The sequence below is a fragment of the Puccinia triticina genome, chromosome 8A (genome assembly GCF_026914185.1).
Source record: "Puccinia triticina chromosome 8A, complete sequence".
Taxonomy (NCBI): domain Eukaryota; kingdom Fungi; phylum Basidiomycota; class Pucciniomycetes; order Pucciniales; family Pucciniaceae; genus Puccinia; species Puccinia triticina.
Window position 1 is genome coordinate 2,868,874 of NC_070565.1, and position 282,648 is coordinate 3,151,521.

At 47.2% G+C, this 282,648-nt stretch overlaps 35 protein-coding genes across 35 annotated transcripts; 17 read left to right on the top strand and 18 right to left on the bottom strand.

The window, feature by feature from the left end:
• Positions 1-7,382: 7,382 nt before the first annotated feature.
• PtA15_8A263 (uncharacterized protein) lies at positions 7,383-9,126 on the bottom strand (the record flags this gene model as incomplete). Its single annotated transcript, XM_053171674.1, has 4 exons — positions 7,383-7,553; positions 8,003-8,548; positions 8,616-8,996; positions 9,070-9,126. 4 exons carry the CDS (start codon positions 9,124-9,126, stop codon positions 7,383-7,385), a joined length of 1,155 nt encoding a protein of 384 aa, XP_053022914.1.
• Positions 9,127-22,947: 13,821 nt separating this feature from the next.
• Positions 22,948-23,840, bottom strand: PtA15_8A264 (uncharacterized protein; the record flags this gene model as incomplete). Its single annotated transcript, XM_053171675.1, has 4 exons — positions 22,948-23,231; positions 23,298-23,395; positions 23,492-23,737; positions 23,830-23,840. 4 exons carry the CDS (start codon positions 23,838-23,840, stop codon positions 22,948-22,950), a joined length of 639 nt encoding a protein of 212 aa, XP_053022915.1.
• Positions 23,841-23,999: 159 nt separating this feature from the next.
• PtA15_8A265 (uncharacterized protein) lies at positions 24,000-25,162 on the top strand (the record flags this gene model as incomplete). The annotated part of the gene is made up of 4 exons (XM_053171676.1): positions 24,000-24,236; positions 24,317-24,791; positions 24,901-25,079; positions 25,160-25,162. The coding sequence occupies 4 exons, from the start codon at positions 24,000-24,002 to the stop codon at positions 25,160-25,162; spliced, it is 894 nt and encodes a 297-aa protein (XP_053022916.1).
• Positions 25,163-35,615: 10,453 nt separating this feature from the next.
• PtA15_8A266 (uncharacterized protein) lies at positions 35,616-35,822 on the top strand (the record flags this gene model as incomplete). The annotated part of the gene is made up of 1 exon (XM_053171677.1): positions 35,616-35,822. One exon carries the CDS (start codon positions 35,616-35,618, stop codon positions 35,820-35,822), a length of 207 nt encoding a protein of 68 aa, XP_053022917.1.
• Positions 35,823-62,263: 26,441 nt separating this feature from the next.
• On the bottom strand, positions 62,264-63,285 carry PtA15_8A267 (uncharacterized protein; the record flags this gene model as incomplete). Its single annotated transcript, XM_053171678.1, has 3 exons — positions 62,264-62,695; positions 62,766-63,172; positions 63,261-63,285. 3 exons carry the CDS (start codon positions 63,283-63,285, stop codon positions 62,264-62,266), a joined length of 864 nt encoding a protein of 287 aa, XP_053022918.1.
• Positions 63,286-67,413: 4,128 nt separating this feature from the next.
• PtA15_8A268 (uncharacterized protein) lies at positions 67,414-68,934 on the bottom strand (the record flags this gene model as incomplete). Its single annotated transcript, XM_053171679.1, has 5 exons — positions 67,414-67,722; positions 67,798-68,334; positions 68,407-68,541; positions 68,659-68,735; positions 68,847-68,934. The coding sequence occupies 5 exons, from the start codon at positions 68,932-68,934 to the stop codon at positions 67,414-67,416; spliced, it is 1,146 nt and encodes a 381-aa protein (XP_053022919.1).
• Positions 68,935-79,971: 11,037 nt separating this feature from the next.
• Positions 79,972-81,654, bottom strand: PtA15_8A269 (uncharacterized protein; the record flags this gene model as incomplete). Its single annotated transcript, XM_053171680.1, has 3 exons — positions 79,972-80,025; positions 80,317-81,274; positions 81,434-81,654. 3 exons carry the CDS (start codon positions 81,652-81,654, stop codon positions 79,972-79,974), a joined length of 1,233 nt encoding a protein of 410 aa, XP_053022920.1.
• A 50-nt stretch (positions 81,655-81,704) lies between these two features.
• PtA15_8A270 (uncharacterized protein) lies at positions 81,705-84,037 on the top strand (the record flags this gene model as incomplete). The annotated part of the gene is made up of 5 exons (XM_053171682.1): positions 81,705-81,831; positions 81,901-82,889; positions 83,019-83,190; positions 83,261-83,805; positions 83,879-84,037. 5 exons carry the CDS (start codon positions 81,705-81,707, stop codon positions 84,035-84,037), a joined length of 1,992 nt encoding a protein of 663 aa, XP_053022921.1.
• A 6,959-nt stretch (positions 84,038-90,996) lies between these two features.
• PtA15_8A271 (uncharacterized protein) lies at positions 90,997-93,520 on the bottom strand (the record flags this gene model as incomplete). The annotated part of the gene is made up of 10 exons (XM_053171683.1): positions 90,997-91,364; positions 91,453-91,526; positions 91,608-91,643; positions 91,756-91,883; positions 92,003-92,360; positions 92,486-92,496; positions 92,579-92,647; positions 92,752-92,900; positions 92,988-93,113; positions 93,250-93,520. 10 exons carry the CDS (start codon positions 93,518-93,520, stop codon positions 90,997-90,999), a joined length of 1,590 nt encoding a protein of 529 aa, XP_053022922.1.
• Positions 93,521-98,866: 5,346 nt separating this feature from the next.
• Positions 98,867-101,832, bottom strand: PtA15_8A272 (uncharacterized protein; the record flags this gene model as incomplete). The annotated part of the gene is made up of 11 exons (XM_053171684.1): positions 98,867-99,177; positions 99,260-99,377; positions 99,450-99,580; positions 99,654-99,824; positions 99,894-100,125; positions 100,205-100,306; positions 100,397-100,658; positions 100,720-100,879; positions 100,949-101,093; positions 101,177-101,264; positions 101,351-101,832. 11 exons carry the CDS (start codon positions 101,830-101,832, stop codon positions 98,867-98,869), a joined length of 2,202 nt encoding a protein of 733 aa, XP_053022923.1.
• Positions 101,833-110,397: 8,565 nt separating this feature from the next.
• Positions 110,398-110,868, top strand: PtA15_8A273 (uncharacterized protein; the record flags this gene model as incomplete). The annotated part of the gene is made up of 1 exon (XM_053171685.1): positions 110,398-110,868. One exon carries the CDS (start codon positions 110,398-110,400, stop codon positions 110,866-110,868), a length of 471 nt encoding a protein of 156 aa, XP_053022924.1.
• Positions 110,869-111,328: 460 nt separating this feature from the next.
• Positions 111,329-111,658, top strand: PtA15_8A274 (uncharacterized protein; the record flags this gene model as incomplete). The annotated part of the gene is made up of 1 exon (XM_053171686.1): positions 111,329-111,658. The coding sequence occupies one exon, from the start codon at positions 111,329-111,331 to the stop codon at positions 111,656-111,658; it is 330 nt and encodes a 109-aa protein (XP_053022925.1).
• Positions 111,659-127,205: 15,547 nt separating this feature from the next.
• Positions 127,206-128,743, top strand: PtA15_8A275 (uncharacterized protein; the record flags this gene model as incomplete). The annotated part of the gene is made up of 3 exons (XM_053171687.1): positions 127,206-127,902; positions 127,973-128,356; positions 128,442-128,743. The coding sequence occupies 3 exons, from the start codon at positions 127,206-127,208 to the stop codon at positions 128,741-128,743; spliced, it is 1,383 nt and encodes a 460-aa protein (XP_053022926.1).
• A 7,929-nt stretch (positions 128,744-136,672) lies between these two features.
• PtA15_8A276 (uncharacterized protein) lies at positions 136,673-138,212 on the top strand (the record flags this gene model as incomplete). Its single annotated transcript, XM_053171688.1, has 8 exons — positions 136,673-136,694; positions 136,791-137,109; positions 137,182-137,257; positions 137,319-137,409; positions 137,506-137,567; positions 137,639-137,828; positions 137,889-137,995; positions 138,174-138,212. The coding sequence occupies 8 exons, from the start codon at positions 136,673-136,675 to the stop codon at positions 138,210-138,212; spliced, it is 906 nt and encodes a 301-aa protein (XP_053022927.1).
• Positions 138,213-140,995: 2,783 nt separating this feature from the next.
• PtA15_8A277 (uncharacterized protein) lies at positions 140,996-142,077 on the top strand (the record flags this gene model as incomplete). The annotated part of the gene is made up of 6 exons (XM_053171689.1): positions 140,996-141,112; positions 141,208-141,276; positions 141,347-141,556; positions 141,641-141,703; positions 141,780-141,814; positions 141,924-142,077. The coding sequence occupies 6 exons, from the start codon at positions 140,996-140,998 to the stop codon at positions 142,075-142,077; spliced, it is 648 nt and encodes a 215-aa protein (XP_053022928.1).
• Positions 142,078-143,401: 1,324 nt separating this feature from the next.
• Positions 143,402-144,442, top strand: PtA15_8A278 (uncharacterized protein; the record flags this gene model as incomplete). The annotated part of the gene is made up of 5 exons (XM_053171690.1): positions 143,402-143,520; positions 143,580-143,662; positions 143,803-143,918; positions 144,035-144,127; positions 144,218-144,442. The coding sequence occupies 5 exons, from the start codon at positions 143,402-143,404 to the stop codon at positions 144,440-144,442; spliced, it is 636 nt and encodes a 211-aa protein (XP_053022929.1).
• A 102-nt stretch (positions 144,443-144,544) lies between these two features.
• Positions 144,545-146,892, top strand: PtA15_8A279 (uncharacterized protein; the record flags this gene model as incomplete). Its single annotated transcript, XM_053171691.1, has 9 exons — positions 144,545-144,664; positions 144,747-144,986; positions 145,071-145,229; positions 145,303-145,458; positions 145,535-145,639; positions 145,703-146,433; positions 146,517-146,634; positions 146,712-146,798; positions 146,872-146,892. The coding sequence occupies 9 exons, from the start codon at positions 144,545-144,547 to the stop codon at positions 146,890-146,892; spliced, it is 1,737 nt and encodes a 578-aa protein (XP_053022930.1).
• A 3,012-nt stretch (positions 146,893-149,904) lies between these two features.
• PtA15_8A280 (uncharacterized protein) lies at positions 149,905-150,286 on the top strand (the record flags this gene model as incomplete). Its single annotated transcript, XM_053171693.1, has 3 exons — positions 149,905-149,947; positions 150,025-150,129; positions 150,204-150,286. The coding sequence occupies 3 exons, from the start codon at positions 149,905-149,907 to the stop codon at positions 150,284-150,286; spliced, it is 231 nt and encodes a 76-aa protein (XP_053022931.1).
• Positions 150,287-152,621: 2,335 nt separating this feature from the next.
• On the bottom strand, positions 152,622-156,175 carry PtA15_8A281 (uncharacterized protein; the record flags this gene model as incomplete). Its single annotated transcript, XM_053171694.1, has 14 exons — positions 152,622-152,701; positions 152,812-152,976; positions 153,101-153,228; positions 153,320-153,538; positions 153,632-153,768; positions 153,855-154,050; positions 154,167-154,455; positions 154,527-154,729; positions 154,798-154,844; positions 154,921-154,974; positions 155,051-155,175; positions 155,250-155,772; positions 155,868-156,011; positions 156,083-156,175. The coding sequence occupies 14 exons, from the start codon at positions 156,173-156,175 to the stop codon at positions 152,622-152,624; spliced, it is 2,403 nt and encodes an 800-aa protein (XP_053022932.1).
• A 549-nt stretch (positions 156,176-156,724) lies between these two features.
• Positions 156,725-158,168, top strand: PtA15_8A282 (uncharacterized protein; the record flags this gene model as incomplete). The annotated part of the gene is made up of 4 exons (XM_053171695.1): positions 156,725-156,781; positions 156,850-157,370; positions 157,445-157,925; positions 158,019-158,168. The coding sequence occupies 4 exons, from the start codon at positions 156,725-156,727 to the stop codon at positions 158,166-158,168; spliced, it is 1,209 nt and encodes a 402-aa protein (XP_053022933.1).
• Positions 158,169-166,471: 8,303 nt separating this feature from the next.
• On the top strand, positions 166,472-167,371 carry PtA15_8A283 (uncharacterized protein; the record flags this gene model as incomplete). The annotated part of the gene is made up of 3 exons (XM_053171696.1): positions 166,472-166,698; positions 166,770-166,938; positions 167,120-167,371. 3 exons carry the CDS (start codon positions 166,472-166,474, stop codon positions 167,369-167,371), a joined length of 648 nt encoding a protein of 215 aa, XP_053022934.1.
• Positions 167,372-174,535: 7,164 nt separating this feature from the next.
• PtA15_8A284 (uncharacterized protein) lies at positions 174,536-175,731 on the bottom strand (the record flags this gene model as incomplete). The annotated part of the gene is made up of 2 exons (XM_053171697.1): positions 174,536-174,834; positions 174,915-175,731. The coding sequence occupies 2 exons, from the start codon at positions 175,729-175,731 to the stop codon at positions 174,536-174,538; spliced, it is 1,116 nt and encodes a 371-aa protein (XP_053022935.1).
• Positions 175,732-185,715: 9,984 nt separating this feature from the next.
• Positions 185,716-187,226, bottom strand: PtA15_8A285 (uncharacterized protein; the record flags this gene model as incomplete). Its single annotated transcript, XM_053171698.1, has 5 exons — positions 185,716-186,219; positions 186,297-186,608; positions 186,703-186,851; positions 186,935-187,090; positions 187,169-187,226. 5 exons carry the CDS (start codon positions 187,224-187,226, stop codon positions 185,716-185,718), a joined length of 1,179 nt encoding a protein of 392 aa, XP_053022936.1.
• Positions 187,227-187,754: 528 nt separating this feature from the next.
• Positions 187,755-188,919, bottom strand: PtA15_8A286 (uncharacterized protein; the record flags this gene model as incomplete). Its single annotated transcript, XM_053171699.1, has 6 exons — positions 187,755-187,798; positions 187,879-188,166; positions 188,238-188,367; positions 188,439-188,525; positions 188,615-188,764; positions 188,839-188,919. The coding sequence occupies 6 exons, from the start codon at positions 188,917-188,919 to the stop codon at positions 187,755-187,757; spliced, it is 780 nt and encodes a 259-aa protein (XP_053022937.1).
• Positions 188,920-198,713: 9,794 nt separating this feature from the next.
• On the bottom strand, positions 198,714-199,820 carry PtA15_8A287 (uncharacterized protein; the record flags this gene model as incomplete). Its single annotated transcript, XM_053171700.1, has 6 exons — positions 198,714-198,729; positions 198,833-198,949; positions 199,080-199,166; positions 199,261-199,404; positions 199,519-199,605; positions 199,693-199,820. The coding sequence occupies 6 exons, from the start codon at positions 199,818-199,820 to the stop codon at positions 198,714-198,716; spliced, it is 579 nt and encodes a 192-aa protein (XP_053022938.1).
• A 646-nt stretch (positions 199,821-200,466) lies between these two features.
• On the bottom strand, positions 200,467-203,271 carry PtA15_8A288 (uncharacterized protein; the record flags this gene model as incomplete). Its single annotated transcript, XM_053171701.1, has 3 exons — positions 200,467-200,873; positions 200,945-202,373; positions 202,438-203,271. The coding sequence occupies 3 exons, from the start codon at positions 203,269-203,271 to the stop codon at positions 200,467-200,469; spliced, it is 2,670 nt and encodes an 889-aa protein (XP_053022939.1).
• Positions 203,272-203,898: 627 nt separating this feature from the next.
• On the bottom strand, positions 203,899-204,994 carry PtA15_8A289 (uncharacterized protein; the record flags this gene model as incomplete). The annotated part of the gene is made up of 6 exons (XM_053171702.1): positions 203,899-203,980; positions 204,081-204,199; positions 204,272-204,382; positions 204,499-204,559; positions 204,688-204,797; positions 204,872-204,994. The coding sequence occupies 6 exons, from the start codon at positions 204,992-204,994 to the stop codon at positions 203,899-203,901; spliced, it is 606 nt and encodes a 201-aa protein (XP_053022940.1).
• A 9,846-nt stretch (positions 204,995-214,840) lies between these two features.
• Positions 214,841-216,262, bottom strand: PtA15_8A290 (uncharacterized protein; the record flags this gene model as incomplete). Its single annotated transcript, XM_053171704.1, has 7 exons — positions 214,841-214,945; positions 215,016-215,120; positions 215,199-215,555; positions 215,623-215,675; positions 215,747-215,922; positions 215,999-216,107; positions 216,181-216,262. 7 exons carry the CDS (start codon positions 216,260-216,262, stop codon positions 214,841-214,843), a joined length of 987 nt encoding a protein of 328 aa, XP_053022941.1.
• A 1,444-nt stretch (positions 216,263-217,706) lies between these two features.
• On the top strand, positions 217,707-219,076 carry PtA15_8A291 (uncharacterized protein; the record flags this gene model as incomplete). Its single annotated transcript, XM_053171705.1, has 3 exons — positions 217,707-217,813; positions 217,921-218,644; positions 218,720-219,076. The coding sequence occupies 3 exons, from the start codon at positions 217,707-217,709 to the stop codon at positions 219,074-219,076; spliced, it is 1,188 nt and encodes a 395-aa protein (XP_053022942.1).
• Positions 219,077-219,819: 743 nt separating this feature from the next.
• PtA15_8A292 (uncharacterized protein) lies at positions 219,820-220,712 on the top strand (the record flags this gene model as incomplete). Its single annotated transcript, XM_053171706.1, has 4 exons — positions 219,820-219,987; positions 220,072-220,341; positions 220,417-220,621; positions 220,690-220,712. The coding sequence occupies 4 exons, from the start codon at positions 219,820-219,822 to the stop codon at positions 220,710-220,712; spliced, it is 666 nt and encodes a 221-aa protein (XP_053022943.1).
• Positions 220,713-222,449: 1,737 nt separating this feature from the next.
• Positions 222,450-224,801, bottom strand: PtA15_8A293 (uncharacterized protein; the record flags this gene model as incomplete). The annotated part of the gene is made up of 8 exons (XM_053171707.1): positions 222,450-222,615; positions 222,694-222,917; positions 222,985-223,187; positions 223,275-223,375; positions 223,437-223,736; positions 223,800-223,941; positions 224,012-224,202; positions 224,266-224,801. 8 exons carry the CDS (start codon positions 224,799-224,801, stop codon positions 222,450-222,452), a joined length of 1,863 nt encoding a protein of 620 aa, XP_053022944.1.
• A 601-nt stretch (positions 224,802-225,402) lies between these two features.
• PtA15_8A294 (uncharacterized protein) lies at positions 225,403-227,012 on the bottom strand (the record flags this gene model as incomplete). The annotated part of the gene is made up of 3 exons (XM_053171708.1): positions 225,403-225,538; positions 225,609-225,746; positions 225,814-227,012. The coding sequence occupies 3 exons, from the start codon at positions 227,010-227,012 to the stop codon at positions 225,403-225,405; spliced, it is 1,473 nt and encodes a 490-aa protein (XP_053022945.1).
• Positions 227,013-227,444: 432 nt separating this feature from the next.
• PtA15_8A295 (uncharacterized protein) lies at positions 227,445-227,809 on the top strand (the record flags this gene model as incomplete). Its single annotated transcript, XM_053171709.1, has 3 exons — positions 227,445-227,477; positions 227,538-227,687; positions 227,756-227,809. 3 exons carry the CDS (start codon positions 227,445-227,447, stop codon positions 227,807-227,809), a joined length of 237 nt encoding a protein of 78 aa, XP_053022946.1.
• Positions 227,810-227,860: 51 nt separating this feature from the next.
• Positions 227,861-228,154, top strand: PtA15_8A296 (uncharacterized protein; the record flags this gene model as incomplete). Its single annotated transcript, XM_053171710.1, has 1 exon — positions 227,861-228,154. The coding sequence occupies one exon, from the start codon at positions 227,861-227,863 to the stop codon at positions 228,152-228,154; it is 294 nt and encodes a 97-aa protein (XP_053022947.1).
• A 28,947-nt stretch (positions 228,155-257,101) lies between these two features.
• On the bottom strand, positions 257,102-260,399 carry PtA15_8A297 (uncharacterized protein; the record flags this gene model as incomplete). Its single annotated transcript, XM_053171711.1, has 2 exons — positions 257,102-257,391; positions 260,375-260,399. The coding sequence occupies 2 exons, from the start codon at positions 260,397-260,399 to the stop codon at positions 257,102-257,104; spliced, it is 315 nt and encodes a 104-aa protein (XP_053022948.1).
• Positions 260,400-282,648: the final 22,249 nt, after the last annotated feature.

Sequence of the window (282,648 nt, forward strand, 5' to 3'; positions counted from 1 at the left end):
AAGGTGAGTAGATGGGGGGTGAGATGTGGGTAGATTGTGGGTAGCTAGCTGGAGCTGGCATGATGTCAGTTGCACTGTGAAAAAAAAAAAAAAAAAACTCAAGAAACTGCTGCCATTAGGGGGTATCAAATATGAGAAATCCACAATTAGAAACCAGTCAATTAGCCAAAAATGAAATTTTTCACCAGTGGATCATAAAATGGGGTAGAAGAAGGACCGGAAACCCATTTCTGCAACAATTGGATTCAGAGCCTTCCGCAAAAAGCACACCGGTGCAAAAATCCACGCGACCTCAGCTTGACTTCAAACAAAAGAAAAGCAATTCAAATTCCTGAAGATTCTGATGACAAATCTAGTGCATCCAATAACGCCAATAAGGATCAAGATAGCCAATTAATGTCTCCCAATGATGACAGTGAAGATGTTGATCTCTCATATCTTGGGATGGACAACGCCTCAAACAACAATAAATTCATTGAGATTGCCCTCAACAGCAAGCTTTTGATTTCTCCAGAAGGTCACATCAGATGTTTCACCCACATCCTCAACCTTGCGGCAAACGAAGTCCTCAAAGTCATCAAGAATTTCTTGGCTGAAATTTGTGCAGTAATCTTACATATCCAACAGTCCAATCAAGTCTTCAGCAAATTTCAAGGTCTGTGCAAGGATAATGATGTAAAGCCATCAAAGCCAATCATCAACAATGCCACACGCTGGAATTCCACCTTTGAAATGCTTGATCTAGCTCTTGTTCAAAGACCCGCCATTGACAACCTTCTCTCTTCGTACCAAAAAAATAAGCAAGCTAGTCTAAAGGAAAAACAAACGAAATCTAAATCTAAGATCAAGAAGGCAAGAATTGGCTCCAGCAAATCTCAAGTTATTGATGTAGTGCAAGATGCAAACAATAGGAAAACTTGTGAGATGGTCAGTAATCTTCATTTCCAATCTTCCAATGCACCTTGCTCAGTTGCTCATGTAAATTCATAAATTTTGCTCTACATATCAGGAGCCAATCAATGACAACAATTGGGATCTATTTGAGTGGATTCATGTATTTTTGGAGAAGTTCCAACAGGCATCCATTGATACCCAAGGAGAATTCTACGCAACACTGACAATTGTGATCCCATGGTACATTGCACTCACCGACCACTGCAAGGAAACTATCAAGAAGTTTACGAAATCCCGGCGCCCATCAAGATTGGTCATCAATTCCACCCCTCACAACACTATAAGAAAGTTTCAAAGCCATCTGCGAACAACAAAATCTTGACCTACCTACAAATGCCCAATCCACCGTTTGAGAAAGATGTGATCACCTGGTGGAAGGAGAATCAGCATCTCCTGCCTACACTTTCCGCAATGGCAAAAGACTACCTCTCCATTCCGGCAAGTTCAGCTGCAAGTGAACGCGTGTTCTCTGAGTCAGGTAATCTAGTCACAGTAAGAAGAGTGTCTCTCTCTGGTGACTCAGTTGAAGCAAACATGTGTATGAGGTCTTGGCTACGCGGTAATCTGGTTGATATGGCTTTAAAATCTATCAAAGTTGACTAGTAGTTTCTGCTTGTACTTTTTTTTAAAATCTTTGTTTCCTTTTTTTCTCAAATAGCTACCCCATTGGGTGAAAATTATACATAAAGCATGAAAAATATATAAAATTCATTTTACTTGAATGGAAAAATGGACAAAAAAACTCTGAAGGGAAATGTGAATCAATCATCTGTTGTGAGAATCAACCAAAAACATCGCAAATGTGTTTTTAGTGTTTTTAGTGGATTTTGTTTGTTTTTTTGGTCAAATATCTCTGAATACTCAAATATTCAACAAATAGGTATTCAAGGGTCCCAAAAAACATGTTGAATACCACCGTGCTATGCCCTGTGCTTACAAGATGGGGTGCTTTTTGTGTAACAAACACTCTCTTGTATCTTAGAAATGGCCCTCAAGACGTTGTGGAATCCATCCTTCACAACTAGATTGATGATGTGTGCGCAACAACAAACATTAAAAAACTTGCCATTCAAGGCTGGGGGAGAACTGCTGTGATCCTGAATTACTGAAAAGAGGCAATTGCCAGCGGTGTCATTCAAGGTGGTGTTGTCAACAGTAATAAAAGAAACTGTTGAAATTCCAGTGTCACCGGTCTCTCTTTCCTCATCTTTCCCTTCCCTGTCACACTTTTCATCTCCCTGTCACTCCTTCACTCCCTCCAGATGCATATACAATGTTCACCTTCTGTCCCACAATCCGGCCCCAATATTGTAATAGATTAAAGATCCCCAGCTTAGACAAGAAATAAACTCATCTGCTTCTGTGCGCATTTCCCTGAGGTCTCTACAGGATACAACCTCTTGTAGCGTGTGTGCTTTTCCGCCACGCAACACCAGGAAAAAAAAATGGTCACTTGATGACAAGTGACATTATGCCAGCTCCAGCGGGCTACCCACCATCTACCCACCATCTACCCATCATCTACTCACCATCTAACCAGTTTAAGAATTTCCCAAGGAGATCCTCAGTTTTTGATGGGCACCACTGATCCCCATTTCTGGTCAGCTGATACTCAGCTTTAGCTCCCAGCTTATGCCAGCTTTGGTGCCCAGCTCATGCTCAGATTTGTTGCCCAGATCAGAACCAGTCCTGGCCCAGCTTATTTTCAGCTTTATTCCAGTCATGGCTCAGCTTAGACTCAGATTAGGACTATCATTGGCCCAGCCAGTGCTCAGCTTTGGACCAGTATTGGCTCAGCTGATTTTCAGCTTTGGATAAATCTCGGCCCAGCCAATGCTCAGATTCTGAGTCTGACCACTCCTGTAACAGCTTATGCTCATCTGTGGACCAGCCTTGGCTCAGCTGATGCTCAGCTGTGGACCAACCTTGGCTAAGACAATGCTCAGCTGTGGACCAGCCTTGGCTCAGCTGATGCTCAGCTGTGGACCAGCCTTGGCTCAGCTGATGCTCATCTGTGGACCAGCCTTGGCTCAGCTGATGCTCAGCTGTGGACCAGCCTTGGCTCAGCTGATGCTCAGCTGTGGACCAGCCTTGGCTCAGCTGATGCTCAGCTGTGGACCAGCCTTGGCTCAGCTGATGCTCAGCTGTGGACCAGCCTTGGCTCAGCTGATGCTCAGCTGTGGACCAGCCTTGGCTCAGCAGATGCTCAGCTGGGGAGCAGCCTTGGCCCAGGTGATATTAATCTTTTGAATAGTCTCAAAAAATCTGATACTCAGCTTTGGAACAGCCTTGGCTCAGCCAATGCTCAGCTTTGTACCAGCATTGGCTCAGCCAATGCTCAGCTTTTGAAATATTTTGGCCCAGCTGGTGTTAATCTTTGGAACAGTATTGTCCCAGCTGATCCTAAGCTCTGCACAAGCCTTTTCCAAGATGATGCTCAGCTTTGGACCATTGTTGGCTAAGCTGATGCTCAGATTTGGAATATTCTTGGTCCAGCTGACACTTGGATTTGTTTCAGGCTTGGAATATCCAATGCTCAGCTGTGGCCCAGGCTCAGCCAATGCTCAGCTTTGGCCCAGGCTCAGTCAATGCCTACTGCTCAGCTTATGATGAGCATCAGCTGTTCCTGGGAAAAAATTTGGATCAGCTGACTGTGCCACATTGAGTGCTCTGGTGCAGTCCTGCAAGTTCTACAAGTTAGAGATGGCCCCTGTGAACCCGGGTACCTGTTCGGATGCGGGTACCCGCACGCTTTTTTGCCAAAAGTTCGACACCCGCACCCGCACCCGCACCGCCTGGGGCAGTCAGAGCGGGTACCTGCAGGTACCCGCGCGGGTACCGGCGGGTACCTGCCCCTCAAAATCGACCGGAAGGAATATTCCTTCCAGTCAAAGAGGTTGCAAAACCTCCTCGACTGGAAGGAATATTCCTTCCAGTCAAAGAGGTTGCAAAACCTCCTCGACTGGAAGGAATATTCCTTCCAGTCAAAGAGGTTGCAAAACCTCCTCGACTGGAAGGAATATTCCTTCCAGTCAAAGAGGTTGCAAAACCTCCTCGACTGGAAGGAATATTCTTTCCAGTCAAAGAGGTTGCAAAACCTCCTCGACTGGAAGGAATCCTTCCGCTCGAAGAGGTTTTGTAACCTCTTCAACTGGAGGGCCTTCGAAGAGGTTAAAAAACCTCTTCGACTGGAAAGGCCTTCCAGTCGAAGAGGTTCTGTAACCCCTTTGACCGGAAGGATTCCTTCCAGGTGAAGAGGTTTAGTCGAAGAGGTGAGGTTTAACCTCTTCGACTGGAAGGAATCCTTCCGGTCGAAGTGGTTTTGTAACCTCTTCAACCGGAAGGCCTTTCCAGTCGAAGAGGTTTTGTAACCTCTTCAACTGGAAGGCCTTCCTTCCAGTCGAAGAGGTTTTGTAACCTCTTCAACTGGAAGGCCTTCCTTCCAGTCGAAGAGGTTACAAAACCACTTCAACCGGAAGGAATCCTTCCGGTCAAAGGGGTTACAGAACCTCTTCGACCGGAAGAAAGACTTCCCCAGTCCTTCCGGTCGTCGTGGCAGCTGCCACCTGCCCAAACAAGAGCGGGTACCCGCTAGAATACCCGGGTACCCGCTCGATTTCTCTCAGAAATCCAGCATCCGCACCCGAACACGCACACGCTGGCGGGTACCCGCCAACCATGGGCGGGTACCCGCCAGCGGATAGCAGGTACCCGCGACAGGTTTGTCGGGGCCATCTCTACTATAAGTGCTGGTGGAGCAGACTTGGAGCAGCGCTGGAGTAGCTCTGGAGCAGAAACCAAAGCTGCATCATGTCACTTGCCATCAAGTAACTATTTTTCTTTCCTGGTGCAAGCTAGCAGCTTTTTAGCCCTCCCAGAGGGCTCCCTTGGCCCCTTTTTGGTGTCTCACTCAGAGCTTCTCTGAGCTTGTTGTTCCTCAGGACACTCTACCTCTCCTCTCAGCCTTGACCTCCGGTCATAGCTTCAACAGCAACCTTGTTCATGAGTTTCCATTTGAGGATAGTGGAAATCAACTGATTTGAAATAGCTAAGCCGGTGTGGGGAGAGGGGATTTCTTTGAAAGAGATCAATTGCTTGTTGAGATTCCAGTTGTCTGAGATGTAGCGACAGGAGGCAACCATAAAAGAAGAATGGTTAGTGGAAGTCCAAAGATCAGTAGTCAATGCTACTTGTTCCACTTTTTCGAACTTGGATAGGAGCTTGTCCTTCATTGATGCATACATCTTTATCAAATTGGTGGGTTGGCCCAAAAAGAGAAAAGGCTGCCCAAAACCAACCCATCAATTTCCCAACTTGGGTTGGGTTGGGTTTGGGTCACTCAAATTTCCCACAAAACATTCCCAAACCTGCTCCGCAACCCGTCGGGTCTTGGGTCTGTCCAACCCATTTACACCCTGAAATCGGACTCCTGGGAATAACAATTGCTGAGCGCTGAAACAGCAAATAAACACTATACTTGGGGTGTTCAAAGTTGACTTGCATAAAATCATAACACCATAAAATCATAAAATTCTAAGCTGAAAAAAATATGTTGCACCCAAGCACTCAAATTAGAGCAACATTTCTAGAATGATACATATGAAATCATCACTTCATGAAAGTTTTATGATTTTATGCATTTAAGGTGTTCAAAGTTGAAATCATAAAATTTTCATTACATCAAATCATAGAATCATAAAACTTTCAAATGATGATTTCATATGTACCATTTTAGAAATGTTGCTCTAATTTGAGTGTTTGGGTGTACATGTTTTTTTCATCTCAGAATTTTATGATTTTATGGTGTTATGATTTTATGCAAGTCAACTTTGAACACCCTCATCAAAAATTTTATGATTTCAACTTTGAACACCTTAACTGAGAGCTGAAAAGTGTCAATTTCTGCTGAAATAGCTGGGTAGTAACCAGTTGTGGGTTCACTAGGAGGGGATTTGTTCTGTGGGTTGCAAGCAGAATTGTGAAAAAAAACCTGCTCTTCCGTGTCCATTCTCAGCAAAGAGCAAACTTAAAAAAGTCCCTCTGCTGTGGGTGTTTTTCTTGCAAAGCAAGCCTCCAACAGCCCTTGGCAGGAGGGACTTGTGCGCTATTGCCCCTTATTAGTGTGCCAAGAATCTGAGTTTGGCTGGGTGGAATTTTTGAAGCTTTATAATTCCTTGCCCCCTTGACATTCTTCAGAATAAAATAGCTTAGGTTGTAGGCCTGATTTTTCCCATCCAACCTACATAATTTCAGGTGTTTGGCAAAAATCATGTCACCCGCAGAAATTCCACAACAATCCCCAAACAGCTGAGCAGTGCTCGACTTGACGGTCGACTGCTGCACCTTGGAGGTTCGCTTCGCAAGTCTACCCCCCGGGGGCCCGAAGTCTCGAGGGACGTAGTTCAGTTTGAGCAAAGAGCAACTCAGTGTGTAATAGTGCTGCGGCACAGTGCGCTGATAGGACTGTTCTCACGGAAAAGTCGGATATAGCGCAGCAGATAGCGACCCAGCGGCGCAGTGCGCTACGAGCGCTCTTCCAGCAAAAAGCCCCCAGAAGCACGTAAAGGCGCGTCCAGCCGCTGCGCCGCTCTTGCTGCGCTATTTTGCAGCGAAAGCGGACAAAAACTCCGCTCCGCTACGCAGAGTTCACAACACGTGTGGCAATTTTCTTGCTGCGCTGGCGCTGAAAATAGCTGTTGATTGGCGCCAGGAAAAGCGAGAGCCCGCTCCGCGACGCAAAAGGGCCACTTTGCGTACACAGCGAAGTGTAGCTCTTGCAGTGTTGCTAACGCTAGCGGGCTCCCCCCGAAATAAAGGGGCCTCTATCGGCACCATTGGCGCCATGTAGCAGTGCGACTTGGCTGCTAAGAAAGCGGATAGAGCTGTGAGCGCCGATTAGCGTAGCGGCCCGTAGCGGCACTCTCGCTGACGGCATTATGCCACAAGCAAACGAACTTTGGTTGAATTAGCAAGCCTCTTGGTGTCACAAGCAAATGAACTTTGGTTGAATTAGCAAGCCTCTTGGTGCAACGTAAAGCCCACTAAGTATGTACTTTCCACCAGATCTGGTCCAGGTGCAGCAGCAGAGCTTCAACTTTTCGAAACTGACAAACAAGGTGCCACCGAAAATTCATTGATGATCTCATGTAGCATGCATGCTTTCTGCTGTCTCTCTCACACTCTTGTCGGGATTTAAATACATTTCATGATTAAAGCTTACAAGATATTTGTTAAAAAATCCTAACTACAACGAAAGTTATGAGTGTCCCAAAATAGATAATGTTTCAAACGGGCATTGGACCAGACCAATAACTATCTTCTGGCAAGTTCTGAGAGGCTATTTAAGAATAAAGAGGTTGAGGTTTGGTTTGAGTCATGGGGTTAAAGGCCACATGTTATAAGATTGCTGACCTGGAGGACGTGGAAGATCAGCAGTGGCAGCGACGTTTTTTACGTTTGGTCTGTGCCGAAGTAAGTTTCTGGACGCCTATCCGGAGCAATCTGACTTCTTCGGTGAGGGAAGCAACCTCTTTACGAGCATCGTTAAGCGCGGATACCAAATTGGCTTTCTCCAACTGGTCCGATCGAATGTGCGAGAGCTAGAAGAGACGCCGAAGGATCGGATGGGAAGGAATGCACGTTAGGCTCCTTCACGAGCGATGCGGCTCCGCTGAACGCCGCGCGGAAACCAGCAAGCAACGGCTGAGAGAGCACAGACCTACCAATTGGTTCACACGGACGTCAAGAACTTCTGCTGGCTCGGTCGCCAAGGTTGGTTTGGCGGAATTGGGAACGACATCCGCAGCGGCCAACGGCGGTCGCTGGGGTGTGGGCCGGATAAGATTGGGGGAGGAAGAATACCCCACCGACCTGGTGAGACGAGATCGACCCATGATGGGTTCCGAGGCGGTGGTAAGGGGTGGTAGATCGGAGGGACGCCGCGTCTATACATGAAGATAAAGAGAAAGCGAATAAGTTAACGGACATGTTGCTGCTAATGATTCAATCTAACGTGCAGGCCAGTTAAGATGGAAATTAGATAGCATACTTCGTCGAGCAAGGATTGGGGAAGATCACTATCTTTGATACTCCCGGTCGCTTCAGGAATTTGGGTTATTTGTTTATCGGGACTAGATATGGAAGGTCGCATAGGCTGTAACAATTCTTCGACGACTTTTGATCTTCTGATGCCCGCCGTGTTTTCGCTAGAGCCGCGCTCCATGAGAAACGTCCAATGAGACTCTGGGGCGCCTTCCATGACTGCAGCGGCCATGCGATCAGCCGCACTTGGAGCTTTCGCAGGCAATCTGGCGGGTGTTTCTAGAGGGAGGGCTTCAACGGGTCGCTCGGACCGAGGCGAATGATGTCGAGGTCGATTCTCAGAAGCGTGTTTATGAGCAGAGCTATTGGACGTCGGAGCAGCGGCCATTTGATGAGCAAATTGAATCGGTGATATGTTGGCTGGTAATCCGGATGGTACATTATGTCGCTTGTTGAGAGGCGAGCTCATTTCGGAAAAATCATCGCGGTGGTTAGTAAATGGTGTAGAGGAAGCTGGAAGGGCTCCTCGAAAGGGATTGGTGCGATCGTAGGTCTTTCAAGGCGAGTTCTTATCAATATGTGTTTCTCGTCAAATTTTTGTGGGAGAAGAGCTGACCCACATGAAGAAAGTTTGAGGTTAAATCTGCATCTGCTGGCATAGGGCGAGGAGTCAGAGAGTTTCGTGGGGGATGAGGGTGAAGTGCAGGGCTGGGTTGAGGAGGCGACCGAGACGATCGGTGCGATGCAGCTTGTACTTGTTTACGATTTGAACTTGATGTTTGAGGGAACGGATTGGTATTATCATTGTCAAGAAAGTCCAGCAGCGCGCTCATGTTGGGTAAGACTCTCCTAGATTCTGGGCTTTCACCCGAAAGCGCTGTTGAGGTTGTTGAACGACGCGAACTGAGGACAGAAATTGGGGTGCTACCGCGTGGATGACCAAAGCCAGAAATCGAAGAGTGAGTTCCATCGCGCACATCAGTGAATCCATCCGTAAGATCCTGGAAATAAAACGGGGAGCGTGTCAGTTAGTCGACAAGCTGTTAGAAGAGAGTGTTTTTTTTTTGTACTGACGCGATCGCCAAAATCAAGACTGGCGAGTGGCAGGCGCGTCTGGCCTGGATTAAGCATGATGGAAGAATGGGGTGAGGGTCGTGGGGGACAAGAAAGAGAAGAAGCGACTGTCGCAGTTCGAGACCGATGGGCTGAAGTGATCAGAGAGGTTGGTTGTCCAAGAAACTTGTCAAGATGAGATGGTTGAAGTGAAGAGTAAGCAAAATAGTTCGGTGGGGAAACAGCAGAAAGGCCTTCAAAGGCTGTGCGACCAAGCTGGGCCTCGCACAGTCGGGCCCGCGGGCCTGGGACACCCGCCCAGATGCTGCACCTGAAAAGTCGAGTCGGTGGGTCGGGGGGCCCGACCCCGTGGAGGGATGCTCTCTGAAGCAAGTGTTAGCGTAGGACGGTACAAGCAAGATTCCAAACACATACTCATGTACTTAGAGCTAAAACCTAGTTAGTGAGACCGGGGAATCTTCCCCCGGTTAGGTCTAACTTCATGTACTTAGTCTGGTCGATCCCGCGCCCCGGCTCCAATCTTTTCCTCACCGAGATTGGAGACCGGGATCCGTCAGTGCCGATAGCTGATCTGCGACTAGGGCTGGCCCCCGTTCCCGGCCTCTCCGGGTATACCCGCGGTCCGCCCCGCGGGTATAGGGCTCCGGGACGCCTCTTTGCCTGGACCGTACCCGGCCTACCCGGCGGGTACGGTCCACGGGCGCCCTCAGAGATACCCGAGGGTATATCGGGTATCAAAGTCTTAAGTTTTAATTTCAATCATCCATAATGGATGAGGTGAATGATTGTAACTACAGTAATGTGTAATAAGATTTAGGATGTTCAATCATCCTCACTGTACTTGTCATCATTGATGCCATCTTCATCATTGCCGTCGTTTGCATCGTTGGCATCGTTTCCATTGGAGTTATGCAAAGCGGTGTCGTCTTCTGGGTGGAGGGTAACGGTAGAGGAGTCCATCATTTCGTCGAACTTCTGGTACTATTCCTTCAGACAGAGAAGGTGCTCGATTGAAGAGCTGCCAAGACTATGTCTTTGAGAACCGATGATTGTCTTTGATCGCGAAAAGACTCGTTCCGAAGGTGCGCTTGTTGCCGGGATACCAAGGAAACAGGTGGCCATCAAAGCCAAAGAAGGGTAGATTTTTTTGTTTCTGGACCAATAGGCAAGGATGTCGCAGCTTGGCCTCTCATTTACCTCGGCAATGTACTGATTGATCTCGGCCGTCAAGTCGTTGGCAACCAAAGCTTCGCCAAATATGTCTGCCTCGATCACGCTCAGTTTTGGGGTCTTTGCCGACTTGGCTGATTTGCAGGCACTGGAAGCGTTGTCTTTAGCAGTACCAGTCCGACTGGGACTTCTATCATAGCTTTTGGCCTCGGCCCGGAAGATTTTCATCGCTTTCTCCGGCGTAATGTCTGATATGTTATGAGCAGCAAAGAAACCTTTGTTTTTTTCAAAGTAGCTTAGTTTGATTCGAGGATCGAGAATCATCGCACAGATTGGGGCCGGTTTCTCTAACGCTAGGATGAGGTATTTGGATAGCTTTGCCACCATCTCATTGGCAGCTGGAATGAGTTGTTCCGAGTTATACTTCGATCGGACTTGATAAATGGTCTTTATCAGTGAAATGTAAATTGGAAGGGCCATTGTTAGTGTTGGGTACTTTGAGCGACAGAGTATATTTGTAACCTCGTGGAGTGGTGCCAAGAACTTGGTCATCTGCTTGAGTTTTTCCCATTCAACATCGAGGAGGGTGAATTTGGCTACCTCACCCTTTGAACCGCAGTATGTTGTGCAGACCGATCTGAGTTTCAGTGCACGTTCAAGCATCAAGTAGGTGGAGTTCCAACGAGTGCGAACATCCAACACCAAAGTCATGTTCTTGATGGGGCGAGCACGTCGAGATTGGCTGTTTACAAAATCTATGACAGCTTGAAACCCTTGACGACGTTGAGGTGATCCTCGGACATAGGTTGCAAGACCGTGGATTCGAGAGATGATTGTCTGAAGGTCAACACTAGATCCATCCGGGTGATCCATGATTGAGTTGAGATCCATCTTATTGAGTGTAACTTCGTGTTCAGCATTGTGTTTGCTAGGTACATTCCCAAAAGCTTTGAGACCATCATGGGCGGCGAGGTTGATGACATGGGCCATACAGCCCAACAACTGTTCATTTGCAAAGAAAACCCCACCCAGTCGTTTTTCAACTTGTGTCGCTAGTGTGGAGTTGCTCGATGCATTGTCAGCTGTGATGCAGTTCAAAGCATCAGAAATTTCCATTTCAAGCAGGCGATCAGCAAAAGTATCGCCAAAATTTTGGCCAGTGTGACGACCTAGGTTGCATTCACAAACATATCAATTTGAATTCTTTTATTATCATTTGTAAACAAAATACTCACCAGTCACCGGTGGCATTCCAACAAGAACATCCAAAATCTTCCAATCCGAGGTAATTCCGTGTGCCGTGATGGCCATGAAAGCCTTTGCATTCGGCGAGGTCCACGCGTCAACGGTGTAGGAGAGATACTTCATCTGTTGGAGCTGGTCCTGGAGATGGTTCTGGTGGGCAACATAAAGCATGTCAACCTCTCTGGCAATGCATTTCCTTCCAAATTCCATGTTGGATGTTGCTGGAGCAACTCCAAGAGATGCTTGAAGGACTTCCAATCAACGATTGAGTACGGCAAGTCAGCCTCGGCAATGAGGTATGCGATGGCTTGTTTCAGCAGATCACCTGTGAGTACAGGCTATAGGAGAGAGACAAGCTATAACTTTCAACCACCCAAAAAAGGCTCAAGTGCGGTAAAAATAAAACTTACCCGCTGCTCAACACGTTGACGTTTCAATAAGTTGGAGAGCAACAGCTGATTTGTCTTTTCCTGGGTAGGTGGTAATATTTGGTGAAGCCGTTGAAGGTGTTCACTCATGGACTTTGTACTTCCAGTCGGGTCTCGTCGCAAAATCTGATCGCACGGGGAGTTTTTCTTCTTGGTAGTTACTCGGCATTGTACCTTTTCGCCGTCCTTGGTAACCTTGAAGTGCGCCCAAACCTAACTTCTCTGCGAGGGAGTGGTGGTTTCCAAATCAACTTTTGGGTTTTTAGAGCGGTCTTCCTTAGGTGTTTCGATCACATCGATTTCTTCTTGATCTTCGATGATTTGAGTCATGCTGCTGTGGTATTGGGGAAGCCGAAGAAGGTTGTACACGTGGTGCTGAGTCCTGACCTTCTTTGATTTCCCCCTGCGCCTCTACTGTCTACAGGCCGTACCCGCGGGAATCGGGAACAGGATGCGGGTATACCTGCGGGACGGCGGGTATACCCGTCGCCCGTCAATCCTGCGGGTACCCTGATCCCATTCCCGATTCCCGCGGGTACGGCTCGGGCTACTTGATTTTGGTACCCGAGTGACAGGTATGCCCGCGGGACGGGCGCCGGGCTAGCTCAGAGTGGCCGGGTACCCCGCGGGATCCAGCCCTATCTGCGACGGGACTGTATCGACCAGGTATGTTGTTTTCTCCCCGCTTCCATGCAATCTATTACCAAGATTGGAGACCGGGATCCGTCAGTGCCGATTGCTGATCTGCGACGGGACTGTATCGACCAGTACCCATTTGCCCCTGGCATCTTATAGGTTAAAAGCCGGCTCTTGAAGCACGGCGCGAATCCCAGTGTCACCCTCCGGTGCTTGATGAACTGGATTGAGAAGAAGAAGGATAGACTGAAGTCCATTGACGTAGATTTGAAGAAGAAGAACAGAGAAGAAGAGATCAATAAAAGACAATCACAAATTCTTAATCCACCACAACCCCAACCATTGACTTCCCTGAACCCTATTTCCCCCACCAACACCTTCACTATCCCCTCATCCCCCTCATCAAGCGACGACATGGAGCCGGACCTTACCCCTGCCCAAGCAAGACAGCTCTTCAACAACCTCCGTCAGGAGATCGCTGAGCTCCGTAACACCCAGTTACATTCTCAAGCCGCTCCAGTCGTCCCCTATCGACCTCGAACCTGTCAAGAGAAGATCATGGAGACGTTCATCAGTAACCCTCTCCAGGTCCATAACCAGCTGAATCCTCGAAAACCGGTCTTGGTTTACAAGGGTACTAACTTCCCGACCTGGGAAGCTGCCCTGGACCGTACAATCCGACATGTTCTTGTTTGAGAGCTCCCTTTCACTGATCAGCCAGGAAACTTTGACACCCTTAGCGTTGACAAAGCTTCTACAGTAGTTTGCCTCATGTGGAATACTGTGGTAGAATCCCTAGGTGACATTCTTGATGACGCCAAGTTAACTGCGCCAAAAGCGGTCTTTGAACTCCTAAAGACCAAATGCTCCAGATCTGACAGACAACGGAAGATCAAACTTCTCAATGAATTGTGGACTTTGATCAACAACCCTGCGCCGGCGACCGATGCAACGACGTCTGTTTGGGCAAAACTCAAGTCGGAGTTGGCACAACTCAAAGTCACATGGGACAAAGTCCTTGGTATCCTTCTTCAGTCCCACTACAAGCCGCCTGTTGGAGTGGATGCGATGAACTTCGAATTCACCATCAGCCAACAGCTAAATGAGAAGGAAGCTCCGCCTTTCAATGACGTCCTGACCATCGTTCAATTTGCGGCAAACAAGCTCCGCAACAAGTCTGGAGCACCTCTGACTCTCTCTAGTGTCCCAAGCGTCGACCCGATGGCAATGGAGCTAGATCGTATCCATGCTTTGCAGTCTCAAGCACGATATGTGGCCCCCCAACGCCGCAGTGTGCAGCAACCGGTGCGGAACCAACCACAATTTTCTGTTGACAAGGCGACTCATTTTAAAGGAAAAGGCCAGTCTGATTCCTTGGTTGAGAAACACGGTGGTCATTGTTTCTATTGTGGCGACTTGGGTCACTGGTATCCCGACTGCGCCCATTTTTGGAAGGACATTGCAACCGGGAAGATCAGCCCACCCGATGAAGACTACCAGTCCAAGAACTCAAAGTACCGGCCACCATTGCGACCCCAAGGCTCCGGTAACCAAATCAGACAGGTCAATATCCCAGAAGTGTCTGACGGTGTTCTCCTAGATTCGGGGGCTTCAGCTCACGTAAGCGGTGACTCGTCCCTCTTCAAAGTGACTAAGAAGCTGACGAGTCCCCGTACGTTTTATCTGGCTGTATCCAACTGCAATGCCACGGTATCTGAATCTGGCAGTGTGACGATCCCAACTCCGAAGGGTCCCCTGGTCATTGACAACGTCTACCATTGTCCCGGCGTCGATGGAATCATTCTCTCGACGGGTAGACTCTTGGCTGAAGGTTGGAAGCTAGTGTATAACGGTACTCAAGCGACTCTATATGATCCCTGTAATAATAGTTATGACACCATTTTTCATAACTATTGCTGGTTGCTGAAGACCAGTGCTCTGTTGCAATCAAAGAAAGTTTCGGAGTCTCCTTCATTTGAATCCTATACCTGGCACGTGTGCCTTGGCCATGTCTCCAACCAAGTCGTGAAAGACTTCCTCCACGTCAACTACCCGGAGAAGAAGCTCACCTGGAAGCCTTTCTTCTGCGAGCAATGCGCCAAGTCCAAATGTAGGGGTTTACACAACAAGTCATGTATATAGTTACAAGTTGTAGGGGAATTCGACCCCCGGGGGAATTTGAAATCTTGACTCTTTACCACTATCTCACACTACAGGTTATGAGCCTGCGCAAATAGGACTTTGCTCTTTCAACCCCTCAAGAACTTCATCTCATTAGCCAATTTCGACTCGGACTACAAACAAGTTCAATCAAGGTCTTGATTCCGACTCGGGACATTTCTTTACTTCAAACTTGGCTAGGTGGTCTCAATTTCGGCTCGGGACGTCTAAGGATTTTTTTTTTGTGTTGCATTAGGCAGCAAACACTGCGAAATTAAGTCGCTCTACGTGTGCACCTCCGTGGGTTGTTGTGGTGAACTACACGCCACACTTGTGAGCATCCGGCACCGTGTCTTATTTTCAGATACCGGACTTGCCACATGGAACGAGGTCGGGCAAGAGGTTTGACAAGCCAGTTCCAATTAGGTCCGGATCTCAGACGGCAAAGGAACACAATTGGTTGATTGCGCCGTTGCCTCCGTCAAACTCATCCCCTCATTGAAAACTGCTCAATTTCCCTCCTTACGCGGCAATTCACACTCCCTTGCCAAACTCAGTGTCTGCAAGCCAGGACGAGACGGAAATGCCTGAAGGACAATCAAGCGGTAAAGGGAAGGGCCCAGAGCCAGGGCCTGCGGCGCCGCAATTCATTTCCGTCGATCAGCTGGCCGTGTTGCTGCAGAACATCAGCAGGCCGGTTGAACCAAAGAAGGAGGTGAAATCTGGGACGGAGCGGGTGGTTGCGTTGGCGGATGCACTCTCAAGGTACCAGAAGCTTGGAAAGGCAATTGAACCGCAGCTCGCTGAAGATGGGGTCAATTTTCCTGACTGGGATCTGTCGCTAAGGGCTACCGTCACACGAGTGTTTGAGTCAGCGGATTACTTTGCGGCAACTGGCCATGATGAGGACTCAGATCGAGCGGCACTTACCGGGGTACTCGTCGAGAATAGTGTGCACTCTTTGCTTGTGTCAACGGTTTGGGGCAAGACTGGGAGAGTGGCGTACACCACGCTGCAAGCTAGGTTTGCGAACGTTTCTTGGACTTACATTATGTCCAGGTGGGCCAAGGCGAGTGACCCAAGCGACATATCGTTGGATCTGAACAACGCATACGCGGAGATGCAGACGTGCCTGGACGAAATCAAGAAGAGGGTGGGGGGTATCAGTAAGGATCTAGTGTTGGCTTTGTTGACACATTAGAGATGTCACCCACACTTTCAGGGCATTGCGAATGCTTTGGATGCACGGATCGCGGTCAATCCAAAGGGTATGATTTCCTCAAAAACTATTCTGGAAATCGCGGGACGAATGAACACCAGCCCTATGCCGCAGCAGTCGTCAGTATTTGCGTATCGGTCGGCGGGTGGTGCGGCGGTTTCTGGATTGAGTGCAAAGGGATTGAACAATCAGCCCAAGTCAATGGCTGGAAAGAGCAACTCGTGGGCGAGGAGGGTCTTGACGGAGAAGAATCTGTGTTGGTACTGCTACGAATGGGGCCATTGGATTAACGACTGCCCTTTGAAGAAAGCGCTCAAGCCGCCGGTTGGGGACCCGCGATTGTTGAACCCAAATGCCAAGCTGAAGAAGTCAGAAACATGTCACCCAGCGTTGCAAGGAAGATCTGGTGCGGCCGTGGCGTCAATAGAAAGGGAGTCGGGCAGTGGTGATGCAGCCCTATTGGACTCTGGAGCGACGGACAGCGTTAGCAACAATGTTTGTTTTTTCACATCTTTGCGGCCAGTTTCCATGTCCCTTATTGTTGCATCTACAGATTGGTTTCCCGTGAAACAAGTTGGAAACATCGAACTGCCGACGCCTTATGGGACGCTGAAGGTTACAAATGTCCTGTATTGCCCTAGCATCAGCGGAACGATCATCTCGTTGGGGAAATTCAAGCGTTGGGACGGCAAGGTGAGATGGGATGGCGAGCGGTATACCTTAGTGCAAGGAGGTGTTTTATTTCCTTCCATTGAAATGAATGATCGCTGTTTCCTGCGGTTTTCTGTCCCTGCGCCTGTCGTGGATGCGATATCGGTTGAGAGTTGTGTGGTTCATGAGCGGATAGGTCACCTTTCTTTGCGAATGTTGAAAGGGTCTGTGAGAAAGGGGGCGGTGTTGGATGTGCCGGATTTTGAGTCTTCTCCAAATAGAAGCTGCGACACATGCGCGACAATGAAGGCGACGCATTCGCCGGTGGATTTGCCATCACGGGATATCTGTTTGGAGCCGGGGGACGTCATTGCGGTGGATCTGATCGGACCATACGATGTGTCTCTAGATAAATTCAAGTATGTGCTCTCCGTGCAGGATTTACACTCTGGGATGGTATCAGCAATACCTGTCAAGTCAAAAGGGGATGCTACTCAAGAGGTCATCAACTGGATCCGGAAGTTTAAAAACTTGTCAAGCTGGAAGGTGAAACGTCTACGCACCAATAATGCGCTGGAATTTGTAAGGAGTGGGGCGTTGAGTGATTTTCTTGCCTCTGAAGGGATTGTGCACGAGAAGTCGGTGCCTCATGAACATCACCAGAATGGCGCTATTGAGCGGGTCAACCGGACGTTAACCGAGATGGCGAGATCTCTTTTGCATACAAAGCGGCTCCCGAAGTACTTGTGGTCTTACGCGTTTCGGCAGGCGGCGTTTATCTTCAATAGGTTGGTGCACCGCGGAAAGGAAGTGACGCCTTTTGAGAGGGTACTTGGGACAAAGCCTTTGTTGGGAATGTTGCGAGTGTTTGGGTGTCTAGCGTACGTGTTTGATCATACACACCGGAAGCAGATGGCTCCTTATTCATCAAGGATGCGGCATGTTGGCGTCGCGGCGGATTCGAAGGGGTGGCTGCTCTGGGACGAGAAGACGAGGAAGGTCATCACAGCAGCGTCGGTACAGTTTGAGGAAGCCAAACCTGTGGTATTGTTGGAGACCGGCGAGGCTGCGGGTGACATCGGAGCTGTTCTATCGGCCATAGAATGCGTGAAGCTTGGGGATTTTGGGTTGGGCGACGAGTTGGACCTGCAAGACGCGGTGATGGCGGCGCTCGAGTCAAGGGACCCATATGGAGGCGACTCACCGACGTACCAGGAGGCAATTGGCTCTCCCGAGGCGGAGGAATGGCGGGGAGCTATGGACAAGGAACGTGGATCGCTGGAGGAGCTAGGAGTGGCGATAGAGGACGATCCACCGGCGGATAAGAAGAAGCTACTGAGATCAAGGTGGCTGTTGGGCACCAAGCGGACAATGCAGGGGGATATTCGACGGCGGAAGGCGCGGATAATTGTTGGGGGGCATCGGCAGATAAAGAGGGTGAACTACGACGAAACGTTTGCGCCCACCCCGACGTTTGCGTCGATGAGGACAGCGCTAACGGTCGCCGCGAAGAACAAGTGGCCGGTTGGATTTTTTGATGTGAAGATGGCTTTTCTTCACAGTGATATCGATGAGGACGTCTGGGTCGTGCCGCCGCCGGGATATCCTGTGACGCCGGGTAAGGTGTGGAAACTGAAGAAGGCTCTGTATGGAACAAAGCAGGCGGGGCGCTGCTGGTGGTTGCATTTGAAGGCGTCGCTGGAGAAGATCGGTTTCGAGGCCAACCCGCAAGACTTGAGCACCTACACCTACAAGGAAGGAGCAAACACGGCGTTTCTGTGGATCCATGTGGACGATGGTCTGCTGGTGGCGAGTTCAAATGAATTGATGGTGCGCCTGAAAGCTGGATTGTCGGAGGCGCTCACGTTGAAGTGGGATGACACACTGTCTTCACTTGTTGGGATTCAAATTCGGCAAACTGAGAAGGGCTATCGACTTCAGCAGCCTTCCCTCATCCAGAAACTGCTAGATATGGACGGGTCGGCGCTCACATCTGCAGTTCCTTTGCAAGATAGTAATCTACGGTCAAATCTCTCGACGAGCCCTGATGTGCGGTACTTGTCTTACATTGGTATACTATTGTACATTGCGCAGGGGACCAGGCCGGATATATCCTATGCGACTCATTACTTGGCCCGTTTCTCTCTGGGGACGGATGAGAGTCACTGGGCGGCTCTGAAGAGGCTCGTGGCGTATGTCAGGACAACGGCACATTTTGAACTTCGTGTGGAACCTGAAGAGACGGAGCAGCCATTGAAAACATATGTCGATGCAAGTTGGATGGGCGAAGGAGCGCGTTCGCACCACGGGTTTATCACAATGCTCTGGTCGGTGCCACTTGCATGGAATGCGAAAAGGCAAGCGGTTGTGGCGAAGTCGACCTGTCAAGCTGAATATATCGCGTTGTCGATGGCATGCGACGAGGCCATCTGGATGGCTGGGATTGTGGAGCCGTTGGTGGGAAAGTTGACGCCGGGACTTTTCTGCGACAACAAAGCCGCTGTGAAGATCGCTTCAAACACCGCGAGCATGAAGAGAACAAAAAACATTGATTGAGAATTCCACATCACTAACGAGCATCTACAGAAGGGCGCCATCAGTCTTCAGTGGGTGGCGGGTTCTGATCAACTGGCCGACTGCTTCACAAAGGCGCTGGGGGGTAATCTGGTGGAGAAATTCAATGGTGCAATTTTTAGGGAACAAAGGTGGTCAAGTGAGTGACTTTCCCTTGACTATGCACCGGTTGGGTTGCACTGGAGTCGCAGTTCACCCTGCCACTCCAGTGAGCATTTGGGACGCCTTTCTTTCTGCAACTTCACAGGCTCTTGTGGCGACAAGGCGGAACAACCGAAGGCGGAGGCGTGGTCGTTCATTGGCCCTCTATCATCCACTTTATTTCTTCCTGTTATGGTTTATTTTTCCCTTATTTTGTGATTTGTATAGTGTTGTTGTCTGTTCTTTCTGGTTTCTTCTGGTTCTGTGTCTTTTATTTGTTTAATCTCTCAAGTCCGTATAAATCTAGTCTTGTGTCTTTGTTTTATTTATCTCTATTGGATTCTTGTCTTCTCTCATTTTTTCTCTATCATTTCTTTTCCACTCTGGGTCAGGTTGTTTGTTGTGGGGGGGAATGTAGGGGTTTACACAACAAGTCATGTATATAGTTACGAGTTGTAGGGGGATTCGACCCCCGGGGGAATTTGAAATCTTGACTCTTTACCACTATCTCGCACTACACCAAAAGCATGGACAAGAAGGCACTAGGGATGCAAACCCAAATTCCTAGAGACAACCCACTAGATTTTTGTGTGTCGGATGTAATTGGACCACTTAATCTAGACATCAACGGCTGCCGATATCTCGTAACCCTGCATGATCACGCGAGCACATACACTTTCTGCGCGCCGATGGCGAACCGAAGCGAGGTACCAGAGAAGATTATGGGTTGGATTCGTCACTTGAAGACTGCCCTTGGTAAAGCGCTCTCTTATCTCCGCTGTGACAACGCTCTGGAGTACACAAAGAGCCTCAAGCCGCAATTGGAGGCGATTGGGACGACACTAGCGCCAGTGACGCCTTACTCTCCCTCTCAAAATGGGGAAGCCGAGCGTGTCAACCGTACTCTTGGTGACATGGCTCGAACCATGCTGCATGCGAGTGAGCTACCGTTGATCTGGTGGAGCTTTGCTTACTCAACAGCTGCACATCTCCATAACAGGCTCCCCAATACAAGAACTGGGGAAAAGTCGCCCCTCAAAATCCTCTATAAAGTCAAACCAATCGCGGAAACCCTCTATCCCTTTGGAGCGAGGGCAATCATTCATATCCCAAAGGAAAGACGCAAGAAACTTGATGAACGCGCTAGAGAAGGACAACTTTTGGGCTATCCGACGTCTGGCTCAGGTTGGTTGTTCTGGGTACTGAGTGAACAACAAATGGTGCACTCGGCCTCCGTGAAATTCCCGGATTTCCAGCGCTTGCCTGTTGAGAAAGCTCGGACTCAACCTTCCCCTGACCTCGTTGCACCGCCCAAAGAAGATCAACCATCGCAAGTTGACCTGATCCTCAAGCAAATCATGCTGAGACTTGGGGAAGAAAAAACGGCTGAAGTGGCGGAAGAAGAGCGGCGCCAGATGGGATTACTGTTGACTGACGAAGAGCATAATCTACCCAAGAACATCAAACAAGCATTGTCGGGACCGGATGGGCAGCTTTGGCGAGCGGCGGCTGAGTATGAAATGATGAAGTTTGGCCAACTCGAGGTGTGGATCCCGACAACGGCGCCTAAAGGTTGCAAGGCCCTGGGTGCCCGGTGGGTGTTCTCTATCAAAAGAAAACCAGATGGCACGGTCGACAAGTACCGCGCGCGCTATGTAGCTGAGGGGTTCAATCAGCAGATGGGACTTGATTACAAAGAAACATATGCGCCGACCGCTTCACTCAACACACTCAGGTTGCTCATCTCAATCGCCATATCAAACAAGTTTGCAACGGCCACCTTTGACGTCAGCTCAGCTTACCTTTACAGTCCCATTGAGGAAGAGGTGTATATACAACCTCCGGTTGAGATCACTCCCTCACTCAAAGGGAAGGTAATGAAGCTCAAGAAGGCACTGTATGGTACCAAGCAGGCCGCACGGTGCTGGTGGAAATTCTTCCAGAATACTGTGGGCTCCCTTGGCTTTGAGGCTAGCGAAATGGAACCCTCACTCTACCTGTTCCGGCGCGGTGAAAATTTCATCATTATCTGGCTTCACGTGGATGATGGTTTTGCGCTTTTGTCTCACAGCAAGCTACTGGAAGAATTACGCATAGGAATGGAATCACAGTTGGAAATCAAATGGTCGAATAATGTTCAACGCCTGGTTGGCATCAATTTTGTTTGGGACGGGGCACACCTGAAGCTGAACCAATCTCTCATGGCAAACCAGATTGTCCAGACCTATCAACGGAAGACGTACGGACACCACTGCCCGCTTCCTGAGACGGATCTTGAAACTTCAGCAAGCGATGCAATAGATCAGACAAGCTTCAGGTCTGTCATTGGCTCGTTGATGTACTTGGCTTGCAGAACGCGCCCGGACATTGCTTATGCAGTTAATCTGTTGGCGAGGTTTTGCGCAACACCGTTGGATGACCACTGGACGGCTTTGGATTGGTTGATTGGGTATTTGGCGCGGACAGCGGACAAGGCTTTGGTTTTCACGGCGGGATTGGGGGGGCTTCACCTGTGGACGGATGCGAATTGGGGAGGCAAACACAAGCGGTCGACAACTGGTTACCTGCTGACCCATGACAGAAACAGCATTGCATGGGGGTCGAAGCGGCAGATGGTGGTGGCAATGTCAACTTGTGCGGCGGAGTATTTGGCGCTATTGGAAGGTGCGCAACAAATGGCGCATTTGCTCAACATATTTGAGGAGCTCAACTATCAACCTCAACTGGCGATGCATTGCGACAATGAAGCTGCTATACTCATTGTGACGGACAATACTTCAAAAAAGAAAACTAAGTATCTACGTCGGGCGTTTTATTTTGTGAATGATTTGATTCGGGAAAACAAGATCAACATCTCCTGGACTAGCACAAACGACCAACTGGCGGATGTATTGACAAAAAGGCTTGGACCGACAAAAATGAAAGGGGCCCTGGATCAACTTGGCGTAGGCGGGTAGTGTTTGCAATCTTGGGGGGGGGGGGGTGTTAGCGTAGGACGGTACAAGCAAGATTCGTAACACATACTCATGTACTTAGAGCTAAAACCTAGTTAGTGAGACCGGGGAATCTTCCCCCGGTTAGGTCTAACTTCATGTACTTAGTCTGGTCGATCCCGCGCCCCGGCTCCAATCTTTTCCTCACCGAGATTGGAGACCGGGATCCGTCAGTGCCGATAGCTGATCTGCGACGGGACTGTATCGACCAGTACCCATTTGCCCCTGGCATCTTATAGCAAGGAAGGGACTTGGGTCAAGTTCGACGAACAGTCTCGTCCAGCAGACGGGTGCAACCTCGCCGGCCGAGAGGGATGGCCTCCGGTCAACAAGACTGTACTGTACAGTTCTGTTGACCGGAGGCCATCCCTACACACCATGGGTCGGGCGGAAGAAATTGCCCGTCGGCGGGGTTATGGAGTCCCGCCGGCTGGGAGTTGATCTGCATTCCGGTCAACGCGTGCTGTACACCATGGGAGCAGCTCGACGCCAAGCTTAGCAAGAGGAAAGCATCGCGCCAAGATCTTTCACTGGGAGCAATGCTATCCGCTCAACGAGTTGGTACAACTGTCATCAACCGGGAGGGATTAAGGGAATCCTCCCGGTCTAGGTAAATGACTAAACCGCTCTCAAGAGGCACTGGTAAAGAAGGAGGGGGGGATCAAATTTCTTCGATAAGCCATAGATCGTCACCGAGCCAATGAACGTTGTCGACGCCGATGCCCTTGTTCACAGCGCGCATATCGGCTGCAGACTTCTGAGTGAAGCCGATTGCGCAGGCGGAAGATTTGCCCTCGGCATGGACGGCGACGGGGGTATGTGCAGGCAGCTCCTCGGGAAGGCGGGCACCTGGAGAAGTCAGTCCCGGACACATGATGTTGGCCCCTGAAAGTACAAACTTGATCGCCCCCCGATCTACCTGTACATGGGGCAATAACGTCGGATCTTGCTCCGCACAACTTTCGTCAGCTTTCTCTGAGCGTGTGTATCCTGCTCTTTGAGCTCACTTACATTGGTGCAAAAGTTTCAAGGTAGGGAAATACGGGCCATCGAAATGTTGGAAGAATAGCGGGGTCTTTTTGCAGACCAAGATCGAAACGTGTTCTCTACTAGAGGGTTTTCGGAGCAAGAAATCGAGTATCAGCATCAGCAGCACACAAGTTAGGAAATTCGCATATTTTTTGGAAGAAGAAGAAGAATGGTACCATTTCAAGAGATTAAGGGATTCTTTTTTAGGCCAAAGGGATTCCAGGAGAGTAATTCGATCAGCAGGATTCGAAGCAGGATGATCAAGGCTGGAGGAAGGGTCTGTTTCGTTTTTATTTTCGGGGTCTTCTTCTATCAAGGGTTGGTTGAGTGCGGGGAATTGCTGGGTTAGTTTGGATCGGATGGCTCGTTGTGTTGATGATTTGATGATCGTGTTCGATGCCACATCTTCTTTGAGGTTGAACCTTCCCAGTTTCGGTCATCAGTTTTCGCTCAGATTCGCAGTTCCTTGGCCAGTCCATAAATACTTTGCCGGCTTGAGCAGTGAAACACTAACTTTTTAAACATTCCCACTTGGTTGGTTGCTGTCCAATCGAGGCCCTCCAAGACCAACGAGGCTTGGATGTCTGCTGTGGGCGGGAGGGGGCCACCAGCTGCGGAAGTGGGGGTTCGGCAGCTCGCATATGGTCATTTAGCAATGTGCCTCCCAGGCCCAGCAGAGCAGACATGGCCAGCTCGACAACCGAAACGAGCGGCCCACCCGGCCATATCCTTTCGACCACCGATGGCGAGACGGCTTTCTTTCGATCGATTATCAGGTACCGTCCTCGCGGATCCAGTCGACACTTCTCGATGGTCGGGATCTGTAAAGACTTGGAACGAGAGCTGCAGACCGTCATCCCTTCTGATGAGATTTGGAAGGCGTTGAGAACTTGTTACGACCTCGACATCCTCGCCGAGATGGTCTGTTCTTCGCTTTTCCTCAGAAGAGGAGAAACTCCCGGAGCATTAATCAAAAACATTTTCATTATGATGAATGATAGGAGCCCGATGAGCCAGATGAGATCGAGCGCAGCAAATCGACCATCGAACTGTTACGATCAAAGCAGCAGACCTTCTTCCGAGAGTTCCAGCTACCGATACACCCCACGATACCAGCTGAGCAGTCATTCCAGAGTTTGGTTGATGAGCGTCGACTCGAAAGTTCGTCGGGGCGGGCGTCGCCAGAGCAGCGTTCGCCGGGCGGGGCAAGCTCTCCGCGTCGACGGACGACAACAAACTCGTTAAAGCTGCACCTCGATCGCTCCGGCCAGTCCTCCTCCAGGTACCTTAACCCCTCATCTGCCAAGGCCGGCGCCGATCATCGCCCGAGCGATTCCAACATCCAAGAAGGCATGGAGAGTGACTTGACCGAGCAGGAGGATTACGAAGACGAGGATGACGACGACGATGATGCTAAAGAAATCGAGGGCAAAGAGGATGAGGAGGAGGACGAAGAAGAAGAACCGGCACCTGGGCGTCAGTTCTTCTAAACAAGCCAACCATCAGAGATCACCCTTGATTCGACCGTAACAGAACGCATACTAACCTCTCAATTTATCGTTTCATTGATTGTAAACCGAATCAGCCAGGGCCAAAAAGCCGAAAACATCTAACAAAACCGATTATCATCCACCAACGACATCCAGTAGTCGCTCACGCAACACCGGCAACTCAAACAAAGCTTCGATAGTCGCAACGACGACGATAAGTAATAGTAACACACCTTCCACAAGTAGATCTCGGACCCGGGGAAGATGGAAAAGGGTTGGTTGTCTCTTTTTTTGGTATGCATAACTATCTGTCCTCCCTCTCTGATCGCTCACTTTTGCTTGCTTGACTTCCAGTGAATACCTCTCCACACACACATCCACTCGCAGACCATAGCACGGTGGTATTCGACGCCTCTTGTGGGCCCGTCGGATAGTCGAGTATTTGGAGATATTCGACTTAAAAACTCCCAAAAATCACCAAAAACAAGGAAAAAAGACATTCGATGCTTTTCTTTTCTGTGAATCCAGAATTCTCAATTTCATTTCAGACAGTCGTGTATTTCATTTAAGACCTATTTTTATTCAACTCGGTGTGTATTATATGTAGATTTTTGAGAGGGAAAGTTGAAATAAACATTAAAAATTGAAAACTAAGGCCCTGTTTGGAGCCAATATAAATATAGGTGATATAATCATTTGTAAATTCAATAAAAAATACAAAACTCAACATAAAGAATCCAATTTTTTTGTAGGAAACCTACAGTACTGGTCTCATCAACTATGAAGTCAGATTTAACTGATTCAGCCATCTTCAGCACCATAATACCATTATATTGCTTTGTTTTGGTCAAAAGCAATATAATGGTACTACAGTACTGAATATGGCTGAATCAGTTGAATCTGACTTCATAATTAAAGAGACCAGTATTGTAGGTTGCCTAGAAAAAATATTTGGAGGCTTTATGTTGAATTTTGTAGTTTTCATTGAATTAACCAATGATTGTATCACCTATATTTATATCGGCTCCAAACAGGGCCTAATCATCAATTTTAATGGACTTATATGCCTCATCAACTTAGAGTCTGTACCATACGTTTTTTTTTTTTTTTTGGAATAGATTCCCACGTGAATCAAAAAAGCACTTTGCCATTTTCTTGACTTCTTGAGAAACAGGTTCACCTAAATTGATGTACATGCCGCAGGAACCAGTTCCTTGTACAACATACACCAAGCATAACTAGGACTCACGGGCGGGAGGGGGGGCAAGCAGCGGAGCTGTGCACGCCGCCAGTGGAGGCCCATGCCTTAAGTGGGAATTCCTGTGTGATGAGTTTTTTGATTTTGCCTGAAAACCCTCTTTTTGACTTCCTCCTTGCTTGTGTGAACTGAATTCCTTTCCCAGGCCATAAAGGCCTGCTTTGTGTCTTTCCTTTGGTGTCATGTAGCTTTTTTTATGACTCCTCACTATTTTTATAGTGATTTTTGAAAAGTATGACTTTTCAGGGTTTGAGGACTTGTTTTGGGGTGCGCGGGTTGCTCAAACCGCTCGTTCAAGCAAAAAAAAGTTCAAAGTATGATTTTATAAAATTCATTATAAAATCACAAGGTTCTGCATGTCTTATGGTTTTGGGTTGGATGAACAGAAAATGCAGATGTTCAAGAAGCTCTGAACAAACATCCTCAAAGTTTTGATCAGGATGCCGGGTGAGTGCAGCTACAAGTTTTCTCCCACCAAAAGTGGGAAACTCTCATGCAAGTGTGCTAACCTATGGCCCAAGTCTCCCCTGCAGGGAGTTTGCTTTGCAAACCAACCAGCCACGCTTCCTGTGGCTGGCCCCCCGCAGCAGCAGACTTGTAAAGTTTGAACATACACATTCACCAGGGAAGCTTGGGGGGCACTCCCCAGGGAGTGCCTTACCTTGAATTTTCTTCATAACATGGCACAATGTCTACTAAATCATATGTATAATCAAACATGAAATGATATACAACTATATATGAAGTATCTATAACTTGGCTGGAACTCGTCTGTAACTTAGTAGTAACTCAACTGGACCATGTGTCTGTAACCAAGTTTAACTAAAGTGTAAAGCACCACTCACACACTGTTTGTACCAGAGAGTGAAATCAATCTGAATGGTGTTGGGACCATTTCACCCTCATGTACCTGTTGCTGTGGCCTAAAAAGAATGTGTTTGGTGTGGGATTTGTCACCCTATTGTACGCGCAAGCAGTAGGGTGACAAATCATAGTCCATAAGGGAAGTTACAGATAAATCTTCCTTAATTTTACCCTCATTTACTCGTCACAAATTCCCCTCTGGCATAAAAAGTGCCTGCTTTGTCACCCTATTGTACGCACGTACAATAGTGCGACAAATCACACAGTTTTCAGAGCAGATGTCAATGTTTCCCAAGTAAAAGAGTGTGTCACAGTTGGGAAATAATTCAGCTGGAAATTAACCTCTGGTCTGTAAAGTTTGTAACTTGTGTGTGTGATTTGTCATCTATTGTACTAGGGTGAAAAATCACGCACTTTTCAGATCAGAGGGACATGTCCAGCTGCATTTTTTCCAAACTGTGTCACCTTGATTTACTTGGCAGAAATTCCCCTCTGGTCTGAAAAGTGTGTTATTTGTCACCCTATTGTACGTGCGTACAATGGGGTGACAAATCACACACTTTTAATACCAGAGAAGTAAATGAGGGTAAAATTTAAGAAATATTTAGCTGTAACTGCCCTGAATGGACTATGATTTGTCACCCTATTGTACGCGCGTACAATAGGATGACAAATCAGACACAAATCACACATTCTTCAGACCAGAGGAGCATTTGCGTCTAAGTTCATGAACTGTGTCACCCTCATGTATCCAGATGGCATAAATTTCTCCTGCACTTGTGCAAATACTAAACATTTTTGCACTTCTGATATTTTCTTTATCCAAATCTAGGCAATTGTGTTTCAGGCATGATGTATATTTGATGAAGGCAGTTTGCCCCAATGTAAAAAATTTCAGATGCAAGAGCTACCTGGTTTTCAAATTTAGAACTTAAGTTGTGATTGAAATGAACTTTACTTCAAGATGAATTCAACATATTTGAATGATAGTTCATGTTGAATAGTTACATATCACTCCAAATTAGATTTATATCTAATTTGTAGTGATATGTAACTATTCAACATGAACTATAAATCTAATTTGGAGTGATATGTAACTATTCAACATGAACTATCATTCAAATATGTTGAATAGTTCTTACCCAGTAATTAAACAATTTAAAATCACATTGTAAGCAATTCCTCCCCAGTTCAGACAAAAACTAACACCAAATTAAGCCGTGGCACTCCCTGGGGAGTGCCCTCAAAGCTTCCCTGGTGATTGCTCCCAGTCCCTCCTCACACCTCCCAGAAACCTTACTACTCCACTTGATGACCTAACCCTGGTCATTGAGTGGAGCATACCCTCCAATCAATAACCAGTCAAAACTGGTCATCCATTGGAGGGTATACATATTCCACTCAATGTCCGGTGTTGACCGGTCATTGATTGGAGGGTATACATACTCTGCTCAATGTCCGGTAAACACTGGTCATCCATTGGAATATACTCTCCAATTGATGACCAGTGTTGATTGGTCATTGATTGGAGGGTGTACCCCACTTGATGATCTGTCATCCCACTATGGTCAACACCGGTCATTGAGTGAAGTACACCCTCCAATCAATGACCAGGATGAGCAGTCATTAATTGGAGGAAGTATACTCTACCAAATGGCCAGGATGAGAGGTCATTGATTGGAGGGTATGACAAGTCATCCCACTGATGTAGTGGAGTGTGAGGAGAAATGGTTTCTCAAAGCTGGAGAAACAGGGGGACACCTGTTTCTGGAAACACTTGTTTTTTGATGAGAATCAAACCTGGAATCTACCCAGAATTTTTGTGCGGTACATGATTCTGATTCAAAATAGATTCTTGCAAAAAAAAGTTGAAACTTGCTCAAGAATCTATTTTTCTCCACAATGGTATGCACCCTAAATTTGCCCTTTTCCAAAATTGCCTTAACTCTCAAATTCCCTCTATGGTTTATCAGTACTAAAACTTGGCTAAGAATTGAGAAGATAGTGCCACACTTAAGATCTAGTGTAAAGATGGCATGTGGATACCCGTTGGCGGGCACCCGGTACCTGCCGGCGGGTACTCATTGCTCTGGCGGGTCATCAGCTTAGAAAAAAATGTTCCAAAGCTGAGAATCATCTTGGAAAAGGCTTGTGCAGAGCTGAGGATCAGCTGGGAAAATACTGTGCCAAAGATTAACACCAGCTGGGCCAAGAATTTTCAAAATCTGAGCATAAGCTGAGCCAATATGTAAGAGTCTCAGATAGACTCTTCACTACAGATCAGGGCTCAGGATTCAGGGTCAGGTGTTCAGGTTCAGGGGCAGGCTCAGGGACAAGACTCTCAGTTCTTGGAGGGAATTCTATAACCAAACTTCTTATTGCAAAAGAGCTAGCTCAGAGGAGGTGGTCAGTACTTCCCTACTTACATACAATTGATATGAAGAAAGGAGAAGAGAGGGAAGGAATGTTTGAGTGCTCAACTAGCTCAGAGGAAGTGGTCAATACTTTCCTACTGAGCTAGGAGGGCGCAGGGAGTTGAGGCCTAAGGGTCCTGCCAGAAGTGGTTCCATGACTTCTTTTTGATTGTTCCTGTGATCCCGCAGGGCGTGGGGTCACACAATACTGGTCCAAAGCTTAGAATTGGCTGAGCCAAGGTTTTTCCAAAGCTGAGAATTAGGTGTTTAAGACTATTCAAAAGATGAGTATCACCTGAGCCAAGGCTTTTCTGCAGCTGAGCATCAGCTGAGCCAAGGCTGGTCTACAGCTGAGCATCAGCTGATCCAAGACTGGTCTACAGCAACAATACATCTATTACGCTATATTTAATTAGTGCCACTAAAAAAGTAGCATAGCGCTTGCCGCTAATAATCTGGGCAGTTAGTGATAGCGGTAACAGTCCAGCGCTACATATAGCGTGCAGCATAGCGACACCCTTGCTACACTATTTCCCTGTGCCGTGTAGTTTAGCTTTTTGAAGGCGCTAACACTAAAAATAGCTGTATTTTAGCGCCAAAGCCGCTACACCCACTAAAACATTGCTACATGCCAGTTTAGCGGGATAAATGCCAAATATTCAAACTAGCTCAAATTAGCGCAGTAATTAGTGCATCAATAGTTTATAGATTCTGGATGCTAGAGGTCTGGTTTTCTCCCAGATGAGATAAATACCGCTAATTATTCAATATTACCGCTAATTATTCAATATTACCGCTAATTATTCAATATTACCGCTGATTATTCAATATTACCGCTAATTATTCAATATTACCGCTAATTATTCAATATTAGTAGTTATTACCGCTAATTATTTGTTAAATTAGTGTAGCAATAAGCAATGCTAATTTATTGCTATATTAGCGCAGAGTTGCTAAATATAGCTGAAGCATAGCAATCAGACGCTAAAAACCGCTACTTTCTAGCGATTAAAATCTATGATTTTTTCTGAATTAAAAGTTAGCTGTAACTGTAATACCACCAATGCTACAATTTAGTTTAGCATAGCGGCGTTAAAAAGCCGCTAATTTAGGGTATTACACGCTAACTGTAGCGTAATAGATGCATTGCTGTCTACAGCTGAGCCAAGGCTGTTCTACAGCTGAGCATTGTCTGAGCCAAGGCTGGTCCACAGCTGAGCATCAGCTGAGCCAAGTTTGGTCCACAGCTGAGCATCAGCTGAGCCAAGGCTGGTTCACAGATGAGCGCCAGCTGTTACAGGAGTGGTCAGAAGCTGAGCATTGGCTGGGCCAAGATTGATCCAAAGCTGAAAATCAGCTGAGCCAATACTGGTCCAAAGCTGAGCATTGGCTGGGCCAATGATAGTCCTAATGTGAGTCTAAGCTGAGCCATGACTGGACTAAATCTAAGAACCAGCTGTGCCAGGACTGGTTCAAAGCTGAGCATGAGCTGGACCCCAAAGCTGAGCATGAGATGGGCACCAGAGCTGTGCATGAGATGCAAGCCAAAGCTGAGTATCAGCTGACCAGAAATGAGGATTAGTGGTGCCCAGCCAAAACTGAGGATCTCCTGTGGAAATTCTGAAAGGTAAGTAGATGGGGGGGGGAGATGTTGTTAGATGGTGGGTAGCCTGCTGAAGCTGGCATGATGTCACTTATCATCAAGTGATTTTTTTTTTCCTGGTGATACCTGAAAAAAAACCAAAAGTACCCACGGTACCCGCCAAAAAGACCTGGGTACCTGCTGCCGCGTGTCCGGGTACGTGTCTGGTCATCAAGAAATGGCTGAAAAAGAAGCAGGTAACCATACCCGTTGCGGGTACCCGGGTCTACTGTGAAGCCACGCCCTCTGGAATCAAGCATGGGTTTCACACAACTATCCCAGATGATCACATCAGCAACCACCACCACAACCATTTTGACTCAACGCTCCCGCCCCCTCCTAGCTCTGTAGAGAAATGCTGACTTCTATCTACTGAGCTAGGTATGTTTCCCCCATCTCTTCCTGTCAGCCGGGCTACTATAATAAGTTAGAGCCCGGCTAACTATTATACCAGTGTTTTTAAACTGTACATACTAATTGCGGCGCAGAGCGCTGCGCATGAAAAATAACAATGAATATGTAATATGCCTCCCCTCAAAAAATGGATAGAGTCAAGGAGAGGGTAACAGAACTCCAGCCGCAGGAATTGGCCGGAGAAAGAACATAACAAATGTTCTAAACCTTTTCTCAGGCCAAGAGAACGGGTTGCCAGATACTCTCAGAAGATACTAAACTGCAAGTATTATACTCAAGAGTTTGGATGAAAGCGGCCGGGGCAGAGTAGTAACAAAAGTAAACTAATACTCCTCCCCCGGCCAAAGAATAATTATTGAGAGACAACATTGTGAACCAAGCTATTCCTTGAACCAAGGAATAGCGCTACACGTCATTGAGAACAATGAACGGGAGTGAAGAGAGTAGTAGAATCCTCTGTCACTCCTGTCCAACATGCTCGTTCCCCTGGCCAAGAAGCCAAGAATGTATTTGCAAAAGATCTACAACCCTACCGGTTGTAGCCCAAGTACATAACCAGGGTCCTTTGAGCAAGTAGAGAGGCCCTTCAGATACATTTTTAACCACCTCAAAGCCTTGCCAGTCTTGCCCTCGTCTAACCTACCTGTACGCCAGCCTGACCTTACCTTGACCTTGGTTTATTTGAATTGGTTGTCTTGTTTTGCCGCAGACCCTTGCTGAGAGTAAGTCTGCGTTTTTTTCCCTTTTCTACCGGGATTTTATCCCAAAACCCTATCCTGGGTGCGTTTTGACGTACAACAACCCCCTTAACTGGGCCCCAGAAGTCACAGGCTGTAAAAACCTCTGCGCACCCAGTGCGAAAACCCTGTAAGAACCTTGGAGGGCAGTTAAACACCCCAGGTGCTCCTGGCCCCTCTGTTAAACCCCTTTTTTGGGTATATTAGAAATAACTTATCCAAGTTATTTCACATTTCATCCGCGCTTTTTGCCGCGCGCACCACCGCACTCCTGTGTAGTCACCGGTGTAGCTAAAAGAGTTTTTAATCTTGGCATCACCGTGCCTGAAACTTCCTTTCAATTCTCTTTCTTCTACTTTCTTCATTTAATTGTATATAGTAGAGAAATGCTGACTTCCATCCACTGAGCAAGATTTGCAATACATACTGTTGGGTTCTAGAAATTCTCTCCAAGACTCTAGGTCTTGTCTAGCCCCAAACTTGCACTGGATCTTTTGAGATCACACTCACTGGACTGTGGTGAAGAGTCTGAGACTCTTACATCTACATTGCCATCTTTAATCTAGTTTACTCCCAGAGTTCATTACAGGAGGGCTGTCAGCCTGTGTCATGCCAAGGACAATAATCCTTCTAGCTACACGAGCTGCAAAGTGAAATTATAGAGTTATAATGACTCTAGGGATGATATCCAAGGCTTTGGATAGGTTGTGTGGCGTAAAAAATAGAGAAAAAGTAGTTTAATTATGTTAATAAAATTAATCTAAGTATATTAAATCCACGCTTTCGTGGAAATTGGGATCAAGGGTTCCCCCTGCATTTTTCTGAAAAGGGGTGGCAAATGATCTATAATTGCCACTTGTCTCCCACCTCTCATTTCCTCAGGTATCAATACCATCAGAAAATTAAATTATAGTCCCCGAACATAAATGCCTCGGACTGGCCCCCCAATCCCTGAAGCAGGAATGAAAAGGGGCCGGGTTCAACCCCCTCGTGCCAGTTGCAATTGCAAGGGCAGGAGAGGGGCAAAAAACTGTGAATTAATTAAATAAGGTCCTCAGGTCACTCGCAAGTGCAAAGTGACGGAGGGGGGCTAAAATATAACTGCGCAAATGCAGCAGGTTTATGAAAGGTTATGGTTAACCCCTCGGACCTATCACAAGTGTGATGGCGGAGGGACCAGGGCGAGCTTGCTCTACCCGTGAAAGCGCAACGGGGGAACTCAAGCCGCCAGCGGAAAACCACTCAATGATCAACCCATTATATGGTCAAAGGGCTTCTTGCCTGTTTCTCCTTACCGGTATTTTTCACAGGTTTTTCACAGGGATGTTTCATCGAGAATCTTCATTGGGAAACTGATATTCCCGTTTAGATAATGTTTCGTCGCTTCCGGATCAGGGCTGACCTTTCAGCTTGCGGTTTCGATACGATCACGCAACCGTAACCACTCGTAGAGGACTACACCTCCCGGAAAGGCATATACATACATACTCCTAATGTAAGTCATCCTCCGAGTGAACTCTTAGCTGGCCGTTTTTTTCCGATTTACAACTCTTGCTTTCCCCCCCACGTTTGATTCCCAAGGGCCCGTGAATCATAGAGTGCAGGAAGCCTTGTATTTTACCCCTTGGCAGGGATCTTTGCTGCCTAGCGAAGAAGAAGGCTAATATTATACTGGATACTCGATGTTTTCTATTCATGATTTGATGTACAGGTCACACATCGGGTCGCTTCGCAACTCAGCTAACCATTGACGAGGTCTTTGATCAATCAGGGTCTTTTCACAGGGGCGTTAGTTCACATTAATCTGGTCCAGCACCTGGTTGCAGATTCTCAGGCTCCACTACCCGTGAGTGCATCTGCGAATTCCGCCGGCAGTGCCTTGTCACTTGTCCTGAAAGGTTGCAGTCATCGGACCCTCGAGTCAAGTTTCAATTGGTACCCTGATTGGCGCCACACAGGGACCGGGCCTCAAACGCTTGTGGTAAGAAACTGTTGCTTGGTTCAATTTTACTTCCCTTGGCGCTAACAACTACCTCATGCATAGTGTTCTCCCTGACTGGGCGAATACCTTTAAAAGAGAGGCTTTTGCCACACTGATTCTTACTTCACTCGGCATCAACTCACCTACTACGCTCCCGTTTTGTCTCATTGCCGCCTTCTCCTCAAAACCCTGCTGAGCTTGCTCCGCTGCTGTTGTTTTTTCCTCAAAGCAATCACTCGCTGTTCCTTTACACTCGTCTTCGCCGACCCCTCAAGCAGAACTCGAAACTCCCGCTCCGCCCTCTCCCTGTAGGTCTCAATTCGAGTGTTTAAATCAAAAACTTTAGTACAATTGATCTCATTATTATCCACATTGTTAACAATTTACCTTCTAATTATTTTATATTGGTTTCCACCTTAGCCTTCACCAAGACAGCGCCAGAACTCGACCGTAACGCGCACCACCGATCCTCACCAGCACATCTAACATTATAATAGATTAGGAATGGCTATGAACAGGAACCCAAACCACCCCGTTCACATGACAAGCATGTACAAACCTCTCGCGGATGTACGTTGCCCCCATGCGTCATACGTGTGACGTTTTCGCTAAAGGTCCCCACAGTCTGTTCCAGAAAACATACGCGCAAACCAGTACGGTAACGTGACGACGCAATCATTCTTGCAATGCGCCGGTGTTGACGGGGCTGCCCAAAGAGACTTTGAGATCACTCTCACTACAAACACCGCCCTTGCCAACGTCCTGGCTGCGAATGTTGTCTACTTCATGGCTGGGAAGTTAATTGCGACGAACGACGGCAAGACGCCAATTTTGACGTACAATCAACATTCGGTCTCGCGCGTCAGGGAAATTGGCGAGGAGGGGTTTGATTTCGCCAATAAGGCAAGTGTAATCGGCCTCGGAATCGTCATCAAACAAGAAGAAGTCACTGCCGGGAATGACAGAGCCCTCGAAGTCACAATGGAGCATAGTGATTGGGATTCTCAAGTAAGCCATCCAGTCTTTCAATCTCGCGCAGAAACTGAGCTGTTACTGCTAGGAACGACGTCACAAATCCTTCAAGGTCAAATATGTTGTCCCCGGGTCAAAAAACCTTTATCAAGACTCACGCGCTCTACGTCATTGGGCGGGAATGTGAAATCAGCGGGGTTTTAGTCGACTTTGACCTTGATCAAAAAATGGCTGTCATTTTGGTAAGGACTTATCATTTTTTCCCTCACAGCTTGCTGACCGGATAACAATTACAGGTCAACGACTGCAGTATAACCAGCGGGCACCAACCCAGCCGAGCAAGTGGCTCAGGCTCACCTGCAAAGTTGGGTCCTCATGGCAAAGGAAGAAACATGTGCGTGGCCCGGAGACTAGGCAGCAATTAGCCACTGACTGAAAGTGATTTATAGATTGAAGCTTGGATCGGAAGACCCGACCTCTCCATTAACTACACCGAGCGCTTCCCCCTGCAAAAGGATCTTCACGAAGATGTCGCCGGACCCCGTTCCCTCTGGCTCTAAGGGCAAGGCGAAGGCGGTCATTGAAGAAGAATCTGCCGGTGAAGAAGACGATGAGGTGGAAGTCGAGCCTGAGGCAGAGGAAGACGATGAAGAGGAGGTGGCAGTTAAACCAACCCGAGGTCGACCGCGCAAGGCTATCCTCTTGGATGCTGCCAAACGCCTCAAGAAGTTGTGAGGTTTACAGGTTGGTGCGTAATCTCCCGTGCCGTAGTAGGCGAATAGGCCATTCTGACGGGAATGTATCCACTCAGACACCCTAGGTGGAGCGGTTTTTTTCCAAACTCCTCGCACATAAGTCAGTTTTATCAGCGACATAGTATCGGCCGAGTGTCAGGCGCGGCGGCTCTACAAGGCGCTTGTTGACTTAATATCAAACGAAGCGTTGCCAAACCAATCTTACAGAAAGTCTGTAATTTCCTCTAATCTGAAGCGTCTGTTTTCCTTCTCCCTTCGTCCTACAGTTTGAGGATCATTTTTTGTCCGGAATTCAAGGTCCTTTGAAGCAACTATGAGCAAGTTCCAAAATTTTTTTGTCAACTGGAATGTAAAACATACAGTGATCAAGTGAGATGTGACAAATTGGAAGCAAAGGGGCGTGGTACTATCAAGTCGCAGGGAAATGGTGTCTGTTGTCTTAAGTTTGCGTGAAAACATTTGAACGAGAGAGATCTTCTTACAGGGGCGATGCTACGGCGAACGCAAATATGTGCCTACTCCACGCTGGAGTTCATAAATGAAGACTCGCCGCATTAATTGGGTGATCTGACCCGAGTATTGTTGAGCCGCTTAGCTGAAATGACAATGCCCCCCAAATCCCCGATGACCTGATTGACTAAAACTGAAGGGAAGGGGGGAGTCTCATAGTGCGGTGAGCGCCCTGTAACTGAACTGGCCAAAGGCATACAGTTGATTCTGATGGGAAGCACCACTTAATGTTTCAGCCACCAACGCTAATGGTCTCAAGATTAATGACTTGGCACGGACGATTGCGCAAGAGAGAAGAACGCGAAAACCAGCCGGGGCGAACGGCCCGAGAAGGTCAGCGCAACGCTCAAGCCTCGCATGATGAGCACAGACTGTATAGCGGCAGACATATCTTGATCAGAACCGGCTAAATTTTTGTATGGACCAAACTGGTCCAGGTTTTGATAGAAATATAGAGACTCGACGAACAAAGGAGAAATTTTGAATGACAAATAGTGAGGCAATGATGAGGCACTAAGAATAAATTTGAGTAGAAAAGAACCATCAGCCGACACCGCAGGCAGCCGCAAACTCCAATCACCGGTGAAGACTCAAGCGCCAACCACTTTTACTGTACCCTCCAAACCAGTCTCCGCTCTCAAGTAATTCAGCAAGGTGAAGTCACCGCCGTCGCGAAACGTAGGTCGCGCATTTCTGTTGGCTATGTAATTGATTCAATATCCAAGTTGAAATACTGACTCATTCGTCTTTCTGCTCGAACGAATTGACTTAATGTTTGCACTCTTAGAAACCTGACGGGATGGTAGAATCAAAGGGAAAAGTCATTGACCACCCGTCACGAAACTGTGAAAAGAAGATTCTTGGTTTCGACTTTGTCAGTATACCACATAATATTGGGCTGTGCAATTGTCTTTGCGCTTCCTGTGGGGCCTTGCACTGGGCTGGTGAATGTGCGGTCAGCAATAAGAACAAGGCGGCAATAGACTATACAATGTGCTGTGGGAAGAACAAAGTAAGGCTGCCTATATTTGACGAAGCGGCAAAGTGCTACCCAAAAGTTCTTGAGAAGCTGTTCACACTGAAGACTCCTTGTGAGTACCTCATTTAAGGACGTTATCCAACAATCCAACAACTAATGTGTGCTTTCCAGCTGCGCTTAACTTCCAGAATCTGACGCGGATGTACAACAACGCCGTGTCATTTATGTCACTGCGCACCAACATTGACTACTCGGTGCAGGGGCCGGCTGGTGTTAATGTTTTTCGGATGAGCGGTGTGGTGTTCCATATGCATGACAATGCCAAAAGCACATTGCAGAAGTATTATAGTATAGGGAGTGTGTAATACAGTGCGGGGGAAGAAGGGAAGAAGGAGCAAGATGGGAGGAGAGGCCTTGACCCCCAACATTGGGAATGGAACAGGTTAGACAGTGGATGCAGAGTGTGTGGAAGAGGATGGAAGATGGCTTGGTTGCATAGCAACACATGACATCATGCAGCGCAGTACATGCATGAAAGTGCTGTGTAGCTCAAGTGCCTCATGCAGCATATATCCCTCATTGTTTGTACGCATAGTACAGCATATGCAGGTAGATAAGCTGTACAGGAAGTGTCTCCCGCAGCATAAATCCCTCATTGTTTGTACATGTAGCACAGCATATGCAGGCAGATAAGCTGTACAGGAAGTGTCTCCTGCAGCATAAATCTCTCATTGTTTGTACATGAAGCACATCATATGCAGGTAGATAAGATGTACAGGAGGCGTCTCCTGCAGCATAAATCCCTCATTGTTTGTAAGGCAGTGCAGCACACGCATGCAGATGCTGTGTAGTTGAGTGTCTCCTGCAGCATAAACCCCTCGTTGTTTGTACAGGCAGCGCAGTAAATGCATGAGAGGCTGTGTAGTTGAGATCCCCTGCAGCAATAATCCCTCATGGGGAGCTTCCCTGGAGCAAAAATTCCTCACCCTTCAATATATAAGAAGGCCCTTTCTCCCCTCATCAGACTTTTCCCCATCAGCCTACAGAGGTTTGGTCACAGTGGTTAGTTAGTTACGGTAGTTAGTTAGTGTTGCAATCAGCCTAGGAAGGTTTGGTCACATATGGTAGTTTAGTCAGCAGTGCGGTTATTAGCGGTATTAGTGGTTAGTGCAAGTAGCGTAGAAGTTTAGTAGCAGTATTAGTGTTTCAGCAGTAGTAGAACCAAGCATAACACAACAACAAGTTCGAGTTAAACAGCGTATTAGTAACGTGTAGTACGAGTATCACAAAGTAAGTATATTGCCTGCGAGCAAAGAAGTTATAGCAGATTTGCTAGCCTGTTGAATCAAGTGATCTAGGTCTGATAGAGATTACTATATGAAAGTAAGATCTATCTTGGAATCAGCCATATCTTTATAAATATTGATTACAAGACTCTTAGATATTTGCATAGTATTATTAGAGGGGCAGGTCTTTCAAACCACCCGTAAGTTGTAATAGCCTTTCAACCTATTAAGCAATTTATTTCCCCCTCAGCGGATATTTCACCAAATTATATTTAGTGTCCCACACGAGTCCTACAGCGGCGGCCTTACTCACCTGATTTCTAGCATTGAGCCTTTAAGACCGGCTGACCCGGGGTTTGCCCAAATTTTCGTTGTCGGCGATCATGGAACAAACGAGGCAGAACTTCGGGTTCGGAAGGCACAAGGATTGGGAATCATCAACGGGGGAGTTTCAAGGCTGCAACCTTCGACCGTTTCAACAATCATGGCCTATATGTATAAGCATAACCCTTATGCAAAGTTGTTCAAATCGGCACGTCAGGTCCTCGAAGAGTTTAACGCGAAAACGCTGAAGCTTAAAGGGATCTCAAGACCCGGCGCAGACCCAAAGCGGTACAATGAGCCTACCCTCAGCGAAGTGGCCGCGGTGGTGGCGGGCGACGGGGAAATCCTGCAGGAAAGAGATATTTTACTCCACCGCAAGGATGATAAGTTGATTTCAATTTCAGACACGCATTCTTCTTATTTTCCTCTACGATACCCGCTCTTTTTTCCGAGGGGCGAACAGCAATGGCACTTGCATTACCGTTGTTCAACTGAAAGGGGTTTGCCAGTCCCGCTTACTGGAAATTAGATCAATGAGCTGACGCTGCCTTCAGTCAAGAACAGGAAAGTGGGATCACTCAAATGGTACGCGCATCTCCTTTTTGACCGACCTGGAAGGTTCTCCCCAATTCTTCGCGGCAAATCACTCCTCCAAGAATTCGTTGTCGATATGTACGTTTGCGTTGAACGCCAACGATTGCAGTACATAAGGGATAATCAGGAAGCTATGAAGGCGAGTCAATATAGTGCACTGATAAAGGGTCTCGAGAACCAGAAATCTTATTCAGCTAGGCGTGTCGTGTTGCCTGCCACTTTTATTGGAAGTCCCCGCGGAATGAGCCAACTTTACTACAATTCAATGGCAATTTGCAACAAGTTCGGCCCGCCGTCCCTTTTTATAACCATGACCGCAAATCCAGATTGGATTGCGATAGCGTCGATGATTCCAAAGGGCGAAAAGGCCTTCGACCATCCCACGATCGTCGCGCGAGTCTTTTGTCTCAAGATTAAAGGATTAATACATGAACTTGTGAAAATGGGTCGTCTTGGAAAGGTGGTTGCATACGTATACACCATTGAGTTTCAAAAGCGCGGTTTGCCGCACGCCCACCTGATGGTCACGCTTGACGAAAAGGACAAGCCGACTACGCCGGAAAAAATTGATCTCCTTGTGTCAGCGGAAATCCCCGACGAAGTTGAAGAGCCGCAACTGCACGCCCTTGTCACCCGGTTTATGCTACACGGCCCATGCGAGGGCAGGTCTTGTTTTCGGGAGAAGGGTTGCAAGCTAGGATTCCCGAAACCCTTCTTGCCACGCACAGTCACTGTCAATGGAGCATATCCTGTGTATTTGCGACGCAATGACGGACGTTTTGTCCAGAAACAAGCCACACGGTTTGACAACGGTTCAGTTGTGCCTTTCAACAAATTCCTCACGTTAATGTTCCAGTGCCACATAAACGTTGAGATTCCGGTACATAGCACAGCAATCAAATACTTGTATAAGTATATAACAAAGGGGCATGACCGGAGTTACATGGCATTGGAAGTCGAAGATGAGACTAAGGCTTATATTGACGCCTGGTATATATCACCGCCTGAAGGTTAGTAGAAGTTTTGGTTCTCCTGATTAACTACTTTTGGAGCTAACACATCAACTGCAGCTGCTTGGCGTCTTTTTAAGTTTCCCCTTTCAGATAGATCACCGGCGGTAACTCGCCTTACCATTCACAAAGAAAACGAAAACGTTGTCTATTTCAATGAGAACAAGGGGGCTGAAGGTCAGATCAAAAGCGGGAAAGCAGCATGAACAACGCTTACAGGCTATCTACAACTGAATCAGACGGACGCAGTTGGTGCAGATGGCCGGCGAGCGAGAACGTTACTATATGGGGACATTCCCGTCTTTTTCTGGTGGCATAAGGGCGAAAAGGAGTGGAAACCTCGAAAAACTAAAGCAGAATGCGTTGGCAGGATTTACACGGTGTCTTATCTTGCTGGGGAAAAATTTTACCTTCGAGTATTGCTGCTCCACATAAAGGGGGCACAATCCTTTGAAGATTTCCGGAAATTCAATGGCGAACTCTATGCTTCCTACCAGGATGCTTGCAACGCTCGCGGATTACTCGCGAATGATTCTCTCTATGACTTAGCTTTGGCGGAGGCGGGGTTAGTTCAGTCGGGCTACCAACTCACCCAAATGTACGCTATCATCTGCGTCCACTCTCCGCCTTCAGACCCAAAGGCACTGTTTGATGCGCATCTCGAGGCTCTTACCGACGACTTAATCCGAGTGGACATGACGGTACGGAATAGCCGCCAACTACGGTTGGAAGAGCGCCGTGTCCTCGGCATTTTCCGCCTCGAGGCGATGATGGAAAGCATGGCTAGCTCGCTGGCGAGTTGCGGAATCGCTGTTTCCTCCGAAGAAAGAGGTATCCTTGATGAGATGCGACGAGAAAGGTTGACGCCTCACCAAACAACCGACATATGCTCACGACTTGAACGTCACCAGGCGCAGTTCAACCATGGCCAACGGACGATATTCAAGAAGGTCGTAAGCTCGTTGGGTTCGGCGAAAGGGAGAATGTACTATATTGATGGGCCGGGAGGAACGGGGAAGACCTTCCTCCTCAATTCAATCATTGATGCATCCGAGGTTCAAGGTCACCGGAATATCGTAGTCGCCTCGTCAGGGGTTGCCGCGCTCCTGCTCCGCGGCGGCCAAACTGCACATTCCGCTTTCAGCATTCCCATCGATCCAGTTGAGGGAGCCGAGTGCACCGTGGAGGCCGACACGATTTTGGGCGAAAAGCTGATCAATTCAAACCTCATCATCTGGGATGAGATCGTCACGATTCACCGCTTTGCAATTGAGGCGGTGAGTATCACTTTACAGCGGCTCTGTGGTTCCAATCAACCCTTCGGCGGGAAGACTGTTGTATTCGCTGGCGACTTCAGACAAATTCTTCCTGTCGTGAAATACGACGAATTTCCTAAGTCCTTTAATGCAACATTGAAATCGTCGGTACTTTGGGAGGCACTCACGCAGTTAAAGCTGAAGGAAAACATGCGGCTTGCCAGGGCACTGGCGGAAGATGAGGCAGCCGACAACGTCAATTTTGCGGAGTCCCTGTTAGCCCTTGGCGAAGGGGTTAACCAGTCGAACGACTTCGAGGTTATCAATCTAAATAACATAAACATTATTGATTTTGATTCGGATGTCACAAGTAGCATCACATTGATTGATTTTGTGTACAAGGATATATCCAAACAAAACAGAAAACCGATTGGAGAAAAAGTCAAGTACCTGAATGAGCGATGCATATTGGCCCCATTGAACAGAGATGTCAAGAATATCAATGAGGAAGTGATGAGGATGCTTCCGGGTCAGGCTACTGTTTTGAGGTCAATTGATACTCCGGATCCTGATGCATTTGACAGTTTACTGGAAGAGTGCTTGAATAAGCTTTCTCCACAGGGACTGCCGGATCATATTTTAACCCTAAAAGTTGGGATGCCAGTTGTGGTGACCCGTAACTTGAGGATTGGAAATGGTATTTGCAACGGGACTCGGGTCCTTCTAACTCAAGTTGCGCAAGGTTTTTTATGTGGCGTGATAATGGGTGGGCCATTTGGTGGCGAAGAAGTTACTTTGCCTAGGATAAAGCTACAGACTAAGGCGAATAAGGGATCGGGCCAGTCGTTTTTCAGATTTCAGTTTCCAGTCAAGCCGGCGTACGCCATGTCCATCAACAAAAGCCAAGGAAAAACCCTTGCGCGGGTCGGGGTGTTTCTGCAGACAGACATATTCGCTCATGGTCAACTTTACGTTGTGTTATCGCGGGTCTCAAATGTGAAGGATTTACTTGTTGCAAAGCCAAAGAATCGGGATGGGGTAATCAACGTAGTCCATAAATCAATTTTCAACCCGTCCCGGAATAAGAGTGCGTTGAAAACTTCTGGCTCATCAGCTCGTGACTGACGCTTTCCCGTTCCAGGTTGAATTCAAGACCATTGGCTTTCGAGGAAGGTTCAAATGGAGGATGTATGCTACGTGCGATTTTCGTGGGGCGGGTTGTAACCTGACAACGGCACGGTGAACGTTTACTTTATCTCGCGTCTCTCGCGCTTAATGTATTTTCGTCATTGGAGAAGTTCCCATGTTGATGATCAAAGGTGATGAACCTCTGCAGGAAAATAACGTCGAATTGTTTTGCTGTTGAATTATACATTTCGCGCGTAATGAAAAGCTCTTGTATGGCCTTAACGATGAGTTCTCTCGCGGATGTGGTAGAGAAATCTTGTGGCCTTGACGACCCATGCTTTGCATGCCTCAGGGCCTTAACAGCAACAGAGCCTAGGTTGACAGGGCATTGGTTCCAACCGACATCATCGGAGGAGAGGTGCTGAGACGGGAGCAGGTTTCGGGATGTCCCGCAGGTGTGAGGCCGGGATGGATTCACCTGGGCCATTGTAACTCGTTGGGCGCGATGGGCATGGTTCGCTTGGCAGATGTATAATGATACGTTGTTTTCGGCATCCCTTCAAAGGTACAAGACGAATCTGGCTGTTTGCCACGGACGCCGTGGCATTCACGGGTGCAACACGCCTCGGGGAGAGCTGTGGCGTAGGACGCGGTGTCGTGGCGGGCAGCGGATTATTGGGCGCTCAGTTGAAGTGGCAAATTTGCCTTAAAAGCTGTTGCCCTGGACTGACAAACTTTTTGTCAATCTAATCCAACGCCTCTCAGCTTCGGACAATCTCTTTCAAACTAACTGGAATTTCATTTAAATTGCTTGAAGCCATCCAACATGCTCCAAAAGGCGAAGATCACTTTGGCCACTGGCGATTCATTTATAGATGGCGAGGATCGTTTGCGCTTTGTTGGAAAGTTCATTCCAGTTGGAGAAGTGAGTTGGTCTTGATATTTAAGCTTCGAAAAGAGACTCATGGCCCCTCTCAGGCACACCAATTTGTCAGGCATCCAAGTGGCGATACTCCCCGCGCGAGTAAGAGTTACGCGGCTTCGTCAGGGACGTGGACTCGCGGGAAGACAATTTTCCAAGTAAACTTAATGACGGCGGACAACTCAGATACACCGCTCGTAGCGGGCCAACTGTATGCGATTGAGGGAGAGATAAAAGGAGTAAACTTTATGCGTGTTCCTAAGCTGACTTGGACGCCTGGTGATCAGAGGAACTCAAACCTCGAGCGACATCACACGGAATGGAGACGCGTCCAGGTTTCCGGTGTTGGGACTGTTGTTAAAATTAAGAGCAAGCCTTCCTGGCCAGACACGAGTGTCATTCTGGCGGATATTACCCTGGAGCATACAGGCGAGGTGCGGCGTCTGCTCTTTCTCTTTTGTAATTGTGCTGATGATTTCCAAAGCTGTCAAACAATGGAGTTTTCCGTGTGCGTTGTATATTAGGCTTGGCATTGGATGACTTCCCAAAAGGATTGAATTTATTCAACGGGAGTAAGATCGCGTATAAGGGGTCACTGGAGGGTTTTGGGAACAGGTCGTGTCGAATGATTGTTGAGGTGAATGACTATGATGGAATCTTTGGCAAAGTATTGCTGCATTGGGCTGACGCTTTCATGCTTTTCAGGTTACCCAGGTGACCGTTTCATCAGAGGATCTGCTGGATAATGATTCTGATGGGACGTCCAGCTCGCTGAATGTTGACTTTTGAAAATGTTTGTTTTCCTCGGAGGGTGTGGGTTGATTTGCTACTTGTAAAGTAGAAACCTTTTCTGCAGTGCGTTTTGCTGGGGGAATAAGTCATACTCCCGAGTCTTGTATTTCCAAAACACCTGTTGGTAATGTGTTTAGCGCGCTCCCTCAGTCTTCTTTCTGTAACCATATCTTGTGGAGGAACTTAGCATTGATAAATTTGTAGTTGAGGTGTGTTACTTGCTGGGTGCGCCTTGGTCCTAAATGAGCCCCTCCTGCTTGACTTTTGAACATTTTTGGATGTTTCTCGCCTGGGCCAACGGTTGTCAGTCGGAATTTTAACTGCTTGTGATTGTCTTCAAGGCAAGATCTACAGGGTTAGAAAGTCAGTTGCGCGGCGGCCTTCTCCTTGGTGTCAGCAGGGCTGACGGTGCGGGGTTTCCTGGTGTCGCCGCTGTTTCACTTTCTCCAACAACCCTCTGGGTGCGGCGGCGTAGCCGCCTTGGACTCTAGTATAATTAAAATAAGAGGGGCCTGCAAGCAGGGGTGGTTTAGATCCCTCTAAGGTATCGTGCAAAGGCAGAAGATTTAGGTACCTGTTAGTACTGGGGCCTGCAAGCAGGGGTGGTTTAGATCCCAGCAAGAATAAAGCTGAGAATCTCAAGAGAAAGGGGTTAAACTCACTAGGATTAAGCCCTTAGAGTCTTGAGGTTCTTCAGGGGAGAATCTGAGCAGATTCAGACGAAGGAATGAAGCTAAAGTCAGCAACTAAGGATCTTACCAGGCAGAGAACAAGTGTTGAGCACGTGTTGGAAGCGGGTAATAATCAGAGTAGGTGTAATAGCATGAGGGAGGGTCTTTTGGAGCGCACAGAGGGCCCTTTAAATAGTCATGAAAGCCCTCTGGGGGCGCTCAGGGAGACATATAGCTACTGGCCAACTTGTGGGCGTAATTCTGGCTCAATTTGGCAGTTGGCCAACTTGTGGGCATGATTCTATACCAATTTGGCAACGCTACAGGAGGACTATTTCTTTTTGGGGCGTGCAAATGGCTGCAAAAGTAATGTTTGGCCGTATCAGGATTAGTCTAAAACACTTCTAACTAGTAGGGGCTGTCACGTGTGTCCTATCTTCTAGATTGGGCCACTTATGATGCTTCTGTATCATAATTAGTCTGAAACACATAGTAATTGTTTTAGATTAATTTACAAGTTACATAATGGTAATTACTGTTTGGGACATGTAGGCTGTCATTTGTGGCCAATTGTTCTGATTTGGTCTACATAATGACATAACATGTACCAATTGGTTGGTACTTCTTATCTTTGTGCGTCAAGAATGTTTTCATTACATCATTACATATGTAATGGAACATTCTAGGCGCTCATGGGACTCAGAAGGTGTCATATCTTCATAGTATGGCGTGATTACGGCCTTTTGGGTGTCTGTGACGCTTACAAGCATATGCACATGAGCATATAAGCATAAGCGCTACCTTATCCGTGATAACTGGGTACATTTTTCATGTGTAATTTACACAGGGAAGGAGTAAGAGTTTAGGGTACGTTGCAGTGGGATACCCTACTTTATTTTAGGCGTAGATTAGGAATCTGAAGTGATATTCTACAATTTACATATGTAAGAGTACGTAATAATGTCTCTTTCTTTTTTATAGTGTTACGTATGTGGGAGATTAGTAATAATGTCTCTAACATATGTAACAATTTTCTTTTCTGTGATATTATGTCACAGTGGCTCTGACATAGTAGCCAGATGACAAGGGCAGCCTTTCAAGCACCCTTGTAGCATGTCATTATCTATGTCAGTGACATCTTACATTTTCCCATCCAAGCTCATACTTGCTGTTGTGTGAGATCTCCACAGTGGGCAGGAATATACTGAACTAACCTAAGCATGCATTAGCAAAGAATGGACAGTTGTTGCATGGATAAAATTATTACATCTTGTGTCAGGTTCAGTGATGCTAAGAGGATATCTCTTCTGGCGACACCGACTGATAGATAACAAGCAGACGTGTAGTCTGGGATTGGAGTGTTTTATTTCAAAGAAATAAAGAAGAAAAGACAATAAAAAAGGAGGGGCCCGACGGAGCGGGGGTGGTTTGGATCCCTCCTAAAAATAAGACTGGGGCCTGCGAGGCAGGTGTGGTTGGGATCCCAGAAGGTAGGTGGATGGGGAGAGCGCGTCGGAGCGGCTGAAGGAATGCTTACTTACTTGTATATGTCCTTCCGGTTGCGACGCGGTACTTGGCGAGAGGAGAGGAAGTGCGAATGCTTAAGACAACGAGATCCGGAAGGCGCTTTGGAGCTGAGTCTTGACAAAAAGGGTATCAAGAAGTTAGCAGTCGAGGCGGTCAGGTTTTCGAGTGGGTGTAATAAGCTGAGGAACCAAGAAGGAGGGGAACTCACCTCTTTAAATATCCCATTGGCTCCCTTGGAGAGATTCTTCTTGCGGAGGATGCTTTGGTCGGAAGAATATTTATTTGGAATAAGTCATACTCTGTCCAATCTTGGGAGTATGACTGGCTTTTTTAGGATTTTTAATGACAGGTAGTGTAGAGTCCTGTCATTAGATTTGATTAAATGTCACTTGTTTGTCTTGAGTCCTTGGTACTACAGTACTGTGACAGTTTTTATGATGTAAGAGTTCTATTATTATTTACCTCGGTGCGCCGGTGTTCGCTGCGGTGTACCAGAGGTAAAGCATATGATTTTAAAGTAGTTCTGCTTTGCGCGCGCTAGGCGCTAATTAAATTATACGTAATAATGTCTCTAATTAATATTTATTACAAGTTTTGTCACGATGGCTCGTGGCACGTAGCCAGCTGACATTTCCTCCCCCTAAAGATGAGGTTACTCAAAACCTGTTTACTTAGGCTTATTTAGTCCTTTTAGAAGCTCTAAAAGTCCGCAGATGAATGAGTCCATCTGGGATGTTGTTCTCCGGTAGCCATTCATCTTTATCTGCTGATTGGTTTTTATACCTTACCAGATACAGGCGAATATCTTTTCCGTTTAATCGCTCCTTTTTCTCCTTGAGTATTTTTTGTACTTGTAGTTTTGGCAAAATGATGGGTTCTTCCATCAGAATTTCCTGCCTAATGTTATCCGAGTCTCCTTCCCTGGCTTTCCAGGGTTTGATCAAACTCAAAGGAAACACAGGATGTTTGCGCGTTAACTCTTTGCTGAGTATTACTTCAACCGCGTTCTTTCCGTGGAGTTGTTTGATGACAAACGGTCCGATGAAAGAAGGTTTGAGCTTTTTATTTCCTCCTAAATTATTAAAGTTAACCGTGGAGAGTAATACTTTTTCTCCAATTTGAAATGTTGGTTCTCTATGGCTCTTATCCCATTGATTTTTGTTGTACTCTACGGCTTCTGATACACACTGGTTAGCGTGATCTTGCGCAAAATCTAGCATTTTCTTAAAGTCTGATGCTGTGGGATGAACATGAGGTAATTGGTCATTGACTGTGTTCCTTGGCATCCTAGGAATCCAACCTCTTTCTAGCACATAGGGGGCGTCTTTCGTCGTGGAGTGTTTGCTACTGTTATATGCTATTTCTAGGGCTGGAAGAAGACTTACCCAGTCATGAGTATACCCGTCTTGATTCTAAAATTCTAGTCCAAAGGAACAGAATCTGCGGAGCATATCTTCCAGAGTTTGGATCATGCGTTCAGCTAACCCATCCGTCTGCGGGTGATAGGCTGTGGAGAAGGCTAGTTTAGTTCCTAACATGTCATGTAGGTTGCGCCAGAATTCCGACGTGAATTTTGGATCCCGGTCACTGATAATGATTTTTGGGATCCCTACATCAGACATTACTCTGTTCCAGAATAACAGCGCCACCTCCATCGCGGTGTCGTCTTTGTGATTGGGGATAAATCGTGCTCTTTTGGAGAGACGGTCCACTATCACTAAAACCGAGTTAAAGGAGTAAGCGCCCGCAGGTGGGAGTCCAGTCACAAAGTCCATGTTGATAATCTCCCACTGGCGAGTAGGCTCCTTGATTTTTTGCAGGAGGCCAAACCTTTTACCCGTTTGTTTGTTGGATTTTTGGCACACATCGCAAGACTGGATATATGTCTGGGCTTCTTTTAGCCAATTTGGCCACCACACCGTATTCTTTATTCTTTCTAATGTTCTTTCTTCCGACAGATGTCCTGAATTCACATTATCATGACATTCTGCTAGGATATCCCGTATCTGTGTCTTGTCACTGAGTACCAGAATACTAGAATGTTTATGCCTGTAGTATAATAATCCGTCTAACAGGGTGAATCTACCTAATTTGTAGTGCTGCGATAAGTCCGAATGCAAGCTAGCAATTAACTCTGGGGGACTGTTGTCATTCTTAAGTATTTCTACTAATGTCAACAAGTCTGCATTACTATTGTAACTACTTCTTACTAGGTCATAAAAGGCTTCATCTAAATCGCAAACGTGAATTCCCAGGATGGGAAAGATGTCCTCATCCTCCGGATCATATGCGGGGTTGTCCGGAGTGTTTGGAAGTGCCCACCTGCTCAATCCATCGGCGTTTCTATGCTTTTTGCCTTCTTTATGAACAATAGTCATATGCCCGCGGTACTGCTGAACTGCTATTTGCCATCGGAGCATGTGCCTATTTGGGGTCTTCATGTTCATCAGAGTTCTTACTGCCATGCAATCGGTTATGACTACAAAGTAAGAACCATCTAAGTAGTAATGCAATTTTTCTAACGCCCATACTAAAGCAAGACACTCCATTTGACTTGCTCCGTACCGCTTCTCGGACTCTTTGATCTGACGAGAGATAAAAAGAATTGGTTTTTCCACTAACTGGTCGTCCTCCATGAATTCTTGATGAAGAGCCGCCCCTAACCCATCCATACACGCATCGATATACAGAATAAAGGGTTTATCATAATCTGGTTGAGCTAATACTGGCGCGGTAGTTAGTAATCCTTTTAGTTCTTCGTAGTTTTGTACTCTTTCGTATGTCATTTCAAAAATTGTATCATCATTACATAGGGCCTACAAGTTTTTACTGACATTTGCGAATTGGGGAATATACTGTCTATAGTAACTACAGAAACCAAGAAAAGACATCATTTCCTTTTTATTGACCGGCATAGGTTTCAGTAGGACCGCTGCTACATTATGCTGGTCCACTGCCAGCCTGAGGCCCGAAACCATTTGACCTAAGGTTTTCAGCTCATCGTATCCGAAGTTACTCTTCTTTATGGACATTTTTAACCCTACTTCAATAGCTTTTTTCAGGACCAAGTCAATCTTCTGTTTATGATCTTCCCAGTCGTCGGAGTAAATGATAATATCGTCAATGTACACCATCATCCATCCTTGCCTGATGTAAGCTCCAAAAACAGAGTCCATCATTCGCTGAAAGTGGGAAGGGGCATTTTTGATCCCGAACGGCATTCGGAGATACTCAAATACTCCAAGATGGCAAATAATTCTCAAGAATTTGCGGCTTTCAGGGGCTATAGGTATCTGATGAAAGCCTTTTAGCACTTGTTGTAATATACTTTGCTTTTGATAAGTTATGCAAAGCGTGATCTATCCTGGGGATAGGGTAGTGGTCCGGTTTTGTGTAAGTATTCAACGCGCGAAAGTCTCCTACCATCCTGGACTTCTCGTTATGCCAGGCTATCATGACCGGTGTAGTCATATCAACCTGCTCGTTGTGTCCTATTTTCCGGATTACTCCTAGGTCTAATAGTTCAGAAATGTGGTTTCCCAAGGCCTCCCTGGACTTGGGGCTTGAGGGGTATGGAGCTTTCCTCAAGATAGGCGGGTATGGAGCTTGTACCGTGAGTTCAATGCTCATATCATGATCTTTTATGTTCCCAATAGGATCATCGCTGGTACAGAAGGCTGACTTATTCTCAAAGCAAATTTGTAAGATGTCTTCCTTCTGCTCCGTACTCAGTTTGTCGTTGACCGCTGCTTGGTCTAGATAGTCTGATTTAAAGAGCATTCTCTCTTTCTGACTCCCAACATTTTCTGCCGTAAGAGCATCCAGTAGTCGGGTATTAATATTGCAAATAAGGAACTTCTTTTTCCAGTTGCCCCCTATTGTATAGTGCCTTTCTTTGCTCTGGAATACATCAATGCCGTACATGCAGAATGTGTCGTTGCCCAGGATAAGGTAATCGCACACTGCATCCTTCAGAACCACGAATTCTACCACAAGTCTGACTGATCCTTGCGTGTGAGGGAATATTAACGGCATGGATACTATTCCTACTGGCTGCATCGCTGAACTACAACTGCTGAATTTTGCTTTTGGTAGAGGGAGCAAATTATTCCTCCAAGCAGGGTAACAAGAATCAAGGAAATCTTGACTTGTGCATGAGCAGAAGGCTCCTATATCCAGTAACACCTTCAATTCTGCTCCGGAGAACAAAACTGTAGTGTAGCTGGATTTACCCAGAGTGTAATTTTTTCCTAACTCTGGTTTGTTAGTGAGGATCTTAGTGTCGGTTACATGGCCCACTCCCATACTTGGATCCCATTTCTGGGGCAAGTGAGATTTGCCATGAATGGTATTTACGCTAAGGTCATTGCCGATGTCTGCTTGTATAACACGTACTCGGTAGTCATCCTCATGATCATTGACTATCAAGTTAAGCTCTGATGCATCATCCAATTCTTCTCCCGTATTGGTGTCTGATTCTTTCTCTACATTCATAATCTTTTTACGAGGATGGGGACAATCAGGTCTCTTGTGCCCCTTTTCACCACAGTTATAACATTCGGGCTGCTGTACTTTCCTGAGAGGCTCTTTGCTAGGTGCAGCCTTATCCTTTTGAGGCATTTCCGTCGGACTTGTCTCCTTCTCTGGCATAGGTTTAAATCTTCGGTTAAAACCCGTGTGCTCGACTACTTCTTCCAGAGTAGTGATGAAATCTGCTAAGTCCACGCTTCTATCGCCTATCCGGCATCTCATAGGATGTTGAATATTATACCTCAGTTGATTAAGCATCCAATCGTTTCTTTCTTCCAATGTGGCCAAGGGATGTATTGCGTCGATGTGCCTCTTTTGGACAAGGCACCATTCATGTGCAACATGTCTTGTGGGATCAAAGAAGTCTTTATCTAGGGCTAAGCGGACCCCATTTCTCCAATGTCGGGTACCAAATCTAGCCTTTATTAGCTCTTTCCATGTTCCCCAAGATTGTTCTCCTACTTCTTCTTGCTTGTTCACAAACCAATCTAATGCTACTCCTTCAAATAGGCGGGGCAACCTGACAACGGCAACTTCATCATCGGCTCTGTACAAAGTTAACATATGGTCTATGTACCGGATAAAATTGACGTGATCATAGTCTCCTTGCCCTGTGAATTTGGGCCAGTCTTTGATGGGGGGGAGTAGCTTGTGTATGGCTGCGTTATCCATAGTCCTAAAGCTAGTAGAATGACGAGGGCCATTGGAGGGGTTATTATGAGAGCTGTTTCTGTTTTCATCATATGGGCTATTGCTATCCTTCTGATGGAAACTATTACTTTGTTCTTTATGTGGCGCCTCATCTCTCATGAAGGGGTTGTTGTACTTCGCAGTGTTGTTATCTGCGCGAGGAGAGGGGGCGCACTCAGTTTTTCTCATAAGGATTTCCTCTGTCTTAGCTTTTAGCTGCTGCAACTCGTTGTTTACTAAGCTCATCTGTTTGTACATTGCGTCAGATACTAGTTCTAAGTTACTCATTCGTGATCCTTGTTGTATCAAGAGATTTTTTATGTCTGCTAACGTATCCTTGTTCTTTTTTTGATTAATGATAATATCTTGTTTTAAAGAAGATATTACATAGTCTGAGTGCAAAGATATCATAGCTTCGATCTTGCTCAACAGGTCGTACTGAGACTCTTTACCAACATCTTTTAGGCTCATTGAGAATTTATTCAACAAATTCTCAGTTTTGTTGGATGTTTTCCTCAGCTCCTCACTTTCTTTAAGTAATTTCTTAAGTATCTCCAGGTGCTGGGGTTGGAATTCAATTGGCAAAGGTTTCTCGACACAATTCAGGATATCAGAAGAGTTTGCTCGATAATCAGACTTAAGATCATGAAGGAGGGAATCACATTTATTTACAATGGTCTTCAGGTTGGCTTCACTATTTGCATCAAGAGTGGAAATGTTCATGTTTACTACATCAAGGGAGTCAAGTATGGTGGAAAGGAAAGAAGTACTTAGTCCATGTTCTTGTAAAGGCCTTCAGCTATCTTGAGCATGTTGCCGATCTTTCTCCATTTGTGAGGGTTTTCGAAGTTGATCGAAGTCGAGCTGCGGCGCTTGCCTTTGTCGGTCTTGGGTGGAGCGGGAAAGAACTTCTTCTTCTCAGTCCACGAGTTCCATCCCTTGACGAAGTCTTCGATCTCGTCGTTCGGGATCAGTTTCTGGAGGGCCTTCTGGCTCTCTTGGGCTTTGGTTAAGAGGCTTCGGAGCTTCGGCGTTGCCCCTAGTAATGCCTCCTTGAGACATTCCTTCCAGATATCCACGTGCTTTTTGACTCGGAGTTTGGTCTGTTCCTTCTCCGAGAGCTCGGATATTTTGGGCGTGCTGTGGCGTGCTGGGATAGCGGGGATGATGGGGCGTGCTGGGGTAACCGCCGAGGATGCGGAGGGGGCTGGATCTAAATCCATCGCCATCTCCTTTGAAGTATCCTTCTCCGGGATCGGAGCTGGGCCTTCCTTGCGGGTTAGGGGCGTGAATTTCATCTTCTTGATCCGTTCTTGGAGCTGTCTTTCCTCTAGCTCGAGTTGGGTCAGGGAGGAGTCCTTGGAGCTTGGGTTTGTTGGACCTAGTGGGAACAGTCATGTTTAGAGGGAGGTTAAGTGATTGTCGTGTTTAGTGTAGCGGGTGTTTGAAGTATATAACGGCTTACTGTTCAAGGTTTCAGCGGGCTTTTCGGCTAAAGGACCGGTGGTGTTGCTGTTCTCGCTAGCAGGAGCAAGTGTATTGGTCGATGCGTTGAGATCTCCGACAATAGTCTGGGCAGATTTGGTGTCAGAGGCCACTGAGAATATAGAGAATACCGTTTCAGCTTAATATTTACGAAAGAACTCAGAACGGGAATAGGGAGACAAAGCTTACTGGCTTTAAGCTTTCTTAACCTTCTTTGTTCTTTGTGATAGGCTCGATGTTCTCTTACAAGGGCGTTAATCTCGAGTCGGGCTTGAATGTCTTCTTGCTCGTGGATATGAGCGTGGTAGACGGCTAACTGGATCTGTTCTTCTCGGGTGAGGGTCTCCCAAGGTGTCGGAACGTAGTTGCGGTCGCGTTCTTCCTTCCTTAATCTGAGGTAGCGGAGGTAGTAAGCGATTAGTTCTGCGTTCTCCTGTAGATTCACTAGGTGTTTGAGGGACGAGATGAAGGGATTTTTAAGAGTTGGTATGAGTAAGATGTTTCGAGAGTAGATTAGACAAAATATACGAGATAGAGAAGTGAGATTTAGGTGGTAGGTTCTACAGATCAAGATGTAAATAATAAAAATGTAGAGAGAAGATATTTTTTGGAGTTTTTGGTTTGGTTTTTTATAAAGTGAAATGGATAGAGATAGGATCCGAGAACTGTCAAGGATGCGTTCCCGGCCAGACCCCCAGTTGTCAGGTTCAGTGATGCTAAGAGGATATCTCTTCTGGCGACACCGACTGATAGATAACAAGCGGACAAGTAGTCTGGGATTGGAGTGTTTTATTTCAAAGAAATAAAGAAGAAAAGACAATAAAAAAGGAGGGGCCTGACGGAGCAGGGGTGGTTTGGATCCCTCCTAAAAATAAGACTGGGGCCTGCGAGGCAAGTGTGGTTGGGATCCCAGAAGGTAGGTGGATGGGGAGAGCGCGTCGGAGCGGCTGAAGGAATGCTTACTTACTTGTATATGTCCTTCCGGTTGCGACGCGGTACTCGGCGAGAGGAGAGGAAGTGCAAATGCTTAAGACAACGAGATCCGGAAGGCGCTTTGGAGCTGAGTCTTGACAAAAAGGGTATCAAGAAGTTAGCAGTCGAGGCGGTCAGGTTTTCGAGTGGGTGTAATAAGCTGAGGAACCAAGAAGGAGGGGAACTCACCTCTTTAAATATCCCATTGGCTCCCTTGGAGAGATTCTTCTTGCGGAGGATGCTTTGGTCGGAAGAATATTTATTTGGAATAAGTCATACTCTGTCCAATCTTGGGAGTATGACTGGCTTTTTTAGGATTTTTAATGACAGGTAGTGTAGAGTCCTGTCATTAGATTTGATTACATGTCACTTGTTTGTCTTGAGTCCTTGGTACTACAGTACTGTGACAGTTTTTATGATGTAAGAGTTCTATTATTACTTACCTCGGTGCGCCGGAGGTGTTCGCTGCGGTGTACCAGAGGTAAAGCATATGATTTTTAAGGTAGTTCTGCTTTGCGCGCGCTAGGCGCTAATTAAATTATACGTAATAATGTCTCTAATTAATATTTATTACAAGTTTTGTCACGATGGCTCGTGGCACGTAGCCAGCTGACATCTTGTATGGCTATTCCTCACCAAACTCTTCCTTTGTTATGGCCCTCGCTGATTTGACCAGAAAATCAGTGACTTAGTGTTTAAATGGGTTGGGCCAACCCAAAACCAACCCAAGACCTTTTGGGTTCCAACCTGTTCCTAAAGAAAATGACATGACCCAAACCCACCTTGTAAAGCTGTTGGTTTGGGTTTGGGCAGCCTATTTCCTAATTGGGTCAGCCTGCGACCCAACTATGTTGCCTCCAGCGCCTAATAGGTTGGGTCAACCCAAGACCCAAAACATTATGACCTTGGATTGGGTTTGGGCAGCATATTTTAAAATCAGCCCCAACCCAACCCAACCCATGCTAAATGTTGGGTTGGGTTTGGGCACTGTGTTTTGACCCAAACCCAACCCGTTTACACCCTGAGGAGAGAAGTCTCAGTTTAACCTGAGATTTGTAGTTGCGTAGGTTGACGGTCCTTCCAGACTGAACCCAAACAAGTTTGACCGGAAAACTATTGGTATAGCGGCCTATCAGCGGACAAGGCAAGGCGTCCTTTTGAGTCCCAACCTGAGGTGCCAGAGGTGTGGTTAAATCAATGGTGTATTTCCAGTATTAGTGCATACCACCCTCCGGCTCTGGCAACTCTTCTTCCTGGTTGGATGGATGGTCAAGGGCCAAATCTGCCGCGGTCAAACCGGTGTTGCCTGCCCAATCCCAGGCGGCCTGCACAGCATCCAAGTTGCTGAGTGGGGCCTCCCCAACCCCCTCTGGGCCAATGTCAGCCACAAAGGCCTCCGTGTTGTTGTTGATTTCATCATGACCGTAAGCAACTGTGGCCGCGTTTTTGGCACACTCCTATAACAGAGTGTGCTTTGGCACACTCCTATAACAGAGTGTGCTTTGGCACACTCCTATAACAGAGTGTGCTTTGGCACACTCCTATAACAGAGTGTGCTTTGGCACACTCCTATAACAGAGTGTGCTTTGGCACACTCCTATAACAGAGTGTGCTTTGGCACACTCCTGTAACAGAGTGTGCTTTGGCACACTCCTGTAACAGAGTGTGCTTTGGCACACTCCTGTAACAGAGTGTGCTTTGGCACACTCCTATAACAGAGTGTGCTTTGGCACACTCCTGTAACAGAGTGTGCTTTGGCACACTCCTGTAACAGAGTGTGCTTTGGCACACTCCTGTAACAGAGTGTGCTTTGGCACACTCCTGTAACAGAGTGTGCTTTGGCACACTCCTGTAACAGAGTGTGCTTTGGCACACTCCTGTAACAGAGTGTTCTTTGGCACACTCCTATTACGGAGTGTGCTTTGGCACACTCCTATTACGGAGTGTGCTTTGGCACACTCCTATTACGGAGTGTGCTTTGGCACACTCCTATTACGGAGTGTGCTTTGGCACACTCCTATTACGGAGTGTGCTTTGGCACACTCCTATTACGGAGTGTGCTTTGGCACACTCCTATTACGGAGTGTGCTTTGGCACACTCCTATTACGGAGTGTGCTTTGGCACACTCCTATTACGGAGTGTGCTTTGGCACACTCCTATTACGGAGTGTGCTTTGGCACACTCCTATTACGGAGTGTGCTTTGGCACACTCCTATTACGGAGTGTGCTTTGGCACACTCCTATTACGGAGTGTGCTTTGGCACACTCCCATTACGGAGTGTTCTTTGGCACACTCCTATTATGGAGTGTGCTTTGGCACACTCCTATCATGGAGTGTGCTTTGGAACACTCCTATTACGGAGTGTGCTTTGGAACACTCCTATTACGGAGTGCCCTTTGGAACACTCCTATTACGGAGTGTGCTTTGGCACACTCCTATCTATTACGGAGTGTGCTTTGGCACACTCCTATCTATTACGGAGTGTGCTTTGGCACACTCCTATCTATTACGGAGTGTGCTTTGGCACAGTCCTATCTATTACAGAGTGTGCGTTGGGATACAGGGTATCCTGGATATCCAACTCAGGATATCTGGTAGTGGTTGAAGTGGCCAAAAAACAATATTCAGTACCTCCAGAACTGGAGCAATATTTTTTTAATCCTAAACAAGCCCTACATCAAGATCAAAGCTGACAACCTGAAACAGGATCCAACTATATTTGATTCTCTATGTTGAAAATCATGATGATGAAGTGTGTCAAAGAATCAACTCAAACTCACTTTCCCATACACCAGAAAAATGTCTTGTGGAAGATTTCTTTGGAAAATCCAAAAAGAAACCATCAAACCAGTTGTTGGTGTGGAAGCTCAAGAATTGGCCACCAGAAGCTGACTTTGAATCTGAATTCAAACCACTTTTTGACAACTTCCGTAATTCACCAGGTGTTCTGGCAGCACACTGTCCCAAGAATGCCAATGCACCTGACCAAGTCACTTTCTTTTCTCCAGGAAGCCTAGTATTATTTTACCATCCTTTTGGCTCCTGCTCACATGCTGATTTGGACTTTTTATGTAGTGGCCCAAAGGTTAGCATATATAGCTAAGAACAGGCAATTGCTTCTCAGCGCCCAACCAGCAACAAAGAGCTATACAATCTTTGACTTGCTTCCTTACGCAACACTATTGAACGCATATTTGGATGTGTTAAGAGAAATCTTTGCATCCTTTCATCCACACCAGAGTTGGACCTCAAGAAGCAAATACGCCTTATATACACTCTCTGCATGCTTTGGAATTTCATTTGCAAGCATGAAGGCCATGACCCCATTTTGGATGATTCAGAAGAGGAGGATACCAACACTGACACTGAAGCCATTGTGATCCAACTTTCACAGTTCTTCTTAGCTATATATACTAACCTTTGGGCCACTACATAAAAATTCCAAATCAGCATGTGAGCAGGAGCCAAAAGGATGGTAAAATAATACTAGGATTCCTGGAGAAAAGAAAGTGACTTGGTCAGGTGCATTGGCATTCTTGGGAAAGTGTGCTGCCAGAACACCTGGTGAATTAGGGAAGTTGTCAAAAAGTGGTTTGAATTCAGATTCAAAGTCAGCTTCTGGTGGCCAATTCTTGAGCTTCCACACCAACAACTGGTTTGATGGTTTCTTTTTGGATTTTCCAAAGAAATCTTCCACAAGACATTTTTCTGGTGTATGGGAAAGTGAGTTTGAGTTGATTCTTTGACACACTTCATCATCATGATTTTCAACATAGAGAATCAAATATAGTTGGATCCTGTTTCAGGTTGTCAGCTTTGATCTTGATGTAGGGCTTGTTTAGGATTAAAAAAATATTGCTCCAGTTCTGGAGGTACTGAATATTGTTTTTTGGCCACTTCAACCACTACCAGATATCCTGAGTTGGATATCCAGTAAGAAATCTAGGATACCCTGTTAGGAGTGTGCCAAAGCACACTCCGTAATAGATAGGAGTGTGCCAAAGCACACTCCGTAATAGATAGGAGTGTGCCAAAGCACACTCCGTAATAGATAGGAGTGTGCCAAAGCACACTCCGTAATAGATAGGAGTGTGCCAAAGCACACTCCGTAATAGATAGGAGTGTGCCAAAGCACACTCCGTAATAGATAGGAGTGTGCCAAAGCACACTCCGTAATAGATAGGAGTGTGCCAAAGCACACTCCGTAATAGATAGGAGTGTGCCAAAGCACACTCCGTAATAGATAGGAGTGTGCCAAAGCACACTCCGTAATAGATAGGAGTGTGCCAAAGCACACTCCGTAATAGATAGGAGTGTGCCAAAGCACACTCCGTAATAGATAGGAGTGTGCCAAAGCACACTCCGTAATAGATAGGAGTGTGCCAAAGCACACTCCGTAATAGATAGGAGTGTGCCAAAGCACACTCCGTAATAGATAGGAGTGTGCCAAAGCACACTCCGTAATAGATAGGAGTGTGCCAAAGCACACTCCGTAATAGATAGGAGTGTGCCAAAGCACACTCCGTAATAGATAGGAGTGTGCCAAAGCACACTCCGTAATAGATAGGAGTGTGCCAAAGCACACTCCGTAATAGATAGGAGTGTGCCAAAGCACACTCCGTAATAGATAGGAGTGTGCCAAAGCACACTCCGTAATAGATAGGAGTGTGCCAAAGCACACTCCGTAATAGATAGGAGTGTGCCAAAGCACACTCCGTAATAGATAGGAGTGTGCCAAAGCACACTCCGTAATAGATAGGAGTGTGCCAAAGCACACTCCGTAATAGATAGGAGTGTGCCAAAGCACACTACGTAATATATAGGAGTGTTCCAAAGCACACTCCGTAATAGGAGTGTTCCAACTACCTCATGATCCTCTGTCTCTTTCCAGCAGGTCTTGTTGTACCTTCTGATGCCAACGTACAAGGAGACTTGGCAGCCCACGGGATTTTTTGGCCGCCGGTAGCTACTTGGTCCAGTAGCTAGTCAAAGACTAACTCAAAGTAGAGATACTATGATTCATTTCTTTATTTATAGCAATGCAATGTTATGGGGGGCCATGCCCACCCCCAAGAACCTATTGAATTATATGTGTGTGCTCTGACCCTTGGTCAAGCGCCAGTACCAAAAGCCCCGCCCACGTGAGTCCCATGGGCCCTGCAGTTGCTTTTGACTCATCAGAGTTCCGCAGAGCATCCACCTGCCATCAGTCACCAGCATGATCCAATTGATTTGGATCCCAATGGATCCGGCATACATTTTTGGTGCCAGATCAAATAGCTGCGGGTTGCTGCTGAGCGCCTCCAGGGACCCGGGTCAAATATCCGCAGGTCGCCGCTCAGTGCCCCAAGGGCACCGGATCAACTATCCGCTGGCAGCGGCTGAGCGGTCCCCAACCTTGCCATATCCAGCAACCAGAACGCTCCAGCAGCGTGGTCCTCATTCCCATGGGACGCCCAAGGGATAATCAAGGGCGTGTTGCTGTGGCGCGCCAATCCCATTTCCGCAACAGGTGCGTGATCAGATTGGGCAACGGGGATGTTTTGTGACGCCTCAGGTGCGTCACAGTGGTGCACCCCTGGGACATGTCAAGATTGAGTGCCACCATTGTGGTCATTGACTTGCAGGGTCCCAGGGGCGCAACCCAATTGCCCTCCGGGCACTCCATCGGCCTTGGGGTGTACATTTCAAAAAAATTGCACTGCAATTTTTGCGCAAGTTCAAAAACTTTTGAAAAATATCTCAAAAACACATTTATAATTGGCACCTAAAACAATGTTTGACTCAGGCCCCGTTTGGCAGCAGTGATGTTATGTAATAACCACTGCTTTTCTATAGCCGGGCCTCACCGAGGCCATATTGTATCACTCGCATGTTTGGGAGATTTGAGAAGTTATGAGGGTCATCACGACTTTCCTCATCACTCCCCATCATCCCCGCCATTTCCGATATAGTACCCCTGGGGGTGTATTTGGGGTGATATTGGCACCCTTACACAACACACCCCCAACTCTACCTCTGTTACTCCCCTCAATGGCTGGTACAGACTTTGTGCCGGTCATCATAAGCCAAGTACACACTCCAATCAATGGGCCAACACAACCAGTCATCAAGATTGATGACCGATCCAACAAAATCGGCCATCAATGACTGATGGTCATCAAAGGGACATTCCCCTCAATGACCATTGGTCATTGAAGGGCCCATGTATTTCCCCAATGACCATTGGTCATTGAAGGGACTATGTATGTATTCCCCTTGATGACCATTGTTCATTGAAGGAACTGTGTATTCTCCCCAATGACCATTGGTCATCAAAGGGACTATGTATTCTCCTCAATGATCATTGGTCATCAAAGGGACTGTGCACATATTCTCCTCTAACTTAACACAAGTCCCCCCTGGTGGGAGGCTCGCTGTGGCTGGCCGCAAAGCGGCCCCTCCCGCAGGGAGGGCCTTGCGCGTAATGTCAAAATTTTGGCTGGGAAAGAAATCACAATTGGCTGGAGGGAAAATATTAACCCTCAGCCAGCCTCCCCCTCAGGTCCTGTGGACCTGCCCCAGAGCCAAAAGATACTTCTGGACCTCAGCTTTCATTTGGCACTGGTCTCATCTCCTCAATCCAAACCATTTGCACTGTACCAATGGTTTAAAAATAAAAAAACATGAAGAAATGTAAACTAAGGATGTGCAACCATCATGCCTGGTGGATCCTGGATCCACAAACCCGCAGATCCTACACATGGAGTGTTGCATTTTGTTGCAGAAAGGAAATTCAATTGTGCATATTATCAGAAAATCCAAAAATGGATCTTCAGAGCAATGTAATATCCTTCAGGGTTCCTTTGACCTTCAAAACGGATTCCTTCAATCAGTTTTGGGTCTTTTTGCTCAAATTTTTGGGTGAGGGTGCGCATCAGCACTGCCAATGAAATTGTCTATTCAGTTTTTTTTGTACATGTTTTGCTGATTTTTAAATAATTATTTAGTGATTTTGGGGTTGAATATCCTTCCTTTCCCTGCCAGACTTCAGACATTAGGTGTAAGCCTCTCCTGCGGAGAGCCCTCCGGGCAGGGTCCCCCGGACCCTCCGTTCGAGAGGCTTAGTTAAGCTAGTATTCTCCTCGATGACCAGTGGTCATCCAAGGGACCATGTATTCCCTTCGATGACCAATAGTCATCGATGGGACTATAATGTGTTCCCCGAAAGGGACTCTGTATTACCGTGTACTGGCCATCGTCCAGAGGAGTTAAACACTCGATTGGCCTTGCCGGTATGTACGCTCGATGGCCGGTATTTACCGGCCATCAAGCTTTTATGTAGGCAAGCTGTATGACACAAGTGGAAGACAAACACTCGTTATGTTGAAAGATGTGAAATTCAAGAGTGATGCGTATCACATTAGGTAAGTGCGGGGCATCACATAACATGATTGCTGCCAAACAGGGCCTCAGTCTTTTGTGCATCCACAATGATACAGTCTGTTGAAATCGATCAAGCTTGAAATGTACCCTCAACAGCATTTCGTCCCCCCATTTTCTGAAACAAGACGAGAACGCTGTCAGTTGCATGGGGATTGACAGGTCAAAGAGTATTTTTCTACTCACATCCGAATAAGTCAAGTCCCATGTCCTCATCCTCCTCTTCCTCGGGTTCTGGTTCCTTGGCGGCGGCGGCAGCAGGGGCGGCGGCAGCAGCAGCAGCAGGGGCAGCGGCAGCGGCGAAAGCGTCGGCTGAATTTTTCAATAACATAGGGTCAGTAGACGCAGGGGATCGTGGCAAGGATGGGGAGACTTACGGTTTTCGAGGTAGTCTTTGGCTTTCTGTGCCCCTTCGAACATGTAATCTGTGGTGAGAGCAATGGCGATGAGGTTCTTGTAGCTGTTGACAAGGCTGTGGGGGATGGATGCGACGGTGGGGTAGTTGATCGCAAGCGAGATGGCGGCAATCGTCTTAATTCCACTCAAGAATTGGTCGATCAAAGTCTGCTCGTCGATGTCCAATACGCTGGGAGAGAAGACGTTTCCGTTGTCATAGATCGAAACAACGGTCATCCCGTATGTGAAGGGAGAGATCTTCAACAAGTTGAGCAGCGTGGCTTCGGATGCTCCAACACGACTTCCGGCAGTGACAATTTTCATGTCAGAGACAATTTCGATCGTACCACGAGCAATCTAAGAATCAGAGGACATGGAAATCAGAATTCTGCAAAGAGAGACACCTGATCGATTGATGGAAATTTACCTTGGTTGGGATTCCCAAAGCCTGGAAGAAAGAGGTCTTCCCGGGCTCCATACCAGTGTTACCGGCAGGGATGTAAACATCCAACGGAGCAAAAGCACCAGCTTTGGCCGGGGCAGCAACCTTGTTTGCAGTGATGATGTTGCGAACATCCTTCAAGTCGCCACTGGTGAAAACGAAACCGATGTTTCCTCGGACGAGAGGGAGGATACGCTCGTACTGAGGGTTGTCGGCCAAGATGTTTCGGATGGCACGTCGGACCATGGTGTTCTTGCCCATCAAGACGGTACCCTTACCACGGAGAGCTTGTCGGATTTGGTGCATCTGGTTGGACCCGACATTGTCAACGTTGACAATGAATGCAGAGGGGAACTCGGCCATCAAGTCTTTCAACTTGTTGAAGTAGGCCTCTGTCAAAGCGCAGGATCGGATTTCAGCGTCATCATTTCAATAATTGATATTCCGGACAATTCGACGTAGATTGCAGGATCTTGTTACCTTTGAATTCTCTGGTTTTGCCCATCTTGAGTCTTGAGAGTGGATTGGGTGAAGAGGGACGAGTGCAGCCTAGCTACAAAATCAAGTTTTGAAGCCGAGTTTAAAGGCTGCTGGGAGGTAGACTTGGTGGGTTGATGTCTGGAGTCAGACGGCGGCCGGAGGGGATGAAACCATCTCGCGGCCCGAGTGAACCGGTTAGGTTTACTCTGGCTGGCTCACCGGTGCTGCGCAGCCCCCGCAGACTCTCACGGCGAGGGACATGTCACAGGAGCTGACTGTGCTGACACCCCGAACTTGACGCGAAGCCCTCGCTGCGGGCGTGCGTCTCGCGAAGCGAACTGGCCCCTCGGCAGGAGGGACCGAACTTGTGGAAGTCCCTCTTCTGCGGGGGGGGGGGGGGCGGGCAGCCCTGGTCGCGGAGCGACTCTAAAACTGACTTACAACCGCGTCACGGTTGGCCAGTTATGGTGTAGCCGACTTTTGGACGGCTGCACCTCCTGTACATCCATCTCCCCGGAGGTAAAAAGTTGGGTCAGAGATAGAGGAGGATGGTGCGGACGTCCTCATCCACTTTTCAAAAGAAAATATTGAAAATTGGAGGAGCAGGAATTTTTTCAAGATTTTGAAAATCTGAAAATCTGACTATTCAGGATTGAACTGAAGTTGATTCTTGGCTTCTCAACCAGGATCCCTCCTTCACAAAATTCCTCAAAAAAAAATCTGTTTGATATCCTGGGATGGCCATCTTGTCCTCTATTGATTACATAAGGAATGGTTTGGTTTGAAGAAAAAAAAAAAAGTCATGTTGAACTAAAATTGGCTTGTAAAAAATCCTACACATACAATTTTTGAAAAATTCAAAATCCTTCTTGATGGGGATGAAGACCCCCATCTTGAGCACACCCTGCCCAACATTATCATTGACTGGGTATTTGGATGTATTTTATAGGATTTTTACAAAAAAAGGACCTCAGAAGCCCAACCGTGACACGCGAGCATGCGCACTTTAGACACAAGCCTCTCCCGCACTTTGTGCGGTTGACGGAGAGGCTGTACACGCTCGAGGAGGGACTTGCAACCACCAAAGCCAATTCCAAAAAGTCCACCAAATGTAAATAGTTGAATTCAATGTTGTAATCCGTAATAGATCTTGAACCTTGAGGTAATACTGAAAGTTTAGCCCTAGCCTCCTCAATTTCTTTGTGATTCAAAAACAAAAACTCCAAGGCCTGCAGAAACACCTCCAAATCCGCGAGCTCATTGATAACAAAGTCATTCAAAGCTGAAGCCCGTAAAACCAGAAGACCCTGTTTCTCTGCATTTTCCTTTAAAGGTCCGCGCCACCAGTTATACAACGGACAATCCTCACCCAAATTTTCCGACGCCGCCCTAAAGTAGGAAGCAATCCAAAGAATCTTTTGAAGTTCCGTAGAAAAGTTATTGGGAAACTCCCTCATAGTTGCACAAAATTGGTAAGTTTCTTTAATATTCCCTGAGAAATATATAGGGGCTTGGAAAAACAACTCCCAAGCCCTAGGAAAAGAACTCCCAAAGTTGGTTGACTTCCGTGCGACTGTTTGCAGGACAGCGGCAAATGGTTGCGCTGACCAAATCCTGGGTTGCAGATGTTTTGGGAGTCAATTTCCCATTGTGGATGCGCAATTGGGAGTCGTTGAGATACACTCCCCAGCAATGACCTGGAGGGATCCCTCCCGGTCAATCGAGGCTGTCTGACCTCAAAGACTGGGACAGATCACTCAACATTGCCTCAACAATCCCTCCCGGTTGACAGAGGCTGCTTGCCTCAACAATCAGGAGGTTTTCCTTCCAATCAATCAAGGCCACTCGCCTCAACAACCGGGAGGAATTCCTTCCAGTTGACCAAGGCCGCTTGCCTCAGCGACTGGGAGGTATTCCTCCCAAATCTCCCTTGGTCAATGGGGCTGATCCTTCCCGGTCATTGAGGCAAACAGCCTCGATCGACCAGGAGGAAACCATCCCTGTTTTTGAGGCAAGCAGCCTCTGTTGACTTGGAGGGATTGTTGAGGCAATGTTGAGCAATCCGTCCCGGTCTTTGAAGGTCAGATAGCCTTGATTGACCAGGAGGATCCCTCCATGTCATCGCTGGGGAGTGTATCTCAACGACACCCAAAACATCCGTGACCCAGGATTTGGTCAGCGCAACCATTTGCGGCCATCCTGCAAACAGTCGCGCGGACGTCAACCAACTTTGGGAGTTGTTTTCCTAGTGCTTAGGAGTTGTTTTTCCAAGCCCCAATCAATATGAGAAAAATGTGGGGGTTCAGGGTGAGACTTCACTAGATTTTGATAAAAAGCCAGGTCCTCCAAAGCGGCCAAGCAAGAATTGATGGGGTTGCTAACTGTATCCACTGAATTTTGGACCTTTAAAAACTCTTGAGAGTAATGGAGTTTCATCTGTGTGAAGCCATTTGCAAATACCAATAGCTGAGACAACTCCTTGATAGTCTCATAATTCTTGCAAATAGTGTCTTCATTTTTCCTGGCTTGAAGTTTGAGAGACATAATTGCTTGACAATTAGAGAAAATGATTTGATCCCTATTGGGAAGCTTATTGACATCCAAACCGGCAATCAATCCCAAAACTTCATCCTCCGGACACATAGAAGTAGATCCTCCCAATTGAGGAGATTGATGAGGCCCTGGAGAAGTCAAAATAGGCAAGGAATCAATTGGTTAAGGTTCAAAACCGGCTGGAAAAGGGCCGAGAGGAGGAAGAGATCATTGTGCATTGTCCAAAACCTTAAAATTTGGAAGAGGGCTTTGAAAAAGGGTCACAAAAGATTGACCAGCAAGATGTGCAAAAGAGTTTGGATTGGGAGAGGGGGTTAGTGACATGCAAAGAGGGAGTTGTGGAGAAGAGTTGTCAGACATGATTTTAAGATAAACAAAAGCTTGATTTTAAGCATTGATTATGAAGATGATGAGATACTGAGGATAGTGTTTAAATAAATCTGAATGAAAAACTTGAGTCAGACGTTTGATAATTGAGAAGGGAGAATTAAGATTGGATAAACCAAAGATGACCAAAAAAAATATGTGGAATCTAAGGTTGAACATCACAATATAATTGTGAGGACCTGTCTATACTCTCACTTCTTAAATGGCTATGAACAAAATTCAAGAGAATCCGTTGCCTATGTATGTATGTTCAGATGTATCAGGGGTAGTTTATCTTTGGAGCAAAGAATAAACTCTTGAAAGGATGTTTAATAGGAGTTTGAATTTATGCAACTTAATGATGACTAGGGAAATTGTGGCTGCGCCATGGAAAAAACAGTTGGCAAAAAATCAATTCAATGCCATGAGAACAGCTTCTTCAACTCTGATACAGATCTATCAACATCTCCAGGTGAGGAATCAAACAGAATAGAATACATTAGGGGGTTTCACAATAAGGAAACCCGGGAACAGCTGCTAAAACTCTGACAGATGTAGCCCTAGGCACAGCTACATACAACTGGCCATGGGCAAAGAAAGGGCAATGTAGAAAGAATCCCACATGATATAAAGACTGGCCCTATGAGTTGCTGATATTCATTACGAATCCACTCACCACTGGGAACTGGAATCTGGAAAAGGAGCAGGCAAACTCCATTTCTGGTTTATATTTAACTAGAGGCCAAGGCGGCTGCGCCGCTGCAGGGTCTCAAGAGAAATGGTTGTCTTGCTGCACTGGTATACAATTGGAAAAACCACTGGAAAACCAAGAATTACTCCTGGAATCTCCAAAATTGATCAAAAAAGATTTCCCATCTTGTTTGGTTTCTTATGCAAAAAGTGATACAGTTTGCGGCCATTTTCCTACTAAGCCCTTTGCACACCCCTTATATTTCATTCTCTGGTGAAACACCATTGCAAATAGTTTATCAGCTCAAATAATATGCAACATTGAAGAATTCCTGAAAGTTTTGGACTATGAGTCTGTGTGGGTGTGTAACAACAAATTTATATGTGTTAGCAGTCATTTTACTACTAATCCTGCAGGTTACCCCTTATATCTCATTTTAATTTCCCTGTTATAAAATAAACAAGAGTGGTATAGGAGCGTATGGGTGATGTTTATGCATGTACGATGAGAAATGAAAAAAGAGGCGCGACGAGTTCTGGTGGACTATTTCAACTGTTTCCATTTCGACAAGTTCTGGAAAAACGAAGGGGTCTTGAAACCCAGCGATGTAGGATCAAGTGGTTCTAGTGGTGTGAGCTTCAGCCGAAGTTTGTGTGCTGATTGAACGAGTGCGTCGACTGCTCTGTTTTTCAGTTTTGCAAGGGTGGTGATCATGAATCGCCGCGAAGCGATCGTGAGTTCTATCAATACTGCTCTGCAGCGAGCCAATAGTTTATCCCGTTGACAAGCGATCCTGTCTTGTACTATCACCAAAACGTTCTGGATAATAGTCGAGGGCGGCTGCTGGCTCGTCTGTCTTAGCTTGACGGAAATTGATTAATATTTCGTCTGGCAGTCTTGTTTAGCTTGTTCGGCCTTCGAGATAACCCGAGCCGCAGAGGACAGGGATTGCTCAAATGTCTGGGAAATCCGTTCTGGTGACAAGGTGAGATTGGGAAGCTTTCGTGATGAGGATGGCTCGCTTCCATTCATTGATGAATTTTGATGGGAATATTGTATGACGAGTTTCAACGCTCGATTTTCAGCCCATCTCATAAACCGAGTACCCAGTTTCTCTTTCTGCCAGATGTTTTGAGTGAGCACGGAACAAACTGGGTTCGATTCGCCAGAAGAGGAATTCGAGGAGGATTGATGGGTTTGTAGAAACGCGCGTAAGCGAGAGGCTAAGATGATATCGGTCGTCACTCGATCGCCGATGACCATCAACTTGAGGGGTGTCGGATCAGCCCGACTTCGAGAAGGAAGGCGCGGACCGTACATGGATGAGTGTGAGGGATAAATCACAGGAACGAGTCGATAGTCAGCGGTAAAGTATTTGTGGATTGCTTTGACGACTTTTTGGCCAGGTTTTTTAGTCTCATGCACCAAGACGGGCACGCCAAGATGACGAGCAACGGATTCGGCCTGTAGAAAGGTCAAAAAAGGTTAGAGGCGCAGGAGGATGTCAAGAGAATTCAGCAAAAAAGAGGGACTCGCGTGGATTAGAGACGGATCTTCAGCCGTTCCCGCAGAGTTGCCAACGAGTAGAACTCCCGAGTTGCCGAATGTGGCAAGGCAGGACTGCCAGGCATGCTGTAATTCTGGAACCAGCTGATCGTGGTAAGGCTTAGTCTTCGGAGATGACCGCCGATGAACAAACCCATGCCAAGCAAAAAATACCAGGGTTCGGTTAGTTTATGTAACAGTAGAAAAAAAAAGAAGAAAATGGATCGGCCTGATGACTCAAACAATACAGTTGTCCTTATCAATCACGACGCCCACGTATCCCTTCCGCCTAAGTTCCTTCCAATCGACGCACCGTATATCTGATTGATCAAACGGAGACAAAAAAACAGTCTATCAGTAAGTGCAACGGATATTCTCGATATTTCCAGGTGATTTGGAACAGGTTCGAACGAGGGGAAATGTGTATAGACCTCGCCCATGCAGGGTGGGCAGCAGAGTCCTAGGTGTTGCCAGGCATCTTAGCGATGCGACGATGCCAGTGAGGTTGAGATTGGGCATGGGATCCAGATGGAGAAATTAAAAACGTGAAGACTTCTCCGGGCGTCCAGGTTTGTACAGGCCTGAAATGGGCCTAAGAAACAGAGAGAAGTGAGTTTCCATGCGCAGGTCTCATCACTTGGGACCCCGGCCACAACGGGTGGACGGCTTCCTGGGGGAGGTTCAGAAACCCCTATTTTGTCTGCTTAGGTGCAGGGCCCGGGCAACCAAGCTGAGGTGTTCATGGCGATGGTCGTCCTCATGGTGCTGACAACATATTTTGATCCAAGGGTCCTATTGCGAATGCCAAGGGTGGAAACGCGGCCGCAAAAGCGAGAGATGGAGCACCATTGTGTATAAAAGGAAGGGCTTGATGAACATCAATACCCCCAGGGCGTCCTCTGCCGCTGCACTTCCAGCGGACGGTTCGTCCCCGCCCCCCTCCGCTGTTGCACGTGCGCAGTCTGAGGGGCTGAAGAGTGGGCCCCCCACGGGTCTGCAGCCTTAGCTGCGGGCCGGGGGCCTTCACGTCCATCACTTTTGACCCGTGCGCTTGACGCGGGCTGGGTGGTGAGCCTGGGGGCACAGCTTTGCTGATGTTGGAAGGCTGGTAGAGATTTACTTGTCAATAAAATCCGATTTTTCTTATGTAAAATCCCCCTTTTTTTGTATCCTGGTTTTTGTAGTGGGAAAACCCCACCTGTTTTTTTTTTTTGGACTTTTGTTGATGGGGAAACCCATGATGTTTTTTTTTCTCATTTTGTATAATTGTAAGGGGGAACCCTTGATATTTTTTTTTGATTTTGGAAAAACTGTGTCTTGAATAAACTTGGATAGTTATTTGGGTTAAAGCTTTGTCTTTTCCAGTGAATAACTGTCCCTGTCAACACCTTGAGTTGTAGAACCGTCCTTTTGATGCTGAGAAATAGCAATTTTGTCCCGTTTGCTAATCCATCTTCCAAACATAGATTTTATAAAAGAAAAAAGGGTTGACCAACCTGCATCTCAAGGCAATTTTCAGGAAGATTTGGCACATTAATCTTAGTGAGGAATTCCTTGGGCAAAGCTTTTTTGGAAGAATTGGTCATCTGATCCATATAAACTGATATATGGAGCTCCAAAGGCAAGACTCTGAGGTACTATTTATCAATTTACTCAAAAGCTGGGGGATAAAATTGTCAAAGGGTATCTGAAAAGGGGGAGATGTATAGGCCCACTGCATAAGTACCATCTAGAGGCAGGAGGAACGATTGAGTGGACTCTGGAGTGATTTAAATGTGGTAATTATTGCATGATTCTTGTAGTATTCTCTCAGAAACTGTTCAGAAAAGTTTGGGTCCTGGCAAGTCAAATCTCTGTAGATGAACTTGATCATATCTGAGCTGAGCGGATGGATTGAGGTGTTTGTGCAAAAATTCACAAACCGCAAAGGAATCTGGTTGATCAGATCCCTTTGAATGATGCCTTCACCAAGATTTAGCTGTAATTCATTGAATTCAACTGCACCTGGTTTGACTTAGTGATTGCCAGATCCTAACAGTCGGATGTTTGCCACAGGTGAAACTTTGTTACGCTCTGCCATAGAGAAGAGTTTAACATGAAAATTTCATTGGGCAATCAAGTTCCCCCCCTTGAAAACTGGAAGTGTCTGACAAAAATCTCCACTGAATTATCACCTTGATGCCACCAAAAGGAATATTTAGATTCTTCAAGTCCCAAAAAAACCTATCTAAATCTTTGTGTTGAGGGGTGTGCAAACTCCAAATCTGGAGTGCCAGGGGAGTCAAGAGGTGGAGTGCGGGAGCAATGACACGTCAAGGGTTTTTCTCTTCAGTCACAACAGATTAAGAGTCAACTCCTCGCACCGTCACTAGCCTATCAGATCCACTCTTTGGATACTGGATCGTTGAATGGTAAACACTCGTCGAGACAAAACTGAACTTCAAGGACCTCTACCCCCTCCAACTCGAGCAAAAAGGCCAAAGCAGATGAAAGCCTACAAAGCTCTACTTGCTCTTCCTCCACTACCACCGTCTCCCCCGCCGGAATTGGACACTCCAGCGGCTACCCAAGTACAGCGAAACAAGGACCCTATCTCTTCTGAAACGCATTCATCCTCCGCGTTCAAACTCAAAAGTCAAATCAACGGCAATTTTCCGTACATACCAAATCACCTTTTTAAACCTCTACTCGTCCAGACCCAGGTACCTACAGATCAAAGCTTGACCCTAGACGATTTATCCGTCTTATTTTCCCAACTCAAACTATCCAATTTCCAAGCCTCATTTTCTACGATGTCTTCTTCGAATTCGGGAGCCATTGAGATCACGCCCCGCGCAAAATTCTTATCAGAACCAATCAAGTACAAAGATTCAATTGAAATGCTCCTGGCAGACGGTTCGAATTTTAATCAATGGAAAAGAGCCCTGAATCGGACCATTCGTTTAACACTTGGACATACAAATTTTTTTGATACTTCGGACGGTCGCCCGGTTCTAACCGCACAGGAATCTGCTTCTTTGTTATTTTTAATCCAAGTTACTGTACACGATGAACTTTCTTCAATGGCGGATTCGGCAGCAAACGCTATCGAGGCCTTTGAAGCAATTCAGACAAACTTCCAAGGTTCCCTTTGATTTTGCCAGATCGATCTGCTCGACAAAGTTTTTGAACTCAAGGCTGCTGATCCCCCGGCCGACCTTGCGCAACTCCAGACAAGATTCAACAATCTCTTCCAACTCTTCTCTGATCTTAAGGAGGTTGGAGTCACGCTGAGCCCAGTCCTTGAGTCACTTTTTGTCCAGATTATCATCCCAGCACCAATGACGATGACGCGCTCTCAATTCTATCAAACAATCTGTCTTCAACTTGGCAACAAAACAGATGCTACCGCTCGCAAGGTACAAACAATAATAAACTCGATGTACGGGGAGGCAGCCCGTTTTGATACCCAGGGCTCGGCGCAGGGTACCATCTTTCGCACTTATCAAGCTCCGCAGCCACCAATTTCACGAGGGAACCAGGTCAACCAACACCTACCATCAGGATCAAATAGACCTTCACGACATCCCCCGACTCGACCAAACAACAATCAAGCTCCGCCAAATCAACGGAAGATGCCGACAGGTGACGACGTTATTGCGGCAATCAGCAATATTCGCCGCGGTAATCCTGCTCCTCCTCCGCATCTATTGGCACGGAACAACTCGTGTGGTTATTGTGGCGGCAAGGGACACTGGCGCTCAAACTGCCCAGTGTTACGTGAGGATGCACACCTCCCGCCGCCAATCCCATCTGGTCGCCCCGCTTCCGGTTATGCCCAACCACCTGCACCCCAATCTTCGGCGAACATTCGATCAATCACCGGACCAACAAACGGAGGGGCGGGGGTTGATGGCGCTGTTGTGGACTCTGGGGCGACCACTCACGTGAGCGGATCTTTCCTTTATTTTTCTTCCATGATCCCGCTCAAACAAGAATTGAAGCTAAATCTGGCTTCAAATGATGCATTGATGATTGCGACTCATAGGGGGAACCTGCGAATATCGAGTGGAGATGGGACCTGGGAGATTCCGGCAGTCCTTTACAGCCGGCAAATGATGGGAACCATTCTTAGCTTGGGACAGCTTCTAGATTCCGGTTTCATCCCATCTTTCTCTCAAAACAACGATCTTTTTCTTCATTTGCCCTCATGTATTATATTTGCCCCTTACCGAAACAGAACCTGGACCATTGGCTCTATAATTGCGACATCTCCAACAGTGCAGGCGGTGACTTGATCGCAATCTACCATTAATCAAGACCAATCCCATTCGACTCCCCACACTCCTCAAGAACCACTCTCCGAGTCATATTACTGGCACTGTAAACTCGGACACGTCTCAGATGATGTTGTAAAATCATTTCTCAAGCTATATGTCCCTTCCTTCAATCTCAAGTCTTGGTCACCATTTGTATGTGAATCCTGTCGGACATCCAAAAGCGAGAGGCGTCGAGCAAAAATTCCGGAAATAATCCCCCGGGATTCCAAGCTCGCTCTCCTGGTCTCCGACGTTCTGGGACCTTTAGATCCGGACATCCACGGAAACCGCTATATCCTCACCGCTCGAGATCATCACACCACCTATTCCTTCGCCATTCCAATGAAGACCAGGGCTGAAGTTGTCCCACATCTTATTTCTCTCATACGAACATTGAAGAATCGATTTGGTTTGGCACCAAAATTTTTACGATGCGACAATGCTCAGGAATACCACTCAATAAACTTGTCTTCAGCTGCATCGGAACTCGGCACTCAAATCATCTTTTCATCTCCGTACACCCCCGAACAAAACGGTGAGGCGGAACGTCTGAACAGAACTCTGGGCGACATGGCCCGGACAATGCTCCTTCAGTCTAAACTCCCTCAAAACCTCTGGTCTTATGCATATACATGCGCATGCTGGATCGCGAATCAAATACCCAACTCAAGAATAAAAGATTTGACACCACTGAAACTCTGGTCTGACAAGGACCCACATCCTTCATCAATTTTTCCATTTGGGACACGTGCTTCAGTTCATATTCCAAAAGAAAAACGACGGAAGCTCGACGTTCGAGGTTGGATCGGTCATCTCATTGGCTATCAATCAGATGGCCGAGGCTGGATATTTTGGAATCCATCAACATCAAAAACGTACGTCTCGGAATGTGCTACATTCCTTGACTTCCAGGGCAAACCGTTGGTTTCCAATCCTATCTCGCACCAACACATTCGGTCAGCCCTTATTCTTGGCCAAGTCCCGACAGAGAAGATTTGTGAAGATCAAGATACCATGATCGAGAAAATCCCGACCAGCCATGATATGGAGATCCCCAATAACCTCAAACAAGCATTATCATCGCCCAGAGCCAAATACTGGCGCAACGCATGCCTGGCGGAATGGAGACAACTCGAGGACATTGATACGTGGGAGGTGGAGGATCGTGCCAAGAAATATTCGATCGGCACTAGGTTTGTTTTTGATTTGAAACGTAATTCAGATGGAAAAATTGAGAAACCCAAGGCCCGTTTTGTAGTTCGTGGATTTAAACAACGTCTGGGTCGCGACGTCAAGTCCACATTTGCACCAACGGCATTGCTATCCTTGCTCCGCCTTCTGTTTGCATTGGCTATCAAGTTCAAATGGTCCATTAACGCTTTCGACATCACGGGAGCTTTCGTACACAGTCCAATTGATGAGCTCATCTACGTTGATCCCCCGGTAGAACTGTTCCCTCACTTGAAAGGGAAGGTCCTGAGACTCAAGAAAGCTTTATACGGCACCCGGCAAGCCAGCCGCTGCTGGTGGAAACATTTCAAATCACTTCTAGAACAATGGGAATTCACTTGCGACGAGGTAGAAGAATGTCTTTATAAATTCCAGAATGGAGGCCACATAGTCATTGTATGGATCCACGTCGATGATGGAATTGTCTTCAGTAACTCTGCTGCTCATGTCCAAATACTACGTGAGAACCTGGAAAAATCACTTTGAGTAAAATGGTTTGACAAACCCGACAAGATAGTTGGGTTAAAAATTGAAACGTCAGACAACAAATTGACATTGTCCCAACCGTTATTGACGGATCAAGTCTTGATGAAATATGATCAACAATTCAACTTTTGTCATTACACCACCACGACACCAATGATTTCATCAGATCTTGTGTCATCAGAATCGGAGTCCATCAATTCGACCGACTTCCAATCTTATATCGGGTACCTCAATTATCTTGCGCTGGGTACCCATCCAGATATCTTGTACTCTGTTAACTACCTGGCACGTTTCAGCTCAAAACCAAACAACACACACTGGAACGCATTGCATCACCTGATGCGATACATCAAGACAACGAGGAACAAAAAACTGATCTTCAAACCCGACGATACAATACTCACGACATGGACAGATGCTAGTTGGGGAGGAGAATTTCAATGATCCACCTCAGGATTTATCATCAAACTGTTTGGCTGTCCCATTGCCTGGGGATCCAGGAGACAGAAGACTGTTGCAAAGTCGACTTGCGGCGCAGAGTTCATTGCGTTAGGCGGCGCGGTAGAGTTCAAGTTATTCATCCTTCACATACTTCAATCAATAGTTCCAAATGCCAAATGCAAACTACTTTGTGATAACAAGGCCGCTGTTCTTGTAGCGGACGATAATGGTTCAAGATCAAGTCTCAAAAGCATTGAAAGAAAATTCTTTTTCACCAACGACACAATCCGACAACACAAGATTGACATTGACTGGGTACCAACCAAACAAAACTTGGCAGACTTCCTCACAAAAGTCTTAGGCGCTCATCAACATCAAGATCTCATTTCTCAAGTCCCTGTTTCCTAACTTCTTTTCCATTCCCTTTCTTCCATCATCAACATAATCTTTCATATTCTTTTCCATGTTTTTCTGATTACTTATCCATTTCTCCATAGTTTCTCTTCAAAAAAAAAAAAAAAAAAAAAAAAAAGATCCATATCCTTGTTTCTCTATCTATGACCACCTCTTGTTATAATTTTCTTTCCTCTTTCTTACTCATCATGTATTTAGTCTTAGGTGTGGAGTTTGAGGGGGGGTGTTGAGGGGTGTGCAAACTCCAAACCTGGAGTGCCAGGGGAGTCAAGAGGTGGAGTGCGGGAGCAATGACACGTCAAGGGTTTTTCTCTTCAGTCACAACACTTTGACAGACAATAAATTCTGCATTGAGATTTTGTCCCAATTCATCACTTCTACATCCAACAATGCGCCTCTTAGGGCTGTCACTGATTGTGGCTCCCAAACACAGGATGAGGATGAATTAATTTTCAAGGGGATTTTGAACTTGGTGTGAGCTGTCATTGTGTTATGTAACACTAAGGAAGCAATGCCAGATGACACCACCACTGCTAGTCTGAGTCCTCTTGCAGTGAAATGATCAATTAGTGTGTTCAGACAAAAGTTTTGGCAGTTCTGCCAGGCCCAGAAATATACACCATCCAAGGACCCTGTTCCACTGTTCCAGAGTAAGCTTTGAGTATTTTTCATTTTAAATTTCAACAGGATCATAGCTCAGATCTGTTTCTATTGCTAAGACTTGTGAAAAATTGATCCATGAACTATGGTCTTCCATAGTTGAGCCAAAATCTTCAAAAGACGTAGAATTCTTCTTTAGCTGAATTCAAATTCTGAGTTTGGTTAAGGCAATGCAATTTTCTTGTGTGGGTTCAATGCCTCCGGGAATGTTCCGTAAAGGGTACTTTGAATCATCACCCAATATACATATCAATGAATTTCTTGAGCAGACATTGCGGATTCAGTGGCGGGCTATGCACAAGCATTAGGTAGAACAGGGCTCTTAATCCGGCGGATAATATCCAAAATGATTCCTATTTGACTCTCAAATCTATGTTTTTGGTGGCAATGATGAAAAAGAGAGTGGTATGCCACGGAAAAAATGTGGGGGCCAAGTTGATTTCAATATCCTGAACCAGATCCAGAGATTCATCTCAACAAACCATTCCTACACTAAGTATTGTGGACATTTAAATCTGTGTCAAAAGGTCTTTCCTCAACTATCTTGTCCATGTAAGGACTCAACTATTGAGTCCTTCACTGTGCAGTACTCGGGACGCAGGAGGGGAGCAACTGGTCTCGCAGACAAGTCTGGTTCACGGGGGTGTTATTGCAGAGGGGAAACGAGCTAGCCGGGAGAGATATCAGTCGGGGGATCTCTGAGTAAGTACATGAACAAGTGGGAGAAGGAGAACAACCAAAGAAGAAAGGAAAAAGGAGAAGAAGGAGGAACGGGTTACCTAGCTGGGAGAGATATCAGTCAGGGGATCTCTGCCGGCTAGGAAGTGGGGAAGGACTGGAATATGTAGTCAGCTGGGAAAAGGGCCTGTGATTTCTCTTGTGAAACCTTGGGGTGCGCGGGGGCTTCACAGTCCACCACCAAGCCAACTTGAAGGCAGCCATGTACCGTGGATTAGCTGAATCAAGAGAGCAGAAAGAGGGATAAATTATGGGAATCCTTTGTTTTGCTTCTGGCAATGGCGGTGATGTTAGCTGGTTCTGGCCATCATTGAGGCAAGTAACTGTGGTACATATGTAGTGGTAGGAGTTGGTGCTGCCCGCTGCTTGGTTTAATCTACCACATAGGGCAAAATTGATGAGATGAGGGCACGGAACGCACAGCTCAGTTTAAGCAATCACCCAAAGCGGGGTTTCCAATGATTGAGTATATGTACATACTGTGCCTCGCTTGACCCGGTCTTTCATGTGAGGTGAAAGCGCAGCTCACAGGCCAACTGTGTTCACGTGAGCCGGAGTTCAATCCAGTGTCCAGAGCTCGGAAGTCTTGCATGTCAAGCCAGACTCTATTGAGCTAGACCAGCACGCTGTGGATGCAGAGCTATGTTGCCAAGGAGCTCACACTACGTATTTATCCCTGACGGAAAATGAGGAAATGGTGTCAGATTGCCAGCAGCTCTGTTGTTTTTTGCAACGGGATAATCTCGAGGAGCTCACACTATGTATCCCTTACGGAAAATGAGGAAATTCTGTCAGATTTCCAGCAGTTCTGTTGTTTGTTGCAATGGGATACATAATCTCATCCCACATATGCGGTGGTTTCTTGGCACCAGGCTTGAACCAAGCAGCAGACTGATTGGAACGGCCAGCAGATTGGTCAAACCAGGCAAGCAACTTTTTCAGACCAACCAACAGACTGCTTGGACCAAGCAGGCAACTGCTTGGATTGGTGAAAATTGCTGGGACCAAACAGGCAATTTTTTTCAGACAGGTGAGGAAACTGCTTGGACCAAGCAGGCAACCGACCGGTTCCAGGCAAAGGAGCAGACTGCTTGAACCAGCAGGCCTTTTTGTGGGAATACTGCTTGGATCAAGCAGGCAACTACTTGGGCTGATGAAAGTTGATGAGACCGAGTAGGTTTCTTATTTTGGACTGTTCAGCATCATCCCATGTATTGTGTCACAAAAGCCAAAGCCTACCTAATCAGAGAGAATAAGATAGAGGTTTAAAGACATGTTGAGAAAAGTAACTGACCACAGGTCAGTAACAATAGAAATGAATAAGCACAAATTAAGTAGAAGCGGGTTTGTTTTGGATTGGATTAAGATAGTAATACAGGAGAGTGAATGTGGGGGCATGTTGAGCAATGTAGCAACAATTTTGGAACAATGAATATGTGGAGGAGGGTTGCATTATGGAATAGGCAACTGAACTGTCCAGCGTCAGTGGCGAGATTGGTGCAGTTTAGGCGAGCGAAGCATAAAAGACAAGGGTTTTGAGTGCAGTGCTAAGTACGCGAGGTAGAGGAGGGGAGATGAGATTGAGGGAAATGAAGTGTTCTTATTTTGGATTGAACAAAGAGTCGAGTTCCAGTAGGTTCTGGTCCTGGGATTGGCTTTTTTGTGAGAAAAGGGAGCAATAATCATTGAATTAGGCAGGGAAAGGAAGGAAATGGGGATACAGATTTAAGCTGAACAATGGGAGGATGTCCTGAGGAAACAAAGCAAGGTCAGTAGACAAAGGAAACAGATGAGACAAAAGATTCAGGCACCGGATTGAGGGAGAGATGAGCTTTTGGGGAGAGAGCAAAGGATATAAATAGAACGCCTCGGACAGCAGAGGAAAGTCAAGGCACCCGAGTTTCAGACTCACTATGGTAGCCTTCAGGAGGGGAAATGCTGGATTTTTTTTTCCAAGAACTGGGAAATCTCTGTAGGAGATGATAACAAAGAACAAAGAATATCGCGATGAAGAAAAGAGAAAGAGGAACAAAGCAACGGAAGACAATTGGGTTTATAATAAAGTGCTCAGACCACCAGACAAAACCATCATAATTAAAGACGAGATAAAAATTAGTAAAGCGTGTTAGTGGTTCCCAGCATGAGCAACACGAATCTCCGCTCATTAATTAGCATATAATTCCCATGAGTATTAGTAACAAAGAAAATGTTACACCACTCCCACTCCCAGCAATGTCGCGCGAACCTGAATGTAGCCAAAACAAAGATCACCAATATAATTTGGTTGTGGATTTGCAACAACAGCAAAAAAAAAGTGCAACAAAAAAAAGCGACCGACATGCCGAGTAGCCTCCCCGGGAAGCGAGTGCTTTAACTGCTGGAACGGACCAGTCATTGAGGCTCAATGACCGGAACGACCTGGCCATCAAGGGAGTTGTGTGTTCCCCCTCCCCGTGGCCGGTTGTACCGCTTGGCGCTCATCTACATGTGTCAGCATATATCGGCGATCACGCTTGATAGCTGGTCCGTACCAGTCATCAAGGCTGAACTCTTGATGCCGGGTGTGTATATTCTACTTTCTCATACATCTGGCCATCGAAAGGAGTGTGAAATGTCCTCTCAATGGCTGGGGTCATCGAGAGCAACACACTACTTGATAGCCGGCCATCAAGAGGGTGTACACACTCCCATCGATGGCCCGTCTATTTCAGTCATTGAGGGGAGTGTGAATCTCCTCTCGATCATTGTCAGGTACACACTCCCTTTGCGACCTGCCATCCGGCCTTCAAGAACAACTCACCAAGCCTTCAATGGCCGACCCCGACCGGTCATCGAGAGGGGATCAAACTACTCCCCTCAATGAACATTTCATTCCGGCCATTCTGGTCCGTTCCAGTATGACCAATACCCGCGCCGGCGATTGGTATCGGTCATACTGGATGAGATCCGCCCGCGGCTGGGTGGGAGGGTGGGCACCTGAGATGGTCAGCATACGGACTTGACATTTTTTTTGTGTGTACATAACCACGGTGATTCTACCAAAGCAGAATTGCTTAGGCTAGATTCATCTCCCCCACCTTCTTGCTTCCCTTTCATGAGTACAAATCCCTTTCGAAAAAAAGCGCAGCGGGTGTGTATCGAACGTCCCAATGAATTATGTATGTATGCCCTTTTGGGAATTCAAACAAACAATCTCAAGATTAAGAAAGAAGTCGGGGAGGATATAGTAGGGAAGTAGACAATGTCCCACAAGGTCTACTACGCAGACCCCTTGAAGCAAACAGAAGGCTTATAGGGGATGGCGCTTAGCGAGCCTGCGAGCGCCGACCTTATTCCACCAGGCCTTATTAACGGCCGAGAAGTGAGGCCCGCGGGGTCGTTGGATGATGGGGACATAGGCGGCGGAGGCGCGGCCGGCGGCGTTTCCGAGCGGCTGGAAGACCCGAGGCGGGGCAGAGGAGGCTGAGGGAGGCACGGCTTGGGCGGGCGGGCCGAGTTGGAGGCGGGCGAGCTCGGCGCGGATGCGGGCGGAGGACCAGTGGACGAAGGGCTCAGCGGCGGGCGGACGGGCGGAGCCGAGGGGCGTCGGGTACCACCGGAAGCTGTCCTCCGGGTACACGCATCGGTACAGGACCAGCGGGAGCGCACTCGCGTGGCCGTACTCGGGCTTGCTCTCCACCGCCTCTACCAGCGACGAGGGGGCCGGCCGGCTCGGGTCCGCGTGCAGCAGCCGGTCCACCACCGTCTCGTCTTCCAGCCCGCTCCCGACCAGGAACAGGATCGCGACGATGTGGCGGACCATGTTGTAGAGGAACGCGGTGCCGACGAGGTCGAGGACGAAGAGCGGATTAGTCTCTGGCGCCAGCGACTGGGGACACTGTCCGGAAGGAGCGGTTCCTGGGATGGAGGGAGGAAGGACGGGGGAGATGTGGGCCTCGATGATCCTGCGCCGGAAGTTGTCGAGTTGCTTGGACGGGTCGATCCTGCAGAAGTTGCGGAAGTCGTGCTCGCCGACGAGCCGGCTGGCTGCGCGACGCATGGCGGGGATGTCGAGGGGCGGGGCGAGGGGCGCCTCGTAGTGGGCGAAGAAGTACTTGTAGTGGCGGGCGAGGCAGGAGAAGCGGGCGTCGAAGTCGGCGTGGACGGGCGACCAGGCGAGGACGCGGACGGAGCTGGGCAGGAGCGAGTTGAGGATGATGTGGTACTGCAGTTCCTGGGCGTCCCCCGATCGAGCAGAGGGGGGGGAGCCGGCCGGGTGGGAGGGAGCCCGGAAGCCGAAGGGGCCGTCGACCGCCGCCAGCTGGCTCCGCACCCACAAGCTCACCACCTGGCCTGCGCCACTCACCCCGGCATCCGTCCGTCCAGCACGGGAGTACCCCCACCGATTCAGATCCACCCCGCCCCGCCACCACTCCGTCTCGTCGCCACACGCTGGCCCCGTCGTGGCCTCGGACGCGCCCTCGACGAGCCGGGCCACCAGGAGCGCCCGGAACAGCTCGCCCTCGACCGTGCTCAGCGGCGTGATGTCCGGCTGCCAGGCCAGCCCGCCGTGCAGCTCGCCCTGGTACGAGACCATCAGCGCGATCTTCCGCCTCGGATGCCGCCCGAAGTCGAGTTCCTTGGTCTTCTTCTTCTTCTCCCGCGGGTCGGCTGCCGGCGCTTCGAGGGGGTTGCTCGGCTCGGGTCGCCTCGTCTGCTCGAGCTCGCGCTTGAGCTGCTCGATCTGCCCGATCAGCTCGGCCCGTGACAACGAGGAGTAGCCGTCGTCGGAGGCGTCCTTCGGCGGTGTGTCGGCGTCCATCGGGTAGTTGCTCTGCCGGCCACCCCGGGGCCTGATTTTCTCTGCCTCTGCTCGGCCCCCCGCCGCGCAGCCCTCGCCGCAGCACTGGCCACCCCCCGTGCGCAGCCGGCCTAACTCCGCCAAACGCCCGACCCGGCCATATGTATTCGCAGTGTGAGGGGCAGCAGCCATCTGCGGCGAACACCACTCCCACCACTGCCACGGAGGCCCCTGATACGCCAATGACTCCCACGCCGGGCCCACAAGACGGACGCAACCGCGGAGCGAGCCGTGCTCGCAGCGGGGCTGGATCCTGCACGCCTGTCCCTGGGGCCGACCTGCACCCTCCCATCGCCTTCTCCGCTTCCCGTACGCGTCTTGCCCAGTACGCCGTGCAAGCACCCGGTGGCTGACCTGTATCTCTCCTCGGAAATGCAGCCGGGCAGGACAAGCAAGCGCTTGCGGTGTTCATCGAGAGCCGGGCGTCCGCGGACGTGTTTGCGCGCGAGCCGTACGACGCGCGCAAGGACCGCTGGCTGGCCCGGCTGGGCCGATACCTGGCCTTCTTCACGGGCCGCAAGACCGCGTCCACGGCTGGCGTCTCGGGCTGGCCGATCACCAGCGAGAAGGTGCTGCTCTGGATGGCCCGCGTCGCGCGCCGACCTACCGGGGCCAAGCTCCGGGCCAACCTGCAGGCCCTCGAGGCTGCCCGCAGCGCCACCCACCACCTCTTCGCCCCCCGCTTCCCCGCACTTGCCGATACCTCCCTCCTGCTCGTCCCGGAGGTCCAGCAGACCCTCGCTGCCCTCCAGGCCGACAAAATCGCCGCCTCTTCTGCGAAAACCCGCTCTAAATCGGCGCCGAGCTCTACGCGGATTGCGCCCAGCACCCCTAAGCCGAGCAGCGCTGCTACTGCCCATACTGCGAGCTCTCTCGCAGACCTTACTGCTGCCGAAAACGCCCCGGACACGGGCGAGACTGGCTGTGCTCAAGCTGCCCGCGTTATCACCACATTCAGCCCGTCTACCGCCAAGGATACCAGCACTGCCGCCAACAACGTCGCCGTGGACACCGGCAGCTCTTCCACTCAAGCCACGCGCGTTATCTCGAGATCCAACAGGTATACTGCCCGGAGTACAAGCCGGTCGAGCGCCAAAAACAGCACCGGTCCTGCTACACCTTCACTCCGCCCTCAGGAAACAGGCGAGGTGAAGAAGCCGCGCGTCCTTCCTGCCCCACCGGGCAACCAGAAGAAGAAGGAAAAGGAGGCCCCAGATCCGCCGTCGTTGCCGCGACAAGCCCGGCCCCGGGGCAAGCCACCTGCGCGAGCCTCGGGCGGCTGTAAACGCGACCCGCGGACGAAGCTACATTACGAGAGCTCGGAGCACGAGCTGGACATCGCGTATGGCGACGATTACCGGCCGCTTGTCCGGCCGCTCCCGAGACAAGCGAGCCCGAGGACCGCCGGGGCGACGGCGGCGCCGAAGCCGCGCCGACGGCTGTCCGAGAGCTCGTCCGACTCCCCGCTCGCCCTCCGCCCCGCCCCGCCCCCTCAGCGCAAGAAACCCAAACCCTGCCCTCCCCGCGACCCCCCGCTCCTCTCCGGGGAACACGCCCACCTGCTCGTCCCAGCGCCGCCCCTCTACCACTCCATCTCCGTCTTCGCCGAGACCCGGCGGCCTGATGTCCGCGTCCGGATCCTTGAGGCGCTGCGGAGAGACCATCCCTGTCAGTTCTTGCTTCCTAGAGCAGCCCTCAGGAACCGAAGATGCTGATTTTTGACTGTGGCGATGTGCAGATAACGGGGATATCGAGGACGTGCTCGCCGGGTTAGAGGTGCCGATGCAGCGGCTGACGGGGCCCGATGGCGAGCTGGGAACGCTCGGGAGCGCGGACGACCTGACAGCGTGTGTGGCAGCGTATCTGGAGTACTGGGCGCGGGAAGGCGTCGCGGGCTTCCCGATGGCCGCGATGAAGGTCAGTGTGTGGCTGGCCTCGATCCCCGGCGCGACGGCGACGGAGACGGGGGACATCGCGTGGAGCTTCGACCGGCTGGCTCGCGCGCTTGCCGGCCAGGCCGGCCCGGCCTATGTCTATCCGCGCTCCTTCCTCGACGCCCCGCTGTGGCGCGACTTCTGCGCCGAATGCGGCCGCCCCGCCGCGCTCGAGCCTCCCCTCGACCCGGCATCACACGAGGAGGATCCCGCCGCGTGCAGCCCCTCGGCCTCGACGTCCGAGGGCCCCCTTTCGTCGCTGCATCCGCCCTCCCCGCTCGTCGACTCATCGCTCCTCGCCCTGGCGGCGCTCTTCCCTGCCGGCCAGCCCGGCCTCCCCTCCCCTCCCGTACGTCTCTCTGTCTCTTCCTGCCCCCGATCATCCAAAGAATACTCATTTCTGGATCGTCTTTTTGGCGCAGAAACTTGCGCGCATGGACGCCCTTGCAAGCCCCGACCTCCAGGCTCTCCTCACCCCCGAATCTTACCGCCAGCTCTGCCGCAAACGGGACGCGATCGGCTCACTTGAGCACCGCAAATTCCTGCAACACTTGCACCGCTTCTTGCATCTGCTCTCCTGACCCCCCGCCCCCGTCCCCTCCTCTTCGGTTTTTGCCCTTGTACAATTATCCACTGTAGCCTCCTCTTCGGTTTTCGCACTGTACAATTATCCACTGTAGCCTTTTTTCTTGGTTGCCCGGTCGACCATTGTCTTACTTACCGCTTCCCCGCTTTCTTTCGGCCGTGTACAATAATGTGGCCCGCGTTTTTGTTTTGTATGGCCTTCCTCAGCCTGGATTACTGCCACATGAAGCAGGATGTATTTAAAGCAGACCGAGTCGCCTTGTACACCGTTGCACAGCTCCTCAAAGTATTCTCCGCAGAACACGCTGCAATAAGCTGGAATCTGGAACTCTGGATCACTTCGGGGATCTTCGGGGACCTAGATTTCCCTGCAAAATCTGATATCTGGCGGCTCAGATCTGACTTTAGTCCTCCAATGGAGGACTCCCCATCAATCTGGGAACCCCTTCCAGACCCAGATCTGAGGCAAATTTTGCAGGGAAATATAGGCTTTGGGACTCTGGGAGCCTCCAAGATCCCTCTCAGATTGCAACAGGAAGTCCTCCAATATCCTCAAAAAAAAGGGGGGGCTGCTAAGTATCCAACGTTGGCACTTGTCAAAATTCCTTCCCAACAGAAACCCTTTTGTTCCTTTTTGATCTCAACATGCCAAACTTGAAACAGGGCAGTCTCAACAGCAACTAATGCCCTCCAATTCCCTCTGCCTGGCACAGAGGGAGTCTCATACCAGTTGCTGCAGGAAGCAGTAGCTAAGCGCAGGGCCACTACTGTGTCAAAATTTTGTTGAGTATTATACTCAGGGTTTGTTTCTTTTGTATGCTTCTCAAATTTCACAGCCCTGTTACATGTTGTATGTAGACTACCTGAGGCAGCAGGCGTGGAAGGACTCCTTTCATCATCAGAGCATAGCACATGAAATTGATTTGATTTGAGTATTTGTATTTGAATTTGATTTGAGTCAAATAATGCCTGGGCAAATTTAACCTCAAATATTCAAACAAATTTGAATGATGGCTCAAAGGGGCGCGTAGAGGGCCAATGCAAGCTTCTCTGGGGCCCAAAGGCCCCAGATGAGTTTGCACAGGCCCTCTACCAGCCCCTTTGGTGCAACACAAAAAACAAATCTGCCTCTGGCACTTTGAAAATTGTGTCTGCCACTACAAAAAGTGTGTCTGCCACTATGAAAAGTGTGTCTGCCACTTTGAGAAGTGTGTCTGCCGCTTTGAAAAGTGCATCCGCTACTATGAAAAGTGCGTCCGCCACTATGAAAAGTGAGTCCGGCACTATCAAAAGTGCGTCAGGCACTCTGAATAGTGAGTCTGCCATTATGAGATATGCCTCTGGCAATATCATAAGCACCTTTGGCACCATGATATTTTTGATGGATGAACCCCTCAAAATTATATGGCCCAGAAATGGGCCAAAAAATAAGCCAAAAACACAAAAAATGTAATTTTTTGGTGTTTTTAATATTTTGGAAGTTTTTCTGTTGAATATCTCCAAATACTCAAATCTTTGACAAATCAGTATTTGAGGGGCCCAAAAAGCGCGTCAAATACCACTGTGCTATGCTCTGTTCATCATCCTTCCACAAACCTCAAACACTGTCCCGCATTGTGCCTGCTGTTCTCAGTTCTCAGCCCAGTTCAGCTCATCAAATTTTGGGCTGGGGAGCTAGAGGCAACCGCTGCACTGTGCTATACTGCTATAATCACTGCTTCCTGACACATAGAGCCTCTCTTCAGCCTTGTAAATAAGAGGTGATTTTCAGAACTATGTACTTGGATTCCAGGACCACAAATGGGTGAGCGGATCTGGCTGTCTTTTTCCTAGTGCCACTCTTGAATTTCTATACTGCCAGACTGACTGCAGTATCTATGTGATTGGTTATCAAATGTGAAACAGGTAAGAAAAACTATATTTTTTTGCAGTTGGTTTATTTTCTGATGGTACATTTCATGTCTGTCCACATGCAATGTTGAACTGCAGCACTTCTTTAGTGCATTCTATATTGGCTTCCCAATTTGAAACATGCAAAAAAAATTTACTCTGTTTTGGGTCTTGGTGGAACAAGTCTCAATATTTACTGGGATACATTGAATAAAACAGGGAACAAATACTTTTTTTTTTCTGATGTTGTTTTTTGTTTTTTGTTGAAACAGCTGTTTTTGGTCCAGTTCCAGTACAGTATCTGAATGTGCTATGTACCAAAGTTAAAAAAAACTGCTTTTGATGCACAGCTGGTGTTTCACCATTTCAGACTGTAGCCCCTATGATTATTGCAGGCAGAAGGGGCTACAAGACTTGAAGCAGAAGAAATATCTGTTTTTTGGTGGCACATATAATGATGGTTTGAAACAGTATTTCTTTAGGTTGTGGTGACAAAGATGATGTTGGTCCAGTTCCATGTCCAGACTGTAGTCTGTAGTGGTTTACCAACTCCCAAATAGAAAAATATACTGCTGTATGGGGGAATGCCTGATGGCATACCCAGGAAACTACATACCTTTTCACATTTCACAATCTCCCACTATGTCTATTTAAGTGCAACCTCTTTAGAAAATGCACCATTTCCCTTCAAGCTTCAAACAAGAATAACTCTTTCATGAAAAAATAAATAATAACAATCCTCTGGGAAGAATAAAGACAACTCTAACCTTAGTAATATTTAGAAAACATTTCATTTCCACACCCTCATTATCTACTTGCTTTTCACTACCATCAAAGACTGAGTAATCTTTGGGTTAGTTCTGAGCAAATTTTTTTAAAAAAATCCTAACATTGTACTTTCTCCTGAGAACAGATTTTTATCTGCTTGGCTAGCATTTTCTTCCCTTACCATCCAGGTTTGTTACAAAGACTACTGGGACCCAAATTTACATCCCAAGTAAGTCCATTGAGTAATCACTATCATGAAATGGCTGTTGCACTGATATGTTTAATATGCACATACTTTTATATCTGCCAGAAGCTTTTCAACTGCAAAAGAGGTCATGTTTTTAAAATTGATAGTTTTTGTGCTGATTTGCAACATGAGCCATGTCTGGGGGGTCAAACGATTTCAGTACATGATGGTAGATCCTTCAAGGGAATATGTAAGAGTGCAATACACAACCACTGAACTATCCTTCAGAAGTGAAGATATAAGAACCAGAAATTTGGACCTGAAAGAAGTATGTTGTGCCTTAGAAGAGAAAACAGGTGGGGAGAAAGCTTCAGAGAAACTAAAAGATATTACCCAAGGTAAATGGGCAGGTCAAACTCATTTGATTGTGGATTACAAAGCTGGGAACTTTGGAAGACATTGGAAGTAATTCAATTCACAATATTTTATAATTAATGCAAATTAAAAAATAGCAAAGCTGATCAATGAAGTCTGCACTAAGCAACTCAACACCCAACCATCCATCATCATTATTCCTTCAAAGGATTTTGTACACATTCAACATCCAATGGCCACCACAAATTCTAACACAGGAAGCTACCTCATACACAAAGGTGTTCAAACCCAAGAGTTACTGTCTGCATTGGAAAAAATACCACATGCTCATGAATCTTTTCAGGAGGGAATTTGTTTGAACTCAGATGAAGTCAGTCTTTCAGTTCAAGATGAATTAAGCAAAGAAATGTCACACTTAGAATCAGATGGAATGTGTTGGTCACATCAAGACAACTCAATAAAATTGGTTGAGATGGATCACAAAGAGTCAAAAATGGTCCGTGAAGCATTTTTTCAGCAAGTGGGAAGTCTTCCTCAACTCCCTGGGTACATAGGCCACAAAATTAAACCAAGGACTGGCACATTGATGCAAATAACATTCCCCAAAACCTAATATAATATCTTGCAATCAAGGCTACTTCCCTTTCTTGACCAATATTTTGTTATATCCCCAAGAATATATCAAGCCTGTGTTTTCATGATTTGATTCTTATCTGCAGAAACCAAGTGCCTGATATTAAAATTCTCTCTTTTTAAAATCATGCTCAAAAAAATTTCTTCTTTTCAACTTAAATTGTTGGAATTTCACTTGTCCTTGATCTCCTTCTTCTTCTTTCACACACCTGTCAATATTTTTTTTCTATCTGCCATGCATGTGTTTTCTTTTTCCTATTCAGTATGCCTCATCGTTTTGCCCACAAGCTCAACATATTTTATCTATTCTATTTAGAACATGTTAGATAGTAATAGATACAGTGTTTCAGCCCAGGTAATGAAAGATTTCAGAAGACTAAAAGATTTATTTCTTGTTAGAAAAACTAGTCTAGATATATAAAGACGTGAAATAAAATCTAGTTTGGATTTTACCTAAAAGCAGGCAAGTAGACCGCTGCCTGATTCAATGAAGAATATAAAAAGAATTTATTGGAAAGAGGGATTCTCTTTCTCTGTGACTGAGGATGAGTTCAATCTGCGGCAATAGTCACTTGATTAGCATCTTGTCTCATTCCTCTCTAAGGATATTTGTCCTTACTAGAGCTGCCCGGTGGGGCTCTTTTTTCCATTTTGCTGGGAGTGTGTGAAACAACGTATGAGCGCTTCCACTTCGTCTGTATTTATGTGACGGGAATTTTTGCCTTTGAGTCTTTTGTTTCTGCTTTGCACTTCTATTTTCCAAAGAGACTACTCACTGATTTGTTCTCCAGCTCTTTGAGCGGAATCAGTTTGGTCCGTCTTTTCCTGTTCAATGTCTGCGGAGGTTATTGGGATGCAGAATTAGCACAACATCTGGGTCAGCACGTCAGAAGTTTATTCAGCCGCTTACCTTTGGCGCTAGCTTTGGATATTCTATCTGCAAGTGATTGACAATTGGGATTTTCCTTGAGTCTGATTTTTCTGCTTGCTGGAGTCAGACCTGCATAAACCAAATTTGGAGTTTCAGTTTTACAACTCTGTGCGGCCTTTTTGGACTGCGGAAGTGGTTCGCTTTGCTTACCATGTTCGCAGCTGATGTAGCTCTTGGCTGCTCTCTCAATTTATGAGCGTTGCACCGTTTGCCTGAGTTTTTATTCTCACAGGTAACTGTAAGCCTGCCTCCTGTGAGCTCACAACAACAGTCATGGTAGTGCTGTTGAGTGTAATTTAGGACTAGTGCATGTTGAATATGCATTGTTGTGTTTGCACGGGAACGTACGGGTGCATTTAAGTTTCATCTCTGAAAATTTTCTTCCCTCACTTCGGTACCGCTCTCAAGTCATTGGGATTGTGGGCAATCAATACTTCAAGACATCAAGTCAAGAAAACACAAGAAGAAAGTCACGGGGTACAGCCATTCTTGAAAAGCTTGCGGGCTCGAGGCTGAAAAAAGATTTTTTTTTATTTCAGCCAAAGGCCTGTACAGCTTCACTGTACAGGCAGTCAAAATCTCTTTGGGCGGCTGTTTGGCTCGATGAGGGTGTGGGGCTGGCCACAGGGCAGGGGAGGGGGATGCGGCAAAGGGTCCCATGAGTGTAAAATTGGTCCAGGATTCCGATGGTCCAACCCTTGAGGCCCCAAAGTTAAAAACAAAGAAAGTAGTGATTTTCTTACAATCACATTACTGTATGCAGCCTGTCATACAGGGGCTATACAGGCTTTGAGGCTGAAAATAGCAGTCCAAAAGTTGGGCCTATTCAACCGCAAGCTTTTTGAGAATGGCTGTAAAGATCAAATATCAATACATTAAACTTGTCAATCAACTTACACTTCTCATCAATATTCAATCATCTAGTCAAGTCACCAAAAGGTCAACTTTTTTAGGAGGAGCTACTCAACAAAATACTCTAGGTTCACATTATGTTTGTGTATTGTCTGAGTTGGTTTTGATTAGAGTAACTACTAAAACTTGTTTTCTCTTTAGTGTGTTTTGTTCTAGTCTTGTTTTCTCAAGTGTCATTTACGCTGTTCAGTTTCCAGTATAGATAGCATCTTTGCTCTGTGTGTTATTTCTTTTCTTCTTTTCTTTATTGATTGTGTGATTCTCAACTTATCATATTTGCTTCATTCATTATTTTGTTTAGTCCATTTATCTACTACTACTGACTGGAAAAATAAATAACAGATTCCAAACAAAGAGTGATTCACGTCTCATCACAAGTGCCACAGGCCCACCTCTAACAGAGTACTTAGGCCTTGACTCCCTGTACCCTCCTAGCTCAGTAAGGAAGTATTGACCACTTCCCCTGAGCTAGGTGAGCATTCCCCTCTTCCATTTACTTCCTCTTCTTATCTCTAGTTTTATATAGCTGTGGAGGGAAGTACTGGGCACTTCCCCTGAGCTATCCTATTTGAAAATTCAGAGATACAGTGGTTCTAGAATCCCTCCAAGGCCATTGCCTTGTCCCACTCCCAGAATCCGCTGGGCCTAAGCTCGCCGCGTGGGAGGGGGCAAAATTATGGAGGCCCTGAACCGCCAGTCTGGCCAGTTATTTTTGACAACTCCGGATTTTGAATCCCTCCGCCAAAGAAGCCAGATGAGGTGAAATGGCCAATTGAAGAGGTTCACCATACAAGCCATACTGCGGTCCGTTAAAGGGGTGTTTGGAGAAGGAGTACCCGAGCTCACTCCCCTGGAACTCCTCAGGGAAGAGGTGGACCGTAAGAAGAGGGGAGAGAAAGAAGAAGGCTCTCTCCTCTCCGTCCCATCCACGGGCAGCTTGAGACGAAAGTGAAATTCTGTAAAAATCCCCAGAGGAGGGCCGTGTGAAAAGCCAGATAATGCCCCCACGCGCCAGTATGAAGACATATCATGATGAAGTAGACAGCGGTAGCTCAGCCTCAGCGCCCGCCTGTAGCAACTAAGAAGGTGGAGTTGTGACCAGATTTCTGCTCATCAGATGCCACAGGTCAGCATAGCTTAACGTCCTAAACAGCCAATATATGTAGCCGAAATGCCGCTAAATGTAATTATTATTGAAGAGTTGCATGTTTGGTTGAATACAAAAGTTATGAGTGTGTCTCGAAAAAAAGAAAGATAATTTAGAAGGCTATTGAACCAGACCAATAATTAAAATTGTAAGTTTTTGGGAGAGCATCGACTGGTCGGCCTTGTAAGCTGATCAGCGTTTCGCCTTTATCATTCAATAATTCTAGCAGCTGATTTCCAGGCTCGAGAGGTGCAGAAATCAAGATTCCGGTACCATCTACCTCTGCTTCGTTATTGTTTGATAAGTCTTCGACAATCTGACAAAGGTTTGATCCATTCACGGAGGGTGAAGTTTCGTTGAGAGGGAACAATGCTTGCTCCAACACTTGGTACCCTGACAATATCCTCACCGCGCTCACCGTGGTGTTTGGAGCTGGAATCACGTATCCGTATATTCTATCCTCCGTCGTGTTGGCAAAGGCTATTGCATAGACAGAGAAAAGACAAGCCACGGCGGTGAGCCTTGGGTTTTATAGTGCACGGTTCTTGGCATTCATTACAATACTGACCTGGAGCAGGGAGAAGATCATCAGTGGCAGGTGCGTTTTTTACGTGCGGTCTGTACCAGATGTACATTGTCGTCCTGATGTGAAATGGGGACTCCTGATCAGATTTCTTTCGAGTGAAGTAAGAAACTGTGAGCAATCATCTCTATTTGACGTACTGGTTCATTACGGGGGGAGTTCCGGTCTTGTACCACCTTCCGTTTCAAAATAGATAGATGGTTTGTAAAATGAGGAAATTGATCAATCAGCACTACAACCATGTGGTGGACCAGATACTCCTAGAGTAGAAGTCCGCTGTTGACTCACTGATTGAAATAAGATAGCATGTTTAAAAAGGCCGTATGTGAAAACCCGTCAACGTATTGGAGGGAAGAAACCATTCCCGAGGGTAAGTTAGCTGAGGGTTGGGGATCTCTCAAGTAATGTGACTCTCCCTACGAAAAAAGAAGCCAGTTAGTCATCATAGGGATCCAGTTGGGAAGATCATCGTCGTTATCATCAAGGGTAAGAGCACGAATTTCTCCTTCCCTTACTTCACATGAGACTGACTCACATAGTCATTCCAAGTCAGCAGTTCAATAAACTCAGGTGGGACTCGTTGTTTGATCAAGTTGGTGTAGCGATTAACCATCATCCAATCATCACTGCGGTAGATATAATTGTCGGTCGGAGAGGGATTGATATGCTTGAAAAAAAGTGGAGCGACGGGTGCAGCAAAGGTTTTGTGTACGGCCCGACTGGCTAACATGGAAGCTTTGTCGGGAAAATAAAGGGTCTCTTGTGCAGTCACGTTCTCGTTAACTTGCTCGAAATTTGCCGGCTCTATGTCGCTGTTGTGCGGCCAGGCATCCCACGATAAAAGGCCATCCGCACATCGGCTAGTTGAGGGTTTGATACCAGTCCAACCTGGGCTATATAAAAGCATGCAGAAAGACAATCGGGAAAGGTCGGATCAATTTCTTTACCCCTGGTCAATAATTGTCCCTGATAGACAAATGTCCTCGTGGGAGATACCCAAAGCGTCGCCGTTGCTCACACAAAATAGGTCTGAATTCATGTGGCATTTCATTTGTTGGATCAGTGAAATTGCTTAATGCAATGTCATCAACAAACAATGTGAAAGACTTACATCAACACCTTGTCCGCGCAATGAAGCTTTCAAAGTGCACCAAGCAGCTGTGTAGTTTTGGTTAGCATCCTGAAGATATCGAAACCCAATGTGAGAAAGGAAAAAAAATCTCAGACATCATTTCGTAATTCCCCTTCAGAGTCTTAGGTTTCTACCAAGAAACACATTCTCACCATAAACGTTCCTGGTACCTCACCAGAAAACGTTGAAATAAACGTCTTTTTACGATACTGAAATCGAGCGGGATGCTTTGCAAACTGCAACACGCGCTTCTGGATGTCTTTTGAAGACCCAGGGTAAGCGTAATAGTTCATATCAAATGCTACGACGCGGCCCCAGTTCTTATCATCAGTCGAATTGCTGAGGATCTCAATAGATAATTTCCTGTAGAAATGATATCGAACTCAACACATGAAAACCTTGAATCCAAGTGATTTAGCCGATTCATAGATCATGGGCAGTTGAACATCATTAGAAGCATCTGTTCCGATGTTGATCGCAAAAGCATCGATGTGTGCTTCTTGAGCAGTCCTCACTAAAAAAACACATTCATTCAAAAGGCAAAAGAAGAAGAATGTTTCGAAACCATCAGTTTTTTTGGCGTCTCTCAATCGAGATCTACCTTGGTTGATGGTGCGCCCGAGATAATGAAAGGAAATAAAAATCTTAACTGTCTGAAATCCATTGTTCCTTGGTGTAGTTTTGAGCATTCCCCGCTACGACATGTGCAAAAACGTAGCGCTGAGTTTTTTTGACTCTTTTCTGTTGTTCTTCGACCTCGATTTCCTCTTTTGATAGTGTCTCATTCAGGTCATGCGTTTCTTCTGAGCTCGAATTAGTCGCGAAACTTTCATTATCATAGATGGCCGCCTCGGAAGATGGCCGACCACGAGTTAGTGAGGCCACCCAAAATCCCCAGATCAATCCGGTTATCAGCCGCATGTTTCAAGCTGAAAGTTATGAGGTTTAAGAACATCAATCCATGCGCAACCAAACCAGTATCAGCGGGCGGGACATCATGATTGATGGATTTGGAGGCAAAATTGACTCGACTTACCAAAGACAAGTTCACTAGGAGGAATTCTGCTTAAATTGAAGCTCAACGCAAGCCAAGATTTAACTGAGCGAAATTTCTGTCGGCCAAGTTTTTCGGGAAAATGGGCAGAAGTTTGTCCGGTAAGCTGTAGAGATAGCTTGAACTATGATAGTAGTTGAGAGCAGCTGGTGATGAAGGAATGATCTACTGAGTGCGGTGATGTCCAAAGGCCGAGAGCTTTATGCTTTATTACAAGGGCTTCTTTTCGTCAAATAGGTGCGGTGAGCTTACTATAGCCCGAGGAGCTGGCATGAAAACGACGGACATTGCAGATAAGTGGGTTGTTTTCTTTTCAGGTATTCAGGACGGAGACAAGCTGCATTTCTCCTTGTCGCTCCTTGTAATCCATGACGCGTTTGCATGAGTTTGCATACTTACCAAAATGTGCCCGCCCTAAGATAGCTTGGGGGCCATTGCTGGAGTCGTCTTCGATGCGATCTCCGAGCGTTCGAAGGAGGGATGGCCTGACCTGGCCTGACAGCAAGGAGTTGTGAACAACAGAAATGTACTTTGCCCTCCAATTCCTCCCCCAGACCTGGCCCTGGGCAAAAGTGCCTTGTTCGCCTTGTGTGGCAGTAGGTGGCAGACCGCATGATTTTCTTAGAGGCAATCGCCATGATAACGCGATGTTTGATTATTCTTGCGGGATGATCAACATGTTACCATGACATGTCTAGACGGGATATGCATCAGCTCACCACCCCGGTTGTGTACTATGAAGGTTTGTATCCGTTTACACAGGTCATATCGCTTCCGACTTGACATAAGTGTGCATGTATCTCTGATTCTGGCTGATTTTGCGGAGCTTTTTGTCTCGCGCCAAGTAATGTCCTTTCAGAGGTCCTGACTCCTTTCAGCATGATCTTGAAGGATATATTCATAGGACATATTCATATACCGAGCAGACGCCATATTTGAGGCACATTGTTTTGTCCTCCAAGGATTGCTACGCTCGTGCAGATTGCCCATGACCTCCCAGCTGACACGCATATCCAGCTCACGATGATTGTACGCGTTTTTTGGATGTATTCCTGATATCACGTAGAGAGGACCAGGCTTGACTTGCTCCCCATAGTCAACCCGAAACTGCACGTCAACCAAAAAAACGGAAGGTTTAAGGTTTGAACCGACGCAAAATTTTGTTCGTCTTTCTCCCTAACTGTGTATTCATGTAAATCGTAATATTGAGGGGCTGGTTATGATATGTGAGCTTAGGGACTTTTACCAAACAGCAACCAAGCCGCGAAAGCGCTCGCTGCCCATGGGGGATGGGAGGGTGGGCTTCAGCTGAAAGAGGAATTATCAATCATCATTGGAGCATTGGCTTGGGGCAGAGGCCAGTTGTCTTGTAATGACATTCCAGCCTCCAGGTACCTAAATTTAATTTTGATGCAAGAGTCAATCAGAATGGATTGGCTTGGCTTGAACCTTGAGTGAAAAGTATCAAAATCTAGAAGGACTGAGAGAGGTGCTATATAGGCTCAGGGATCTCATCCTCACAAAAAAGTAGCACACATTGGGGCCCCGGGCCGGGGGCAACCCTCACCATTTGGCATTTCTAGCAAGATGTGAGATGAGGAGTGAGATTTATGATTACAAGATTTGAGTGAGGAACTAATCTACAAGAATTGGGATGAAAACCTAGTCACTGCTGATGTTCTTCAAGGATTTGTTTGATTTGTTGAGTCAAGTTTTCACACCCGTAGAAAAAAACACTATTAAAGAAGTGTTTGAATGCTGTGGGGAGTTTTTTATCATTTCTCATTCTTAAATGGACCCAAAGATCTTGGTGTTCCATTTTCATCCAAGCTTCTACAAAATGCCAAAGAATGGCACATGATGTCACATTTGCCCGTATTTTACCTTTAGCATAATCCAACATTGTCATCTTTTTCTCATTGAACATTTCATTTTCCTCCAAAGGGTTTTTTATACAGTTTTGGAATTCTTTGAATATTCTTACAGCTCTCTCCATTTCCTTTTGATAGTATTTTTTCTCATTATCTTGTTGATCTATCTTGTAAGGGAGGATTGCAATAATCATCTCAACATAAAATAAGAAAACTGGGAAGATATGGGGAAGATCAAACAAAACTGTGTCTCTCTTCAATTGCTTGACATCAATATTTGCTTTTTTGTTCCAATATTTATACCACAGTCCCACATCATTCATGAATTCCAGCATTTTTCCTGGGATCTCGTTTGATAGTATTCCTTTGTGATCCATTTTCAAAATCTTACAAGCTCTGAAAAGTAAAGGTTTAGTTATTAAAAATTGCCCTTTCTTAGGTTTAGGCATTGATTTCAGGATATAGCCTAGATGTCTTCTATGAATTTCTTGATCCTGGGGCATATTTCCATTTTTAAAAATATCCATGTAAAAGTTCAGCCTTTTTAAGTTGTTGCATGAGGTTTCTGGATCAAGACTTTTAATCTTTGCTGAGATATTCTCTCTTGCTCTGCAATTTGCAAGTGATGTTTCTTCTTTCACAAAATTAGGAAGAAAACTTGATGATCCTTTTGAATATTCAGACATTCCTACACCTGAAATTGTTCCTGAAATATTGCCTTGGATCTTGAGAATGGAAACCTTGTTTTCATTTCCATCAGAGGGCTGTAAATAAGATGAGGCTCTCAGTGATTCATTTTTCTTTCTTTTAGAACCCCTGGGACCACCATTCATTTTTACTGACTCAATTTTCACAAGAAATCCACCAGGATCAGGAGATGCTTGGGTGAAAAAACAAGCATTTCCCAATGGCTCTTTCTTCATAAGAACTAAAAACTCATCTGTTGCCTGGATTCCTGGTTGTGTTTTTAAAGATTTTACCTGGTGTTTAGCTGAATTGCATGTGTGGTCTTGGCCAAACCCGTAGACCAACTCTTTTGCAGTCCAACTGGATTTTGGATTTCCTTCTTGTAAGCTGGGTTGAAATATATAAGGATTGGCAGTCTCCTTCAAATTGGGTGCTGTTGCAGATACCAATGAAGAATATCCCAAAGGCTTGTGAAACAGTCCAGCTGATTGTGGTTTTAATTTGTCATCTGTGCTTGTGGTCAGCATGGTTTCAGCATGTTTCTGTTTTACAAACTGCCTGTCTTCAACTTTTTCCTTCTTTATCATGGGGGTATTAACATTCAACTGAGTTTGCATTAAACAGGCCTCTGGAAAACCAATTTCATGAATATTGTGATGTTTTGTTGAGACGCCGACTTGGCCTTCAACAAAACTGGTAGTGATAGGTTCAGAAGAAACAAATAGGAAATCATCTGTGGGGCACTTGCTGTATACATTGACCTTATTGGAATCAATCCGTTTTCTTGTTGGATTTGGTGTCAAGCAAGATTTGGTTGAGGGATCCACAAGCTGTCTGCCAGGAATTTGAAAGTCATCAGTCCCCCTCAGGGCACAGATGAACAAAAACCCAAGAAGGAGATGTATGTGCTGTTTCATGTTTGCTGAGATGACTGCTCAATCCATAGAACAAAGAAATTGTGATGGGTTTCCCCTTGTATAAGCAGATCCAGTGTTAAAGAAGGGTGATGCACTGAGTCAAACTACTTGCCAGGTAGTGGATAGAACTGTGGGGAAGAGGTTGTGGGTCAGACAGGGAACCATTAGCCAACATACATCCGATTTCAAACTGGAAGCTATGTATTAATAACGCACCTTGTAGAACTAACCCACATGAAACTTGCAACCTCGACACCCATCAAACAAGAGTCTTCAACCAAGGGTTTCGTTGTGCGGGCCTTCAAGTTAGACGGTGGTCATTGGTCCTGTTGGAGGCCGGGGTAGAGCCAATGTGGTAAACTTAGCAAATACCAAGTTTATTCATCTTTATGCATGTACTTCCCGTTGTACATACATACTCTACTGCGGCTGCGCCCATTTGTACCTAGTCTAGTCCAAGGCGCCCGGTAGCGGTTCCACTCTTTCCTCACCGAGTTTGGACCGATACCGGGGCGCACTTGAGCTAATCACCTCGACGCACATCTTATCGTCAGAGTGCATTCTCTGAGGAGTCTTACAGGTCCAAGTCTTCGGCGTGTCGATAGGTCTCGTCCATCATCCATGACAACCGGGCACAACAGGCATCGGCTAGCAATGAGGAATCCTCCCCGGCGACCTGCTCCTGCTATGTACCCCGGTATACAAGGCAAAAAGGAATGGTGTGTGCCCACTGTCAAGAGAAAGCCTGAGACCCTGCGGGGCCCTCCTCTGAGAGGCTTTGTTAAGCTCGCGCAGGGTCCGTCTCTGGCGGGGAGTCGCACTTGGTGCGAGGCGCTTCGCGCCGTGCCCCCCGGCAGGCGAGGGCGAGGGACGTGTGGCAAGTTCCCGGAACTCAAGACTCAATCTGAACGAGACCGATTCAAGGCTCTCCACGCCAAGCATGATGATCAAGCCCAGGTATCCGGTCGACTTTTCGTTGCAATTCGTGAGGAGTGTCACAGACAAGCAATTGCTGTTCTGTAGCTCGGAATGAACCAAGAATCATCACTTACATCCAGCAGCGGCGACAAGTTTATTGAATAACTGGTCTTGATCGTCATGCTCGTCGTGGAGGGCCTTATTAAATTGGTCTCGTTCAGCTTGAGTCTCGAGTGAGTCGGCTTTGGGTTGGATAGCTTGTGATTTCTTCCTTATCCGCTGAGAGGTTCGAAATAGGGACTAATACCGACGCTGGCCAGGGTGCTCATCCATCCCATCGTGCGTGGTCGTGTTTAGTCGTGGTCGGATGTGGGGTGGTTGGTGGTCGAGAGTGGCTGGGACAGCAACATTCAATTTGTCAAGTGTTCAGGGCCTGCACCATACCCTCAGCCTTTGGTCAGATTTTCCTACATAGATATCAATCCAGTTTTCGGATCAATTCAATTGTTTCCTGCTGAGGTCCAGCACACTCTACTCGAACTCCCTAATCTCACTGGCGGTGACAGGAATACTCACGCTGGCTCTGTTGATTGTTCCATTCTGGATTGATTTTAAAATGGGGCTTTCTGTTCTCTGTTAAACATACACTTTCACTTTGTCTATGCGTTCTTAGTATGATTTTTCTTGGTTTTTCACAAAAATGCTCTACAAATCTATTGAAAAAGAGAAACATTTGCCTACATCTCTATTGAAAACTACAAACACATGTTTGACGGAATATTTTTACAGCGGACCAAAACACCTCAATCAAAAAGTCTGTTCACAATTTTGGTAAAGAGGGTTCGCCGATAGCGAGTTCGTTATCCCAAGGATTGACGTTAAATTTGACACCATTGAGCGGTTCCTTCGATGCGAAATCGACCAATTTTTGGTAAACGTTTCCGTCTGATCTGCCCAACTCGGAGTTTAGCAGGTAATCGGGGACCGCGAAACTATCGCATAGGGCGACCGCTTCTGGTCTGATTTGAGCCAACAAGGAATAGACTCGGTTCCTCAATAAGACGTGCTGCTTGGGGGAGATGTAGCCGGAGGCTAGGAACTCGCTTGCTTCGACATCCATCGTGTAACAAGCTAGTTCATGGTTATGCGAAAAAAGAAAAATCAGTTTACACGGGTGCATATGGTTAAGGTTGAATTTCAGGCAAGCGCTGACCATAGAGCTCAAAAACAAGTTGAATGACATGGTGAAGCGCAGGTTTGGCCTTGAGTGCTTCGTCGTAAAGTAAAACCCGGGCAAAGTTTCTAACCATCAAGAACTGGCAATGCGCCACCTGTTGAAATGGAGACACGAATTGTCAATTGCATCTGATTGAAACTCGCCCACGATAATGAAGAAAACTTACGGAACAGCGATAAATGTCTACCAACAGGCTGTTCCAGGTTCTTCGCTCAATGTCTCTCTTTCGAGTGGCTTGTGCCACCATGAAAGCCGCCCGGTGCCCATACGCCCAGATAAATGCTTGAACGTCATGGACTAACCTCCGGAAGGGAGTTGGAAATTCTTTAGTCTGTGAGAAAACACGCCTTCAAGCGTTTGGGCAGCTTACAATCTCCACTGTATTCAACTTTGGATTTCTCGTTAGGATTTTCCAAGTATCTCAAGATGTATTCCCCGGTGACGTTTTCTGCAGATAACTTGGCATTGCGATCTTGAAACAAGGTGCGCATGGTCTTGAAGAGATATCTACCCGTTTGTTGGGTGATCATATAACTGTCACCTGGAGTTGTAAGATAAGTGATAATGTCAGAACATAAGTACATATGCCGATAAGAGTTGGAGGGCCTACCTTCCCAGGTCACTTGAGGTAAATAGTCTGCATATAACGCCCCGAGTCCAGAGGCTTGTGAAAAGCCGTGACCCCCACAGGCTCGACGACACTCTTCTATTGCTTGTGCGGCCATGATGGTGCAAAGGGACTTAAGTCCGGATGAAGAGGCGTGAACATCGGCCAGTAAAGAGAAATCTCCTTCACTCATGTTTTTCTGACTCTCATTGTATAATCGAAACATTTCAAGTCCCTATTCGAAAAAGATACCATCTTAGACTCGATCGACACCACAGGTGTTTTAAGTTTGCGCAGCTGAACGGTGACTCAACTGTGTAATGACAAGCGAAAGCTTGTGCCAAGATTGGAAAAATGCGATATTGTACCATCTGATAGTCAAGCACTGGATTTTCAGCTGGCTTTTTACCATCCAACTAGGAATCGATCGATCCGAGAAGTCAACTACGATCATCGCAATCGGGCAAGAAATCAAACCGGTATGTAGAGTCAGCGGAGGGGCTTACCACTGGCGCATCCTTATCGGCAAACTGCCTTCTAATGGCGCAATATCGAATAGCTACTATAGCTGAACGAGCCAATACCATTCTAGCTTGTCGGACAAGTCCCGCTCGAATATACGTCATCGTGCCATAAGCCAACTTGGCATTATCAGGTTTGATGTATTGACCGCTATGCGGATCGACCCGAGAAAAGCGGGCGAGCAAATGGTTGTGAGGAATTCTGACTTGATCAAATAGCATCATACCATTATCGGTAGTTTGGTACCTAGTAAAGAATTACATACGTCAGTGATCTAGCAATTAGCGGTAAAATAGAAGCTTGTTACCCTAGCTTAGGCCCTACATCACCAATGACTCGGCCAGGTAAAGGCTCGCGAGTCTGCATGTCACGGATTGGTACGACAAAGGGATGAGGTCCATATTTTTTGCCATTGCTGTATAGCTGCGCCATAACCACTGCGTGGTCAGCAGCGCGACCAAGACCACCTGGGAGGTTTGAAAAGAGACATATGAATACTAGGCCGAGCTGCTGAATCTGAAATGAATGTGACTGACCAATCCACCATTTCGAAGCGGTCAAGGATGGGGAATGTATTATGAACTCTTGAGTAGACTTGTCGTAGGTAGCCGTAGTTTCAAGCCCTTGGACATTAGAGCCATGTCCCAACTCGGTTTGTGCATAACAGCCAATGATTTGATACTGCGTAAGATTTGATTCGGGACCGAGCAGTCAGTAAAGTTTGAGCTCGTCATGAATTATAATGGAGGAAACTGGACGCTCACGTTGAGGGCGGGTTGCGTGAACATTTTTTGTTGTTCCTCGTCACCTTGTTCTTGAAGAGTCTTGAGGAACATGCTCTTATGCAGACTACTAAATAATCAGAAACTCGGTGGAGCCAAACTCAGTATGAGATCCGGACACAAAATGCGCAAAATGAAGAAAGAAAGAGTTCTCACAATGGACCGGGCATATCAATCAACATTTCGGCCATTGACATATCTTCTTCATTCCATTTGTGCTCCTTAGCGATCTGAACGAGTCTTTTCTCCTTCCTCAAGGCATGTCTGAAGCGAGCATCGCGACCTTGATAGTTGAGGCGTTTCTTATCGAAGGCTTCTTCATCTTGAACGATCGCCAGTATTCTATTGAGTTGCTCCAAGTATGGGGTGCCGTAGAGGTAGAGTGACATGGACTTTGAATCAAAGCTAGCATGACTACGTTCGATGTGCAATAGCTTTGATCCGGGTGTGCCTGTGGGCTTCAAGTGGGCCGGGACTGGGATGTTGAAGGCCAAGCCGGAGTGGTCGTCCGATTGGCCAGGTGGGGGCGAGACATCATGGGAATCAAGCGATGGAGACTCGTTGAAGCCGATCTTCGAACCGACAGGAGGCAGGGAGGGGTCAGGTGGACCCACAGGAGCTATTGATCGGTCAGACATGGGCTGCTGGAAGGTTGAAAGACTGGAGGAAAGGTAGCAAGGATAATGCTCGAGGGTCAAGCTGAGTGGTAATCTGATGGGGACCAGATGGAAAGTTGAAATCTGGAAGTGAAGGGTTCGGAGTTCTGATTCGGAAGCAATCCCTCCTTCTTGACCAATCGGTTAACGATGATGTCATCGATTCACAAAGACCGTATTTCGCTTGTGAAAACTCAGCCGACGTCTGACCGCGCCACTTCAAAGTTCACCATTCTTCCAACAACCCCTTTTTCTTGCACAGTGCAGGGTACCTGGGTCCACAAGATTTTTGGCGCGGGCCCGTCCACCAGCGCATCCTCATCCTCCGTTAACGACCGATGCCGCCGACAACCCTACGACCTACCTGGACCCCTGCCCTGGGAAACCATACACTGGAGTCAGGATGGCTATAGGGCGGGTCCGGGCAGCCCATGGGCTGGCCCATTGTGGCCCGCGGGCTGAGCGGACAGGCCAGATGGGCACTGGGCCCGCCCATGGGTTGTCCATGGGCTCTGGGAATCCGGGTTGCCCATGGGCACCCGCAGACTGCCCATGGGCCAGAATCTCAGTAATCCCAGCTTGGTAGGTTATTTTTACAATTACAATTTTTTGGCAGAGAAGGATGGGAAGGGGGGGGGGAGATTTGTTGCACAAAAACAAAACATAAAATAAAGTCTTAAGAATTTCTGTTCTGAGCCACTTTTATCCAATCTTGAGTACACCACAGGAGCAGCTCAACATTCTTTTGACACTCTGCCTTCGCGTCCCCCGAACGTTGCTTTCCTCCGCAGGGAGCAACTTTCTGACGCGGTCAGAAATTACCACAAAAGGATTGGTTGGCGTGGTTTTGGTTGTCACAACAGCATCCCGGCAAAGAGGGGCAGGCACGCCGACATTGTTGGACCAACAAGGGTTCTGCACCTAACTTAACAAAGTCCCTCCATTTGAGGGGGGAAGCTGTCCCGCAGGGACCCTCCAAAGAAGGGACTCCCAATGTCCAAGTTTGGGCTGACAGAATCAGAAATATGCCTTTTTTCAGATGTTTCTGGCTTCACCCTTTCCCATTGGGCAGCAAAGGCTTAAGGGAACAAAAGATTTGCAAGATCAAGGAGAATCTCTCCAAATTTTTCTGAATTTTTCAGGGCCTTCAGAACCCCTCAGATCTGTTTTTTGTGACTATCTGTGGTCTGCTTCATCCTATATTACAAAGATCACACTATACAGAATCCAAAACTCATAATGTTACCAGGGACATTGCACATCAAGAAGACAGCTTGAATTTGGTCATCGTGGAAATGCAAACAATAGTGAAGTTGGGCAGGAAATGGATGGGTGAGAGCAGTTTTAAAAAATTCTCCACCAAATAACAAAATTCTGTCAGCCTGTAAATCTGTTTAGCGCGTAAGTCCCTCCCTCCAGCCGGCGCGATGCGACCAGTGTTTTACCACTTCACAGGTAGGACTTGGGTAAGTTAGGTTCTCCACCTTTGTTTGCCAATCACTCCGGCAACGTTAAGTTGACACCTTTCCCTCTGCGCTCTAGAAGCGTGTTGAGGGATCAAGCCCAAAAAGTTGGCAACAGGTCGATCCTGTAAGTGTAGATAGACAAAAGGAACTCCCACCAGCTCAAACCCGCAACACATTCTTCCCAGGAGGCTTCCTTCCAAGGAGCCTCTCTGCAGTTACAGTACACAACACTGGCTATACCTGTCAAGTGGAATTGGCACCCTTAATACCTAAGCAAACCAGTTTGCTTCCACCGTTCCACAAAAAAAAAACTCAAAGGTAAAAAGAAAAAAAAATCAAAATCAAATTGTCTTCTCAAACGCTCACTTGGAAAAGCATCTTTGCAGGTGAGCGCAGGAAAGCAAAAAAAAAAAAGTTTCTGCAACCTGAGCGTCCAGAACCGGTTGATCAGACCATCACGTTCCAGCAATGCTCAAGTTGGGGTACCTTGCTGTCATGGTGAAGTTTTGGTTAATTAAAACGTCTTTTTGACGTTTTGTCAAGCCGTCCCAGGAACCCAAGCATCCTATTGAAGATTGCATCCTCAATGCGTTGTTTGGACGCTTGAGCAGGCTGTCCTTGAAACCCAAGCGTCCTATCAATTGCATGGCTTCAGCAAATGACCTACAGACGCCGGTGAAAGCGTCAGGATAACACAGGTATCCCAAGAACGGCTGGGTTGAGGCCACTGTTATCTCAACGCCAAGTCTTCTATCAAAGAGACTTTGACATCCCAGAAACCCCAGATCACGCAACCATCCCGGTTGATGAGGACGTCCATGAATAAATTTTGTCTAAAAGTGCCCTATGGCCAACAAGACAACCACAACGTTCCATGGCGGTCCTAGCAGTTGCTAGGACGCGTGATTCCTGCAGCTGTTTTGGCAACATCCTGGCTTTTCTCAATCACTCCTGTGGTGTACACAACAAGGCATCAACTGTCCTTTGGGGGCTTTTTAACATTTTGTCAACAATATCTTGCAAGAATCTTCACTCTGGGATGAGATATAGTGGTAGAAACACCAAGAAACTATCAAATTAGTGATACTTGGCAACTGATCATATTGTAGCTGCTACATTTGGGGGTTTTGTGGCCAGTCAAGGTACATAATGAAGCTGTGGGGGCTTGTTCAAATTTTGGTAACAATATCTTGCAAGAATCCCCATGTTGGGATGAGATATTGTGCCAGAAACACCAAGAAACTATCAAATTAGTGATATTTGGCAACTGATCATATTGTAGCTGCTACATTTGGGGGTTTTGTGGCCATTCAAGGTACATAATGAAACTTTGGGGGCTTGTCAACATTTGGTAACAATATATTGCAAGAAACTCCACGCTGTGATGAGATATAGTTTCAGAAACACTAAGAAACTACCAAATAAGTGATATTTGGCAACTGATCATATTGTAGCTGCTACGTTTGAGGGTTTTGTGGCCATTAAAGGTACATAATGAAGTGTTGAGGGATTTTAAACAATTTGATCACAATATCTTGGAAGAATGCCCATGCTGGCAACGATGGGAAGTTACGTTATCCAGTCCGCCTAGGTGTGATTTAGTTATCCAGTACTCTTGGGTGTGAAATCCAACATAAATTGAATCTGTGGGTGTCAAAAGAAAGGCTGAATGTTGATTAACAGTATGGTCCCACTTTTTTTCAAATATACTCCTATTTTTGATGTTGAAATATCACTTTTCTGACCAAAAATCAGTTATCTGGGTAACTTAGACCAGATAACTGATATTTGGTCACAAAAGAATTATTTTAAGATCAAAAAGAGGATTTCCTTGGAATAAATTGGTGTCCATATTGTTAAACAACATTATACCTTTCTCTTGACACCCACAGATTCAATTTATGTTGGATTATACACCACACACAACCGGATAACTGAATGACATCTAGGCAAACTGGATAACGTAACTTCCCATCGTTGATGCTGGGATGCAATATAGTGTCAGAAACACCAAGAAACTACCAAATAAGTGATATTTGGCAACTGATCATATTGTAGCTGCTACGTTTGAGGGTTTTGTGGCCATTAAAGGTACGTAATGAAGTGTTGAGGGCTTTTAAACAATTTGATCACAATATCTTGGAAGAATGCCCATGCTGGGATGCAATATAGTGTCAGAAACACCAAGAAACTACCAAATAAGTGATATTTGGCAACTGATCGGATTGTAGCTGCTACGTTTGAGGGTTTTGTGGCCATTAAAGGTACATAATGAAGTGTTGAGGGCTTTTAAACAATTTGATCACAATATCTTGGAAGAATTCCCATGCTGGGATGCAATATAGTGTCAGAAACACCAAGAAACTACCAAATAAGTGATATTTGGCAACTGATCGGATTGTAGCGGCTACATTTGGGGGTTTTGTGGCCAGTTGAGGTCCATAATGAAACATTGGGGGATTTTAAACAATTTTGTCACAATCTCTTGGAATAATTCCCATGCTGGGATGATATATAGTGGCAGAAACACCAAGAAGCTACCAAATATGTGATATTTGGTAACTAATCAAATTGTAGCTGCTACATTTTGGGGTTTTGTGGCCAGTCAAGGTACATAAGGAATCCCTTGGGGCTTGGAAACATGTTTGTCAAACTATCACGGAAGAATTCCCACGCTGGGTTTAGACATAGTGGCAGAAACACCAAGAAACTAACAATGTCAGCCTTAGAGTCAACACAGCTGACCTAAAAGCTGCCTTTTCTACCTTTTTACATATGAATTACTTCATATCTTTTTCATCTTAAGAGATATTTTTTTTTTGAATTCAGATTCTGTTTCCCCATGCAATTTTAAGCCAAGTTACAACTTATCATTTCTTTGTGACTCTACTCCTTCCCTGAGTTCTTGAGTTGTGGCGCGCATGCGCAGTTGTGATGTGTAAGCGCTACCAGGCGCGCCAAACCACGTGTACATATATAATTACATAAGCAAACTGTGAAAATTTTTGAAGTCAGGATCCCCCTTGCCTGAGGAGGATCTACAGACTTCAGCACACCAGAACCAACAAAGGGTAGTTACGTTACGTTGCATTATCCGCACAATTTTGGTAATGTAACTACCCCCATTACTTTACTAGTAACGGGGTCATTTCAGGCCCCGCGCGTAACGTAACGCCGTTATCGCGTTATCCCCTGGATAACGCAATAACGGACCATTTAAGGCTTTTTAGCCTCATTTTTTGCCCGTTCTCAAGGGCTCCGCGCGCCCGGATAACGCAACAAGCATCAAAAAACCGGCTCAACGTGTTGTGATAACATAATCGCACTGCCGTTACATGTAACACGTAGATAACGACAAAAATTTCGTTACGTTACCGTTATCTACGCGTTACACGTAGCGTAACTACCCTTCATTGCCAGAACCACACCCCCAGATAGCCCAGGAATCCGGATCACCACCAAAGAGGATACCACGCTCCCAGTATACCTACCGTCACAGGCGCCTAGGATATTGACAGTAAGTATCACTCTTTCACTGAACCCTGTTTATCTCAGAGGAACAACTCTGTGTCTGCTTGATTGCTCTTCTTTTTCTGGCCTTTGCCCCATCTTTGATCACAGGTGTGCACCTGTCTTAACTTCATCAATCAAAGGATTCTGCTTCATTAAATCGTTCTTTTGCTGTGGTTTTTGTAAGAAACAAACCACATAGGTTTCCCTTTAAAGAACCTTGACTATCCAGAAGGAAGATGAAAATTTTTGGCTGGATTAAACTTGTCTAATCCAGAAGCCCTCCACGCTTCTTTGGTGAGAGGAGGCTGTAGCACTCTCTAGCACAGCTTGGCAGCACTCCCTTAAGGAGGTAGCATTGCCAGTGGAAGTTAGTACCCACCAGAATAACCTTGAATATCTGATTATCTTGAATCTGCTCAGTTTCTCTCTCTCTCTTATATTTGTATTTTCTTTATCAAAAGAAATCCAAATATTGCCCCCCGTTTTCTTGTGTCCTGTTGTCACTATAGAGACTCAGGCTCACAATTGGGGGCCTCATTGGGAAAATTACTCATCCTCTTCAAAATTCTAGGCTGCTTAAAGCCAAGGACTGATCATCCTGATTAAATCAGACAAAAAATTCATAAAAGTTTTGAAAAATCACTTAAAAAATTCTTCTACATATCCTACTGACGTCAAAATTCTCTCAAAAAAACATTCTAAACTGACTCTATATTGATAAAATTGCTAACTGGACCCTTGAAAAAAAATTTATGTCCTGTGTACTCGTGAAAGTGCAGAATTGCGACTCTACTGCAAATCTATTTATCCCTTCATTGGACTTATCCTCACCGGAATCCACTATACCTTTGGATCCAGAAGAGATAGCAAAAAACGGAGTCTGCTAAAAAGATTCTCCTCCTTCTTAACTATAATTGCCAACAGTGACCGCAAAACATTTATCAACGGCGCAGGCCAGCGCAGAAGACAAAAACTACAATGATAAACGCGCAGGAAATCCGCAAAACGGCAACTGGATTAGTAGTGACGCTTGGACCCCTATAGCTACAGCTAAAGCTCCAAAAAATCATCAAAAGAGGACTATAGCTCCTGTCAACATAGCCAAGTGGACCTCAAATTCCTCAGAGCAAAGTCAAGTGCAAAGGAAAACAAGAAAAAAGCTTCTTCTACTATGAGAAAAAGCAAAAGAATATCTGCTAAATCTAAATCTGCAGGTATATAATTCTCAATAAACCTTATTCTCTTTTTCCTTCTTGATTATCTTTCTCCAGACCCTTAATAAACATGCCTCCTCACCTTAGAAATGGCAGAGACCTCTCAGCAGAACAGCGCCTCCGCTACCGCCTCAGTTGCGCAGCAGAAGAACGGCTTTGAAGGGCTAGAGTCAGCCTTGCCGGATCTGCAGGAGGACTTCCTCAAATTCCCAGAAGAGGAACCGCTCCTTCCAGATACAGGGATCCCTCACTTCAAGGATAATTAAATTTCCCAAAAAAAATACTCAAAGTTTGAGGTTGGGAAAATCATTGAAAAAAAATCACTCTGCACTGAGAAAAAATGCAAACTGAGCGTGCTCAGCCAAAAAAATAAAAATGTGTCAGACTGAGTAAAAAACAATGGGGCACATTTTTGGGGTGATTTTTTGGACGGCTTTGCACAAGGCCCGCATGGGCCCCTAACAGGCCCGTTGGGCCCATTGAAAAAGTAGTATTTGTTTGGAATTCCGATGCTCTGCTAAAATGTGAAATGGGTAAAACTGAATAAAAAACATGGGGGTACATTTTTGGGGAGAGTTTTTGGACGGGCCTGAATGAGGCCCACATGGCCCCCACAAAGCCCACTGGGCCCATTGAAAGAGTAGCCTTGGTTAAGAAAGCATATGCTCAGCTAAGAAATAAAATGTGTCAGACTGAGTAAAAACCTTGTTGGGGAGGCTTTTTGGACGGGCCTCCATCAGGCCCGTACGGGCCAACAGGGTTCCAAGGAAAAGGAAAGGGCCTGGACATACATTCTGTGAGTGCACAAATGTCATACAGATGTCAGAAGCCCTTCAATATCTTCTGTTGATTAGTGGTCAATTGGTTCTGTTCTGAAACATCATATGGACATTCTTAACCAAGACTACTTCTGGGTTGGCCAAACCAGCTTTGGGTGGGCCCTGACGGGCCTGATGCAGGTCTGTCAATAAGCCCTCCCCAAAAGTGTGGCCCCATGTTTTTTACTCAGGTTGACACATTTTTGTTTCTTAGCTGAGCATAGGCATTCTTGACCAAGGCTACTCTTTGGTCAAGAATGTCGGAGCGGGAACGCTGACTTGATTTGTGCGCTTCCAAGATGCTGCAAGTGTTATTGCAGTTGTTCAAGTCGTGGCCGTCGACGCTGCAAAAATCACAATGACGGATCTTTCGGCCTCTGTCTCCCGTGTGTTTGTCAAACTTGGGTTTTGTCCTAGCGGAGGAAACGGAGGTGGTGATTTCCGTTTGAGCTTGCTGACAAGTGTGCTCGTTCTTAAGTGCCATGGTGATAGTCTTGGTTCATGAGGTGAGATACGCACCCCATCCAGTCATCTGGGATGGAGCTGAGTAGCACTGCGGCATGTACGTCGGAGGGGGTGAGGGGGTTCTCGGGCGTAACAAGGGAGTTAAGTCGATCATGCGCCTTTGCCAGAGTGTTGATGTGACCGAGAACGTTGTCACCGTCCATCTTTGCGAGAAGAAGTTTGCGGAGCCAATAGACTCTGCCGCCCGTGGAGGAGTCCTGGTGGGTACAAACCAGAGTTTGCCACATGCCATAGGCATTCTTTTTGAAAGGGCGAATTGCGAGAAGGTTAGATCCGATCACAGTTTGCTTGAGGATGGCGCATATTGTTTTGTTGTTGGTTATCCATGCAGACGGTGGTTGCTTGGGCATTGGCTTTTCTAGGACGTAGTCAATTCCAACAGCGTCAAAGTAGGCTGTCATGACTCAGTCCCAGTCCAAGAAATTGGGGTCCGGGCTGGGTTCCAGAATTAGAGGGAGGCAAGCAGCGGCCGACTTTTGAGAGGGGAGAGATGTGGAATCTGGACCAATGTTGACAGTTCCTGAAGAGGAAGCCGGGGCTTTACCCAAGCTTGGAGTTGATTTATTGTCGGACATGGCGCAATGTAGCCCGAGAAGTGGTTTGGTGATCCTTTTGGTTAGTCCACAAAGAAGAAGATCCACTCAAAAGACCTGTGTTTTACGTGCTTGGTCGGTGTTGCAAAGCTGGAGCCTAGCGCGGGCTCATAACCTGATGAGCTAGACTGGGGATGAGGACAGCAGACATGGTGTGGGGAGCGGACGAGGTTCGTGGAAGGATGAGATTCATTAGGGGGTTTCAAAGTTGACCCGCGCGTGCATGCAGGCCAATTTGCATAACCCAGTTTTGCGGGGAGGCTTGCATGCAAAACTGGCAAGTCAACGTTCAACATCTGAGTTGAACGCCGGCTTGCCTTGCCACGCAAGTTGGCATGTCCTGCCCCCTCGTCAGCGCTCATCCGCCCTACCACACACCATGACAGCTCTCATCCGAATTCAGCCAACTCACACTGCAATGCAAGATCACCTCTCGCCACGGTCACCAGCCTCTGATCCGTTGAAAACCCATAAAAGCCGGCCTCAATCCTCCTCTTTCCAAACCATCCTCATCCCCGCATCCCCACCCCACCAGTTCACCATCACATCTAACACACATTTCTTGGATTCCTTTTCTTGTACCCTCATACCTTCAACCATGCCACCCCAAATCCCTCAATCAACCCGACCGAAGACCAAGAAGCCATTGATTCCGTGGGATTGCAACGGAGTTAATGGAGGCAAGTCTAGCATCGAAATTGCTCTGGAATGGCTTGCTACCGGTACCAACTATGAGCTTTGGCAAGGCGATGGAGAAAGGGGTAGAACAAAGACTAGGTTATGCTCAGAGATTTTCCAAATGATGAACCTCAGGGGGATCACTCATAAAGACACTAAAGTTACAAGCTTTCATTACTTCTCTTATTCCTTATTTATTTACAATGTCTGATGTCTGTTTGCCTTCATTTACAGGTGTGCGTCAAAAGATTTCAGATCTCCAATCTTCCTACAACACCGCTCGCAACTTTTTGAAGAAAACTGGTGAAGGAATCATGGAGAATGATGAAATCAACGGGGTTCGCACTGTTGAAGGGTTGTATTTTTCTTCTGATGAGATGAAATTAATCACAAGAGTTGCTGATATGCCGTCCAAAACAGATCGAATCAACGTGCTTTGCCGCTATTGGAGCTTCCTTGATCCCATCATGGGATCAAGATTGGTTACAGAACCTTTACACGTTTGATCCTCAGTCGGTGGTGACCAACCGGGTCGACAGGACTCTCCCGAGAACGATGATGACACTCCACCTACGGAAACAGCCCCACCTTTGGTTCAAAACACTGGTGACTCGGTGGACTCTCCCATTCCATCAAGCAATGGCTCCAATCTCCCCAACATCTTGGCCTTAATGCCTCGACCCCGACCCTCAAACTCGACTCCTGCTCCATTGGCCCCAAAGACCAAGCAAGTCAAACACAAATCAGCTGGGAAACATCCAATCACCCACTCCTCTACCCGGGCCTCTAGAAGCAGACGCAACAACACCGAAGAGCTCTACATGCAATTGATTGTCTCCAAGCAACAGGCAGACATCACCAGGGCCCGCGCTGAGGCCAGCAAGATCAAGATTGCTTACATGAAGGAGTTAAGGGAGCATGGCTTAGGATTTGATGAGATTGAGGCCAAGGCAATACTTGAGTTCCCCCAATTAGCCAACATGGACGCTGGAGATGATTAATCCGCTGACGAATCCGACGACTCTTTATAGTTTCTTCCTTTCCTCTTTTTCCAGTTTTCCATCTGTTACCTATTTTCATTGTTGTAAAGGACTGAAGCCAATGACCAATTTCCACTTCCTTCATTCCTCTCCTGTGTAACGGCCACTTTCCACTTCTCTCTCTCTCTCCAATGGCCACTTTACACTTGTTTCTCATCCATTTTCATTGTTCCAAACAACTGAATTCAATGAAAGTACATCTGCCCTATACATTTTGAACAAGTCCCCGTGAAAAAGTGAGCTCCTAGGAAATTTGATGCTGGTCTTTTTTGCAACACAATTCCTTTCAGCTCTTATACCATTCAACCACCAGTACCAAGATGATCAGATCATCAGCAGTGAATCTGGCCCGTCCAACGCAAGGCTTGTTAGGGGGAGGCTTTTGATGTCCGATTATTGCTCAGAGTCTAGCAAAGAGGAGTCATCAAACTGACTCGAATGGCCCCACATCCAAGTACCAATCTATCACTTCCAACCTCAAAGACATCTCACAGAGCGCACAAAAAGAGAATGAACAATCTTGGCACCATCATCAGTGCCGTCAGCGGTCTCAAGGGAAGCCAGCTCAATCCAACCCACAAAAATGATGCTGGGAAAGGCACTACAACTCCTCCTGATCAGAGATTGGTGATCATTTCTACATTGGTAATGTATTCTGATCTTTCAGCAGAGACTCACAGCATGAATCAAGAACGTTTTTATCCTTGGAAATATATATGTAGGTACGATTCATTGGGGCATTGACTTCGGATGACGGAAGTGTTGGGTGTGGCAGGGTAGAAGGCGCAATGGGAAGCGTCAGCGGAGATAAAGCTTTTGTCAGAATCACCAATGTAGCTGGTGCAAAACAGAAGCAGCTGGAGCAGGTTCTATAGAGTTGGCCAATGTTTTTTGTTATTTTTTTGTATTTTAATTCATGACATAAGATAAGGAAAACAGTTAAACAGAGCAATGAAAGGGATGTTTGGACAAGAAATAAACAAGAAATAAGGAAACATATCAAGAATCTAGGTAATTGATTACCTTGGCAAAAACATGATCTTGCCTTTGGGTGCCAATAGCACTACAATCCTGCCGGGCTCCGTCATTGTTGGAATCAATTTCGTCCACATCGCCTTGGTAAATGTTGGGGGAATCATCACAAAGGAGGAAATTGTGGAGGATCACACATGCAGATATCCAATGTGTGATACTCTCCATTGTTCCAGCTGAGCTGAGTTCTTTCCAAAGTCCGCGTAAGCTTTGGAATCATCCTTTAAGGATCCCAATGCAGTGTTTGTTACAGACGCAAACTGAGCTGAGATGCCGGTTGAATCTCTTTCGCAGTCAAGACATGGCTCCATGGGGTGGCCGTCTGAAAGCTGGCACAACATTTGACTCGTCCAAAAATCCCGAATCGGAAACAAGATACTGCCCAGGGGTGAAGAGTTCACTTTTGTTAAGCTTGAGCTTGGTGTTCTCCCAGAGGCGAGTATCATGGCAACAGCCTGTGCAGGGAGGGAAGCAGTTAGACATACTGCAGATAAACAACAATCCAAACAAACAAGGGGAGAGACTCACCAGGGAAACCGGTCATGTGGTACGTGATTTGCTTTTCTTCATTGCAAACTACCAAAGCTGCCAGTCCATAATAGCCTTTCCGCAAGTAGTAGTCTTGAGGGTCAATGGAGGGCTTGTTGTACAGAGGGAAAAGTGTGCCATCAATGAAGCCAACACAGTTCCGGAAACCTGTGAAGCTGGAAATTTGAGAGGCAAGTGCTTGACGTGCTTGAACATCAGGCCATTGGACATAGTTTCTATAAATGTATGGAACAGACAAACAAAAATCAGTAAAAATGAGTCTATAGCTAGATGGAAACCTTGAAAAAGAAGCACTTACTTCTCAAGAGATAGTATGGCCTCAATTGTTCTTGAACAGTACAAGATTACTGCCCCCTCCAATATTCAGATTCAGAAGAAGCGGGCTAGCATACCAACCGAAGCACTGTTACCATACAATCCCATCCGCTTCAGGGTAACCATGAGCTGCTCGCGCAAATGACGTTGAGGGATGTTGGAATTGTTTTGGAATACCGGATGGTCTTCAATTTCGGAGAGGAGATGGAAGAAATAGTGTTGCAACATCCTAAATTCCTGTTTGAAGCGCAGTTCGTCGAGGCTGAAGAGATACTTGGTATTGTCCGGAGCATGAGGCAGTCGAGTTCTGGGAGCCAGGTAGCGATGTTTTTTAATCAAGATGAGTGTGACAATGGCTTCCTCCAAGTCACTGTTCTCGCTGGAGTCGGAATTGTCATTCAGGGCTGATTCAACAATGGCACCTCGTACTTGTCTTTGGATGAGCTGGTTGAGGCGATGTATTGTTGAGGCTCTTTTGGTATGTCTCAGCATTCTTGGAGGGGGTGTGGTCTGAGGGCAAAGGGGTGGTGAACCATCTCAAATTGTGAATGCGGGGTGTATGCGTTGAGCTGGACAGAGGTCTGCCAGGCGCGCCAAAGTGGGGGGCTCAGAGTAAGTTTGAAGTTTGGCGGGGGGCAAGTCAACATGCAATTTGACTTGCATGTGCGCGCAAGTCTACTTCGAATCCCACTATTACACAAGTCATGGAGCTGAGAGAAAACAAGAGAGAGGAAGAGAAGAAACAGAAAGAGGATGAGAAAGGAAAGAAAGCTACATACCTGAGGACAGCGGACACAGTGTGGGGAGCAGACAAGGTTCGTGGAAGGATGAGGAGAATTTCCTTCCACAACCGCTGCCTCAGGTACACTACATACAATCTGTGATATGTGTGTCAAAAGAAAGAGACATGTGTAAAGCAGAAAAAGAAAACAGAAAACAGAAACCTGAGTCTAACTCAACACCAGCAAGCCATGTAAAGTTGGTGTATGAATGTCTTCACACCAGAAAAAGGGACGTGTATGCCCGCTGGACGCCACAATCAGACATTGGCTACATCAAACCTGGCGTTCCTGGCGTGCATAGACCACCTTTGGCGTGAATGAACCTCCACGCCACTGAGATTTTGGTGTGCATGAAGTGAAACAAGAAGAATGAAACAAAAAGAAAGAAACAAGAGGAATAAAAAAGGAAATACAACTCATATCACATATAATGCTTGTTGTAGAGTTCGCGCCCATCCAGAATGTTAGATAGCCAATTTTGAGCGGCCACAGAGGTGAGTCGGGTGGCCACAATGGGAGGAGGAATTAGATGTACACCATCCTTCATGTTGACCAGAACCCAGTGGTTCTCGTTCACATGAAGGATGTATATTGGTTTGGTATCTGGAGAGTCTTCTGGTCCAAGTCGTAGGGGCAGGTAGGTGTTGCAAGATCAAAGTGAAATGAAAACAACCGGTTTTACAACCGTGTTTGAAACAATCTGACCGTGAGCCAGCTTGTCAAGCCATTTGGTGCGACCAGCCTTGGTTTTGAGGCTCTTCACTTTGAGTCCAGCAATAATCTTCTTGACTAATTTTTCTTCGCCCTAAAGCTTTAAGTACTGCTCTTTGTTTCCAACAACCTCTTTGATCATTTGCTTTCTAACTTGAAACCACCCGTTGCTGTTGTATCCAACAGCCTTGGCAACACAGCAAAAACCACAATTTCCGTCAGATTCTGGATCAAAAATCTCCTTGATAAACGGAAGGAAAATGTTGGGTATCTGAGATTGGTACGGCAGCAGCTGATTGGTCAAAATATCGGACTTTTCAATCTTGGGGTTTGAATTTTCTTTGTCAGAGTTTTGACGTTGGGAATGTCATCTGGATCTTCAGAAGCGGAAACGTCTGGAGAGTTCTCAGAATCTACCTTGTCTGAATTGTTTTTGTCAGCTGGCAAGCAAAACCAAGTTACCCTCAACTTGCCAACTTTCTGTTTTGCTATACCGTCTGCAATTATTACTAGTTTCACACTCATTTCACTTGTTTCTTCACATTTCACACTCTTTGATTTTATTATTGACATAGCTTATGTATGCTTGTATCTAGTCAAACTCAAGAAGCCTGATACATAACTTGTACTCCTTGAACTCTATTGTTCCCTAGACTTTCAGAAGAGAAGAACATAATAAACATCTTTTATTCATTCCTCTTTATTTGAAGATACATCAACACATCACTACTTCAAATAGCCAGCTTCCCTCATATCAACAAATCACTGTCCGGAAACTCAAGCCTGACTGTCTCAAATACTTATCACCGGCTGGGTGTAAACTCTTTGGATCAGATTCAACCCCATCTACGACTTGGAGCCACTGGATTATCCCAGTAAACTTCCATTGAGTGGATTCACATCTTCCCCGGAGTAACCCACTGCTGACAGTTTTTGGAATCAGAGTTGGCCAAAGATACTTCTGGTGATTCAGTAGTGTTGCCCGCACTTTTTTTCAATCTCTTAGACTTTTGTTTTGGATCCCGCAGGGTCCTTTTCTTTTTTCCCATATTCAACTTGGCTTCAACTATTTCAAACGCTGATGGGTCTAGTTTAGTCAATCAAACACCTCGTTTCTTCAGGGACGGCCTCCCCTTAGTTTGTTTCTTGACGTTTGGGGCTTGAATTGTGATTGTTGTATGCGTCCCTTCAATGATTTTTTTGATATGCTCAACTGTATTTCTGAGGTTATTGCTTGATTTGTTTTTGAGAGTTATTGCCAAGTTCTTAATCTCCTGATCCAGATTGATTTTGGTCTCTTCAATTTCCTGCAAAAGACACCCGCAAAAAATCAAAATGATCAGCTCAGGACTTGAATTTCAGAAGAAACACTAAAGAAAAAGCTCAGATCCTCAACATACCGTGATCTCAGGATTGTACCTCAAATGCCACTGTAGGTGGAAATCTTCTGGTGTCAAAGAATCACTGGTTTCCAATACCTCTCTGATTCAATGTGCACAAGGGATTCCAATCCCAATCGTCACAGTTTTAGAACATGGTTTGGTTGGGTCAAGTGTGGCCAGCCGTTGTGGTGACCCATTTCATTGTCAGCTAGTCAGGAGCATCATTGCCACCAGCAGGATCATCAAGACTCAAGTTTCTTTTCACTTCCCAAGACTCAATTTCCACGCTGGGGTGGACAGAAATCTGTCATTGGGTCCCGCGACTCAATGAAAGTTGATTAGGTAATCTGTCATTGGGTCCCGCGACTCAATGAAAGTTGATTAGGTAATACGTCATTGGGTCCTGCAACTCAATGAAAGTTATGGCGCAGCCCCGACTCCCCAGGCCTCAAGATCTCTTCTCATCACCTTTCCACCTTCAAATGGCTCCCCCATCTCTCCTTTTCCTTCTGTACATTTTCCCATCTCCCTTCCTTCTCAGTTCCCCATGCCTCTTCAGCTTTCTTGGTCCTAACACAGCGCCTGCTGTGGGTTTATTTCCTTGTTTGTTCCTGATTTCTTTATCCTCTGTTTGTTTTGCCTGTCTTGAGTGTTTTCTGTTTTCTCTTTCCTCTTTTTCTTTTCCTCCCTCTGGTTTTTTTCTTCCTGACTCATCACACTGTGTTTTCCTTTATTTTTCCTTGTGTTGTTTCCTTTCTTCTTTTTCTCTTGTTTGTTGTGAGTGTGCGCGCGGAGGATGTGATGAAATGTATGTGACATGTCACCCGGAGTCCAAGTTCAGCTCAAACTTGGATGATGGGTGGCCATGGCATTCTGATCCCCAGAATACGGACCATCATTGAGTCTATTGATCAAATATTCAGAGTTCAAAATTGCGGGCTTCGCCTGCCAATCTTCCTTCATCTAGAGTTTTGAGATTGCCTTTCCTTCTCTTCTTTAAGATCATTTCCCCACCCTTCAACAACAAAACAACCGCCGCCAAGGATCCAAACCCCCCGGCGAACATCTCAAAACCACCACCACCACAAGCTATCCCTGATCCTTTCAGCGCTCATCTCTACGGACCATCACCCCGAGGGCAGCCTAAACAGCATCCATCCCCTCACACAACTGCCGCCGCTTAGCACGGACAGGAGTCCCTCACGGTTTGTATTGAGCAAGACATTCAATGATCACAGAAAGTTTGAGATGTGGCCTAGGAGAGGAATAAAGCAGTTTGGGATGTTGTTCAGGGTCTTGACAACATCTTGACCAATGGATTTGTGAACATGATTTAATTGCGAGTCAACCACGTGCGCCAATGACTTGAAAACCAATAACAAGTCACCCCGAGAGTTCTTCACAAATGTCTTGAGGTAGGCGTTGTGGTGATCAAACTGGTGGAGGCCGTGAAAAGGCGCAAAACCAAGAAATCACCCCCTCTCAGGATCATCGAGTCAAGTCTAAGTTTGGTGGCGGTAAGCGTCTCAAGATCAAGAATTGTCCGGCTCTCTTGGTTTTCTCTCCCCCCCCCCCCTCCCTGGTCCTTCTCTTGGTTCTCTTATGGTTTCTGCCCTTCTCAGTTTTTGACCTCTCCTGTCTTCCTTTCCTTTTTTTTTTAAGAGTGTGCTGTTTCTTTCTGTTTCTCTTCTGCGCGCGTTGGATGGGAGTGTATGAGATGGGTTGGTTTTGGTTTTGGTTTTTTTTTTTGTTGGTTGGGTCTAGTTTCCTTGTTTTGTGTGTGGTGGGGTTTTCTGCCTTTGTCGCGGTCTCTGTTTCTCTCTTCCTAGGTTGTAGCGCGCGCGTGGCGGGCACGAGGGCCTGTCGCGCAGCCTGTCGCATGGTCTGTCACCAACCCTGAGTCTAAGTTCAGTTGAACTTAGAGGAGGGGTCGGCATGGTACCTCTTTTGGATCCAAGAAAAGTATCATCACGATTCTGGAGCTTATTTTCTGTCTGAGTTTTGAGATCTGGAGACTTGAGAGTTTATCGATCCTGTCTGAGTTTCCTTTCCCGACGCACTTTGCGCATACTTCCGAACTTTTTCCCGCATACTTTCCCAAAAGAACTCCCTCACCCCTTTTCCCTTTTCCTAAAAGACCTCAAACCGCCAAGGGGTATTCCATTCCCCTTGTCCTCTCAAAATCCCTCCTACCCGCTATCTGTTTGATTCTACAACTCACATCTGGATCAACCACGACGGCAGTTTTTTCTGCACCATCCCCTCAGCCCGCTGTCTACCGCGCACAGGTAGAAGCACCATAGCGTGGCCCGATTCAACCCTTGATGTGTTTAGGTTTCGGAGGTGAGGGTACTGACATGCCCATGCAACAACAAACAGATCTTTCACCGGAAGTATGTTTTTGTTGAGATATTCCATGACAGCCGGACAAGTCAAAAGGAATTCCTTCAAAGTAGTGATCCGCTCCTTGTAAATTGCAGCTGACTTTGACAATGTAACTTGCTGCCAGAGATTCATGAAAGTATCCCAGCTCTCCTGAGCTTTCTTTGAATTGCTTGATTGAGCTGCTTTGGTCAACAAATTAGCCACTTTCTTTTTGCTTGAGTCGCTTGATTTATCCGGTTTTGTCGAAGGGAAATGCTTTTTGCAATGTGTGGTGATATTCTTGTTGATGTGCCATGTGCACAGGTTGGCTTGCAAGTCGGGGAAAACCTGATCCAAAGCGGTCTGTAAAGCTGTGTCACGATTGGTTACAAAGACCTTTGGCGTGCATCAACACTGGGTCGCTACGCTAACCATAGCGGTTAGCGTAGCGTAGCGCAGCGCGAATGCGCTATTTTTTGGCGTAGCTTTCGCGCAATTGCACGCATATGCGCTAACGCTACGCGCACGCGGTGCGCAGCTATTTTAGCTGATAGCGTAGCGTTAGCGCAGATGCGCGCAATTGCGCTAACGCTACACATGCAGGGCGCAAAAGAGCGCGCGCTACGCTGCGCTACAGCGCCTTTAGCGGGAGAAAAGGGCTTTTTTTTCGCTAAAAGCGCTGTAGCGCAGCGCAGCGTAGCGTAGCGACTGTAGCGGCGCGCTAACGCTAACAAAGAATTGGCGCGCTGTTAGCGCCGCTGAAAATTAGCGCAGCGTAGCGGCGCTAACAGCGCGCTAACGCTATGCAAAATAGATGGGCGCTTTTTGCCGCTACGCTAACGCGTAGCGCTGAAATAGCGTAACGTAGCGTAGCGTAGCGTAGCGACCCAGTGTTGCCTCTGGGGGAAAGGTCACGCCAGCGCTGTTTGTGTGTGATTGGTTGGACATTGTGGGTGGTTGATGGTGGGTGGGTGGTTGATGATGGTGGGTTGGTTGCGTAGCAATGGGAGTGGTGATGGTTGGAAGTTATCCAGAGTTATGTGGCGTGCTGTGTACTACACCCCATCCTTGGTGAGCTAGGATTACTGGCAAGGGCGTGCATTGGATGGGCACTGCACCATGAATGGCCTGGAAGGGGCTCTGACGCCACAGAATTAATTAAATCTAGTGGTTGGCAGGTTCACACCAGTTACTTGGCGTGTTGGCCACTTCACGCCATTAATTCCTGGTGTGCAGGACCTTTTGGCGTGCGCAGGGGTTTTTTTTGGCATGCATAAAGGCTTGCCCTAAGAATTACATAGACTATTTTACCAGCTATTTTATAGTATATTTTCCCCCTTGATTTCTTCTAGAAAGCACTATTCTCAACATCTCATCAGCCACACTTTTCTTTAAGAGTCCATACTCTTAGGGCCTGTAACATGGGCCTCAATTTCAAAGACTAGCACATCAAATCAAATCAATTTGAGTATTTGTATTTGTATTTGATTTGAGTCGAATAATGCCTTTTAAGCTCAAATATTTGAATAACTTTGAATAATGGCTCAATGCAAGCTTTTCTGGGGCCCAAAGGCCCCAGATGAGTTTGAAAAGGCCCAAAAGTGGGTCAGCAAGGCTAACCATAGCTGTTAGTGTAGTGTAGCGCAGCGCAAATGCGCTCATTTTTAGCGTAGCGTTATTGCAATCGCGCGCATCTGCACTGACGCTACGCGCACAGGGTGCAAAGCTATTTTAGCTTTTAGTGTAGCGTTAGCACAGATAGGTGCAATTGCGCTAATGCTAAGCACGCAGGGTGCAAAAGAGCGCGCGCTACGCTGCATCTGCCACTATCAGAAGTGCGTCTGCCACTGTCAAAAGTGCATCCGCCACTATCAAAAGTGTGTCCGCCACTATCAAAAGTGCGTCCGCCACTATCAAAAGTGTGTCCGGCACTCTGAATATGTAGTGCGTCCACCATTATGAGATATGCCTCCGGTAATATTGTAAGCATCTTTGGCACCATGATATTTTTGATGGATGACCTCCTCAAAAATGTAGGGGGTTGATTAATCGACTCCCAAAAATTTGAGTTCCGACTCCCAAAAGTCGTTTACGTTGCAAGGACCAAAAATAGACGTCAGGCCCGGGTCGCGGAGACCAAAAATTGACCCGGGCGATTTTTGGGAGTCGGACCTCTAATTTTGTCAACAAGTTTGGGAGTTGGGGATCCAATTTTACAAAAAAAGATAAAAATGAAGAAAAAATTATATCTCCTGACTGGGGTGCCCAAAGCCCCCCCAAAACTTTACAGAAGTCAGAAAGTGGTCTCCAGAGCACATGGGAAGCTGCGCGGCAGTAGAGAACCTCAGTAAATGGGTGTGCTACTGTGGCTCCAATTTGGCGGGTTTAAGTAGAGCCTTAGTAGCATACCCATTTCCTGAGGTGGGCTAATGCCGTACAGCTCATAATGTGCTCCTAAGAGCAACTCCTGACTGCTGTAAAATTTTGGCAGGATTTTGGTGCCTCTGTGAAGAGTTACAATATTTCACAATGCGTACCTTAGTAGGAGATATGAGCAAAAGCCCCCAGCCCCTCAAAAATATTTTCTGTTAGTGGTGTACTGCCCAGAAGCTAAGAAATCTTAGAGGGGTCATTTACCTCTGTGTTGTAAAAATTTGGGGCATGGTAGCTGTGGTTTTGGTGGATTTCCTACTGAGGAGATCCGCCAAATTGGAGCCACAGTAGCACACCCATTTACTGAGGTGTGCTAATGCCGCGCAGCTTCCCATGTGCTCTGGAGACCACTTTCTGACTTCTGTAAAGTTTTGGGGGGGCTTTGGGCACCCCAGTCAGGAGATATAATTTTTTCTTCATTTTTATCTTTTTTTGTAAAATTGGATCCCCGACTCCCAAACTTGTTGACAAAATTAGAGGTCCGACTCCCAAAAATCGCCCGGGTCAATTTTTGGTCTGCGCAACCCGGGCCTGACGTCGATTTTTGGTCCTCGCGACGTAAACGACTTTTGGGAGTCAGAACTCGAATTTTTGGGAGTTGATTAATCAACCCCCAAAATGTATGGCCCAGAAATGGGCCAAAAGAAGTCAAAAACACAAAAAATGTATTTTTTTGGTGGTTTCAATGTATTTTGGAAGTTTTTCCGTTGAATATCTCCAAATACTCAAATATTCGACGAATCAGTATTTGAAGTTCCCAAAAAACACGTTGAATAGGGGGTATCAAATATAGGGAATCCACAATTAGAAACCAGTCAATAGGGGGTATCAAATATGACCAAATCCACCATTATGTAATTGACTGGTCAGTGGTTTGAAAAAACCCATCATTTTTAAAACATGCTGGTCCTTCTTCTACCCCATTTTATGATCCACTGGTGAACAATTTGATTTTTGGCTAATTGACTGGTTTCTAATTGTGGATTTCTCATATTTGATCCCCCCTAATTAGCCAAAAATAAAATTTATCACCAGTGGATTCCAAAACGGGGTAGGTGAAGTAACAACATGTTTTGAAAATGGTGGGTTTTTTCAAACCAGTCAGTTACATAATGGTGGATTTGCTTATATTTGATACCCCCTAATACCACTGTGCTAGTCTTTGCTCAATTTTGAAAAATTTCAACTTTTTTTGCCCTGTACACAAAAATTGAAAACTAGCAGAGGGTTCAAATGTAGAAATTCTTCACATTTGGGCTCAACCCTACATTTTGGCCAGGCTCAGTTTTTGTCCCAAGAAATTTTGAGGCAAGTAAATTTGGAAAATTTCAATTTTCATGCCCTTATTCTTGTCCCATATTACTCTCCTAACCTGAGAGACAGCTTTTCACGCACTCATCCCTCTCTCAGCTCTATTCCCCCAAAGAGTAGTTTCACAACATACACACACTTTCCACTAGAGAATCTGCCGCGTCACCCGGGTGCGAGAGGTACCCGGGTACCGCACCGCTTTTTTCAGAAAAATTGGCACTCAGCATCGCCTGGCAGGTGCCAGCGGTACTTTGCCTAGTTTTGCGTGTCAGATCAATCCCTATACTTCTGTGGTGCTTGCGAAATCGAGGCATTGTAGTGGGGTGGTTTTGCAGGAGGGAGTGGATATGATAGGAGCCGACCCAGCAGGCATATCAAGCTGGCTGGTGCGGGATTCCGGGATTTGGGAGCCCCTATGGGATGTCCCACAGCGCTACCAGGCGCGCCAACCACATCTTGTACATGTGGTTGGCGCGCCTGGTAGCACTGCCACGTCACAACTGCACATGCGCGCCATAACTGTCATTGAGTCGCGGGACCCAATCGTAATTCATTGAGTCGCAGGACCCAATAGTTTACACACTTGGCAGATTAAACCTAATTCATTGAGTTGTGGGACCCAATTGGAGGAACTCAGAGCTTGTGGATCAACATTTTGTTTAGAGTTATCATGCTCAGACGCATGGGGTACCCGCCAAGTGGTGCCGGGTACCGCCAATTGGGTACCACTTTACACTATTTAGGGTGTGGGGAAGGAGCCCCGGCCCAACCCCCGCCCGTCCCATGCAGAGCTGGGGCGGTACTTGGGAGGGTACCCGGGTGCCGCACTGCTTTTTTCCAAAAAACAGGCACCCGGCACCGCATCCGGCACCCTCCGGCAGGTGCGAGGCGGGTGCGGGGGGTACCCCCCAACCGGTGCCAGGTACCTGCTGTTGAAGCTATGGCCGGAGGTCAAAGAGAAAAGAGATGACCCAAAGGAAAAACAACCTCGAAGATACTCAGAGGACAACAACAAAGGGGGCCAAGGAAGCCCTCAAGGAGGGCTGGAAGCTGCTAGCTTGCGTGGCGGAAAAGCGCACATGCTACAAGAGGTTGTATACCATAGAGACCTCAGGGAAGTGCACGCAGAAAGCAGATGTTTTGTTATTTCTGTCTAAGCCAGGGATATATAAGCTATTACAAGTGGAAGGGCCAGAATGTGGGACAGAAGGTGAACTATGCATATGCAATCTGCAGGGAGTGAGGGAGTGACAGGGAGAGGAGAAGTGTGACAGGGAAGGGAAAGAGGAAGAGGGAGAGACCAGTAGCACTGAAATTTCAACAACTGCCCCGGGTGCGCCAGCAGATTCTATACTTTCCACCCACAACCAAGAGGAAAGGCAGGAGGTAAAAGCTCACAAATGTGAATTTCTTGTCCCAATGGACATGAGCCACAATTGGCGCTTTTTTACAAACTTCCACCACTTCTGCCCCTGTACATCCCTCCATCAATCCCAAAGAAAACCTTAGTAACAGTAGTGGGTGGAGGGGATACACACATTAGATTGCTTGCACATAAAATAAATCCAGTATGTGTATTGGTTCCCTCACATCTGGAACAAAACAATACCTTGATTGGATTGCTAGTGCATCCAAGAGATCCAATGGATGCATTGTTTTGTTCCCGATTTGAGTGATCCAATACATGTATCACATTTTTTTGGTCAATCAGAGCTATGCATTGGACCAATACATCTGTTGATTTTATTTGAGACTTTAGCAATCCAATCCCATGCTGGTAATTATGTGCTTGTCAGAGGGCTTTCTGTCTGCTGTCAAATTGTGGCCCGCTTTGGGCCCTAGCCCCCAAGTAAGTACTTTCTTTTGTCATTTTTTTTGCAAAGTTGGGGGTCTGACTTCCCACTTTCTTACAGGAATTTGACTTCAGACTCCCAAGAAAATATCTCTGCACCAATTTGTGGTCCCAGGGACCAGATCAGGACATCCAACCCGGGTCTTCCCGACCTCCGCTACTTTTGGGGGTTAAAATTCCAATATTTGGCACGCAATGAATCAAGCCCCTTTAAGAATGATTAGATATATTGACAGCAAGGCAAGATGGACACATGGATAACTTGATGGGAGATACATGCGGACAAGAACAGCGCAACAGCCCAAAATCAATAAGAATATTGAGCGGTTATAGAGTCATTGTTGGTGGCCATCTGCCCAGGTTGATGTCCTGAGATTACTGTTAGAATCCTTCAAGTTGATAAATGACTTTTATTGAGATGCAAGGCTTGGTACGCGATCTCCAAACACTGCTTAGTGTTGTGTAGGGCCCATTTTTGGATTTGGCTTGTGAGAGTGTAAAATTTATGTTTGGGAGGGGATTGGGCAATGTTTTGCAATGCCTGCATTTCATCTGGTAGTTGAACAAACTGGATTTCGTAACCAGCTCGGTCCTTGGGCGCTAATCACAGGCAGGCACATAGAAGAAAGCAGAGCCATCAGTTCTAGGCATCACAATTGAGTTTATTAGACTGCATAGCAGGTGGCTTACACTTGAGTTTGATTTGAAAAGCTTTGTAATCCTCCAATTGGATAATCTCTGACATAAATCTTTGGAAGGTAGGCCGGCTTTCAAAAATCACATCCTGTTTTTTTCCCAAGTTTGATTAGTCTGATAGATCGTTTTTGTGGATCCAAAGGTTTGGATGGGCTCTTACCTTTGCAAGAAGCTTGCAGGTCACCCTTGTTGAAGTTAGCCAATTGATTGGCCAGAATGGCAAGATTATCTATGTATGCCGTTCCCAATGGGCATTGTAAGAGGGGTTACCATGTCATTGATCCAAACACTGAAGGCCCTGATATCTTCCTTGTGTTTAGGCACGTCTTGAGTAAGAAACTTCTGGATGTTGCTCAAATTGTTGACCATTATTGGCCTGAGATGGGTGTGGGAAATGTCACTCCAAAGCTGACCAACGTAAGTGAAGACCCGGGGAGCAGACAGCAGCAAGGCGGGGAGCCAGGAGCTGCCGGATCTCCATTGATCTACCATCGGAGTAGGTTGGGGAGCATCTACTGGAGCAACGGTGAAACTGATACTTTACAAGTATCAGTATTGTGCGTGTATTGTATTGAAATAGATGTATTTTGGATGTATTGGTTATCAGATACAATACATGGTTTTCCAAAACTGTGTATTTGGGTGCCCAATACAATAACGGCATGTGTCAGGGGAAATACATGCTGTATTGTATTGAAATACATGTATTTGTGATGTATCTGATATCAGATACAATACACACTTCCAAAACTATGTATCACCAACACAGATACAAATACATGTATTGTATCAGTTTCACGGTTGACTGCTGGCGGAGATCTCAGCCTGGATGGACCCTGCGATAGCCTACACTGCTGCTATGCGGAACAATCGCAGCAAGGCGGGCAGCCTCATTAGCGTTCTCACCCTCCATACGCTTATGCAGGGTATTATCACGGGCGAGTGAGGCAGACAAATGAGCGAGGCATAAGAAAAGGAACGCAAAGGGTAACACAATCATCGTGGGCAGGAACAGCAGGTGGCGGTGACCACGGAGGATAAACAAGCAAGTGTTGATATGGCTGGAGGGGTCTTGTAAGGGATTGAGGATCCCTTCACTGGGGTTGTTGGCAGTGGAACGGGGGAGCAAGGCTAAAGCCTAATTTCTAGCTCCAACGAATATATTACTAGCGTTGACAGAGAGAGTGGTTGTCCGGTGTTCTCTCATTAGCAATATATCTACAAGCTTGGAAGCAGGATGGAGGAAAGAAATAAACTTACCTAGCGTCGACAGAGAGAGTGGTCGTCCGGTGTTCTCTGCCGAGCTAGGTAATGGAAGCAGGAAACTATTTTGTTTTGCTTAATGGTTGGACTTCAAGAGCGAAGTTGAGTGCTATAGTTATGGGGTTGTCTGGCACAGCCCCAGTTTAATCTCCATCATTCTGCCATACGGAGCCTGCCTGTACCAAAGTGAAAATGATCATGATGATCTTTATTTCACAATGTGAGGCAAAAAAAAAAAAAAATACGGAATGCCATGATTTGTGCACAGCAACAGGACCATCCGTCCAAGCATTCTACAAAACACAATATGTGTAGGGACGCGAGTGAAGGTGTGAAAGGTAACATGACATGTTTGTGAAGTCCGTGCGGCGCGCGGGCTTTACAGGTCTCTCTAGGGGCGAGGAGGGATTGGTTAGAGGAGTAAGGACGAATGGCCCACCGACGAAATCCGGCTGTTACATAGAATATCCCAGTTCTTATGGAGAGGGGGAAGGACGCACGCGTCCGCATTTATCGGCGGGCCACTCGGTTCCTATATATTTCCGACGTTGTACCATCCCTCTTGCAAGTTTGACATAACAGGATATGACCATTTGGGAACTGTTACTATTCCCTCTGCCTCTTGGATCAGGAAGCCATTTGTATGTACTACTTGGATTGGAGGACACCAGATTGTCGCATCTTGCCGCTGGACCATTCGTCCTCGACACACCTCAAAATAATACCAAACCTCGTCTCACCGAGATCCCTTCAGCCATATCAATCGCTCGTTTATCCTGCTAGACGACGACCACCTGCTATTCTTAGTTTTACCCACGATGATCCCATTACCAATTGCCTTCCTTTTTTTATGCGTCGCTCAGCGTATGGAAGGTCAGAGGATTCCTGAGGTTGACGTCGCTGCAGAATTTGCCCCACGAAGAGGACCAGAGCCTACACTCAATAATCGCCCTGAAATCCGATATTATTTGCACGAAGATCAATCTAGCAGGGCCTATCCACCCCTGGATCTCCGTCAGGCTCCCCCACCTTCTGCGAGGGTAGATCAATCGAGATTCGCTGGCGACGAGCTCCCCCCGCCTTCACGACCTCATGGGAATACCTTCCCGCGATTGTCTGCTCCCCGGGTATTCTGCTACGCTCCCGAGCTTCGCAGCGGCTTTCAGGACGTGCCGTTCCCCATTTCCAATGGAAGTGGGATCAAAACCAGGGTTACACATTGGCTCCAAGACCTTATCAGACAGGGCACTATCAGGTCTCACCTAAGACACGATATTCACGCTGTAAAGGACTATATCGTGATACAAACGGCCGAGTCTTTGGTCGATATCCGCGAGTTGATTCACGGAGACATGCTTAAGTACGACCGGGATATTCAGATAAACAGTCAAGAGATCGCCGATATACTCCGATACGCTCTTACGAAGCCCAGCGTCAACCGCCTAACTCCTCTTGCCGATCTGGCCAATCGATTGGCTGACTTCAACAAGCTTGACCTGGACGCTTCTCGGAGTGGTAAGAGCCCTTTGCATCCCAGAATCCGCCAGATCTATCAGACTAATCACCTCAATATTCCAACTGGAAGCCATCCGCTCATACAGCGATCCGCGGGTACACTCTTTGGCTGATTTGCATGGACTTTTGGGACCCCAAAATGTCTTCAAAAGGCCGTTGACCGCCTTACTTTGGCACACAACCTTCCCGGGTGGAGGGCCGGACACTTTTGACCGACGTATATTTGTCGAGGAACTCCAACAATTACAGATGCACCTCGCAGAGCTGGCCGAATACCTGCGCGGGCCCGACGGCATTCGAGCCGGTTCCCCACCTCCCCTGCGCTCGATCGACGCGATATGTAACTTTGGAGAAAAACAAGATGGACTTTTTGGAGGCCGCGCAGCCTTCCAAGGATTCTTGTTGGAAACCACTCAATCCGAGGCTTACAAAGCTCTTCAAATTGAACTCGAGTGTAAGCCGCCACCTAGCCAAATACACTCGATTGTCATGCCAAGAATTGATTCGTGTTCTATCTTCTATTTACCTGCCTGCCATAGCTCCGAATGACATAGCCAGTTACGAACTTCAGTTCGTGCAGCTACCAGGGGACGCGCAGACATTGAAAAGTGTCCTTCAACCTGCACATGGCGGTGTTGTTTTTACTGCTAGCGATGTCCTCTTGAATTCCTTGAAGAAACTCCAACAATTGGCCCTTGAAAACACTGTAAAACGTTTGGATATTGCAACCCAAGCCTGGCAGCTCAAACAACAAATGTTATCTTATTACACTCCCACGGGTTTCAGTAGCTTATCCAGGTTAGACTGGGAGATGCCCACTGTTGATTTCAGCAATGCTTGAGTAAAGTTTAGCAAAACTCCCATCAATTTGCAGCTATTGTGCTATTGTCATGCGCCTGCATCTCCTATCTATCCCCCGCCCCCCCTCTGGCCTTTTATGTAAACACCCATCTCATCATTTTTAAATAACTTGAAAAAGAAATGTCTTTCTGAAAAATCCAATCTCCAGCTGTTTATTTTGCAAAAAGAATGACAGATGTTTGATGTGTTGCACACTGCACCAGGTTACTCAGATTGCGGTCACTGTACCTCTCTCAATTGCCAAGGCAACCAAATGCTGAAATTGTTGGAGAGAGCATGGCAAGAGGGTCAGTAGAGCTGATCAACAAGGCTTGTTAACTACTCCATTCAAGTCAAACATCACAGCCTCCAAGTGAAAAGCTCTTGTCTCATTTTCTAGTGTCCAAGGCCAGGGGTCGCAGTCAATGTGCCAATGAGAATTAACCGCTGTGTGTGTGTGTGTGTGTGTGTGTGTGGAGCCTCTTTTCTGCGCAGGACACAGCGTGCCTGTAGTAGCACCGTCTGTGCCTTGTCTTTCAGCAGAATTGGGACACTACAATGGGATGAGAGAGATGGTGAAATGGCAACCAAAAGAGGAAAAAAATGATAATATGGTGCCCAAGGCACACAAGTGGGAGGTTATCTTGGGTTTCCAAGGCAAGAAAGCATCCAGGTGTCCAACCTGCTTTCTGGACGGCGTAAAGCTCAAAAGTGTTCATGAGAATCTTTTGCTGAGTACAGAAAGGGATTTATGAGGGGATCTCTGCCTTTCCTGGGTCACTAGAAACTAAAACAAGCCCCCAATCTTGGATTGGAAGGCTTAATGTAGTTATAGTGGAGGTATATAGGCAAATAGCCTACTTTGAGCAGGTGGTGTAAGGGTTATGGTGATGAAGCTGATATGTAAGGGTTTTAATGAGTTTGTAATTTGTATGTAAGAGGGTAGTGGAACACCCTGAAAGAGGGGATGCTGGAATCTCAGTAAAATCCAGAAAGTTATGCTCACATCAGCTGAAATGAGCCTTTCAAAGAGACCATTTTTTGACCCCCCTCCAGCCCATGAAAGAAGTCCAAATGCCTCATTCTTGGTCCCAAAATAAAGAGTAGAAGAAGGCCTTTCTGTGGTTTCAGGGGTGGGACTCATTCCTCTTGGGAAGTGGGGGGTTTAGGGACACAAAGTTGGCCACCTGCAAAACCCAATAACTGTATGTGAGCCTCTCACTCCAGGAATCAGGGATTGCATGCAAGTCCCTCTCTGAGGGGAGGTTGCACTTTGTGCCATGCCCCCAACAAGCAAGGGTGTGCCCCTGGCAGGCAAGGGCCTTGTGATAAGTTTGTTGCCTACCTGTTTTCTCAGCCAACATACTGATTGGATCAAAAATTGGCCAATACAATTCTGAGTACCTAATTCTTGAAGATGGTTCCAAATTTTTTGGTATGGCATGCAGAATTACTGGGAAACAACTTGGAAATGGTTTTAGGTCACTGCTGACCAGTTCAGTCCATATATTCTGGTTGGTAAGGATCCATCGGGCTTGTTCTAAGGTTTTTGTGTTAGAGATGGCCCCGGCAAGCCCATTGCGGGTACCTGCTATCCGCTGGCGGGTACCCGCCAAAGGATGCGGGTGCCTGAGATTCTGGGAAAAAGCCGGCGGGTACCTGGGTATGTAATTCTATCCACACCCTCCCACACCCGGGTCTCCAAGGTGAGTTTCAAGGAGCAGGTACCCGCCAACAAGTGTGGATGTGGGTGCGGATGTCAGGATTCAGTCAAAACAGGCCGCGGGTACCCCGGTGCGACAGAGCCATCTCTAACGTGTGGGATTTTTGTCTTTGGAAAGGAATCAGTCGAGAAGTATGGTAATCTCTATGGCCTTCTGAAGCGGTCTCCCTGGTTGAAATCTTACAGGTGGAGGTGGTGGATCTGGGGCAGGGGATGGAGACATGATGTTTAGCTGTTTTGAGTAATTTGAAAAACCCAAAATTGAGGTTGTGGTTGGTTCCAAGCAGGATCCCTGGCCTCCTGCACAATCTTTCGTCCTGTCACCCACAACCAAGAGCAACACCGGGGGAGGGAAAAGCTCATGAATGTGATGTTCTTGTCCCAATGGACAGCCGCAATTGCCCCTTGTTGACACACTGCCACCATTTCCTGCCCCGTACATCCCTCCATGTAACCCAAAAAAAAAAACTCAGGAAAAGTAGTGGGGGGAGGGGATACACATATTGATTGCTTGCACATTAAAGACATCCAAAATGTGTTTTGGATCTCTCAGATCTGGAACAAAACAATACCCATTCCAGATGGCCTAGTGGTAACCATGGAATCACCCACAGAAGCTTGCACTGTGAGAAAAATTGAGAAACTGGTGTCAGTTGACATGCCAGATCCAGGCTGATTGTTATGAGCCATAGCGCGGGCTCTGCAGCGCAGACTCACATGTACATAGACTACACGTACATGTCACCAACCATACTCAAGGTTCGAGAGGCTGGAGATCCAAGCCTCTTCCTCATCCTGCAATCTATAATCTTGGATGCAGAACCCCCAGAACCCCAGACTCCATCTTCCTCTCCATAGAACAGACCATAACATATTGCAGGATCTACTTCACGGAGACAAAGACTAAGAACCCAACAGACCAACAAGAACCAGATTGCTCCGCCTCCAAAACCTTGAATATCCCAAGTCTGAAATCTTGAATATCCCACACTCCATTCTTGGAAACCCAACTCTGATCTTAGAAACCTTGAATATCCCGCTCCAACATCACACAGAAATAAAATGGACGCCTCCAAAGCCGCCAAACTCTGACAACAACTGGCCAACATCACCAAGAAGGCCAACAAAGAGGAGAAAAACGCTGTCAGGCCAAGGCCAATTTGGAGGACGCACTTCGCAAGCAGAACCCCCCCCCCCCCCTACCAACCGCCGGAGCAGAAGTAGCCTCAACCAAGGCCCCCAAGGTTGCCCAACCCAACAAGTTCAATGGCAAACGCGGAACGGCAGCAGAGACGTTTGCCAGGCAGGTTGGCATGTATATGAGATTGAACAACGCCTTGTTCCCAACCGACTCAACAAGAATCCTATTTGTTTCCTTGTACATGACCGGAACCGCGGGCGTATGGGCCGCCCCGTTCCTCAACCAGGCAGCAGCGGACCCACCCACCCTGACCTATGTGGAGTTCACGGCGTCCTTCTGGGCCATGTTTTTTGACCCAGAAAAGAAGACAAAGGCAGAACAAGCCCTCCAATTGCTCTGGAGCAGAACAGGTCCGTGGCAGACTACACCCACTTGTCAGAATTTTGACTGTAGCCAGAAGAGAGAGAGCGGGCTTGTTGCCTCCGCAGCTCAGAGCACGCTGCGGAGTCTTGTCACCTCAGATGAACTCAGCCATCCCTGAACTCTCCTCATTCTGTCCGGAACCACCAGCGTCCGATACACACCAGCGCACAATAGCGACTCCATACACAAGTCCCAATTGTTGTTTTCACGAGGTCACCTGCATCTTGGATCAAGAGTGGTGGTAACTCCTTTCTTTCCTCTCCTTCTTTTTTTCTTCTTAATTGTTACTTGTTCCATCCTTACTGACTCATTGTTCTTCAGTCTCTTGTCCTTGTTTGTTTGTTGTTTGTTTTTTTGTTGTTTGTTTGTTTGTTTGTTTGTTTGTTTGTTTGTTTGTTTGTTTGTTTGTTTGTTTGTTTGTTTGTTTGTTTGTTTGTTTGTTTGTTTTTTTGTTTGTTTGTTTGTTTGTTTGTTTGTTTGTTTTTCTGGCTTGTCTCCTGTGTTATCTTGTGCTCAACCATGCGGTCCTTTAGGTACTTCTCTGATTCTTTCTTGTTTTCTTCCTCTCTACCTTACTGAAATACCACCTTTAGTTTTGCCTCATATTCTCTCACCACTCCTTTGTCCAGCACGCTTCCGCAGCGGGATGGGAATTCCCCACCCTGATCAGCCAGTACCGCCAGGGCCTGAAGCGGGACATCCAGATGGGGATCATCGTTTCCCGCACCGCATTCGCAACTGTTAATGAGGTTGCTAGCTTGACACGGCAATGAGCGGAGCAGAGACTGGAACAGCGCCAACCAAACAGAAGATCAACCCTGACGCCATGGACCTATTGGTGTTAAATGGACAACTCTCCGACTTCAAAAAGGCCCGGATGATGCGGGAAGGACTTTGTTTCCAATGCAGAGTGCAGGGCCACATATCCCACAACTGTCCGACCAAGAAGGGAAAAGGCCACGGAAACGCCAGGATTGCGGCAATGGAGGATCAGATCTGCCAACTAGTGGAAGGGATGGCGGCGGACCAATAGATAAAGGCGGAAAAGGCCAGGCCAACTTGTCAAAAAATGGAGGTGCTCAGGAATGAAGGTTGTGCATTTCCTGAGCGCGGGGGAGTTGTCTTGTAGTATTGGTGCTAGTCATACTTTAAACAGAGATGAAAGTGATCCCCAATGTTTTATCTCTTGCACCATCACAACTCCCAGATCCACACCCCAGACCCCCTTGCCCCCCTGCCTCCTTCTTGATTGATTCCGAAGCAACCCATGATGTGTTGAGTGAATCCTACGCCGCCACAGCAAGATCACTCCGCAACGCAACCGCCTCAAGGTGGACCATCTTGGGATTTGATGGATCCACATCCCAAGTGGTGTATGAGATTGACCTGACCCTGAATGAAGAACCCCACCCTTCAAAAATCATGATCACCCAACTGAAAGACACGTACAACGGCATCCTTGGGATGCCATGGATCCGCAAACACGGACACCAAATTGACTGGACCACCCGTACCCTCCGTCCCAACCACTCCAACATTGCAACTGCCTCCGCAGTTTCATCCACTCCGAAAACATCCTCAACAGAGGGCCAAGGGCCCATGATGGGGAAAGCTGGGATTTGTGACAAGGGAGTGTGTGTTTTACCGCCCCCTCAATGTGAGTTTGATAGACTGCCATCATCCATACTCCCTGAAACAGCTGGCAAGCTTGTTTTCCCCGTAGATAGTACTCCGCACCCTGACTGGAATCCCGCCCCATGGCAACCTGAATAGCACCCCCCTAATTTTCACATTGGCTTGTTGTTGGCTTGACCTCATCTTGCTGGTAATGCAGATTGACATCTGCACAAGCTGGAAGGTATAAAATTCACCTCCTTTTCCCTCCAAGTCCCACTCTCCTCCCTCCTTCTTTCCAACCAATCCACCCTGTTCACTGACCATCCTCATCCACCTCCCCCTTTGAACCTCATCATGGCTGTATCCATGAATGACCTCCTCCAAGGTGACTCAAACAATCCTGCCAATCTTTTTCAGGGTGTTTGCAATTCTTTACCCGCATTGCCGAGTACTACCCCACACCCGCCCGGCTCTCCTTCCACTTTATTCAAAACAATTGCTCCCAAAAATCTTTTCCAATCTGCATCAGACCAGTTTGATACACAGATGTTGGATGATCCATCCCACCCCAACGACAATGCTGATCCGACCATCACTATCCCTGTTGCTGATCAAACCATTGATATCCCTGTCGCCAACCCAACCATTGATCAAGTGTGATCTGAGATTCAATTGAAGTTGAAACTCAATGCCAAGCACTTGATCATTGCTTCTTTAACTAGAGGGTAAGCTAATTACATCCTAAAATGCTTGACCACCACCATACATATCTCAAATTGTTTCCATGTCAATCCTTCACTAACTCTCTGCTTCTTTTGTTTGAACCAGTGCGCTCCCAAGGCCAGACATGCAAATGTGATCTTCGCGCAGGCGGCCTTCCATCAGCTCTCCCTTGCTGCTCACCCGCCCTCGACGGCTGATCATTTTTACGACGAAGGATTCAAGGTAAGCAGCATCGTTCATACCCTTCCCTATTGCCCAAAGCGTTCACATCCTCCTTGCTAACCACAAGCCTCTCACAGAGTTTTGTGCGATTGCGTGCTTGCATGACCATGATGAACCCAACACTTGAGGCGTACTCAAACAACCCACATCATGATGGCACCCTCCCGAGGACATTATAATTCCTCACCTTTGTAAGTTGGTCTGTTTTCTTTCTCTTCAAGCTTAACTAACAAACATTAACCGGAAAACCCAAGGATGCCATTGATCACCAGCTCAACGAATGGAAAGATGATCACTTTTCTCCCGCGCAGCTCCTCAATGAACCAACAGCGCTTGAACACTATTGGGTCACCGTCAGTGAGCTCCTCAAGCACCAAAGGAGCAGCTTACGCGCCTTGGTAAGTGTGAATACACCTGCTAACCCTTGTGTAATTACTATTTGTACTGACTTGTCTTTGGACTTCACAGCTCTTGACAAATATCCTTGAAACCCAGAGGTTGACTATCAAGTGACCTGTTCCCAATTGACACAAAATGCTCACTGCCGTAAGTGTCTCTTCCTTTTCTTTAATGCTTAATGTTTAATAGCCGCTAATATTGCTTCTGAACACCCTCTTTTCAGATCTACCAGGACCTGCCGCCACGCGGGCACAAAATGACGGCAAACAAAATACAAGCTCAAGTGAATAGTAATTGGGTGATGCGGATTTGTATGAGCTACGCGCGCTTAGTCATGGTTCATTACTATGTCCATAAATCCAAGAAGACCTCCCAATGGCTTGAGATCGATGAACGCCTGGCCATTCTCTGAGGCTCTCCAGTCAATTTTCAACGGCAGTAAGTTTCAATTTCTCTTTCTTATCTCATCAATCATGCTCTCATTTACTAACATCAAATCTTATCTTTTCCGCACAAGACATGCACAGCTTGTCTTGGATAAAGACCATGATTTGTTTTCTCACATGAGAAACTACATTGATATCCCAAAGGCAGAATTTACTGTCCCCACCCTCAACGATGTCCGTGAGGCGCTTGCTGAGGCCGCCGCCGTTCTTGCCGACGAGTAGAGTAGTTACTAGTATTGCCCTCCTATCTTCCATCTCCATTATTTCACTCATCCCCCTTTCCCCCTCACTGTTATCGTCAAGCTCCAATATGTTGTACTCCAATCCTGCGGGTTTTCCTGAAAAAGAAAACCCGCAGTGTGTTATGATCCTGTTGGTTTTCCTGAAAAAGAAAGTCCGCAAGGTCCTATGCTAGAAATTAATCAACTCCACAGGTTTTCCTGAAAAATAAAACCCGTCGGATACTATTCTAGCAGACAAACAAAAAAACCGTCCCATCTCAAAGTGGAATTAAAAAAGATCCGGCGGACTTTTCTGAGAAGAAAATCCTGCCGGATCTTTTCTAGCACTTGCGTGGCTCTGCTTGACGTCGGGGTCATCCCGGCGCAGTGCCATAATCTGACGGCTCCGCCAACCGCGGCGACTGTGCACACCTTACGTCAATGTTGCGTAGGCTTGGCATCAATTCTGCGGAGCCCTTGCGCAAAGCAATTTCCTTCGCGCATGCGTTGCGCAAAGGAAATGCCGATGCATTGGCGTTGCGCAACGCCTGGGCAAAGGAAATGCCGATGCAATTCCTTTGCGCATGCCCCCCGTCAATGATGTGCCGACGGCGGACTCTGACGCAAGCCCTGCGCAGGAAGCAATGCCGACCGCGGTGTTGACGGCCTCCCGCGTAGAGACATCAGGTTGGCCACCAAAATTCTTTGGTGGCGTCGGGGAGGTCGCGCCGGCGCAGTTCTTTGCGTCGTCGCTGTGTCGACTGCGAACCCGGGTGTACGGGGAGTCTCTTCGGGACGGGGGGTCCCCCCCCTCCGTTCGAGTCTCGAGAGGCTTAGCCGCAATCTGCATCTGCTCTGCTGCGGATTCGTCACTGTGGATGCTGTGCGACCGCGATCGAGGCGGATGACGACATGGCCTAGGACGTCGATCGAGGGAGACATTTGACTCGCAAGTGTCCGCCAACCCCGCCCTTCAAGCAACACCGATACAACAAGGCCTCGATATCCTGTGAAGATGGCAAGGAGATATGACTCACGTAAGCCTCGAGAATGAATGCGAAGGCGGGAAGACGTTTGACCCGAGCCACCGATCTCATCCCATTGATCTCGATCTGTCTTCATTTCGTTCCCAGGTACCACGATCTTCTCGCCAGAGGGACGATTGTATCAAGTCGAGTATGCGATGGAAGCTATCAACCATGCCGGAACGGTGATCGGGATCTTGGCCTCTGGTGGTACCTCAGCCGCGGCAGGAGAAGAAACTAAGACGACCAGCTCAGAAGATGTAGCGATGTCTGATGCCAGTCCCCTTGCTACTAAACCTACCGAGCCCATCGCTACCAAGAAAGGCAAGAGACGCACTGGGATCGTTCTTGCCGCCGAGAAGAAGGTGACCAGCAAATTATTGGAAAAGGAGGAAGGCACGGGGGAGAAGATTTTCTTGATCAATGGGTAAATTGCTATTAGGTCATCTGGCCGATGGATGGATTGTCAGCTAACTCAATTGTCTCCTACTTGACATAGAAACTTGCTATCCGGTGTTGCAGGCTACACAGCCGATGCTAACTCTTTAGTGAACTACTCGCGTAACGTTGCTCAAGTCAGTCTGGAATTGATGGGGGGCTTTGGACAAGAAAACTGAAATGTTATTCTCACTCCAGGGACATTTGATGTCTTACGATACTGACATGCCTGTAGAGCAGATGGTTAAAAGACTCTGTGATTTGAAGCAAGGCTACACTCAGTTTGGAGGTCAGTCTTTTGAGCACCCGCCCTATCTTTCTCTTTCTCTGTCTCTCTCCGTGCGCATTGGTCTGATAAACATGAACTCTTTTGATCTGATTCCAGGACAGCGTCCATTTGGTGTATCGTTTCTGATTGCCGGATATGATCCTCATCATCAATTCCAAGTCAGTCGTCATTCCCAGAAGCCAAGAATTTCTTCAAACGGACTGCTAACACATCTGCTTCTTGTAATCAGCTGTATTCAACCGATCCCTCCGGAAACTATGCCGCTTGGAAAGCCACTTGTATCGGAAGTGGCAACTCAACTGCCACCTCCTTACTCCGACAAGATTACAAAGATACGATGGACCTCGACGAAGCGATTGTTCTTGCACTCAAAGTGCTCAGCAAGACGATGGATGATACGAGTCTCAGCTCAGACCGAGGTGAGTTCCTTCGGATCTAGCGCTTCGCTCATTGTTATCTGACACATCATCTGGATTCAGTCGAGTTTGCCGTAATCTCTACCGATGAAGACTCCGGTCAACCTCATGTACGAATCTATAAGCCGGCAGAAATCGACGAGCTTTTGAAGGCTCAAGGGCTGACTAAGGTCCGTTCATCAAAATCCTAAACATTTCACAAACTTCTTCCGTGTCTCTATACCCGGGATCTGATCGCAAACTCTTCTTGTTTATCTCAAACTATGCTTAACCACCTAACACACAATTGGTCATTGGATATGAATCGGTTCATCGAAATCTTATTTTCTTCCATCCTTTGTGAAATAGGTCCCTGAATCAGCGACAGAAACAGCCATGAAATCTTAAAAATGATTCACTCTGACATTCCTCTCTACTGTTCAACAAACAAACAAAATGATCATTGTGTCTCAACCATAAAAATAAAGAGAAAGAAAATGAAGGGTATTTTTTGTAATAATATTTTCCAGGGTGGCTACATGAACACACTTCGAGAAGCTTCGGTCTCAGATTCTCTGTATCTAGAACCACATTTTCATCTGCTGGATGCTTTACTGGATATCCAAGGCACCGCATAAGATGAGCATTATGTGCGATATGACTCTGGAAAGTAGAATGAGATTATTCTATGTTACCAAACATACCACTCAAACCAGTCCAGCCTGAGCTACACAATGCATTTTCTCAAAGTCCCGTGTCGGTGTACCCACAATACTTTTACATATTTACATTCTCGATTTCGTTTTGCTGGATTTCCCGATCAGCCACCTAAAAACGCAAAACAAAACAACCAAGTGGACACCAATACAATCAGGAACAAAAAAAACGAAGAAGCATGCCTTCCCACAGAACTTAGCTAGTCCCTCCTGGCCGCGAACCGGAGGGGCCCTGGCGAAGTTCGCCTTTCCCCCTTATAATCTTGACAAGTTTCAAATCGGACATCTTAAAGATCCACCAGCCAAACTCAACAAAACTGTCATGCCTCCAAACCACCGGAGTTGCGTAAGTCACTCCTTTCCTTCGGAGGGTCCCTGCGGGGCGTCCCCCCTCTAAATACAGAGCGGTTATGTAAGTGAGGATGCGGACGCGGCCGCTGCCGAGAAGATGACTTCCTGCATCTTTATTTGGCTGACTCGTACTTGTTATGCCCAAATTAATTACAAAAAAATGATGATCACTCCATCCTATGTACTTCCATCTTCTTCCATATTTTTCATACTCACAATCGCTCACATTATTTTTTAGTGCTTCAACGATTCTCCCAAATTGCTAAGCAGCAGCGCCATCGTGCACTCTGGAATGAGAACAACGGGAAGAGCATGAGTGGGATGCGGCGGTTGCGTAGAATGCGACGCACGTGACTCCAGGATTCATTGAGTCGGCAGTGGTGCTCCTGTGGGGGCTTTTTACCTCTTCTTACATACATAAATACGTTGCCTGATATCATGTCCTCATGTCTTTCCAGAGGCTTGAAAGTTAAAGTCACCAAATCTACATGTTTAGCGAGAAAGTGACAAGGTGTACCTCAAAGCTGGGGAAGGAGATGCTAGGAGATGCGTCGGCGTAGGCTGTACAGCTATACAACAAATATCAAGTGATGTAGGAATGACGCAGAACCTATTGACTTTGGGTCGACAGAAAATTGATTTTTTGGAGTGGGCCCCAGCCAACTTTGGATACATACGCCAAAAACATCTATATCTCGCTATATATTCATCAGTAACCATATCGCTTAGGATTTAAATGGTGTGATTGTATGCAACTTTTTTTTTCTTTCTTTTCAAAACAAATCATCCTCTGCCACTGGTTTGTGTAGTGGACCTTGTGGAGTCAACAGCGCATCTCTCTCCTCCCCACCGCCTACATCCTCACCGATCAACTCTCCTCGTCAAGCATGGCAGATCCCTGGGATGTGGAGAAAGTGCTCGCCGAATTCGCAAATGAAATTCCCAGCGAACAGAATCCCTACCTCTTTGTGCAGGAATACACCTCCGGGCTCAGGGTGGGTAACGTCGGGAACTTCTCCGGAATGCGTTGTCAATAATACTTCTGTTCTTTTTTTGTTGCTTGATTTGATCCAGTCGACAGATATTCCATCGTGGGCAGAGATCACTTCGAAAGTGATGCTCGTTTCACTTATCATGTAAATGATCAAGCTCTCATAAATTTCTGACTCGAAGTGTGGAACTACCTACAATCGCCAACTGAAGCTTCTTTTACACTCATGGAAAAATTCGAACCAGTTTAACAGTGCAGACGCTTTACAACTTGTATGTGATGACTGCCCTAGGAAACTTTACCTTGGGCAAGAGGACTTCGCGTAAGAAGCAAGATGCACTGTGTTTTGGATTATCTCGCAAGCACTCACACCGTTCGATGTTTTATCACCAGTGGGCATGTGGAATTTCGAAACAATCAACTGCAACACGCTCACGGCCCTCTTATTTTCCATACGTGAGGCTCAACTTTTCTTACTCCAAAAGATATCTCGTGCGGTTTCCACGTTTCAGTCCACCTGATTCTGGCTGGCTGACTTGGTCAAAATAATATTTCACGCTGTCTTTTTATGATCACAAGTGTCGGTAATCGATTGGATCTGGGAGCAGCATAACTTCTCGACCCATCAAATAGAATATTCATTTGCCCACAACCTGATTGCCTATGTCAAGTTTGTGCCTGTTATCTTGGGAACTTGGTATGTTTGACCTTTTGACTCCTGGTCGACCCGACATCAAAGTCTGGGCGTTTATCAAGACTGACTGTATCTCCACGTCATGTTTGTTCAACGAACCTTAGGTGTACGTGTCCAACGCGTCATCAAACAAACAAAAACTGACATTTTTTTATTCAGGCTTTGTATGGGCGACTGTCTGTCACTGTGTCTCAATCTTTTGGTATCGGAGAAATCACGCCAATTGTACCAAGGAAAAGGCATCCCTGCCAACATATCTGAAGTGGATTTTCCACGCCTTTTTTCTTCTGCCGGTAGTAGTCATGACCAGTGAGTCCACCCATCCCAACTCCATCCCCCTCGAAGAAGACTTTGCGTTGTTCGCTGATTGTAAGCGGCAGCCTGGGTCCTTTTGTCGACATTTCACTGCCGCGAAAACCGGTCGCGAGAAACTGCAACGATGGTCGCGCTGAAACGGTACTTGAGTCTGGTCGCCCAAACCGACGATGGGTCGGCCGATCGCGCATTCCTTGTTTCCAAGATCCTCGTCACCATGCGCAAAGCTAACTCTTCGCGGGTAGGCGCCTGAATCTCCCCACAAAAGAAAAGACCCCTATCAATCTTTACTTGCCAGCATCGCTGACTAAATTCGGAATGTATACAATTAAATAGATCGAGTCAATCAAATCCTTAAATATGGTTATACTCGCTTATCTTACAGCAAACACGTTCCTCTTAAGCGTGAGCATATCCATTCCCCCATATATATCGTGATCTCAACTTAAAACATCTATATCAATCCTCAATACAGGTCTTTATGCCTCTTTTGTGCATATCCTGGTGTGATCTGAAAGTGAAGGCGGAGTTTCTGGCGGCAAAGTTACAACAAGAGGGCAACGAAAGCTCGGACGAACTAGCTGAGCTCATGGAGACCACGCAAGATGCGCGAGCAACACTCCTGTACCGCTCGCTCTCAGTCTTCTTCGGCTTAGCATCGTGCGCGCCAGGCACGTGTTGGGAAGTGAGTTGTTGTCTCCACATCTGTCGGCATTGTTTCTCGCTCACGCGATCGTCTGCTCACCTGCTTCAATTCAACCCATGGCAGCTTTACTATAGCCACAAAGCTTTCTCCAGCGAGTATACCTATTATCGAGTGGTTAGCGCTTTCGTGAGTGGAGTCCTCCGTGCCATTTCTTTCAGATAAACAGATTCTCAACTGACGTTGATCACTTATCCTAAAACAGTTATCGCAGGGGGTAATCTCTATCTTTTTGAACATGTAAGAGAAATTTCCATGGGACAATATTGCCAAGCAAAGCAGCTGATTTTTTTCTTTTTTTTTTTTGAAAATGATGAAGACACCTGTTGATTGTAAACCTGCACTGCAGAAGACTACAAGCCAAGCAACAGGCCGATCCAAGAAGACTACGAGTGACGGGCCACGGCCAAGGCCGGGTATTCGGGCCCTCGATTCCATTGCATTCGCCCACTGAAACGCTGGAAATTCACGAAAAACCTGAAATTATTCAGTCGTGTTATTAGCCCTGACCACTACTATCACTGCATACTCCTCTACAGCTTAAAACAACGCATCCCAGTTTTTGGGGGGCCTGCCCAACTTTCAAAAAACAACCCGCTCATCCGAAATCAAGGCGAAATAATGACAGGTGGAAAAAAACCCACGTCGATAAAAAAACCTGGCTAACAATCTTTTAAAAAAGAGCTCTCCAATTCAGCTCGAGCATTCCGTTCTTTTCTATGCATGTCTTTATAATATGTACTGTGTACACTCTTTATTAGCGCTTTTTGGGAAATAATGAAAGGTTAGTTGATTCGAAAGCGTGTACAATCGTGATTTGATTTTGTGTGTCTTTCGAAGACACAAGTTTCCGGATGTGACATGATAGTTTCAATCTCTTGTATGCCTAAAGGACTTGAGGATGGTTCTGCTGGCCAGGTTAACTATTATGTAGATTCATTTAGGCTTCTCAAAGTTGAGTGACATGAAATCATAGCATGATTACTCTTCAAAAAGTTGATATGGAATCTTGTGTAATGTTATCTACTATCATCCCTCTACCCCCAGCAAATTGGTCCATATCAGTTTTCTAACATTGAACTTGAACCCATAAGGCTTGAAATTTGTATGTTTGGAACTTTGGGAACCCTAATTGAAAGGGTTTATAAGTTGCTGCAGATGCATCCTGTTTAAGATCATGTTTGATTTCCCTTGAAAGAGTATGTCTGTAGTACATACATGGATTAGCAGGGTATTTTCAGCAGTTGAACTTTTCCCTGCTCACCCATTCAAGCTTCCAACCGAGCCCCTGAGTGATATTGTGTTTCCTCTCAGGGAATGGGAATGGGAATGGGAATGGATATCATGCCATGAAGACAGCTGGTGCTTTCAAGATTCTGTGCCCCTGAGATAGCCCTGAGATGGGACACTCTTGTCTATGGGAAATATTCGTTATATGGTTGGATCACACGCAGCCATAGTGGGCGTGTCTCCTGTTGCCGAAGTGTTTTCATCTTCTTCGTGTTGAGATGGTTCTCTTTTACGTAAATAAACAAGTAGCTGTCCTGAGGTGCCGATCGACTGAAGAATGTATGCAACTTTGTGTGACTGTCTGCATGTTTTGGGTTATCTGTGTGACAAGATAGGCCGCCTTCCTCTCGCCCAGCAGTAGCACCCTGCCCACTCCACTCTGTCCTTCCACCACCACCACACACCAAACAACCTCATCAGCACACCACTACCACCACAACCAGCAAGCACGAACGAACCACCCTTCAGTCCGCTGTCCAAAGATCGAGTCGGTGGTTGATGTCAACTACATTGACCTCTGAAACCCTCAATCCCCAGATGGCCAGCAGAAGCAACAGCACTAGCAATGCAGTCGGAAAACGATCCATCGCCAGCCTCGCCCCTCTCAGCGCGATGGGCTCCAACAACCCCTCCGCCCATCTCCGGGATTCTTCAAGGTCAGCCACTCGTCCTCTTCCCCGGTCTGGCCACCAGCTGATCATGTCCCGTACTCTAGGAACACCAATCGGTACTCGGTCACCCAGCTTTATTCTATGGCAGCGGAGAACGACACGGAGATCGAAGATGAATTAGCCAGAGGTGCTTTGAGCCTTTTGCTGGGATCACTCGTTTTCCTATCCCGATCGTTTGGTTTCATTCACCATCACGCGATCAATCATTCATGCCCAGTGTTCTGACCAATCGCTCGTCTTGCACCTTTATGCTGTACCCTTCTCCAGCCCAGAAACGTCTACGCGATCTCAAAACAAAGATTTCGTCTCAATCCAAGAAGAACTTCGTCCTTGAACGGGATGTCCGCTACCTCGACTCTCGCATCGCACTGCTCATTCAAAACGCAAGTCGTCCTGCTCTCTCATCCTTGCTCAACTCTTCCAGCTAATCCTCCTCGATATGCACATACACACTTCACAATCTATATACAAATTACTCTTATTGGATGATTGTTTTTAGCGGATGGCATTGGGTGAACGGGAAGAAGTACGGGAGCATCTAGAGGAAGCCGATGAATCAGAAGGACTCTACTTGGACGAGAAGAGGACACAGGTGTCTTTTCCCTTGGAGTTCTCCCATCTTATCTCGATCCGAGACTGACATACCAACACCTGCTTCGTGCGGCATCCGCGATCTTCACAGCAATACGCCAACCTATTCTTTTTGCTCCAAAGTGAACCGCGCCATATTGCTGCTCTTTGTCGTTTGGTCTCGATGGGCGAAATCGACACCTTGCTCCAGACGGTCATGTTCACGCTCTACGGAAACCAGTACGAAAATCGAGAAGAGCATCTACTCCTGACAATGTTTCAGGTCAGATTGATCTCCCACTCTTATCGACCATCCCAACCACTGACTCCCCCATGAACTCAACACACACACACACACGCACAGTCCGTACTATCTGCTCAATTCGAAACTACGACCGATTTCGGCTCACTCCTACGTGCAAACACGCCTGTATCACGGATGATGACCACTTACACGCGCCGTGGGCCCGGGCAAAGTTATCTGAAAACTGTTTTGGCCGAGCGGATAAACAGTCTCATAGAGCACAAAGACTTGAACTTGGAAATTAATCCCTTGAAGGTCAGATCAGACGAGTCTTTCTCTTCCGCGATCGGGGAACATTCTTGATGAATCGATAGATTATGATTTTTTTTTTGCTTAGGTTTACGACCAAATGATCCAGCAGATCGAAGACGAGACTGGCTCATTACCTGAAGATCTTCCCCGTGGGATTTCTGCTGAAGTGGCAGCGGCGAACATAGATGTACAAAACATTATTGCACCTCGACTGGCGATGTTGATGGAAATTGCCAACAGTTTTCTGATGACGATCATGGAGAGCATCGACAGTGTACCCTACGGGATCCGGTGGATATGCAAACAAATTCGAAGCTTGACCAAAGTATGTAGGGTATCCAATCAAGCCGACTCTTGCCGCACAGCTGCTCATTCCTTCTTTCTCGATACTGGCGCTTTTTTTTGCTAGCGCAAATACCAAGATGCGACCGACATTGCGATTTGCTCTCTAATTGGTGGCTTCTTCTTTCTTCGCTTCATCAATCCTGCCATCGTTACCCCGCAAGCATACATGTTAATTGACAACCTACCAACAACTGCTAAATACCCTCGACGCACATTAACCCTGGTATGTCCTTCCTGAATTCTCTCAAATGTGCCTTTTTTTTTTTTTTTTTGAGAATTTATCATCCCCTGTCTAGATCGCGAAAATGCTCCAGAACTTGGCCAACAAACCATCATACTCGAAAGAAGCATATATGATGAGCTTGAACCCATTTGTCGAAAGCAACAAGGCCAGGATCAATAAATTTTTGAACTTGTTATGTGAAGTCAAGGATTTTTACGAGTCGCTTGAGGTACTGTTCCCCTTGCTCCAGTCTATGAGGCTGGCTGGTTTTGGATTGTTGATTATCCTTTTTTACGAGAATGCAGATGGACCAGTACATGGCTCTGTCCAAGAAAGATCTGCAAATCAACATCACCCTCAACGAACTATACAATACCCATGCTCTTCTCGTTTCCCACCTCGATCATTTGGTGAGTTCAGATGCCTTTTGAGAACTTCAAAAGAACTTTGAGACTGATTCCCAGAGTACTTAGGCCAAGGACGAGCGCCAACATTTGCGAATACTCCTGGAGGAAATTGGTCCAGCTCCGCCTCAAGTTCCTCGGAAAGAGAACCGGACGATAGAGCTACCATTGTACAGTCGATGGGAAATTCCGATCCAAGATATTACGACGGCATTGATGGCCGAAAACAACCTGACACAGAACGATATCTTGTACATGGAGACCAAGTCAATCTTTGTCCAGCTGATCCGATCGATCCCGCAACTGACGGAGAAGCGGCCGATGAACCTGATTCAGATTGCTGAACGAGCGGCGACGGCCAAGGATGCGGTGCTGGTCCGCAAGGGGCTCAAAGTCAAGGAGATGTTGCGAGAACTGGAAGAGATCAAGCTGTGTGATCGGAAGGATGGACACAAGCTTCTGGTTGACGAGATTGCGGCCGAACTGACCCATCTGGGCAACATGCGAGAGAAGGTGCTTCTGGAAACCAAGTCGTTAGAATCGGTTTACAAGACCATCGGCGACCACAACAACTATCTTCGCTCGCAACTTGAACAGTATAAGGCCTATCTCCAGAACGTCCGGATCACGAGCACGGCCAACCAGAAGGGAAAAACCGTCGGCGGCGGCGTCGGCGTCGTCAGCGTCGACGGCAAGGAGAAGAAAATCCCGAAGGCTCAGGCCCTGGGGCCCTACAAATTTAGCCATGCTCAGTTCGAGAAGGACGGCGTGATTGTCGACACTAACGTCCCTGAAAACCGGTCCGTCTCTTCCTCCTTGTCCCTCTCTCTCTGTGTGTGTGGTTTCGGAAAGCTGATTGAGTTGGCTTTGTTTTGGGGTGTAGACGGGCCAATATCTTCTTCCAGATCGTTTCGCCCTCGCCCGGCACATTCATCATTGCATTGCACTACAAAGGCCGAGAGAAGGCGATCTTGGAGATGGACCTGAAGATCGACGACCTCGTCCGTCTCTCTTTCTCTCTCTCTTGCCCCTCTCTTTATATACTCGGGTCTGAGATTGTCTCTGTTCTTTTTTGTAGTTGGAAAAACAGAAAGATAATGTGCCGACTCTCGATTTGGAGTACGTCCAATTATCGGTGCCTAAGACTTTATCGATGCTGAATAAGGTATACATACACATCCTCTTTTCTGGTAAAGCTGTAACAACCATGCTGATCGGATTTGAAACATTGTCTGTAGACATTCGCGCGTCGTAAATGAGCGGCCAATCGAACGGACTCTGCGTTTCTGTCCTTCCCCACCCCCCCTTTTTCGTTTAGAGGATTCGTCTCTTTGTTTGCTTCTAATCACTTTCTTATTGTTATCAACTTTCGGATTTTTATGGGTATTTTTATGGGTATTTTTGAGGGATGCGGGGATGTAAAACAACAGGTGAGCGTATTTCGTTGCGGGTTCTAATGACATGCGTGTACTCATCATTTTCTCTTTTCTTATGTTTCTTCTTCGGAAGTGTTCATGTGTGTGTGTGTGCAAGAAAATGAGAGAGGGGGGCGACACATGGCACTGGCTGGAGACCGTTTAATCTTATCATAATTATGTGTACACTTTTTTTTTTTCTCTTTCTGTCATTTTGCTTGGGACGTCCCTCTCCTTTTTTGTACTCTATTATTCAAAAATCACTGGTCTGAAGGGACCACCCATTCACATACACACATGTCTTTCACTCTATCACTACTAATTATCATCATCTTCTTTGTCTGCTTCTTCGGTCGACCTGTCAATTCACTTGTTGGTTCCTTTGATATGATTGTCTGGTCATCGGTTGTGCTTCGGCAACCCCCCCCCCCCCAATTTTTTTTTTTTTTTTTTTTGGCTGGTCTAAAAAAACATTGGAGAAACAAAAAATGTGTTGGGATTGTATGTCTTGTAAATATATATTTGTGCGTGTTGTTGGTGCTTCCATCTGTTTGCCTCTTTCACTTTCTGTTTCTCTTTGTCCTCTCCTCTTTTCTTCATTTCCCTACAACATAACAATTGCCCAAGTGTTTCTTTGTGAATATATATTTATGTATTGCTGGGCAGATCAAAGAAATTGGTTCTCTTTCTCCGCATATGGCCATGCTTCTTTTACTGTCCCTAGCATTGAAAACAGAAGCAATGAACACCCTTCTCCCTCCACAGCTGTGCAGTTGAACTTGCAAAACAGCCAAGAGGTGACTTGAAGTATTCTAAACGAACTTCCGGACTTGACTATCTTTCTCTTTATTCAGGAACATTGGATCAATAAAATGAAAGCTGAGAACATCAACCCAAGGACATTGAGGACACACACTGTTGTGACACACATAAGACAAACTTTTCAACCTCAATACAATGTATGGCAAGATAACTCAAAATTCATCCGCACACTGTAAGTTTGCATAGAATACCATAGATTTGACTCCCCAATCTCTACAATCAAACCCAATTTTTTGACAGCATCAAACATCTAGACGCCTGGCTCTCCGCTCCAATGACCAACAAGTGGCACCATTATTGCAATGGATTTGAATCTCCATCACAGGACTTGGAGCCCGGCCGGCTACCACCACAGCGCGCTTGAGTGGCAGGTGTGGCCGTTTCGGAGTTTTTGAAGACCTCTGCACTGTGCACGAATGGCGCGTGTGCGCTCGGCTGAGCTTGGCGGGCTGGTCCACCCGGACTGTTGGATGCATGAGTCAATCCGTCACCCTACCTTATATCTTCTCACTCGTTTTCTCCGACCTTGGAGGTTCAGTAACACATACACCCCTTCAATAGTTGATCCTAGTGTCCCTTTCAAAGCCGTTCGTCGCCTTGCTTGCGTGAACACAGGAAGATCAGAACTAGATTTGTCAGAAATCTTGGCACACACCTATGTGATGGGAAGGAACAAGAAGGAAAAATATTGCCTGAATGTTGAAGATTGACCCGCTAAACCACTCAACCTTTGAGCAGTCGCGTCGTTTTTAATCTGGATGGATGCATATTTTTGGATGATATTTTTCCAACGCGAAAAATTTCGGATTCTTTGCCACGTTCTTGATGGGGGATCTCCGGACGGGAAGGGTGTGCTACTGCCCCCCGGTAGAGCCCGGTAGGCGAGGGACATGTGCCTGGCTGCCAGTTCATAATGGATGACGTCATGGCCCCGGTGCTGTGTGTGGCAGAAAGCTGAAGATGAAACTGGGCCTGTGCCCCGTAAGCACATAACTTTATCACTCGAAATGTATCCCGAAGTCCAAGCTTAATCCCAAAGACAATATGTTGCAGTTTCTTTCATTATCTGATTCAGTGTTAGACGAAAAGGTCGAACTTGGTCATCGTCTTGATGCCATCGCTATCGGTACCACAACGGTCAGTCGGACTTCCCGTGCTGTAACTTGGACAGAAACTTGTTGATATGCCCACTAATCAACTGTTTCGCGAAGCTTGTCTAGTGCCTAGCATCATTTTTGACAGGATTCATTATTATCAAATTCCTCCATTTTTTATCTATTTCGGATGCGAAGGACCAACGATTTTCCCGCTGCATGGGCTCCGCTGCGTTAGTAATGCATATGGCCCAGTGGATTGCACAGTTAGAGGTATCGGTTCTTATCTCAGTTGGCGCGGATGTGGTGACTGTCACTGATTGCTTTTGATTCATTTCTCAGAACACATGCCTTGCTATGACACGTTATGCCACATCCACGCCATTTAACGTATTCCTCTACGAAGGAATCGAGACTCTCTTCACATTGTTTATCGTTATCGTCGTACAGTGTGTATTTTATTTTCTGACTTCGACGCGGGATGGAATACACAGATACTGACTAAAAAAACGTATTTACCTACTTTTAAGGATCCACTTTTCTCGCATAGTTCGTGCTTTCGTGAAGAATAAAATTAGATGGTCTAATTTCACGGCGGTTTCATGTTCTTTAACCTGTCTGGCTGGGTTGGCGACGTCAGCGATCATTCTATCAGACCTGTCCCATGGCCGCTTGAAAAGAGATACTCCCCCAAAGCTTTCAGTCCAGCTAACCGTATGCTGGGCGGTGTGGTTAAGCTCAGCGACATCTTTTGATATCACCGTATTAATTGTCTTAGCAAAACACATTCTTAAGCAGCGTGCTGGGACAGTTCATATCACCTTCAAAAGCTTCCTGAGTCGTATCTTGCTCGTGGCAGTGTAGTAAGGACCCCATCTTTAATCTTCACAATCTGATTGAAAAAGAAGCTGAATTGATATCCGAATGCAGTGCCTTCCTTATGACATCTTTAACCTCCATCGTCGCCGTTATCCTCATCGTCGGTAGGAAACTTGATTTCTTTGCGCTCATTTTGTCTAGACACCCCCCTTGCTGATTTTGACTCGCTTTTATTCTAAAGTTTCTACGATATCGTCTGTTGAAGACTTTATACTACTAAGCCGACTCCGAATAGCAGCTTTTGTTTCAAATTCATTTTTGCCTCGAATATACCTCCTGGCGTTCTGTGAGAAAATGTTCAAATAGGGATGGCGAAAGATTTGCGGTAGATAAACTGACGGAATTTGGGGTCATCCTTAGGCTCATCTCTCGTCGGGAAACGCAAGACTATGGATTCAAAATCGGCACGCTATTCGATGTCTGAACCATCGGATTTGGCATAGCCCCCCCGCGCTGTCTGTATCTCATCAGCAAATTTCGATCTCCAGCCGGAATTATGTATACCTAGCCACAGCTCTAGCTTGAGGCCTCTGGGAGACATATATAGAACAATTCCAATTTTAGATTCGCTCGTATTTTCCATGCGAGTCAATCCAGCCTAAATAAATTAAATATAGGCATGAGGATTGTGTGGGAAGTATGTTAAGCGAAGCATGACTCAGCTGGAGGTGGCAATTTTCCAAAGCAAGTGGCATTTTAAGTAGGTACGATCTTCATATTGACATTTGTAACTCCGTCCTGATTCTCTTTTGTCTCTAATCGCATGTGATGGTAGAGTAATCGGTAGACAAATTTCTCATTTTTGGACATGTTTTTCATCATACAATCCCTGATCGATGATAACACCAGTAGTCTGTGTTACTGAACGAATTTTAACTATTTTGCCGGCCTGAAATCTTCATCAAGATGCAATTTAGGCAATCTGGAGAAATTTTGGAATTATTTATGGGAGCACTTGCACTGTCTTTGAATTTTGAACATCTAACTGAGACAGGCAAATATGATCAAAGTGGCATATCACCTCAGATTCTGTGTTGTGTTGCTTGAAGCAAAGGTGGACCTTATTTTATGTTTATTGATAAAGTAATGATATAGTAGACGTTTTTGGCCCAATACTACAGCCAATAGCACTGGGCTTGGTAAACAAAAAGTCTTCACTATAACAAAATTTCCATTGTTTTATTTTTGTATACTGGTATGGTATCAGCCAGCTATTAAAAGCAGTTCAGGCTGTGTTTGGCAGCATCATTATTGCACAGTAAATAATTGGACTTGCTTTGTGCACTGCAAAAAGCTCTTTGCGCACTGGGCAGTGCACCAAGTTTTCAAACACTTCACACACTGTGGGCAAAGGAAGCAACTTTTTCAAATTGTTTTTTGACCAATCAATACACAAGCTTTTTATTGTCCTCTGTGATTTTTTTGGGAGTTTTTTGAAGCTGCCATGTAAGCTTAACAAGCCCACCAAGAAAAATAAACAAGTACAGACATTTGGGGACCTGGAATCCCTGTTCCTTGGGTTGCGTTGGGGTCTTGTCATTTTCTTTAAGAACGTGCCCAAACCCAACCCAAAACCCAAAGAATCTTGGGTAGGCCTGACCCATTTACACCCTGAATTACAGGTTTCCAAATTACTGTACTTGTTTTTTTCTTAGTGGGCTTGTTAAGCATACAGAGAAGCTTCAAAAAACTCCCAAAAAATCACAGAGGACGATAAAAGGCTTTTCTATTGATTGGTCAAGACTTGGGGAACAAATTGAAAAAGTTGCTTCCTTCCCCCGCAGTGCGCAAAGTGCTTGAAAAATTTGGGCACTACGCAGTGCGCAAAGAGCGTTTCTCAGTGCGCAAAGTAAGTCCGTAAATAATTGCAGCATCTCCCTTGAAATTATGTAAAACATCATTTTTTAGCCTGATCATTTGGAAGTAAACTGTCAAGCTTTATGGCAGCTTACTTACATAATATTATCATATTTTAAACATTATGCTGTGTAATATGACACTGCCAAACATGGCCTAATTTTTGATTGTTGGGGGGAGCTTGTCAAAGGCTAATTACAGACACAACAAGTCCTTTGCACATATTTTTACCCACTGATTAAAGTACGTTTACACCCAGTTTTACCCCTGGTCATTGAAATAAATAGGGTTGAAACATTTTAAATGGGGCTCTCTACTATATCAGCCCATGGGGAAAATTTCCTTTACTATAACAGGTAAATTGTATGAGATTATAAAATCAGCATTAGAAGGGCCCATTTATAGTAAACTAAAGTCAAGAACCAACATTTCTAGAAAGACATATGGGCCCAGATTTTTTAGGAAGCAGCCAAGAGAAAGGGGATGCATTCAAAATTCAAATGAATACATCACTCAAAGTAAATTGTTGAAATCAACCAAAGAAGATGCAGAGGAATGGAGATATGATGGGTAAATGGGCATAGTGTGGTATGTAGTCCATGTTGCCGTGATCAAGAAGACCCTCCATTTAGATCTTCTTTACTTTCTGGCTGCACAATTGACTGGAATGTGTTGTGCAGAAAGCCAGGTAGGTTGTTTGCATGGTAGTTGACTTGACCTGAACAGCCTCCAATGGATTAGAGCTAGCAATGCAGAGTAGATACAGTTTATAAAAATCCCTTCCGACCCAACAAACAACTTTATGGACAAATCTTTGATTTTTAGTTTTTGAGGGTGTGAGGAGGGGAGAGAGGCGGATAAAGGCGAAGTACATAGTAAAGAGCACATTCAGTAGAAGGATAAAAGTGAGAGGATTGGTGCCTATGTCCTTAATGTATCAATACGTTTCCTTCCGTGATATTCCTGCCACTCCAAGTCAAGACTGAGGGCGATGAAGCTGACTATAAACCTCCAAAAAAAAAAAGGAAAGAGAATTATTCAGCCAAAGTGCTACATAGAAAGAAAGAAAGATGTTACGAGAACAGGAGAGATCAATAAATATTATACAGACGCTGGTCGACGATTGAATTGATCTCCATCTCAGTGCTCTTGCCGGCTGAATGACCCGCGTCGACCTCGACCCTCAACAAGCAAGGTTGTGTATTCATCGGGAGTGCGTGTTGGACCGCAGCTGCATACTTGAAGCTGTGTAGAGGGACGACCCGATCGTCGTGGTCTTCAATATTCAAAAGTATTCAAGCATCCTCGTCAACATTGGTCCACTAAGCGACTCTAAACTCATCCAATGAGGGGTCCATTTAAGATATCGATAGGGATCAAAAGAGAGAGCTGTCACTGACCCGCTGTGAGGAGCATGAGAGCTGGATATTCGGCGTCCGGGTTGATGTTATGCAAGGGGGAATATTTGATCAAGTAGTCGAACGCCTTGGGGTCGTCTGGGTCTCCAAACTCAGAGATCCAAGTACGTCTGTAAAGCCAGGCATAGTGCGAGCAGAGTGAGCTTCAAGAGGAAACAGTGCGAAGCGCCGATGGAGGAAATTGCAGAAGATGAGCCTCACCCAACCGTGAACCGCTGGAACCTCAACATGTCAAATACCCCCATCTCGGCAACAGCAGCTCCATAGAGCTCCGGGGCCTGGTTGACGCAGGCGGCCACCACGAGACCACCGTTACTGCCGCCCATGATGGTCACCTTATCGGGAGCCACGTACCGATTCTCGATCAGATACTTGGTTGCGTACTGAAAGTCATCAAACACATTCTGTTTTTTATCAAAGCTGGGTCCATTCAAAGTGTATTGCAATCCAAATGGATTTGATTAGCATTCAAGAAAGCAGTGGGTATGGCGGGAGAACACTCAGGGCACTAACCAGCCTGCTAAATGCCAGTCCTCTCCATACTCTCCACCCCCTCGGATGTTTGGCACAGCGAGTACCCCTCCATAATGTGCTACAAAGGTCATGAAAGCGGGCGAAAAGAAGGGCGTGACGCTAAAAGAATATCCACCCTGGAGAGCAGCTCACACCGAGATCAGCTGTCCGGTTTGTGTGAGCGATGTAACTGCGCGATCAAAATAAAAAGAAAGGGGCCCACGTATCCGTACTGAATAGCGGGCGCAGTACCGTCTTGCTTGAAGTCTTTCCTGTGAACGATGAACATCGGCACTTTGGTCCCATCCTTTGAATGATAGAACACTTGTTTGGAGACGAAATCATCGGAATTTAATCCAGACATCGCAGTCTTGCTGAATTCGACCAGTTCCGGATCCTCTTGACTATCAAAACGGTAGCTAGACAAAACGGATACGTGACCGCAGACAATGCAAGGTGACATCAGATCAGTGGTAGGGATACACGACCCCACATTCAATCTCAGCCAAGAATGTGATTGCCGCCAATCACTTACCGGTAGATCGCTCCAGGAGTTATGAAGCTATTGATTGAGACGAAGAACTCGTGATGTTTTCGCCGGCCGGAGAGGCTGTCGACGCTAGCGATCAACTGCTCGCCGATTCGTTTGATACGCTTGCCGGACTTGATCTCATGAAGGTATATCTCATCTTTGACGTCCCGTGAATAGGTCAGAATGGCCTGGTGGTTGTTGATGGGATGATACCCCCCCAGGACCGCATGAGGATCCTCGGGTACCAAGTCTGTGAACCCTTCTTCCGGCTTGTCCAAGTCATACATCACCACTACGAAGCAAGAATTAATCAGTATCATCGGAAATATGTGCAGCAAAAACTGGTGATTGTGGGCTTCGTACCTTTGTACTTGGGTGCATCCTTGTTGGTATAGATATACAGTTGACTGTCATCATTCGCAAGGAAGGAGTACCTATGGCCAAACTTATTCACGATCTTTTGCCACTTCATTTCACTCGACAGGGGCTGAGAGGTCAGATCAGCAACCCAGAGTTGGTTGGAGTCGTCGGTGTCCGCATTAACCTCCAAGATGAGGTACTTGCCGCTAGAAGAACAGAAATCAGGTCAGTCCATCTGGAACCAAGGGATGGTCAGATAATGAAAACCACTCACTCCTCCGAAACTGCAGGTCCCCATACGTATGTTGGATTCTCTGGGTCCTGTAAGCCAGACGAAAACAAAATAATCTCAGAACAGCGCCCCCTGGTCAGGGAGGCGGGCTAAACATTGTCTGACCTTGACGATCAATATATCTTTACTCTGTGGCTCGCCAAGTTTGTGAAAGTAGACCTATAAGCAGAGACAGGTTGGATAAGTTACTTGAGATGTATTCAAGCCAGCGAGGAATCACGGAATAGATACTCGCCATGTGATTGAGCTCAGATTGGGTGTCTGTCCCGGCATCAATCCCGACTTGATTTTTACCGGGCCCGGTAGCTTTGGGCTTTGGCTCTTTGGGCTGTTTGTCGGGGAATCTTGCATAGAAAAAACCTGAACGTCGGGTCGATCACCAAGCTGTCAATGAGCAGCTCTTCCCACTGAAACACCGCTTTCTTTCCACTCACCAGAATCATCGTTCATCCAAGTGACTACATTCGGTTTGACATTTTCGACGATGTCTTTCATCCGCCCAGGGTCCTCGCCTCTCTTGCCGCCCTCGGCAGCAGTCTTGGTATGCGGGTGGTCACCGCGACGGACGTAAACAGTATTAGTGTCGCTCCCAGAGCGAGAGACTCCATAGGCCATGTAGATGCCCGACTCGGAAGTCGCCGAGAGACTGAGTGCGGTGGTGCCATCAATCGAGAACAGGTTGGGATCGAGGAAGAGCTCCCCCACAGGCTTTTTCTGTTTGGGGTCGCTAGCCCGCTTGAAGGCTTCCTCCTCCTCCCCTTTTTTGACCCGATAGAGCACGTATTGGGATTGTAGGCCTGAGTTGAACCAGAAGTAGTAGTATCCATCGGGCTTCAGCAATGGACAACCGATACTTCCGTAATCCATATTCTTTTTTACTGTCCGATAGAGCGAGTCTCGATGGGAGTATTGGCTCAGGTAATCCTTCGTAAAAGTTCGTTGCCTGGTGACGAATTTCTAAGATAGTAGAGCCAATTAGAATTATGCTACGAATACTTCGTTTTTTTTTTTCTCTCCCATCGCATTTCTTTTGGTTATTGGGAGGAGCGTACCTTTGTCTCTTTACTCTGATTGGGCGGCTCGTGTAGCCAACTATAAGGATCTGGGACAGTGACCGGTCCATTTTGTTTACTCTGGAAAACGTCCGATGAGTTTAGATCCCTACGACTCGACGAGCGGGGGGATATGGCGTTGTTCTTGGGTCCCAGTGCTTGGGGAAATCGGTGGTAGGACAGGTGTGCAACTTATCTAGAAATAGCTGGATTACTGGGGATCCGGGGCAAGTTTGTAAGCTGTCCAAGGTGGGCTGAAGGGGTATGCGAAACTGCAGAAAGGCTGCTAGCTTCGTGACTAACTGCATTATGAAGTGAAGAATGCAGTGAAAACCAACGAGCAAGGCAGCGCGTTTTATAGCTTGCCGGGGCCTGCCGCCATGGAGAGTGAACCTCAGAAGAGAGAGCCTGCGGCGTCTGAGACAAGCAGTAATACCAGACAACCACAGGGGTTTGAAGCCCCAGCCCAAAGGAGTGACTAGAAGGGAAGAAGTAGTAAGAATATAGGCCCGTTCTCGTTGTCCTGAGGGGCGGAGGTGTAACAGTCTCGGCGGGTTGAAACCGTCGATGCCGAAGCGCCCCCGGCACGCACCAGGCTTGACATAGCAACATCCACGGCGCCACAATCACCGGACATTCCGTGGACTAGACGTGAAGGCCAAACTCCAACCAGCGGTCAACCTGCTGGATACCGCCCAAATCGGCCCAAATCGGCCCAAATCTTTAAGCTGTGCTAATTAGGTGTGCTTCGTCGAGATCATTGGTCAGCTATCGATGGCCGCCGTGGGTTTAACCTCCCGCGCCGCCATGGCGGGAGTCCTCAGTCGAGGTCTGTCGAGGTAGGTGGTGTTAAAAATATGGCTTCACCCTACCAAGAGCTGCAAGCCTTCCGACGCGCCCACCATGCGAACCTAGTTAATTCGGGGTGCATGAGACAAATATGCATATGCATTTTGATGACCTGCAATGTTTTTGGTGGCAGCATCCACCACCAGACAAACCTCACCCCTCAAAAACGATGGACGCCTCAGGATCCAGCTCACCACCTCCATCCGCACCACACGACGCTCCATCCGTCCGCGCGGGGCCAAAGCCATGCGAGCAGTGCCAGCAGACGGCGTCGCGATACACCTGTCCGGGGTGCGGAGTCCGGACGTGTTCGTTAGGGTGCTCGAGCGACCACAAGACGGCCACGAAATGCTCGGGCAAACGCAACCGGGTCGAGTTCGTCCAGCTCAACCAATACTCGTGGGGACGACTCATGCAGGATTACTCGTACCTCGAGGAAATCCATCGCCATCTCGCCCACCCCCGGCTCGCCCAAGACCCCGCCGCTCCCCCCTCCGTCGCCGCCTCCTCTATCGCCCCCCTGCTTCCCTCCCGAAACTCCAACGCTAGACGCGAGTTCCTCGTCCGCAAGGCCGCACTCGAAGGCGTCCGACTCACTTTGATGCCTGATGGGATGTCAAGACGCAAGCTCAACATGACCCATTACAATCAAAAGTCAGACCCACATAAGTCTCTTACTATTCTTGAAACAAAGTCACTGATTTCTACATATTTTTTGACCTTCGCAGGAAGAAATGCATGCAATGGACCGTAGAGCTCGTTTTCCGGAGCGGAGAACCGGACAAGAGCGGCGAGGCACAAGCCGCCACAAGGCACGGTCCGGCGTCCGAAACCCATCCCCACGCCAGCCATCTGGTGCACCAAATCTGCTCGGACACGGCGCTGATTGAGCTCCTGAAACGGACGCTGAAGCTGAAGAAACTGAAGATGACTCAGGAGAGACGGCGGCACCTTGTAGCCCTGGTGGAGCCGGAGCACGACCCGGCGCCGGCCGCGACGGCAGAAGAGAGCGTGGTATTTGTGACGAGGCTCGGGCGTGCTGGTGGGCCAGAAGGGCCGGCGAGCGAGCCCGCAGAAGTCTATGTGCTGGAGAGCATGATGACGGTGTGTGGGGCGTTGGGCGGGACGAGTGTGGTGGAGTGGCCGCAGTTCGAGGTGTGGACGGCCCCCGACTGGGCCGCCGAGATGAGCGCCGGCCGCGTCCGCATCGTCGCCAAGCCTCCTCCTCCTCCCGCCGCCGCCGCCGCCGTCACACCGGCTCCTGCTTCCCTCCGTCCCGTCGACTCAGGATGGCCCGCTAAGAGACCCCGCACCGGCGACGCTCCGCCCTCCCTCCATGCCCAAGCCCTCGACACCCAAGCCTCGTCTGCCCTCCCCCTCGATCAACAGACCTCGCCGCACCTCCTGGCCTCGTTGCTCCAATACTCGAGCAGCGATGACGACAGCGATTGACGCCCAGACCATCCACTCCTCTGGCCCGCGTTCCCTTGCCCGTTCTTTGTTGTAGCTCTCTGTGTTGCTTCTAGGGATGTCCACTGCTGCTGTCCCTGCTCATGTACAATAGTCCTCCGGCGGAACCACTCGAAACGCAGCTTGCCCAGAAGTCCACCCCGGTCTAGTGATCAGAACCCGCTAACCCAGGAGAGGGATGGCATTGAATCACACGCCCTGGTGCGTGCTGAGTCGCCCCACTTGCAGGCTCGAATCCGGGCTGCCCAAGACCAGTGCACATACGGCAGATCTGCTCAAATCAACCACCTCATCTCTCAATCTCATCCACATTGCCAAAGCTTATTATTTCCGTAAACACTGCCTGTCCCAATGGGATGGTGGTGTTGTTAATCAGGACATGTCTTAGGGTGTCTCTCTCACAAAGTTACAAACTTGAGTTGTGGTGTAGCCTACTAGCAGGACGCTTCTTACCATATGTCTCTCATGGCACCTGGGTCCTTCGCACACACATGTATCCCCCAACCTGCTGACCCACATTCCCCCATGTTTTACAGTCGACCAATGTACTCTCATTGCACAAGAAAAAACACAAGGTGTGACTGCACACTCCTAAAACAGATTGCACTTTTTTTAATTCCTTCACATCTCCATCCATAATTTCTCCCCTCCCACTTTTGATGTCATTGTCAATAATCCAAGTTTCTTAAATCCAAAAGAATGTGGACCCCTAGATGTAAGTTTTTGGGGTGGTTTTTTTATTTTTTTATTTTAAAAAAAAGTGCAACACAGTTTATTAGACAATCAAAACCAACACTGGGGTGCTATGCTAGTAGTAGTAGTAGCTACCCTATGTTATCCAAGCTATCTTAGTAAAGTAAAGTGTGTGGGGTTGGAACAGCTGCAATAAATTTACCAACATTGTCAACCCTCAAGCCGTAGCACCATGGGAGTTTCCTCAGCACTTGCGTGCAAGTGCCATCTCTTAACTCAGTTATAGATTTGGTTGGATCTCACTTAGATGCTGGTTTGAAGGCTAGGTTCATGTCTGCCACAAAATATCCTGAAATGACCTGGAACAATACTTGATTTATTGTTTAATGTATGTGTAAAATGTATGCTACACCTATGCCAAAAACAAGGCCATTTTAATGATAAGTTTTACTTGATCCTCAAGCTCAACCAAAGTTCCTCATATTTCAATTATCATGATTTTTGACCTCTTTGGAAACCCATACCCAGTAGGTTTCTCTGAAACGGTTTCTGTATTTATTTTCAGGGCACACACCAAAAAGCTGCCAGTTCTTTTCAAGTTGTTTCTATCACACATGGTGAAAGCTTTGGATAAAGTGCAGTGATACTGTGGGAGGTAGAGCTGGTTCCTAGTACCCATTGGCGGGTACCCGTGGGGGTGCGCAGTACAAATTCAGGTGGGTACCTGCGCACAAATTGCCATTCTGCACAGCTCTGCTTTCCCCCAGTGCCCATTGGCGGGTACTAGGTACCTGTGGACGGACCCATGGAAGTACACAGGTAACTGCCAGCGGGTTCTGGGTATGGGTGCGGGTGCCCATTCTGGGCATTCTGGGTCAAAATTCAGGCAGGTACCCACACCCGCCGTGGGTACCTGGGTGCAAAGTGTCAGCTCTAGTGGGAGGTCTGATTTTGCTCTGGTACTACGGTTTGACTTTGGTGCTGTGGGGCCAGCTGTCACACAACCATGTAACCTGTGCGGACTTCTGTGACACATTGTGTCACACAAACGTACGCGTGCGCGTTTGTGTGACACGTAGACCATCACCCAGCCATATCATGCCAAGATGAGTGCCCCGCAATCCCAGGGGCAAATCAGCTGAATCCTTTAAGAATTGTATCTGATTTTCATCCATCAGTACAGAAATCCTGCTGAGGAGATTTTCTGAATTCATTCACAAACCCTGGGTAATCTGAGGCTCCCCTGGACTTGTCCCAGAATTCTAACTCCCTTGGGACAAAATTTAGCAGCTGAAGAATGTGTCACACAAATTTACACATGTGTGCTGGTGTGTCACATTTTTCATCACTGAGCCTAGTGATGCCAGCCTGAGTGCTCATGCAGAGCCAGGGGCTTAGGTGAACCCTTCAAAAATTGTTTATAAAGTTCAGCCATATGTACACAAATGATTTTGGGGATATTTTCTGAAGTCATACACAACTCATGATTAATATGAGGTTTTTTTCCGCTGGACTTTTCCCAGAAATTCAAATATTTTGTGAAAAACTTCAGCAACTAAAGAATGTGTCACACAAACTTACATGTGTATCTTTTTGTGTAACACTAAAATATTTCAAGCTTTTTGGGATTTATCATAAAAACATGATAAAATGAAAGATATAGAGCTGGAACTTTGCACCTGGGTACCCGCAGCGGGTGCAGGTAACTTCCTGAATTTTGACCCAGAATGGACACCCGCACCCATACCCGGCACCCGCTGGCTTTTACCTGAGTACTGTTAAGATTGTACACATTGTTTTCATCTTCTGTTCTCTGTTTTCGTGTGCTACATACATTTCTCTTCCATTTCACTCAGATGTCACATGTTGTAGGTAGTTCACCTGAGACAGCGGGCGTGGAAGGACTCTTTCCTCATCCTTCCACACCATCTCACCATCGCCTCGTGCCCGCTGCTCTCAGGTATAGTGTTTCTTGTCTTTTTCCTTTTCTCTTCTTTCTTCATTTCTTTCCCTTGTTCTCCAGTTATCTGATGTGAAATGAATAATCCTTCCACATCATCTCACCATCGCCTTGTGCCCGCTGCTCTCAGCCCTCGTCTAGCTCATCAAGTACTTCCACAGGTACCCGCCCACAGGTACATAGTACCCGCCAATTGGCACTAGGGGCAAGCAGAGCTGTGCAAAATGGCAATTTGTGCGCAGGTACCTACCTGAATTTGGACCCAGACTGGACACCCGCACCCGCCGGAGGATACCTGAGCAGTGCCACAGGTACCCGCCCATGGGTGCCAAGTACCCGCCAACGGATGATAGGGGCCAGCTCTAGAAATATATGATTCCCGTGGTAAATACCTTATTTCTGCCAAGTATTAGATATTGCTTTGCAAGGTAGTTGAAAATGTGTTCTGAAATAGTTCCAGTAATAACTAGATTTAAGTTGAAGCTGGTTTTCAATTGAATTCAACTCCTTTCCAAAGTGCCTTGAGCTCAATTGAGCATAAGTTAAACATAAATTCATCATGAATTCAGCATACATTGAGGCTCAAGTTCCAGGTTATATCTAACAGGTTTCTTAAACAATATTGTGCAATGGCACTTGCACACAAGTGCCATGCAAACTCCCATGGTGTAGTGTAATGAGGGTTTTTTTCTCAGGCAAGGTGATGCTAAGAGCCGGACTCTTCTGGCGACACCTGCTGATGAAGGATATAAGGAGGTGCTATATAGCAGATAGGAGAGTTTTATTTCAAAGAAATAAAGAGAAAAGAACCAAAAAAGAGGGGCCCGGCAGAGCAGGCAGGGTTTACATCCCTCTGAAGTGGCGCTGGGGTGGTTGTACTTGTGGTCCCAGAAAGATAGATTGTGTGGAGAGCTAGTTGGATCAGGAAAGGGATTCTACTTACTGGTATATATCCTTCCTGGTGCAACAATGAGCTCAATAGCAAAACAAGATGGTAAGGTTGGGCTTGACACGGCAAGATCCTGAAAGCAAGGTCTGTTGGATTCTTGATGAAAAAGGATCAAGAAGAAGCGGGGACAATGGCAGTCAGGTTTTTGAATAGGGGTAATAAGCAGAGGAAGGAGGGAGAGAGGGAAATCTTACCTCTTTTTATATCTTATCCTCTTCCTTGTTTTGGTGGCTCTCTTAGAAATCTCTGGGCTTCACAGGGGATTGGCGTACTAGTCAATGGAGGATTGGAAATATTTCAAGTCTCTGATATTAGGAGTGGTAGTCAGCATACCAGTGATGTAATTGACTGGCAAGTGAAATATTGGTAAGCCCTTAAATCACTTGCGGGTCTTTGAGTGACATATATCATACACTTGAGTCACTTGCAGGGGATTTAAGTGACATTCAATGCACTTGAGTCACTTGCAGGGGATTTGAGTGACATACAACGCACTTGAGTCACTTGCAGATGATTTGAGCGTCATATTTGTAGAAGAGGTTATGTATCCTTTTTTACTTTAGTGAAAAAAATATTTTATTTCTTTATTTTTGTTATAATGTCTCTTTAACATTTTTTTTGTATTGCTATTTTTCATATTTTTTTTCACAATAGCTTGCTCTGCATAGCCAGATGGCATTTTTCTACTTCCTGGAAGCAGATAGTGTAATGGCTAGATGATGTGATGATAACACACTATCTCATTGTGTAGTAGTGAAATATATCTAACTGCATAAAGACTGGATAAGGTGCTGATAAAAAACTGACACATCATCAAGTGGTGAAACAGACCTAACTGGATGATAATTTTAGAGTGTATTGGGTGCCAGTTTTTAAGGTCTAGTCTGTGGGAAGAAAGAGAGATTCTGGGGTCTGGGCCCCATGGATTCTGAATCCTAAGATGGTAGATTTCAGTATGAGGAGATAGTCAGGATCTTCAGCCTGTCAAACCTTGAGAGTACAGTACGTGACATGTACATGTAGAGAATGTCAAAACATAGCCGGGTACCATTTACACCGCCGGTACCCACGCTGTTTTTGCCAAAAACAGGCACCCGGCACCGCCTGGCGGGTACCATGGGTCTTTTAGGCGGGTACCATGGGTCTTTTAGGCGGGTACCATGGGTCTTTTAGGCGGGTACCATTGGTACCTGCCAGCTTTATTTCCATCAAAAAGGTCACCAAGAGGTGTTCTTGATGACCGGAATGGACACGTCATCAAGAGGTCCTCCCCTCGATGACCTGAACAGTTTGGTCATTGAGGGGAGGACCTCTCAATGACCAGAACAATGACTGGCCTGTTCCGGTCATCAAACAGGTTGGTCATGGTCATTGAGGGTGCTCCCCCAACAACCAGCACGCACTTTTCATTGAGGGGAGTAACAACTCCCCTCAATGATTGCACTAGGGATTGTCCTTGATGACCGGTCTATTGTCAGTCATTGAGGGCAGCTCAAATGGGCCAAGGGCTGGGGGTTGGGGGATTACCCGATCAACCCGGCGGGGGAGAGTGGTATTTGACCCGGGTACCACACCCTTTTTTCCAAAAAAAAGGGCACCCGGCACCGCCTGGCGGGTGCGGGCAGTACCAGCCCATGGGTGCCAGGTACTGGTTGACATTCTCTATGTACATCTGAGAGCCTGCACATTATCCCCCCTTTAATGCTCAAGCCTCCCCCATTTTTGGCTTGATCAATGAGAATATACAAAGATTAAGAAATAACAGTAAAAATTCATCCTCTTTTGGCTCTTCAATTTGTCCCCGGGGACACCACGGATGTTTGCTCAGCACTTGCGTGCAAGTGCCTTCACCCCTCTCTTTAGGAACTCTTTAAGATCTCTTGCAGAACTTGACACCAATTTATGCGTAATTTTGGATTGAATTTATGCTCAAGTGTGTCTGAATTGATGCTGAATCCAAGTATATTGAAGCCTCAGTTTTGTGGAAAAATAATTCAAGGGTTTCCCCTACAATTGACTAAAATACAAAAAAAAAACAAAGGTTTCCCCTTTTACCAAATAAGCATCCACAGGCTGAGATTCAGCTTAAAAATTAAGCAAAACACAAAAAAAAAAGACTAGAATACAACATGATAAAACAAGCCCGCACCCTGCCACCTAACATCAGCAAGCTGATGTATCATGGCCCACTACCCATCCCTGTCTAGCAGGGTTAAAAAGTGGTGAGAGGAAGACCCCCAGCCCGTAAGCACAGGGGGGTCCATGAGTATCCCCCGCCGGACTGCGCAAATGCAACAGCGGACAGGGGTGAGGCGACCCCAGGCTGGAATTATGTTCTTTTACCGGGAGTGTAACGGGAGGTGGGATTGGTCCACGGGGCCTTCTACCCCATACGAGCCAGCGCGACAGGGACCCATCCCCGTAAATCAAGGGCAGGGTAACCTGTAAGGATCTGAGATGATACTGGGGTCACGCCTTTTCAGAGGCGGAGTGACGCCCTGGCAAGTATAGGGAGGAACCAAAGGAGAAACCTGCCCGCTAGACATTCAGAGGCGGTTTCTTCCCCCTGCAAACTCGCCCTTCTGTCCGGCACACTCCCCTATCTCCCTCACTTTCTTGATCCCTTAGTACAGCCTACCCAGTCTGCAAAGACTCAAGAACCGTACTATTTTCTTTTCAAATACCACCCACCCACCCATAACTTAGATTAGTCTAGACCTGACAAGAGGGCTAGACGGGGTCTTACACCCATGCCGACACACACCCGTGTGTGCTGCTCCAGAGAGGAGGCTCTCTCCGTCTGCTCTTCCTCTCTCACCCTTTTCTCTCCGGTGGGCTAGGCTTCACTACCCCTGACGCTCAAGCCCTCACGGACTGGCTAGGGATGCTGAGATGGAAGAGAGACGGAGTAACACGACTACTTCTTGTTACCTCCCCCTCTCCACAACCCGTACACGGGGATCTTGGGAAGTCCTTCCCTGACTTCCAGGATCCCCTAGATGCGCTAGAGCATTGAAAATGTAGCAGCGCACCACTGTGGTGATCCAGATCTGTTGCGCGCAACAAAACTTCCAAAACCTCAACTCACAGCCTAAAATACTTGCATATAATAGGATATTATTAGGGAAATAGATTCTACATGCAAATTTAACCCTAGTCACTCACTTCAACTACCCAGCTAGCTCTTTTAGATTAGAAGTTATTTACAAATATAGGTTTAGTACAGGCCATACTTAGGTGGAAAGTCATATAAATAATGAAAGGCATGCATGTATATGTGAGCATAGTTATATTTACTAGTTAGGCAGGCCTCCACTATTAGCTACAGATCACCTCACGCAACCTGCACGTTGGAAACTGCATCAACTAGGCCTCCACTCAACAACTCAACAGATTTGCGCGGACCTTACATTGATGCATGTGGTCAGAAAGCCTCTACTTTGGCAGTGAAATCAACGTAGGCGGCCTTTGCCTTAAAAAGTACAAATCACACATTGTCATGCGGAACATCAGTTTAAGTTATGCACCCCTTGCAGAAGGCAGTGCAATCCACAGGGTCACCACCAGCAGAAATGCCTCGAGTGCAGCCCTCACCAGCAAAAATAACTCAGAAAAGAATATATAAGGAGGCCCTCCTCCCACCATTTTTTCCAGCATCACCCAGGCACCCCAGCTCAGTGGTCACCAGTCATCATTTTGCCATCATCACGGAAGACACAGTCATCATACATTAACATAGAAATCTCATACCACACTCCATCATCACTTCCCTCTGCTGAAACCATTAAAAACCCAACAAAACATATTCTCACTTGATTATATTCTTTGCCCATCTTGCCATATAGAGGTTGTATACGCATCTTGTACTTGTTAAAACTGATCTAGGTCTGATAGAGACTACTACATACAAGTTTTCTCCATCATAAAAGTCACACCACAACAATAAATAAATTTGTTGTCAGAATTCTGTAGTATAATAGAGGGGCAGGTCTTTCAAACCACCCGTAACAGTAGTATTACTTAGCTGGAATATCATATTGTTATTTCCCCCTCAAAGGACTGCCAACCCATCCCAAAGGAGTTCTCACACCGCGCAACGCAATATCACATCTGCTGCTTCCGCGCAGCAGAACTCCTCAAGAACCCCCTCGGTTCCTCCTGGCCTTTGAGGCTCGAGTGGACAGCTCAAGAGTCGCCTGGGGAAACATGGATGCCAGAGTCCCCCTATTTATAGGCAATTGTCTGGTGAAGCTCCATCCCACCCATCACAACGGACTTGCCACTCACCTTTGAACTGTTGCTTTGCCAATGCCGCCACGCCATACAACCAACCCAGCTCCCTACCCACCGTTGCACCTTGTTGCGCCCTGGCCTTGACTCCAGGTGGACCAATTCCAACAACTCCCCAAAAACATCCAAAGGTCCCTGCTCCTCCCCAGCCATTACACCATTTCAATCTTGCCTCAAAGCCCCTCCCTTTCCAACAGCCGCCACACCCACCTCCATCTGTATTTCCGAGATCCTTGACTCATCAATCAATAAAAATAACAAAACCCTCTTTGTTAACATTGGTCTAGCTAACGGCATCCTCCTCCGCACCGTGCTCGACTCCGTCAACGCCCAGCTCACCTAAACGCGCACCCAGTAAAGCCCAAACACTTTTTTTTGTTGAAATACTGATTGATGTTTCTGTTACCACTTCCTTGGCTCCCGTCCCATCAAGCTCCTGCCCGTGAAGGTGGACAGGAAGACCAGCATCATTGTGCTCTCATCCCGCACCTCGCTGAACTACACCTTCCAGAACCTGCTGAATTTTGGCCCGCTGATCTACGACGCGCTGGACGACGTGCACAGCTTCAGTGCCAAGCTGTGTCCGGTGGCCTCATCGGCATCGTCGGCTCCTCCCTCCGGTACGTCCATCCATCCATCCCCCCCCTCTCTCTCTCCTTCCTGTATTGATGTGTGTGGATGAGGGATGTAGGATATTCACAATCCCCAGACTTGGCGTGAAGGTCAAACAGGACCCCATGCCCCTCGCGTACACCCCGCGCAAAATTCTGCTCGACCCAGCCACCAAACACGACATCACTGTTGAGTCCGAGCACCACACCATGGCCCCCGACGTCCAGGTTGCCCGGTTCGCCCTCCAGGTACATCGATCCTCCCCTTGTCCCCGCCCTCCCCCCCACAAGCTTATCTTCCACAGGCCAAGCCCACATGCTCCTCCAGAAGGCGCACAAAACAGTTTACAATATTTTCGACGATCCCATTCTCGCCGCTTTCTCACGCACGCAATGGTCATTGCCGTCCTGCGCGCCCGCGCCCAAGTAGCCCGGGGAGGAGAGCCGACGCCAGTCGAGCTTGTTGCGACCCGCATGCGCATCCTCATCGGCCCCCGAGGCCCGCTCGAGTATCTCCAGCGCGTTGGCCTTCGTCGTCAAGGCCGGCCTCCTGGGCCTCCGCCTTGGCGCATCAGCCGCCGCGCCCGTCCTTCTCGCCCTCCCTGGCGTGCTAGCCAGCGTGCTGGACGTCGAGGCATCCGCCTTTGTTGCCGTCGCTGCCCTCTGGATTGTCGACCGTTGATGCGCTGCTTGCCGTACGGATGATGAGCTGGAGCAACAGATAGGTCAACCCAAAGTGCTTCTCTGCCCACAAGGGCCATTCCACCATTCCATACGCTGTTTCTCATGAGAATGGGTGTCAGGTGCCGAGAAAGTCTGTTATTGAGACCAGATACAACAATGTCTTTCCATTTCCCTTACATCAATCCAACATCCACACCGTCCTCAAGTTCCTGCTTGTCTAATCACCTCACAACAGTCTCCTCAAATGGATTCTTGCCAAGGTCCTGCAAAACTTCAAGAAAAAAGAATACTCCCAATGTGGTTCCTACACTCCCTGTGGCCCTCTCTTGTTGTGTTTGGTGCTTGATTTTTTGAATCTTTGTTTTGCTTTTGCTGATCTATGAAATGAGTTCAACACACTTATCTGTTGTGTTTAGCTTATTTTATGGTTGTATCTCCGTCTTTCTCTCTTCAAACAAGGAGAATGAAATACAGGATTAAATAGAGATCAATTTAATAACATCATTACTTCATAGCTGGATGTGTTCAGGGGTTGTTAAGAACATATCATTTGTGTGTGTTGTGAATTTTGAATCAAGAGAAAAGAGTTTGCAGAAATGAACACTAGGAATTTATTCAAAACAATTAGGGTGGACTTGTTTGAATGGAGTTTTTCCATGAAATTGATCTTATGTGTGTTGGGTGTGGACTTTGAGAGTTGTAGGAGAGTGTCAATGTTTAATGGAAGTTTGTGGTGCACCTGGTCTGACATGAATCTAGGTTGAATTATAAAGTAATTTATTTTTCCTTTGCCTTTCATTTTCATGATTTTAGTATGGTAGTATCTGTGAAACCTTTTTCTTGAAACAGCCATCCATAGAACCTCCTCCTTTGACCTAAAACTTGTTTTCTATGTTTGATGATCCTTTTGCTTTGAAAGATAATTTATCAAAACTTTTAGGTTGTTTGCTATCACTGTGGAGCTGATCTTGATTGATAAATTGATTCTTGATCAAGTTTGAATTCTAAGGGAAATTTGACTGTAAAAATCACAAGACCCCCACATTGCAACTTGTGTAACCAAGTTCAAATCACATTTTAAATTTTGAATTGCAGTGTATGATGCAACTACCTGTTTGCACAGATTTGTGTCAAGTATTGAAAGGGTAATTGTAAAAAAGGGTTGGAATATATTAAGGGGCAGGCTAAATCCACACCAAAAAATTACTACATCCACTCCAAAAATGGAGTGAACAGTAGTCCACTCCAACTTTCATTGGAGTGAACCATAGTCTACTCCAAATTTTGTTGGAGTGAACAAAATTACACTCCAAAAAAGCCTGTTTTTTGGAGTGTACCCATAATGCACTCCAAAAATTTTGGAGTAAACCCAATTCCACTCCAAAAATAATTTCTCCAAGGTAAAATGATTCATTTTTTGGAGTGCACAGATTTTCACTCCAAATTTATTGGAGTGGTTTTCAACAGTATTGCAGTAAAATAAGTCAGGGTTCTTAAAGAGGAATGAAAACTTATGTCAGCATCATATGTGTACTTAAAATACATCAAAAATTATGTATGTAAAATGTTTTCAGTTTCTACAATGACTAAAACCTGAACCAGAAATAAATTAAAGGGGATTAAATTTGGTTGGTTCATGTCACCTGCCTACTACTGCCCTAAAGATTTCCTGGTACTCCACCCCAAGAACTTGGAATATACATTTTTCAAAGTTACATGCACCAGGAAAAAAAAGTAGTCACCTGATGGCAAGTGACATGACACAGCTTTGTTTTCAGCTCCAACACTGCTCCAATGCTGCTCCTCCCCAACAGCACATCTAGGGCTTGCATGACAGGTGTCAGGATCAAAGCACTCAATGTGACAAAACCAGATGATGCTCGGCTTTGGCCCTGGCTCAGCTGATGCTCAGCTTTTACCCTGGCTCAGCTGATGCTCAGTTTTTGCACTGGCCCAGCTGATGCTCAGCTTTGGCATCGGCCACCTGATGATCATCTTTGACCCTGGCACAGCTGATGCTCAGCCTTGGACGTGGCTCAGCTGAGGCTCAGCTTTGGCCCTAGCCTAGCTGATTTTCAGCTCTGGTCCTTTCCAAGCTAATTCCCATGTTTTTCCCTGGCCTGGCTCAGCTGACACTCAGCAAGCTGAGCATCAGCTGGCCAGCTGGCCCAGGACTGGATCAAAGCTGAGCATCAGCTGGAACAGAACTAGGAAAAGGCTGAGCAAAGACTTGTACAAAGCTGAGCATCAGCTGTGCCAGGACTAGTACAAAGCTGAGCATCAGCTGGGCAAGGACTGGTGAAAATGTTTTATTCCAATTCTGAGAGTGAGCTGCATGAAAAAGCTGAGTATGAGCTGAGCAAAAAAGCTGAGTATGAGCTGGGTACCAAAGCTGAGTATCAGCTGGACAGAACTGAGGATCAGTTGGGCTCATCAAAAACTGAACAGGACCTCCTTGGTAAATTTTGGAAGTTGAGGAGGCAGTTGCAGGAGATTGGGGCAGATAGTGGATAGATATTGGATAGATGTTGGGTAGCTGGCTGGAGCTGGTGTGATGTCACTTGTCATCAACTAACTATTTTATTTTCCTGGTGATGCAAGTTTCAATTGTACAGATTTAAAATTGCCTTTTTTTAAATTTGAGAAACCTTAATCCACTCCAATAAATTTGGAATGAACATCTGTGCACTCCAAAAAAAAAAAAAAAAAAAAAAATTGCTTGCAAAAAATATTTTTGGAGTGGAATTCAGTTTACTCCAAAATTTTTGGAGTGCATCATGGTGACACTCCAAAAAACAGGCTTTTTTGGAGTGTAATTTTGTTCACTCCAACAAAATTTGGAGTAGACTATGGTTCACTCCAATGAAAGTTGGAGTGGACTAATGTTCACTCCATTTTTGGAGTGGATGAAGTAATTTTTTGGTGTGGATTTAGCCTGCCCCATATATTAATCTTGGATCTGCAGCGGCAAAGCCGCCCTGGCCTCTAGTTTGTTCAATCAAACGGTGAAAGGTTAATTTGTGACTTACAAGGTGTTGGTCCAATCCTTACCGACCCACAAATCATTGATGTGGATCAAACGTAAGTGTATTTTTCCTTCTTGCTAAAACAACTGTAAACTTATCAAATTCACTGCTTCTACTATAGGCGCTGGGCTGATGGGAATAATGTGACAGAGGGAATTGGAATTTTTTGCCAACAACATATCTGCAACAAGGTTTGTCAGAAATTACAGCTTGTGTCACCTCTCAAGATTGGTATTCCAGATGGATCAAACGGCAAACCATCACACTCGTCAACTGTTGATCGGCCCCAAAGCTTTTCTGGCATCAATCAGTATTTCAACAAAAAAAAGTGTTTGGGCTTTACTGGGTGCGCGTTTAGGTGAGCTGGGCGTTGACGGAGTCAAGCACGGTGCGGAGGAGGATGCCGTTAGCTAGACCAATGTTAACAAAGAGGGTTTTGTTATTTTTATTGATTGATGAGTCAAGGATCTCGGAAATACAGATGGAGGTGGGTGTGGCGGCTGTTGGAAAGGGAGGGGCTTTGAGGCAAGATTGAAATGGTGTAATGGCTGGGGAGGAGCAGGGACCTTTGGATGTTTTTGGGGAGTTGTTGGAATTGGTCCACCTGGAGTCAAGGCCAGGGCACAACAAGGTGCAATGGTGGGTAGGGAGCTGGGTGGGTCGTATGGCGTGGCGGCATTGGCAAAGCAACAGTTTGAAGGTGAGTGGCAATTCCGTTGTGATGGGTGGGATGGAGCTTCACCAGACAATCTAAGTATATTAAATCCACACTTTTGTGGAAATTTGGTTCATGGGTTCACCCTCCCCCTTTCCAAAAAGGCCCCAAAAGGGGGCTGCCAGTGTGGCAGTGGCCAACTTGGCAATGTTTCCCACATTTCCCATCTTTTCAGGCAGAAGTATGTTTGACTTTGCTGCTGTGAAAATTAAATTTAAAGTCCCCGAACATTAATGCCTCGGACTGATCCCCCAATTCATGAAACATGAATGAAAAGGGACCGGATTCTCCCTCCTCTGCCTGTTGCAAATGCAAGGGGAGAGAGGCGGGCAAATGGTTGGTTTCAAATGAATTGCTCAGCCTGCACAAGCGCAACAGGGGAGGTTTTTTTTGTGTGTTCTTTTTTTTTTTGACCAGCCTGTGCAAGTGCAGCAGGGGGGCAGAATAATACATTTTTCCTGGGGCAATTGCAAGTGCAAAGGCGGAGGGGTTTCTATCAGCCTGCGCAAGTGCGACAGGGGAGAGAGAAATAAGATTAACCCCCTCGGGCCCCTACAAAGGCAAGGGTGGAGAGGGTTATCGACCGACGGATTGTGTTCTACCTCCGCAAGTGCGAGAGGGGAACTGGATCCGTGGAGGATAGGACACGGCCAGGACGCCTTTTTATGTTCACCCCATCAAGTCAAACCCCTCATTTTCGCGGACGACCTGAAACAGCAGCCCTGATACATCGTCCGCAACAGTCCGCACCCTTTCGGAGCAATCAAAACAAGAAACTGCTTGCGGGTTGGTGGCGCCTCCAACATTCGCACCCTTGCGACGCTGCGCCATTTAAACCCGAATTAGGAGCCCGTCTACTCGCCTAGCTCACTCTACATACTTGTCCCCCACGAGCGTTAATCCCCCGGCTTCGACGGAGGCGGCGGTGGCGGCCAGTCAAGCCACCCGGACCTCCCCGACAGTCCGCGCACCTTCCCCGCTGGCCTGGTCTCTCCGGACACACCACCATCCAGCAAGCCCTTATCAGATGAGCCCGGCGGGTCCAAGCCGTGCTACTCGCCCCGCACACGCGGCCCTTCGATTCCCGTCGCCGCTGGCGTCTCCGGCCCGCGCGCCAGCGGCGAGGCTCGCACCACCCATGCCGGCGCCTTCAGACACTTCCCCCCCATCATCAGCCTCAACGGGGTGCGCTACTTTATCTTCCAGTTCCCGAAGCTGCGGGCCAATCCCAGGGTGACACCTCCAAAGCCAGTGGTGCCAGGCCTCATGACCATTTGATGGCCCCAGCCGGTGGTGTCCAAGTTATTGGGCTCATGCAACAACCCCAACTATCTTGTTTTATTGGGAGTACAACTTGGTGCTGAACTTGAGTCTTGAGCTCAGACCTACCCCAACATGAAATTATGCTGTTTGTGAAGCTTTTAAGGTCAAACAAACTTTGAATATTGTAAAAGGTCAAGTGAATTGAGTCCTGGACTCAATATATTTGCAGCCCAACAATCATGAATCATCAGACAAAAGGGAAAAAAACAATCCTGAAACTGGACAGAATTTTGACTGGAATGGAGGCTCATTTTTATAAGCTGCTGAATTTTCTGTCAATGTGAATTACAACTGGTTCCACTGAAAAAGTGAGGATAGGTTTCTGCAACACTTGATGAATGACAAAAAGACCAATGTGGCTGTAGCACATCTGAAAATTTGTATCTTTTGAGCAGTACTTTACATGCAGGCAGTGAAACAAGAAGGTTATTCACAATCAAATTTTACAAAACTTTGGAGCTAGATTTAAGACCTATATGACCAGAATTCAAGAATTTTGGTAAGATGGAAAGCAGAAGGTGATACTGATCAATCAATGCAATTAATCAACTTTTGAAAAAAATGTTCATGAATACCTGAAAATGTGTCCTACAAATTTCAATTGTGAAACCCCCTAATTATAAAACACTCATGCTTGTATTTACCTTGATATCTGTGAGCCTGTGTCTCTAAAGTGACAACATGACAAAAGTAAGTTGGGTGGGCACTGATTGAATTTTTTGGGATAAAGAAATACAAGCAGTAGAGAGAGATGATCTTTTATTAAGATTTAATATGGGCCAAGCTCTAACTGGAAATGTAGGCTGCCAACTGTGCTGAAAGAGTGCAACAGTCTCCACTCACACCAAGGAAACGGTGGTGGGAATCAGAAGTAGGGTTTCTACTCTGCTCTGGTTTTTAAGGTCTTAACAAGAGATAACCTGATTGATCTTTGAGGGTTGGAAGAAGGGAAGAGAAGTCAAGAGCAACAGGGTTTCCTCTGATATAAACAAGGTCAGTGAAAGAGGGTACTTACTGTCAATTAGAGATCGCTGAGTGGACCCGGGTACTCGTGGCGGGTGCGGGTACCTGCGGTCATTTTGGGCATATTTGCGGGGCATTGCCAGATGGCTGATTAAAATGAGCGTAAAGCCTGCGGGGGTGTCCGTTGCGCGGGTGGCAACCTTGGCCCTTGTGCCTTTGGCCGCTGGGCTTGGGCCTTGGGCCGGCGGTGGGCTGTGGAGTTGACGCCCTGGGGTTGCGGCGGCGTAGCCGCCTTGTACTCTAGTTGCCTATAAATAGGGGGACTCTGGCATCCATGTTTCCCCAGGCAACTCTTGAGCTGTAATTCCAGCCTGGGGTCGCCTCACCCCTGTCCGCTGTTGCATTTGCGCAGTCCGGCGGGGGACACTCGTGGACCCCCCTGTGCTTACGGGCTGGGGGTCTTCCTCTCACCACTTTTTAACCCTGCTAGACAGGGATGGGTAGTGGGCCATAATACATCAACTTGCTGATGTTAGATGGCAGGGTGCGGGCTTGTTTTATCATGTTGTATTCTAGTCTTTTTTCTTTGTGTTTTGCTTAATTTGTGAGCTGAATCTCAGCCTGTGGATGCTTATTTGGTAAAAGGGGAAACCTTTGTTTTTTTTTTGTATTTTAGTCAATTGTAGGGGAAACCCTTGAATTTTTTTTTCCACAAAACTGAGGCTTTAATATACTTGGATGACCAGTGCATAAATGCATTCATCAACCAACAGATTCTTGGATCCATTCCAGGTTGACTTTCCAAAACATTGAATTCAATGTTACTCGAATATTTTACGCATATTCCTTTTAGCGCTGCCTCCAAAAATTAAACACAATGTGGAAAATTGTAGCCACCCGTTGCCACGACAGCATGCCTAAAAATCTGAAAATAAAAAGATATAAGTTTTATATATGGGGTATAGGAACAAAGCAAAACACTAACCTGCAAATTCTTTGCCATTTTTTTATAAGCAGGAAGAATACAAGAACTTTCCAAAAAAATGGCCTTGAATTGGGTTAGGAGGAGTCCAGTTGCTTCGTACATGAGTGCATTGGTTGCGTGGCTGGTAAGGTTTGGGAAATCCTCCTTGTATCATATCTTAGCAACATATTCTTTGATACATTCAGAGCCATTTTCCATTGTTTTTACTTCAGCTTTTAATGCACGTCGCATACTTCCGGAACCAACAATTGGATTGCTATAGACTTTCAATGTGAGAGGTTGAAATTTGGCCTTGAGCGTTCCAATTTCAGTGGCAGCAAAAGTCTTGAATACAAAGCAATGAGCATTAATCCATCCGTCAGTATCAATTTTGATGAGCTGGTGATTTCCACAACCAAGAACTCGTAACTGGGTAGAAAGGCCCTTAGTTCCACTTTGTGGCATTGTATCTACAGGAATCCAAAAGGTGATTATTACAATCAGTAATTATAATTAGAATTCCAAAATCAGTCCAAAAAACAGAACTTACTTGCAAGACCACCAGCAGCCCATTGCCCCCCAACTGTAACCTGCTCAGAGTTGCTAATTTTTTTGACTGGAGAATGAGTTGATGGCCTTTTGAAAATCACATTTTCATCAGAAGAAATATCATTGTTGGAGGAATCAATATCAAGGTACTTGTTAACATTGGACTTTGATTGAATCTGGGATTTTGCTGGAGAGCGTGAGACGGTATTTTTTCTGGAAGACGAAGTTGACAGCTTGGACTTGGTTGCAGATTTTGAGATCGTATTATTTTGCAAAGATTGAGTTGCTGGCTTTGTTAATTTTGTGTTCTCATTGGAAGACATATTTTTGTATTCAGAGGATTCAGGACTGACAAATTGGTGTTGGTATACAATGTCAATTTGAACAGGCTTTCTATTGTTTGATTTCTTAATGATATAAACTAGAGCTTCTTGGGTGGTGAGGCAACTTTTTCCTTGCAAAAGACTGACAAAGTCTTCAGAATTTTCAGGTAGCTGATCAATTAGAGACTTGGAATGAAGTTTGTCAAGGAATAATTCCCAGAGGGTGTCCAGAATATGCTGAAAGAGGTTTGGGTTGTTAATGTCAACTTTTTGCTTCACATTCAGAATCCTGGTATCGCGTTGGAGTTTGTTATTTATGTATAGAACAAATCCACAGTCAATCAGGCGTTCGGAATCCACTGCAGCAAGGGAACTAGTTTTTGAGAATGATTGGGTTGGCTTTTTCTTGGGATAAGGATTGACGACTGGCTTTTTTTGTTTGACCCTGACTGCATTCTGAAAATATTCTTCAGAGGCTGGAGTATGAGATCGCATGACTGGGGCAGGGGTTTGAGACCATACTAGAGTTCAAAGCGGCTACGCCGCTGCACCTTTGGGGAAAGAGGGTAACATACCCTAAACCACAACCCCCCCCCCCCACCTCTTTTGTGTAAAGAAATGGATACTGAAGGAGGAATTATTGTCAAAAACATGTACATATCTGAATAGCAGCAAGATCAAAATTTCACTTCAAAAAACATGATGGATGATAGCCAACAAATGGAGAACCAAATTATCCCACCACCCCAAAAGTTTTTGAAAAATATTCACAGCATAATCAATTTTCAAGTAGTGTTATTTTCTCATACAAAAAATCTCTTATCCTAATCAGGTAATATGCCAGTGGAAACATCAAGCTGGATTAGTGCACTCTTGAGACCAAGAATGACCATAATGACAACATATGGTAAAAAAAGTCTGGGGTCTCTTCAAAGAGGGGGTGTAGTCATGACAATGGTGAAAGGTTTTGCTATGTACAGTGAAGCACATCTGGAATTCTGAGTGTGCAACCCACTTGGTACTACAAGAACTTCTCTTTGGATCCCTGGGTTTCCAATGGTATATCCTGCTCCAATTGAATTGTCATGATGCTGTAGGGAAATATACAAGACACTATAAGGTTGCCTCACATCACCTGCCAACAATTTGCATACACTGGCTGACTCTCACCTTCTTTGCTTCAGGGTTGAGAATTTACATGTTTTTATTGTGGAAGGAAAAATAAAAAAAACTATTAATCCACACAGAGTTGTAAAAATGCCATCAATCTGTGGTTATATGTTGAAATTTGGAACCATGTCAGTATAGAGATTATGGAGAATTGATGTGTAGAAGAATGCCTTGCTGAGAGATGCAACAAACAATAAATATCCAACCCCATCCTGGTATGTTACAGACACCATTGCTAGGAATGGACAGAAAGCCTGATGAGCCTCAGTCATACCCGCACTGTTCCTGGACACAATTTCTGAGAAAGAGAAGGTTTCACTACAGCTGTATGAACCAGTAATCAAATAACACGGACAAGGCCCCTGACAGTTCTGAGGCTGAAGAAAACAGAGGAATCTGGCATTGAACTTCATTCCTTTGTGAATGTGATTCAGAGAGTAGTTCAGTTACATGTGTTCCTACAGGACAAATGACGCGCACTCTAAAAGAAATATGGATGTACTTTGTGCACAAAAAACTCTTTGCGCACTGCAGGGGGCGTCCACTCAACATCCCGGCCATAGTGCGCGGAAGCTCAAAACGCTTAATTGTGCACTGCAGATGAAAAACCATAAAATTCTCATTTTTTTTCTGCCATGCGGCAGAAGAGATTTCCCCCCCCGCCCCCTCCAACAATTCTTTTGGAAATTTTGGGACACTCACTTTCACACAAGACAAGGGTGAAAAATAAATACCCATTAATGAGCTGGATCCCCCGGTGACTCTCCCCCGGGGATATCTAACCTGCCACAAATGACCTGGGGACACAGCCCCTCAAAAACATAGTTCGAGGGGCAGAAGTCAGCCGCTGTGCCGTGCCGACGGCCGGCGCAGGCCCACAGTGCGGAGGATACACACTCCCCCGACGACCGGCCAGCACACATGTGGAGTGCAAATCACCGGTCATCTAAGGGATTAAGCACTCCTCTTGATGACCGGGTCCGTTGCGGTCATTGAGAGGGGTAAACGCACCTCTTGATGACTGGAACGGAATCCGTCAATGAGAGGAGAAGCACACCTCTCGATGACCAGAACAAAACCGGTCATCGAGAGGAGAAACACACCTCTCGGTGACCGGGAGCAGACCGGTCATCGAGGCAATTAAGTACTCCGCTCGATGACCGGGTCCGTTGCGGTCATCAAGAGGAGTACTTAATCCACTCGATGACCAAGCAGATCCGGTCATCAAGAGGATTACTTAATCTCCTTGATGACCGGAACAGACCCGGTCATTGAGAGGAGAAACACTCCCCCAATGACCGGAGCGAACCATTCAACGAGATGAGTGATGAACAGTTCGCTCCGGTCATTGAGGGGAGTCTTGACTCCTCTCGATGACTGGAAAACGGACCCATCGAGAGGAGCACTTGATCCCCTCAATGTATGAACGGTCTGGTCCCGGTCACCGAGAGGTGTGTTTCTCCTCTCGATGACCGGGTTCTGGTCATCGCTCCTCTCGATGACCGGCCTACTTCTCCTCCCCCTCCTGGGGGTCAGGCTTAGTTCAAGGAGGAAGGGGGGGGGGGGGGGCTATTCTCAATGATGGTGGGCGAGTGGTTTTAGACCTCGGCGAAGTGTGTGAGATACATGATTGCAGCCACAGGGCCCTCTACCTTGTCAGGTAGTATTCAACAGCTGGGTTCTAGAGCCTTCACTCCATTGTGAAAAGCCGTGGCCGGAGGCGAAGCAAACAGCATTGGGCAAGTATGAGCAGGCCGAGGAGGTTTTGGTGGCCTGTGTAGCGGGCGGGCGGGATCGGCAGGACTCCTGGGGATGCACAAGAAGCAGCTCGGCCTTCGTGATTGAGGGATCACTACCAGCAACAATACCCTCATGACCTGGGAAGCGGTATTTCCCTGTACAAAGCTGCGTGACAGTCAAAGCCTCTCGTGGTTTAGGAAGGCACAGCAAAGGCGCAGCATCTTCGAGAGGGAGAACCGTCAAAAAAGACCCGCCTTGGCCAAAAGCGGTTCTGGCCCGGGTGTGAACATATACATCCATAACAACAAAAAAGTGTGCAGGTCATCTAAAGGCGAAGTTCTGATTTGTTTTGTTTTGTTTGAAGGGTCCCAGTCGCTTGTCTCGGACAGCGCCACGCGACTGTAAAGATTTGCAGTGTTGGAGTACCCCAAAATGGGGAGGACTCCTAGACTTATTGAAACATGTGTGCGCTGTTGATCTAGAGAAAAAAAGAGGAGCGAGGGGAGGTAGACAATAAATAAAGGCGCCTCGACGGGGGCTGGACCTTCACGGGTCGAGTTCCCCTCTCGCAGTTGTGGAGGTTGAGCACGATCCGTCGGTTAACACTCTCCGCCTTCGCATTTGCAAAGGTTTGAGGGCTTTAATCTTTTATCTCAATCCCCTGTTGCGCTTGCGCAGGCTGATTATGTCTTATCTTTTCCCCCTGCTGCGCTTGCAAAGGTGGGTCAAAACATTCATCACACAAAGAAGGAAAAAACCTCCCCTGTTGCACTTGCACAGGTTGAGGTAAATTTTACTCCCCTGTTGCACTTGCTCAGGCTGGGCAATTTATTTAACCAACCATTTGCCCACCTCTCTCCCCTTGCATTTGCAACAGGCAGAGGTGGGAGAATCCGGTCCCTTTTCATTCATGGTTCATGAATTGGGGGATCAGTCCGAGGCATTAATGTTTGGGGACTTAAAATTTAATTCACACGGCAGCAAAGTCAAACATACTGCTGCCTGGGAAGAAGGGAACTGTGGGAAATATTGCCAAGTTGGCCACTGTGCCACTGGCAGGCCCCTTTTGGGGCCTTTTGGGAAAGGGGGAGGGTGAACCCATGAACCCAATTTCCATGAAACTGTGGATTTAACATACTTAGATAACTGAAGCTGGGATATGTGAACGTAGGACTGAGCTGTTTGGGGTACAAGTGGCAGGTTTTCTTTAGAAAGGAAATGGGTAATTCGTTGTTGTCTGAGGGAAGGATAAGCTTGGAGCACTTTTAGTGGGAGGATGAGTACGTCTATTGAATGGTGGATTATTCAGGGATGATTTGATGGCAGATTGATCAACCCCCACTTCTTCTAAGCAGAGAGTACACCAGCCAAGCAGAAGAGATTCAGTTTCACGGCTACACCTTGCACAAGAATCAGACGGCATGATTGATTAATAAACGTTGACACAAAGGTGATAGAGAATAGTAGTGATATAAGATAGCTGGTTAACTATAAGTGTCTCAAGCTGATTTCTGATTGTTGGTTGAGCAATCTCATAGACAGATTTGCTCTACTTTTTAAACAGTTTTGGTTCTGGTTTGATTCTTTTCACTCTGCAGTCAACTTGCTATTTCTGAACTTACCGATCAAGTAGACTAAGATTTTCAAGTAACATTTCACAGGAAAGCTGAGTCAAGTCTCAAAATTAGAAATTTTACACTGCAACTATGGCAGATATGAGAAATTATGATTATTTCACTCAACCAAGGCAAGGGATCAGATGAAACTATTGTTTGTTTGATATTGTACAAGTAGTAAGGGTGTTACATGTGTAGAACAGCCTGGTTGGAGTAGGTAACCAACAAATATCTGAACAGATTTTACATCGCGACAGGGAATCGTGCAAGGGGGGGGAGGTCACTTGTTTGTTGTTTTGATGTTTTGTGGAGGTTATGCAGGTAGCGTGTGAGGATTTTGGAGGATCAGTCCAAAAAAAAATCTAAATTGGCGCAATTGGTTTTGTCCCTCGGCTTCCGTAAACTTCTCACTGGGGCGCCCAAAGTGCACCAAAATTTTACAGCGGGCAGAAATACCTCTCAAGGGAACATGGTGAACTGTTTACAGAAACATTACAGGAAGCGGGTCAACGAACTTCAACAGAGGCAAATCTTCCTGGAGGGGAGAAAGCTTCTCAAGAGCAGCACACAGAGGCTGAGAATAAACTGTGGTAGCAGTACTGGAACTGTTGGGAGAAGATTCTGTTCAAGCCTCCCACCAGTGGCAATAAGGTGATAAATTGGCTTCAGTGGGAAACTGTCAGAGAGTGGTATGGAATTTCAGGCCAAAAACCCCTCTTGAAGCACTCTACCAAATTGTCATAATCAAGTCTGCATTGGCACTTACAGTCAAATTCTCATCAGGATTTACTGCTTGTGTAATTAAAGCCACCTTGGTGTCTAGTAATGATAAAGAAATACCTCACATGTGGAAATAGATAACCAATCTCAATCATTCATGAACACAGAAATGCATGAATAAGAAAAAAACAAAGATTGGGGATCACAGAATATCAGATGAGAAAATGGGATAAAACAGAAAAAAAACTTGGCGGCACAATTGAAATAGTTCAGATTGAATTTATAGAACCAAAATTCCATTTGTTATAAAACTTGTCATTTTTCCTTAGAATAAATAACTAAGGATTCCAATTCCTTTTCCTCCAATGGTAAGTGAGCAACAATATCTCTGTGAGAATCAATCAAGTATTTATAAAGACCAATTTTCAAAAATTCTTCCAACTTCTTACTTCCTAGTTCATTCAACAATTTTTCCTGTGCTGCAAAATTATCTCTTATCTTTTTTGAATATACCATTCCTCTTTCTTGAAGCACATTGGGAGGTACCTCATGAGATTTCCCCTTTGTCATATATTTTGATGCATACTTGATATAATGCAACAAAGCATTTTTCCATCTAATACTTTCATCAACAAGGTGTTTCAATTGATATCTTACTTCAAAATTAGCAGAATTTGAATATTCTTTCTCAAATTCTTTGTCAAATATTTTCATGTAATCTGTGCCAATCCTCTGATTGATAAACTGTAATGCATAACCTTGGAGTTCAAAGAGTGCACTAGCTTCATCTCTTGAGTATTCATTGGCAGAGAAACTCAGTTCATAATATGTTTTCATTATTTCCATCAGATCACCTTTCACTTCTGCATAGAAATTGTTTCTTACACCCTCATCAAAGCTTTCATTTTCTAATTGCCTCTCAACATATTCCCTTACTTTTTGCATAAAAGGAATCTGCTTAATTACAGGTTTGTGAAGTGGTTTTGTTAATAATATTGCTCCTGAATCTGTGGCCACTTTCATAATTTTATAGAGCTTGAAAACTGACTGGAATGTGCATTGCTACTTCCCTCAACTTCACTCAAAAGGCTCTCAGCCTTGTACATGGGCTTGCAAATCCAGCATTGAAGAAGGAGAATGAAGGATATGAAGCTTAATTTCTTAGAGTGGAGCATCTCTAGAATGCTGGCCTAGAAATAATATGAGAACTGACGGTTTCAAGGTTGCAATACAAATCATACAATGTGAGAGATAATCCAGATCTGCAATCTTTCTGCACCTTTACAAATGCAAATCTTTGGATGCTGAAATTTTTGGGAGCTAATTAATGATGTTTTCAAGCTGGAATGGTCTTGGTCTGAGCAGGTTTGGTGCTTGCAAAGCCTGTTCCTGTGAAGTGAATCAAAATCACATACAGGTCATGGCGATTGCGTGCCACATCTAGAGACTAGAGCTGTACCCAACCCGGAAACCTCCGGGGTGCGGGAACGTTCAGACAAATTGTCCAGCATAGCTGGCAGTACTTCTAGCACATAAATACATCCGTTAACATCCCATGCATGCTGCGTACCAAATGTATATTGTCGCTGTCTGCGCTTGTAGTGTACGGACTGTTTTGACAGACCATCTAAAGTACAGAGCTCTGCCCCTCCCAGTAGCCTTTGGCGTGCGGCCCGTTCATACAACTAAGCCTTTTCCTGTCAGGTGTATCATTGTCACATACAGGTCATGGCAATTGTGTGCTACGTGGACCTACGTGTGTTGAGTTTTCTGTTAGTCTGCTACCATGATGTATCACCACAGTATGGAGGGCTGTCGGATTGACCCATGAGCACTACCAACCAACCACCCAGCTGGCAGCCACAAGCGTCTGTAGCCTAGTTGGTAAAGGCAGCACTCTAGTATGTGTCTCAGCATAGCTGAGGTCGTGAGTTCGACTCTCACCAGACACATCTTCATTTTACAGTCTCTACAGGTTATGAGCCCAGAGCTACCTGAGCGCTACTTGCTTACAATAGAGACTTGATGAATTTGTGAATGCTTACTTGTAAGACCACACAAACCCCTATAAGCCTACATCTAGATCACGGGTTCAATCCCTACACTGATCATCTTTCCTGGGTCTCATTCCCACTCTCTCTTGGGGTCAATCCCCACTTCCCATCATGTAGCAAGGGGGGGTGTTGAGTTGTCTGTTAGTCTGCTACCATGATGTATCACCACAGTATGGAGGGCTGTTGGATTGACCCATGAGCACTACCAACCAACCACCCAGCTGGCAGCCACAAGCGTCTGTAGCCTAGTTGGTAAAGGCAGCACTCTAGTATGTGTCTCAGCATAGCTGAGGTCGTGAGTTTGACTCTCACCAGACACATCTTCATTTTACAGTCTCTACAACGTGGACATTTCCACCGCCAGTAAGCTTGTAGTGTGCGCTGCTCTGACAGACCAGACCGACGGCCTACATATAGAGCTTTATATCCGGAATCCTCCGGGGTGCGGAGCATGTTGCACCGTCCTGGGTGATGTGTGAGAGGAACAATAAGAGATAGAGATCTCTTAGAAGTTAGGATTTTTTATGAGAATCTGTATATTCTGTAACTTTCAAAAACTTGCCAAGCCCAAATTGCATAATTGTGGCAATGTTGGGTCAGACAACCACAAGAAAACCAACTTAGGCTGGCATGACAAGTGTGGTAAAATATGCATGCAATGTCAAACTAGTATGCATGAGTTAGGTAAAGATTTAACCCAACGGTGGTGGATGCTATAAACAAAGGAGCTATTTTATATACAACATGTAATGAAAAGGGGGTTTAGGTGAGTCTCTGTGGTAACCCAGTATGGGGTTAAAACACTGGGATCATCCCGCAGAGTGCTGGCATTGGAACAACTTTTAGTGCACCGGTGGTGTAGAAGTACTCTGCTATGCTGGGCAATTTGTCTGAACGTTCCTGCAGCCCATCCCAGGAGCATGCTCATCCAAATATAAACAATCATCATAGGGATGGTTCACCAAAACAGCTTGAGCATACAGCACTGGGCTGGATCAACAGTACCATACATACTGCTGCTCCATGGCATGAAGGATGCTAACCATGCATGTGGCCTATGTCTGTCCAAATGCCGGCGACCAATCATCCCCACACAGACCGCGCAGCCGTGCCACAGCACTGGGACATTTGTACCACACCTTGGGGAGTGCCCAGTAGCAGGTTTTCTTGCACTGCACACCACCCAATAGAACAGCTGCAAGAGCGCTAGCAGAGCGACAGCTCAGCTGGAAAGCTGAAAATCAAAAGACAGAGAGAGACAAGTGTGCCCCAACCACCAAGGCCGCAAAAGAACAGCAGATATGTTCAAGCACCCCTTATAGCTTTTTTGACTTGTTGGTGGACCAACAAGCACAAGTGTGATTTTGCCAGATAGGGGATACTTAGGTCTAAATTGTTTCACAAAAAGCAACTGGTGTGATTGGCTGTAGTACAGGCTCTCAGATGTACATAGCTTACACATACATCTCACGGAATGCACTCTCAAGGTTCAAGAGGCTGGACATCCAGACTATCTCCTCATCATGCAATCTACTATCTTAGGATCCAGAACCCCTGAAACCCAGACCCCAGAATCTCTCTTTCTCCCCACAGACTAGACGTTAGAGTATTGTAGGATCTATATTACAGAGACAAAGAGACTGAATTGCAAGAACATCAGAAATTGAACTGCCTCACCTCCAAAACCTTTAAAATTCCAAACTCCACCTTCAAAACCTTGTCTATCAATACTCTGAACCCCCTCATCTCTGATCCCATTCCCTCTTTTCCTCACCTCCCACAGACCCCAGAAAGCAATTCATTGAACCCAAACACCTCTGAGCTTCAAGAAATGACAGAACAACCAGAACCAAACCCACCACACCCCAAAACCTTGAATATACCCACTCCACACCTCCAACCCACTTGCAATTGAAACAACCAAATCAGCAGGAATCCAACAGAAAACAGCCAATATGACAAAAGCTCTGGATGTCAAATGAGGCCTCTGCCTCCAAGCAGAAGCCCAGCTAACAGAAACTCCAGCAGCTGGCAAGAGCTTTGTGGGTGTTAAAACCAACCACATTGGTGAGGAGTACAGCAACAAGTTCATCATCCTATCCACCAATGCCAGATGGGAGGTTCTGAACCTCATTAAGCTGTACCAACAGGGCTTGAAGAAGGACATTGTGGTGGACAGGTTGTTACATGTTTCAGGATCAAGTTTTATATGAGGGGGGCAATACAAAATGCAAAAAATATAGTGTATTGTATTGGGTGAGAAATACAATACAAATACAAAAGATGCAATACAGGGGAATACAAATAGATGTATTGGCTTTTTTGCACTGTTTCCTGGGACCCAACCCAACCCAATATCTGGTTGGGTCTTGCCACATCTTTGGGGTCTGGATCAGAACCTTGCTAAAATGGTAGATTGCAGGATGAGGAAGCTGCCTGGATCCCCAGCCGCTCAAACTGTGAGAGCACAGGCTGTGACATGTATGTGAAAGTCTATTTACATGGAAATTACCCCTCTAAAACTTATAACCATATGAAAGGTAAAATTGTACCAAACAGCTTATTTTCATAGCATATTTCACAAGAAATAGTGGAGGACTTCCTGTTGGCTGGTGAAAATTGATTGATATTGAGTTTTCACCAGCAAACAAGGTTTAACAGCATCCTCTAAATCAAGCCTTTTAGGCAACCAGAAGTCCTCCAGTAGCTTGCAAAAATATAGCACGTGAAATTACACTTTCATAGCTTGTTATGTACGTAGTTTCACAACCCTGACATGCAAAACTTGCAAAATATGGTATGTGAATCTACTGCATACACATGCCAGGCATAGATTCACATCCTTTTTTTTGCAACACATTCATCTACATACTTCAAAAATGGTCACATGTGTTGTAAATTATATTACAACCCTAGTTCTATGCACTTTTGCAGACCATTGATTTTACAACCCTCATGAGTTTCAAAACTTGGCTTGGAAAAATCATTTAGCCCTCATAATAGCCCTCCAGCATTACACAACTACAAGCCAGTTTTTGCACCTGGATTGAGTCTGGGCCAAGTGCATGCAGTTAAAAATTTAGTCATGGCTTGCAACTGAGTAGGCAGATGGGAATACACGTGTGTACAATCTTATCAAAGCACATGTTCATTTCACTGTTTATATTTCTTGGGTTTGACTAACCAATTATTTTTCGTAGATTGGTCAAGTTTGTAGGAAATAGGGTCACAGGACAACGCTGAAACTCGACCACATAAGGATGAATACACTTATAACAGTACACCCAACCGCTTGGAACTGCCGTCGGGTTGGCTAACTTAGTCCGACAGAGTGGGCAGTGCCCTTTGGCGATTGGCTTTGTCAAGGCCTTTCCATCCCCCAAAATACCTTTGGCTTGAGGCTTCAACGCAGCCGGTGGCTGGATGGGTGGGAATTGGGTCCCATCAGAGTCCGAGAGTGATGGCCGATAGCGACTGGTGTCGGATGACGAATACCACCATTCAAGAAATTTGAAGAAGAATATCGACCCGGGCAATAAAACTTTCAACGATTCGAAAAACTGATGTGATAGCATGTTCCGAAATCGCATTAAAATCAATCGCCAATCGGGCCTGCGTCCCGTGGCTGAATCCCGGGCGAATGGCGATATCTTTCGACTGTCTAGCTCGTCTTGCATTCGACCCTGCATGAAGAATGGTTCTTGCCACTCAGTTGGCAAGCGATCCCTTTGTTCGCATTTTTCAAATTTGGGCAACTTACCTGATCATGCGGACTCAGTCTTGCGATTTCGATTCCCATATAAGCCTGAGATGCTCTCCAATATGGACTCGTTCCGAAAAGGTAACGTAACCCAAAGACGAAGCGACTGAATTCAGTCATTGCTAGGAAATATGGATAGCCCGTTTTGAAATATTTGAGCGCGACAGATTTCATTCGGCCTATTCGCGATTCATCCGCGTTTGAAACGCGAGGCGGTCTCTCAGGCTCGTCATCTAATAGATCGTTCGCTGGGGCACCGCCCAGTGCTTCGTGCAGACCGGCCGCTTTGGCTCGCAAGTATGGAATACCTACCTAAGCGGTGTATTATTAATCAACGATCATATCAGGATGGGTCCTGGCAAGGCAATCGAACAAAGATCATCGAAGACAGGAGGCAAAGGCTCACCAGAAAGACGAGGGATAGCCTCACATCGCGTGGGGACAATCGCCCAGAGTTCCCCTTGGGTCCAACAGAGGAATCGGGCAAGCTGACCGGCTTGGTAATACGATGCCTATTCCTTGACAAGCCATAGAAGTTCTCCGCGAAGGATCCACCTGGAGGTTGTTTGAGGAATGTATCGATTGAAGTTATTAGAGGTGCAACTGCAGATCATGAGCGAGTAGAGGAATGGATTTACTCCAGTTTTTCAGGTAGTGTCTCTCTATAAAATACATCATCACTGCAAACAGTTCATCGTGATGGTTGAGTAGCTTGATTAAGTATCTTGGGTAACGCTGCGCAAAGATCGAGGTGACATAACGAATGACCGGACCGATTAGTTCTTGCAGCTGATCTACAAAAGTTCTAAATTAGTCATGGGAGGCCCAGGTGATCAGAGATAGTGGGGTGATGTACCAGATTCCGGACCCACCTTGGGCGACCAGCTCAAAGAAAGTGGGCCGATAGAGCTCTTCGTCGGTTGGATCCATGCGATTCGAGAATCGGCTTCGAGGCTTGGCTTGAGTTGGACGTTCGGCTCATGGAAGAGCAAGTCAAGACGGCCGTGAGCCCAACCTTAATTTGTACCCGGTGACCTGTCACAGCCTGTCGCTCAGGTCCTGCCACTGCCTGCGCCAGCCTCTTGCGGGGCATATTAGGGGGTGGCACGCGGTGGCACGGGGCTTCGGGACACCTGCTGAGATTCCCCAGCCTGCATCCACTTCTCGAGGGCCCACCAAGTCCATTGCTCAATGTTCATCTTGAATGTCAAGGAGGCCATCCAGCTTTGTATGCCTCCGTACCTTCAGCTTTGCCTCGCTGAGATTGGTAGCAGCCTCACTTGTGGCTCGCTGAAGGGGGCCTGTGGCACATTTGGGTTGGGACACTCATTGTCTCGATTCAAACTAACTTGGCCGTGGGTTGCAGGTGGATTACATAGCATAACTCGATCTCTAACAAAATGGGAGTCCCTCTGGACGCCAAGTCGATGAGCGTGATGCACAAGGCAGATAAAAAACCTAAACCTTGAAGCCTCTGGATTTTCTGCGACCTCGGGCCTTTTCTAGAAGTGGCAAGGCACACAGTGACCAAGTCAGTAGGGAAGCAAGAGGCAGATGAGCAGGCAATCAAGAGGGAGCGTACCGAATTTGCGGCCCTTGGACAAGACATAAGGACGTTTGTGCTTGTGGGGACCGTGACCGAAGTGACGAACAGCCTCTCGGGAGTTTCGTTTGCCACGGAGCAAGACAGTGTTGGAACCGGTGGGGCATCTCAAGGCGAGTTGGTCCAAGGTGAGGCATTCACCGCCAGCAGCCAAGATGCGGGCACGGGCAGTGGCAGTGAAACGGAGAGCGGCAATCGACAGTTTGGGGACTTCAACGAGTCTAACATCGTCCGTTACAGTGGAGACGACGACGACAGTTTTGCCAGCTAGGAATCGTGTGGGTTCGCATTTAGTTTTAACGAGCTCTCAAGGGTGGACTAGGTGGCGTGAGCCTTACGTGTGTCCTTGACAGTGCGGGCAATACGCGAGACCGACATTGGAGGACGGTTGATCTTGCTCATGTAGAGTCGGCGAAGGACGACTTTGTTGAAGCTGCTGTCAGTTCGACGGGCCAAGAAGCGGTAGAGCTATGCGGGAAACAGGCCTTGAGTACTCGACAAGCAAGGGCGCAGGTGCAGGGACGAGCGAGAAAACATACCTTGACCAAAAGCAGGAGGTAGGGGTCCTCAGACTTGGGGGCGGTTCGGTGTCCTTTCCTGACATGATGTTTGACGATATCGACACCCTATAGTCAAAATCAAGTTTCAAAATTAGGTCTGGACAATACGGGTGGGTGGCACGATGCGTGAGTTGAGGGCCGAGGCCAGTGATGACGTTGCTGCAGGGGATCGATTGGGTGAGAACCTCGGGAGAAAGAGAAGGGACCTGAATAGACTCGCCATCGTGATGAATCCCGTCGGCTAGAGTGATCTTGAGGTGGATGGCTTCCGGCACCCCGGACGGCAGCGGTAGCCGCGGGCACCACTCTCACTGCTCAGCTTAGGGCTTGAGCATTCGATTGCCTCTATCATACTCTCGCAAACCTAACCCCCACCAACCCACCGTTGCTGCGGCGGAGGCTCAGATATCACGCTCCCGCGCGTGCGCGCCAGGACAGGGTTTGACCGCTGCGGCGGCATGGTTCAATCGACGACGACCGCCTTTCACAGCCGAAAACAAAGCCCCACTGCTGCGGGTGTGTGCTCGCGAAGCAACACTGCATAAAGTTTCCGATCAGACATGTTTGTCTGGTTTTGTCCGACGAGTTCGGCAGCACGGGTTCAGCAAATTGCAGAACTCGGTCCCACAACTGCTCGGACAACCTGGTCACCAGTCCATTCCTGCAGTGCGAGCCTCCGACAGGCCTTGTTGGCCGGAAGGCACTCCCTATGGGCAACATGGCTGTATGAACTTGTCTTCTGGAAGCAATCCCCTCCGGGCAACAAGGCTATACTGGGGGGTTCAAAGTTGGCCATGCACAACTTGCATGCACTTTTGCAAGTTGGTGTTCAAGGCTTTTATTGAAGACCAAATTTCAAAAAAACATTCAAGCAGGCTTAGAGGGTGTAGTACAGTGTGGCTTGCATGCACTTTTGCAACTCGGTGTTCAAGAATGAACTTGAACATTGACTTGCAAAAGTGCATGCAAGTTGCATCTGGCCAACTTTGAAACCCCCTACTGTCTGGAAACATCTGGCCACATGGGGTGCGGGCTCCGCGCAGAAGAAGCACAAGGGGCACAGGCTCAACCCAAAGAGCATCGGGAGTGCGGGTGTCAAACTGCATTGCTAGACCAAATATAACACCCCAAACCCACTTTAGCAACACCACCAACCAAATTTAGCACTCCAAACCCACTTTAGCAACACCACCATGGGTGACAAACACACATCAAATCTGCAAATTTGCCTCTTGGGAGCTATTCTGTTTGCAAATTTATAAACAGGATGGCAGCCCACCCATGCAAGTATCACACATTTCTTAAACCACACTTCACATTCCACAACCACAAGCAAATCATTACAGCAGCCTGTTGTGCAAAGCTTACTTGCTACATGTTGCTAAAACTGTGCCCCAGTATCTAAACTTGAGGATTTGGCAACACTGTTTAGCACCTAGGGTGGAGATGCTCTGCGCCAGTAAAGTGAGTTGCGCGGCAGGCAGACCCATCCTTCAGATTTGGGTCAGGCAATCCTGGAATGACGTCAAGCAGCACTTCAATTTGACTTGACTGTAAGAGCTGGAGCTCTTCACTGGGCTAGGTGTTGGCACTCAGGAGAGACAAGGGTCTCAAGGGTTCTGATGCCAAAGTTGGGTATCTTTATTTCAGCTAGCTCGGGAGAGATAGTCAGTTGTTTTGGGATCTCTGATGAGCTAGGAAGGAGAGGAGACAACAGTACTACATAGAACTGAAATTAGTTCTTGAGAAAGGCTCACGGCGCATGTGTTTTACACTGACCGGGACCCCATGCCCAACCAGCTGTCACCTGTTCCTCCCAACAGAGAGGCAAGGCAGATCCAACAATGCCAACCTGCAAGGAAGCATGGCAGGCCTGTCTTATGGGTCCGGCCAACCCACCTGCCTGGTGGGTCAGCATGGTTGGCTCAGGTTGGCTTGCCCATGAGGTCCGCAACTGGTTGGCTTTCCTCAGAAGTGAGCCAACCTTCCTGTTGGAATCCGGACAAGTCATCCAACCACTCAATCTGTCCGTTGGCTGAAGGTCAGAAAGTCAGTTGAAAAAGTGATTTTTTGGAGACAACCAGTATGACTATGGTCTGCCAAGCTTGTGTCCAGATCATACATAGAAGAGAAAATAAAAGAGGTGGACTTTGGAGGCATTTGCCTTTCTTGAGAAGTGGGAAGGTTACATATGTGGAATGAACAATGGGGCAGCAGTTTAACCAAATGTCCAATGGTACAGTGGTCAACAAGGCCATAATGACAAATTGCCTGTGTGTTTCTAGGAGGAATAGCCATGTCTGTGGTTTGACTCCTGCTGAGTAGGCTTTTTGCTGTTTGAATGTCATCATGACCCCGCCGTCAGCGCGCCCTTTTCATGTGCTGGAGAATGTCAAAACGTACTGGGATAACATTTACACTGCCGGTACCCACGCAGTTTTTTGCCAAAAACGGGCACCCGGCACCGCATCCGGCACCGCCTGGCGAGTACCACGGGTCTTTCAGGCGGGTACCAGCGGTACCCGCCAGCTTTTTTCATCAAAAAAGTTACCAAGAGGTGTGCTTGATGACCAGAATGGACGCGTCATCAAGAGGTTGTAAGACTCCTAAATAGGGGTCTTCACTGATCATCGTCGAGGGGCGCAAGGGACGAGGCAAAGAGCCGGAGAACGTTCTAGTACCATTGTGGGGGGACTATATTGCAGGTAACTAGACCGTAGAGAGGGAAAACTCTCTCTGTAAGTACAACTGGAAGAGGGAGAAGAAGGGGAAAAGGAGGAATGGCTTACCTAGACCGGAGAGAGGGAAAACTCTCTACCGTACTGGGAAGGTGGGGGAGGAGGCAAGTCTATGTACTCGCGGAAAGTCTGTGATGATGTAAGCATGTGAAAGGCTATGTAGCATTCTGTGAGACCCCCAAGGGTGGGGCTCACAGAGGTCCTCCCCTCAATGACCAGAACAGGTCGGTCATTGAGGGGAGGACCTCTCAATGACCAGAACAGCAATGACTGACCTGTTCCAGTTATCAAACAGGAAGGTCATGGTCATTGAGGGTGCTCCCCCAACAACCAGCACGCACTCGTCATTGAGGGGAGTAACAACTCCCCTTGATTATTGCATCAGGGACCGCCCTCAATGGCCAGTCCTGGCCAATGACCGGTCTATTGTCAGTCATCAAGGGCAGCTCAAAGCGGGCCAAGGGTTACCCAATTAACCTGGCGGGGGAAAGTGGTACTTGGGGGCAGTACCCAGGTACCGCACCGCTTTTTCCAAAAAAATGGGCACCTGGCACCGCCTGGCGGGTGCAGGCAGTACCCACCCGCGGGTGCTGGGTACTGTTTGAAATTTTCTATTGACATGTGCACACATCCCTTTCATTTTTAAATATCCCTTTCATCATGTGTGCATAAGTTTAACCCTTTCATGTTTGCATACCCCTTTCATGTGTAAATACCCCTTTCATGTGTAAATACCCCTTACATGTGCACATATCCCTTCCATGCATGAATTCCTCTTTCATCTTGTGAATGTGGAAACATCCCTTTGATGTGTATTAGACCTTGTCATATTCCCCTTTCATGTGTACATGTCCTTTTCATGTGTACTGTCAGCCTGTAGGGTACTAACCGTATCTGAGAGGTTTGTTACTAGCAAGATGATAGTGTAAAGTGCCAAGGATGGGCCAATGGGTTTTTGGTAAGACCTGTAAAAAGTTTCACTCTATCAGTGATGTTGACTGAGAGGCTTGCTGAAGCTGGTTCTTGCATGTCAACTGACAGCAATTTCTTCAGTTTTTTTTTTTTTTCATAGTGCATGTAATATCAATTGTTTCCTTTGATTATTTTACTGATTGGAAATCATTTTTTACATTTAAGGATTCTTTCATATTTGGGGTGGTACCCAGTTACTGCACTGTTTTTGGACCCAAATTGATCAGGTATCACCACACGCAAAACCCGTGCGCAGGTGCAAGGTGGTTTCAGGAGGTACCTACCAAGAAGTGATAGGTACCAATAAAAAAACCCTAGTTGACATCAAATTGAACAAAAAAATTGAATAACAGAAATATGTTATAATTAAGCTCTAATCATGAAGTACATCCCAATACCAAGGGTTGCACAAAAAAATATTTCAATTGTAACAATGGCCAGTATTTACTTGGAACCATGGGGAAAGTTCATCTGGGAGTTTGTGCATAAGGCCGTAAGACAGGTCTTGGTATAGGGCAAGCACAGACCACGTGCAAAGCACGCTTGGGGGAATATTCAAAACATAAAAAGCATGCTCTGGATTTTTGCTGGCCTGTGTGGCGTAGAGAAAACAGTGAAACAATACAATATGATCCCAGTATTGGCAATGGTGGGCTGCTACACTACATTTAGTCCGTATTTCAGCGCAGATCTAAACTACAAATGACGGGGTTTTCTGTTAGCGGACAGTGATTGTCCGCTACCGCTAACAGGCACCCCTTGAAACTACAGGGCCTCTATCGCCGCTATCAGCGCTCTTCAACCACTAAAAATGCTGATAGCGCTGTTAGCGCCCGTTAGTGTAGCGTAGCGGGCCGTAGCGGGCGCTACAGCTAACGGCACTGTGTCAGGAACTACGTAACACTAAACTAGCGGATAGCGCACGCTACAGATAGTTTAGCATAGCGGCCCAGCGTTGTTATTGGCCAATACTATGTATTGCATTGTATTGTATTGCTTTACCAATACATAAGAATTTGATACTGTATTGTATTGAACAATAGATACAATGGGGGATGATGTGGTCCCTAGTTCAGGAAACAAAGTTCCTGCAAAAATCATTTTACTTTTGCATGTTTTTTGGGTAAAACAGGTTCCATTCTGCAGTTTATGTTGCAGGAGTGTCAATTGCCTGAATTGGGAGTTCCTTAAATGGGACCTGCACCGTGTTTGAAACCCCCAAATATGGTAGTATCTTATCTAAAAAAAAGAGACACTTTTTCTGGGCAATTGGTTCTCCTGGCCATTGGAGTGTGTAATCCTTTTGATAGCTGGCACAACCATCATTGAGCAGAGTACAGTACACTCCCATAAATGACTTGCACAGCCCTAGTAATTGATGACCAATATAACCAGTCATTAGTCATCAAGGCTGCAGAAATTCCCTCTTCAATGACCATCACAATCAGTCGTTGAGGGGAATGCAGTCCCTTGAATGACCAATATTGTTCATTGGCTCCCAGATGCCCGACACAGTTGGTGGACCAGAAGCTGAGTGTACCGTTGCTTTGATAGCTAGTCTCTCTACTCAACATTGAGATCACACTCTGATGGTGGGTACAACCAGCCATTGAGGGGGGCGTGTACTCTTGATGGACCTCATCAATGACTGGTAAACAGTCTGTAACGGCCATCAAGGCAAGTAGCCAAATGTGGTGTGGGAGGGAGGGTGTGGGTTGTGTAGGGTGCCAATATAACTCAGCCCCAAGGGTACTATATTGGAAATGGCTGGGGTGACGAGCAGTGATGAGGTAAGTCGTGATGACCCTCATCACTTCTCAAATCTGCCAAACAAGCAAGTGATCAATATGGGCCCGGGTGAGGCCCGGTTATTGAAAAGCAGTGGTTGTTACATAATAGCACTGAATGCTGCCAAATAGGGACTTAGTATTCTATTGGATTGTATCAGCAATAAAATCAGATGAAAGATTGTGTTGAAATTTAGAATGGTCACTGCCGCACAAAGAAGAGTGAGGATAGGAGATGAGCTCTAAGGCTTGAGGAAGGGGAGCAGTGAGGATGATGATCTCACTGGATGCGGCTCAGTTTGGGGAGCGGAGAATGAAGGAGAGAGCCGATGAAGTTAATTGCTTGTTTGTATGCTGGGTTTAAGTAGACTAACAACAGGCGGCCAACATGTGGTTGGAAGAAAAAATAAAAGGAAGGTGACTACAAGACAAGTTTCAAGTATTCTATCTCAGAGACTATGCTTGATACACGTATGAAAAAATGTTATCTACTACTCACGGTTCTAGACTACATGGTGTGATAACTTCTGTACTAACAGTAATTCTGAAAATGCTTGAGAATGATATAAAACAAGTTTTGGAGGTGAAAGTAAAAGGAATCTGATAAAATGCCAACAGATTGGATCAGTTACCTGATCCAATACCAATACAATACATTGATCCCAAAACCAATACCATTGACCAATACTTTGTGTTGATTTATATTGGCAAGCGTCACAGAATGTCCACACAGCAACAGAACGGACCAATGATGGTGCAGAGTGCGGAAAAAGTGGAACCATGATCACAGTGCGGAGTGCGAAAAATGCAGATTGATATGGAGCAGAGCAGAGCGCAGAACTGAAATTGGTGAGGCGGGGGCGCGCGGAGTTGGACTAAAAATGAACAGGCTAGCGCAGGTGGTTATTGGGGGTAGCTGTGTCAGCCAAAGTGGGCTATTTCAGTGGATTTAGCTGGGGCGGAGGCGGCATGTGGTATCCTGACATCATAGGCCAGACAGGGGTGTAGAAGCTAGGGAGAGAGGAGTTTGACAGCAGGCAAAGGCAAGCAGCAGAGATGGTGGGAGTTAGTGTGATAGTGGACCTTTGCGGATGACATGCATGCATGTGTATAGCGCTTGGCAGATGGAAAGTGTGAGCGTGTGAACAGAGTTGTTGGAGGGCAGGCGGAGGATATCTTTAGTTCTCTTTCTTTTCTCTATAAAAATATGGTGGGAGAGGGATTATTCTGCCTCATACTCCCCAAAGACTCTCTCTCCTTTACGGGTTTACTTTAATTTTCAGACTTTTTTACTTCTCTTACTTTGTGTACATTGCAGAGTGGAGGTTAATTTGTGAACTTGCTTTACCTCTGTTACGGTTGTGCTTGCTTTATGGCTGTTTTTCTTACGTTTTCAGGGAGATTTTTGGCGGACTTATCTTATTATACGCGGCGGGGCTCTATTTTATGGTTTACTTTTGTGGACCTTTATTTTTTTTATGTGCTTTACTTTATTTACATTGCTCTGAGCCCTACAACATTTGCAGAGCTGCGGAGAGGAGTTCTCTGAATCACCCAACTTTCTCTGGGATAATCTTGCGGAGGATTGGTTCAGTCACTCAATGACACTACCATTTTCTTCCACTACAACATTTATTGGATTTTTTCACCATTGGACCTTGGTAGAAATTCAGAGTGAAATATTGAGGTTTGGTGTTTGGGTTACAGCCTTAGTTGTGAATCTCAGCAGTCTTTATAAACTGGCCATTTAAATATCTGATTGTACAGCCTGATGGCCAGTAATTCAATCTATCTGGTTATTAGCCATGTACAACGGTGAAACTGATACTTCACATGTATTCTGTATCGTGTGGTATTGTATTGAAATGCATGTATTCTTTGTGCATCTGTTTTCCAATACAAAACTCATTCTTTTTGGAAAGCATATCAGACTGCTCAATACAGCTTATTTCACCGTGTATAGGTGAAAATACATGTGTATTGTATTTTGATGTATTTAGCTTCCAATACAATACACAGTTTTGAAAAACTGTGTATTGTCAATATAGATACAATACATGTATTGTATCATTTTCACTGTTGCCATGTATCTTGGCACAGTTTCAGATAATAGAAACTGTGCGTATTATCTTTTTTTTACATATGAATTGATTTAATTTGGCTTCTGTATGAAAAACTGTTTGAAGACTAAGTGAAACTCTTAGTATTACTGTTTGGATTATTTGAAGATGATACATGTGGCAAAGTGTGTTGCATATTGCTGGTAATGTTGGATCAGATACATTGCCTGATGGTGTTTTCAGTACATTGAAATGTTTCTTGTCATGTATCAGCACCTCAATAAAACCTTTTAACTACCTAAAATATACTTGTATGGGGAGTACCATAAAATAAATATGGTTTTTGGGCATGTATCCTGGTATTGTTTCAGATTTTACACACTACATATATATCATATTGCTCTTTCTACTGATGTAACTTCACCAGGGATTCTGTATGAAACATGAGTGAGCATCTTATCTCATATCCAAAAAGGGGAATTGACTAAAACATTAGAAGTTTTGACCTGAAAAGAAGGTTACCCATAACTCAGTGTTATATAAAGACTGCTAAGAATTTTAGCCCTACCAGAAATATTCAAATGCAATTCAGAGCTCACAGTTCCTGCTAAAAAATATAAACAATATACCTTCATCTTCCAGAAAAATATCAACTTATCAATACTCCCATATAATTCAAGATGCCTCTAATTGTTCTCTTACTCTTTGCATTCTTCTGGGCTTCCCCAACATTTGGTTTACCTGTCCATGACAATATTCAACACAACCATCTGGGCAGAGCTATACACCAGGTTCAGGCCATCAACTTGATAAAGAGAAGCTTCAGGAACTCTGGTCAAATATCTGCTTTTCCAACTGCTGCTGATGAATGTATGTCTCATCAAATCAAAAACCATGCCATTTTCCAAAATAAATCAGACTTCTAACTGAATCAAGATCAATTCATTTGATATTTTTCTGCATTTCCATGTTTCACAAAAAGTGGGTAAAGTTAAACCCCCAGATGCATGCCACTTGGGGCCAAACTCAGGAGTGTCAAAGAGTAAGGTTTTTTAGACAGGTCACTTGTTTTTCTGTGTTTTGACTTAGTAATCTTTTTTGTAGGTCTGAATGAAGAAATTATGGTTGAAAGTGAATGAAGGTTTTATGATCTTGGTCAGCACTCTTGTTGAAACATGCTGGTCTTAAGCAGAACTAGAGGCCAAGGCGGCTTGGATGCTGTATCTTTAGCGGCTCAGCACCAAATGCATCTCCATCATTCTCCACCTCCACATTCTTCACCACAGCCCACCACTGTTGCATATACGCAGTACAAAATATATATTGGGTTTCAAATTGTAGATACTCAAATCACATACCCATGAACTCCAAAAATCAAACTGTCAGATTCATTAAATATGAGGTGAACTAAAACACTTGGTCCCTCACTGTGACACCAACAAAAGAAGTTTGAATAGACATGTGGAGGAAAGGGATACAACTGTTGAGTGATATCTTTGCAAGTATCAAAATAGATCAACTGAATACTAGGTGAGGCTAGATCTGACCAATTAAAATGAGAACCTTGGTTTTCATCTGAACCCATCATTCATAAAAGGAGACTGAAACAAAAGATTTATTGTCATTCCTTTCTTCAGTTATTGATTTATTTGATTGTGGGTCAAGTGTGTACATACCCACAGGCAATTCTTTGAGCTGCATTTCCAGCCAGAGGGTCATCTCACCCCTGCCGCTGTTGCAGTTGTGCAGTCTGAGGGGGAATAATAATTTTTAGGGGGAACCCCTGAAGTTGTGTTCCATGATTTAAAGGCTTCAATATACTTGCAAATGTGTATAATTTTACCCACCTTGCACCAGAAAAAATAAACTGTCAATAGACTGCAGGCAACACAATTTGAATGAGCAACCCACCAGTTGCACAGTTCATGGACAGCCCCCTGTAAGAAACAAAGGGACAGTTTTAGCCTAGTGGTGGTAGCACCAGAGCAGGAACAAAGCAACCACCATTGTTGCTTGATGTCACCTGATTTCTGGTGACAACTTATTTTTCCTTGTGAATAATAGCTTATATATATCCTTTGCTTGGATAGAAATAACATCATCTATCTTTGGCAAACAGTTCCCTGATGTCTCTACAGGATACAACCTCCTGTAGCATGAGTGCTTTTCTGCCATGCACACTGGCAGCTCCTATCCCTCCTTGAGGGCTTCCTTGGCCCTCTTCTTTTCCCTCAGAGTCACTTGAGGTTCTTTTTAATTCTTTGGGTCATTTCTTCTCCACCTTGACCTCTTGCCATTGCTTCAACACTTATTTTGTCTGCTCATGCACCTTTCAATAAGGTTTATGCATGGGAGATTGCTTCCAAAGGGGAGCTGCCCACCAAACCATTTTGCTTTCTCAGGATTTTCAAAGGCTGCATCTAGCTGCATTTGAACTGATTTTGAAATAAGCCTCAAGAGTCAGCTAAGTAAACCCCCCTATTAATAATGGGAAGTTGAACTCACAGTGGTAATTATGGTGTTCAAAATTGCATAAGAATTTTGTAATAGCAGCATAAACTGTGAGTTTGGCTGGGAGGTGACATCATAAAATTGACATTTTCCCAGCCAAAATTTGCTTTTATACTCTTATGTAAACAATTGAATATGCAATTCTGAACACCATAAATGCATATAAATCAACAACAATGTGATTGGTTATGTTGTAGACCAACTGCAGACCATCATGAGTGGGGAAAAAAACAATTTTAGGACAGCAAGAGTAGTCATGAGGGAAGAAAACTAGTGATCAATGGGAGAAGAAAGGGAGACTCAACCTGCAAGGTATGCCCGACCCCTGTCGGCCAGTGTTGGTGGATGCGTTATAGCTACATCGGCTATAATCGAGGACAAGCTCAGCAGGCTTGGCGCACTTGTCATTCTTGATCTCGATCCTACGTAGATATGCAATTCACGAGACGAATGGTGATGGGTAAGCTGCAATCTTCCTCGTGGGCTCTTCTTCTCCTTAGATCAGAGACGGTGGACGGTCTTCGAAGTTGGGACTCATGTGTGGGGACGTACTGGAAAAATAACGAGCCATAGAATGTGATTGTTTGCCATGGGGTCATCAATTCTACATCAACATCTTGCGGATCGTGCGAGCAATGACTGAAAGAACATTATGGCATCCTGCCAATCAGTCTCTCGCTATATGACCCCGCTACATGGCGGTTTGCGAAGTTGATTTAGGAAGTAGGCTTACAGTTGAGCTCCAACGCTTTGCACCGGAGCCTGCGTCGCCTGTCCGTTCCCGCCAGACTGCTGTGCGTTAGGTTCCTTAGCAGTATCCTTGGCGGTGGCATTCGAGCTGACGAAGTTGGTGATCGGCCCGCATTTAAAGCCGGGCCTTGACACCAAAGCCAGTTGGCGGGAGGCATCCGGGGGAGATTTAACGGTCAGCTCGAGTTTTGTTTTGGTTCGCTCTTGGTGGATAATCCTGGCTTCATATGACTATACTCACGTGGTGGGAGTGAGTTCCAGGAGGCCAGCCGAGTCCAAGGAATACGAGATCTGTCCTACTTGGGCATGGTAAGATTGATGCTGTTGACTGTCATAAAGGAAAGGGCTGCTCAATAAAACATCCAGTGCGCCCTCTAGCACCTAATCAGATGCATAGTAATGATGATTATCTGACCTCGTGTCTGGAATCTCTGGAGCAACAGCGCTGATAGTCAACACCCCCGCACAGTTAGCGTGCACATTGCGGCAAAGAACGGCCGCGACGCAAAGGAGCCTGTAAGAGCGGTATGGGTTGAGTATCATCTTGCGGATGTCCTTGTGGTCTAGGAAATGAGCGGCGGATTATGCTGTCGGTTTTGCTGGATTACGATGTAGGTGGTGTGGTAGATGTGAGCGTAAAACGAGGGACGAGGATGGCCGGTTGAAACATAGAGCGATCTCCTCTGCTGCAACAGCGACTTGGTCCACAAAAGATAAGATATCGGTGGCGGTTTCAAACATGAGAGATGTTTGATGCCCTGTATAATGGACCATCGAGAAATAACGAATCCAAGCATCCGAATACGCAAGGGCTATTGTACAATTATCCGGGAATCCATGGGCCCGAGTGCGTTCCGAAGCCCACTGCTCACCATGCCATTCATTGACTCACTCATAGCATGTATTTCACCTCGAAAAAGAAAAACAAAAAAAAGACTACAAAAGGACGCCCACACATCGAAAGGAAACATCTAGCAAAAAAAAAGCGGAACCGGAAGAAGAGTGACGGATGCCGTCGCAGACGAGTGCAGCAGAAATACAGGAATTATGTGAATATAGCGGACATGAGGCGTGTATGAATGTGCAGTATGTGTATAAATAAGTTGTTTTTTTGTTTAAGTCATACTAAAGAGAGAGAGAAAAAAAATGGAAAGGAAAAAGAGTAGAAAGGTAAAGCAGAAGGGGGTTTTCAGGCATCGCCGAGCCTAGCGGCGCCGACAGCGAGACAGACATTGAGCGAGCTCTTAGTGTCGTTCTCGAACTGAGCGAGCCAAGCCTGGACGTCGAGCGCGTGTTCACGGTCGACCTTAGCCTGGTCAGTCTGAGCAGCGACGGACTCGAAACAGTTGCGGAACTTTTCGCGCAGCTCGAAGCCGGTGAGGCGGACGACCTTGCGGGTCTCCTTGCCCATCCGGTCTAGCTCGTAGTCCAGCCATCGCACCTCGCGCGGCTCCCGATGGTCCTCGGCTCGGCCTAAGGGGCCAGCAGGAGACGACGAACTGACTAGCTCGTTTAGCTCCCGTTCGAGCTTCTTGCCGATGTTTCGCGGGATCGCGCGCGGGATATCCATGATCAAATAGACCCCGAACCCGACAGCTGTATGTACAAAACCAAAATCGGTCTCCTCGTTTGTATTGTTCAAAGATGAGAGGGCAGGGGGGGCTTACAGAGAATAGCGACAGCGGTACCGGTCCATTTCCTGAACCCTTTAGTGCCAGCGAGTTCAGAGAGTTTGACGAGGGCGTCGACGACGGCGCGGCCACCCGAAACGCCAGTTCCGAAGAGGGTAAGGGTGCCGAAGCCGAGCGAGCCGACGAGCCCGGTGGTCGCGCCACTACTGGTACTGCTGAGATACTTCTCGATGGATTTGGGAGAGGAGGAGGATTTAAACCAATTCAGTCGGTCGAAATCGACCAGGTCGGCCATCGTCGCTATGCCTAAGGAGCTGGCACAGTGGCCGAACGAGCCCCGTTGGCTCGGTCCGCTCGTCAACGGGAACTTGCGCGGCTTCGAGAACATTGCTTGTGGGTTGAAGCGCCGCTCCACTGAGCTGCCCTCCGTCTGGCTGTCTTCTTCCAGCAAGTTCTTGGTCACCGAGTTCTCCTGGATGGCTTGCACGGCATCTGAGGTCGACTTTCGAGCCACATTTTCCGCCAGCTTGACGCTCTCCTCTAAAGAGCTGATCAGCACCTTCCGCACCTCTTCCGCGTATTGGAAGATCGACAGCAAGCCATCGTAGACTGGGAAGTACGACTCCGAAGAGGTTGACTCGGTCGTCGGGATGGGCTGAGCTGGTTTGCCGTCCCGGATGTTCTTGAGGGCACTAGCGAGGATCTTTCGGCTGTTTTTGTACACGAGCGAGACCGTGTTCTCTTCGATCTGACCAATAGTCTCATCTACCACATGGGAGTTCGCAGACAGTTGGTTGAAGCGAGGCAAGACCTTATCCAATTTAGCCTGGGCTTCATCGTAAAAGTTCTTGGCAGCCTCCATGTTCGTCGCGGTGATCGTTTGGAGATCTTGCAAGAGGTTGCGGGTATAAGTCTGCGCAGGTTGGAGCTTGGAGATCGACCGACGGAGGAAGACGAAGGAGGATAGCGAGCGTTGTAAGTGGTCGAATGGCTCGACCTCAGTCGAGATCTCTTGGTCATTGGGTGATGATGCTTTTGATTGGGCATTCACGATGGCTTCTTGCGAGTCCACGAAATGCACCAGTTCAGTTCGTTCCTGCCAGGTAGCCGGACTCAGCTTGCGAAGCTGTTCCCTGATCCTTCGTTCGGCCTTCACTTTGTCGCGAATCCCTCCCCACTTGTTGACGACGACGAAGACGTAGGCCTTCTCCTGACTAGCTGCCCACAAGAACTCTTGGGCGGAGAGCGTGAACTGGTTCTCAGCACTGACAACAAACACCACCACATCGATTGTGGACTGTTTCGAGAACAGCTCCATCGTTGACAGTGTGTCGCGATTCAAGCCGGGTGAATCAATAAAGGAGACTGAGACATCCCCCTGTCGTAATAAAGAGATTGCGTTGGTGGCATTCAAGCCTTGTTCAGCCTTGGCTCCTTTTCGGTTGTCGGGACCAGAAATGTAAACCTGGATGAGAAAGTGAATTGGTTAGTCTTGAGATAGAGAGACGAGAGAAGGTGGGTGTGCAAACTTTAAGGAGCTGATAAGGACTAGAAACATTCTCGTCATCGCCGCTGTCCTCGCTATCCTCATGTCCAGCGTTGACAAGCTCGGAGAGCTTGTCGATAGGGAAGGTCACATAGCTCTTTGGGTTCTCGATATCATAAACCGAGCCATGGGGGATGGCGTGGATCTGCTCGAGGGGCGAGTTGATGTGCGACTTATCGAGGATCTCGCACATGACCTCGGTGCAGGGCTGCTGGTCGGTTGGGGCGACTTCGCGGGCAAGGAGTGCGTTGACGAAGGTGGACTTGCCGGCGTTGAGGTCACCGGTGACGAGGATTCGTGAGTTGCGGTCATGCACCCTGGTTCGCAGGTCGGCCAGATGAGCTTGGACAGACTGGAGACGAGAGCAGAGCATGGAGGAGGCCAATGACTGATGGTTGGTCAGCATGGAGGAATCGATTTCCTTGAAGCCTCCGGCGCCGCCACCCGAGGTTCGACGGTGGGGGATGGAGAGGTTGTCCAAGCAGAGAATGCTGAGTGCATTTGGATGGACGGTGGATGAGGGAGGCTTGTTGTCAAGGCTCTGGGGAGCTGATGATTCGCTGGTGGTGGTGGTGGTTGACTGGTTGAGTAGCTGAGGGTGTACGAGGGACCAGTGGAGTTGAGCGAATTGGTTCAACCGTTCGATAAGCTGGTCGGATTGGTCGATGACCGTGATAAGCGTGTCACGATCGTTGAGGAAGTTCTTGGTCTCGAGCAGCACTCTGAGCTGTTCTTGTTCGGCCTCCGAGCTGACTGATGAGACTGACTGGGTCTTCGCCCGGTGGTTGTTCTTCGTTGGTGGTTTGAGGGTGTTCATGGTTGGTTCTTGTTGACCGTTCCCGCCCTCGCCCGGCGGAAAGTGACAGCTGATTATCAGGCAGGCAGTAAGTGGTTTCTGACTGCGGTCTACCTGTTTTAGCCATGTGCCCTTTTCCTCAAAAGCACCGAGGCGGATCAAACCCGGCGGATCCTTCCTTGTCCAGACAGCTCGTCCTTGTTTTAGATCACACCGCCTCCCGATCAGTGCATCGCCTGGTCAACTCTCGCCAGTCGATAAAACAAAAGATCCACCACGCTGAGACTCGCCAGGATCCCATCCTCCAGTACATAGGCAAAATCTTGCAAATTAGAGTATTTTACCCGTCGCAGTGGTTCACCTCAGGTTGGGATGCATGCAGAACTTTGACTTGACAACATACTAGAACAAATTATAGTACTCCAACCAGGAATACAACCCCTGACTTGCATACTTGGAATTGGGCACAACAACTATTCTAACTAAAGCGTAACTGTACATGGATCTAGCTTGCAAAATGAAAAAGGAAGAGGATAAATAAAACCGAAAAGCTTAAGAATAAGACGGTTGAATAGTTGGTTCTAGCAATAATGAAGAGAGAAGCAAAACAGATGTAAGATAAGTTATCGGCTCCAGGGGAGTATCGTGTTACAGTTTTGCCTGCGCGGATTTCAGCAAGACGTCCAACTTAGTAGCCAACATGATGTTCCCCTTGACCTTCAACTGGCCCCTATAAATAATACATAGTCGGTCGAAACGAAAAAAGTGCCGCGAGTCAAAACCCCCTGGGAGGAAACACGAGCGCAGAAAGGGATACAAAGAAGACTGACCCCATAAACGCTTTTTGGCCGTTCAGCTTCCCATCGGCTAATGCCTGGAACGTCTCGTCGGAGAGATTGATCGTCACGTCGGCCTTCGGCTTGGCAGGGCCTTGGTACACCTTTCCTTCCTATGTTCCCCCCCACAGCGAGCAATATTCATGAGCACTCTGAGGGCGAAGCTTGCCAGCCTGGATGCTTACTTTCTTGAAGTCGATCGTCCATGTGCCTTCCTTGCCCTCCGCACTCTTCACATTCATCTGGAAAATCCCGTTGATCGCTTTCATCTGCTTCTTCTTCTCCGCTTCAGTCATCTTCCATCGCAAGAAAATATCAGTTAATCGGAGTGCTGGGTCTTTTTTCTTTTTTTCGTCCGTTCGAGTTCCGTTTTGTGTGTGTAAAAGTGTGGGATGAGGAGGGCAGAGCGTACCTTGGAGATCCCAAGGGAGACCGCCTCGATGATCGCCGAGCTCTTGACGCCGTCGATTGATCTATTATCCCAATACCAGCCATCACCAAATCAACCATCCCACAAAAAAAGAAGAATCTGATGAGATTTGGCTCGAAAAGATACGGTACACCCGAGAACTAGATGGCGAGTGGGAGTGGTCTGACTGACAGTTTGCCTGAGGACATGATGATTGTATCGAGTGAGCACTGGTTGTCTTGATTGTCGGGGTTTTTTTCAGGAAAGGTGGACTGGAGAGAAGAGGGCTCGCGCCGCGAAAGCTGCTCGGATTTAAATGGTGGCAGTAAATTAGGAGCTGCGGATTGAACCCCGAGTGACGTCACAGATAGGAAACTTGGACTGCGCACCTGCCCAATATGTTGTCTTCGCTCTCCTCGATCTCCAGAGGCACTCTGACAGGCTTTCGAGCTGACAGGAGCTGGCCTTGACAAACTTTGACGAACTTGATCAACTTCATGTTGAGGGGTATGGGCGAACTCAGCCGAGTCCCTCACGCCTTGTACCCGCGGGCCGCCGGGAGGGTGGGATTTCGGTCAAAAGTTTCACTCAAAAGTGTTGTAGTCTGGATACGTAATCCGTCATTACGTCCCATCCTACAGTGGTCGACGGTAGTCATTATGTCATGACCGACCGTAGACATGGGACATTCCCATGTTACTCGACTCGACAGCTAGTTGTATTTACATAAACTCATGTATACAGTCAAACCCTTGAAACTGCCTTGATGGACAGAATTTGCTATGCGGTTTGGCAGGTTATGTGGTTACAAGAGTTAGCTGCAGGCCAAAATTAAATTTTGGTGGACCCAAATCAGTATGTGGTTTGGGAGGTTATGCCCTTATACAAGTATGCGGTTTCACAGGTTTGACTGTATACACCACGGGTGCACTAAAAGTTTCCGAGGTGGTCTTGAGAACCAAAATGGTTGGATAGTGGTTTTTGGGACCAAATTGGTCTGAATCTGGTTTGGGAACCCATTTGGTTACCAATTTGGTTCCCAAAACCATTTTGTGAGAGAATGACCAGCATCCTCTAAGAGATTTGGTTTTCAGAACCAATCTCACAACTTTTTCCCGAATGTTGTGGGATTGGTTCTGAAAACCAAAATGGTTGGTGTAAAGGATATCAAAACCAAAAACGTTGGCAGAGCGGTTCCCAAAACCAAATGGAAGTTCCCGGAAATATTTCTTGGAACTGTCCTGGCAGGCAGTTCTGAAAACTCTATTGTGGCATGCCGAGGACTGCGGGCTGCGCAGCCATTTATACCATTTGATATATATTTGAAATATCCCCAGTTGCTTTCTCCGACCGGAGACTTGGAAATATTCCCCCAGTTGCCTCCACAACTCGCCCATCATTGATCCCCTCTGGAACAAGGCCCTCCGCCGCTGGAAACTCCTCTCCTCCGTTGTCGGCCATTGCCCCTTCGCCTCACCTCCATCACCTCCCTCCACAACCCCTCGCATCCCAAACCCCGCTCGACCATTTCATCCCCCAACCTGCTCCACGACCGGTTCTATGTGCTGCCCGACCGGGCCCGGAACGTGGGCCGGTACATCCAGGTGCGCCGTCTCCTTCTACCCCCTACCCCAGAGACTGATGACTGACAGATGTGTGGGGAGATCACAGGAGATGGTGGACCTTCTCGTCGCCAACAACCTGCGGATGCGCGAGGGCGTAAGACGCCCTGGGCACCGAGCTCCACACCGCTCTGTTCCCCATCCTGCTCAAACACCACAAGTCCATTGTTGCCCATTGCTTCGAGCACAAGCGCGCCAAGCCGCAGAGCCCGTTCAGCCACTTCATCGGGCAGGCCATCTCAATGCTGCGCCTCTTCTTCAAGCGCATCGTCAAGCCCCTCGCCGAGGGTGTTGCCGCCCTGCTCATTGACTTCACCAGATACACCAACACGGCTGCCTTGGTTCCAACTTCGGCCCCATCGCCCCCCGCATCAAGTACAAGATGCCCAGCTCGCTGAGGTCATCGTCACCTAAGAAAGAATCCACTCTCACTAACTGTTGCTCTTTATCTCCTCCTGATCATTTTGTTTTTTAAGTTTTTATTGCTTGTAGTTCCATGACCTCTTTTCTTATCTTCCCTGGGACCAGGTTGTAATGAAGGATTCTCCTAACTTTTTGATTGCCAAATTTTGCTGTACAGAAATTGGTGCGCGCAAATGTTTCCTGGAACCAATGATAGCCCGGGAATGTTTTTGGCAACCAAAATGTGGTTATTGAAACCATTTGGCTCACCAATGTTGGTTATCCACACATATTGGCCAACCAAAATGGTTTCAGGAACCATTTGGCTGACCAATCTTGATTTTTCAAACCAAATTGTCAACCAAAATGGTTTCTACAACCTTTTGGTCAACCAATTTGGGTTTTCAAAACTGTTTGGCCCACCAAATTGGTTTTCAACACTTATCAGCCAACCAAATTGCTTTTGAAAACCATTTGAAGTGGTTTTAAGAATATTTCTTCAACCAGAATGGTTTTTCAGATATATTCAGAACCACCTGAGGCGGTTCCAAGAATATATTAAAAATATCTGAAAATGGTTAGTCCGACTCGTTCCTCAGGACGTCCAGGACTGAGTTTATTGGAAATATTTTGAAAACCATTCAAATTGGGTTTCAAAATTTTTTTTTGCACCCGTGGTGTAAATACAACTATGTTTTGTTTTCTTGTGTATTCTCATTCATTCCATTCTGTCTATTCAATTGTATATACATTTTCTCACTGTCAGGCTCCAATGGGTTATGAGCACTTTCTCGTCTTAGGAAAGAAATACATAGTTTTACAACGGAGTTCTGATTATACAAACAGATTATAAAGTTCCTCTTCTACGGTCTCTCTTCTCTACGGATTTTCTACGGTTTTTTCTCTCATACGGATTCTACCGTTTTTTTTTCTACTACGGATATCTTCTCTACAGATTCTTAGCATCTACGGCGGTCTACAGACTTTCTATAGTTTTTCATTATAAGCATAAAAAACCCGGACAAATCACATATTCTCAAACTATACACACCTTTCACAAATGGCCCCTGTCAACCGCTCACCAAGCTCCATTGCCACCAGGTCCTCCGGTTTGGGACCTAACACAGGATCTAGCAGCAATGCTGCCGGAAAAGCGCAGCAAGGAGTCCCACAGGGTCCAAAGACAAACGGGAGACGGTCCGAGCGAGTCAAGACACTGCACCCCATATCAGCTTGACATCCCGGATTCCACCTGCGCCCGTTGCAGCCCCATTGGACAAGGAGGAGCCCGCTCCGGACTTTTTATACGCGATGGACAATTGACATAGGGAACCCATCACAAAGAATGCCTATCTTTGATTTCTGGAAAGCTGTTGGCTCATGTCAAGTGGAATCAACTACCGTGATTGGCTCAAGGATGTACAGGATATGGCCGACTTCAACCTAGAGTGCAAGGAGTACTATTTCAAAGACTACTCATGCCATCAAGTGGATAAGATTGCCCGGGTGATTCTACTAATCTCCCTATCCCTAGAAATCAAAGCCAAGGTTGATGGTTTTGACAGCAGCTTTGAAATCATGAACGCTATACAACGTCAATTCATCACGTTCAGCCGGGCAGACCAGATGAATTGATGGGATGATCTGGAATCTATCACTTGCGACCTATTGACACCTGCAACTTCTGTCACAGCGACTTATCAACGGCTATTTTTAGACTTTACCGAATCTGGCGCAGTCCTAACCAAAGACTTCCTTTTTGGTGTACTTCTACAAAGTTTGCTTGGTCATAACACCCCACTCCGACAAGAATTTGACTATTGTGTAGATCAAGAATTAGCTGCACGTTGCCAGATCCCACTCCTCTTTGTGGAAATGATTGACATTCTCAACAACTGTCAGGAGAAGTGTTGATGTTAGTGCTTCATCCCTCTAGTACTCCAAAGCTTGACCTCATACTCCAAAGCTTGGTCCTCATACTTCAAATCTTGTTCCTTCAAAATGACATCATTTCGATCGAACCTTTGCTATGACTCTTGAGTCGCTCCCGCAAGAACTCCGCTCAATCCTCTCCACCTTTGAATCCCTCATATATAAACTCGTCGCTTGTTCACACCTTCGACTTTTTCCTTTGAGGAACCTGCAACATCATTTGTTGCCTTATAGCTTTTATTCCATTCATCACTTCATCACAATATCAGCTGTTCCTCCATTATTGATATCATCATACTTCGATCTCCTTTTCTTATTTGCTCCGCTCTCAATCTTCAGAAGATCCTTTTCCATCGACTTCCTCCAGTATTCTATTCGCGAAGTCTCTTTCCCTTCCTATCGACAAGCCGCCGACCATCAAGATGATCCGCCTCAAGTAGCTCAATAGACCAGTATGTGTATCTCAGAAGAACTTTCTCGACTGACCGACATTGACATTCGCTCTTTTCAGTTCTGCTTCTTTCCTACTTTGTATCCTGTATTTTCCTTTCTTCTCCTTGTCCACCGACCTCTTGTTGTCTCTTGCCTTTAGGTACTTTTATTTTTCTTTTGTGTATTTCTCGCTATCATCATAAACTTACTCAAAATACAACTTTAGTTTGTCACTTCACAAGAAGATCAAAGGTTGGGATGCCGCCCAACAACAACAGATCACACCAACCACTTTCTCAGCCAAGGCACCAGCCCAAACCCTTCAAAGCACCTCTATCGAGAGTCATACCAACAATGTATACACCATGGCCGGTAGACCAGCTAATTTTAGGATGCCAGCCCCTTGACTCTGCTACAGGTGTGCCTCCAGCGAGCATCTTATTGGCGCCTGTCCAGTACCGGCTGCACCGAATCAACAGCCCAACGACACCCGTGGCCAACACTTTCCGCCTCCTCAATACACAGCGTACTACCCAATTCTTGCACCTCCAGTTCCTACTGCCGGTTTCCATCAGTTACCAGCAAAACTGGCGCCGTCTACCGGGACCAATCTCCGACCGGCCGACATTTACCGTCCAGTCTACCCAAAGGATACCAGATCAGGTTCTATTTAATGTCCTGCGGCGCAGGAGGCTGAAGTTTTGGTTCCCACCAAACAACCGTTGGCACAGAACATGGAGTTAGACGGTATTGACGGACAACCAATGTTTAGTGAACTCAATTTCTCCGCTGTGTCCCCCTCCGCGTGCGCTGCTTCCCCTGCCCTCTTTGATACTGGGGCTACACATCACCTCACTGGTGATATATTAGCCCTGTTGAATCTTAAAACGCTGAATCCACCCATTCCCCTTTGTGTTGCAACTAACGGACCTGCCCGTTTTATTACAGCAAAGGGAACGCTCACTTTTCCTGGGGCAAACTCAACGCTTACGGTCATCAATGATGTCCTGTACTGCCCACACGCTGCCCACACTCTGATTTCACCGGCAGCTCTTTGCTTGGTGGGTTTCTCCTTTTCTTTCAACTCCGACACATTTCATATCTCTCACGGCAATCACTTCTGGACCAGTTTGGCCTTGAACCCAGCTAACCGCAAATGGGAACTACCGGCCCCTCTTTGACCGGAACGACCTCCCCTGTCCCCCAAAGTTTTTTCCGTTTTACCCAATCCACCAATATCTGTGTAATCCTCTTCCCCAAACACCTCTGTCCTTACCGCCCCCCCCCTACAATTGTTCTTTGAGCTCCCCCCATCCTTTGTCCATAGTCTCCCACGCTGTGTCTGCACCCCTTCCTGGTCCTGTCCCCCATATACTTGCAACAAACAAACACACTGTCCCACCCCCTCCTATTGTGTCTGTCTTGGCTACTCAGGATGCACAAGAAGCTGTCCCATTTGAATTTTCCGTGCCTGTGGCTACCTCTCGGCTGTTCGAGTTGCCAAAACTCACTGCTGATGAAGCCCTTCTGCTTCACGTGCACGGCAGATTTGGACATGCGAGCCTTCGGACCATCAGACGCATGATGACCCACGGTGTTGCACTTGGGTTACCAAAATCTTTGCCAAAAGGGGACATACAATGTCCTGCATGAATGACATTGAAAAGTGTAAACAAAAACACACTTACTTCTGACCGTCGCGATTTTCGGCCCATGGACGCCTGGAATGTCAATCAGGTCGGTCCGTTTGAAGTACCCGCTGTGGGAGGGGGCACCTATGTTCTTACCATTCGCGACATTGGATCCGGTTATGCAGAGGTTAAGGTATTGGTTAAAAAGAGTGAGGTGACCAAAGTCCTGCAAGATACTATCCTGCAACTGGAGCGACGAACTGGCCGACCTCTTAAAATTTTGCGGTCGGATAATGGGGGCGAGTTCAACAGCAAAGCCCTAGGAGATTTTTTATCAGCCAAAGGAATCACTGCCAAACGTTCCGTAGCTTATCATCACTACCAAAACGGCACGATCGAACGTTTTAATTGTACTCTGCAAGACATGGGCCGGACTATTCTTCTCGACAGTACTCTTCCCAAAGAGTTTTGGGGACTTGCATTTGTATGGGCTTGCTACACCCTGAATAGGATACTGAACGCGGCGAGCAGCAATATTACACCCTTTGAGAAACTCTTCGGCATCCAACTTAAACTTGACCGCCTGCGTCCGTTTGGTTCGATGGCTTTTGTGCATGTTCAAGCCAAAAAACGTTGGAAGTTAGATGTCAGAGCTTTACGAGGCTATGCGGTATTTTATCTCCCTGAGTCGAAAGGGTGGGGTTTCTGGATCCCTGACCTTGGATCGTACTGCCAATCGGCCATCGCCACTTTCCCAAATTTCCCGAGCAGTGTACATATGTCTTTGGAATTCTCGCTGGTCGACGTTCACTCCCTCCAGCTTGGAAATTTTGCGGACAAAGAACTCGTCCAGTCACAAGATGACATGGTGGATGCCATTTGCGCTCTCATCCCTGAAATTTTCGACGCATCAGTGCCCACCACGTACAAACAAGCCTTGAAAGACATGGACTCCTCTAAATGGCTTGAAGCAATCAATGGAGAAGTCTCCAACCTGGATAGGCTCGAAGTTTGGACCCTAAAACCTGTACCTTCTGGTGTTAAAGTTTTGCGCGCGAAATGGGTTTTTGTGCGGAAGGTATTGGCTACAGGGACGGTAACGCGCTTCAAGGCCAGGTATGTGGCGAAAGGTTTCGCTCAAATAGAGGGAGAACACTTCAATGGGACTTTCGCGCCGACGGCAACTTTTGTATCTATGTGGCTCATACTTTTGATTGCTGCCATGGAAAATTGGCCCGTCCACACCTTCGACTTCGTGGCAGCCTATCTAAACTCTCCGATCAATGAGGAGGTATGGGTGGCTGCTCCTGAAGGCCTCAATGCTCCTGCGGGGACTGCGTGTCTCTTACACAAGGCGCTGTACGGGACAAGACAGGCCGCTCGTTGCTGGTGGCAACACCTGTCCTCCACTCTTAGCCGTTTAGGCTACAAGAGCTCCCAGTTTGATAGCAGCATCTACGTGCTGAGCAGGGTTGATGGACCGTCAGTAATTTGGATCCATGTTGACAACGGGATTGTGACCGGTTCCTCCAACACAATACTTTGAGAACTTGAACGCGCACTCTCCAACTGTCTCAAGATTAAATGGACCTTGTCATTGTCCGACATTGTAGGGCTAAAAGTTACACAAGGACCTGATAATTTTGCGTTGTCTCAGCCAAAATTAATTTCCAAACTGCTCTCTATGCATTGGGATGGAGTTAGTCATGCAAAGACACCATTGCCTACCAGGAATCTGCCTTTATCATGCACGGACGGCACTGGAACAGAACCGGGAAAATATCTCTTGATTGTAGATTTTCTCAGCTACTTGTCAGCGGGGTCTAGGCCTGACATCACGTTTGGCGTGAATTTTCTGTCGCGATTCTCAAAGTGTCCCGGGAACAAACACTGGAAATGCCTCCGTCACTTGGTGAACTACGTGGCAGCTACTCAGGATCAAACTCTACATCTCTGACCCAACTTAAACAGTCCGCGTCTGGCATGCTTTGCGGATGCAAACTGGGGGGGTGAGTTTTCTTGGTCAAATTACGGCATTTTAATCCTATTCCATGGATGCCCAATACACTGGATAGCCAGGCGGCTAGCCACTATTGCATCATCCACCACCCATGCCGAATACATGGCCCTAGGTCACGGCACGAAACAACTGTTATGGATAAGGCACCTTTTAACTGATATGACTGGACTCAAATCTGTCGGCAACATGTTTTGCAACAACCAGGCGGCTGTCAAAATTTGCTCGGATGAGTCGTCCAACAAGTGTACTCGACACACGGATCAAGAGTTCTACATTACCAATCAGGTGTTGTACAGAAAACAGATGACACTCCAGTGGATCAATAAAAAACACCAGTTTGCCAATATATTCACCAAGAACCTCCCACCAACTACCCATAAATACCAAATTTCCGTTGCGCTGAGCGGTCTTGTCGAGTGGGGGGTGAAGAGCAAGGATTTCAGGACACGGCGAGATGAGATGGAAAAACTCCCCCAAGGGAAGAATAAGATTACACCACGAATAGAATATATATACAAGGTTGATTATGTAATTGGGTTGGTGAGAAGAAATATGTAAAACCATAATGAAACTATGTAATAAAGTGTGTGATGATGTAATGAAAGTATGTGAACCAATGATAATAATGTGATACCTAAAATGACACGTCATAACAGGGGGGTGTTGTAGTCTGGATACGTAATCCGTCATTACTTCCCATCCTACAGTGGTCAACAGTAGTCATTATGTCATGACCTACCATAGACATGGGACATTCCCATGTTACTCAACTTGACAGCTAGTTGTATTGACATAAACTCATGTATATAAATACAACTATGTTTTGCTTTCATGTATATTCTCATTCATTCCATTAGGGGGGTTCATGTAAGGCTGATTTCGCAAATCAGCCACCAAAGGCCACCAAAACCAGCAGATGCAGCTTTTGAAAATCCTGAGAAAGCAAAAAGGTTTGGCTGGGCAGCTCCCCTTTGGAAGCAATCTGCAAGGCATAAGCCTTACTCACAGGTGCATGAGCAGACGAAATCAGCATTGCTTTTTTTGCAACGTGAACCCCCCTATTCTGTCTATTCAATTGTATATACATTTTCTCACTGTCAGGCTCCAATAAAAAGCTCTCAAAAGTCGGCTTACTGGCCGAGCCACATGACTGGCACCATTTGGAAACGCAATATTCCAAGCATACTCAGCTCGAAATTCCCGAAATTCGAATATGTATCTGTAGTCCTGCCATCTCATGCTCTCATAGCAAGAAAACATCGAATTACTCCCCAGTTGGAATTGATTCTTCAGGCATCCAGCTTGCTCCCCTGTAAACGCAATTTGAATCAGTCGACGAACTTCTCTTATTGACTGATGAGGATAATAGACGTCCTTGACAACGGTACCTAATGGAGGTAAATACAGGACCACGGAGACCTTGGGTTGCCACCACTCATGGAGCACAATTTCCGTGGTATCCAGGATGAAACATATACACTGGATTAGCACAAGTTCAAACGGGAATCAGCCATACTGGGCAGGCATAAAATGTTTGGTTTATGTGGATAAGTCTAACCACAATGTAACTTGAGCTTCATTTATAAGTATTTACCAGTGTGTTGGGAGAAGATTTCACGTATCTTCCCTGCAGCAGATCTGCAGCTTGCATTTTGTACTGATGATCATCCCTGATGGTCCTGCAGGAACTTGGAAGGTCTTTGTTTTAGAGATGGCAAACCAAGGTGCTGTTAAGCTTTAAAGGCCCACTTTATTGACTCGTTGTAATGCATTTTATTGGATTACTGGGACTCGTTGCGCCATATTTTCGCTGTCGGACGTAGATTTTTTTGCAAGTGAACAGCGAAAGTACCAATCAAGCAGCTGTTTTTGGCAGGATTCAAGGATAACTTCATTTCCTGTTAGATGTTAGAATTCATCGATGGAAATCTAGCGCACACTTGCCCAACATGTACTGGGGCATGCACAACTGAGCTTTTTCCACCTCAATACAACATGGCTGCCTGTAAGAAATAACTGTCCAATCGGCTTCGGCTCAAAAATTGATGTGTTCTGTTTTGAATTTGATAGTGGCCATAACAGCTTCATCCGAGTGGTGCCCACGTTCTCATTGATCACCTGCCCTGGACCAGGCGTGATTTCTGAACATGGATGGAGAGCAAATAAATCCAACATACCATGACGTTGACAGATGATAATTTAGTTACTATGGAGATACAACAAGCGACTTTGACAAAGATCGTGAGGGAGATCGTGATAGTAGCAGCATCAAGAAGAGAGGATAAGACAACCAGTCTAAGTGATCTTTAAGCCAAAAGGGAAAAGAGACCGGCGACAGCTGAGCCGAAGACGGCCAGACCACCGACCATGACGGAGGAAGCAGCGTTCTGGGAGGCACCAGTGGCCAGGGTCTGGAGATGTGTGTAATAAGAATTAATGCTCTCCCTTCTGTCTAATTGATCACAGGAAGTCAAAGCTCACGTGGGTGGCGTTGGCGGTACCAGGAGTGTCCATCTCGACAATGGCCGGGCCAGCGATAGTTGAGTAGTCGGTGACGTTTTGGCCACTGGTCAACAGAACGTAAACCTTGGCATGATTGAAGAAAAGACGAAGTCAGATGGAATCCACGTTGCAGATGATTGGTATGATTGATCAGCTGCTCACCTGACCACCACCAACTTTACCGTCGGTGGGCACTTGACATTTGCCATCGGCGAACGAAGAGAACGTGGTGTTCAAGCCGCTCAAGAAAGCACAGGTGGTAGCACCAGTCATGTTGGTTGAAGCAACCGTCAACGAGGCTCCTTGGGTGAGCTTCCCGGTGACATTCAAGGCTGGGAAACCTTGGAAAGAGGGGGCAGAGCCGTTGGGGCAGGCGGCGAAGAACGGGGTGGCCAGAGTGACGATTCCTCGGGGGTCAACTGGGGTGTCGAAGGCGGTGGGGAAGGGGGACTCTCCGTTGGCCAGTCTGACGTAGGCGTTGTGACGAGCCTCGACAGTCAGGATAGTGGCCGCGGCGGTCTGAGAAATTGAGCAAAAACACTCAGCCGTCAGCTGTAGCGAATAGATTTCAGACGAGCTGACTCACCAAATAGGCTGGGTTTTGGATCGAGCCAGCGGCTCCGAGGTAAGCGGAGACACCTGATGATATCACACGAGGAAATCGTAGTTAGAGGGACGGCTCCCACTGGAAGAGGAGTGTCTTCACTCACCAACACCCTCGAGAATTTGGGAGACAGCCATGAAAGACTTGGCGTCAACGTGAGGAAAGGTGTAGTTACAAGCTTGGACGGGAGTGGCACCAGCAGCAGTCAAGGCCGTAGTCAAAAAGTTGACGTGGGCAGTCTCATCGTCGGAGATGGTTTGGATCTTGTGTCGAATCTCGTCACTGATAAGGAGCAACAGGTAAGATGAGTCAGTAAGCTGAACACTGGCCGGAAAGAGCAGTGAAAATGTCACCGAACCTGAAACCGGCGTTGCTGAACGCCTTGGCGTCGTATTTGGCAAGACCTTGCGAGTAGAAGGCAGCCTCAAGGTGCTCGAGAGTCAACGCAAAGTTGAGGATATCGGCATCTGAGGAGAAAAAATACGAGATGAGCGACAGGTTGCGACAGCTAGAGGTTGTTTTCGCAGCCGAATGACGAACCAGTGATGTTACCAGCGGGGCCGGCGGCGGCCATAGCTGGGGCGGCGATCAAAGCAGCGCTGACGATGGAGGAGGATCTCATAATGGTTTGTTGGGAGTGGGGTGAGTGGCTAAGTGTGTGGTTGGGTGTTAGAAGAAGACAAAGATATTCTTAAGGACGGTAATAATTATTGTTTTTAGGTGTTTTTTGGTGGGTTTGACGAATGAAGCAAAGCGGATGAGGAGAACGAATCTGGTTGGTGGAGGAGGGGCACTTTATAGCTCTTGATGAGATGAGTCTCCTGCCAAATTCGACCCAGGACTTGGTTGCTTCAGGACATCGCAATCGAGCTACGGTCTCCGGAGCACTAGCCGGCAGGACAAAAGAATGACCTGCCACGGTCTCTGTCCGAGCCTCTCGAGAGCTGCTGTCGATGATATCAGGCTGCTGGAATTCACTGCCGGGCAATTGAGCATCGATTCACAAAGAGCTGCACTAGTCCTAGTGTGCACCAACGGTCATTCCTGAGTCTCTGGTTTCTGCGCATCACTCAGTCTCTCCCTCAAACGGCGTCACATCTCTGCCTCTGGGCTGGATCAAGCGAACGGGCTTTTTCACAGCAGCTGACCTGCCTCCGACGGGCAGTGATGGCCATGACATCTTTCCCTCGTCCCTGTGCGATGATGAATCTAGATGCTCTGCCTTCGCACCCCACGCGCGGATACAGGCTATCGGCAGCTTTGGTAGCAGCTGGTGCCTGTGAGCTGCTGGAAAATATGCCCTGGTATTTGGGTCGGGATGAAAGCTGAAAGGCCGAGCCCAAACGAGGGTAGCCAATCGGTCGGCTCCGGAGTTCATTCCATCCCAGCCTCGCGAGTCACGACCCCGAGATCGAATTTAAGTCGAACTGGGGTCTGGATCCTAGGCGATCACAGCTCATCATCACCCACCCAGAAGCATTATCTTGCAGGCTGAACAGTAGCCATGCCACTTAGTCCACCTCGGCAATGGTGAAATCAACTGAGTTGTATTTATGTGCTTCTGCCTTTCATTCAAAGTGATGACGTAGAAAGATGGTGTGATGGACTGAGAACAATCATTGACGGAAGAGCAGGAGATGCTCCTGAGGGTGACTTTGGCCAGGGGCCTCGCCCTCAGCGCACATTTGCGACGTTTTTTTTACCTTGCGCGACTGGCATTTTTCCAGACCTTATTTCAGTCTTGCACAAAACATAAGTGCCTTTTGGGATCTGCGAGTGGTTACTTGTACATAGTGTGACTACAATTCAAGTGGGATGAAAAGGGCGATTATCCCGATTCTCTTGGGCCGCAGGGCTGACTTGGCACACTTCAGAGGGTCCCTGTGGGCCGCCGTCCCTCCTCCTGTTACAGAGGGACGGCATGAGCAGGTTGATTTTGATTTCTTTGGGGCCTGAGGGCCTGCAGCCTGGGAGAGGGGCCAGGCGCTCCGGCGCGCGGAGGGTCGGATGGGTCTGTGCCGAGCCTTCGCCGCTTCGCCGGCCGACGCGAACCTCCCCCACGGCGCATGGCACCTTCGAAAAAGCTGAAAAACGAAGCCACCGATGACCCCGAGCTGAAGGGAAAAAAGGCAGCGTGGAAGCCGGCGCTCTCGACGCCCTTTGCCCACCGGTGGTGAGTCTCCTGCACATGTAGCACTCTACCTTCACTGTTTTCACTTCGCTTGTTTTCCACAATTGACTTCGTTGGCTCACTTTACGACACGCGCAACAACTGTCCAGGCCGGAAATTCCTGATGAGGTCGGCCATCAATTTCTACGGGAGCTCCTGACGCTTCTGGAAGACCGAAGCGGGCCAAATGATTCAGAATGCTCGGGCAACCCCCTCGTTCCCCCGCACACCGCTCAATCAGAACATCAAGCCAGCACGATCGAAGAGAAATGCCCGCTAGGAACTGCCCGTCGGATCTCTCAGTCTACTCACATGGTCGAACTCCGCTCTGGAAAAAAACTTGCAATTCCGGACTACGTGCCTCCAAGACGCTCCAAATTCTACGGCAAAAATCTCGGCAAAGAGCCACCAAACCCAGCACCTCTCAGTAATAAACGATTCAGTGTCCTTTCAGGAATCAACTCAACGACTAAAGCGATGGAAAAAGAGATACGACAGACACGAGAAGCCGTACCCCGTTCGTTTTTGGCAAGCCCTCCAACCATGGCACAGGACGGCCACAATATACCCGGATCCGAGGTTACTAAAGATCCATGTTGCCAGCCATTGTCGTTTATTTTTGTCTGCAGGAAAGACATCAACCCAGCCAGTCTAGTCGACCATCTGCTTCCGACCGTAGCCAATCTCAATCGATCTCGGTTGCACAGTGGATATTCGGGAGCCGACCCGCTTGCTGGACAGCGCTCAGCCATCCTTATTCCGCTTCCGGAAGGGGCCGAAAACCTGATAGCGGGCGCTTTGGGCCTCAAGAAGGCAGCAGTAGTGGCGCTCCAAGTGAGTCCTCAAGATCAGCAGTCGACATCCCTGTCCCGCACCCAGAAAATTTACGCACATTCTTGCGTTTGCCAGGGAGAAGATGCCCGAATGTGTTCACTGTCCCAACTAGCAGGGAAGCACATCAAACCAGTGTTGCCCCCCAACCCTAACGGCTCTCCGAATCATGCAGATGGAGAGCCTTCCACCGTGCTTGCGAACGAGAGCATGGGCCTATTCCCAACTCACGTCAAACACTACAAGACTACTGTCCCCACAGACATGCGCAAACATCAGGCAGAAAGATCGGAGAGGAAAAAGCAGATCAAGGCCGCCAAAAGGAAAAGGAATGACCAAGACGTTGCGCTCGTGACAACAGATGATGCACCGACAAAAACTGCGAGCAAATCGGAAATCCATGCCCCGGATCCAGTCACTCCGGCGCCCGGATAGGTAATACTTAATTCGTAGAATAGACATTCATGAGTAGCTCATGGAATGATGTAGTGTTAGATCATCCAGCTCATATTTTCGCGAGTGAAATTGTGTGAGCATGCAACCGAAGACACGAGAGAAGGCATTGTGAGGTGCACTTATCAGTTGTCCAGTGTTAACAATTGACTGCAGCTACAAGTCTTACAACCAGACATGCATGAAGGGATTTTGTTATAGGAACATGAAAAATGCCAGTCATACCGCAGATCTCAGAAAAGCTGCTTCTGGCACTCGCTCCGCGCTGCAGCCTCCTCGTCAGTGGCTGCAATCGGCACTCCAAGGAGAAAGTGGCCTTGCTGCTGTCCGGCCACATGGGCTTGGGCTCGATCTCGTCCACCCATGGGGTAGCGAAGAGTAAGCGTCGTCACACAGATAGCACCGAAAGGTGTTTTAGCCTGGCCGTCGGACGCCGGCCCATGGACCCAAGCAGCCCAGGCCTCAGAAAACTCTCTACAAAGAAGGCGTGCCCGAACGCGGAAAGCCTGCAAGTGCTCAGAAGGCCGCCATTTGTTGTGCTCGATGAAGTCATCGGCTGGGACCCTACCCATGATGAAAGGCCATCCGGAAGGCCTTATAACCCCCACCTTCCTCCCATCGCTTGCTCGCCCGTCTGCACCCTTTAGCCACCGAAGTCCCGTGATTTTCGCACCTGCTCGCGCCCCACCTTCAACCCTCCATCCACGCCCCCCACGACCCCCAAGATGCAGATTTTCCGGCCAGCGATGGTCCTGGCCGTCTGCCTGCTAAACCCAGCCTCCGCGAAGTCAAGCCACCGGAGACGGGACGTGTGTGACGTGCAGAACAACGATGCGGCGCTTGATGCATGTGGCATGAAGAAAGCCTTTGGCGGGAGCACGGTGTATCCCGAGGTTCGTCCACCTCTCTTTCTGCCCCAGCTCCTCCCCGCATGGCACGTCAACTGAAATGGGCCTTTTCGTGTGTCCCGCGGACAGCTCTTGGCCAATTTTTCCCCCAAGGGTGCGCTCTACGTCCGCTACGACAACGTGGTTGTCGGCGGGGCCCAGCAGCTCGCGCCCAATCGGGTGTCCGCAAAGCCGTCGCTCTCGATGCATTTCATCCAGGGCCCGCAGAGCATGTCCTCGAAGAAGTTCGCGGCCCTCGGCATAGACTACCAGCCGGACGGAAAGCTCACCAAGCTGTTTTGGCTCCAGCCCGAGATGCAAGTGGACCGGAACACGGGGGCCATGACCTCGACTGCGGCCGTGAGCTGGATCTCACCTGGAAAAACTGGGCGCACTTCGTGCTGATCTATCTTGCTATCTCTGACCTTCGCCCAGCCTATCATCCCTTACAAGCCGCCCACCCCTCCGCAAGGCACAGGCACCCACGAGTATGTGGTCCTGGTCTTTGAGGAGGCCGGCGCCGGTCTATCCGCATTCCTCGCCCAGAACCCGCACTTGAAAGCGCTCCTCTCTGGGTCATTCAACCTCGAGGACATGCTAGCCCACACCCAGTTGCGCAACTCCTTGGTGGCCGGCAGTTGTAAGTGGCTCATCTTCCTAGCGGCAATAACCGATTTGGCCGAACTCTCATGCCCCACACATCCGTAGTCTTCAAGTCCACTCACCAATAGAACCGAGAAAAGTCCCCTGCAATCCGCCGGCTCCAGTGCATCGGAAGCGCTTGGTGCGAAATCCGGACTGATTCCAACCATAGATCTGAAGCTATACGTAGTTTCAACATGTACCATACAAATCCTTCTGCAGCTGTTCCAGGCAACCTTGTGTTTATGAGTCGCGTGTCATCGGTCCATGACAAAAAGTGTGGCCCTGCCGAATGATGGTCCGACAGATTGTCCGGATCCACACCCCGTGGCGTGGCTGAAGGAAGCCTCTGAGCCAATCGACCGGTGGTGCAGACCCACCAACAGAAAGCCGGGCAAGGGCATTAAGGGCGAGACTCGATGTGTTTTTCAAGGATTGGAGGCACAAAGACAAGAGCAGCAGCATGTTCCCAGGCAGCAAGACAGTGGAGGACTTCCTGTCGGCTGGAAAATTACTCCAGAGAGACAGGCCAAACCTTCCTGGCCGGTGAAAATCGATTGATATCGAGTTTTCACCAGCAAACAAGGTTTAGTGGCCTCTAACTCATGCCTTCTAGGCGACGGGAAGTCCTCCAGTCTGTGCGGATTGGTGAAGGACAAAAGGGCTCATCCAGCCTGCATGAAGCCAGCGGAGAGGCTCTGATCCGCGCCAGGCACACCAAGTTGAAGTCACCAACCAACGCCTCCCACGATGGATCATTTCTGAGGACTTTAAAGCGGCCCCGCAGCCTCCAGGGGCCTCCCTGTCCACGCGCCGTGCCGACCAGCCCGGCTGTCAGGGTGGGTCTCTGAAGTGGCCGCACCCTGAATGAACGGATACTAAGTATCGTCTAGACTAGCGCTGGCGGGGCGCAGAATAACAAACTGTAGACAAACGTCTATCTCTACTCAACCGTCAACGCGGGAGGAGGAGCCACGCCTCTTGGGTAAGAGGGGCCTAGCGGAGCAAAGGTCTCGCTGGGATCTAGAAGATCCGTGCGCCGGACAAAGGAAAAAGGGGAAACGAGGTGAGCCTCTCGAGCTTACCGAGTCGGAGACTTACTAGTGTCCGGGAGGTAAGGTCGAGGGCCGAGGAGAGGGGAGTGTTGAGGTTGGCGGAGAGGGTAGGAAGGTTGGAGGTTCTGGACGGAGGAAGATAAAGAAGCGAAAAGGTTGGAGTTCAAGAGGTAAAGGCCCCAATCGTTGATATCTCAACAATGTAAGCGGGCTTGGTACCAAAAACTCTGGGGGAAAACTCTCTTCAACTGAGAGCCCCCTTACTATATGGGAGGAATGAGCCTTGACTCTTTTCCCTCCCATTCTTCCATTTTCTTGCCCGCTGTTAAGCGGGCATACAACTCAACTGCAATACATAGACAGATACCCTGCGGGGTACGCCACAGCAGTGGTCTCAACTCTACATACTGACTTCAATGTAATCAGCGCTCTCACTAGCGCACTTCAGGCCAAGGGAGACGCTTTCGCGGCTCCTTGTTGGCTGCCTGCACTGTCTGGACTAGCAGGTAGCTGACACCGGCGGTCCCACCACTGCATACGGCTTTTGTTTCGGGGGATAAGTACATACAAGACTGTGGCGGGAGAGCGGGGCGGGCGTGGAAGGGTTTTTTTGGGGATAACTACGTACAAGAGTGTCCCGGGGCCGGACGTGTTGGGGGTGGTAAGACAGGCAGACATATACATGCAGACACGGATACCGCACGCGCGGGCGTGCTGCGGTTGTGGTACAGGACAGCGCACGGAGGAAGGGAGGGGACACGGGGCGCGCGATCAGGACTCGTCGGCGGCCTCGCGGATCGGGGGCGCATCGCCGGCCCGCTGCTGCCCGTCGACGTCCGCACCTGGGCCGGCGTGGCGCGCGGCGAGCTCCTGCTTCTCGAAGAACTCGTTCTCCTTGAGGATCCGCTGCATCTCGGCGACGAACGTCAGCCCCCAACTGCCCAAAACCGCGCACAGTCTCAGCCACACACATCCATCCACAGAAAGAGAAAGCATTGAGAGAGGAGGACTGAACTGGGCGGCGGTGAATTTGGAGACGTAGCTGAAGAGCTTCTTGAAGTTTTCTTTGCGCTGGCCGTCGTCCATGACCATGGCCCGATAGATGCCGTCGGCGACCTGGTCGGTGGCCCACGGATTGACGATGATGGCGCCGTTGAGCGAGTGTGCTGCGCCGGTGAACTCGGAGAGGATCATGCATCCGTGGCGCTTCTCCTGACAAGCCACATACTCGTAACTCACCTGTCCAACAAAAAAAAAAACGTCACCCTCTCAAGTTCTTCTGTGTGGGGGGGAGCGGGGGACGTACGAGGTTCATGCCGTCGCGCGGACTGGTGACCAGACAGGCATCGCTGATCGCATACAGCGCACACAGCTCGTCGAAGCTCACGCTGCGGTGCAAGAAATGGATCGGCATGTACTCCACCGTGCCGAACCGGCCGTTGATCCGGCCCACCAGCTCGTTCACATTGCTCCGCAGGTTCTGGTACTCTTCCACATCCTGCCGCGACGCTTTTTTTTTTTGTGTGTGTGTGTGTCAGGTAAGCGTCGTCGTGGGAGAGAGAGAGGGGGGGGGGGGGGGGGGGGGGAGGGACTTACGGACGGCGACTTGGACCAGGACGACTTTGCCGATCCATTCGGGATGCTCGGACAAGAAGACGTCGAGCGCATGGAGCTTCTGGGGGACGCCCTTGATATAACTAAAAGCGGGGGATGAGCAAGGGAGGGGGGAGGGGAAGCGGGGGAGAAGAGGGGACGGACTCGAGCCTGTCGACGCCGACGATGACCTTGATGCCCTGGAAGCGGTGTTCGAGGCTTGCGATGCGCTTCTGGACGGCGGGGGAGAGCAGGGCGTCGTGGAACTTGGCGGGCTCGATGCCGATGGGGAAGCTGCCGACATGGACGTAGCGGCCGCCGAAGGCGAGCCCGTTGGGCATCGCCGGGAGCCCCAGGATCCGCGTGCACGACGACAGGAAGTGCCGGCCGTAGTCGTACGTGTGGAAGCCGACGAGATCGCAGTGCAGCAGCCCGAGCAATATCTCCCGACGCACCGGCAATATCCTGTGCAAACGGGCGAGCTCAGCATCCCGTCTGTGTGTGGGTGTGTGGAGGGGGAACACTTGCCGGTATATCTCCGACGACGGGAAGGGCGTGTGCAGGAAGAAGCCGATCGACACCTTCCCTTTCTTCGTCGCCGGGCCGGGGGCGGTGGAGGGCAGGTCGAGGGGGCGGTCGAGCAGCTCGCGCAACATCATCGGCAGGAGCACTTTGAGCGGGCAACAAACCAGATGAGTGCGCTGCTCACTGGGGGAGAGAGGGAGAGGGAGCGGCTTTACTGAGATGGTAGTCCTGGACCCACACCAACACGTCCTCGCCCCGCTCGACGGCCTCGACGATGTCCCTGTGGACGACGTGGGCAAAGGTCATGTTGGCCTCCTTGTAGGCCTCCCAATGGGCCTCGACGAAGTTCATTTCGCCCGGATGGTAGTGGAACAAGGGCCAGAGGATCGAGTTCGAGAACCCGTTGCTGCACCCCCCACGGTCAGCTCCATATCCGCCACACACGCCGAGAAGAGGGGGAGGGACTTACTAGTGTTTGTCGGCAAGGTCGTCGGAGAGCCAGACGGGCTTGCACGAGTACTCGTCCTTGAGCCTCTGTGCGATGAACGTCTTGTGCGCGGGGGCGCGGACGTCGAGCCCGGGCCATCCGATCCAGCTGAAGGTCATCTGCTTCTTGCAGCCGGAGAGGGCGGAGACGAGGCCGCCGGAGCTCATGGCGAACGAGAACGGGTTCTTGGCGTCGTCGGTCTCCTGGGCTGGTGGGCCTCCGGGCCGGTCGTCGAGATGGGCGTCGGCGAGATGGGAGGTGATGGTGATCGGGAGCCGGTTGGAGACCACGATCAGCCGCGAGGCGTTCGCGTCCAGCGTCGGCATCGCCAGCCCCTTCGCTTCTCCCGTGCCCGCGGCGGGCCCAGCGCCGGCGAGCGTCCGGCCGACCGAGTGGTGCGTGGTCGCCGGCAGCCGGGTGGCTGCCGCCGAGGCCGGCCGGGAGGGCGAGGGCGTGAAGAGATCGAAGGGCCGCAGCGGGTGCGGGCTCGGCAGGAGGTTGTTCGTCGGCTCGCCCATCGTGCTTGTTCTCGTCGGGTCTGCTCGTCGATGCGCTTATATCTTCCCCCTCCTGACCATTCCAGAAACTTCGTGCCCCCCCGCTGGCACTCCACACACCCCGCCATCGATCTCGCAGCCGCGCGGGCATCCGTCACGAAAAGTGTATCTCACCCTCACTCTCACTCTCACTCTCACTCTGATGGAGTATATGTATCTCGTAAAACATAAATACATATGGAGACATCACCAAAGAGAGCCGGTAACAAGAAAAGGCCGGGGACATTTACTGGTGCGATGAGCAGAGACAGGGACCACATGACACAGGCCGCGTGGAAGGATTAGTGGATAACAAGAGAACACAAGCGGAACGAAAAGCGCTCGCCTGGGGCATGGACGACGTGGAAGGATGCGGACATCTCTGCGCGCGGCCCGAGCGAGCTGCGCTACATGATGTCATTTTCAGGCGTTGGCCGCAGGCGAAGAAACAGCACGACACACAGCAGCAAACAGCTTCACAAGCACCATCAGAGCCTGTCTCAAAAGAGACCGGCGTGTTTTTATTTGAGAGATCACGACAGGATTTTGGTTGGATTTTTAGTGGGGAATGAGGAGGATGGGCCTATCGGGCCCTGTTCTCCTTGACCTTCTGGTAAAAGCTCTTCCCGCCGGAGTTGCGTTTGCCGGGCTGGAGGACGGCGCGGTACTTGTTCTTGACCCAGTCGAGCGCGTGGTGGTCGTCGACGAGGCTCTCGACGCTGTCCGCGCACACGCCTTGCATCAGCACACTCCGCAGCGGCGGGGGAGAGGGGGAGGGGGGGGACGTACAAGCTGCGTTTCTTGGAGGAGGACGAGGCCTGGGCGTCGACGAGGTGGCCGAACAGGAAGCGCGTGGGCAGTGGCTCGCGCAGACTCTTCTCCAGCCCGCCGCGCACGAAGCTCTTCGGGTCCAGCGTCCGGTGCAGCCTGGAACCCCGTCCCGGGTCAGCAGCAGCGTTAATAAGGAGAGAGAGCGGGGGGGGGGGGGGCGTACCGCATGGCCTGGACCTCCGTCCGCGTCTCCCGCGTCAGCGGCTGCACGGGCAGCTCGTGCCACTCCAGCGCCTTCTCCTTGCGGCCGTCCGGGTCCGAAGAGAGCCGACGGGCCTGGATCGCCGCCACCCGGGCCAGGTTGTCCGCCACCGGCACGGGGGTCTTCCGGGGGCCAGGCCCGGCCGCGAGCGGGCGCCGCAGCGCCGTGGCGCCGCCCGCGTGCTCCAGAGGGAACAGGTTCTGCAGCGTCACCGAGCTCCCGCTCTCGCTCCCCGCACGGCTGCGGCTCTCGGCCGGCGCCGCCATCGGCGGGTGGGCGGCCCGATGCGCCTGCGCCTTTGCGCGCGCGAGCAGCGCCGCTAGGGTTTCGTCGTCCGAGGCCGAGTCTGCGTCTGCGGCGGAGTCTGAGTCTGAGTCTGCGTCTGAGTCTGAGTCTGCGTCGGAGGAGGAAGAGGAAGAGGAGGCGGCGGCGGCGGGTTTGCTGGGGGTGGCCGGGGGGACGTCGGCTTCGGATGCGGGGTGAGCCGGGGGCTGGGAGGCCGGGATAAGCTCGTCTGCTTGCGACTCTTGGGTGGCGTGTGTGTTTTGGGTGATAGGGAGGAGCTCTTCTTCGGGGGTGTCTTGGGTGATAGGGAGGAGCTCTTCTTCGTGTGTGTCTTGGGTGATGGGTTGGAGCTCTTCTTCGTGGGTGTCTTGGGTGGCCGGGATAAGCTCGTTTTCTTGTGTGTTTTGGGTGGCCGGGATAAGCTCGTCTTCTTGTGTGTTTTGGGTGAAGGGGATAAGCTCTTCTTCGTGTGCGTCTTGGGTGATTGTTTGGAGCTCTTCTTCGTGGGTGTCTTGGGTGATCGGTTGGAGCTCTTTTTCTTGTGAGTCTTGGGTGTCTTGCCACTCTTGGGTGAAGGGGATAAGCTCGTCTTCGTGGGTGTCTTGGGTGATTGGTTGGAGCTCTTTTTCTTGTGAGTCTTGGGTGTCTTGGGAGTCTTGGGTGTCTTGTGAGTCTTGGATGTCTTGTGAGTCTTGGGTGACAGGCTGGAGCTCTTCTTTGTGTGTGTCTTGGGTTATGGGCTGGAGCTGGTCTTCCTGCTCTTCTTGGGAGTCGTGGAGCTGGTCTTCTTGGTCTTCTTGGGTGGGCTGTGGCTGCTGGGTGGGTGTCTGCTGGGAAGCTGGGGAGCCTTGGCGGCCGCGGGGCGACTGGGGCATGAGTGGCTGGGTCAGGGGTGGCTGGGGCGCATGGCTGGGGGCGGGCTGGTCGGCGCTCGGCTCGGCAGTCGGCAGCAGACGGTGGCTGAGCTCGGCGGCGAAGCGCAGCTGGCTGGGCGTGGGCGTGGGCGTGGGCGTGGGCTCGGCGGTGCTGGCTGCGGAGGACAGGCTGGGGCGCTTGCGGGTGTTGGCGGCGGTGAGGGGCGAACACAGCGGGGTGCCCAGGCGGGAGTAGGAGGAGCGGGTGAGCACCATTTCCTCGCGCTTGCGGGGCCCAGGAGTCCCCAGCCAGCAGAAAGCCCACCCGCCGAAACTCGCCCAGCCGGCCTGTGGGCACACACCCCCCGACCCTAGCATATCCCACACCACCCAACCACACTCCACCCACCACCCACCCACCATCTCACCCTCAGCCACACCCACACACACACAATGTCCAAGGCCGCACAACCCGAGCTCAAAAAGGTAAGCCCACCCCACCCCACCCCCCCTCTCTCTCTGCCAGCAGGCTGACGCGCGCCACAGTACATGGACAAGCGCTTGTTCCTCAACCTGCAGGGCAACCGCAAGCTCTCCGGCGTCCTGCGCGGCTTCGACATCTTCCTCAACCTCGTCCTCGACGAGGCCCAGGAGGAGAGTCTCGACGGCGGCGAGAAGCGCAAGATGGGCCTCGTCGTAAGCTGCCCCCCCTCCCCCTCCCCCACACTCTCTCCGAACGACACTCACTCGCCTTCCTGTCCCAGGTCATCCGCGGGAACTCCGTCTCGTCCATCGAGACCCTCGAGGCCGTCCGCTGAGCCTGTCCTTTCCTCTCCGTCCACTGCAATCATCCACACTCCCGCCTGCACATGAGCCCTCCCAGGCGCGCGCCAACGGGCCGCCGGGGAACGCCCCCTGCCCGGCTGATCCGGGGCGCGCCCGGCCTCTGCTGGACCCGCGCGGGAGGCCTGCTGCCCGATCGTTGGCGGGCTAGGCCAGACACGCCCGCCCGCTCTTCCCCGCGCTTCCCGGGCCGCCAGAGCTTCCTGCAGGGCCCCGGCTGCACACCCCGGGTCGCGCATCGGGCCCCGGGCGCGGCGGCCGCCCTTGGGCGGGCATGCCCGCTCAACCATCGGCGCGGAGCACTGGATGCCGAGAAATAGACAGCCGTCTGCTTCGGATCTCCGCCATCGCAAATCCACATCTCGGTTTCGAGAAACCTGTCGCCTCCCACCTTGTGGGGCGAACTTAGCACAAGTCCCTCGCCTGCCGGGGGGCAGGGGCGCGAAGCGCCTCGCACGAAGTGCGACCTCCCGTCAGGGAGGGACTTGCGTGCAATCCACGATTCCTGGCGTGCAAGCCCCGCGTGCAGTTGGTGTTTTTTGCAGGTGGCCAACTTTGTGCCCCCAAATCCCCCACTTCCCAGAGGGCACGTTGCCCGCCTCTTGAACCGGTGAAAGACCTGCATCTCCTCTTCAAATTGGTGGTAGGCCTGCCACCATTGCCCTCCTCCCATGAGCTGGAGATTGGCTCAAAGGAGCTCACTTTCCAAGAATCCTTTGAGATGACTAATAGAGCTGTACAGTTATGTACAGTAAATCTCACTCCCTACACGGCCACTTTTCCTCCATGATTGGAGATTTCAACCGGGAGGACCAGGCCTTATATTGGGAGCTACAAGGCTCAAATTGCATCAAAAGAAGCGCAATGCCGAGCACTCCTTAAGTCCCGAGGGGCGACTTCAACAGATGAACGGTTGATTTTTAAAAAAGGGAAATGTGAAAAAAAGCCTAATACAGGCGGATATTCCTGGGGCTCTCAGGCCAGGTACAGGTTTTTCCAGGTAAGCCTCTCTGTGAGACAGCACCAGGAAAAATCAGTAGTCACTAGATGACAACTGACATGACACCTGCTCCAGCTGGCTATCCAGCCTCTAGTGCAATTTTCACAAGCTGATCCTCAGCTTTGTCCCAGGCCCAGCTGCTGCTCAGCCTTGGCCCAGGCCCAGCTGCTGCTCAGCCTTGGCCCAGGCCCAGCTGCTGCTCAGCCTTGGCCCAGGCCCAGCTGCTGCTCAGCCTTGGCCCAGGCCCAGCTGCTGCTCAGCCTTGGCCCAGGCCCAGCTGCTGCTCAGCCTTGGCCCAGGCCCAGCTGCTGCTCAGCCTTGGCCCAGGCCCAGCTGCTGCTCAGCCTTGGCCCAGGCCCAGCTGCTGCTCAGCCTTGGCCCAGGCCCAGCTGCTGCTCAGCCTTGGCCCAGGCCCAGCTGCTGCTCAGCCTTTGCCTGAGCAAGAACGGGCATTGATAAATGCACACCCGTCCCCCGGGGGCACGCCCACGCCCACCCCCTTTGAAAAGCTTTATCAAGGGCGTGCGAGGGCGTGCACGCCCCCACATAGGCGTGACAAGCGTGCACCGTGCCTGCTCGCCGAGAGCCCCTTGGTGGGCAGGTGCATGTACATACATATACCTGCTCGCCGAGAGCCCCTCGGCGGGTAGGTGTATGTATCCCTGCTCGCCGAGAAGGATAACTCTCGGCGAGCAAGTATACAAACACCTGCCCGCCAAGCCTGCTCACCTAGAGCCCCTCGGCGGGCAGGTACAGATCCCACCTCGCCGAGAGCCTTGCCTGCTCGCGAGAAGGATAACTCTCGGCGAGCAGGGCATGTATACCTGCTCACCGAGAGCCCCTCGGCGGGCAGGTGCATGTATACCTGCTCGCCGAGAGAAATTATCGGCGAGCAGGCATACAGATCCCACCTCGCCGAGAGCCTCTTGGCGAGAAGGTATACATATACCTGCCCACCAAGCCTGCTCACCGAGAGCCCCTCGGCGGGCAGGTGCATTTATACCTGCTCGCCGAGAGGAATCCTCGGCGAGCAGGCATACAGATCCCACCTCGCCGAGGGCCTCTCGGGAGCAGGTATACTTGAACCTGCCCGCCGAGGGGCTCTTGGCGAGCAGGCTCGCCGGGCAAGTGTTTGTATACCTGCTCGCCGAGAGTTATCCTTCTCGGCGAGCAGGCAAGGCTCTCGGCGAGCGGGGATATGTATGCCTGCTCGCCGAGAGGTGTATGCCTGCTCGCCATGGATTTCTCTCGGCGAGCAGGTATACATGCACCTCCCGCCGAGCCCGCTCGCCAAGAGCCCCTCGTCGGGCAGGTGCAAGTATACCTGCTCGCCGAGAGGCTCTTGGCGAGGTGGGATATGTATGCCTGCTCGCCGAGGAGGTATAAATGCACCTGCCCGCCGAGGGGCTCTCGGTGAGCAGGCTCGGCGGGCAGGTGTATGTATACCTGCTCGCCGAGAGGCTCTCGGCGAGGTGGGATCTGTATGCCTGCTCGCCGAGGATTTCTCTCGGCGAGCAGGTATACATGCACCTGCCCGCCGAGGGGCTCTCGGTGAGCAGGTATACATGCACCTGCTCGCCGAGAGTTATCCTTCTCGGCGAGCAGGGATACATACACCTACCCGCCGAGGGGGGCGGGCAGGTGTTTGTATACCTGCTCGCCGAGAGTTATTCTTCTCGGCGAGCAGGCAAGGCTCTCGGCGAGCAGGTGCATGTATACCTGCTCTCCGAGAGGCTCTCGGCGAGGTGGGATCTGTACCTGCCCGCCGAGGGGCTCTCGGCGAGCAGGTATACTTGCACCTGCCCGCCGAGGGGCTCTCGGCGAGCAGGTATACTTGCACCTGCCCGCCGAGGGGCTCTCGGCGAGCAGGTATACTTGCACCTGCCCGCCGAGGGGCTCTCGGCGAGCAGGTATACTTGCACCTGCCCGCCGAGGGGCTCCCAACGAGCCATGGTGCACGCCCGTGAACGCCCATGTGGGGGCGTGCACGCCCTCGCACGCCCATACAGCGGCGTGCATGCCCTTCGACTCGCACACCCTTGATAAAGGGCGTGCGGTCCACCTGACCGGTCCGCATATTCCCCCCTTGAAGGATTGTTCCCGCGCGCGCGGGAGACATCCTTCAAGGGTGTGTTACACCCAACCAGCGCCACACGCCCTTTTCGAAGGGCGTGGGCGAGGGTGTGCCCCCGGGGGACGGGTGTGCGTTTATCAACACCCGTTCTTGCTCAAGCAAAGGCTGAGCAGTGGCTTTTCCTGTGCCAAGACTGAGGGGCAGCTGGGCCTGGGCCAAGGCTGAGCAGCAGCTGTGCCTGGGACAAAGCTGAGGAGCAGCTTGTGAAAAATGCAAGCTAGAGGCTTCAGCTGTGCCAAAATGGGCACTGAGCTGTGTGCCAGCCAGCCCTTAACTAGCAGATGGAGTAGCTTTGGAGCTGAAACCAGAGCTGTGTTATGTCAGTTGTCATCAACTGACTACTTTTTTTTCCTGGTGCAGAGACCCTGCGGGGCTGCCCCTTTGGGGCTCTCACAGTGAGGCTTTGTTAAGCTCGCTTGTGGGGCCCCTTTGCTGAACAAAGTCGGGCTCGCCTGCACAGCGGCTGGCTTCTGAGGGCGCATTCGGCCATGTACATCGCCTGGTTTTGGAAAAACAAAAAAACCCCGGCCATTGCTTAAGATGCTTTCTCTCAGCCCATCTTGAGACCAACGGTGAAACCATTACGCTCCATGTATCGTAAAGAACCCTGATGATTTTATTACGGAGAAACAAAAGCCAAATCTAGACAACAACAAGGAGTTAGATGAGATGAGATTAAGAACTAGAGCAGTGATAAACAGAAATAGCATACCCGATGATTGAGATGTATAGATAGCAAACAACTAGACAAGGTAGACAAAGGACAGGACACGGAACAAGAGATGGACTGAGAGTGAGATGAGATAGGGTTAGTGATTGATAGAAAAGGGATGAAGAGATAAAGAAAGAGGGCCAAAAGATGGTCAAGTTTTCTTCTCACCAAGATGAAGCAGGGACGAGACGTCCAAGAGAAGAAGAGATCGGTGTTGAGTTGCCAAAGAGCGATTCGATAGAATCAAAGAAGACTGATGATGTCTTTAGGCAAGGAGTATTGCAGAGATTGAGTCGAGGGTTTTTTGTTGGAAGGGAAAAGAAAGAAAAGGAATAGGGGGATGGATTTTTGTCGGCGGGTCGAGAAGGAAGGGATGACTGGGAGAAACGACAGAGACTGTCTTTGAGTGAGCTTTTTGATCCTGATCGTCTAGGTTTGAGTAGATGATATTCAGATCTCAAGTGGTCCGCAGCTATAGGTTTCACGGACGGATACGCGCAGTTGCAAGCGCAGTTGCCGGGGATTGTTGTCGAGTTTCAACATATCGGGTCACGGCTGTAACATATTTTTTTTGTATCACCGTTACATTTTTATGTATTGGTGTGAAATGAAGTATGAAATGAATACTGCACAATGAGCTGATAAAAAACAAGAATACAAAAATACCGTAGCGGAGCGCATCGATTGCTTGATGCGCTACAGCGATTGTATTTGCAACACCAATTTGTTTGCCAATAATCTGCCTTGGTACACCTTGGCCCATAAATGATGTATGCACATTTTGGTAAGGCTGTGACCCGGGGTTCGGGACGGGGCATGAGGGTCATCCCGAACCCCAGACCCCGGATATGCCCCGGGGCACCCTGAAGCCCCGGGTCATGATACTTTTTTTTCTTGCCAGTAAAATGACGTGGGTATCATCCCATTAGGTTTACACTTAGGGCATCAGTGGTGCCTGTTGGAGTTGAGAGTCTGTACATCCGTAGTCCATCAGCCTATTGTCCTCTGCTAATACGCTTGAAAATCCAATAAATATACATCTGTATAGCATACCTCCTGCTCCGGACCAGTTAATAGGCTTTCAATATGAAGACTAAGAGAAAAGACCCTGCTTTGACTCCCCCTCCCCCTGATTTATCCAACACCAACGGTACTGTTATTGAACTTAGTGACAAAGATCAAACCTTGGCGCAACCAGTCAAGCAAAGTTGGGTTTGGAATCACTTCCAAATGTCTGGCAACGGCACCAAAGCTGTTTGTCAAGTTGTCCGGAAAGGTGGGAAGATATGTGGTGCTCAATTGAAAAAAGATAAGAGTGGAAGCACCAAAAACTTCCACGGCCATCTCTTGCAAATCCACCAGCTTGCGGATCCTAAGCTCTTGAAAAAGACCAAGAAGTTTCCACATATTGATATGGAGAAATGGTTGAAGTCTGGCTCCTCCGTACCCAAAGTGAGTTGTTCATAATTTTACAGTGATAACAATTTAGGACCATTTCTGACTGGGGGACCATTTTGTAGGTGAAGCTTAATAATGAGTCATTGATGAATGCCATCCTATACTTCCTAGCCAAGAGTGATCTCCCGTTTGCAACTGTCAAGCAAAAGTCTTTCCGTGCACTTCTTTGCCTGCTTAATGAAGAGGCCTCACCCCTGATCACCAATACCTGCCAAAGCGGACTTTCCACCCACCTCGACAGAGTTTTCCTCCAGTCGCAAGAGACAATCAAGCTGCAGTTTATCGCAAAGCAAGATCATATTTCTTTTACAACCGACGCTTGGACCGCCCCTAATGTCACTGCTTCCATGGCGGTGACCGCTCATTACTTGGATTCAAACTTTGTGATGAAAGACTTGACTTTGGCTGTCCCTCATATCCAAGGTGCAACATTTCATTTGTTGTTTATTTATCATTGTTATGGATCAAGAATTCACCCAAAGATTGTCTTCTCTCCAGGAAATCATGCCAGGAAGATGTTTGCCGAGGAATTCTATGAAGTACTTGCAAATTATGGGTGTATCAAGAAGATACACACCATTACTGCTGATAACGCCTCGACAAACAATCAAATGGCTCGAGAACTCTCTCTTCAGATTGATTCATTCAACCCTGCTACTCACCTTCTCGGGTGCATTGCACACGTTATCAAACTGGCTGCAAAAGCTGGAATCACAGCCCTTGGATCTCTGGACAATCCTCAAGAAGGCAAAGAACTCTCCACCGCTGCAATGGGAGCCAAAACTCCCAACAAAGCACCTGCTCAGCCAGCCACCCAAAACCGGATGGGCATCAATTTCATGACCACCGAACCCGATGGGGCCAACGTCGAGGCTGACTCAATCCTCAAGAGGATACATGGATTAAGTACATATGTACGATTGTCACCTCTCCGCCGTGAACGCTTTGCAAATGTTGTTAGCTTTACTCAGCCTGATCTTGCGGCCAAGAATATCACATGTCTTGAAATCAATGTTTCAACCCGCTGGAATTCAACCTTCAACATGTTCCGCCGGGCCATTCAACTCAAGGAGTCATGCACTCATTATTGTCAGGCCCAAGCAGAGACTCGCCGCTTTATTTTGACCTCGCAGGAGTGGAATCAGGAAAAAAATGTGATGGATCTCCTCAAACCTCTCAGCAAAGCAACCAAGCTGTTGTGCGGATCCACTTATCCAACCCTGAACAGAGCCCTTCCAGTTTACATCACTCTGATGATACACCTCCACTCCGTCAGGCGAGGCCGATATGATCAAGCCCAACTCATCAATCCTGCGGCCCAAATGATAGCAAAAATTGATGACTACCTTCGCAACGCACTCACTAAACCGGTCTACATATGTGCGATGATACTCGACCCCACATTCAAGCTCGCCTTCTGCAAGGCCCATGCAAACTTCATTGGTGATTGCTATTTGCTCTTGGTCGACGATATCGTTTCAACCTTCCGCACTGCTGCCCACGATTTCAAGGATCTGATTGGGGAGACCAAGCCTGCTACCAACCAAAATACAAAGACCCCATCCGGAACAGCTGCCTCCAACTTCTTTGCAGCTGTGTTTTATCAACCACCCCCACCAACTGAGGGGATCGAAGCCGAGATCACCCAATACTTGAAAGAGGATGCTGAACCACCGGGCAGCGAGATCCTTGCCTATTGGGCTGGCCGACAGAAGAGCTATCCCATCCTGTCGCAAATGGCACGGAAGTTCCTCTCGGTCCCGGCAACTAGCACTGCTTCCGAGCGCATATTCTCGAAAGGCCAACGAGTCGTTTCCTGGCAACGATCCGTGCTCAAACCAAAAAGCGTTGAGCATCTCTTGTGTCTCAAGGGATGGTATCAAGCTTTTGATGGTCCCTTCTGATTCCCTTTCCTTTGCTGTTAACTTCTACACCCGTTTCCTTGGGGCTCTAGCTTGTGCATCTCAGCTCTCCTATTCTCTCAGTCCGGGGTTCTTGCTTGCGCTCAACTTGTCGCGTTTTGTCTCTCTTGCTCGGTGTCTCATCTTTTCCCTCAAGCTACTAAAACCAACTTGTACATACATATGATGGCCACTGGAATGACAAAAAAACCTAAAATCCCCAAAAAAAGACGTCAAATCCCTCCCCTTTGCAAAAAAAAAAACATATGCCCCGGGGTTCGGGGCATTTCCAAGGCCAATCCCGATGCCCCGTGCCCCGGGGTATGCACCGAGCCCCGGTTTTGGGTTACAGCCTTAAATTTTGGCATTTTTTGTATTGGCGTGCAATTATGCTACAATGTAACGGCGTTACATTACATGTAGCGTAATGGCTTCAGCGTTGTAATGAGACCCACTGGGAATGGATTCTGGCAACTAGTCTCTAATTGTGGCTTTCTTAGGCCTCATTTCGGGCTGATATACTCCCACAATCGAGCGTGGATTGGTGGGATATATCTGGGCAAGTTTGCCGGCGGGCCTGCTGCGAGCTTCTCCAGCGGAGCCGCGGTGGCCCTATGTAGCTTAACTAAGCCTCTCAAACGGAGGGTCCGGGGGACCCCGCCCGGAGGGCTCTCTGCAGGAGAGGCTCATGAATAATGTCTGCAGGCTGGCAGACAAAGGAAGGGTTTTCAATCCTAAAAACACAAAAACACAATTTAAAATTCACCAAAATATGTGCAAGAAAAACTGAATAGCCAGTCTTCTTGGCAGTACAGATGGCCACCCTCCCCCAAGGTTTTGAGGCATAAAATCCAAAACTGATTGAAGGAATCCATTTTGGAGGCCAAAGGAAACCTGGAGGATATTTCATTGCACTGAAGATCCAATTTTGGATTTTCTTAAAAAATATGCACAATTGAGGCCCTGTTTGGAGCCAATATAAATATAGATGATATAATCACTTGTAAATTTAATAAAAGATAAAAAACTCAACATAAAGAATCCAATTTTCTTTTGAAGGAAACCTACAGTACTGGTCTCATCAACTATGAAGTCAGATTTAACTGATTCAGCCATCTTCAGCACCATAATACCATTATATTGCTTTGTTTTGGTCAAAAGCGATATAATGGTACTAAAGTACTGAATATGGCTGAATCAGTTGAATCTGAATTCATAATTGAAGAGACCAGTATTGTAGGTTGCCCAGAAAAAATATGTGGAGGCTTTATGTTGAATTTTGTAGTTTTCATTGAATTAACCAATGATTATATCACCTATATTTATATCGGCTCCAAACAAAGCCTGAATATCCTATCTGCAACAATTGAGTGGCTACAGGTGTAGGATGTGCAGGTATCTGCAGGCTTGTGAATCCAATATCCACAAGGCATGATGGTTGTAATTCCTTGGTTTACATTTCTTTGTGTTTTTTTATTTATTCTTAAAACATTAGTACAGCAAAAATGATAAGGATTGGGGAGATGAGACCAGCGCCATTTGAAAGCTGAGATTGAGAAGTGTAAGGGCCTGTACCATAAGGCATGGAAATTGAAATTTCCAAAATTTATTTGCCTCAAAATTTCTTGGGACAAAAACTGAGCCTTGCCAAAGTGTAGGCTTGAGCCCAAATGTGAAGAATTTCAACATTTGAACCCTCTGCTAGTTTTCAATTTTTGTGTATAGGGCAAAAAAAGTTGAAATTTTTCAAAATTGAGGCCCATGGTACAGGCCCTAATTGGGCTCTGGGGCAGGTCCACAGGAGCTGAGGGGGAGGCTGGGTGATGCTAAGTATTTTTCCTCCAGCCATTGGTGATTTCTTTCTCAGCCAAAATTTTGACTTTGTGCACAAGTCCCTCCCTGCGGGAGGGGCCGCTTTGCAGCCAGCCACAGCAAGCCTCCCACCAGGGGGGACTTGTGTCAAGTTAGGCGGTGGCCCAACCTGCGTCCATCTCTGGCAGCCTGGGAGGCTTTTGGCCACCAGTGGACCCGCCAAAGTGTGCGGTGAATAGAACTAAGAGTTTTTTTTTTATTCCTTCTGTCAGACTGTGAAGTCCTCTTGTATTTACACTTAAGATAAGGATGAGTGAGCTGGTTAGCTAAGAGCAGAAACCCACAGCCGCACGCTATTAGATGACAAGAGAAATAAAAGAAAGAAAAGGTGTCTTGGGTCGGTCTGATATGATCCGGAGAGGGCCTTGGCCTTTCTGTCCAATCTTATTTTGTGTCGGAGAAACAGCAAAGAAGAGTGACAATTTTATCTCTGTTGGTTCGGCATTGGTCCTCCATCCGTTTCTCTTACTTGATTGTCACTCAATCTGTGTGCCAATTTTCTCTGCTACTCTTTGACTGGACTCTGCGCTGTTGGTCTGCTTTCCGTTGACTTTGTCTAGAAAGAGGGGGTAGGGCGTCAGCCCCTATCTCATCCGCTTTCCTGGAGCTTCTCATCACACTACTTACCTTTGGCGCTAGTTGTGGTTCTCTTGGAAAGCAATCTTTGACCAGGATTTGCCGTTAGCTTATACTCCGGGGGTACTTCCTGTCAAGGGGATACAACAGGTGACACCGGATTGGTAAAACCCACGCGGAATTTGCTGCTCCCCCTGTCGCGAACTTAACTAAGTCCCTCTCTTGCCTGAGGCTTTGCCGGAGGGACTTATGACTAATCAGGGATTCTCGCATGAGGGATATTTTTGTTTTGGTGGTACTTTCTTTGAACCACCAGAGCTCAACTCTGACCATTGCAAACCTTCTAAGTTTTTGGTGGATGGTACACCTGCATCTGCCCTTCCTTCTCATATAATAGCGGGATTCAAAGTAGATCTGCGCATGCCACTTGCAAGGCAAGGCAAGCCGGCGTTCAATTCAAATGTTGAACGTTGACTTGCAGTCTCCCCGCAAAACTGGGTTATGCAAAGTGACCTGCATGCACGCGCGGGTCTACTTTGAAAACCCCTAATATCAGACTCCCTTGCCTCAATCTTCATCCCTTTTTTACTTTTTGAAAAGTCCCAGTCTTGAAGAAATTGACCGGATCACACAGAAAAGGTCTGAGCGTGCTCATCCAAAGCGCTGTATTTTTGTTGAATTACTAGAGGCCAAGGCGGCTGCGCCGCTGTAAAATTGGGTTCCCCAACCATCCCCCAACTCAAAAACTCTCAAACCCGGCAAACCACTTGTGACCCCTTTGAAAATCACCCATCCCCACGCGGATGGGCCTTGTTACCACTAAGAAAGTTGTGGTTCTGTTTGAGGGCCAAGGTCCAACCCCCCTTAATATGTACGCCAGAGCATGCGCGTCGCGGAAGACAGGAAAGCTCCGAGCCCCCCTTGATTTCAACATCAAAAGCGCTAAGCCCCCCGCAACCATCAACTTACCAGCCTTAACTTCCCCAGCGTGACATTCGCGTAAGTGCTTTCAACGCAAGCTACCATACAACTGAGTGTGAACTGAGTGTGATTGACTCCAATTCATAAAGAATCAAATAGATTTGCAGAATTCAGCTCATGTTAAAACAGAGTTTGAGATTCCTCAAACTAATATCAAAACAATCCATCGCCGCCCGGAGCAAGAGTACTGGTAAGACTCATAAGGAATTCTCTGCTCCAGTCGAGTTTCCACCTACCACAAGACCTGATTTAACCTAAATCGTTGCGTTAGCAGGTATTTGAACTTAAGGTTAAACATTTTCCTCACCTTCACAATCATCTCGCCGGTAACTGGGCTTATTCCGTCCAATTCACCAATAAAAGACGTCCGGCAACCGTTTTGGAAAATATCCCTTGAAGATATGTGACAAACCGATTCGTTGACTAAGTAACGGCCGAGAAAGGTTTTTATTTCGCCGACCTAATTTAATGCGTTAGTCTAACCGTTGATGTTTGTAGCCAGCAAAAACCCTTACTGTATTCTCATGCGCCAATGTGATCTCAGTCGTAACACCACACCCCAAAAACCTTGACCTATACGTCTTGACATCACATATGACCCCAACCGCGTCAATTGTGACAGCCGGATGAATACTATTCATATCTTCCATTTGGTTTGCCGCGAGTTCTGCTCGATCGTAACAAAACACAGGGATCCGGCTATCGTTGTAGGTTACGTATCCCGATGCTCGGTAAGTTGATCCGAAATTAAGGGCGTCACTTGCGGAATCAACCGGGGAGAGATCAACGCTATACGCGTGCGCCAACAGTGTTGATTCGCCTGAGACAATACGAGTACAGCGTGCAATGTTACGTCCGTCCTCCTTCCCAGGGGAGACAGGCTTGTCAAACTAATCATTATTAGACAATTGTTGTATGGTGACAAAGGCTAAACTGAGTTGGACTCACACTTGCAATCGAGAAAAAATCGCCTTCAAACTTGACACGATCAGGAGCCGTGAATTCGTCGTAAGTAACAGCAATGTCAAGTCTTTGAGACATTGAAGATGAGATTAAGTATGCCAAGAAGTAGTTATCAGGCGGCGCGGTGATGATTGTTAAACACGACAAAAATGGCTCAAAGCGAGGAGTTACGTTTGGTTGAACGAACGATGAACTTTCAAAAAATCAAATCTCATGTTAACCCTCTTAATTAATGGGGCATCTGCATTATTTAATTAAACATATATGTATCGGTTCGCATTGCCAAAGACAGGGGGCTCGCCGACCTAGGCACAATTTTCCTCAAACGCTTAAACGCACAAGCGTCACATGCACAGGAAGCTAAGTCGCTTCTCAGGTCAAGCATTGACAACAACAGTGTTCCGAAACACTTGAGCAAACCTATTGTCACAAGTATCATTGATCACAAATGATAAACTCAAGCTTAGCGAAGCCACAGTGAGTTACAAGACTGCTTTTCCGCCGCCGGGGTCACCGTTGACGAGAACCTACGCACTTTCCCGCTATTCCTCAACGCCCACAGATCTGCCCAGCTATAAATGACCAAAAATCACGAGCAATTCATCATCAATAAACTGCCCATTGACCATCGTCCACATTTATTACATATCAGGCCTTTTACTAAGCTTTATTACGAGTTTATAAAATCGTGTTAATAACAGACGTGGCCCGCATCTTATCATTGCACGAGCATCACTATTAGTGAATGGTGCTAAGAGCTACGCCATTCGTTGAGTCTGGGAAAGGAGGTATTGTTAATCACACTTAAGATAAAGCAAGTCAATTTTAACTTGTCTTGAGTTAAATGGGAATACAAATTGGTTGGGAGCAAGAATGAAAAAATGGTCGTCATAAATATGACTGCGTGAAAAAGGTAATCCTCAAACACTTGAGTCAACGTTACTGCTCAAAGAGGCAAGACGGACGAGGTCAGCCCCGAAAACTGGACTCCTGAAAGCGAAGATGAGAATATTGTTAGCATAGGCACTAAAGTCATGAAGACAAAGTCGCTCCCACCTTTTACGTTTAGTTGTAAAAATCTTCTTGTGAACAACATTTATCAGACCGAGCCGGCCCTCTGGCTTAACAACAAGCAGATTCTGAACATCAGATACACGTGAAAGTGCCACGTAGAGCTGGCCGTGAGAGAAGATGTCTGATTCGAGATATACCCCGACTCGGTTAAGGGTTTGGCCTTGCGATTTATTGACCGACATTGCATAGGCAGGTGCAACTGGGAATTGGTAATGAAAAAATGATAAACCTGACCGCGTGTTCGCCTTATTTTGAAGTTTGACTCAAGGGAGCGTTATCTCGTTTCCTCGGAGGGGCCCAGACATCAGTTTCCCAACAATGAAGGAAAGGCCGACATCAATAACCCGTATCCGCGACCCATTACACACACCCTTCTCGATGGCCATATTTCTTATGACCACAAGTGGCATCCCGACCTTGACGGTTATCTCGTGTTCTGGAAAACCTGAAAATGAAAGCTTGTTCAAGCATTCCTCCGGTAAACTTGCCACACCATCAGGGTCTGGAGTATCAATCGATTTTAATATAATGCTCTTCCCTGGCAGTTTGTCGAGTATTTCCTGGTTAAGCTTGTTGACATCCTTATTGAGTGGAGCGAGGATACACCTCTCATTTAGGTAGTTGTTTGCGTCGGCATCTGGGCGAACTACATCAAGTCCTTCGTAAACAAAGCTAATGAGAGCCTCTCGCATTTCCGCACGTGAGGCAAGGCTCATCACGTTTATACCGTCAACTTTTACGACAGAGTAGTCTTTCTTTTGACGTTTTCCTTCGCCAAGAGCAAGCAGGAACTTCGCAAAGTTGATATTTGGACCTTCGAGAGCCTTAGCCAGTCGCATGTTTTCATCCAAACAAAAAGGCTTAACTGAATCCCAAATTTGAGACGACTTGATGGTTGAGCTGTAGGCAGGGGGGTATTCGTTGTATCTAACGACAGGCAAAATTTGCCGGAAATCGCCAGAGAAGACGACGACTTTTCCTCCGAAATCATCAGTAGAGTTACATAATCTCATGAGAGTTCTGTTGACGGCATCAATTGAATTTTTGTGAATCGTCACAATTTCATCCCATATGATCAATCTTGTAGCTCTTAATTGAATGCCTAAAAGGGTATCGTGATCGATTGGACATTCAACATCCTCGCCTGCGTCTATAGGTATTTTGAAGGCCGAATGCGCTGTTTGCCCGTGGCGTAAGAGGAGGGCTGCAACGCCTGACGACGCAACGACCGTCATCGGAACATTTGTGATACTTGCTAAGTCGATGATGGAATTTAGCAAAAACGTCTTCCCAGTCCCGCCGGGACCATCGAGATAAAACAATTTGCCACCAGATTTTCGTAATGCATTCTTCAATTTATTGTAAAACACCTGTTGGCGAAGGTTAAATATCTTCACATTTGACGACAGCCGTTGATTTGTTGTTGAAGGATCTTCGGATTCTTCATCATCATCTTTCATAAAAGCCAACATTTTTGACTGACGCTTCGTCGGAATGAGACCACATGAGTTGAGTGACCCCCCCATCCCTTCTAAAATCCCTTGCAAGCAAAAGAGAGCCATCGCCTTCCGTTCGTCCTCATTTAAACGTTGGCTCCACCGCTTGCGCATGTCAACACGGCTTGCGTCATCCGTAAACGCCATATAATGATTATTGACGAGGACCAACGGCTCCGAGGGCGGCGAATGGATACAAATCATCGCAAACATCAACGCTAGCTGAAAACCTGGCCGGATAAGCGAAGCCTCCGCCAATGCCTCATTGTATAAAAAGTCATTGACTAAAAGTCCAAGCGCGTTGCAAGCGTCCTGATAATTGGCGTAGACGTCGCCGTCGACAGTCTTCAAGTCACAAAAAGATTGAATGTTCTTCCTATGGAGCAGCAGGACTCGCAGGTAAAACTTTTCCCCGGCTAAGTACGAAATGGAGAAGATACGCCCAACGCATTCGTCCTTTGTCTTGCAAGCAACCCAGACCTTCTTTGCCTTATTCCACCAGAAATAGGTCGGAATTTCTTCATAGTAGAGATCCCTTGCCCGGCGCCCATCAGCTCCCACTGCATCGTCAATGTTAAGCTGCATGAAACCTGTTAGACTCGTCATGCTCGCCTTTCCATTGTTGATTTGCCCTTCCAAATCTTCTTGTGCTTCAAAATACACGACTTGCTCGTCCTTATCATGGACTGCCAATCTTGTAACCGGCGGCCATCTGTCAGACAACGGAAATTTCAATAGCCTCCAAGCGGCTTTTTCCCAAGATTGGACTTGTCAGTCTCATAAATATTGATTTCAAAATGACGAAAGAAGTACCTTCTACCGGGCTTATGTACCGTCCCTCAACAAAAGTCTTCACTTCGTCGTTCTCATTTGAGTCGACACCTAAAGAGAGTCTATCGTGACCCTTCGTTATATATTTATATAAATATTTGATAGCTGTTGTGTTAACTGGAACTTCCACGTTTATATGACATTGGAACATCATTGTTAGATAGGGATTATATGGGACCACTGAACCGTTATCAAATGTTGATGTGTGTTTCTTGACTTTCTTCCCATCATCTCGCCTCCTATAAACCGGATAGGCGCCATCAACGTTTATCGTCCGGTCTGAGAAAGGTTTTGGAAAACCTAATTTACAGGTCTTGCCGTTCCAGCATGGGCGTCTTTCACACGGGCCATGGAGCATGAATTCGCTGACAAGAGCGTGTAGTACAGGCGAAGTTTCCGGGTCAGGCAATTCAGAAGTAATCATTTTGTCGATATCTTCTGGGGTGACAGGCCAATCCTTTTCGTCGACGGTGAGCATCAAGTGAAGGTGTGGTAGGCCACGCTTTTGAAACTCAACTGTGTAAACGTACGCGATAACGCGCCCAAATCGCTCCAATTTTACCAACTGTGAGATCAATTCTTTCATCTTCAAATAGAATACTCGTGCGACTACTGTTGGATGGTCAAATGATTGCTCTCCAACCGGTGTTTCATTTATGATGTCGGTCCAGTTTGGGTTTGCAGTCATAGTGATGAAATAGGAAGGCGGGCCGTAGTGTCTTACGATTGCCATTGCATTGTGGTAAAGCTTTTGCATACACCGCGGACTTCCAATAAACGTAGACGGGAGAATCACGCAACGGCCAGTTGGCGTGCCTTCGTTTTCTAACGACTTTATTAACCGATTGTACTGGTTCGCCTTCAGCTTTGCTTGGTTTGCTGTAACAAATGTAAGTCTTTGCCGCTCTACACAAATATACATATCGACAAGGATTTCTTGAAGGAGCGCGCGGCCGGCTAAAATGGGACAGAATTTTTTTTGACGCCGAAATAGCATATAGGCAAACCATTCCAAGGAACCGACCTTCCGGCGCATTACTAAAAGGAATGATGACAAAATGTTAACGCGGGCAGAAATTAAATTTAATATAAGATTCACCTCTTTCTGTGCTGGCCTCAAACAGGTTGTCCCATTGTTGCTCGCCGTATGGGAAGAATAATGGATATCGTAATGCCATATAAGACGAATGCATGTCTGAGATAAAATCGAGTCCTTCATCACAGCGATGAAGCATTATCTGTCGCTCGCCAATTATATCACCGCTGCCTTTAATTACCACGGCGACCTCATCGACAGTTGGAAAATTGTATCGCTTAGGATCTCCACCAGCTGTCGGCACACCGATGAGTTTGGGTGTTCTTGACGTGGTCCTTTTCAGGACATCAAACGCTGAACGGAAAACCTTAGCGTAGGGGTTAATTGCTGCTAACAAGTTCATAAGCTCGAGGACAATTTCCGATTGAATTAACCCTCCGCGACCTGCCGCCCCACCTTTGCCTCGAGCTTGGTCAACCCTATATTGCGCCTCTCCTAGGCCTTTGTCGCCTACAACATAGATTTGAGAAAAGCCTGGCTTGTCGCCTGTCGGGAGCACGCTTGAGATACGATGAGTGAGGCCCCCAGAGACCTTGAAAACATTGATACCCATCTGTCCTGCAACCGTGTGATCGATCTTTGCTCCCAACGAAGTGAAGGATAGCGCGTTATTGTACATTCACGTTGATTGTTGGAAATTCAAGGAGCCTACATAACTCATGTCACTTAAGTTTAAAAGCGCTCGAGTTTAGCTTGAGAGAATAACTCACGGTCATCAGTCCCAGTAAACAACTTCCTCAAGACCTTCGGATACCTGGGTGCCGTGGCGGCCATGAACGGCAAAGTTACTTTATTTTTTTGGCAACACATCGTATAGAGCTTTGTCGACTTGTTTCTATCGACAAGGGTCGACTTGTCTTTCCAGTGGAGTGCACCACATCCATTGCATAAGAAATTGCACCGTCCCAAAGAATTCGGCATAACATAATCAATAATCAATGGTAATCTTGCCTCATAATCCGGTGGAGTGCTTGTTGTTACTTTTGCCACCGAAGGAATAAACATTAAGGCGTGCGTCCTAAAGTCTGGTGATTGATACTCCCTCCGGTCCTGCCTAGGTGTAATCTGATTTCCTCATAAGTATTCTACCCGTCATGAACTTGGAACCAAATGTGATCTACATGGAAACTTACCCAGGATGGAGCCTATGAGGATTCACTTGCGGAAAAATTTTCGAGCGTATTCTTGATGGTTGGCTAAAGTTCTGCTTCAAAAACTACGGCGCTGAAGACTATCGGTTTTTCTAATCTCAAAAGGCAAAGATCCCGTGCACGCAAATCTATATTTTGCAAAACGTGAACACCTTGTCTTATGTAATCAATAAATCAACACATCTTAACAATTTAATGTTAATTGTTACGTCTCTTCATCCCAAAGTGCCTGATTAAGCTCAGGCCATATAGTCAAGACTTCACGCCTGATGAACAGTCATAACTTGTTTACCTCATGCTTCAAATGAGGTTAACAAAGCGATTGTGGCTAGCATGATTTGTGAAAAATTTTGTTGTCCGCGCATGCCATTTATCTTCCGCTTACATAACGTAATCTGCTAACGAAATTAGTACTTCTACCATAAGTATTGAAAAAGTGCGTGTTAATTTCAAAGTAAAGTTAAGTTTAAGAATAAATTGGCGGTCCCAGATTAGAACTGCTCGGCGAAAGTCATTCTTAAAGCAAGGGAATAATCTCGCAAATTTCATCACTCAAAGAGACTGGGTTGTTGCTATAAGTAGAGCCCAATGTCACCTGTTGAACGTTAAAGTAAGTCATGATAACGTCAATAGAGTTAAATAAAACCTTTACATTAGCCTTAAGCCGCCTGGATAATGAGCCTCATTCTTCGGTGATGCTGTGTGGTGCGGGCCTCTTCAACCCTAATTTTTGTAGTCCATGCCGAGCTAGGAAATTATGTAAGCCCCGGGAAAACTGAGGGCCAGGCAAGGCCAATGGGTACATAACCACGCCGACGTGGTAAAAAAGGCGCTGCCTGGCTGTTAACTTGTAACATGATACCGTTCGGTGAAGGAAAGAAAACAAACCTCTAGGCAAATAACCGAGGCGCTTGCCGGCACAATAATATGCTCATCAGGCGCGGTTTGAGCAACAAGAATTATCAAGACTGTCGTCAAGTGGCTTGTTTAGTCCCAATGCGCAAAGACTGATTTCAGGCCAGTAAGATGTCGCGGCAGTGACAACGAGTGAGACGTCCTAAGGCTATTTATTATGATATCCCTCTTTGTCGAACTTAAATCTCCAGGAAACTGAAAATCTCATATTTTTTATCACCATTACGCTAAAGCCGGAATATGTCAGCCTTACTCGTCGACCCACAATCAGACTCACTTATAGGAGAGGCTACTATGAAGTTTTTTGGCAAGTTTATACCAGTCCGTAGAGTAAGTCATTTGCTTCTATCAGGTGCTACGTTTGTTGATTTCTCCATTAAAATAGGTAGCTCAGTCTTTGAGACTACCGGACGGGACCCATCCTCAAGCAACAGAGACGTATGCTCAGTCTTCAGGTGCATGGACGCGTGGCCGGAAAATATTTGGTATCAGATTAGTGACCTCAAACAACTCCAATACCCCGCTTGAGCAGGGCAAGCCGTACTTTATTGAGGGTTAAATCACAGGCTCAACATTTTTGAAAGTCCCGAAGTTTACATGGGTAGCAGGCGATGAAAGAGTATCAAACATAGGGCTACACTATTCTGAATGGGAGCGTGTGAGAGTATCCGGGTTGGGTGTAATAGTAAATTTATCTTCCCACGAAATAACATCAACAACTAAGGAAAGTTTTACCAAAATCACCGTTGAACACGTAAGTTTAAAACACCTCATTCAACGCTATTCCTACAACTGACAATAAGCATTTGAAAAAGGTCATGCCAGGAGGGACGTTCCGGGTTAGATGTCTGTTTGGCCCAAGCTTCTGTGTTATCCCTGACGATATAACCCTATTTATTGGGAGTAGAATTTACTACAAAGGTGTACTTGATGGGACGGGCCGAACCTCAAAAAGAATGATAATTGAGGTTAGTTGTCTCCTCTTGTAAATGTTTTCACCAAAAGGCTAATCATTGTTTCATGTTTGACCAGGTCGCCGAGGCAACTGTCTCTTTTGCCAGCATCTTAGTAACTGATTCAGAATCGTCTTCAAGCGAATTGAACGACGACTTTTAATGCCTTAATACTTCATTGCTTTCTTTCATATGATGATCATTTCCTATTGGCTGTTTTGCGCAATTGAATATTTCACGGATTGTACCATCTGACACAACCAGGATTTTTTTTAAACTCCATTCATGATTCACTTATTTGAATACATGTTGACGATTAGACCCTGTAATCTTAAAATAAGTGTTTGTTCAAATGAATACAATTGGACACAACTCGCATGACCATTTTCAAGCTAACTGAAAGAGTGTTACGTGACGGAACTGTTAACACTACCTTATCTCAACTCATCAACAAGCCTCTGCTTCTCATCCTTAACACCTCATAAACACAAAGCAAGGTGTTCTGGTAAATGTAACGCTCGCGAGAATCAGACAGCAGTGCTTAGGCTTCGTGTGAGTGAATGCAAGAACTAAATTTCAACAAAAAGACAAAAAAAGGGAAAAAAGGGGATAATAATCATGACTAATTAGTTGTCAGGCTCGGTGATGCCAAGACACGAAGTCCTCTAGCTACACGAGTGACTGCGGCGAGTGGGCGCGTCTGTAGATGCGGTAAGATGATGGTTTATAAAGATTTATATCCCTGATGGGATGTAACGGAGGGGCCGCGAGAGCAGCGGAATGGTTAAGGTGCCCTCCGGGGCGGTTCTTACAGGGCCTGACAAGCAGGGGTAGTATGTCCTGTGTTGTCTGGGGTCCGACAAGCGGGGGTTGTTCGACAAGTTCCCAAGTATATAATTGATGGGGATTACTCCCGAGATGATAAAGAGAAAATGAGCTGGACTTACTGTTGGAGCAGGAGTCCAGCGACGAGCAATGAATCTAAAAACAATCTAACACAAGCTGAGAGCGAACTGATCAACGAATATGTTCGGCGAAGTAGTGCGCTGCTGGGCGGTTAAAGTGATTGACGATTCTGGGGAGCCAGAGTCCTCCCAACACTGGCTTTTATGCTTTTTCTGGGAGGCTCGTCGGCTCGCTATTCTCCTGGATGGCCTTCCAATACATTTTGTCGGAAGGCACAGCCTCTTTACTGGTCTTGCTACTCGTAAGACCCGTATCTCTTGGATACCGGTCACAAGGAAGATTCTTTCTTCTCGGAACTCGTTTAAAGAGTTCTACTCGAAATGACACGCTAGAGATCCTCTGCTCTCGAGTGGAGGATCACTAGGAGTCGGTTCCTATGCGGAGCTCTTCGGCGATTCGTGTCCGAGTCTTTCCGCTACTGTTGCTGCGACGGAGCTCGGAAGAAGATTGCTACCACGCGACCAGGTACTGTAGTTCTCTGAGTCGCGTGGCTTGATTGTTTAGCCGCCTACTGGCGGCTGTTGTTTCCATGCGACCAGGTACTACAGTACTCTGTATCGCGTGGCTGAGTGATTTAGCCGCTAACAAGCCCACGTAGTTTTCGCGCAACCAGTGGCTGTCTGCTGAGTATTACGTGGGTCTTCTGAGTGGGTCTTTTTATACATGCTCCCTTGTTTTTGTTACTTGTACCTAGTTGGGATATATTGTACAGAAGAGATTCTGGACCGCGCGGCGGTCCCGTTGGTGTCTAGCTTCTCTAGGAAGCTATTTGTAATATTTAAAACAATTTAAAACAAATCTATGCTGCGCAGAGATCCGCGCTGCGGTCTGCTCTGCACCCGGTTTACGGTGCTCTTGGCTGCGCTACCGGAGCTGCAGGCGGGGCTCTATTCTAGAATGGTAGCCCGGCTGACATTCCCCACCACCAAGATAAGTTACTCTTAACTTAGCTGACTTTCTAAAATTATTTACGTTTAGAAGCTCTGTAGCTACGTAGGTGAATTGCACCGTCCGGGATGTTGTCTTCTGGTAGCCATTCATCTTTATCTGCAGATTGGTTTCTGTATCTTACAAGGTATAACCTTGTATCTTTTCCTGAAATCCTCTCCTTTTTATCTTTGAGGATCTTATGTACCTTAAGTTGTTCTTTCTTTGAAGGTTCTTCTATGGGTACCGGTAACGGTTTGGGGACCACTTCATTTGCTCTTGCAACATATTTCTTGATAAGGCTTACGGGAAACACAGGGTGTTTCCTACTGAATTCTTCTGTCAAAATTACTTCTACTGCATTTTTACCGTGTAGGTTCTTAATGACAAAAGGTCCCACAAACGCGGGTTTCAGTTTTCTGCTACCTCCCAGATTATTAAAGTTCACTGTGGACAGAAGCACTGGATCTCCTATTTGGAATTCAGGTTCTTTGTGACTTTTGTCCCAGCGAGTTTTACTATACTCTGCTGCTTCTTGGACACATCTGGCTGCGTGAGAATTTGTTGCGTCTAATATCTTTTTGAAGTCCGCGGCGGTTGGGTGGGCTACAGGTAATTTATCATTAATAGTATCCTTAGGTAACCGCGGTATCCATCCTCTTTCTAAGATGTAGGGCGTTTCTTTTGTAGTAGAATGTTTGCTGCTATTATATGCCATCTCTAATGCTGGCAACAGGTTGACCCAATCATGCGTGTACCCGTCACTGTTTTTAAACTCTAATCCAAACGCACAGAACCTTCTGAGTAGGTCTTCTAATGTTTGTATCATGCGTTCTGCTAGGCCATCTGTCTGCGGATGGTATGCAGTGGAAAAAGCTAGTTTAGTACCCAGCATATCATGCAAGTTTCGCCAAAATTCTGATGTAAATTTAGGGTCCCTGTCACTTATAATAATTTTTGGGATACCTACGTCAGCCATTATTCTATTCCAAAATAATATGGCTACTTCCATAGCTGTATCATCTTTATGATGCGGGATAAACCTGGCTCTTTTTGAGAACCTGTCTACTACTACTAGAACAGAGTTGTAGGAGAAAGGTCCTCCAGGGGGTAGGCCAGTTACAAAATCCATGTTGATTATTTCCCACCGCGTTTTTGGTTCCGCAATGGTTTGTAATAATCCAAATCTCTTGCCGGTTTGCTTGTTAGACTTCTGGCAAATTTCACATGACTTAACATATTCTTTAACCTGGGTTTTCCAGTCAATCCACCAGGCGGTTTGTTTGACTCTTTCAACGGTACGCTCTTCGGAGAAGTGACCGGAACCAACATTGTCATGGCATTCTTGTAACATATTTTTTATGTGACTCTCTTTGCTTAGCACAATTACGCTAGAATGTCTATGGCGAAAATAAATTATGCCGTCTAAGAGTGTGAATTGTCCGGCTTTGTAAGGAGTAAGCCATTTCTCCGGTAGACTAGCAATCAATTCTGGCGCGCTGTTTTCATTGTCCAATATATTGATTAATTTAACTAGCTCCATATCTTCACTGTAACTAACTCTGACCTCTTCGAAGAATACATCATCAATGTCACATACATGAATGCCTAAGATTGGAAATACATCCTCATCTTCTGGGTCGTACGCTGGGTTATCTGGAGTATTGGGTAGAGCCCATCTACTTAGTCCGTCGGCATTAGTATGCTTAGCTCCCGCTCTATGAATTATAGTCATGTGGCCTCTATATTGCTGAATTGCGATTTGCCATCTGAGCATGTGACGGTTAGGTGTTTTCATATTCATGAGAGTTTTCACAGCAGTACAGTCGGTGACTACTATGATTTTACAACCTTCCAGATAGTAGTGTAATTTTTCTAATGCCCAAACAAGGCAGAGACATTCCATCTGACTAGCGCCGTATCTCATCTCTGTTTTACGGACTTGTCTTGATATGAACAAGATTGGTTTTTCTACCGGTACTCCATCTATAATGAATTCTTGGTGTAACGCGGCGCCTATTCCCTCAAAACAAGCATCTATGTACAGGATGAATGGTAGAGCGTAATCTGGTTGAGCTAAGACAGGGGCAGTGGTTATGAGTCTCTTTAGCTGCTCATAGTCTTCTACTCTCCCGTAGGTCATCTCAAAAAATACATCCTTGCTACATAGTTCATACAAACTTTTGGTTATGTTTGCAAACCTAGGGATGTGTTGACGGTAATAGCTACAGAATCCAAGAAATGACTGCATTTCCGTAATAGTCTGTGGCATAGGTTTGAGTAGTACTGCCGCCACTCTATTTTGATCTATAGCTAGTGATAAACCTGAGACAATATGGCCTAAGGCTTTAAGTTCTTTGAATCCAAAGTTGCATTTCTTAATGGACATTTTCAAACCGGATTTTATTGCCGTTTTGAGTACTAATCTTATTTTCTCAAGATGTTCCTCCCAGTCCGTAGAATATATGATGATGTCATCTATATACACCATCATCCAGCTTTGTCGGATAAAAGATCCGAATATGGTATCCATCATACGCTGAAAGTGGGACGGCGCATTTTTAATACCAAAAGGCATGCGCAAATATTCGTAAACACCTAAGTGGCAGATAATTCTCATAAATTGCCTACTCTCTTCCTTAATAGGAATTTGGTGGAAACCTTTAAGCACGTCCATTGTCGTGATAAACTTCGCGTTAGCCAAGTTATGTAACGAGTGGTCTATACGGGGGATAGGGTAATTATCCGCTTTCGTATAATTGTTAAGCGCTCGAAAGTCTCCTACCATGCGGGACTTCTCATTATGCCATGCTATTATTACTGGTGCAGTTATTTCCACTTGCTCATTATGGCCTACTTTCCTCAATACTTTAAGTTCTAGAAGTTCCTTAATGTGAATTTCTAGTGCTTCGCGGGACTTAGAGCTTGAGGGATACGCCGCTCTCCTTAGCGCGGGGGGATAAGGAGGTTTGCAAGTAAGTTCTATCTCAATGTCATGTCCGGAGATATTGCCTATGGGCTCCTCTTTTGTGCAAAAAGCTTCTTCATGTTCAAAGCAAATTTTTAACACATCTAGATGTTGGTCTTTGCTCAGTGTGTCACTGACAGCAGCTTGAGACATGTAATCTTGACGGAAACGGTTCAGCTCTTTCTCGTCTTGGTTTCCTTTTACAGGGCTCTGAAAATTGATGTTACATATCTCAAACTTCCTTTTCCAATCTCCACCTATAGTGTAGAACCTGTCTTTACTTTGGAAAACATCTATCCCGTAAAGACAGAATGCATCATTCCCCAAGATTAGGTAATCACACACAGCATCTTCTAACACTACAAATTCTATATGTAGTCTAAGTGAACCCTTGGTGTGCGGGAAAATTAGTGGCATCTTTACAACTCCTATAGGCTTAAGTGCAGCATTACAACTACTAAACTTGGCACGCGGGGTTGGGAGTAATTTCTCCCGCCATCTTGGATAGTACCGGCTCAACAAGTTGGTACTGGTACATGAACAGAAGGCTCCAATGTCTAGGAGAGCTTTAACTTCTTTACCATCATAGAGAACAGTAGTGTAACTTGTTTTGCCTAGGGTATAACTCATACCTTCTTCTGGCTTATTAGTCATCAATTTGGCATCAGATACATGTCCGACTCCAGCGGAAGGGTTCCATTTTTGTGGCAAGTTTGAATCACCTTGGATTACTGTAATGTGAAGGGGGTCACCCAAGTCTGCTTGAATCACGTTGCAGCGGGCTATTGGTTTGGAGCCACAATCCCCGGTGACACTCTCCCGGTCATTTTCAAAATGTACTATATCAAACTGGGATCCAGTGTCAGAGTCGCCTTCGTCATCTGTAAACACCTCAATGTTATTAATCCTTCTGCGGGGTTTGGGGCACTCAGGTCTCTTATGGCCCTTTTCCCCGCAATTATAACACTCAGGAATATTAGCCTTCTTTGGCGCAGTTTCAGCAGGTTTTGTGCCGGTGGGCGCATTATCTCTATACACAGCACTCTTTCTTTCTTCATAAGATTTGGGCTTCTTATCTAAACCTTTTGCAGCAATCACCAATTCTATAACTGAGACTAACTCTGCTAAGTCTACGTCAGGATCCCGCAGGCGACACATTACATCATGCTCTAAGTCACCCCGACACTTTTTCAATATTTTCTTGGTGACAAATTTTTGAGAAGGTTGATCATATATGCAGTCAATTCTCTTCTTTTGTGTCAAGCACCATTTGTAAGGCACATGTTTCATAGGGTCAAAGAAATCGGTTTCATATGCGGCAAGCATTTTATCTTCCCAGACGTCAGTGCCGTATTGTAAGTGGATCAGTTTCTTCCATTCCTTCCAGCTGATTTTGCCAACTGATTTCTTTTTTCCTACAAACCAATCTAAGGCCATGCCTTCAAACAATCGGGGTAATCTGGATGTCACTATTTCATCTGACGCTTCGTAGGACTCAAGGAGATGATCTATGTAATTCATAAAGTATATGTGATCATATTCTCCTTCGCCGGTGAATTTGGGCCATTCTTTGATGGGTGGCAAGAGTTTGTTCATTGCGAAAATATCAAAGTTGCTCAAATATGATGTGGTCTGTCTTGCTTGGTTTTGGTAAGGAGGGGTTTGTTCAACAGGTTCCTCTTTTTTGGGAGGCATTGATCTTTCTTTATTTTGAAAGACTCTCTCTTTTGTGTTCAAGAAAGGGTTATTAAATTGTAATTCTTCTTGAACAATGGATTCCGCCTTATTGGTCATGTGGGGCGGAGTTTGAATCCCAGAGGCTGCCTGTTTAAGGGACTTAATCTCAAGTTTCAAAGTGCTAATTTGTTCCGAAACAGACTGAGTGATTTGTTTGGCAACTTCTTTGATTGTGTCATCCTGGTTACTGACAAGGTCAATTAGAATTCGTAACTGAGCAGATTGGTGCTCCTCACGCTCACGCTGAGCTACCATTATCTCAGATTTAATCATGGTGATTACTTCATTTTTGAAGTCCGCCAGGCTGATGTCAAGATCAGTTAATTTGTCCTGCGCTGTGAGATTGGAGTCTCTTACTGCAGCAACAGTTTTAACTATGTCACGGAGTTCTCTCTCAGTTTTCTGAACTATTTCTCTCAGTTCTGGGATCTTAACAAAAGGTTCTTGGGACAATTCCAGAGATTTTTTTACGCCGGTCTCAATCATGTTACTCGTGGCTTTATAACAATCAATAATTTTGGAGACAGTAGTTTTATGGTAATTATTTGAGTTGTAATGTAATTTGTCTAGATTACTGTATACATTCTCAAACAAAGAAAAAATAAAGTCTCTGTCTATTGTAGGTGATCGTAAGCTTTGTCTAGTGTGTCCGCCACCTTCATCAGACGCTTCCATTGGATGACGTTGTCTCTGGCTGCTTGAGTTGGGGGTGCTTTGCGCTTTTTCCCGGTGTTTCTGGCTGGGTAGAGTTGCTTCATCACCGTCCAAGGATTCCAACCCTCGACGTAAGACTCTAGCTGTTTTTGAGCCATCAACTTCTGCGCCATTTTCTGGCTCTCTTGAGCTCTGCGGAGAGCTGTTCGCAGCTCTTCTGTCGCTCCTCCTTTCGCTTGGAGAGCTACACACTCCTGCCAGTTCAGGACGTGGTCGCGGACTAAGTCCTTGGTCTTGTCCAGCTTGATTAGCTGTTCTTTCGTCTTGAGGATAGTCCTCGCCGGATTGGTCGAGGTGGTCGTCGAGGTACTCGGAACCGGAGCTGGGTTCTTCTTCTTGAACTTCAGGGAGCTCAGCTTCGGAGTCTTCTCCTTGGGAGGCTCGACGGCTACCTCCGCGGCTTCCTCCTCCTCCGCGGCTTCCTCCTCCTCCGCGGCTTCCTCCTCTTCCGCCACTTCCTCGGCTTCCGCCGCCGGTGGCTTGTCTAGGATGCCTCTTGGGGGTGGACAGAGGTCCTTCGAGATCGGGTCTGCTCGATCGGGTGGACATGTTAGTTTATGTTTTTTTATTTATTTATTTATGTTTTAGTGTTTTTATACGGATTATTTGCAAGAGAAACTTGGACTAACCGAGTTCGTCCGCTTCAGAATCGCTTAATACGGGATTCTCAAACTTCTCGGCTTCTTTTGCAGTAAAGGAGCTTGTTTTTTCCTTGTTTTGTTCGGCCACTAAGCGGAAGAATCAATAATTTGTTAGAATTTTTCAAAGTAAATTTTTAAGTACGCAAAAAAAAAAGCGATTTACTTCTTTCCTTTTTTCTTTGAATTCTATTCAACCGGTGTTCGTTGAGTAGAAAGTTCAGAGTGATTCGAGCCTCTAAATCTTTTTTCTTGCTCTTTTCAACTAGGATCGTGCCGAGTTGGATTCTTTCTTCGCAGGTTAACTTTTCAAAGTCGTCCGGCTGGTAGTTTTTAATAAACTCTTCGTTTCTGAGTTTAAGATAGCGGAGGTAATATTGAATCAGCTCGGCGTTCTGTTGTAAATGAGCCACTGATGTGGAAAAATAAGAACGCAAAAAGCAAGTTAGGGAGGTTCAAAAGCGAGTAAAGAGATGATAGGAGATAATTCTGAAGGATTAGTAGCTTCAGAATTGTTCAGGGGTAAGTTGCGCGCGAAAGAGCGCGGTTTTTGAGCTTTACTAGACTAAAAGGTCAATCTAATGGTGCGATATAGCGCGCCGTGCTCAAACTGCAGAGTTTTCTAGACACAATCTAACGGTGATGTAAGCTAAAAGAATTTTAGAGGTAGGTTTGGTTTGGTTAATCGTCAGATAGACGAAATAGTAGGATTTTTTCTGGTTTTTTGGGATAAGTTCCCGGCCAGACCCCCAATTGTCAGGCTCGGTGATGCCAAGACACGAAGTCCTCTAGCTACACGAGTGACTGCGGCGAGTGGGCGCGTCTGTAGATGCGGTAAGATGATGGTTTATAAAGATTTATATCCCTGATGGGATGTAACGGAGGGGCCGCGAGAGCAGCGGAATGGTTAAGGTGCCCTCCGGGGCGGTTCTTACAGGGCCTGACAAGCAGGGGTAGTATGTCCTGTGTTGTCTGGGGTCCGACAAGCGGGGGTTGTTCGACAAGTTCCCAAGTATATAATTGATGGGGATTACTCCCGAGATGATAAAGAGAAAATGAGCTGGACTTACTGTTGGAGCAGGAGTCCAGCGACGAGCAATGAATCTAAAAACAATCTAACACAAGCTGAGAGCGAACTGATCAACGAATATGTTCGGCGAAGTAGTGCGCTGCTGGGCGGTTAAAGTGATTGACGATTCTGGGGAGCCAGAGTCCTCCCAACACTGGCTTTTATGCTTTTTCTGGGAGGCTCGTCGGCTCGCTATTCTCCTGGATGGCCTTCCAATACATTTTGTCGGAAGGCACAGCCTCTTTACTGGTCTTGCTACTCGTAAGACCCGTATCTCTTGGATACCGGTCACAAGGAAGATTCTTTCTTCTCGGAACTCGTTTAAAGAGTTCTACTCGAAATGACACGCTAGAGATCCTCTGCTCTCGAGTGGAGGATCACTAGGAGTCGGTTCCTATGCGGAGCTCTTCGGCGATTCGTGTCCGAGTCTTTCCGCTACTGTTGCTGCGACGGAGCTCGGAAGAAGATTGCTACCACGCGACCAGGTACTGTAGTTCTCTGAGTCGCGTGGCTTGATTGTTCAGCCGCCTACTGGCGGCTGTTGTTTCCATGCGACCAGGTACTACAGTACTCTGTATCGCGTGGCTGAGTGATTTAGCCGCTAACAAGCCCACGTAGTTTTCGCGCAACCAGTGGCTGTCTGCTGAGTATTACGTGGGTCTTCTGAGTGGGTCTTTTTATACATGCTCCCTTGTTTTTGTTACTTGTACCTAGTTGGGATATATTGTACAGAAGAGATTCTGGACCGCGCGGCGGTCCCGTTGGTGTCTAGCTTCTCTAGGAAGCTATTTGTAATATTTAAAACAATTTAAAACAAATCTATGCTGCGCAGAGATCCGCGCTGCGGTCTGCTCTGCACCCGGTTTACGGTGCTCTTGGCTGCGCTACCGGAGCTGCAGGCGGGGCTCTATTCTAGAATGGTAGCCCGGCTGACATTAGTAGAAGTGTGGGCGTAAGAGGTAACAAATTTTTAATTTTTATCTGAATCTTTCCTATGATAGATGCGGTGAGTGCTTGAGAATGACAAAGCGGTTAATTGGAGTTGTAGAAAAAGGTAGGTGTTGACAATTTATCATCATGTAGAAAATAATAAAAGTTGATGAACTGGTTTGTAACGGCGAAGCACAAACCAAACCTAGAATTTTTTCATCCTCTTCGCAGCTTCTTTGAGGATTTGCTTGCGGGGACGTCCTCGCTTGACCTTGGGGGCTTCTTCGACCACTGGCTCTGGTTCGTCCTCCTTGTCTTGTTCTTCATCTGAGTATTCATCATCTTCGTTATCAGACACTTTGACCTCTTTTGCCTTACCCTTTGAAGAAGACGCGCGAGACAGGATTGTGTTTGAGTCGTTTTTCTTGCTGAAGTTGACCTTAGCCTCTGCTTTGTGTAGGGCTTTCGCCGAGGGTGAGGCGGATGGTGTGTGAGCTGACGCTTTTGGAATGTTAGACTGTTTGTTGGGGCTAGGTGTGAATTTTGTGCTAATTAAATCTGTTAATATAGCGCGCTCGTCGGCGATAGACAGGGCTGAATTGATAAGTTTGCTCACAATTTCACACCAGATGCCGACAAAGAGTTACTTGAGTGATTGGTGTTGGCTCGCCCGATCTGATGACCATTCGTGACACTAACTGACGAAACCTGGACATCACGGTGTCAGAACTATTGTATATGCAGCGGGGATTGCGATAATTCTCTTACCAGCACGACCGCCATATGCGTATCCATATCAAAATCAACTAATCGGCCAGTAATACTGACCTCGCGTCCCACTTGATAAAGTGAGTGGGTTTTGATTAAGTTCTTCGTGCCAGGGACAATATATTTTATGTTGAAACGTTTGTGTGCTCACTCCTAATATATAAAAAAAAGAAATTAGCCTAACGAGTTGGGTGAATGGTGAATGCTATAAACACACCTCTCCATCCCAATCGCAATGTGAAACTACCACCTCTAGACGTGAACCAACGTCAGGATTATCAGAGACTACCTCTTGTCTATTGGATACGAGGCCAAGGCCAGTAACGACGGCTTTGTTCGTAAAGTCAGGCGATTCAGTCCCTGCGTCACCAGTTCAAATTAAAGACTCTTGATTGTACACTATGATCGGAGTGGTCCCATTGTTTGTCGCAATAAGCTTGCCACTTAGGAAATAAACAGAATTCGGCTCGAGGATATTGTTGAGAGCGGTGTTAGTAACCAATTGAACCTCAAAATTTTCCCGCTTTTCGTCAAGACTTCCTCCGCACTTTACATAACTTGCGGTCTTGACATAACCATACTGGTTGGCGCGGGTTGATTCACAGGTGGACTATAACATAAATGGAGCAAAGTCATTAAGATACTTTACAGATATAAGTCTTATCGGCTTACCTCGGCAAGTGGCTCAAAGTGTCCAGAGAACGCAGCAGGATGATTTGGGGTTTGAGTGATAGACATTGCGCTGTGTGATGAAAGTTGACGGGAAGTTAAAGTGTGGAACGAAATTGAGTTTAGATTGAGCTAGTCAGAGGTATTGAAAAAAGTAAGGTTTAGTTTGGAGTAGATTGTTGACTTAATAGTAAGATGAAGCTAGCTATTGGGTTAGGTGGACTGACGAGCAAAAGGAAAGACCGCAAAAGGGTATGTTTAAATACCCATGTGTCAAGAGTTATATCGATAGGTAGGTCGTGAATCGGGCTGGAAGAGGCGGAAGACGGTACCTGAAATGAGAATAAAATTGAGTTGGTTGTCAGGGTTGAAAAAAAAAAGACTTTAGCCCATATAAGTAGGGAGCACGCAGCTCTGTCAGGGTTTGAGAATCAGAAGTTGTCAGAGATTGGTAAAGTGCTTACTGTGTAACAATACAAAGCGCGGTAAGCTGGCGGAATGTTTTTTTGAGGTATCAGTGGTTGCAAAACCTGTGAGCGCCTGGCAAGGCTGAATTGAGTAAGAGACCCTGAGGGCGGTGAATACTCAGGCGTAGGAGGCCTGCTTCATTGGCGGTTGTAGGCCAGGCGCGTTGGCATAGCTTCTCATCGGGGTCGGGGCGGATATTTGTAAGGGGTTAGTTGACGAATTGAAATAAGTCAGGGGTGAGGGTCCGGTGAGCGGAATTGTATTTTCGGAGTAATAAAACCTGAAGGCGGTGAATACTCAGGCGTATGGAGGTCTGCTTCATTGACGATTGTAGGCCAGCCGCGTTGGCATAGCTTCTCATCGGGGTCGGAACGGATATTTCAAAGGTGTTAGTTGACAGATTGAGATAAGTCGGGGGTGAGGGTCCAGTGAGCGAGAATGTATTTTTGAATGCGTGTTGCGGGTTAGGGTTGCGGAAAGTGTATGGCAAGGATCGTGCGGACTGGGCGACAATCTGCTCGACGGTCTAATTTGGGCGAGGCCGCAGAAGCTGTATATAAATATTCCTGTATTGTATTGTGTGAAGGGGCGGAAACAGATTGACAAGTCTGTCACAAGTACACGTGTCAATATCGTTCGTGTCGGAGTGAAGTTACATATATATGAAGGCGCAATAAGGAACAATGTTTCCCCCAGGCAATTTCGAAGCTGCACTTCCAGCCAAGACTTGTCCTCACACCCTCCGCTGTTGCATGTGCACGGTTTGAGTGGTTAAATAATTAGCCCCCCATGGGTCTGATGCCTTTGCATTGGGCTGGGGGCTAATCTTCTCAGCTTTTTTGACCTGCGCGGGGACGCAGGCTGGAAGCTGAGCCCGAGGCGCAGCTTTGCTGTAGTTTGGGGGCTAAAGGGATGGGGGGATGGTGCTGCAAAAACCAATTGTTTTTTTTTGCCCATTTGAAAAGAGATCAGGGTAAACCCTTGAATTTTTTTTTTGGCAAAATTGTAGATCAATTGTGTTTTTTTGGCAATTTGGAAAGAGATGAGGGTAAACCCTTGAATTTTTTTTTGGCAAAACTGTGAATTTAATAAACTTGGATTATTTTCTCAATCAAATGTTTAAATTTTTGAGTTAAGAAATAGAGAATCTGAAAAATGTGTAAAATATGAGGAAAAGCATGCAATCCATAAAACGTTGTTCTTGTGAATGATGGTTGAGAATTACATGAGATATGGGCCATGGCGGATGTAACAAAATTAGGGCTGAAATATCCGGTTCTCTCATGCAAGAATTCCTGATAAGTCATAAGTCTCTCTGGCAAAGCCTCAGGCAAGAGAGGGACTTGTTCAGTTTGCCCCCGTCGGTACCACCACTCCGTGGAAAACAGGTGGAGACTAGAGATTGCCCGTGGGTACCCGGTATCTGTGGGCGGGTACCCGCCCGCGGGTGCCATGTGCAGGTCCGGGTATGTAAATTTTGGATGGCGGGTACCCATCCAGGTACCCGCGGCAAAAGGTCTGTAGACGAGCAGTTGCAGATGACCTTTTGCAGCGCGATCATGGCCCCGCTAACCTAACCCTCTTGGTGTCCAGCACATGCTGGGCGCCAGGAGGGCATACACGGCGGTTGCATTGCGCAGTCAAAAGAGCCGCAAGTTTGGCCATCAAATTGACGGTCCCCCCTCAGCCATTGTTGACCGGCAAAAAACAGCCCCTGCGTCAGCCGTCAAATTGACGGCCAAATTGTCAGCCCGCCCACCAGAGAGCAGTTGGGCAAACTTCTGGCCCGCCGACCCAAGCGGGAACTTGACGTCAACCCCAAGCCCGTTGTGGTGATCCAGATCTGTTGCACGCAACAAAACTGCCAAAACCTCAACTCACAGCCTAAAATAATTGCATATGATAGAACATTATTAGAGAAATAGATTCTACATACAAATCCAACCCTAGTCACTCACTTTAACTACCCAGCTAGCTCTTTTAGATTAGAAGTTATTTACAAATATAGGTTTCAGTACAGGCCATACTTAGGTGGAAAGTCATATAAATAATGAAAGGCATGCATATATATAAGAGCATAGTTAGATTTACTAGTTAGGCAGGCCTCCACTATTAGCTACAGATCACCTCACGCAACCTGCATGTTGAAAACTGCATCAACTAGGCCTCCACTCAACGACTCAACAGATTTGCGTGGACCTTACATTGATGCATGCGGTCAGAAAGCCTCTACTTTGGCAGTGAAACCAACGTAGGCGGCCTTTGCCTTAAAAAGTACAAATCACACATTGTCATGCGGAAAATCAGTTCAAGTTATGCACCCCTTGCAGAAGGCAGTGCAATCCACAGGGTCACCACCAGCAGAAATGCCTCAAGTGCAGCACTCACCAGCAAAAACAACTCAGACAAGAATATATAAGGAGACCCTCCTCCCACCATTTTTCCAGAATCACCCAGGCACCCCAGCTCATCATCATTTTTGCCATCATCACGGAAGACACAGTCATCATACATTAACATAGAAATCTCATGTCACACTCCACCATCACTTTACTCTGCTGAAATAATTAAAAATCAACAAAAAACATATTCTCACTTGATTATATTCTTTGCCCATCTCGCCATATAAAGGTTGTATACACATCTTGTACTTTTTAAAACTGATCTAGGTCTGATAGAGACTACTACATACAAGTTTTTCTCTGTCATAAAGTCACACCACAACAATAAATAAATTTGTTTTCAGAATTCTGTGTAGTATAATAGAGGGGCAGGTCTTTCAAACCACCCGTAACAGTGGTATTACTTAGCTGGAATATCATATTGTTATTTCCCCCTCAAAGGACTGCCAGCCCATCCCAAATGAGTTCTCACATCTCACAAATGCGGGCAGACGCTTTTGTCCACCAATTGACAGCAAACGACTGCCGCAACTTACGATACACTTGGAACAACAATCGCCAGCCTCCAGTGCACTTTTTTGGCTTTTATTGCATGTTTTGATGTTTTTTTTTTTTTTTTTTTGGTTTTTATGCCTTTTTTTTCTGGTTTGGTTTACAAATAATAACATGGGAAGAGAACCAAGAGCAACAAAGAGAGAGAGAGATGGAAAATACGAAGCAATAGGAATGAAAAGGGAACAACCATGCTACTTGGTCAGGGCTGCTTCTCTGTTGAGAAGTGCAGCTATTTCCTTGTTAAAGGGATCAGCCCCGAGTTGGGCAAGATTTGATTGCACTTCTATATCAATCTCAAGCACACTGGGTAGTCAAATCAGTTCGGCGGGGATATCTGAAAACATCACGTTGCCTGGACAGAGGTCCCAATTGCAACACAAAATTAGAATGTGTCTGAAGCAAGGCATTCAGTCAACTTAAATACAGAGGGCTAATTAGTAGGTGAAATATAATCAGAACTTATGCATGCGTTTCAAGAAAAGATTTTTCCCTGATTGATGTGAGCTGGTCATCAATGAGATCCCATTGTGACTGGCTGTCCCCAGGCGCTTAATGCAAGAGATGGTGAATGGTGCACAATTGGAGGAAGGCTAATCTGACCATGACTGCGGGGTTGAGGTCAGCTTGTATTTCAGCAGCCAATCACCAAGCATTCCTGGACTGGAACGCTTGATCAACAGGAACACTGGTTTTCTGAAATAGGTTTCGCAGGTTCCTGAGGGGCCAGCCTGCCAAGCTTGTTCAAGTTTATGAATCCAACAAAAACACTTGACGAGATGAAGCTTATAAAGGGTCAGGAACTAAGCTGATCCGGGTGCAAAATACTACAGAAGATAAACAGACAACAAGGCGGCCAACTGATTGGCCGCCAGGCGGAGTTCAAAAGCCAGGCACAGACAGAACAAGATTAGCTTTCAATAGACAAAGAGCGGGTGAGACACATTTATAATTTGTAGCCGACGTACTTCAGGTATGTGTGAGGCTGTGAGGTTAGCTACGGAGTCTGGATGATGTCTACTACCTAGAGGTCTGGAAACAGCGGTGATGGTGTAGGGATAAACGAGTTGCAATTTTGAAGGTTAGTGAATGAACATCAACCAAGCGGAGGGGTTATGCAAGACAACCGCCAAAATAATGAGGATGGTCAGACTCAGGGTTCAACTAACCTTTGGGAGCAAAACGAATGAAGGTTAGTGAATCAATGTTGACCGAGCGGAGGGGTTATGCAAGACAACCGCCAAAATAATGAGAATGGTCAGACTTAGGGTTGAACTAACCTTTGGGAGCAAAACAAACAAAAGACCTGATGTTAACAGGGATAACGGTGAGAAGGAGTATACTTATCCTGTTCTTGCTAGTTGTCCATAAAATCAAGGTTTGATTTTTTTTCCAATGGTAGACAGAGTAATTAAGGAGCCGCAAACCCAAGGATATGAGTTTGACTGGGTTTGAATCCACCGGTATGTGCTCTTATGTGCTCCCTGGGATTCCATGAGTGTGGTCCTTGCTGAAAAATCGGCTCTGTTCCTTGCCGACAAACCATCCAAGCCCGGCCTTGGCCACTCCTACAGACTCGTCCAGGTTAGACCAGTTAGTCATCAGGATGTTGAGATGGTGAGGTTTGCTTGAGGTGATGAGGCAAGATGGCATGGATTAGTCAAGGTGATGAGGGTGAGGGTGAGGAGCAGTGGTGGGGGGTGAGGGGAGATGGTGAGAGTGAGGAGCGGTGGTGAGTCCAGGTAAGGAGGGCAAGGGGGATGGGTGACTTAGAATTTTGCTTGCCCTCAACGGCTGGCAGATTTTTGGTCAATGTTGATTGTTGGCGAAATGACACAGGCAAGTTAACATTGAGTTGCCGGAATTCAAGTGCCGGTATGGCGCTTCTACCTGTGCGCGGTAGACAGCGGGTTGAGGGGAAAGTGCTTCAGCTGCCCTCTTCAAAAGGTCCGGATCTGGTGAGCGCTAAGAATCTAGAATATGGATAGCAATATGGGAGAGGATTTCGTGCGAGATGGACAGAACGAGGGAGTTGGATTGCCCTCGGCGAGTGTGGTTGTTAAGCTCTTTAAGTGTTCTCTTAATAGATTCAGGAAATATATTGTTGGATTCGAAAGCTCGGGAAAAGAGATAACTCGGAAGTCTCAGGAAGGATCTTCACGATCCGGATCAATAAGCTCAAAAACGTGATGATATCTTTTCGTCGGAACCAGAATACCATGCGGATCCATCCTCCAAGTTCGGCTGAACTTGGATTCCAGATCTGCGACAGGCTGCGCGACAGGCCCTCGTGCCCGCCGCGCGCATACAACTTGTGATGATATGAAAGAAGAAATGAGACAAAAGAACAAAACAAACAAAACAAGGCTACTAAATAAACCAACCCACCACCTACACTCCTCTCCAATGCGCGCATGAATGAAAAGAAAAAAAAGAAAGTAAACATAGCAACAAAACATAAGAAAGAAAGAAGATAAGAAAAGAAGACAAAAAGAATCAAGTAGGGAAGGGAAAAAAGTAGATAACATGAGAGCAACCCAGCAGAAATAAAAGCCACGACCAGTATCCGCCGTCTTGATCCTGAAACGCGGAAAGCCAGAGCTTCGAGCTGGAAGGGCCAGATCCTGGGAGGGCTTGATGTCTTGAGTTTAGCCTCCTCAAGGGCCTCCACCGTCTTGTTCACCACATCCGCCCACCATTTGCAGACTGTCCCTAGTCTGCTCCTTCCTTCGCGTTGTCCTGTTGAAGAATGGATGAAGAAAGAAAAAAATCCCGCATGGCTCACATGTGTGGCGAATGTAATGCTTTGAAACGACGGCAGCGAGTACCCTGAGGTGCATACACATGGGAGGACTTACTTCTGTACTCCAATTCCCCGCGCGAATGATATCTCTTCACCTGATCCGCCGAGAAACGCCTATTGAGTTCCGTCCCGTCCAGCTCAGCCAACACGTAGGATCCCCCTTCCACTTGCTTGACGACGCGGTAGGGCCCATTCCATTTATGAGCAAACAGTTGACCCCACTGGGTTTTGAGAGATTGATTGTATGCTAAGACCATATTGCCAGGGCACAGAGCGTCTCGAATTCGGTAAGCGCGTTTCTCTTCCCAGTAGCGCACCAAGTCCCCACGGGACTCCATCATTTTCCGATTCGCGATCCCGCGCGTCTCCTCACTGCGCTCTAGTTGAATGGAGCGCGCCGCTACAAGATCTTCAGTCGTCTTCACAGAGTCCCAGTCGACACCCAGGTAGGATTCAATCTCTAAGTTCAGAGGCAGCACCGCGCGTTGCCCAAATACCAATTCGTAAGGGGAGTAGCCTGTATTGCGCTTCGTCGAGATCCGATCTGCAAAAAGGACCAAGGGTAGGAATTTACGGCAATTCTTGCCACTCTCGCCAGCCAATTTAACCAGAGCCGCCTTCAGAGGACCGTGCCCTCACTTGACCATACCCTGTCCTTCAGGATAGTACAGAGTAGATACACAGTGCTGGCTGGGAAGGGCTCGTAACATCTCCGCTAACGCGCCTCCAAACTCAGATCCGCCGTCTGTTGAATAGGCTTGGGCGAGGCCGTATTGCATGGTCCAATTTTCTTGCAGGAACGCCGCCACTGCTTCTGATGTGAGGCTGTTTAGAATTTTTGCTTCTACCCAACCCGAGAAATCGTCTTGCGCAACAATTAAGTACTTGGCATCGCTAGCTTTGAGGTGGACCGCATCCATTGCGACGCGGCCGAAGACAGTAGCTTCCCCAGTCGGATAATGAATTTCCTGAGGACGTCTCAGATTGCGTCGTTGGCAGGCGTTGCAGCTTTGACACCACCGGATAACAGACTGCTTCAATGAGGGCCACCAAAATCGTTCAGAAACGCGTTGGTAAGTTTCCGCCACACCCCTATGACCTAGGCCTTTGTGTAACTGATGAAGGATTGAGTCCTGCTTGGCTGGAACGGTGACAACAACGCGCGGTAGTGGAGTTCCACGCTTCATGAGCCTACCCGTTTGCAGAAAGAATTCAGAGGATTTACGCTTCAGAGCCCGGAAGTCCTTCAAAGACATGTCTTCCGGCTTCTCCAATGTCGCCAGAAACTTTTCCATTGCGCGCCAGTAACCTTCCTGGTAACCTGAGTATTCTTTTTGCTGCGCTGAGAAAACACGGGCCGGTCGGATATGAGGAGCTTCTTCATCAAAATCGGCCGGGGAGTCGGATTCGTTGTTGCCTTGGGGACGCCGCGACAGTCCATCGGGCATAGTGAAAGACTTGCCAGGGCGGTGCACGATGTCGAACAAAAATAAGTGAATGAATGAAACCCATCGCGTCATGGGCGCGTTTGGTAAGCTCGGTGCGTTAATCATCTGGATCAACGACTGCGCGTCCACCTGCAACTCAAAATGCTGCCCCCACAGGACCATCTGGAGCTTCTTCAGAACCCTCGCCACGCCACATAATTCCAGTTTGGCTTGGGAGTACCGGGATTCGACGTCTGAGAACAAAAGAGATTTGTAGAGGGCTGGGCGGTCAAGTCCATTTGAATCCGCCTGAGTGAGAACCGCGCCAGCCGCGTGAGCGCTCGAATCTACCGCGAGCTTGATTTTACCAGCATCGGGACCGTAATCAATTTTAACCAGCACTATGTCTTTGCCCACGATCTGCTTGAGGTCTTGAAATGCCCTCTCGCATTCTTCAGTCCAAAGCCAGTCCACGTCCTTCTGCGTAAGTCGACGAAGGGGTAGACAAATTTGAGATAAGGAAGGAATGAAAATCCGGACATATACTACAACGCCCAAAAAGCCGTGCACTTCTGTTGCGCTAGTTGGAGTTGGCCACAAGAAAATCTTATTAACCTTAGCTGGCGCCATCCTTCGGCCTTTCTTGCACACTACGTGCCCGACGATCTCAAGAGCCAGCACACAAGCCGCGAGCTTGGAAGCGGAAACCGTTAATCCTGACTCCTCTATTCGGAAGAGTATGCGCTCCAAGGTCTCTGCATACTCCCAAATGAACCTTTGGATACCGGAATGCCACGACAGCAACTCGTTGTTGTAATCAGACTTTGGGCCCTTGATCCCTCCATTGTCTATAAAAATACCCGCGTGATCCAGGATTTCGTCTTGAAGGATCCAAACCATTTGCGCTTGGTACACTGCCACGGAATTGGTGGCTCCCTGGGGCAATCAAGTAAGCTGAAACTGCCCCAGCGGTGTGTTGAAGGTAGTGAGTGGCTGAGAAATTGGATGGAGAGCGCGCTCGTTGTAGCTGCCCATGATATCCCCCAATCCGTAACAAGCCCGTCCTGAAAATGACTCCACAAACTCCTCCGTGGCAGGCGGGAGTCCAGCGTCTTGAATGGTGACCTTGTTAAGCAATTGAAGATCATGAACAATCCGCAATTTGCCGTTTCCCTTGAGAACGCAGAAAACAGGGCTCAAGTAGCTTGACGTAGACTGCTCGTACAACCCATTACGAACCCTCTCGCGGATCAGCCTTGAGTATTCGTCCATCTTAGCAGCGGGAATAGGGATCTTCCGCTTCTGCCACGGTTCGTGCTCCACAACAGGGATGATATACGGCATTCCGTAAGATTCTTTCAATAATCCCCGCTCGTCTTTGGTGAAAGCTATCGCCAGATTACGTTTGGCCAGCACATTCTTGATCAGAGCTAATTCCGCCGGGTAAAGCCAACCAGCCGGTCCGAAATTGACTACGCCTAACCGTTCTTCTGTGACCCTTCCCTTTGGCACAAATGGTCCCGCTAGAGATCGAGGCAGACCACAGTACGGATCACGCGAAAGCGGAGGCCGTTGGAGAGGGGGATTTAATCCTTGCGGCATAGGCTGATTGACCGGTTTGATTTTCTTTGATACCGGCTTGTACTTTGCCGCAAAAGTCAGGTAGTCGCCGCCGCGCCAAGATTCCGCCAAGGCAACCTGCGCCTTATGCCTGAGTCCAGCTTCCACAAGAAGAGAGGTCCAATGCTCCGACAGGTCTTTGAAAACCGCCTTGTCTGAGAAAGAAAATCCAAAAGAAAGTTCTTTGCTCACGTATGTGGCACGGGGCAGGGTTTTCGAAAACAACGGAGCATCACGCCTTGAAGGTGCATATTGGTGGGAACTTACTTTTACCCCAAATGCCCTCCAAGGTGGCCCAAAAAACACCATGCCTCTCTCGCCGCGTACTTGATGTGAACATAGTTTAAGCTCGTTGCGGAGCGGTACATCGTACCCCATATCCGTCGTACGGGCTAGTTTACCCTCTTTGCGGAGGCCTTCCGGATCATACTCCCTACAGGGCAAAGGAAGTTTATGCTCATTGCGGAGCGGTACTAGTTTAGGCTTGTTGCGGAGTAGCACGAGTTTACCCTCATCGTGGAGCTTAAGAAGTTTATTCTTGTTACGGAGACGATTGTGTAAAGCTTCCTGAAACAAGAGCTGAGAGAGCGCGGAGGGTTCCTTATGAAGAGCTGAGTCCTCTTTGAGGTGAAACACGGATAATTTCTTATCTTCATGGCGAGTTGAATCCGTTGAAAGCAGTTTCTGAGATCTGCAAGCAGAGGCGGGCGAATAGGGACGGCTCACAAGAGTGGCAGGAGGCAGGGTTTTCACAAAGGTAGTAGATACCCTGGAGGTGCATAAACTGGGAGGAATTAATTTTGCTTCAGTTTGCCTCCGCGGAATTCCAGTATCCTCCTCCGCTGCACCTCGTCTAATGTACACTTGAGATTGAAAACTGAACTGAAATCAAGCTGAGATTTTCTTTTTGATGGTTTTGAGTATCTTGAAATGTTTTTCGGGTTTTCTATTTTGCTGATCGAGAAAGAATGATGAAATTGGGAAAGCGGGCGGATGATCCTCTAAAGTTTGAGCTGATTCGACGGCAAGACTGCGAGGACCTAAATTAAGACCGCCGTAAATCGAACCAGCAGAGCTCATAAAAAAGGACAATCCTCGTTAGAATTGTCGGGAAGCCGCGCCACGTGCGCCAGCACCCCCTTGCGTCCCTGACCAGGGAATTCACGTTCCCATCGCCCGGACCCAGTTGAACACAGCGATAACTCGATGTCGCGACCACTGGCATCTGGGATGATAATCTTCTCGCCGGATTGCGGGTTGAAAGAGAGGGTGGCTGCCACGTCCGTCAGAAAAGGACGACCCAAGATCAGGGGTCCGTCATTGCGCGTGATCCAAAAGTGACAAGTCCTATCAATAGTTTTTCCGACGCAAATCGGGAAATCCTCAGCCACACCTATCAATTCGCAGGCCTGGTTATTGATACCATAGACTGCAGACTGAAAGTTAACTCTTGGAGTCAAGTTAAACTGATTTGCCATCGTGTCGGATATCAAATTAAGCTGGGAACCAGAATCAATAAGTGGCTTTGCTGGAGTTTCTCCATCGCCTATGAGACAAGACAGATAACCTAGCGGGCAGGAGTAAAGATTTAGATCCGCCCCCAAATCCCGTACTTCGTCTCCCTCGGCTAGAGTGCCAGAGTGAACCTTGAGCTCTTCCGCGCCGACTTCCACGCGCCTTCGCGACACCCATTTTTTTACACCCTCTGCGACGGTAGGCGCTAAAGCGAGCAACTCCGCCACGGTCATGTGGGGCACGGGCAAGTCTAATATCTTCTTCAGCGCACCATCGACAGCATTAGGATGGTCACGAGCAACGTCCCGATTGAAACGGACCTTTGGGCCGACAGGCTTCACCGCCTGAGACGGTGTATCTGGACGTGAATCTGATTCCTTCTGTGCGTCGCCAGAACCACGCTCAAAGAGCTCTGGTTCCTCCTCCATCGCCTGCGTTTCTTGGGATTCCTTCGGGACTGGAGTGCGTCTGATTGGTCGCTTAGCCGCACTACTAGGAACAGAAGGAGCCTTATAAAGTTTAGGGTCTTCGTGACGCTTCCTGCCAGCCGGATCCGCCTCATACGCGCTTGAGAACGACTGGGAAGAAACTGCGGGTGGGTACCACTGTTGAAGGGAGCCGCACCCCGCCTTATACTCTCCCGAAGGTTCCGCGGTTGCCTGATTCACGCGCGGAGAGGGAAAGGAAGCCACAACGTTTTGAATGGGTCGGCTAGAATCCCAGGGAATAAGCGCGCCGTTTGGCAGGAAAAAGCTCGTGCCTTTCTGTTCGACGAGCTTCTCCTCCTTGTCTTTCTGGAGCTCAAAACAACTCTTGGTCCCATGCCCTTCACGATGACAGTAAAAGCACACCATAGGCGGTCTCGTGCCCGACGGCTGCGACGGTTTAGCGGGTATTGCCGCAATCTTCTGGTCAATCCGCTGCTTGAAAGCCTCAAATAACTTCGACAGCTCGTCCATATCCGGCGCAGGTTTCGGCACGGCAGGAGCTTCCCTAGGCCGCCTCTCCTCGCCCATCTTTCTCATCACCGAGTTACCGTCCAGGAACTGAGACAGCGCCACAGGTCGGCTGGTCTTTGACTCTTCGAACGTGAGCGCGGTCTGTTCCTTCATGACTGCATCCACGGCTTCCTTAAGAATCTGGAAAGTTGGCAATTTAAACCGGTTATCAAGAGTGGTCACCATAGTCCTATCCTGAACTAGTTTACGCCTGATCTCATCCTGAACCGTGGACGAGAAAGACTGATAGTAGGAGTTGCGGATTTCTTCCACGGAATCGATATGCGCTTTGGACAAAAGATAAGACTGTATTGGCTCCCATGACTGACGGAAAGCCTGATAGTCTTCTGCCGTAGCCACACCTCCTTTCGACGACCAATCAGTCACTAGGAACGTCAAGTCTCTCGTCGTAAACCGCGCAGTGTCCACCTTTCCCCAATACGCGATCATGGCTGACTTCAGCTTTGGCCAATTGGGAGGGCTGAAACCATCCAACGTCTCGAGGATGTCCAACAACTCATCGTTTGCCAGGAATAACCGTATTTGCTTCGCCATATCCAGCTCTGTCGCCTCATCCAGACTCGCCACCATTTCGTAGGTTTCAATAAACCTCTCGACCTTAGTTCCGTCGAAACATAGCCGCTTGTTTGGCGACTTGATTTTGACCATCGCGCTGGATCCACTAGATTAAGGCAAAAGCAGAACAACAAAGGGCGGGTGATGCTTTTGACAAGTGTAGAAAACCCTAGAGGTGCACAATGGAGGGGACTTACTTATAGCTCTCCTGTGCCCCGCGGCTGAAAACCTAAAAAAAATGAAAGCAATAACCGAAAGAGACCGAGGAAGTTTGGGCTGATCTTGATCCTAAAACGTCTTCAAAGAAATCTCAAGAAACCAAATCCGGCCTAAGACCACTAGTCCGTCTTGAAATCCTGAGGCAAGACTGTAAATCTTGAGGTCGCTGGTTTGATTTATGGCTCGGGGGACCAATATGGCGCTTCTACCTGTGCGCGGTAGACAGCGGGTTGAGGGGAAAATGCTTCAGCTGCCCTCTTCGAAAGGTCCGGATCTGGTGAGCGCTAAGAATCTAGAATATGGATAGCAATATGGGAGAGAATTTCGTGCGAGATGGACAGAACGAGGGAGTTGGATTGCCCTTGGCGAGTGTGGTTGTTAAGCTCTTTAAGTGTTCTCTTAATAGATTTAGGAAATATATTGTTGGATTCGAAAGCTCGGGAAAAGAGATAACTCGGAAGTCTCAGGAAGGATCTTCACGATCCGGATCAATAAGCTCAAAAACGTGATGATATCTTTTCGTCGGAACCAGAATACCATGCGGATCCATCCTCCAAGTTCGGCTGAACTTGGATTCCAGATCTGCGACAGGCTGCGCGACAGGCCCTCGTGCCCGCCGCGCGCATACAACTTGTGATGATATGAAAGAAGAAATGAGACAAAAGAACAAAACAAACAAAACAAGGCTACTAAATAAACCAACCCACCACCTACACTCCTCTCCAACGCGCGCATGAATGAAAAGAAAAAAAAGAAAGTAAACATAGCAACAAAACATAAGAAAGAAAGAAGATAAGAAAAGAAGACAAAAAGAATCGAGTAGGGAAGGGAAAAAAGTAGATAACATGAGAGCAACCCAGCAAAAATAAAAGCCACGACCAGTATCCGCCGTCTTGATCCTGAAACGCGGAAAGCCAGAGCCTCGAGCTAGAAGGGCCAGATCCTGGGAGGGCTTGATGTCTTGAGTTTAGCCTCCTCAAGGGCCTCCACCATCTTGTTCACCACACCGGCGGGTGGGCTGGCTATTTGGCTGTCAATTTGACAGCTGATGCGGGGGCTGGTATCTGACCAGTTGAGCTGACCACTACTTAGCCCCTCACGTCAAATTTCAAACCAAAAATTTAATTCATGCAACTGCTGTGTACACTCTTGATGTCCGGCACAGAGCGGACATTGGGAGGGTGTAAGTATGCCCTCTCAACGTCCGGTATGTGCTGGACACCAAGGGGGCATACACTCTTGTATCTGGACACCAAGGGGGCATACACTCTCAATGTCCGGCACAGAGCGGACATCGGGAGGGTGTATGTATGCCCTCTCAATGTCGGGTATGTGCTGGACACCGAGGGGGCATACACTCTTGATGTACGGCCCAGAATGGAAATCAAGAATTCACACGCAGACATACCCTCTCAATATCCGGCCCAGACCGGGCACCAAGAGGGTATATACACCCTTGATGAAGGTCTATGCCGGCTTCGAGGGTGGTGTAAACTCTTGATGACTGGCACAGACCGGAAATTGGGAGGGTATACACGCACCCTCTTGATGTCCGGTCTGTGCCGGTGTAAAGCTCAAAAGTGTTCCTGAGAACCTTTTGCTGAGTGCAGAAAGGGATGAATGAGGTTACCTCTGCCTTTCCTGGGTCACTAGACACTAAAACAAGCCCCCCAATCTACGATTGGAAGGTTTAATGTAGTGATAGTGGAGGTGTGTCAAAAGATAGCCTACTTTGAGCAGGTGGCTTGAAGGGTTATGGTGATGTAGCTGATGAGTAAGTGTTGTAATGAGGTCGTAATTTGTATGTAAGGGTCTTAAAACCACAATATAGAGTGGGGCTAATACTGTAGAGTGAGCAAGTGTTGTACTGTTCTGGGGTAAGCTGATTGCAAGTAGTTTGCTGAGAGAAATTACAACTGGGGGAGGAGAGCCTCCTTAAATAGAAAGGAGTGAGGGATTTTGACAGCTCTATTTATGAAACTTAGGGCAGAAAACCCGTCAAAATAAGGGTTTTGGGCCCTAGTACTATAACTGTGCTGATATAAACACTGGTAATTTAAATTACCAAAGTTGTTACGTGGCAAATAAGGCCACTACAAGGGTTTTAACACTCTGTAACAGAGGAGGAATTAATTATGTAATTAATAATATGTAATTATTAATTACAGGGAATTAATTTGGCGTAAAAGTAGGTGGTAAGCGCTTAAACTGATTGGCTGCTTGACAGAGGCGGTGGTTTTACGGCAACTACTCATAAGGATAAAGCTTTAAATATGCTAAATAAGGGATTTTTGATGATTTAAAGGGTTTAATCCAGTGGATTTTACGTGCTGGGGATGGTTTATAAAGAAAATTGGCTACAATAGTAGCAGAGGAGAATATTCACGGCAAACTTACAGTTTATGGGCGGTGAATGGTCTGGGGGATCTTTTCCTGATGGCCAAATAGACCTCTATTTATAGAGGGGACTTCAGTGGGCCTAAACACCGAGTCCTTTTCTCCCCATGGGAGTATCCAGGGGTGTAGCCGTGAAAAGGGCTTGGCTGTGGGCAATTTTAATTGTATTGTAATAGACTAATTTCCCTGACTCTGTCACATGACATGTTTATAACCAATTGTCATGTGAAAGAGCTTCAGTAGAAGTCTACATAATACTTTCACGGGGTATTTTTACACGAGTAATATTACTCATTAATGTACAACAGTTTAATTTTATGTACATTGTTTGTTTTACTAAATTTTTGTATGTAATACTATTTTTGGGCGCTTTCTGGTGCCAATTCTTATTTATACAATTAGTACATGAAGGAATAGTAATAAGGGGTTACTTTGAGTGGGTGACCCCCCTTAATTTGTGATGAGGAATCTGATTCTGCAATAATAATTTAATAATTATTATTATTTACTAAGTTATTGCAGTCTTTTGGATACTTGATGTATCTCTAAGGCTGACAGATTTTAGCTCCAGGGGAACAAGAGAATGAGGGGTTTTAGCTGCCCTGAAGACTACAATGAAGTATTTTGGCTGGTGGTTGACAGGTCACATGAGGTCATGATGTCATATGAGGGAATTTAGATAGTGAGAGACAGGAGGTGAGCTGTTTTAGCTGGCCTGGCTTGTCAAATGATGTCATCTGCAAGCTGCATGAGGGGTTTTTGCTATCATGACACCTGCATGATGTCATCTGTCAACTGTCAGACTGCAGCCCCTATTACACTAGTCTGCATGCACCTGCATAAGACTGCATAAGCCTGCATCAAGTGTGCATAACACTGCATGACACTGCATGACATGTGCAAAGCACAATGAAATGAGTGCAGCTGATGAGGTACAGTATATGTAAAGGGTAGACAAGCTGTCAGGGTGGTCCATGTAACGGATTACATGTCCTGGGTAAGTGTGGTTCATGTAACGGATTACATGACCTGAGTATGGTGTTTGTGTGTGTGAAACTGACTGATGGTGTCTTGAAAGGGTTGTATCTTCTGATCCAGAGGGGTGTAAGGTGTGTTGTCCATGGTGACCTGTGTAGTTTTGGCCGTAGAATCCAGTGGTGCCGCCGTATTAGTTGATTTGAGAGTGTGCATATGAGAAAAAAGGAAATTTTGAAATGGGCTTAGATGGGCAACCATAAAGCATACCACACCAGTCATCAAGACTGTATTCCCTCTTGGTGTCCAGCACATACCGGACATCAAGAGGGCATACATACACCCTCCCAATGTCCGCTCTGTGCCGGTCATCAAGAGTGTATGCCCCCTTGGTGTTCAGCACATACTGGAAATTGAGAGGGCATACATACACCCTCCCAATGTCCGCTCTGTGCCAGACATTGAGAGTGCATGCCCTCTTGGCGTCCAGCATGTGCTGGACACCGATATTCCCTCTTGGTTTCCAGCACAGGCCGGACATCAAGATGGTATACATACACCCTCTCAATACCGGGCCCAGGTCAGGAATCGAGAGGGTATATACACCCTTGATGACCGGTCTGTGTTGGTCATCAAGAGGTTACACCAGCCTTGAAGCCGGCATAGACCGGCTAGAGGGTTGAATTGTAGGTGGTACCGGTGATACCCGCCATGGGTACCGCCGGTACCCGCCCTACGGGTGCCGGGTCCAAGTCCGGGTATCTAAATATGCCCAAAATGACTGCAGGTACCCGCACCCGCCATGGGTACCCGGGTCCACTTGGCGATCTCTAGTGGAGACATCGGGATAGCCAGTCATCTCCACCCCCTGTGATTTCCTTGTCATTCCAATTGTGAGACTGACAAGGATTCCACGGCTGCCTGTGGGTTCCTGGTGGAGCCAACAAGAAAAGGTTGTGATTTGATTTCCCCGTCATTCTCTTGACAAGGAATCCGGTGGCACCAGATCAGTATGCTATCAGGAATGCTTATAGCCCATCCTCTGTCCCACCAGAGAAGCTTAGGGCTATTTCAGTGACAACCGCCATGGATTGGCAGGCCGTCTCTTGTGTTCACATTGAGGAATCATCAATCCTCAAGGCAAGCAACTACTTAGACAAACAAAATTGACCTGTCCAACAAGAACCCGCCGCCTCACTGTGGGGATCTCAAGAACGCTGTCACTGTCGGCGCCAGGTTCTGCAATGGATTGGGCTGGGGAAGAAATGCCAAAGGTCAGTCTTGCACCCCCCCTCTCAAGCCTGCCGCAAGTCCTGGCACTTGCACACCACGTCTGGCCCGGCCGTCCTTTTTTTTTAGCTGTGATCATGCGGATCAGTCTGCTTGAGATGAAGAGCTTTAGCATGGAGTTATTTTTGGGTGTCAAGATTTGTTTTCCAATCCCCCCTTCCCAATAACGCGGCCTGCTGAACTTACTGTGCCTGTATATTAAAACAGACGGAGACATGCAAGAGTCTGCCAGCATTGTCAATCTGATCACCACCTGTACTTCACACATACACCCCGGACGCAAAGATTTAAATGAGCTCCAAATTGACTCCGGAGATCCTTCAAAGTACCCGCGTGCAAGGCGGGGACGTCTTGCCTGGGTCAAACTGGCTTTTCTAAGGGACTCCAAAGTGGGATTCCGGAGTTCTTCAAATCCATTTTGGAGTTTCTCCAAGGTGGATATCCACTTCGAGTTGTGTCCAAAGTGCACTTGGGAGAGCATCCAACACATAGTCGGAAAATCTCCGGAGTAACCTCAAATATGTTGGAATCCAACTATCCCTCTTAAGAGGAGTACCCCCAGTGAGTAGTACTTTTGTACACTCACCAAAACTTGAATAATGAATACTTATCTAAGTATGTTAAATCCACAGTTTCATGGAAATTGGGTTCATGGGTTCACCCTCCCCCTTTCCCAAAAGGCCCCAAAAGGGGCCTGCCAGTGGCACAGTGGCCAACTTGGCAATATTTCCCACAGTTCCCTTCTTCCCAGGCAGAAGTATGTTTGACTTTGCTGCCGTGTGAATTAAATTTTAAGTCCCCAAACATTAATGCCTCGGACTGATCCCCCAATTCATGAACCATGAATGAAAAGGGACCGGATTCTCCCACCTCTGCCTGTTGCAAATGCAAGGGGAGAGAGGTGGGCAAATGGTTGGTTAAATAAATTGCCCAGCCTGAGCAAGTGCAACAGGGGAGTAAAATTTACCTCAACCTGTGCAAGTGCAACAGGGGAGGTTTTTTCCTTCTTTGTGTGATGAATGTTTTGACCCACCTTTGCAAGCGCAGCAGGGGGAAAAGATAAGACATAATCAGCCTGCGCAAGCGCAACAGGGGATTGAGATAAAAGATTAAAGCCCTCAAACCTTTGCAAATGCGAAGGCGGAGAGTGTTAACCGACGGATCGTGCTCAACCTCCACAACTGCGAGAGGGGAACTCGACCCGTGAAGGTCCAGCCCCCGTCGAGGCGCCTTTATTTATTGTCTACCTCCCCTCGCTCCTCTTTTTTTCTCTAGATCAACAGCGCACACATGTTTCAATAAGTCTAGGAGTCCTCCCCATTTTGGGGTACTCCAACACTGCAAATCTTTACAGTCGCGTGGCGCTGTCCGAGACAAGCGACTGGGACCCTTCAAACAAAACAAAACAAATCAGAACTTCGCCTTTAGATGACCTGCACACTTTTTTGTTGTTATGGATGTATATGTTCACACCCGGGCCAGAACCGCTTTTGGCCAAGGCGGGTCTTTTTTGACGGTTCTCCCTCTCGAAGATGCTGCGCCTTTGCTGTACCTTCCTAAACCACGAGAGGCTTTGACTGTCACGCAGCTTTGTACAGGGAAATACCGCTTCCCAGGTCATGAGGGTATTGTTGCTGGTAGTGATCCCTCAATCACGAAGGCCGAGCTGCTTCTTGTGCATCCCCAGGAGTCCTGCCGATCCCGCCCGCCCGCTACACAGGCCACCAAAACCTCCTCGGCCTGCTCATACTTGCCCAATGCTGTTTGCTTCGCCTCCGGCCACGGCTTTTCACAATGGAGTGAAGGCTCTAGAACCCAGCTGTTGAATACTACCTGACAAGGTAGAGGGCCCTGTGGCTGCAATCATGTATCTCACACACTTCGCCGAGGTCTAAAACCACTCGCCCACCATCATTGAGAATAGCCCCCCCCCCCTTCCTCCTTGAACTAAGCCTGACCCCCAGGAGGGGGAGGAGAAGTAGGCCGGTCATCGAGAGGAGCGATGACCAGAACCCGGTCATCGAGAGGAGAAACACACCTCTCGGTGACCGGGACCAGACCGTTCATACATTGAGGGGATCAAGTGCTCCTCTCGATGGGTCCGTTTTCCAGTCATCGAGAGGAGTCAAGACTCCCCTCAATGACCGGAGCGAACTGTTCATCACTCATCTCGTTGAATGGTTCGCTCCGGTCATTGGGGGAGTGTTTCTCCTCTCAATGACCGGGTCTGTTCCGGTCATCAAGGAGATTAAGTAATCCTCTTGATGACCGGATCTGCTTGGTCATCGAGTGGATTAAGTACTCCTCTTGATGACCGCAACGGACCCGGTCATCGAGCGGAGTACTTAATTGCCTCGATGACCGGTCTGCTCCCGGTCACCGAGAGGTGTGTTTCTCCTCTCGATGACCGGTTTTGTTCTGGTCATCGAGAGGTGTGCTTCTCCTCTCATTGACGGATTCCGTTCCAGTCATCAAGAGGTGCGTTTACCCCTCTCAATGACCGCAACGGACCCGGTCATCAAGAGGAGTGCTTAATCCCTTAGATGACCGGTGATTTGCACTCCACATGTGTGCTGGCCGGTCGTCGGGGGAGTGTGTATCCTCCGCACTGTGGGCCTGCGCCGGCCGTCGGCACGGCACAGCGGCTGACTTCTGCCCCTCGAACTATGTTTTTGAGGGGCTGTGTCCCCAGGTCATTTGTGGCAGGTTAGATATCCCCGGGGGAGAGTCACCGGGGGATCCAGCTCATTAATGGGTATTTACTTTTCACCCTTGTCTTGTGTGAAAGTGAGTGTCCCAAAATTTCCAAAAGAATTGTTGGAGGGGGCGGGGGGGGGAAATCTCTTCTGCCGCATGGCAGAAAAAAAATGAGAATTTTATGGTTTTTCATCTGCAGTGCACAATTAAGCGTTTTGAGCTGCCGCGCACTATGGCCGGGATGTTGAGTGGACGCCCCCTGCAGTGCGCAAAGAGTTTTTTGTGCACAAAGTACATCCATATTTCTTTTAGAGTGCGCGTCATTTGTCCTGTAGGAACACATGTAACTGAACTACTCTCTGAATCACATTCACAAAGGAATGAAGTTCAATGCCAGATTCCTCTGTTTTCTTCAGCCTCAGAACTGTCAGGGGCCTTGTCCGTGTTATTTGATTACTGGTTCATACAGCTGTAGTGAAACCTTCTCTTTCTCAGAAATTGTGTCCAGGAACAGTGCGGGTATGACTGAGGCTCATCAGGCTTTCTGTCCATTCCTAGCAATGGTGTCTGTAACATACCAGGATGGGGTTGGATATTTATTGTCTGTTGCATCTCTCAGCAAGGCATTCTTCTACACATCAATTCTCCATAATCTCTATACTGACATGGTTCCAAATTTCAACATATAACCACAGATTGATGGCATTTTTACAACTCTGTGTGGATTAATAGTTTTTTTATTTTTCCTTCCACAATAAAAACATGTAAATTCTCAACCCTGAAGCAAAGAAGGTGAGAGTCAGCCAGTGTATGCAAATTGTTGGCAGGTGATGTGAGGCAACCTCATAGTGTCTTGTATATTTCCCTACAGCATCATGACAATTCAATTGGATCAGGATATACCATTGGAAACCCAGGGATCCAAAGAGAAGTTCTTGTAGTACCAAGTGGGTTGCACACTCAGAATTCCAGGTGTGCTTCACTGCACATAGCAAAACCTTTCACCATTGTCATGACTACACCCTCTCTTTGAAGAGACCCCAGACTTTTTTTACCATATGTTGTCATTATGGTCATTCTTGGTCTCAAGAGTGCAGTAATCCAGCTTGATGTTTCCACTGGCATATTACCTGATTAGGATAAGAGATTTTTTGTATGAGAAAATAACACTACTTGAAAATTGATTATGCTGTGAATATTTTTCAAAAACTTTTGGGGTGGTGGGATAATTTGGTTCTCCATTTGTTGGCTATCATCCATCATGTTTTTTGAAGTGAAATTTTGATCTTGCTGCTATTCAGATATGTACATGTTTTTGACAATAATTCCTCCTTCAGTATCCATTTCTTTACACAAAAGAGGTGGGGGGGGGGGGGGGGGTTGTGGTTTAGGGTATGTTACCCTCTTTCCCCAAAGGTGCAGCGGCGTAGCCGCTTTGAACTCTAGTATTAATTATGCATGAAAACTGTGACAGGTTCATCACGCAAGCCAGATCACAAGAAGCCTTGCGCTATTGTGCTGAGCAGTGATGAAAATCCTGTTATCAATCAAAACCAAATTTGAGTTATCAATAATCACTAAACTTCTTGTGAGTCAAACTCAGCTCATTTGTTTTAGTCAATTAAGATAAGCTAACATCTTGTCTTTCTCTTCTTCAGACCAAGCACTGAAAGCGCAATCAAACAAACTCAAGCAAATCAAAACAAACTGACTGCAATCTCATTGTAAGTCATTCTTTTCTAAACAGCTTTTTTCAAGCCTCAATTCAAGGAGAAGTCATAACTGACTTGTCCTTCAAACAATACAGGTTGAGTTTACGCAATTGTATAACCTCTTCAATCTTCAATGAAGTCAAACCAAAACAATAAGCTGAATTGCTTTACTGTAATAGTTCATCAAACTACTATCAAGTAAAGTTACTCTCCTTAAAATAAAATCATCATCAAAAGGCATCACTACGATCATAGCTAATATAAAACTTATATTTTGCTTTAGTATTGATAGCGGACTCTAGCCAATACTATTTCAATAGTATTTCTCAATCCAAGATTATTTATCAAAAGCAAACTTTTGTACTGTAGATTTTATCTGCCTTCAGGAAATAAAATCTATAGTTTCTATTTTATCATATTCATGTAAAATAGATTGCTTTACTTACTCAAGATAATACAATCTTCATGTTTCATAATTCTCACAGATTTACAGTCTCAAGGCTTATATCACGACCTCAATTTGAAAACTCCGAAGTCAGATCTAATCATCAAATTTGCTTTAAAATGGAGGTATTTAATCAAAAAGATGCAATGGACAACAAAGGTCTTAGCAACATCCCAGTTCTCAAGGGATATAACTATACTCTTTGGCGAAACAAGTTGAAGTTCTTTTTTGTCAGCTATGTTTATGAAACTTAGGGTAAAAACCCGTCAGAAATAAGGGTTCTTGCCCTAGTACTATAACTGTACTGAAATAAACACTGGCAATAATGTGCCAAACTTGTTACGTGGTATTTAGCCACTACAAGGGTTTAAACACTCTTTTACAAGAGGAGGTTATTTGTAATTAATAAGGTTTACTTATTAAGAACAGGGATAAATAAGGTTTTGACTTAGTAATAGCTGGTAAGCGCTTAAACTGATTGGTTGCGCGTCAGAGGCGGGAGTCTTACAGCAACTATTTATAAAGATTTAACTGTAATAAATGCTTATAAAGGATATTGGCAATTTTAGAGTTAAGATCTAGTGGGTTTCGTGCCAAAAAGGCAGAAATAAAGGAAGTGGTGGCTTCAATAAGCCAGAGGAGAATTTTCACAAGTTAACTTACAGGTTAATGGGTGGTGAAATGTCTGGGGGGACAATTACAGTGGCCCAATTACCTCCTTAAATACTGGAGAGGTCTTTGAGGGCGCTGAAATATTCCCATTGGTTTTGGCTATGGGTAAATGCCAAGAGTAGACGTGTATTCTGCCTTGGTTATAGGTATTTTATTTGTACAATATTACACAACTTCCCTTACTCCCACACGTGACATTTGTATAACAAATTGTCATGTAAAATAGCTTAATATGAAGTGTAATATCAATTTGTACTAAGTGTTACTCTCACCCGTGGTTCCTGTTTCACGGGGGAAAGGTATTTTACTAATTAATATAATTTTATGTATTTTAATTTATGTAAAGATTTTTTATGTAGTTTTCCTGCTCTTTGGAGTGCTTTATGGCTATATGTACATGTATGAAAAAATGTATGAAGGAGTAGGAATGAGGGGTTACTTTGGGTGGGTGACCCCCCTTAATTTAACACGAGGATTCTGAATATTCAATAATATTTCAGGATTTGTAAATGGTTTACCAGTTTTTGCAGACTTTAGGATACTTGTTGTATCTCTAAGGCTGACATTTTTAAACGCTTGTCAACTATGGGAGGTCTGCATTGAATTACAACCGACTCCTTGATCCAAAGTAACCAAAATCAAGCACGCATGTGCATTATCACATTTGTTGGCAACTATCAACAATAGCATTTTCAACGCCACTTTTGCTAACAACAATGAAGTTACACCATTTAAGTCTGGACTCTCTTGAAAGAGAAATATACCGCTCAATCAATTTTCTCATTATGCTGTGTTTGGGAAGATTGGGACTCTATTTACTACAGGACAACTCTCATGAGCTACATTGACAAAGTTCAAGAATGTCTTACCAAATTTAAGACTTTAGGAATTGATACTACACATTTTACCTTTAGCTGTTGCATTATCAGCCAAGTTAGTTGAGTAAAGCAATCCTTAGTCAAAAACATTCTCAATGATCCAGTAATCACATCCGATCCTTTTTGTTTACTAACCAAACTTCAAGAACAAGCAATTTTTGAAGTCACTGAGTTAAAGCGCAAATCTCTCAAACAAAATTTTGAATCATCTCCCTCTGAAGCTCTGATCAGCAACGCCGGAAAGAATGCCAAACATCCAAAGAAAAACTTCAGAAAACGGATTACTTGTAGTGGAGGAAAGCATAATCCTCAAGCTTATCACAATGAGAAAGATTGTTGGACAATTCATGACAAAAAACTTCTGGATCAATTCAAAGAAAATCTCTCAGCTGAAACAACTTTAACAAGTTCCTCCGCTCCTCCAGTTTCTGCTCCCTCTGCTAGTTCGTCTTGACTGGATGATGATAATTGATCTGCGCCATCTTTTCATTATTGCAGCAATGCTTTCAACCACAGCTCGACTACAATGAAACTATTGACTGTACTCAATTCCGGCGCTAGTCATCATATGTTTAATTTGTTGGACTTCTTCCTTGATACATATCCAGTTCATATTTTTATTATAACGGGTGATGGAAAATCAAGAGAAGAACTAATTGCGACTTGACA